This window comes from Acomys minous (genome assembly GCF_964271855.1).
Source record: "Acomys minous genome assembly, chromosome: 15".
Classification (NCBI taxonomy): domain Eukaryota; kingdom Metazoa; phylum Chordata; class Mammalia; order Rodentia; family Muridae; genus Acomys; species Acomys minous.
Window position 1 is genome coordinate 60,979,108 of NC_140497.1, and position 286,935 is coordinate 61,266,042.

At 44.9% G+C, this 286,935-nt stretch overlaps 7 protein-coding genes and 1 long non-coding RNA gene across 26 annotated transcripts; 5 read left to right on the top strand and 3 right to left on the bottom strand.

Annotated features, from left to right (window-relative positions):
• Positions 1-1,070: 1,070 nt before the first annotated feature.
• Positions 1,071-30,626, bottom strand: AASDH (aminoadipate-semialdehyde dehydrogenase). 13 transcript variants are annotated; one of them, XM_084760507.1, is made up of 17 exons: positions 30,222-30,425; positions 29,299-29,443; positions 25,763-25,866; positions 24,971-25,238; positions 24,096-24,216; positions 19,905-20,218; positions 16,847-17,039; positions 14,111-14,352; positions 13,556-13,662; positions 12,952-13,124; positions 11,995-12,187; positions 9,593-9,708; positions 7,588-8,380; positions 5,404-5,567; positions 3,850-3,972; positions 2,634-2,765; positions 1,071-1,558 (listed from the first exon to the last, which is right to left on the bottom strand). In XM_084760507.1, exons 4-17 carry the CDS (start codon positions 25,198-25,200, stop codon positions 1,157-1,159), a joined length of 3,303 nt encoding a protein of 1,100 aa, XP_084616633.1. In that variant the 5' UTR covers positions 25,201-25,238; positions 25,763-25,866; positions 29,299-29,443; positions 30,222-30,425; the 3' UTR covers positions 1,071-1,156. The 13 variants fall into 13 exon arrangements, 10 of the variants coding, with proteins under 10 accessions (XP_084616633.1, XP_084616632.1, XP_084616634.1 ...); XM_084760506.1 differs by having other exon boundaries at positions 25,763-25,894; XR_014775205.1 differs by lacking the exon at positions 29,299-29,443 and adding an exon at positions 1,780-1,906 and having other exon boundaries at positions 1,419-1,558.
• A 6,572-nt stretch (positions 30,627-37,198) lies between these two features.
• PPAT (phosphoribosyl pyrophosphate amidotransferase) lies at positions 37,199-75,226 on the bottom strand. The gene is made up of 11 exons (XM_084760515.1): positions 74,956-75,226; positions 55,813-55,879; positions 54,753-54,959; positions 48,683-48,795; positions 48,438-48,583; positions 46,528-46,600; positions 44,895-45,046; positions 44,533-44,660; positions 42,477-42,698; positions 40,274-40,394; positions 37,199-39,296 (listed from the first exon to the last, which is right to left on the bottom strand). Exons 1-11 carry the CDS (start codon positions 75,081-75,083, stop codon positions 39,100-39,102), a joined length of 1,554 nt encoding a protein of 517 aa, XP_084616641.1. The 5' UTR covers positions 75,084-75,226; the 3' UTR covers positions 37,199-39,099.
• A 133-nt stretch (positions 75,227-75,359) lies between these two features.
• On the top strand, positions 75,360-89,721 carry PAICS (phosphoribosylaminoimidazole carboxylase and phosphoribosylaminoimidazolesuccinocarboxamide synthase). 2 transcript variants are annotated; one of them, XM_084760521.1, is made up of 9 exons: positions 75,360-75,501; positions 75,783-75,849; positions 81,431-81,628; positions 83,618-83,796; positions 85,188-85,481; positions 86,267-86,350; positions 87,108-87,288; positions 88,662-88,820; positions 89,037-89,721. In XM_084760521.1, the coding sequence occupies exons 2-9, from the start codon at positions 75,834-75,836 to the stop codon at positions 89,201-89,203; spliced, it is 1,278 nt and encodes a 425-aa protein (XP_084616647.1). In that variant the 5' UTR covers positions 75,360-75,501; positions 75,783-75,833; the 3' UTR covers positions 89,204-89,721. The 2 variants fall into 2 exon arrangements, with proteins under 2 accessions (XP_084616647.1, XP_084616646.1); XM_084760520.1 differs by lacking the exon at positions 75,360-75,501 and having other exon boundaries at positions 75,633-75,849.
• Positions 89,722-96,497: 6,776 nt separating this feature from the next.
• On the top strand, positions 96,498-122,754 carry SRP72 (signal recognition particle 72). Its single transcript, XM_084760514.1, has 19 exons — positions 96,498-96,657; positions 98,187-98,307; positions 100,200-100,323; positions 102,635-102,778; positions 102,857-102,968; positions 104,574-104,605; positions 105,562-105,686; positions 105,770-105,827; positions 107,174-107,305; positions 108,313-108,441; positions 109,468-109,540; positions 111,064-111,128; positions 112,927-113,022; positions 113,868-113,971; positions 114,092-114,169; positions 114,844-114,981; positions 118,624-118,661; positions 120,778-120,937; positions 121,558-122,754. The coding sequence occupies exons 1-19, from the start codon at positions 96,549-96,551 to the stop codon at positions 121,733-121,735; spliced, it is 2,016 nt and encodes a 671-aa protein (XP_084616640.1). The 5' UTR covers positions 96,498-96,548; the 3' UTR covers positions 121,736-122,754.
• Positions 122,755-124,735: 1,981 nt separating this feature from the next.
• On the top strand, positions 124,736-133,307 carry ARL9 (ARF like GTPase 9). Of its 2 annotated transcripts, none has more exons than XM_084760516.1 (4): positions 124,736-125,657; positions 129,277-129,439; positions 129,955-130,130; positions 132,782-133,229. In XM_084760516.1, exons 1-4 carry the CDS (start codon positions 124,824-124,826, stop codon positions 132,956-132,958), a joined length of 1,350 nt encoding a protein of 449 aa, XP_084616642.1. In that variant the 5' UTR covers positions 124,736-124,823; the 3' UTR covers positions 132,959-133,229. The 2 variants fall into 2 exon arrangements, with proteins under 2 accessions (XP_084616642.1, XP_084616643.1); XM_084760517.1 differs by lacking the exon at positions 124,736-125,657 and adding an exon at positions 126,124-126,309 and having other exon boundaries at positions 129,280-129,439; positions 132,782-133,307.
• Positions 133,308-137,664: 4,357 nt separating this feature from the next.
• Positions 137,665-180,471, top strand: SPMAP2L (sperm microtubule associated protein 2 like). 2 transcript variants are annotated; one of them, XM_084760518.1, is made up of 9 exons: positions 137,665-138,176; positions 148,022-148,055; positions 154,814-154,879; positions 158,071-158,199; positions 168,718-168,855; positions 170,831-170,936; positions 177,858-177,989; positions 179,421-179,596; positions 180,131-180,471. In XM_084760518.1, the coding sequence occupies exons 1-9, from the start codon at positions 137,741-137,743 to the stop codon at positions 180,243-180,245; spliced, it is 1,332 nt and encodes a 443-aa protein (XP_084616644.1). In that variant the 5' UTR covers positions 137,665-137,740; the 3' UTR covers positions 180,246-180,471. The 2 variants fall into 2 exon arrangements, with proteins under 2 accessions (XP_084616644.1, XP_084616645.1); XM_084760519.1 differs by lacking the exon at positions 137,665-138,176 and adding an exon at positions 144,053-144,349 and having other exon boundaries at positions 180,131-180,470.
• A 16,295-nt stretch (positions 180,472-196,766) lies between these two features.
• On the top strand, positions 196,767-198,889 carry LOC311584692. Its single transcript, XR_014774964.1, has 3 exons — positions 196,767-196,847; positions 197,489-197,645; positions 198,765-198,889. It is a non-coding gene; the product is annotated as an uncharacterized lncRNA (long non-coding RNA).
• An 11,208-nt stretch (positions 198,890-210,097) lies between these two features.
• Positions 210,098-234,468, bottom strand: HOPX (HOP homeobox). 4 transcript variants are annotated; one of them, XM_084760523.1, is made up of 3 exons: positions 234,108-234,468; positions 217,456-217,612; positions 210,098-210,908 (listed from the first exon to the last, which is right to left on the bottom strand). In XM_084760523.1, the coding sequence occupies exons 2-3, from the start codon at positions 217,597-217,599 to the stop codon at positions 210,831-210,833; spliced, it is 222 nt and encodes a 73-aa protein (XP_084616649.1). In that variant the 5' UTR covers positions 217,600-217,612; positions 234,108-234,468; the 3' UTR covers positions 210,098-210,830. The 4 variants fall into 4 exon arrangements, with proteins under 4 accessions (XP_084616649.1, XP_084616652.1, XP_084616651.1 ...); XM_084760526.1 differs by lacking the exon at positions 234,108-234,468 and adding an exon at positions 233,842-234,031; XM_084760525.1 differs by lacking the exon at positions 234,108-234,468 and adding an exon at positions 217,789-217,943.
• Positions 234,469-286,935: the final 52,467 nt, after the last annotated feature.

Below are 286,935 nucleotides of genomic sequence, written 5' to 3' on the forward strand. Positions count from 1 at the left end.
ACACTCCTTTCCTGCCTTCTATTCCAGAAGGGACAGCCCACCCATAATGGCACACTGGTGAAGACACACAGGTCTCAGTTGGTCTGCTCAACCAATTCATAAATAGCCTCACACCCACACCAAGAAGTGCTGATTGCCAGCTGCCTGCGTTCACTTGCCTATGACTGAAAATCACAGACTAACTGCAAACAGGGTTATTTAGCTCTCGGTTCTGAAATCCGAGGGGTTCAAGATCCAGTGGCAACACCTGGTTATAGTGTCCCTAACTGACAGAGACCTTTGCAGAGTCCCAACCAAGATGGTGCTGGGCGTCACATGGCAAGGCAGGGCACACTGGCTCTGCTCTCTCCTCTTACAAGTGCCAGTCCCTCAGCATCCCTGCCATAGCCTCATATAATCTTAATCATCTCTCAAAGGTGCCACCCCTAAGTACCATAGTGGGGTTATGTTTCCACCTCAATACCACCCAGTGGGGGTGTTTGATGAAGACATTCAGCCTAGTGCAGCATCCTTTTGACCATAAAAACAAATGTTCCTAAAACATACAATTAACCATCTGTCTTAGTTAGGGTTTCTATTGCTGTGATGAAATGCCACGACCAAAAGCAAGGTGCGAGGGAAAGGTTTGCTTGGCTTACACTTCCACAGCACAGTTCTTCAATGAAGAAATCAGGACATAAACTCAATAGGGCAGGAACCTGGAGGCAGGAGCTGATGCAAAGACCATGGAGAAATGCTGCTTGATCAGCATGCTTACAGAAGCCAGAAACAGCAGCTCAGGGATGGCACTACCCACAATGCGCTGGGTTCCCCATCGCTCACTAATTAAGAAAATGTTCTGACAGGAGTATTACAGCCCAATCTTATGGAGGCATTTTCTCAGTTGAGGCTCTCTCCTCTCAGATGACTTTAGCTTGTGTCAAGCTGACATAAAACTAGTCAGCGCACCAGCACACATAACTAGAAATACTACTAAACATACCAAGTGGTTTATCCTCTCGTCCTTGAAGCTCCTGCATCTTCCATAGGAAGTAAACATAGCTGCTCTCTCTTGAAGTACCACAGACAAATTCCTTAACCAAAATAGACTCTTTAATATAAAACCATACACATAGCTTTACAATGACATTTCCGACCGTCTCGCACATACATACTTTTAAGGACTATGATTATTCTTATCAGCACACAGTAAATCCAGACAGTAAATATAATTATTTCTGCACCCAATCACAAGCATTGACTCCCAGACCACAGGAGAAGAGAAGACCTCTCCAGGGAGCTCACACACACTTCGCAGCTCTCCACTCTGACACTCGAGGACCCACAGCTTCCCGTCAGTAGATGCAGCTGCCAGCAGCATTTCACTGCTACGGCCGTGGTGACAGAAAGCAAAGGGTGTTGCGTACACCCTGGCTGTTGTCTCAAACTTCCACCGGAGGTGACCTTCTGCACTACAGCAGTAGAGAGAACAGTCATGGGAACCAAAAAATACTTCTTGCTCTGATGCTGAGATACACGGGGATGAAAAGATTGGTCCTCCAGCAGAGAAGCACCAAACCTGCAAGGAAAGAGGAGCAACAGGCAGTCACCCGAGTGCGACCTTACCCGTGACAGGGCTCTTCACACTGTTAGAAGAGGGGAAATGGGAGACCTCTTGGTAACTCCAAAAACAAAAGTGATGCCCATATCTGCAAAGTAGCATTCTCATGCCAGGCTGCTCCAGTGCTACAACCAGGACAAGATATACTAGGCCATCATTATAATGAATCTTGAGCATACTTGAGAATTCCTCCTGTTATGTTTAGAGACACGGTGTTTAAAGAAAAAAAAAACTCCATTAGGTCTTCAGTATATGTTGTTAAAAACAATCTTGGGCAGAGGGTGGAACCTTGCTCCAATTCTAGCTCTAGGAAAAAAAAAAGAGAAAGGGGAAAAACATGTCCTACTCAAGTGTTCCAAACACACTGAGAAGGAATTAGACTGAAAAGAATTTTAGATTTAGAGCTTTAAACAAAAATTTGTGTATTGCCAGGTAGCATGTGCACCCAAGAGGCAGAGGCAGGCGGATCTCAGTTCTAGGCCAGCCTGGCATGTGCAATGAGTTTCAGGACAGCACGTGAGACCTTGTATCAAAAAAAAATTAAATTATATATATATAATAAATATATATATATTTAATTATATATGATATATGACACATCAAACTCAGACCCATATGCCTTAAACACACACACACACACATGGAGGAAGGGAGGGAGGGAGAGGAAGAAAGAGAGGAGAGAGGGGGGGGGAACGGAACAGGAGAGAAAGAGAGAGAGTGCGTACTTACGAAAGCTAGGACAGAGTGAAAGTCAGCCCACAACACAAAACAAAGCAGACACTAATACACACACAGAGAGAGAGAGAGAGAGAGAGAGAGAGAGAGAGAGAGAGAGAGAGAGAAAAGAAGAAGAAGAAGAAGAAGAAAGAGAAGGAGGAGGAGGAGAGGAGACAGATAGACAGAGAGACAGAGACATCAAACAAGGGCTCCAAATGTAGCTTAGGAACAGAACTGTTGCTGATCATAAGCAGGTCCCTTGGTTCAGTCTCCAGGGCTGGGGGCGGGGGTTCCACACAGAACTAGATCTTCCCACCTGCTCTCCTGAGTGAGTAAAGCAGAGCAAACCGCCATCCACACAGCCGATGCAAATGTACCTCGGGCAACACCTCGGGGAAGAGAACAGAGGCTTTCCACAGGAGTGCTTCCAAACTATGCTCCCCGTAGCCTGTCATGACCAAAGCAATTGATAGCACTGAAAATCATTCTACAAATCAAGTCTCTTTAACATTCTAATTACATTTATTTACGGTGTGCGTGCACATGTATGTTCGTATGTATGTGCCACAGGGCACATGTGGAGGCTGGAGGACAACCTGTGTGAAGCGATTCTCTCCTTTTGTCACGTGGGAGGAGTTTTAATTCAGGTTGTCAGGCAGCACGCGCCTCTACATGCAGAGCCAGTTTACAACAAAGTAACAATCTTCAGAGCCAGAGCCACAGTGATAGTGATAGATGACGCTGTCCATGAAGCCAGCACAGCAGAAACGTCAGTGCCTACTTACAAAAGCTAGGACAGAGCGAAAGTCCGCCCCCAACAGAAAACAAAGCAGAGACTAACACAAACATCTAGCGTTAGGATGGAAAAACAATGTAAAAGTCAGGAAAAATTAAGATCTTTACAATGAACAAGAAGCTTTTTGTTGTTTGCTTTGCTTTTGTTTTACTTATTTTTTTTTTAAAGAAAGGATCTCACTATGTAGCCCAGGCTACCCTGGAACAAACTACATAGGCCAGGCTAGCCTGGAACTCTCAGAGACCGACCTGCCTCTGCCCCCAAGTGCTGGAATTAAAGGCGTGCGCCACTGAGGGACAGATGAGAACTTAACATGAAAAGGTTAAAAACAGCCTGGAGAGAGGGCTCAGTGGCCACATCACATGTTGTTCTTACAGTGACCCAACTTTGATTCCCAACACCCACACTGCAACTAGCAGCCATTTGTAATGCAGTCCCAGGGCATCCCATGCCCTCCACTGACCTCTCCAGGCACCAGACATGTGTAGTGCACAGACAGACAATTGCTTACACACATAAAAATAAGCAAATCTCTCTTAAAGGTTAAAAACAGCCAAAGAAACAAATAACAATATAAAACATGAACTCATATTTCCTTGTCTTTCCAAATAATTTCAACCATTTTAAGTGAATTCTAGCTCATTAATATGTGGAGAATATTTAACTGAAAACTACTCGGACTTTCAAACGTCAAAATCAAGATGGGGAATACAGCAACACGTTACTTTATGCCTACAGGATTTACAGCCAGTAGAAGTCCCCCGAGTGTGGCACAGTACAGGTGGTGTGGCTCCAGGCTCAAACATGGAGAAGAAAAGAGAGTTCCTCCACAGTTTAGCTTCCAGACACATGTCTTTTCCTGCAAATAAGAGTTTAAATTAAGTGTGTGGTGCTAGTGGTTAACAAGCCCACATACAGAGCAGCTAAGGTTTGGGTAGCCTTAACACTGTGTTGTGCTCTGTCTTGGAGGTGCTGGCACTGCAGCCAGAGCCTTGCACGTGCTGGACCACGAAGCAGTTGTCACTGTCTAGATGTCCCTCTTCACTCACTCAGAATCCTCCTGCCTCTGCCTCCTCAGTGCTGGGATTTCAGGCATGCGCCATCATGGTAGGTAAGTTAGTACCAAGGCAGCAAAGAACATCACTGATACTCATGTGTAACGGATAGCACGTTAGTATTTTCCCGTCTGATTAATTGGTGTGCATGGGTGACAGGATACGTGTGCATAGACTCACTCTGAATACACAACTTGGTATGTTTCTTCCACTGATTCTATAAAATGACTTAAAATAATTTTAATATATTCAAAATAAAATTATCTCATTTTCTGATAAAAAATGTTAGAAACCAATTACTCAATCTTCTAAACAATTTGATGCACATATTTGTCTGTTTCTAATTATTTTGCCAGGATGAAATAGAAAAAAATTATTTTTTGTCAAAGGACATGAAACTTACACAGTCACACTGCTTATTACATTTACTTGCTGTGCGTGGTGTGTGCACGTGTGTCTGTGAATCTCTTTATTTTTTTAAGGCATGTAGCCAAGCTGACCTCAAGCTCACTAAGTAGCCAGGATAACCGCACACCGTTGAGTCTCTCAAGTGCTGGGTGACAGACACATAAGCCACATATAGTTTGAGGGATGGAGCGCAAGGCTTCGTGCATGCCAGCCAGGCACTGTGGCAGCTGAGCTGTATTGCAGCCTCTCCATCCATCTTCCTCTGTGCCCTCTTATCTGCGACCTATCTCGCCGGCGCTGACTGCCAAGCACTGTAGCACAGTGAGCTATGTATTTCCAAACCAATCTCAGTGTCTCGTTGTCACTGCTCTAAGGCTAAAGGACTGAACCATTTGTGTTCAGCAGCTTCTTGGTGATCTTGTGTGTTTATGTCCCCTTGTTTTGGTTTTCTATCTGGGTTTTTCTAATTAATTTATATTTACTCTTTATTTCTATTTATACCAATTAATAAGTTTTGATTCGCTGTTATTTCAAAAACAACCTCAGTCTATTTCTTGTAGTTTTTATGAAAATTTGATATTTTCATATAATGTGACCTTAAAATAGCCTACTGAGTTCTTACTTTGATTTTTTTTTTTTCTGTTATGATCATTCTGAATGCTTTATAGTGCGGACATTATTTGAAAGGAAGCTAAAGATGACAGCATGTAACTAACCACGCCTTTCCAGACCCGCTGCTATGCTTGGGCTCTAGCTGCCACCTGCCCTCGGAGCACTGCACAGCACTTGTGTGTCTGCGGGGTGATGCTGAGGCGGTGACTTCTTACATAAATGTCTAGAGCATAGGCGTGCTGGTCATGGGATCCGACGTAAATGAGTCCTGTGGTTGGATCCAAGGCTGGCGAGCTTTTGACAGCATCTTCAGTAGTAAATGTCCAATATTTTTCTCCACTGTTACTTTTTAGAACATAAACTAATCCATTATAACAGCCTATAGAGAAACAAATGTAAAAGATGAGACTAAGATCCATTGAAATAAAATATTTAGTTTTAAAAAATGGCGATTCCTAGTCACACCCTTCATTTATGTTCATGTTCACCTACCCGATTTAGATTTCAGCAAACAATCAGAAACTGAACAGCAGTCACTCGTGTAAAGCGTTACTCAGTGCTGCTGTGGTGGAGTCTTTAAGCCAGCACTCGGCCTCACCTCCCAGGTGCCGGAGTTAGAGGTGAACAGCACTGCACCCAGCAGCCCTCACTCTGTAGTAGTACTATGGACCAGCAAGACAGCAAAGGCACCTGGCCCAAGCCCGACCACCTGCCCTTGATCCCAAGACAAACACAGGACAAGGAGAAAACCGACTCCTTGAGGTTGTCCTCTGACTGCACGAGGGCGTGTGCACACCCACACTGACAGAACTGGACCCAAATCAGTCCTAGCTATTGCTGGATAAATTACCCAGCGTCACGGGCTCAGATTATTCTCCTACCCCAACAGTTATTGTAACAGCTTCGTCATTTCAGAAAGGCTAGCATCAATAACAACCAATGTCCACTGGGCGTTTCCTATGTATCCAAGGCTTATTCTTTTGAGACAGGGTCTTTAGCCCAGGCTAGCCTCAGGTATCCTGTTAGGGGAGCATGATCTTCTGAGCCTTCTGCCTCCTCAGTGCTGGGACTACAGGTGTGCATTACACACCACCTGCTTTATGCATGCTGGAGACTGAACCCAGAGCCATCAGACCCGCATCCTCAGCCTACTTTTTCAAATATTTTACCATAATTATATCCATACTTATAGTTGACAACATGGAAGCAGAGTCACTAATGGGGCCAAATTTCCAAATCACCATGTGACACAGCCACACGGCAAGAACCTGTATTCTTAGCAACTACACCAAACTTTGCTTCCCAAGTGGTGGCCATGGATGAGAAGGCAGTGCAGGGATCCCAGACCTTGATGTAGTTGAGTAGAAATGATTAAAACAAACAACGAAAACCCTGCAAGTAAAATCACTACGGACACCTGGGCACCCACAAATCCCAGTGGATGGCTTCACTGCCCACACTCTACAGGGCTCTATCCATGGCCAACTCACTGCTTTGACTTGAGAGTCATCACTCATTAAGAGCTTTGCTTGTGCAGTGTACAGTGGACTGTTAAGCTTGCTCCACCCTGTCCACAACTCTTTGATGGTTGTCATGGGTTTAAAACACACCCACAAATTCTTAAATATTCTTCAAGAGGTGGAGAATGATTCTCTCCCCCTAAGCATGGACTAAACTTGGTGGTTTATGTTCAATGGACAAATTAAAGTCTTCCAAAACTGAAGACTAGGTTCTAAAAGGTACTATGTGGCTCCTATGGCTTTCTCTTTGGGAACACTCACTCTGAGTGATGTCGCATGCTATGTCGTGCAAACATTTGGATTGCTACAGAGAAGCTTGTGTGGTAAAACCTGAATCTTCTCAGCAAAAATGAACTAAGAACGAGTCTAAGAACTGCGCTCCCTCAGCTGGGCGTGATGGCACATGCCTTTAATCCTAGCACTCAGATCCCTGTGAGTTTGGGGCCAGCCTGGTCTACAAAGCGAGGGTAGGACAGCCAAGATAACACAGAGAAACCCTGTTTCTGGGGACAAAAAAAAAAAAAAAAAAAAAAAAAAAAAAAGAACTGAGCTCCTGTGCTAGCAGTGCTGCCTGGGAACCATCTTCAAGAGATCTTCAGGTTCACAGAAGGCCTGCAGGGGAAGTGCTGTGAGTCAGAAGGTTTCAGTATGACGTGTGTTACAGCATCAAGCTTCCATTTTGTCTACAAGAAAAGTGAAGTTCTAAGTCCAACAACCCACCAAATCCACAGAGTTTAGCAATACAGAGCTGAGTTTATATCCAAGCCATGCTGCTAAGCAGTACGTTATTAACCACTGACGTGTGACACCAACCAACCAACCATACAAACACACGCACACACACAGAGAAACACACACTGTTCAGATTCAGAAACTTACCCACTACAATAAACTTTCCACACTTAGACACACAGGCTGAGGACTCAATTCGATCTCCCAAAAGCTGTTCCCACCTCATCTTCCCAGAGTAAAGGTCAACTGCCTGCACTCTGTGCGAGTGGGAGCCGACATACACGGTACTGGATGACTTCTCCACAGCTGCTAGCACAAGCAGAGGGGAAGCATCTACGCATTTGCCTGTGTCGGACCGCCACCTCTCACGCAACACCATCCTCTCAGCCCCTGCCCCAGGGCTCCCCTCCTGAGAAACTGGGGGCTTTTTCAACCTTTCATCAGGCGCTGGAGGTCTTATGCTTCTTAATATTTGAGTGGTCGTCTGTGGAATTAAATCCAGAGGACAGACTGAGGGGCAGTGTCCTGACTTAGTTAAAAGCCTCCCGGTGCCCAGAGACAAAACCTGGCTCCCTCTGCTCAGAGCCAGCACAGCATTTGTCTTGATGTCCCGTTTTGAAGGTAAGGCAGACTGCAGATGTGCAGGCTTCCCTCTGGCTTCCTCAGGATCGGTGTCACTGAGTTTCCTTTTTGTGGCGTAACTCCTGCTGACTTCCAGGTCCTCCTGCGCAAACACGGTTTGAATGAGGTGGCTGTAAACATCTAAGATGGAGCTGCTGAGAATAACTTCCAGAAGGCCAGGAAGGGGTGTCCCGGTCAGTTTTTCAATCTCATTGAGGAGCCACGTGGACTTGAGGGAATCCCCGCCACTGTCTAAGAAGGTGGAGTTGTCGGGAACCTTCAAAGTACCCTCGGGATCCTCAGGGAGACTCAGAACAGACTACAGACAAGAGAGAGGGGAGATAGGGTAAGAGCCCAAACCGGCAGAGTTTACCATGTAGCAAATGACACAGAGCTCACAGGACCCACAACATAGGCAGCAGCATAAAAAAAAAGGAAAACACTAACAATTAAACTAAAAGGAATTCTCTACACTAACGACCATCACTGCACTACCAACTCTGTCACAGATTCACTGTGTAACTGCTAACTACCATTCCTTTTAGAGCAGCTTTCCTACCCACAGAATAAACTCACAGAAATATCTGCTTTACCAACTAGCCGTTAGGATCCTCACTGATGATTGTCCCTACATGGAAATAACCGGTCCACTTCACACACATCAGACTGTTCACAAAGGGAGTGGGAAGAACTTAGCTAGCCTGTTTTAAAGACTAACCAAATCACCCACAGAACTTTTAGTTTTTTCAAGACAGAGTTTCTCTGTGTAGCCTTGGCTGTCCCGGACCCACTTTGTAGAAGAGGCTGGCCTCGAACTCACAGTGATCTGCCTGCCTCTGGCTCCCGAGTGCTGGGATTAAAGGCGTGCGCCACCATACCCAGTTGTGGGAGCTCAGTTCTTAGACTCATTTTTAGCTAGAACTTTAAAAAAATAAATAAATAAATAAGATAGGGGTTTTCTCTGTGTATCCTTGGTTATTTTGGAACTATCACTGTAGACTAGGCTGTCCTTGAATTCATGCTTGCCTCTGTCTCCTAAGTGCTAGGATTAACGCCATGTGCCACCCTCTCCCCTTCCCTCCAGTTAAAATCTGTATCTTATCTAAGAAAATTTGCTTACTTATTGAAATACTTTTAAAAAATGCCTTGGGTAGAAACACACAGCTACTGCACACTTCTCCTCAGGACTAGTGGCAGAACCAGAATTTAATGACCAACCTACTCAGTAGAGCATGGCTTTAGCACGGCAGGAGCAGCAGGCACTGCACTGCCTCTCCAGGGGAGAGCCCTGTCGGTAGGCAAGCAGACACTGGCACCTTTTACATTACCTCACCGTCAATGAATTTCTTTGTGAGACATTTAATTAAACACTCTAACCTTCATTATGTACAAACTAGATGAAGGAAAGTATGCTAACTGGCACCTGGGCAGGAATAACATTCTTAAAATAGTTTTACTGGCTTACTGGGCATACTAAAATTCTCTATAATGAATGAGTTATAGAAATAAGTTTGTATTTAAGAAGTTGTACCTTCCATAAATACTGTAATTTTTCCCAAAGTTCCTCTTTTCCATGGGGCTTATTCCTGGGCTGTGAGTTTATGTAGTCTAAATATCTCTTGTTTAACTCGGAAACATCAATTTTACCTTAATATGAAGAGAAATTTGAAAAAACATTAAAATAACATTCGAATTTTAACCATGCAGCTGGGGATGAAGCTGAGTAGTGGAACATGTGTTCAGCACATACAAGGTCCTAGGTTTGACCCCATAAAATAAGCAAATAAATTTATCTTGCCCCAGAGCTACTGTATGTTTATTGGTCATGCGCTTCACTGTAAAGCCCTGAAATCATATAGCACAGAGAAGCAATTCTGAAGGCCAATGTTACAAAGACTATAGTGAATAACACAAAGAGACGCCGCTTACTAAGTTAAAGAACTCAAGACGTGGTACTGAGTAGGAGGGACGAGGCACAGAAGGTGAGTGGGGTACAGGGAATGAAAGGCAGCTTGTGTATACTAACTAAATGCATCTAAATGTCATGGTAAGGTACTATCAATAGTGTACACACACCCATATACACATATAAAACATACTTTAAAATATTTCTCTCTCTCTCTCTCTCTCTCTCTCTCTCTCTCTCTCTCTCTCTCTCTGTGTGTGTGTGTGTGTGTGTGTGTACTACTTTCAGGATTTGATTATCTTCTATCACACCATCAAGTTATCAAACGATCAGGCACGTGCAGCAACCAGCTGAGCCATCTCTTTGGCCCCAGACTTTTTCTTTAAAGCAGCGTCTTAGGGGCTATAGAGATGGCTCAGCTCAGCGGATAAGAGCACTGTCTACTGGGCTGGAGAGATGGCTCAGAGGCTAAGAGCACTGTCTCTTCTTCCAAAGGTCCTAAGTCCAATTCCCAGAAATGACATGGTGGCTCACAACCATCTGTAGTGAGATCTGGTGCCCTCTTCTGGTGTGAAGGCACACATGCAGGCAGAATATTGTATAAATAATAAATAAATCTTTTAAAATTAAAAGAAAAAAAAAAAGAGCACTGTCTACTCTTCCAGGGTCCTGAGTTCAATCTCCAGCAACCACATGGTGGCTCACAACCATCTATACTAGAATCTGATCCCCTCTTCTGGCATGCAGGTGTATATGCAGATGGAGCACTCATACATAAATAAATAAAATCTTTAAAAAATAAAAATAAATAAAGCAGGGTCTTACTATGTAGCTCAAGTTGGTGTCAAGCTTAGTAATAATCCTCCTGTGTCAGTCTCCCTAGTGTTGGGACTGTAGGTATGTGGCACTGTGTCTGATTTTAAGAGAATATGTTTTTCAGCCTGGGCTACATAATGAAATCAAGGCAACCCTGAAATAGACTTCAAGATCCTGTTGCCAAAATGTATATAATTTGAAGCTAAGTAGTACTAGGCAGATTTTCAACTCTAGCACTGTGATGGTACAATTTAGGTGTCACTGTGAGTGGGCCATGGGGTTGGGCCACTGTTTATCACTGACTCTGGGTTATCTATAATGGTATTTCACAAAATATTCATTTATTTTAGCATATGAACCAGTGGACAAAGTAAAGGAGACTGTGTTCCCAAACTGGCTGGAGATCAGCCCGGCCCTCGGGGGCTCAACACAGCAGAAGCAGGAGGAGGGCATTGCACCCCACTGCACCCCATCTCATCCTCACTGTATGTGCTGGGAGCCGCCCTGCCACAGAGTTAAAGCTCTGGCTCTCCTGGTCCTCAGGCTGCAAAACTGAGAATTACAGCCCCAACTTTCTGAGGCCCCTCCAGCTCACAATTCCAGTATGAGACGTTCCGGCCTCTAGAGCCGTGTCAGTCAGTTCCTGGCAATATTTTTCTAACTCTACCTAAGCATTAGTTCTGTTTCTATGGTGACCCCTGAGAAATACAGCCACTGACTAGCTGTCATGGCTGACCTTCAGGACCAACCTGGCTGGACTCAGAGTCCCCTAGGAGACTGAGGAACGCCACTGGGTATATCTGTGAGGATCTTCAGAGGATGAATGAAGCAGGGAGACCCATCCCTGACTACAGGCTTGGGGTACAAAGAGGCAAGGAAACATCCAGACAGAGCCTGTCTTCATCCTTTTCTCTGCTTCCTGGCCCGCCATCACATGATCTCAGCTGCTCACTAAGCCTTCCCATGCACGGCAGGCAGACACACCATAAAGGGGCCTGGGGAGGAATCACCCACCTATAACTCATACATCAGAGTGATGTCATCCACTCACAGGCACTTCTGAAGAGAAATGAGCTGGTTCCACAAAGCTAACTCAGAGTGGGCCTACCATAACTAATGCTAGTGGCACTTATAATGAACTTCGGTGGCCATTAACCTAATCTGGAGCACTAGTGTTCTCCAGCACTGCACATGTCTGCTTTTCACTTTACCGTGGCATGTAAATGGGAGGCTATCAATCAGCACCACGTCATCAGGGAGGGCGTGCGTTGGAAGGTGTTTCCGCAGTTCTTTAAAGATGCAATCCTTTACTGAATCAGCTTTGGATACGACGAAGAGAACCAACTTTTCCTGATTATACCACGTGACTGCACAGGTCTCCACCTGGGGAAGTTCTTCAGCCACCTGTAGGGGAGAGTGTCTCATTTACTCACGGGGACATCTAGGAACAGGCTCCTGAAGGCTCAGACTTAGTCTATCTAAAATCAGTACAGCTGAATTAAATTCCAGAAAATACCTGGGATTTTAAAAAAGTTGTTTGCTATTGGTATCTACATTGAAAGTGGTAATTCTGTTAGTCATAGATACCAATAGCAAACAACTATTTTAAAATCCCAGGTATTAATTACCACTTTCAAAAATAATACGTTCTGCCAGGCATGGTGGCGCACACCTTTAATCTCAGCACTCGGGAGGCAGAGGCAGGTGGATCTCTGTGAGTTCAAGGCCAGCCTGGTCTACAAAGCAAGTCCAGGACAGCCAAGGCTACACAGAGGAACCCTGTCTCGAAAAACCAAAAAAAAAAAAAAAAAAGACCCCCAAACAAACAAACAAAAAAAACATTCTAAAGCAAATAAGCCAATGTATCTGCAAAGATCTCAAAGTCTACTTTGTTATTTACTTTATTTCTTTCTTGTATGTGTGTCTGTGTGAGTCATGTGAGTGAAGGTGCTGGAGGAGGTCAGAGGGTGCTGGGTCCCCTGCAAGTGGAGGGGTACAGAAGGGTGCTAGGAAACAACCCTGTCTTCTGCCAGAGCAGTAAGTATTGCTAACCACAGAGCCAGGCTTGGGAACTCACAGCTGTAACCGTAACACTAGGAAGCAGGAGGCAGGAGGACTTGGAATTTCAGACTAGCGTGGGCCACAGAAAGGTGCTTAGGTGGCCCTACCTGTTGTACGAACTCAATGTTAAGGCGTTTGCCATGGCGCTTGATCTGGCTGTCCTTTCTTCCCAAGAAAAATATCTCTCCATCTTTCACAGTCACGAAGTCTCCTGTGGCTCGCATGGTACCAAGGGGCACTGTCATGTCATCATCAAGAAAGCATACTCTATTTTCCCCACCTTTCAAAGATAAACTCCATTGTCATAAGACCCATGGACATTTTATTTAACAACATCAAAATCAAGGTACCTCTAAAATTCAGGAACTTTTAAATGCTACCTGATAAACTTGGGCACGATAACTTTAGGAAGTTAGTAAAGAGATAAAACTAAAAACATATATGATTTCTAAAAATATATATGATTTAAAACATATCCTTAGAATACTGGTAGATATAGTTTTGTCTACAAATGCTAACATTTTAAGTTACTTTCCTAAATTATTAGAAACTGCATGTGAAATAATTCAGGTAAACTTGAAATATCTCATGATTATGAAAAGATTAAAATTTAGCACTGAAAAGTACACCCTATATAAAAGAATCATAAAATGAATAAAATAAACACTTTGTTTTTCTTTTTGAAAAATCAACCAATAAATGTAAGCCAACCTAAAAATACTTGGCCAGTGCCTTCGTGAACTGGGGACCCATTTGTGTCTCTGACTTCAACCACTGTTCCAAGTAGTGGAGACCCCAGCTGTACAGTGGAATCATGCCTGCAAAAAAATACAGCCCAGAGCAGGTTTAAATCTCACATTTGGGCAGATGACTTCCCAGTATATTAAAAACACAATACAGTGCATAAAACAAAAACAGTTTACGGTGCCATTCAGACCGCACTAGGGAACAGTAAGCAGAAAGGGTGTCGTATGTTACTGATTCAGTCACAAAAGTCTAGCAGGAGCTCATCACGAGTTATAGGAAAGACTCTGGATTCTTCACTTGAAACTCTAGACAAAACAGTGTTTTTAAAATGATCCCTACAGCACTGACAACCCCATTAGTAGGCTTTGGAGTGCGGCTCCCTGACAGAGGATGCACTTCCCATGCAAGGATCATCACCTCGACAGCCGTCACAGTCAACTGCCACCCCGAGCCCGAACTCACAAACCCCAGCACGAATGCCTCCCCTCCCCTCTAGCAGGTGTAACTAAAAGCCCTTACTTCACAGTAGAATTAAGAATCTCCTCTGGGATCCTGTAAAAAGTCGCCCAACTGGATACCTCAGTGATACCATAAATGTTAAATATCTGCGTCCTGTTGCCTTTGCCTCGCCAGCTTCTGAGGATGGACAGTGAGGGGAAGGCTTCCCCACCGAGGGCTAGCACTCTCAGAGAAGTACGCGCTGACAGGACAGTGGACTTGATGAGCTCAGATCCAAATCTTCTCAGCAATGTTGGCGTTGCCTAGAAACACAGTCAAATCACCAGGTTTTCTCCTTCCTCAGGTAACTATGTATAATTAGTTCAAACTTTGCATTTGGAGCCCATGTGGACATTAAGGCTGTGGTGTTTTCTAACATTATTACTATTTCAGTGTACGTTTCTGTGTGTGTGCCTGCAGAAGCCAGAAGAGAGTGCTGCGTTCCTTAGAACAGGAGTTACAGGTGGCTGTCAACCTCTAGACGCAGGTGCTGGGAACCGAACTCTGGTCCTCTGGGGGAACAGGACATACTCTTAACCACTGGGACATCTCTCTAGCACCAAGGCTAGATTTATATTAGTTCTATTTATAAAACCCTAAATAAGTATTTCACAATTCATCCATGTTATTGTATACATAAACAGTTCCTTTCTTTTTTATTGCCAAGTAGTATTCCACTGTATAAGTTAGCACTGATTTTGCCATCTCCATATAAAATCTAGGATTGACTTGGAAATTTCTACAAACATTTACTGGGATTTTGGTAGAAATACTAAATAAAGCCTTTTAAGTGAAGAGAGCTCTGTGTGGTAGTGCATGCCTAAGATCCAGCGCTCTGGCGCAGGGTGGTGAAGCCTTGAGTGGTTTCACCAGAAAGATAAAGATGAGCCTTCTGCCACTTTTTATTATTGCTGCCTTTGTTATTCTGGTGTCTCACGAGTGCAACAAGGACCAGGGGAAGGCGAGGAGGAGTTATTTAGGACACTTGACATATTTATAGATGGAGGCAGCGAGAACTACCCTCCTACAGGGCAGGGACTCCTACATACGTGTGAAATGTCTGTTACATAGGTAGGCCTTTAATTTCCATAAATAATGTTACCAAGTTTTCTGTGGATGGGTCCCACTAGTCTTTGACTTATTATTGTTATGCTAGCATAAAGTAATATTTTCTTAATTTTACTTCAGGTATTTCCTTACTAGAAATACACCTATATGGAAATGCATATGAATATATACATATATTTATACATACAGGTACAGTTAATTTTGTATCAAGTGAATATCTCCCAATTTTACTGCTTATTAGTTAGTCCTAATGCCTTCCTTCCTCTCTCTGCCTTTCCTAGTTGTCTAGATACATGATCATACTAACTGCATAGGAAATGCCTCCTCCAACTGATTTTTCTTCTCTTCCATTGTTTTCCTCTTCTTCCTTCACCTTTCCCCTTGTCCTTATCACACTGGTGAGACACAGAGTAATAATAATAATAATAACAACAACAACAACAACAACAACAACAACAACAACAACATGGCAGAAGGTTCATCTTATCTTTCTGGTTAAGGCTTTGTCACAGATCTGCCAGAGCGCTGGAAATTAGGTATTCCCCACCACACAGGGCTCTCTGAGCTTTTTAAGACTTTATTTGTATATATGTGTGTGTGACTACATGTAGGTGCATGCATATATGTGCAAGTGCCCATAAAGGCCACAAAAGGGTGTCAGATTCCCTAGAGCCAGAGCCACCCGAAGTGGATGCTGAGACCTGAACTCTGGCGCCCTAGAAACATAACAAGTACTCTTAGCCCGTCTCCAGACAAGGAGCCACTGACAACTGCCAGCTGCTAAAAGGGTCAATTTTCTCCTAAGGGTGTAGCCCTGGTAGGTCAACTATGTGCTAGTGGAAGGCTACAAATCCAATATTTAGCTGCACAAATTGGCCTTGATGAGGGGGAAGAAAAGAAGACACAAATTGGGTAGTTAGGTAAGGAAGGAGGAGCAGATCTTGAAGAATTGGAGAAAGAGGGTGAATTCTCAAAGAATAAAAAGTGGTTTTTACAATTGTGGAAAAGGTGTTGGTGCATGTGCACATGGGCATTAGTGTACACATGCACGCAGTGTATATCCAGTGTCTTCTACCACTCTCTACCTTATTTTTTTGAGAAGAGTCTCTTACTGAACTAGGCTAGCCAGTTAGTGAGCTTACAGGAACCCCTGCTGCCTCGGCCCCCAACACCAAGATTCAGGCATATGTGGCATGCCTGGTTTTCATGCATTCATAAAAAGTGCTCTTACACACACTCTAGCTCCAATTTTTTTTGTTTTGTTTTTCTTTTTTAAAAGACAGGATTCTATGTAGCTCAGGTTGGCCTTGAACTCACTATGTAGCAGAGGCTGCTCTTAAGCTCTTCATTGGGAGCTTCCACCTCCCAAGTACTGTTTCTTAGCTCATCTGTAATGGGGTAATATACCAGCTTTTGGTAGGAAACACAATATGCTTAAATGTTATGATAGAAGAGACCCAACACCACATCCATAGTCAGGGTCAAGTTTTCCCAGTTACTGTACTCCAGGGGAATGTTGTTTCTCTTTCATTTTAAAACAAACACGTGCCATCACAAGGTGGTAGCCTTTGATGAGCTAACTACACAATCGTTAGTGCACTGGGAAGAACTATAAGAGTATAAAGGACCCTCTAAAACGTGTAACATTAGAAGAATGAAGAAGCCGGTTCTGCTGCTGCTGACATGTACCTGTAGCACAGTCACTCTGTGGCGGGAAAAGAGAACATCAGCTAATTTTGATGGGAGCACTTTGATAGAAGTTGGTACGATAAGTAGACAGGCCCCACTGGAGAGAGAAACAAATATTTCCACGACAGATGGGTCGAAGGTCAGAGGTGAAGCCAGAAACAAAACATCTTCTTGGGTGATGCCAAAAAGTACCCTAAAGGCAAACAGAGCAGAGGCGTCATGGGGAAGGCTTAAGCCTGGGTTTGCACAGACCCTGAAGAAGTGTGGAGTAGGGACTGGAGAGATGGCTCAGTGGTTGAGAGCATTTCCTGTTCTTGTAAAGAACCCAGGAGCACCCACGGGGTAGCTCACCACCATCTGAAACTCTTGTTCTGGGAGATTCATGCCCTCCTCAGGCACATGGTACACTGACATACATCCAAGGAAAACATTCATAGACATGAAATAAAAATAGGTAAATCTAAAAGAAGAGGAGGAGGAGAATGAAAAAGCAGCAAGGTCAGCATCAAGGAGAAAAGTTCTCTGGATTCTTCAGACTTCATTCTTCAGATTATCCAAAATGGTGCTGTCGCTACTGGAAACCCTTTATGAAAAGTTGGACCAAGAGTGGTGGCGCATGCCTATAATCCCAGCACCTGGGAGGCAGAGGCATGCAGATCTCTGTGAATTTCAGGCCAGCTTTATCTACATAATGAGTTCTAGGACAGCCAGAACTACATAGTGAGATCCCCCACCTCAAAAAATTAAAAACAAACAAATAAATAAAAGAAGGGTCCTTAAATAATACTTTTTTCTTCTTCTGCCAGACAAGTCTTATCATCTGTGACTACTTTCTGATATGTCAATTTAGAATAAACTGTAACCCCCAGAACTCTCTTCCTACTATGCTTTCATTTTGGTTTTGTTTTTATTTTTATTGTTTTGTTTTTTTGGAGGCGTTGTCTCACTATGTCGCTCTGGCTGGCCTGCTACTCACTCTGTAACCCAGACTGTCCTCAAACTCACAGCAGTCCTCCTACTTGGCTTTCTAATAGCTAGGACTTCAGATGTGCACCTCCAGTTACTTAGGTTTCCCTTGAAAAGGAAGGGAACAGAGAACAGGGCAGCTGCCACTTAGTACAGCACACACTCTGTCAGTTATCCGTGATCAGCTGACTTTTATCAACCCTGAACTGGCTGGATTTCTTCCTCAATACAAAATCAAATACGGCTGGAGATAGGGCTTAGCGGTCCAGAGCACACCGCCATTCCCAGCACCTGCTGGGAGATCAGGCTGTGTAGTCTAGCTAGCTCCAGCTGCAGAGGGAACCAAAGTCTCTGGCCTCTGCATGCACATGACAGACCCACAGATAAACACACACAACTACAAACAAATTAAAATACAATGTTTCTACAAAGCAGCAGCAGCAACAGCTGTGGCTTCAAGTTAGCATCCTGCTCACCTGACTGTGTTTCTGACGATGCTGTGCAGTCTTATGCTTATGGGGTTCCAGCCTGCTACCGATCCTCTCCTAGCTGCCTACCCCATGGCCTCCACATTTTCTCAGCCATGCTATGTGAGTTAGTTCCTTATAATAATCCACTCTCATGTCCTGGTTTCCTTTTCAGTTGAATCTTTCTTCTGTTTGATTTATTTTTCATTTTTACTTCTTAAGAGAGAGAAAGTGTGTGTGTGTGTGTGTGTGTGTGTGTGTGTGTGTGTGTGTGTGTGTGTGTGTGTGTGTACACCAGATGGTACACTACCATGTGTGAGGGGAGGAAGCCAGAGACCAGAAAACAGCATGGGATTCCTCAGAGCTGGACTTGCAGGCATTTGTGGGATGGCCAGCTTGTTACATGGTCCTGGGATCTGAACTCTAATCAGCATGAAATTGCAGCAAGTAACCTTTACTGCGTCACTTCTCTGCCCTTCCTGTTTATGTCTGAGACAAGGCCTCACTATATGTCCCAGGCTGGGCAGCAGTCGAATCCTCCTGCCACAGCCACCTGAGCGCTAGGACACATGTCAGACATAGTCAGTGACACACACCCTACTCTTCACATGTCAGACATAGTCAGTGACACACACCCTACTCTTCACATGTCAGACATAGTCAGTGACACACACCCTACTCTTCACATGTCAGACATATTCAGTGATACACACCCTACTCTTTCTTTTTCCTAGTTTTGGAATTTTCTTTTCTATGAGAACAAGGAGCAGCAGAAAAGTTTAAGTTAGCATATTAAAACATGGATTTGTTTAGTCTATGCTACCACTTTTAAGTTGAACAAATAAATCACTCCCTAAAGAAAACAGATTCTCAGCCAGGCTGGTGGTACATGCATGAAATCCCAGTACTCAGGAGGCAGAGGCAGGCGAATGGCTGTGAGTTCAAGGCTAGCCTGGTCTATAAAGCGAGTCCAGGACAGTCAAAGCTACCTTGAGGAACCCTATCTCAAAAAACAAAAAACAAAACTGTGTTGTAACCTGTTTAAACTCTGTAGCCCCTCGGCTGAGACCTACTTTAGGTCCTAGCATGACTGTAGCTTCTCTGTTAACATCAGATCTTAGCAGAGCAGAAACCATTTTGACTCTAAGTCTCCACTTTGATTCTCACCTGGTTACCTGGTTGTTACCTGGCTACGGTTTTTCCTATAAAAAGCCTGCCTTAGAAACAGGCCAATGTTCAGTGCTCTGGAACAGCACACACCACACAGCTCTGGTTCTACCACGTGTTTGCTCTGTGACTGACCTCTTAGCAACACGTGCACTCCTTGTCTGTAGAGAACTACAGATCACACACACATCACACAGGATGGATCCAACTGCTCAGTTAGCTAAGATTATCCATTTAGATCAAGATTTAAAGAGAAAACAGATGCTTAAAATTATTTTTGTTCTTTTTTCAAATGTAAAATTTGGTTTTTTTCTCTGTAGTCTCTCTCCACAGCACAAACTGGCCTCAAACTTGTCATCTTTTTGCCTCCGCCTCTCAAATGCTTAGATTTCCGCTGAGTCCCACCTCATCCAGCTTAAAACAAAAACTCTAAAAAGGGCTCAAAGGCCAGAACCTACCGGAAGTGCTGGACATTGGGCAGTATGCATGCGTGCGGCACTCTGACGATCTTCGGTGTCCCCGTGGTCCCTGAGGTGTGCAGGACATAAGCCAAGCAGCACTCCTGCCACAGGTCCAGGCGCTCCTTCTCTTCAGCGCCGCTCTCACAAGCCCTGCTGTGCTTTCTGCCGTCTACCTTGTATTTACCGGTTCTGTCCCTGAGCCCTGAGTTCACCTCACTGTTTCCCCAGTGCAGGCTGAAGAGCACCAGGTCCTTATGTTCCTCTGAAACAGTATCATAGTTCAAAACTGCTTCATAAGAAGATCTGAATTTCTGTTAGAGAAGAGATTTACAATTATTACATGTTAAAAAGGATTCTTTTATAGAGAATGCAAAATACCCACTTACTCATTCAGTGTGGCTTAACTGGGGAAGGGTGGACTAGCTACATATGCTGGACAGAGAGAAATGAGACATATCCAAGACTTAAGTGTCCTGATTTTCAAACTCACCGTCAAAGCAGACATATATAAAAGCACATAACTGCAATGCAATGTGGTAGAAGTAATAACGACAATGAAGAAAATGTTTGTGGAGAAGCTGAGCTGACCTCCACACAAAGGATCAGAAATCTCATAGGCAATATTTGCTATTCTGCAAATGAGACAATGGGTCGTTCAGACAATCACCAATAAGGAGCATATGACCTAAGAAAGCAGACACTGTGGAGAACAGTAAGCACTTCAAAAACGTGCAAAAATGAACGAGAAGGTGAGGTTTGCTGTTGACAGAAGAAGAAATGAAACTCCTCAATTACTTTGCATAATTAGCATAAAGGAATTTGGCCCTTAACCTATGTGACGGGATCCAATGGCCCCCAGTGGCAACTGGATGTGTCTAAAGCTTGTTAGTGAGAGCCACTTACTGAATCCTTTGCAATGGTTCTGGCCTGGGCAGGCACTAGGCGTGGACACCAAGAGTCTGGGAGCAGACTCGGCAGGAGCTGTGACCGTCCAGCTAACAGGCCAACAACTGTAGGGTTCTGACTTGGCTGCTTTGGTGTGATACCCAAGTAAGCTGCATGAAACAGGGTTATGTTTAGGTTGTTCGGTTTTTGAATTTTGGAAATATATTCCTACTATGTGGCGCTGGCCAGCCTGGAATTCACGATGTAGCCACCTTGGCCTCAAACTTGAGGCCATCATTAACTTCCTGAGTGCCAGGATTACAGAGCACACCAGCACACTTGACCTGCACATATTTAAAGCGGGGTTCCTCTGAATAGAGCTTCTTAGGCTGATTTTTAAGAACAGCTTACACTGGGTATGGTGGCTCACGCCTTTAATCCCAGTACTTGAAAGGCAGAGGCAGGTGGATCTCTAAATTAAAGGCCAGCCTGGTCAACAAAGTGAGTTCTAGGACCCTGTCTCAAAAAGCAAAAAATAAAATAAATAAATAAATACCAGCTTAATTGAAACAATCTGAGTTTTTTATAAATAAATAAATATAAATAATAACAAAAGGTCAAACCTTGGTAGCTTGTAATATTTTCTGTATGTGTGTTTGTTGTATGTCTTCCTATCTGAAGTAGGATGAGGTATATATAGCCCATAATACTAAAACTACAATAATAAAAGTTAGAGGCAAACTGTATCCATCTGTAATCTCAGAACACAGTAGGTGGAGGCAGCAGGATTTTCGAATAGAAGTTCAAGGTTAGCCAAGGGTGGTGGCATATGCCTTTAATCCCAGCACTCCAGAGGCAGAGGCAGGCAGGCCTCTGTGACTTTGAAGCTAGCCTGGTCTACATAGTGAGTTCCAGAACAGCCAGGGCTATGTAGAGAGAAATCCTCTCTCAACCAAAACAAAACAAAAACCCAAACAATAAAGGAAGTTCAAGGTCATCAGCTTAATAGAAATTTAAGGGCAGCATGAGACATATAAGGTTTTATTAAAAACAAAACAGTAACAAAAATAGGTGAGGACCTACATATTCTTAAGACCTAACTCAAACTCATTCCTTTCCACTAAAACTCTACTCTGTGTGCTGAGTCACAGGAAGCTCCCTCGGGGCCCTACACCTGCAGGAGGCTCAAGGGGACTGGCCCTTCTCTCCTTTACAGTGCAGAGTCAGAGGTTGCATCCACCACCATCCTCCCACACGCCCATCTCGGCCTTCTCAGCCTCTGCACTGCTGGCATCTGGGCCACGTTAATTGTGCATGGGGGCCTGTCTGTACACTGTAGGATTTTTCGCACCATCTACTATCCACTAGATGCCAATAACACCTCGTTTTTAATCAGGACAGTAAGAAACATCTTCAGACACTTCGCAGTGCCTCCTGGGAGGCAGAGCTGTTCCTAGATGAGATAAATGATATAGACGCTTGGTGCTTCTTCATCAAGTGAAGAGAACACGCTCACCATCACGGAAATGGTAGCCAAGGAAGGCAAGGCTCTACCATGGGGCTTTCAGTACCAACCCCTTACTGTATGCCTTCATAAAGCATCTTGATATTGGCAATTAATTCTCACACCTAACTGCCTGATAAAATTTCAACATGACTTAAGAAAAATAAGCATGTCAAGTGTGGTGGCGCATGCCTCTAATCCCATCACTTGGGTAGCAGAGGCAAGCAGGTCTCTGTGAGTTCCAGAGCAGCCACTTAGTGAGACTCTGTCTCAAAATACAGAAAGAAAGAAAGAAAGAAAGAAAGAAAGAAAGAAAGAAAGAAAGAAAGAAGAAAGAAAGAGAAAGTGTGACATTTTATTTGACTTTAGTGTATTTGTAGTAACAAAGGAAATTTCAGGAGTACAGGGAAAACTTCAGTTAAGACACTGACATTTGGGCTGGAGAGGTGGCTCAGAGGTTAAGAGCACTGACTACTCTTCCAGAGGTCCTGAGTTCAATACCCAGCAACCACATGGTGGCTCACAACCATCTATAATGTGATCTGGTGCCCTTTTCTGATTGGCAGGTATACACGCAGGCATAGCACTGTATACATAACAAAATAAAATTTAAAAAGACACTGACATTTACTTCAAAAGTACTTACTAACCATATTAATCTCCCAGCTTTCTTTCTAGAGACCCCACTCTAACACCCGTGATCCTCTAGCAGGCCTTTCGTCCAGCTGCACACATGTGTGCATGCACACGAAAACATACAATGCATTTACGCTATTCTCAAATATAAACTGGTTCACATAGTGGATGGGTAAAAGAAAGCTACACTAAATACATGTTGTATAATATTTTTCTTCATTGGATAGACAGCATTTTATAAACAAAAAGTAATGTAATAATAAGACATGGACTGCCTCTTACTGAACATGTAATACAGCTCCTGTGTCTAAAGCAGTGTTTCTCAGCTACACCATTTGCGGGCAGACACTTGTGGTTTCATGTGTATTGTGTGCCTGCTTGTTTGTATGCACACCATGGGAATCCAATCCTAGCAGGGTCTAGCAGAAAGCACTGAATACCCTGGGACTGGAGTGACTGGCTTTTGTAAGCCACCCATTGTGGGTGCTGGGAACTAAGCCCAGGTCCTCTGCAAGAGCAGCAAGTGCTCTTAACCTCTGAATCTCTCTCCAGCCCCATTCTTAAAAATTTTTAAGTAATATAGTTTTCCACTAATGTGTGGTCTAAGAGCTCATCTCTTTTTCCAAATGTAAGCTCAGTTGTAGTTCTTTAACATAGTGGACCACTGTAATTGACACAAGTACATAAAAGTAGGCTCTCCAAGTACCATAACAGCTTCCACCACAGGAAATAACGTGGGAACAGGAAGGAAAAATACACAGCCGTCGTAAGGCTAGGAGATACTTCCGTATCCTAAAATGTTAGTTCCCAGTGAAGTACGCAGGGTGGTGGGAGCCAGGGGACACTTGGGAAGATGTGGGCTTTTTCGGATGCCACAGCTAAAGGGTGCTACTGGTATCTAATGTGGGGAAGGCACTAACGCTATTGACCATCTCATCTTGTATGGGAAACTTCCCATGACACACACTCGACCAAAATGATGACATCACTGAGGATGAGAAACACTGCCAGAGCCAGTGAATTCAGAAGTCAACACAAGACTGAACTAACTCACTAACACACTCATTCTTTCTCTTTCTCTCTCTCTCTTTCTTTCTCCTCTCTCTCCCTCCCTCCCTCCCTCCCCCCTCACACCCCTCTGAAACACTTACACCAAGACTTACATTAACCTGCTTTTTTTCAACGAGAACATACTTAAGGCCACATTTCTTCATAAAGTGGGTCGACAATGACGGTGGTGAGTCTGGATCGACAGGTGCATAAGCTGCCGGGACCTGAAGGACCCTGAAGGACAAGTGCAAGGTTACACAGGGAATAAACTTCTGCTGGGAGCTCTTTGATGTCTCTAAGGACTTTATTGTTCATCGGCATATCACAAAGCTTAGGTGGAGCCTTGGTTGTAAAAAGCTATTTCATCTTGTGCCCAGTGACTATCTGGGGTATTGCAAAACTCTGTTGTAGCTTCTTATCACTTGGGATGGGGACGAAGCTCAATGGTATGGAGTCCGTTTACCATGCCAAGGCCTGACTTCAATACTCAGTACTGAGAAACAGAGAGAGCTCGTCAACACTTAAGAGAGTTAACAAGGACTGCAGTGATGGATCAGAGACTTTCTTTGACAACAATGACAGTTTAAAATGCTTTAACTGTTTTCTTTTGACAGACAAATAAGGACTGTATACTGTGAGATATTTAAATATTCTTAGTCTCTCCCTAATAAACTCAAATTAACTAATGTAAATGAATAAAAATACAAGAAGAAATGTGTACTTTAACCTCTTTAGAAAATGATGAACTAACTGAGTGGTGTTGGCGGCACACGCCTTTAATCCCAGCACTCAAAAAGGCAGAGGCAGGTGGATTGCTGGGAATTTGAGGCCAGGATAGCCAAGGCTACACAGAGACTCTGTCTCGAAAAATTTAAAAAAAAAAAAAAAAAAAGAAAAGAAAAGAAAAGAAAAGAAAATGATAAACTAATGCAAAAGAATCCAATAATAAGTAACTTGGAGTTGTATCTGTTTATACTAGAAATATTACCCTAAAATCCAAGAGGGTAAGTTTATTCCAGGTTGACAGTAGAGACCAATTTCCCGAATTCCTCCGAAGTTACAGTGTGCTAGTAGGAAACTGGATAATTCTGAAGCCTCGCTCAGCAGAGCCTTGTAGGTGTAGCACACTGGAGGCTGGCTGCTGCCTTCATCAAAACACACAGCTGTTCTGTCCATATGGACAGAAGCAGCCTGATGCACCAACTCCTGAAGAGTCATCTTACTGAGGTCTGTCTAGACACCCGGGCCTGAGAAATCTATGCACAGAGAGAGAGAGAAATGTTAGAAGTTAGGGGAGTTTTCGGGAGGTGAGGAGGAAATATGTCTACCAACAAAAATGAGCATCAGCTTTGTATGTAGGTCAGTGACAGATCAATAGCCAGTGTGCAAGGTCCCGAGCGCTGTCTCCAGCACTACCAAACAACAAACTGAAAGGAAGCTACGTCTATGTAAAGGTTCTGCAAGGCTGATTGACTGATGAAAACATAGGAGGTGTAGGGGTGGGAAGAGGCCGACGACTCAGAGACAAACTACCTTGGGTTATCTTGACAGCATGTCTATTACCCACCCGTGTCCACCCGAGTCCTCACGGCTTCAACCTGAAGCCTTTGTGAAGCTAAGTACATTAGCTCCCACCAAGCCCGGGGCTAAGAATACCATCTGAGCATGCCTATAATGGAATTTCCCTTGATTTGCTGTAATCCACCAACCTAATTCCCACCCACGTATTTGGATGCCTTGATGGATCACTTTCCTCTGTCTTTCAGCTATGCAGGCTCACAGAGCTGCTTCCGCGCTGGGACAGGATATCTGGGGTGACCGAAATCTGTGCTCCTGGAACCTGATCATGCGTATTTGCCTCAGAATAAATTCTCTCTTATTGCCCTTAAAGTAAGTGCAGTATCTAGTGTTACTAAAACAAACAAAAAAGCTGTGTCACAGATACACAATGCTCTAACTTTACAAAATACCTATGGCAGCTTTGCTGAAAGCAACGACATAAGAAATGAATGTGACGACAGCTGACCTAATGGTGACTCAGAACATAAACACGCGGGAAGGATGGGACATACACATAATAGAATTAAATAAGCAGAAAAGCTTATTATTTTTCCAATTGACCACAATATAAAAGGGACATAACATTTAAAAATAACCAAAGGAGGAGCTGGAGAGATGGCTTGCTGATTAAGCACACTAGCTGCAAAGGACCTGGGTTCAATTCCCAGAATCACAGCAGCTCCGGAACACTGCTAACGCCAGTCCTGGGGCCTCCAACTGTTCTGACCTCTGTGGGCACCAGGAGCAAACATGGTGCACATGTGTGCATGCAGGCAAAGTGCTCAGACAGAAAAGAAAAATAAAGAAATTTTTTTCAGATATTCTTTATGTGTATCTTTTGCCTGCATGCATGCACATCACATGTATGCCTGTTGATGGCCTGGAACTGGGCTGTGAATGAGGGTGACACACCACGTAGGTACTGGGAATTGAACTCGGGTCCTTTGTAAGAGCAACAATTTCTCTTAACCACTGAGCCATTTCTCTAACCCACAATAAATCTTTAAAAAAAAAAAAAAATATATATATATATATATATATATATAAATAACCAGTACAACTAAATTTAAAGCACATGACTTAATTTTTTACTTTTCTCCAGTTTTTGTCACAAATATGAAGTAGTCAAATTCCTATATTGCGACTTCAAGTCCTGTGGGGATTAAAGTTCTAGGAAGACAAAAATCAACTTTTTTTTTTGTTTTGCAGTGCTGGAGAGTAAACCCAGGGCCCCGAACTTGCTAGACAAGCTCACTGTCACTGAGATACATCCACTGGCCCCAAATTAATTTTTAACAGAAAAACAAACAGAAGGAGAGAGCATCCTCACTCAATTCCTACCCAGTTGTAGCCCATTGCCTATTGTTGTGGTTAATTTGCCAGTATGGCCTAATATTTACTTTTAGGCCTGTGATTATTATTATGGCAGTATTCTCTAACCCGCTAGCAATCAATCAAGACACAGACACCTGTTATATTTTAAAATATCCTTAGTTAACCTGGGGCAGGGCAGATATTAATCCCCTGATCTACTTCCCATAGTAGATCCCATGCCATCTGCTTCTAATAATTTCTACCAAGCCACCTCCCACCCATAATCCCAAATCCTTGCTAATTATCATCATCTGGGCCACGTCTCCATCCACGCTGGCCACGTGCTTCTCCTCCACCTACCCCATGGCACGGCCTTCCTCCTTCTCCTCTCCTCCGGTCTCTTCTTCTCCTAAGATTCTCTCAAATCTCCCTAAGCCCTGGAACCTTAGTCACGCCTCTCCCATTTGCCCTGCCCAGGTGTGATGGCCTCTTATTGGCCAAACGGGTTAGGCTCTTAGGCGAGGTACAGGTGGGGCACAGAGACAGCAAGCAGTAAGTAGCACCAAACACATCAGACCGACCTCCAACAGTCTATAAAAGTGTTTCCCATTTCTCGTACTTGAAGATTTTTTTTAAAGGTTTTTTGAGACAGGGTTTCTCTGTGTAATAGTCCTAGCTGTCCAGGACTCGCTTTTGTAGACCAGGCTGGCCTCGAACTCACAGCTGATCCTCCTGCCTCTGCTTCCCGAGTGCTGGGATTAAAGGTGTGTGCCACCATGCTTGGCTTAAAGATCTTTTAAAATGGCAAGAAATAAACTTTTCACACTCTGATGTGTGTGTGTGTGTTTTAAGTTGCCAATAGATTCCTTTCAATTTAGGTCCTAAATGGTATTAGAAGTTAAGACGGCATTAGGATGTACCAATAAGATGTTTCTGGTTGCCAGGCCATGCCTTTAAGGCCAGCACGTAAGAGGCAGAAGCTGGCTTAGTCTACACTGGGAGTTCCAGAGCAGCTAAGAGCTACATAGTAAGACCCTCTCTCAAAAAAAAAAAAAAAGGTTTTTTGGGCTTTTTAAAATATAGATTAAGGGCTGGAGAGATGGCTCAGAGGTGAAGAGCACTGTCTGTTCTTCCAGAGGTCCTGAGTTTGGTTCCCAGCAACCACATGGTGGCTCACAGCCATGTATGAGGAAATCTGGCGCCCTCTTCTGGTGTGTAAATGTATTAATAAAAATCTTTAAAAATAAAGCCAGGCAGTGGTGGCGCACACCTTTAATCCCAGCACTCAGGAGGCAGAGGCAGGCGGATTGCTGTGAGTTTGAGGCCAACCTGGTCTAAAGAGAGTGAGTTCAGGACAGTCAAGGATATACAGAGAAACCCTGTCTCGAAAAAAACCAAACCAAAACAAAAATAATAAAAAAATAAAAATAAAATATAGATTAAAAAATTTTCAAATAGTTCTTCATTTAAAAAAAAAAAGCCAGCCATGGTGAGGCATTCATTTAATCCCAGCAAATTAATCCTATGTGGAGACAGCTAAGTCTCTGAGTAAACCCAGCCTGGTCTATATACAGTCCCTGAACAGCAAGGACTACATAGAGAGAGATTCTATATCCAAACAAACAACAAACCAAAATACCATTAGGGATCAATGCTAACAAAAATATTGCCTCTCCTAGTTTCCTTGAAGGCAAAGGAGATTTTCTACTGAATCCTGTTAACATGTATCAGAGAAAAATAAGATTTATTATTTTTATATTTCAATTATTCCGGTTCTTTACCTGTTCATACTTAGGTGATTACTAACTGATCCAAGATAGAATTATAATTTTCAACTGTGTCAATTAATTACCATCAAGTTGGTTAAAGAAAAGGGCTTCTTAAACCCATGAAATAAAAAATGTTCGAGGGGCTGGAGAGATGGCTCAGAGGTTAAGAGCATGGTCGGCTCTTCCAAAGGTTCTGAGTTCAATTCCCAGCAACAACATACATGGTGGCTCACAACCATCCATACTGAGACTTGGTGCCCTGTTCTGGCCTGCAGGTATACATGCAGGTAAAACACTGTATCCATAATAATAAAAAAAATGTTCGAAAGGATAAAAATTTTAAAATGTGACTCCTAAGTATCAAATTTTAAAATACAATATAATTTTAATACTTACGGTATTTCTTTTTAATAAATGTTTCCATAAATATAACACAAAAGATGATTTTCCACAAACACACAAATATACAAATTAAACGGACTACAGTATGTACTACTTATATGTGGAATATAGTATATAGGGAATGAGTTTATTTTGGAATATTGCATTATTGCAATAGAGTATGTTCTGCTACTTTTGCCTGTATAAGAACATGGAATAGCCAAATAAATTTAAGTACCCAATTTTCCACATTAGTGTATTATACTTATTTTTACAAAAATCTAGGCTAGACCTGGTGACGTGTCTCAGGAGTTAAACAGCACTTGTTCTTTCAGAGGACACAGGTTTGAGCCCAGCATGCAAGCATTGGCTCAAAGCAGTCCATAGCTGCAGGGGATCAGACGTGGTGCACTTTGATACTCGGAGGCAAAACAATCCTATTAAAATAAAATAAAACCGTCTGTTTGGAAGTTACCTTTTCTCCAAAAACTAAGCACATGTATAACTTAATTTCTCACAAGAAAATAACATAATCTAATAACATGCATCAAAGCAGTAGAACGGGACTATAAGCTTAGTTCTTAAGAGAAAGTATCCTTTTTCTAACTACAGAACCACCATATAAAAATCTATACAGTAAGTAAGGTGTTTTTCCCTACTTTGAATTTACAAGTTCCCGGTGGCAAAATTCAGTCTCGTCCAGGTTTTCATTTTAGTCGTCGAATTTTATGTGTGTCTCTCTTTCTCTAAACGACATTATCTCTTCCATGCTCAGACAGACCTGGTCCAGCTAGATGCCTCAATGGCTAAAGCAACTTGCCATCACGCCAAAAATAAATAAATAAATAAAAAAAAACCCGAGTTCGATCTGGGACCCACATGTTGGAAAGGACCAACTCTTGAAAGATACCCTTTGGCTGCCTAAAGCATGCTCCCCAACTCCCCCCCCACTACTACTACCACACTTTAATTTAAGTAATAAAAAAGAAAGAAAAACAAGTCGACTGTGATTTTTTTTTTAAAAGGAGGCCTTTAAGAACAACAAAAGGATAATCTAACAAGCAGATTTCGTGTTAGAGCATCCAGCTAAAGCCGCTCGCTAATTTACAACTGTAAATGATCTATTTAGTCGCCAACAGTCCTGCTTTTAAGGGCTCTCCTTATATTGGGCATTATAAATACTGGTAAACTATCCATCCGAGTCTTGATACACACCATGCAGCCACCTTTAGTTACAATACACCACGGGCTTCCAAAAACCTTGCACTGGCTCTCGGGACCACGCTAGGAGGTGGCGAAGCCGGTGCCCGTAGCATTTCACTGGAGGACACCGGATGGACATAGGTGACCCGGATGAGCTTGGCAGACTCATCCGCTCCAAGACAGGCCGGGCAGTGCCCGGAAGTCCGGCGGACCGGAGCAGCCCCACCCCCTCTGGACCCTCCCGCGGCTCCCGCGAGCTCCCTTCCCCCCCCCCCCACCAACACCTTTTCACGACAGCGCGTGGAAATGCACTTTCCAGCAGCACAACAGACTCCCAGCAGCCGTAAAGCTGCCCCGCCGCCGGGCCTCGCGCATCAATCTTCCGGCGCCCAAGACGTCACGCCAGCGTCGGAGGCGGGGCTACCGCCGACGGGACTCCGCCCACACATGCCACGTGGTTTCCCCCTCCCCCCCGCCCCCCCAGGGTCAGGGACCAAACTTGGAGAGGTGGATTTAGACCTGTCACATGCCCTGTCACACGCAGTGTCTGTGAGTCCGCCTGCATGAGTTTATGTGCACCGTGTGCGTCACAGGCGGTTGTGAGGCACCACGTGGGTGCCGGGAACCGAAAAGGAAGGGCAAGGAGCTCTCTAGACAGCACAGTTGAAATTTGAACCGGTGTCTCCATGTTCCCTAAAGTGGGGGTAAAAATATCCCGAGTTTGAAGTGAAGAAATCACCGCCAAGCTCGGGAGTGACTGGCTTTATCCCCTCCTCATTTTTCTGGGAACCTAATTCAAGACTGGTGTGGGACCGTCACTGCTGCGGTGAAGCCACCCCCCCCTCCCCCGTCAGAATGAAACTCACTCTTACAGCATCTGCAATCTGATTATACAGCACTTCCCTATGAGGAAACCCAAGCCCGTCTGAGGTGAACAGCAGCCCCTATATGCTTGAATATGTTTTCCAAGAGTGATGATTATTACAATAAATGTGAAGGGCCAAGTTACTGTGAGTTACTGTGCCCCAGCAGAGAGGAAGAAAGGAGTGATTTTGTTTCTGTGTTCCTGATGGGACAAGAGTGGGAGCAGCTATGCTCCCATCTACAGGCCTGTGGGGGCGTGTGTCTTTAATCCCTTTAATCCCAGCATTCAGGAGGCAGAGGCAGGAGAATCACTCTGAGTTCGAGGCCAGCCTGGTCTACAAAGCGAGTCCAGGACAGTTAAGGCTACACAAAGAAACCCTGTCTTAAAAAACAAAACAAAAAGCAGAGAAGTGTGTCCTTAATTACTGGGGACCAGAAGCTGTTGTACTAAACTGTGCAAAAAATACCCATTTAGCAACCACGGGTTTTTTTCCTAACACTTTTTTAGTGTTTTACTTGTTTTAGTTAGCTTTCTAGTGTTGCGATAAAACATGACCAAAAGCAACTTGGGGAAAGCAAGTTTTGTCACACTCCACTAAGAGAAATAGTAGAACACTCAAGGTGAAAATCTGGAAGCCGAACCTTAAGTACAGACTGGAGGGATGGTTACTGGCCTGCTCAAGCTGGGTGTTGTCTCTGCATGTGTGTCTTTGTACCACATGCATGGCTGGCCTAAGGCCAGAAGAGGACCTTACTGTCAGACTTGTAGGTAGAACTGGCCTTACTCACAGCTGTCACTTTGTGGATACTGAGAACAAACTTGGGTCCTCCAGAAGAGCAGCCAGTGGTTTTAACCCCTGAACCCTCTTTCCAGTGCTCGGGCTGTTCTGCTTTTGTTTTGGTACAACCCAGGCCCAGCTAGCTGTCCAGGGGCACCGTGGCCCACACTGAGCTGGGCCCTCTCACATCAATCAGTAATAAAAAAAAAAAAAAAAAAAAAAAGCCCTAGGTGATGGAAGCAACATGACGAGTTGACAGAGAACTAGCTAGCACACTCATCTTGGTTTCACTGTAGAGATCACACCATCTTTTATCTGCCCAGTGAACCTCGCCTCTTAGCCTCTCTTGATCACTTGGATGTTCCAGTGTTCCACCCTCTGGCCGACCACATCAGAACTTCCCTCGGGGCCGATTTTAAAGGGGAATGCCAACTCCTTACCCCCAGAAGCTTTCAAGTTTTTCTAGCCAGGGACTTACAGTTTACACATTAGAAAGGAGTATCTTCATCTTAATTCAGGTTTTGAACAGCTTTGTACTAAAGCCTCTGCAGGATTGCATGGCTTTAAGGGACTCACAACTTCCCACCTCAACCCTTAACCCCTCATCTTTCAGATGTCTGATTTCTGCTTGGTTTTTGTTGTTGTGTGTGTTTGCTTGTTTGTTTGTTTTTTAACTCCGAAACATGGTTTCACAGCCTGCCTTAGCCTCCCATGTGCTGGGGCTTACAGGCTTGCTTGCATTAGGCCCAGCCATTTTCCCTATTTGTGCAAGTGTTTCTTTCCATCCAGGTTAGCTTGGGTTAGTTTTCTCCTCTGATTAAAGACTTTTAAAGACAGGAAATAAATCACTCACAGCAAGAAGTTTTATTAAAAGCCAAAGTGTATACACACTCCCCTCACACACAGACACTCTCCACAAGAGAGAGGATTCTGAAAACCAAAACCAAGTCCCCCTCACCCATTCTCCCTGGACATTTAAATGTTTATAGTGGGTTCCCATGTCCTTAAATAATTAAGATGGAGACGGTGTGTGCACAGCTTCATGCAAGCAGAGACGTGTCCAGGACTGACCTTGGGCATGGCAGCCAGAGTGAAAAAAGCCCACCAAAGGAATAAGCCATCTTGGTGCTTATCCATGGACTCTTATCTGCCAGCTTGTTGGGGTGTCTAGCTACCTTTAATTAGCGTTTCCCTCGCTCCTTCCCAATTGCTTCTTTTCTTCTTACTGGTTTTAGGCTATCTTATGTTAGAGGCTCCTTTTCCTATATTTTAATATATACCACCTTGGTTTAATATGTTCAAGCATTTAGTTAATAGTCTGCTAGGACAGTGTAGTATAACATCTCTCCAGAAAGTTCATAATTTACTGTCTCTTAGGCTTCAAGCTAGCTAATCACAGCTGAAGTCTCCTGGGCCAAAGTGAATCGCCAGACTTGGCATTCTGGATGATGTACCAAAAGAGTTCTTAAAAACCAAGAAGGGTTGCAGAAGGTCAGAGGCATCTCAGTTCAACACCTGTTCCACAGTTTCAGCTGATACAGCATGGCTGACCTTGACCTCCAGATCCCATCGCCTCAGCCTCTTTCGTGCTGACAACACAGATGTGCTCACACACAGTGTGAGCTCTTACCAAGGTAAACAGTGTTCCAGGCTGAGGTTCACAAAGCTGAACAGCAGTAGGCTCGGGATCGAACAGAAGGCTGTTTACGGTGGACTTGCTGGCAGCCTGTGGATTTTCTTCCGAATCGAGCCATAAGCACCAGGCTTATTATATAAGTTATCTTGGCAAAGGGGGATGCCATCCAAGCTCTAATGTACCTGGCTCATCTCAAGGATGGCAGGCGCATTCCTGCGGCAAAGCTGCACATCCAATTCCAAGTGTTTTGTCTCCTTACGCTGGGAAAGCTGGCAGGAAGAGACCAGTGCTACCTGGGAGAATCTTGCGGGTTGTGTGGTCAGATCTAGCTGAGCTCAAACTCCGGGACAGTTGTCTCTCTAGCCTGATCCCTCATAGCAGGTCGCTACCCCCTACCCCCATGGTTTTGGGGTTTCTGTTGCTGTGAAGAGATGCCACGACCACAGCAACTCTTACAAAGAAAACCTTTAACTGGGGCTGGCTTACAGGTTCAAAGATTGAGTCCATTATCATCACGGCAGGAAGCACGGTAGCACACAGGCCTGACACGGTGCTGGAGAAGGAGCTGACAGCTCTACATCTTGATCCACAGGCAACAGAATAGAGAATTGGTTTGAGCTTCTGAGACTTCAAAGGCCGCCTCCACAGTGACACACTTCCTTCAACAAGGCCACACCTCCTAGTAGAGCCATTTCCTATGGGCCACACATTCAAACATGAGTCTAACTGGCCCTTTTCTATTCAAACCACCACACACTGCGCTCCATAACAACACCATTTAATATGTCTCTAGCTGTGAGATGGCCTTAGGTTTCCACACCTATTTTGGCTGTATTTTCTGCTGAGATAGCCTTCTCTTTCCAAGACCTGATGGGCAGTTTCAACATCACTTTAGTGATGCCTCTAAGTCCCTGAAAATTACAAATCTTCCTTTAACCCCTATATTTCTTTAATTTGTTCCCCCCCATCCCCATGCCCACAATTTCTGAGAATTTACCCAGCATTGTTTTTGTGAGAGCCATCTGTCATGGGCTGAGTACCCCTGCACTTTATTGCCAGGTATGTCAAGAATCCAAAGCCCCAGCCGGACGTCGTGGTGCATAACTTTAATCCTAGCACTAGGGAGTCAGAGACAGGTGGATGGCTAGCCTGGTCTAGGACAGCCAGGACTGTTACACAGAGAAACTCTGTCTCAAACAACAACAAAAACAAAAACAAAATAATGCAAAGCCCTGACCACTCTTTATCCAGGTCATTTTGTTTTCCCCAGAGTTGTTTGGGGTAATGCATTCCATATTAGAAGGGGTATCTTCCTAAAGCAAAAAGCACACTTGCTACTACTTACCATTAAAAATAGTGAGGGAATCAATCTCCTGTAAAACAACCTAATGCATGCATACATCTCTGGGCCTACCTCCCTCACCCCAGGGGATATTGTTACAGTGTAAATTCTTCCACTAACACTGTTCCCTTCCACTCAGGAACCTCTAGTCTACAAACAGGACCATCGGCTATTATTATATAGCTTATAATCGGCCCCTCTCCTATAGTGATATGTAATTCTTACACAGCCATAATGGCTTCATTATTTACAAGTCTAATTCCGGACAGTAAGTGCTGTCCTGACTGCAGCCTAAGCATCAAAGGCCCCGTGCACACCCACATTCTCTTCTGCCTCTTCAGTCCTTCTCCCCTCTCCTCTCTCTCTTTTCCCTCAGAAAAGAACAGCACTGGTTTCCTTCAAATTTTTATTTCAAAGAACAATTTGGAAAATGGTTTTTCCTGCACGGAGAACAGACCATGACAGCCAAGCTTTTGGTTTCAAGTGATTGAATTAAATATATCACAAGCAAGAGCTAAACAAACAACAGGCAGATAGACTGAGACAATCTGATCAGCTGGACAGGGGGCCTCACTGACGGACAGCGAGGGTCGGGCGCATCAGCTCCTCCCAGAGGCATTTTTAGACTATGGGATAAGGCCCGGGCTTTAGCCTGGGGAGTGAGTCACCCTCAGCTGGACTCAGGGACAGTGTTTCTACTCACCTTCTGTTCTCGAGGACACAGGATTTTCATTCTTGGGCTGTTTTGTTCTTCTTTCCCTCTTTTCCCAGGGCTGGAGCCCCAGTTTGGCCATGGACAAGTGGTCTTGGAAGACCCTTTAAGACTAAAGTGGCAAGATGATTCAACAAGCAGAGCATTTGCCACAGAGCCTAAGGGCTTGAGTGTTGTCCCACACATGACAGAGAAATGGCTCCCAGATTATCTTCTGGTCTTCACATGCAAGTGCATGCACTCACACATGTTACAAAAAAAGACAAAAACAAAAACAAAACATACCACAGACACACACACACACACACACACACACACGCGCGCACAGAAGGGGGGGATCTGGAAGAACAGGTCAGCAGTTAACAGCACTTGCTGCTCTTTCAAAGGATCCATGAGCTGTTCCCAGCCCTTATGCCAAGCAGTTCAAAAATCACCTGTAACGCCGGGTCTAGAGCATCTGATGCCTCTGAAGCACCTATACTATACGTGCGCACATACACACTCAAAATAAAGAAAAACAAGACAAAACAAACAACAACAAAAACCCCAGATGTAGTGGAGTGCACATTTTTAATCCATTCCAGAGCTCAGGAGGCAGAGGCAGGTCTCTGAGTTTCAGTGGAGCTGGAGCCTTTCGTGAGACGCTGTCTCAAAAAGTCAGTCAGACAGACAGACAGACAGGAAGATAAATAGATGGACGAACATGCTTTGGTTTGAACTGGGAAGGCCAAAATCACCTTCTCAGTGGGGTAAAACGGAACATGGCAGTTTACTAATAGGATGTGTAGCACAGTTGCTGACCACATCTCAAAGCACATGTGTCACCTGTGTGGTTTACTGTCCAGCTGCTCAAAAGGCAGGGAGAAGGGGGTTTCAAAAAGAACAAAGAGATTCTTTCTTCAACAAACTGAGTCACAGTGTTGGATCCAACTGAGAAACAAGCAATAGGATGTAAATTTCTGGGCGTGTGGAGTCATTTTAAAACTTCTTCATGAGGCTGCAGAGGCTGGCCAGTCAGCAGTCGCTAGGCCAGGTCCGCGGGGGGAGGGAGGGGGTTAGGTGACAACTAAATGCCTCCTTCTGAGTTTGAGCTCCACAAGGCAGCAGCTGGAAACTCGGGAGAATTGTACGCTGGGGTCTTTAGACTTCTAATACCGCTGTCCCTACTCATTCTTGTCTGTCTATCTGTCTGTCTTTGTCTCCCTAGTTTTTCCTTTTCTGGACAACCAGACAGTTGAAATTACTGAGTGTGGCATCTTCAGTCGTATTTTACACGATAGCGTGCATCTAAATCTTGGGTTGCTTCACAGCCTGTTTTAACCTGGGCAGGACCACATTGTCTGGCTGTACCGATGTATCCACTGGTTACTTTGCTTGGGTTTTTGAAGCCCCTTGAAGATTGAGCGGCGCTTCCAGTGTTTCCAAAAAAAGTGTTCTGCATTGTGATGACTTGGCATTCTATTTTCCAATGTATTGCCCTCCTACTTGGCATAAGTTTGCCCAGCTCGTAAGAGATGGACTATTTATTAGAATGTCTGAATCGGAGAAATAAGATCCGACTAGCTAGTGCCAGGTATGGAACGTGGTGCTGTCCTACCACGTTGCCTACCGCAATGTACTGACTACTATTGTTTTTTAAAAGCACACATGTAAACACAGGTTTATTACATATATTTGTCACCAAAAAAAAAAAAATCACAAAAAAGGTACAAAAAGTAGGCTTACATTAGTTTGTGACATTAACTGTGTTCAAACACATTTTTCATCTTCTTTTCAGCAGATAGTACTCTAGTTATATACATTCAAAAGCACATAAAAGAAGGCTTGAAAACTGGTAAAAAAAAATGTTAATCTAACTCATAGTCAGAAACTTGTGAAATAAAAGGTAACGATGAGGAAATAATTAGGAAAGTTGTACAATTATAAAACAATCATAGTAATTATTTCCCTTTATAAAAGTGTCCCAATAAAACAAAATAAAAACTATGGAAAACACAAAAGTCAAATTAGAGATTTTGGTTTTAGTACCTTCCCTGAGTTTCTTTTAAAAATTGACCTACAGGCCTCACCCCCTCCATGCTGCCAAGGGTAATGCATGTAACTTAAAAGGCTACACCCACTGAAACAGCCCCAGGGCTGTGGAAGCCAATCTGCCTGTGTCTCCCACAGGATCACCTCAGCGACTATAGCACCTGACCTTAAAGTAGTAACATTTCATCTTGACCTGCCGTTATGTAACACATGATTCTATAAACCAAATGTAGACTAGTGATTTCAGTTATTAATAAATATGTTTCTAAACGGGTTTGGAAACTATACAGTAAAATTTGGCAACAATATAGAAATAATTATTTTGCATGTGAAAAATTTTACACAACCAGCTGTTAGTAAATCATCTAAATCCACTAAATTTGCATCATACAAAATTTTTAAAATAAAAACTCACCAACCAAACAAAGTAGAAAATACATGATTGTGAGCTGCCGCCTGGGTACAGCAGGTGTCTCCTTCGTCTTTAACAGAATCGGCCCTATTAAGTTTCTTTGTGCTCAATTTAAATCATATGCATGTAAGTATATATGTATACATGACTGAAAATGATCAAGCACTCAATTCAAACAGCCAAGTTTAATAAAAACTCAGGCTAAAAGGCCTGGTTGGAATTGAAATTTTGTTTTCTACTTCCAATGGACTAAGTTATTTGATGGGCTAAATATTATTCAGCGCATTTTCTAGTCAAGTGTAGAGGGGGAAAAAAAACGGCTCCAGATCCATTTCTGTCATTCCGCTGCATCCCACAGAGATGGAAACGGTCTGCAAACCTGTACATTGCCCTCCATCACAATGAAATGGCAAGCTAACTGAGCAAAAGCTAATGACCATGCACTGTAAGGACGCCGGGGTGAAGCGGTAGTGCTAAACATCTCACGGATGACACGGGCTCACATTCCTAGTAAGTACTATGTGTACAAATGCCTTAGTAGACAAAGGGGGATCCCAGGCATAGAAGGATACTTTGTATCCTGAGGCAGGAAAGCCCAGCTTGGCCTTGAACTCAATATTCTCCTGCCTCAGCATCCCAAGCACTTTGTATTTTTCTTTAAAAGTTGTACACTGGTCCCCAGAACCACAACTGTGTGTGGGGGAGAGAGGGCATCTAAGATCAAGGCCATAACTACAGGCTTAACTGTACAAACTACATACCTATGGGGCACAACGAATTCAGATTTCTCACGAAACTTTACAAGGCCCCCTGTCCTGTGTGCACAACACCCCTTAATCTAACCTCTTGCAAACCATCCAAGCACGGGCCAGGGAAATACCGCTAGCCTCCTGCCTTCTCCTAGGTGAAAAAAGTCAATCCTTGCATAAAAAGAATCCCTACATGTCGTATTACAGGTATCATCATGGTTCAATTCTCACAATTTAGTAACCTTAGAAAAATCTCCAAGCTTCTAGAGGTGTACGTACATAAGCATGTGGGATCCACTTTGCCAACTGAGGGACAGCACGCAAACCACCTCCTGACCACCCTTTAGTCTCAAAGCCACACAGCTCTACCACTCCAGCTCCACAGGGTACTGCCCAGTGAGGCAGGCTGTGCAGTGTCCCGTCTTCTGGTAACACTCCAGGCCGTTGCCGTTCGCTTGAATTGTAATGTCGCGTTTCTTCACTTTCTGCTTCTTGAATTTTAACTCTTGTTGCACAGACGAAACCAGTCCTTCCACGGACAGATACACAACGCTGTTTGCTCCTGCGGGAGGGAGAGAGAAGTGACAGGAGCGTTTCCTCCACCAAGGGAAACACACTTCACCGAGGCACAGCTACAGGCAGCACCATTCCCATCAGCACGACAACTTCTCCTTTAGCCTTCCTGAAAGAGGAAGCTGGGTGTGATGGCAGATAGCCTGTGACCCCAGGTGCTGGGGAAACCGAGGCAAGGTTCAGGCCAACCAGGGCAATTCAAACTTTTAAAAGAAAAAGAAGAAGAAAGAACTGGGGGTGCGGCCTAGTGGTCAAACGCTTGTTTAGTTGTTCGGAATGTGCAATTCTCTCGATTCAATCCTGTGCGTGTGCAGGATACTCTTTACAACTGTTGTTTGTGGGCTTTTTGGCTTGTTTTTGGTGTTTCGAGACAGGGTTTCTCGGTGTAGCCCAGGCTGGCCTCGAACTCACAGAAATCAGCCTGAGTGCTGGGATTATAGGCGTGTGCCACCACGGCTTTTTTTGAGCAAGGTCTTACGTGGTAGCCCTGGCTATCCTTGAACTCAGACAGATCTGGCTGCCCCAACTCCACGGTTGGATTTAAAGGCATGTGTCACCACACAAAATAGGAACTGCAATCTTTGTGTTTAAATTCTTTCTAGAAGATAACTTTTGGTGCTACTTCAAGTGATTTCCCCCAGTGTGTACATGTATGTGTAGAAGCCCAAGGCAAGGCTAAGGGTCTCAGAGCCACCGATTTTGCGATTCTGTTAGTCTAGGTAGCCAGCTTACTCCGGGTGTGCGGCCTCCTCATGCTAAACTCTGAAGTCGCAGAGGTACCCATACCCACCCAGCGTTTACGACCTAAACTGTGGTCCACAAAAACTGCATGGCAAGAACTGTAACTGCTGAGCCATCTCTCCTGCATTCAAATTTATCTTCCAACTACTTACTGTTTTACACCAAAGTACAATTAAAATTTAAAACAAACAAACAATTAAAATGTACAGAAATTGTAATACCTACCAAGGTACTCTGCAAGACTTTCAAATTCTGGTTTATTGGCTATGAGCTCTTCTTTTGTGGGAATGTTTATTCCCATGAAGCAAGGATGTTTTATTGGTGGTGAAGCAACTCGAATGTGTACCTTGAAAAGAAATGGTATTATATACCCACAGCAAAATTAATTATATATTTTCCATTAATAAAATTGTCTTATTGGACATTCAGTAACAACATGTAAATCACAGACTTGATTTCATCCAATAGGTGAATATTTTCTTTAAAAAAAAAAAAAGATTTAATCATATTATTTGCCCGCATGAGCACAGTTGGTGCTCAGAGGTCAGAAGAGGGCATCAGATCCCTTGGAACTGGAGTTAGGGTTGCCTATGAACCACCACATGGGTGCTGGAAACCAAACCTGGGGCCTTTGCAAGAGCAACCAATGCTCTTAACCACTGAGCCATCTCTCTAGTCTATGAATTTTTGTCTTTTCTTTCTTTGGTTTTCAAGACAGGGTTTCTCTGTGTAGCCCTGGCCGTCCGAGACTAGGCTGGCCTCGAACTTACAGTGACCCTCCTCCCTCTACCCCCTCCCCCAGCTCTGGGATTAAAAGCATGGACTACCACACCCTACTTGTGAGTTTTTTTCTCAATGAGGAATTTTCTTTCTCGGTATCTTCTACTTCCTATTGATGAGTGCACATTCCTATTGCTACTTTTGTTTTGTTTTGTTTTAATACTTAAACGGTACTTTGCTGATCTTTTATTTTACCATATGGAAATCTTCCGAATTATAACTTGGCTCCTTATGTCTACTACTGGTTTTGCCCTTTCTGTTAGGTCCATTTACCTGGTCACAACCAAGATCCACCCTTTCTTTTTAATCTTTCATAGTATAAGAACAACCTGCCCGTTTTATGCAGTCTCCATACAGGTGTAAGTGGCCACACCGCATTTCACCAGCTTGGCAGGCATGTCACTGTACATATTCAATCGTTTTCAAGTTATGTGGTTATCAGTTCTTTCTTACTACACCAGCAGATGCTGAGCATATTACATCCTCTTATTTCTACTCGATAATCGTCATAGAATCCAACAGTGAGATTACCAGAACCAAAACTGGTCATCAAAAAGCTGCCAAGACCCTAGTCACTCTCGCAATATTCTAACATCGCCATCCTCATTGCTTTCTGTCGTCTCCCGCTCACTCAGCTATTCACTGTAAGAGGCATCCTGCTTCTGTAACTGAAAGGACTGAAATATTTAAAAGTTAGAAGAACTTTGAGATTAAAAAAATAATAATGACTGCACTCCTTGGAGATAGTGCAGGCTTTGTTTCAGATTATTAAAGAAAGTAAACACGGCAATAAAGGGAGGCACACCTCTTCTGGATTTTTCAAAGAATGTAAAAGTTACTTTTATGCTATTTTTGGTCTACTAAATGTGCACTGACATGATATGCAAAACAGTTCTAGGTCAACTTCAAGTCATCTGAGAGGAAGAAGCCTCAACTAAGAAAATGCCTCCACAGTTCCAGCTGGAGACTGGCTTGTATCGAAGGCATTTTCTTAGTGATTGAAGGGGGGGGGGCAGCCCTTTGTGGGCGGTGCCATTCCTGAGCTGGTGGTCCTGCGTTCTACAAGGAAGCAGGCAGAGCAAGTGAAGAATAGTAAGCAAGCTGTGAGCAGCACCTCACGTGCTCTGCATTAGCTCTGGCCTCCAGGTCCCTGCCATTTGAGTTCCTGTCCTGCCTTCCTTCAGTGATGAACATGGAAATGGAAACCTTACCCTCGCCCTTCAACTTCCTTTTTAGTCATGGTGTTTCATGGCAGCAATAAAAACCCTGACTAAGGCATATAATGTCTAAAGGAAAAATATATAACATTGACTCAAAAGTATTATATTGTGAAATGTTTGTTTGATTGGGTTTTTTTGGGAATAGGTTTATCAGTAGGCCACAGCCGTCCTTGAACACTGGACCCTCGTGCCACCAGCTCCCAAGTGCTGGGAGTGACCTTCTATATTTAGCTTTTCAATCTATTAAAGATTAAACTTCGTGTAAGCGTAGTTAGCAAACGTCCTCTGTACTGCTGCCCAGCTATCATAAAGCAATCTGATATGCAAAGCCAAATTACACTGAGCTATTCACTTGCATACAGGACTTTCCATGATGACATCACATGGTTAATTTTTGGTACTACAGCGTATGTTTTAACATTACTTACCTCTTTTGCACCGGATTCTTTGAGGAGTTTTATGATGGGCGAGATAGTATTGCCTCTCACAATCGAATCATCTATGAGAACAATTCTTTTGCCTATAAAGTTGTCAGACAACACGCCAAACTTTTTTGCAACACCAAGTTGTCTTAACCTCATGTTCGGCTGAATGAAGGTTCTTCCTACATATCGGTTTTTACATAGCACCTCCACATACGGCAGCCCACGCTGACGGAGGGAAATAAACGCACAATTAGAAGCAATATTAGGCTAAGATGATGCCTTTTAGGGACAGGAGGTGTTTATCCATTCCTCACGGTAACCTTCCCCACAGCACGCGCACAGTGCGTCACTTAGAAGTCAGGTGAGGGTCTGCTATGGGACCCCCAATTCTGCAGTATTCACGATGCCATCTTGTTTTTGAAGAAGTGTCTCACTGTGTTGCCTAGGCTGGCCTCCAACTCGGCGCTGTTTCTGCCTCAGCTTCTCTAGTGCTGGGATCACAGGCATATGCTACCACAAGCAACTTCTATTTTTTTAAAATGAGCAAGGGCCACAGACTGTCGAGGAAGACGTTAGGCCAGAAGCTTTCTCTGAAGAGGAGTCAGAATAAAAGAAAGCAGACTGTATTCCAAGAAAAGGAAGAGAGCCCGTGGAAACTCACAAAGGCATTAATACAACAGTTTAAAACGGTGAGAAAAGGGCGGGCACACCACCAAACAGAAGCTAGCCAACCCAAAGAAAATCTGCATTGGGTGTGTGTGTGTGTGTGTGTGTGTGTGTGTGTGTGTGTGTGTGTGTGTGTGTGTGTTGAAAACAGAAAGACCAAGAGAGAGGAAGAAAAGACAATGAGGGATGGTGGAAACAAAGGGTAATGGAGTGCATGTGACATAAAAGCTCAAAGAAGAACTCTTACGGGGCAAGCAAGCCTGCAAAGGGAAAGAGGAAGCACGGTGGGGAAGGGAAGGCTAAGGGCAGGGTGAGATCACAAGCACATGAAAAGGTCACACTTGAAACCCTTTATTCTGCATGCTATTAGAAATTAGAAGTAAGGGCCAACATTCTCATCCTTGCGTGATTAAAAAACTGTGGTGGGCGGGGCCACATCAGCCCTCCTCCAGTTATGCTAACAGCTTTTCGGTATGAGAAAAAAAAAAAAAGGTGATATTTGGAGATAAAGTGCTACCAGCTGAAGCTGAGGCAGAAGACAGAAGGAGATGGGACCAGGACAGGAGAAGGGCAGGGAGGTAGAGAGGCACATGGAGGGAGGTCACAACAGCAGGGAAGCTGGGTTAAGTGGAGAAGGCCAGCTGAGAGACTGCCCCAGCACAAAGTGCAACAGCCCTACACTGTACAGATGCCTCCGTGTCTTTACTGTTAAACCCCAAGCAGGATCCCTCAAAAGCCCCTAAAAGAGCTGGCACCCAACATGGGGTCCAAAATCCAGACTAGGCCCAAGATGCAGACAAAGGGCAGGCATCACCCCAGGTCAGAGAGCACCCAGACACAAGACCTGAATGAGAGAATCCAGGCCCAGGCCTGTGGAGCAGGCATGACTGAGGGCAGCCTACCTTTTGTTTTTTTGTTTTTTTGTAGGGGGCAAGTGGGAAAGCAACAAGCATTTATTTATCCTGCCACCCTGGTGCCACTGGCACCGAAATTAACAATTGATAATACAGGGATACACCCTCATAGCCAGTTGATACAATATGTATGTGTGGGTTACCTCAACAAAAGCCTACTTATTGTGTACTTGCGTGTGCTTGCACAGGCATACGCACACCACAAAGCTTGTGTGGAAGCAGGGACAACTCACTTGAGTCAGTTCTCTCCTTTTACCTCGTGGGTCCCAGGAATCAAACTCATGTGATCGACCTTGGTAGCATGAACCTCTTTACCTACTGAACCATGTCTCTGCCCACCTTTTGTTGAAAGAAATGTGCAATAATTCTTGCACAGGAATCAACATTAGACCCCCAAATCTTTCTCTCTTATGTTGTTGGTGAATTTCCCCTTTATAGGCCAGAAGACCAACTTAGTGATAATAATTAAAAGTAAATACCTTTGCCGCATACCCAAGAGCAGCAGGCGTAGCGGACTCTGGGACTGTGCTAACCAAGTCTGCCTCCACGGGTGCTTCAATCGCCAGCTGCTGACCACACCGGTATCTTACTGTATAAACCATTTGGTCTGGAATGTTTGGAAAAGAGATTAAGTTGTCTAAACTGAGCATAATATTGCTATTCTAAAAAGCTGGTGCTAGGATTTTATAGATTGGACAAAAGGATAAAAATAATATATGCAGAAGCAATGAAGCAGAAAAACACAAGGCAGAAGTTTCAATTGTGTGGTATTTATAAAATTTCACCTTCCACTAAGATAAATGAGATGATATGAACAGACAAAGAGAAGAGCTGTACTTACCTTCAAATATACTATCTGGTCTTGCAAAATACACATATTCAAAGATACAAAAAGCCACTGGGTCTCCTTCAGCCCTCGGAATGATATCAAGAGTTCTGAGTCCATGTCTGGATATTTCTACAATTTCCCCAGGCTTGACTTCATGGCAATATCTTAGGAAAGAACACAAACAGAAGACATTTGTGAAACCTATCATTGTATACAATGAATGCAGGCTAATTTTTAAAAGGCAAAAGAAAAAAGCTCTTAGAGATCCACCTGCCTCTGCCTCCCTGGGATTTATGGCGTGAGCCATGGTGTTTGTTTGTTTTTCAAGACAGGGCTTCTCTGTGTAGCCTTGGACTTACGGAGCATTGCTAAGGACACTTTGCTTCTAAGACTTGATGTCTTGACCTGAGTTTGATTGCTGAACCCACATGGTGGAAGGAAAGAACTGACTGACTCTCAAGTTGTGTACACACACACACACACACACACACACACACACACACACACACACACACCCTCTGCCTGGGATCCAAACTCAGGTCCTCGTGCTTGGGCACCAGGCTCTTTACCAGCCAAACTGTCTGTCAGGCTTAAAGTAAGCCTGGCTGGAGAGATGGCTCAGTGGGTAGAGAGACGCTCGCTGCCAAGCCTCAAGACCTGAGTGGAAAAAGAGAACTCTCCTGGCCTTTGCATGTGCCCCTCCTTGCAGAAGTAAATACATGTAATTACAAAATAAACAAACTAGATCATGTGAGCATTGTGTCTCAGGAGGCAGAGGAAGGAGAACCTGCCACAGGTTCAGGGCAGCCTGGTTAGAGTGAGACCAGGCATTAAAAACAAACACATACACAGGAGGGAAAAAAAAAAATCAAGAGAGACTAGTGGTGTTTTGAAAGACAGACGGTATTTTTAAAATCAAAAAGTAGTGCTGGGACACTAAAGTCAGTACAGTTGCTATTCACACTATAAATAACAAAACATGTTCACGAATGCTTTCTCATAGCAAAGAAAAAAGTCGTGGGTAAATGAAAACTACCCGCTGGGTGGTGGCCGCACATGCCTTTAATCCCGGCACTTGGGAGGCAAAGGCAGATAGATCTCTATGAGGCCAGCCTGGTTCACAGATCAACTTCCAGGACAGCCAAAGCTATACAGAGAAACCATGTCTCGAAAAACCCAAACCCAAAAAACAAACAAAAAAGTAAATAAAGGAAGGAAGAAAGATCATCTCCCTCTAAAAGTTATCCCCTCATTTTTTTACCTTTTATATTTTGGATACAGGTTTGTTCAAGCTGGTATTACCCTAACTCCTGAATTCAAGTTCAAATAAATTTCTGCCATTAACTTCCCCACTAGCCAGTTCTGGACTATTAGGTGTGTGACACCATGTCTGAATATCTGTTCTTTCCTCTCCCTCATCCCCTGCATTTTGGAGGTTTTTTGGTGGGGGGTGTATGTGAGAGACTGTGTGTGTGTGTGTGTGTGTGTGTGTGTGTGTGTGTGTGTGTGTGTGTATCTCCTAAGCTCATAACCTCACTGCCTCAGAGTTCTGAATACTAGGACTACAGGCATGTGTCATCATACCTGGCAGAAAAATGTTCAAGAACATGGAAAAAATTAAAATGATGAACAGGTTACAACTTACCTTGCACCAATAGATAGAAAGCTGCAAGACTCTGAAGACACCACCCATCCTTCCGTTTCTGAAGATTTTTTCTCTATAAATCACAAGACAACCAGTTTAGTGAATGCGTTCAGGGAATTCTTGTTTTATGTCTGCTTTTTTGTATGGAGTCCAGGGGACAGAAGCCAGGAGCCTTGCACAACCTAGGCAAGCATTGTATTAATCAGCTGCAACCCCTGCCCCCGCAAGGAACTTTTTTTTTTTTAAGATTTACTTATTTATTATTATGTATACAGTGCTCTGCTTGCATGTACTCCTGCAAGCCAGAAGAGGGCGCCATATCACATTACAGATGGTTATGAGCCACCAGGTGGTTGCTGGGAATTGAACTCAGGACCTTTGGAAGAGCAGGCGGCACTCTTAACCACTGAGCCATCTCTCCAATCCCGGAACTTTTTTTTTTTTTTTTTTAAATGAGGCTTTTAGTTGAGTGAGGCGGCTCACTGGATAAAGGTGCTTTCTGCCATGTCAAGCAACCTGTGTTTGCTCCCTGGAAGCTCCGTGGCAGGAGCATGGACTCTCAGACCTGAGGTCCTCTGAGCTCCGTATGTCATTCGTGCATGTTCAAACACAGGACATAATTTTTTTTAAATGAGGCTTTTTCAATAGAATAGTTAAACACCTAACAGATAAAAGCAGCTATAATGACCACATTAAAAGGAGGTGGTGCCCCATGACCTAATTAAAAAACAAAAAAATAATCCAGGCTTCCTCCTTCTAACATCATGATATTATGGTTTGAACAAGCCAGGTAAGTCATAAAGAAAAAAATCACTGCAGAAATAAAAAGGTTAGGCAAAAGACATGAACTGGTGATTCAAAAAAAAGACCATAGTATTAAATACATTGAACGGACAGACACAGCCAAAGAAATGTACCTTAAAAACTAAGACCATAGATAGCCAGATGGTTCAGTGAGCAAAGCGCTTGCTATGCAAACATAAGGGGCTGAGTTTGGATCCCAGCAACCAGCTAAAAGCCGGACATGGCGTTCATGACCTGTGCTAACCCCAGCTCTGGAGGAGACCCACACAGCTCACTGAGCAGCCACTCCAGCCGAGACTGTGAGCTACAGTCTCAAAAAGCAAAGAAGGAAGCAGCAGAAGAGGATGACTGAAGTTGACCTCTGACCTCTTCTTAACGCGCGCACGAGGCAAGCACACCTGCATGCACACACACCTGTACATCTCCACCCCATACACACACTTTAAAGAACACCAACAGCCGGGGCTGAAGGGCTTGCTATGAAATCACAAGGACCAGAGTTCAGATCCAAGCACCCACGTTAATAAGCCTCGCATCCTGCACATACCTGTAACCCCAACTGAGGCCAGGCTTCCGGCAATCTCCAAGGTCAGGAAAGAGCCTGCTTCACAGAATAGGTAGAGCGACAGGGGACAAGAGCAGACACCCTCTTCTGGCCTCTTTAAACAGCACAGGAGCAGACAGCCACATACAATGCATGTACACACTCACACACACACACAAAAAGAAAAATGGGCTGGAGAGATGGCTCAGCGGTTAAGAGCACTCACTGTCTACTCCTCCAGAGGTCCTGAGTTCAATTCCCAGCAACCATATGGTGACTCACAACCAATCTATATGGCTCACAACCATCTACAATGTAATCTGATGCCCTCTTCTGGCCTGTGGTTGTATATGCAGGCAGAGCACTGTATACATAATAATAAATACATATAAAATAAATAAATAAATGCAGTTTCTTTCTTCCCTATCTCTGCCTATCCATAAGCTTCCTATAAGCACAGATTTGGGGCTCATAAAAGAAAAGGAAAAGGTTTTAATGCCAATAGAAAGGCAATGATTTTGAAAAGCATTATGAAAATCAAACGTCCTCTGAAGCTCATTACCTTTGTCATTTATATCAGAAACTGGAATAAGACGACCGATGCACAGAGGACGGTTGCCATACGGATCCCGCACTGCATAAATGACATCCCTGTGCATTATAAGCAGGGAGTACGCTGTGGGCGCTTCCTTCATGAGGTTCTTAATTCTGGAATTACAAGTAACCGAGTGAATCACTCCGAATGTAAAGAACACAAGCAAAGCTCTCATAGCCGGAGCTCCAAGTATGGGTCAGTTACACAATTACCTTGCTACCCAGTCTGGGGTATCATCTTGTTCCTGGGGAGGGGTATAGGCCAGTAACTGGGTAATCATTTCACTATCAGAGGACGTGGAAAGCCCAATCCCGTGCCGCAGAAGCTGCAGGGGAGGAAAAGTTTCACCATTAGACCGTTCCGTGCTCCACCCCTCCATCCTACAGCGCACAGTAATAGAAACCAGGCGTTCTACAGATGCCAAGTTCCGACCCGCGCACCCTGCTAACTGTGTGTGTACACTCACGGCAGGGGACTAACTGCTAGGAGCAATGGGAAGCCTCCAAAGCTAAGCAGAAAAAAAAAGGGCTTTAGCAGACATAAAGCAAAACCGCAGTCTGGGAGTGAGAAGACTTGCGAAGGGCTTGAGATGTGGCCTTTTCTACCCTCCCCGATCCTGATGAACAGGGCACGTTCCTTCCAGGAGTAGCGGACTGCACAAAGACCCTCAACCCGAGCTTGTGTGTGGCATAAATGAATTATCCGTGCTTGTGACCAATGAGAAGAGCAGAATCACCATCTTGAATGACTAAACGTAGGCGGTCTCTAATAAACACTGGTTGAGTCTACTTTATGATCCTGACGTTCTGAACGGGGCTAACCAAGACAGAAGCTGCCCCGCAGACACGGACAGGATAACCTGAGTGGACACCAAAATGCATTTCGACAGCCGACTAACTGTAATGTCCAGTCTGAGTCCTGGGGGAGGGGCTGTGTCTGAAAACAAGGAGCTACCTATTGCTTGGGACCGAATTCTTGGTGGTTAACTTCTAAGTGAGCCTTCGCAATTCACTTCACAGTCAGACTTTTGTGACTTTCCTGAATTTTTGAAGATACTCATTTTCTCAGCGTGGGGACAGAAATGTGCATTATTGTCACTGCAGTGGCACTGCCCACAAAGAGGGCAGCGCAGAGCAGCAGGAGGCCCCAGAGGCACAACAGGAGCCAGGAAGACAGCGAGTAGTCATGAAGCTTGGTTCTAGATACTTGACTGTGGGAACCAGGCCCGACTGGGCTGCCTGCCTGTCTTGCTGTTTCATGTCCTGTTTCCAGCAGCTTCCGTGTCTGTGTTTAGCTTGGTTAGCTAGTCATGTTTACTGCTCTGAGAACGCGCCCCTCCCTTCCTGTGTGAGGACTTTTCCTCCTGTGTGCAATCACCTCTTGAGGGATTTCACCTGGGGGGAGGATTCCTGTTTTGCTGCCTATTAGAAGGCTCTTTGGAACTCTGGGAAGAAGGAGAGTAATAAACCGCTGCCGCGGATGCTGCTCTCTTAGCACGAAGGATCCGCTGTGTTAGTGTGTGTGTGTGTGTGTGTGTTTGTGTGTGTGTGCATGAGTTAAATGCTCAGTACCGCGGTGGCGCAGGAGTCACACTTGACACTACCGCTCAACTTCTGTAGCTAGTTATCATATGTCATCATAGTTATCAGCTCTAAAAATGCTAAACAAAGCATGTACATGTGTGTGCATGTATGTGAACATGTATGCATACTATTACTAAGCAGCCTGAAGGTATTAAATGATGCCTAGAATCGAATGAACTGCAGAAAGCAGGTAACAATAAGCGAATGGCAGAAATGCGTCCCGTGGCGCGACCAGGAAGTGGGGGCGCGCTGAGTAAAGGCACCTCTCTGCATAGGCAATTGTTCAGTCTGTGCAGGCAGAGAGCTATGGTCCACCAACAGTCTCATTCGTTATAAATATGTGTTCCTTCTTTGTTTGCCTCAGGCAGTCAAGAATTATATCTGATGGGCTTCCTGACGGACAGTGTCTGAGCAGGAAGTGGACGGCGGATCTTCCAGGCAGAGGACACAATGGGAGAAGATGAGAGGTGGAAAATTCACCAGGGACACGGGACAGTAGCGTCGGGACTGAGCAGAAAGGTAAAGGACCAGCCACGTGGCCGGCTGTGGGCTAGAACAGTGAGGAGGCTGCCAGCTAAAGGCCGAAGCTTTTAAACATTAACAAGCCCCCTTGTCCTTACTTATATTGCTGGAGAGCCTGAGATAGTCCCGCTATACCAGGAATAGTAAGAGGCCATGTCATTGGCAACAAAAGGACGAAATTATCACGCACAGAGAGAAACTGGACCCCGTTAACAAAGGAAGCTCCAAGCAGCACAGGAGGACAGGCTGCCCGAGGACGCATCTTTGCCCCCGTTCGCGGACTCTAGTCTCTGTGACTGTTTCCACTTTATAATGTTCTGATATTTTTCACCTTCAAGTTTATACTCCATTTTCCTCACATGCCTTCTTTTTTTTTTAAAACAACAGCTTTTTATTTTATTTTATTTTATTTTTTTGTTTTGTTTTGTTTTTTGAGCCAGGGTTTCTCTGTGTAGCCCTGGCTGTCCTGGACTCACTTTGTAGACCAGGCTGGCCTGGAACTCACAGAGATCCACCTGCCTCTGCTGGGATTAAAGGCATGCGCCACCACGCCCAGCCTTCACATGCCTTCTTATGCTTTAAGAATATACAGAGTATTTCCTAATCTCAAACCCCCAAATGCTCCAAACTTCGTGACTTTTTGAGTTCCAGCACGGCTCCAGGGGTCTGGACCAGGAGTCCCAGCCCTGCTGAAGCTGCTTAGCTGACTGCTAACACCACGGACAGCACGTTCACAACAGATTCTTGCAATTATTTCCAATTATCTATTTCTTTAGATAAAGTAAACTGCCAGGAACTAGACATTCAGCCTCATGACTGACAGCTGACAGACCCTTCCTGAGATTTCCCAGTGCAGCAGTTACCCAGGAGCTGGATTTGCCTGCAGACAGCAGAAACGGAAGCCAGAAACCGGCTACAGAGCTGCTACTGCTATCTTAGCAGCCCCCAGATATGGCAGGGCTGGGAGGTACACTGCTATGTCACTTGATATGCTGGTGCCTGGTGCTTCCTAGGGAAAGGTGAGAGCCACAACTTAGCTTTCATCATTTTCAGGGAAATCCAGATAGCTGCCAAATAAATGGGCCAGGACAACTGCAGAGGAGACTCAGACCAACAGTGGACACCCGTAAGACTTAGTGTGTGTGTGTGTGTGTGTGTGTGTGTGTGTACACACACTCCACTTGCCAAGAACCCTCAAAGGTTACTATGGTATGATAGCATCAGCTAACCTTTATACAACCCAGCCTGTAGCGCGCAGTCCGCAGACATCCAGGCAACCTCCCGGCCTCATGCCTGCTGTCTCCAGCCCCGCAGGGACAGTGACTCTCTGAACCTTGTCAGCTGGTCCACACACACAAGCAAGGCTCCTCTTGCCCACTGGGCATCTGTCTGGGAGACTTCCTGTGCGCCGCCCTGCACTGAGGCATAGCCACCGATTTGATTAGGCAGTTCGTTTATTAGCTTTGCTGCCTACTCAAGATCTTTAGTTATGGGTCCAGCAGGCTGGATTGGTTGTGTGAGGAACAGATGGTCCCTTGGGGCTCCTTATCTCAGGGACACCCAAGAACAGCTAGAAGAAGGCTAAAGTGCTCAAAGTGGGTGGTCAGGACCGTAGGCTACAGAAGACTGCAGAGAGTGAGGAAGAACCGTTGGGAAAGGCTGGAGAGCCGGCTCAGCAGTTACAAGCACCTGCTGCTCTTGGAGGGCTCAGGTTCAACTCCCAACACCAACGCGTCAGCTCAAACCCGCCTGCAACTTCTGTAGCCACTCTCCAGAGGCACCATCACGTACACGGGTACAAAACACACACCGAGGCCCCCACACTCAAACACACAAAATAAAAAGGGCTGTGGGGAGTACTGAGAAGGTGAGAGACCCACAGAGAGCTGTGGGCTGCCACAGCTGTGGAGAAGCTACAAGACCTGACTACTGGGAGGCTTCCAAAATGCTGCCACTGGCTCTGGCTCCCCGACACCGAGCTCAGGGCTGTAACACTAGACACGGGGTCACTGGCATGAAAAGCCCTGACCCATAACACTAACAGCGGAGGGCTGTAACACCATAGGCTCAGAACTGTGGACACTAAGGAAGCTGCGCTTTGCATCTTTGTGATTTCTATGTGAATAAAGCAGAGAAACCCTCAGCTTAAAAAATAAAAAAAAATTGCACAGAATTACTTTTATTTAGCCAGTGTGCTTAATTTGTATCGTGAGATGTGAGCTTCATGTTGACTTGGTATCATCCCTAAGGCATCTCATAATGTACACACAAATTCTACAAAATCTGAAAGGCCTCTCACTTAAGCATTTCAGGCAAAAAGTACTGAATCTGTGCTCCGCATTCTTCTTGCATTTTCATAATATTGTTCAGATAAGGAAAATGCCTGTAACCCCAGCACTTGGGAGTTGGTGGCTGGGGGGACGCCATGGGTTGGAGGTTAGTGAGAGCTAAAGCTCTGTTCTGGGTTACAGGAAGACTTGGTCACAAAAAAAGGGAGGAGGAGGAAGAGGAGGAGGAAGAGGAGGGGGGAGGAGGAGGAGGAGGAAGAGGAGGAGGAAGAGGAGGGGGGAGGAGGAGGAGGAAGAGGAGGAGGAAGAGGAGGAGGGAGGAGTAGGAGGAGTAGGAGGAGTAGGAGGAGGAGGAAGAGGAGGGGGGAGGAGTAGGAGGAGGAGGAGGAGGAGGAAGAGGAGGGGGGAGGAGGAGGAGGAAGAGGAGGAGGAGGAGGATAAGAAGAAGAAGAAGAAGAAGAAGAAGAAGAAGAAGAAGAAAGAAAGAAAGAAAAACACCATTGCCCTTGATACCCATGGGGAACAGTTCCAGACTTTAGCAAAACCAAACTTTGCAGATGTTTATGTCCCTGATAAAATCTAGTATGGGACTAAGGGAAAGGTCTTGGGCTCAACCCTGAGAACTTCAAACCAGAAAACAAGTCACTTAAAAATCCTCTTTATAGCCCCGTCCCCTCCTCCCAAGACAGGGTCTGTGCAGCCCTTGCTGACTTGGAACTTGCTCTGGAGACCAGGCTGGCCTCGAACTCAGAGATGCTTCTGCCACTGCCTGGGGTGCAGGAATTAAAGGTGTGCGGCGCCACCACCCAGCCAGCCTCTGTTTCATGTAGTAACAGACACAATGTAAACTCCTGACAGGTGCCTAGGGCATAAGAAGGAAGAAGGCTGTTCATGTTCAGAACACACACTGCTCTCTGCTTCCTACTCCAAATAGTGTTTTATCTACCCTTGATAGATATGGAGAGCCAAAAAGTCCAAGTTAATATTGATTTTTGCCTAATCTTTCCTGGCACACAATGCTAAAATTATCTGGACCACTAAAATTAATTATATTCTGTACAGTAACATAGTAAGGATAGGACTGGTGGCCAGACACTCCTTGGCAGCTTTAGGATAGAGGGTAGCTACCATGGAAACCAATCACTCGATCAGAGGGCTACATTCAGCCTTAGTAGATGCTGAAGGTTGAGATGACCACCAAAGACCAGTAATTTAGCAGACATGTCTCCATAAAACCTAAAAGGACTAGCTTCACGGAAACACTGGTGTCTAGAAGGCACCGAAGCTCCCCCCATGGCTCCCCCACAAACCCTGCTATACCCGTCTCTTCACGTGCTCCATGTCTTTCATGATGTCTCTTAAAATAAATCAAAAGGCATAAATTAAGCATTTTCCTGAATTCTCTGTGCCACTGTGCTGCTAAAATCAAGCAGTGGATTGCAGGCCCTACCAAGGTGCTTGGGGCCTAGACCTGCAGTGGGCATCAGAGCTGAGAATCTTACGGAATGAGCTCTCAACACAGAGGCGGGGACATAGGGGACCCGAGGGAGGACGGACTACAGGACACCAACTGGTCGGTCTAAGAAAACCCCATGTCTGGTCACAGCCTGAGCTGGGCTTGGCTTTTCCTCTCTCACCAACTGTAAGCATAGGAAGGGAGTTATAATTCGGCACCCTGCTGGCAGCGACCACAAGTCAACCCTCCAGATCGCGGCACGGACCGGCACTGCCTCCAGTCACCCGGGAGTCCGAGAATCTGGACTCAGAGCAAGCACGCCAGGAGCTCGGACGCAACGGCTTCCTGCACCGAGGAGACAAGCGGCAATAAATAGAAGATGCTGTTTGCTGCGATCTCCAACATCCCTTCACCGTGACAACACAGAACGTACCTTTTTCCTCAACCGAGCTGCATTTACCAGCTCGCCATTATGCGCCACAGCTATTTTCCCATGAAGGGTTTCGACGACGAATGGCTGGCAGTTTTCCAGTTCACACTTTCCTGTAGTGGCGTACCTCGTATGTCCGATTCCGAGATTCGAGACATACAATTTCTTCAAATTGTCTTCCGTGAAAACATGATTTACGAGACCCATTCCCTTGAGAAGTCAAAGTAAAAGTGGATCTTAGGAAAAAACAGAAACTGCTATTGCTACTAACAGGACTCGGCTTGGGCAACCCAAATTAGATATTTCACGTACTGTCTCTCCCTGCTCCAGAATTTGCATGGCTTTACTTTTTGGGGGGTGTCGGCTGAGAGAGGACATGGCTATCCTGGAACCTGCTCTACCACTGTTCAGCTGCATTCACTTTTGTTGTTGTTGTTGTTTGTTTGTTGTTTTCTTTGTATCTCTGGGTAGCCTTAGCTGTCCTGGAACTGTCTTCTGGCCTCGAACTCACAGCAATCCTCCTGCCTCTGCCTCCCGCGTGCTGGGATTAAAGGCATGCGCCACCACGCCCGGCTTGAATTCACTTTTTAAAACAGGCTCAGGATATTCACATTAAACTCATTTTGCAGCTAGCAATTTGGTGGCATTTACAATTGCCACAACATTGAAATGACACACAGACAGCAATAAGATTTTACTTCAGGGCAATGAAATCTATCAAATATAAACTGAAATTAGCATTAAAAAAAAAATCAAGGGATCGTAAAAGTATTTAAATAGATAACCTCCTGGCTTGAAGGAGCCAGTCTAGCAAAAGAAAAGGAACAGATCCTAACTTGACAAATGGGAGGACACAAAGTTGCAAGTAAATGGATTCCAGAGCTTGCTTCTAGTTACAAATTTATTTATACCTTCACACACATTTATTTAAAAACAAGGTCCTATTCTGTAGACTAGCCTCCTGGCACTTAAGATGCCCACCACCATCCCTGGTCTCTACCCCACATATTAATGGGCAGCTGGCAACAGTTCAAACATCAATGCTGTTAATGTTCAGACTTACCTTATGCACCTTGAACGTAGGCACCGCACTGCCATCACTGGTCACAATACCAGCACTCTCCTGACCCCTGTGGACAAACGAATGCAGCATCTGTTAAAGCTGCCCAGTTGATAAGCTTCCTGTAGAACTTTATTGTACATACCTTTCCCAAGTAGAACCCATAAGCTGAGTCCAACAACATACTGAATGCCATGGACTCTGGCCGCACATCTGAGACTGTAACTACGTGACAGTGTCATCTGAGCCTAACTGCTATGCCAGGTGCTTCACCTCTCTGCATTTATGTGGACGACTCAATCTGGCTTTCACAACCATCCTATGAGGTAGGTACTACAATTATGAGTCATAAAGAAATGGAAAGAAAACAGGTACCATACCAAACGTGCAGCGGTGAGGGTGTACTACGGGCTCGGGACAGATAACCCAACTCCAGGACTTAGATATATGATGTCTATATAATCTGGCCTCTGAATAGTTTCTACCAGTGAAGTACGTAGACAGCAATGTACTAGAAGGCAAAAAGGCTTTAGCTGCGTACACTAAAAGAAAGTTTCTGAGACTAGGTCTCAGCACTGTACCACACACTAGCTTTATGGGATCCCCATGCTGCAGCCTCCGGCGTGCCAGGATTATAGGTGCCGATCACCACACCCGTCTAAAGGCTTTCTCTTGCTTTGTACACTTTCCCAGCTTTCCCCAACCAATCAACCAACCCCACCCCCTTCTCATTTGGTATCATGGCCTCTCTATGTTGTTCTGGCTGTCCTGGAGCTTGCTATGTATAGATGGCCTCACATTCAGAGAGATCTGCCCACCTCTGCCTCCTTAATACGGGATTAAAGGCGTGCACCATCTCCCCCAGGATGAAGCAATGGTCTTCAGGTTATTATTAGCTATAAATCTCAGCCAAAATGTAATGCTTTAAAAAAATTTTTTTTCCTGTGTATGAATGTTTTGACTGCATGTACATACATGTGCCACATGGGTGCCTGGTACCCCAGTAGATGCCATAAGAGGGTGTTAGATCCCCTGGAACTGGAGTTACACACATTTGTGAACTGCTACATGGATGCTGGGACAGTACTTGGGTCCTTCCCTTGCAAGAACAAGCTATCTTAACCACTGAGCTATCAATTCAGCCCAAAATATAATGTTTTTTTTTTAATGCACTGCTATCAATATTGACTATAAACCTTTTTGAAAAATCCCCGAACTCGTTGCCAACCATTTCCAAGTAATTTTTAAAAATCGATATTTTTAGTGAGGCCAAAAATTATGTAAGAAATACACCAAAAAATAGTTTTCTAAAACTACTTTGTTTGTTTGTTTTTCAAGACAGGGTTTCCCTGTGTAGCCTTGGCTGTCCTGAACTTGATTGGTAGATCAGGCTGCCTTGAATTCACAGCAATCCACCTGCCTCTGCCTCCCCGAGTGGTAGGCTTAAAGGTGTGCGCCACCACCACTCGGCTCTAAAACTACTTTTTTTTTAAAAAAAATGTATTTTTGTTATATACATTGATGTTTGGACTGCATGTATGTCTATGAGGGTGTCAGATCCCCTGGAACAGGAGTTACAGACAGTTTGTGAGCTGTCACGTGAGTGCTGGGAATTGAACCTGGGTCCTCTGGAAGAGCAGTCAGTGCTTTTAACTGCTGAGCCATCTCTCCAGCGCCCCACAAATAGTTTCCATTCCTTTTGTCCCAGGGGTAATTTTTCCCTAAAGTCCACATGAGTATGACGGTAACTATTTTGATCTAGGCTTCTTTAACCACCAAGCCTGCTTATCTGGCAGATCCTTAAGTTACTCCCCTTAGGCAGCTTGGACCAGTTAAACTACATCCTTTCAAGCTCTTAGGAGCTTATTGACAACCAGTCCTTTGGTTTCCTAGGAAACAAAATGTTAGCTAGAAATAGAGAATCATTTCCAGGTCACTTTCAACACGGAGAGTGGAGCTGGAAAGCACTGGACTGAGGAGGAAGTGAAAGATTTACTCAGCGTCTGGGCAAGAAGAAATATACGAAAATCACTTTCCGGAACACTGAGAAATAAAGGGATATTTATTTACATTGCTAAAAGGCTGTGATCACTAGGAGAATACAGAGATTAGAAACAGTACTGGGCAAAGTATAAAGATCTCAGGTGTGAATCCAGAACAGTTAAGCGTGCCCACAACTCAGGAGGCAGCTGTACAACTAACTAACAAGTTCTTCCACGATTTGGATGCAATCCTGCAGTATGAAGCTACCACACAATTACCAGAGGAGAAGGACAGCAACAGGAAGTACCCTGAGCTCAAGTACTGCCCACAGAGGCCACTGAAATGTCGAAAAATGCCACCCGGTGTTTTTCACATACCTCCAACCAAGACAACTATCTCTTCTAATATTCTCACATCTTAAGTATATAAATAAAACCACTAAAAGTCTGTCATGGAGATCCCAATAATTAGGGTTCCTCCAGGAAATTGAATGCCTCAGAGAGTAGAAAGGCCAATGACTTACAAGTTAAGCCATCAAATCTGGTAGCCTTTTTCTCTGGTTTACTAGACAACACGTTCTGGGCATCATAAGTTTGTCATTAGCTAAAAACCAGATTCCACTCGGTTTTTGGTTGGATGGTTGGTTTTTCCAGACAGGGTTCCCCTGTGTAATAACCCTCAATCTAAATAAATGTTATTTAATAAACTACTTGCTGAACTGATGAAGTGGGTTTAATGGATATTTATTCTCCTCCAAAATGCAAAAATAAATAAATTACATAATTACAAAGGACAAAAGAAATAAAGTAGGATTCTCAGAACAAATCCTAAAATAGATGAAGTTTTTCAAAATGCCAATATGCAATCTCCGATCACAGAAGTCAAGTTTCACACCAACTGCATAAAATAGTAACTTTAAAAGTGGCACTGAAGAAATTTTAAAAGAAGTCCTTTAAAATAAATGTAGTTCAAATGACAGAGATACAGTGTACACAAATAGGTAACATAAAATAAACTGGACCAAGAGTCAGACTCCAAGTCTTAACTCAGTCATTGTGGATGCAACCCAGAAGCAGCCAAGAACACAGACTTTTGCCTAAATGGGAAGACAGGGCGAGATGGCCCACAACACCTCTACAATGTACTTTTTTAAAGATTTTATTTGTGGCTTAAATGATGCAACCCTAACTGTGTGTATCTAAAGAAGTCAGGAGCAAATACCAGTTAGGACTGAAACTTTCATGGAAGTAGAAAAAAATAGGATAGTATGTTATGCAGCTGTTCCCATTACAAAGAAAATGTAAGGTGTGTACTGATAAAGTTGCCCACGGGCATTGTGATGATGTCACTGCTCAGCGGGAGAGATGGAAACTAGGTCAGAAGACTTAGAAATTTACCCACTAGTGACCTGAGGCCAAATGATGCTCAAAGGTGAGGAATCTTTTTTTGAGACAGGGGCTATCCTGGACTCACTTCATAGACCAGGCTAGCCTCAAACTCACAGTGATCCTGCCTCTGCCTCTAGTGCTGGAATTAAAGGCATGCCCGCCACCACACCCGGCCTCAAAGGTGAGGAATCTAAAAGCAAACAGTCACAGAGCATTAGTGCCTTTAAGGTGAGACTCTGAACGGGAGTAAGAAAGTAAAACACCACATATTTCCTTCTGCTCCTACAGCAGATGCTGGAGCAGTCCCTAAAGATGACTCAGGAAACAATAAACCAGAAAGCAGCTTTTCAGATGTAAAACAAAGTCCTGGCACAGGTAAACTCATACTGCTTTCAAGTCGAAGACAAAAATAAGATGTTGCAATAGGGTATCGCTAGGAATAAACTAAATCATGCCTCCCCCAGCTCCCAGAAAACTCATATATCAGAGCCCTAACTCCCAGAGTGATGGTATTTGTGGGAATTGGCTTCAGAGAACAACTGTGTCCAGATGAGGTCTGAGAGGGCTGGCCTTCCGGACGGGCTTTAGGCAAACACAAGCTGCTACTCAAAATGTAACTTTATGTGAAATGCTGTTGAGTAACACCCATACTGACAAAATTCGTGAATGGAGGGGAAAAGCAACAAAAATAAGGCAGCATTCCATTGGCTGTTGTTCTTAAAGAGCAGATGCAACTGCGTCACCTGAGAACGCATTTAAGCTGTAAACTCTTGGTCTCCCGCACCAGAGAGGTTGAGATGAGGGGACTGTTTTCCAAAGTCCTCTGGGTGACGCCTGTCCGTCTGCCCTGTGGTGAAGGGCAGGAAAACAAGGAGAGTGCCAGCCGCCTAGCTGATGGCCCACCTCTTCACTCAGGCCACAGGACTGCACGAGAAAGCTTTGTTCAGCCTCAGAAAGTAGAAAGGCCAATGACTTACGAGCTAAGCCATCGAATCTGGTAGCCCTTTTCTCTGGTTTACGAGGCAACGCGTTCTGGGCATCATAGGGAGTCATGGGGGGGGGGCGGTAGGATGGACTGTCATTAGCTAAAAACCAGATTCCACTCTTTTTTTTTTGCTTGTTTGTTTTGTTTTATTTTTCGAGACAGGGTTTCCCTGTGTAACTGCGCCAAAATAAATGTTTTGGTTTTCCTCCTGGGTTTGAAACATAGGCAATCGAGGAGCAAGAGAATCAGGAAATCGCCAAAGTGAAAAAAGACTGACAAAAGAGAAATATAAGGCTACCAACCATCTGCCTGTCTCTTCTCTAGTCGCGGCCACCATATATATGGTTGGAGTACCTTGGTATCGAGTGTCATTCCAAGCACGCCCATCTAACGGGTTGTCATAGGTCGATTCCAACCTGGAGGGATGGAATCGGGCACACTAGGTAGGTTTCTGCATGAGCAAAATGAATCCCATTCGAAGGCTACTCAGATCTCAGACCCCTAAATCCATAGGGAAAGGCCACGACGTTCATCTGAGACAACCCTAAAACTCGGGGCTGTACTAAAATGCCTTGTGGAAATTAAGCTTTAATTAAAATCAGCACGGAGACGGCCAGCAGAGGGCCTAAATCTGTTGTCACTCTCCGGGAACACGTTTCATCATCACAAGTATCTAATTTTAGAACAAGCTGACCAGCCCTCAAAGAAACCCTGTATCCATCAGCAGACATTTCACTGCCTGGAGGATCCTCTGCCATCCCTAGCAACCCCTAGAGATTTCGCTGTTCTGGAAATGTCACATAAATGGTACACTAGGTGGCCTTTAGGGCCTGGCTGCTTTTACTTAGAATCATGTCTTCAAATTTCATTCATGCCTCAGCGGGATTTTGATTTGCGGTTGAATAATATTGTTTTATGGACATACTATTTTTTCATTCATTGGTCGATGGATTATTTGAGTTGTTTCTGTTTTGGATTTTATGAGTAGTGTTGCCATGGTAAAAGCGTTTGCCTCCAGCGTGGAAAAACACCAAATGTAAAATAACTATTTTCACTGCAGCTGGTGGCATTAGGACATCCACACTGCGGCACAGCCATGTCCACTCTGTCTCCAGAATTTTTAATCGTCTCAGATTGAAATATCTGTATCCACTAAAGGGGGATTCCATATTCTTCTTACCTCTGTTCTATGCTGTGTTTTCACCAATGTCATTATTCATGTATGCAGCATTGAGAAATGATTTATCTCTTATTTCATTTAGCATAATGTCTTCAGGTTCGGGTATGCTGTAGAATTAAATCTGTGTCACATTCTGCATAGCTATTTGCCTGTCAATGGTCATTTGGGTTCTTTCTGCCTTTAAGCTATTTTGAGCAAAGCCTACGAACAAGAGTACACAAAAGTCTGGGTTCCTGCTTCCAAATCCTTTGGGGCGGGGTACAGAGTGAAGCTACTAGGTCTTATGGCTACGTGTTTAATTTTTATAAAGGAACTTGCATACTGTTGTCCACAGAAAGTACCTGACTTTATGTTGAGCCTGTTTTCAATTCTCTGGGGTATAAACGTTTTCCAGTGATGAATCATATTCTCTTTCCACTACGGTCTTTAAAAGTCTTCCCAGTTACAGTGACTTAAACAGGTGTCCAAATTTCCACAAGGCCCGGGAATTATTTGGCACTATAACGAAGCAGCTTTTCAGATGAGGCCTCGTTAGTAAGCATCGCTGGGTAACCCCTCTTCTGCACACCAGTATTTGTGAAACTCACATACTGCTTGACCAAGATAGCCCCTCCCCCCCTCCCCCCCTCCCCCAGCAACTGCTCCCATCAAGGTATCCCAGAATAATCATGTTTTCTTTCTCGTTTGGGCCTTTACATATAAGAAAAATTTAAAGTTTTCCCATGGATGGGAAAATATTTACTTTTCTTCTAAAGCCCGTGCTAACGATTTACCATACTAGCATTTGTGGCTTGGGTACAGTAACCAGGCACGGCGGGCCATTACTTACTACATTTTGCAGTAAGATCAGCCCTTGGGATGTTTTTAAGGGATATCTGCTTTGCAAAGGACAACAAGGAAACCTGCAATATCCTAACACAGGCATTCCCAAGGCAGATACCGCAACATCTTGCCTTTATTTTACCTTATAGTGTATACAAGAGGTGGGTTTTTTTTAAATTTCAAGCTTTGATAATTGTATTCTCACACTGAAAAATGAACACCCACATACATATATACTAGAGAATTTGTTCCTCAAATATTTATCTTTCCAGGGGTATTAAGAGAATAAACAAAACAAAACAAAACCCAAAATGCCATGAACCTAAGCTGAAAAAACATTAATTAAAAACCAGCTGAAATATGCTTGAGAAATAAATGTAGTCTATAAGCTACGCTCTTGTTACCACAAGGTGACATCATCAACACTTGAAAAACAAGTACGTTTTCCAGAGTACAGGTGCTAATTAATTAGTTGTGTTTATGGAGAGTCTCACACAGCTCAGGCTGGCCTCTATCTCCCACGCAGATGACTTTGGATTTCTGATCCATCTCACTGCCACCCAAATGGTACTCACCCTTGTGGCTGTCCACATTTTTGTACACTTGGAGGTGACTTTTATTTGAGCAATGCCCCAGGTGCAGTGCTGCCATGCTATCTAGAGCTTCTAAAGGTTAGGTGCTTTGTTAAACCTTATCAAGAAAAGACATCAGATAACCTTTATTCAGGCATGGCGTACAGATGCTGTCGGCAGTGAATGCCATGTGAATGAATCTACTACATTTGACAGAAATACACAAGAGTTATATATTGATCTATGGCAAAAGATAAAAATAAAAAATAAAATAAAAAAATACCGTAACCAGAGGCTTGCAGGAATCTAACTCTGTATATTCTCTAGGGTAATGGTTCAGGACTCATGTCATTTTTTACACAGTATAATTACTACGCATGAGAACTGCAGGGTGCGGCGGTACACGTGTTTATTCCCAACACTCAGGAGGCAGAGGCAGGTGGGTGGTCTGGGTTTGAGGCCAAGCTAGTTAACAAAGCAAGTTCCAGGCCAGCTAAGGCTATATATAGGGGGACCCTGTCTCAAAGGACAGACAGGGAATAAACTATAAATCTTAGTGGCCCTACAGGACTCCAGAGTGCAGCCCATCATTTGAGGTCGTTTGATGGTGCCACAATCGAAATTCATGTTGGTCTCCCTGTGTAGATATGACCGTAACAAGCTGTGTCTGAGGCAGCTCTTCTCATGCCCTTTCTTATACATACCATTGACAGGCAAATAGCTATGCAGAATGTGACACAGATTTAATTCTACAGCATACCCGAACCTGAAGACATTATGCTAAATGAAATAAGAGATAAATCATTTCTCAATGCTGCATACATGAATAATGACATTGGTGAAAACACAGCATAGAACAGAGGTAAGAAGAATATGGAATCCCCCTTTAGTGGATACAGATATTTCAATCTGAGACGATTAAAAATTCTGGAGACAGAGTGGACATGGCTGTGCCGCAGTGTGGATGTCCTAATGCCACCAGCTGCAGATATGCGGTTGAATAATATTGTTTTATGGACATACTATTTTTTCATTCATTGGTCGATGGATTATTTGAGTTGTTTCTGTTTTGGATTTTATGAGTAGTGTTGCCATGGTAAAAGCGTTTGCCTCCAGCGTGGAAAAACACCAAATGTAAAATAACTATTTTCACTGCCTCACTGGCTTATTATTATAGATAACTTTCTAGTTTACAAAGAAGTATTATAGATGTGGTGGTGCACGCCTTTAATTCCAGCTCTTGGGAAGCAAAGGTGGGTGAATCTCTGCGAGTTTTGGGTCTAGCCTAGTCTACATAGCAAACTGAAGGACACCCAGGGTTACATAGACAGACTTTGTCTCAAAAAATTATTAAAATCAATTTTATGAGCACCTATATTGTTCAAGATACACAGTGTACTGTAAAAGTAATTTTCTTCTTCTGGCTCAATTGTTGTCTGGGAGGCTTACTGCCTCCTTCTGCTAACCTGGGCCTAGGTCTGGAAGCTTCTAGCCTCCATACAATCTAATGTAGGCCTAGAATATTTTCAGCCTTTGAGACTTACTGCTTAATAAGTTGACCCTTACTTATTCTTTCTGAACTCTGGCTCGCTGGTTCAACTCAGTTGCTCTGGCTCAAAAACTCTTCTTCCAGTTGACTTATTTAATCTGGCTTCTCTCTCGGTCCAAAACTGCTCTGCTTGGCCTCAAACTAGCCCAGCAATCTGCTCTGATCTTCTGGCTTCTCATTTTCTGGCTCATTCCATCTTCACCTGAGTCCTCTCTGCAACCCATCTCTCTATTACTGTCCTGCTAACACTGCCTCCTCTCTCTGTAAAACTGCCTCGTAAGTAGCTTCCCTTCCCTCTCTCTTCTCCTGAGAGTTGGAGGCAGTCTATTCTGTCAAATCTTCTCCGATTTGGCACCTTCTGCCACTCAATTAGACATCACTTTCAAACATGGCTGCTGCCACCACACCTGGACCTAAGCTTTTCTTTATCTGACGCTTGCTCTATACCAGGCTGACCTTGAACTCAGATCTGTTTGCCTCTGTCTCCTGGATTAAAGGCGTGTTTGTTTTCCAGCTGGATCACACAGAACTAGAAGATCTTCGAATGCGATCTCTTGCCAGCCAGAGCAGCCATGTTCTGAATTAACATTCCTCTACAGTGCACTATTTTTAAAATAGCGTCCCAAGTATAGGACAGTGTAGCTAAGATTAACGGGTACTATCAGAGACTGCTACACTTCTGTTCAGAATGCCAACACAGGAGTAGTAAGTGAGCTTCATCTAGGGTGTGAACAACCGACTTACAAACATTTCATATGTGCACTAGCACACCAGATAGCCCCTTAACATGTATCAGGCTTAGGACTAGCAGTTCCTGAAAATATTTATGGTTGAAAAATCTGTCTAGTCAAACCCTTCTGGGTAAATACAGACTACTGTTTCAACATGAAAACTGCAGAAGCCACTAACGTGGTCTCCTTTCTTCCTATGAACTGCATTATGGAGCAGTCTTAGTTAGGATGAAGCTCGCATAAGAATGTTCTTAGACACTCAACAAGACTTGCTCTGAAAACACCATGCCAGCCCCAAGTTCAGCACACACGGCCTGTGGTTGAAAGTAGCAAACGTTCGTAGCCTCAAGGTTATATCCTAAAGGACAGAATGTTCGCACAACCTTCAATTGCAAGAACAAATTTAAGCTGCCACTCTGTTTTCTTTTTGTTTGTTTTTTCCTTTTTTTTTTTTTTGTTGTTTGTTTTTATTTTCCAGACAGGGTTTCTCTGTGTAGCCCTGACTAGCCTGGAACTCACTCTGTAGTAGATCAGGCTGGCCTCAAACTCACAGAGATATGCCTGCCTCTGCCTCCCGAGTGCTCGGCCTATAAAGGCGTGTGCCACTACCACCTGGCTTGCTACTCTGTTTTCTACCAGAAGAAATTACCATGAATTTACTAAATACCCCTAGAAGATGTGGGCCCCCAGCACTCCAAAGTCTCACCAGGTCAGAGGCGAAGTGGCTAGATCTTAAGTGTTCTTTTGATATATATATATATATATATATATATATATATATATATATATATATATATATATATATATATGCCTTCTTAAGTCGTTGGGAGCTATATCTCTAGTGGATGTTACCTCTTTTTTATTATACCTAAAATGATATGAAATATAATAGGAAAGGAAGAAAAAATGTCTATTTCTAACCGAAAGAAATAGCTTTCTATATTTACAAAAATCCAGTAAAATCCTGATTGCAACCAGCTATATCAGGGGGCTGTCTGCCTTATTTTTAGATTGAAATGGAGGTATGAAAAAAATGGACTCTCCTCTAACTGAGATTATTCTAATTCTCAATGACAACAAGAGTTACTAACTTATCTGAGTAGCTGAAAGAGTCCTGTAATCACATTCCCTTAGAAGGTGCTGAAAGCTGTAACAGCAATGATTCGGGAGCTGGAAAACACTGGTCTGAAAGCGATGGCAGAGCCCTGATTCATAGATGGTCTGATGAAAACATTAAGCAAAGGCTTGAAGAGGCCGCAAGAAACAAGAGAGTACTTGAGGAAACTGCCAGAAGAATGGTCCAGTTTGGGATAGACAGGGACTGGAAACTATGTCGCACCAAATATAAAAAAATCTAAATTTGATACAGAGTTTTACAAAAGAAAAATGACAGCCCTCCGAGGAAACTGAGATTTTATGAAGAAACTGACTACATCCTTTAATAAGCAGGGCTCCTGGAACTGCCGAACGCAAACATGGTGAGCTCGGCAATGATTTGAAAAAAGAACTCTAAGGACTTTCCTCCATGTAGTTAAGTAATGTAGAAAAATCTAAATAAAATCCATACACCACTACTATTTATTCAACTGACTATAATTATTAGTAGAAAAGCACAGTTTTAATTTCAATTTCTTTCTCAGCCCTGACCAAAATACTTTACTTTTTCTAATCATTTAAATATGCTTAGTTTGATATACTTGAAAACTAACATATACCACAAGGTGTCACAGACTGACTTTATGTTTGCTTTAGAACAATCTGAAGGTTGTTCTGAAAGCCAAGGAACTGGGATGATCCGAGCCTGAGAAATACCAAGGGCTTTTTTTCCCCCTGAGAAAACTTTTGTTGCTTTTTCCTGATAACAGAGATATTTAGCCCCATCCCTGACAAGTTAGACTAAATACATTGCTTATGAACTATTCAAGAGTCAAAAATGCTGGGAAATTAGTTCACAGCTCATTAAAAGAAAGAGGAACTCTCAAAGTAACTGGACACATTCTCAGTCAGGTAACTGTGCAATAACCGCACCCCTTTAAATTGCACTTAACTATGAAAGGGAAAGGGCCCCACAAATTAATAAGCTATAAAGCTTGGTTTTCTCCAAAGGTAGGTAATAATGGGTACACTCTCTTAATAAGTATGAAGATAAGTCAAACTCTGAAGCCTTTTTAGAGTCATGCAAATTAAAACCCTGAAAGGAACCAGCGATTCAGATGTTAACAACTTATTTCCCTGTAACGGCAGTACTGAGGGAAGACTGCAGGAGGATGGAGGTCAACCTGGGGCACATAATAGAGTTCCAGGCCAGCCTGGGATAGAGTGAGATCCTGTCTCAAAAAGCAAAATGCGAGCCAACCGGACACTAGGAAAGGCAGTTTGATGCAATATAGAAAATCCAAATACGCAGATATCCAAGTTCTTTATATAAAAGGGCACAATATTTGCATATAAGCCACATATACCCCCTTGAATATTTTAAATGAAATAGTCACACTGTATTGTTTAAAGGGCAATGACAAGAAAAAGACTTTTTTATTGTTTAGTACAGATAGTTTAAAAAAAAAAAAAGTACTTCCCGTATTTATGGGTTGAAACCATGGATACAGAATACCGTAGACAGATGGCTGCCTATATACAGGAATCTGCACAGGGCTGAAGACCAGGAAAGTGGAGTTCTAGTCGCTCTCTGCTCCTTCCTAGATAGCGCACTCACATGACCGTCACCCAGATCAGTATATAGCATATTGCTAGGCCAGTACTCAGGAGGCTAAGGCAGTCGGATCACAAGTTCAAGGCCAGCCTGGGCTACACAGCAAAAGCATGTAAAACAACAACAATAAAACAAAGAACACTAGACCCCCTACAAACCTGCTAGCTTTTAACTCCATCCCATAAAGACCATCGCTAATCAATCTATCATAGATTAGTTTAAGATTTGTTTTTTTTTTCTTCCTTAGTGTGAACTAACTGTCAAGTTTTTCTCATTGCAGCAGTGTTTCTGAGACCCATCCCTAATTGTGCATGCATTAAGAATTTTTCTTAGTGTTGCTCTGGGACGGTCTACTGCATGAGTATGCCTTCCATCACTCTCCCGCTCCACTGCACTGTAATATTCCAGTCTCTTTCCAGACGGAGGCCAGTATGAGTAACTGCACATCTGTCAACGAATGCACCTCTACTGAGTGCATGCCCAAGTGTGGGATAGTCACAGCACATACTTATATCCAGGGACTAGTCTAAACAGTTTACATATAAGAGTTTGTCTCCTACAGTTATGAGGTAGGTATGATCATGCGGCCAATTTAAAAATGTGGAAACTGGGGTCTGGAGAAGCCTGCACTTCTGAACTGGTGAGTTATACACTTCTGTGAAGGCAGAAGCCACATCTGCCCTGTGTTTCCCTATTCATCAAGATGCCTTATTTTATTTTTTATTATTTATTTATTTATTTACTTATTTATTTATTTATTATATATACAGTGCTGTGCCTTCTTGTACACCTGTAGGCCAGAAGAGGGGATCAGATTATGTAACAGGTGGTTGTGAACTACCATGTGGTTGCTGGGAATTGAACTCAGGACCTTTGGAAGAGAAGGCAGCGCTCTTAACCACTAAGCCATCTCTCCAGCCCAAGGTGCCTTATATATACACAGCAGGAGCTCAACACAGTACAGCCCTGTGCTGCTTGGCAACATTTTGTAGGACGTGGGTGGTATATACTAGAGTGACCCTGTACAATTACAAAGGAGCTGAAAACGATCACTCAGTGAGATTCACCACAAAGCACCATGGGACAAAACCTCCTTACACATTCGGTCATGTTGGTGAAAAGCAAGCCAAAGCCACAGGGCCAGTCATTTGAAAGCACAGCACAATCACGGGCCGAGCATAGAACACCCAGTCATGATAATGGTGGTAGCGTCACTGGTGTCTGTGTTGGCTAGACTGTCCTTTTCCTCATTCTTTTAGTGCACTGCTATTTATAAAAAAGCTCCCGTGACGTTAAACAGCTGCACTGCGTTACCCTGGCAGCAGCCTCCTACACCTAATGTTTACCAAGTCTCCCAATTGAGTCCAGATACCTTGCTGAGCTGTACTGAACGGAGCTTGTACACTAAGAGCTATGATGTGCGTGGCAACATAATGGCCTAATGCTCCATTTCTTGGAAGACACAGCCCTGTGCTTAAGCGACATATAACAGTATCAGAGAGTAGACAAAACTCAAGCGAGGTGAAAAATCTTAAATTACCACGTTTTGTTTATTTATAAAATGTAGAGCTGAAGAGTTGTCCCACCTTTAACCTCCAGTGAACACGTCACGGAAATGAGACTGCTGCTGGCTGAAGAGCATAAAAGCATCATTCGGAACCAACACTTGGGAGTCGCCCGAGAGATGACATGACAGATCTGGAAGTTGTAAGGACCGCCCAAGACTGAGCTGGTGCTTCGCCTTCATGGTTCACACCACCAGCCTTGATTTGGCACCCCAGAAAAGCTCTCTAGTAACCTCCTCCTGTGTTCCTCAACACACTTCACGAAGAGGGCTGCAAGTACCGCCCAGGGAGGCTGTCTGAAGGTGCCTCTCCCTCCAGAACGCTTTTCCAGTCATATTATTTACTCTGTGCAGAAACAGTGTCTATGTCTCTCAGGACAACTTCTCCTGAGATCATTACAGACCAGTTTCCTCAAAGCTTAACAGAACTGGAAGATTCTACAGAATGTTTCTTCCAACCAGACCCTCACCTCCATCAGGTAAATTTCACAGATGTTTAGAAGTATAAAGTGTCTGTTAGCTGTTGGAATAATTCCTGTTCTGGGGACATAGTGACTCACTGACAGAGGGAGGACATCCTCATATCCCAAGTTAACAAAACTCAGCTATTTTCCATTACTACAACCAAATACAACTGCTAGGTATTTTCTATTTGGGGGTGGTGGTGGGGGTGGTGGTTTTCCTTTGGTTTTCTGAGACAGGGTTTCTCTATGTAGCCCTGGCTGTCCTGAATTCCCTCTGCAGACCAATCTGATTGTCTGCCTCTACCTCCCAAGTGCTGGGATTAAATGCCTGAACAACCCCTGCTGGGCCTAGGTACTTTGTTTCTTTTCTTTTCTTTTCTTTTTCTTTTTTTGGAGGGTGAGGAGACAGGGTGTCAAGACAGGGTTTCTTTGTGTAGCCCTGGCTGTTCTGGAACTCTGTAGACCCAGCTGGCCTCGAATTCAGAGATCCACCTGCCTCTGCCTCTCAAGTGCTGGGAGGTCCCATAAGTTCAGCTTTTGGTGAGGACCTCAATGTGGGTGACTTCATGGTAAAGGTCAAGTATAAGAGGGACCAGGGAAGAGAAGAAAAGCATAGTTGGACAGACTGCCGAAAAAACTCAAGGGCCAGGCTTACTCTTTTATGACAATTTACTCTCAGAGAACTTACTCAGTCAGACCACAGTTAATCCACAATGCCTAACCAATCTCTTTCCTGTAAAGTCTGTCTCTTAAAAGATACAGACTGGTACAGTATTGCCACTGAGGACCACATCCCACACACACCTTTGGAGAACAAACCATACCCCCACTACACAAAGAACCTTTGTTTTGTTTTGTTTTTCGAGACAGGGTTTCTCTGTGGCCTTGGCTGTCCTGGACTCCCACTGTAGACCAGGCTGTTCTCGAACTCACAGGGATCCACCTGCCTCTGCCTACCGATTAAAGGTGTGCACCACTATTCCCGGCTACACAAAGAACCTTTAAGCAGCTGGTTCATAGGATGTGTCTAGTAATTCCTTTTATGAAACTGTATACAAGTCCAGACCATTCTCCTCTTCGTAAGATGTGACAATGATTTAGAGACTAAAGTGACCCACAGAGACATATGCTTTGTTCAGAACTCTGCAAACTACTAGACCTGATATTTTCAAACCTGTAAAAGAAACATGGCTGCTTCCTTCTACAAACTAACTTTACCTCCATTGTTTGGGATTAAAGGCACGCCTAGACCTAAACTTTTCTTTACCTGATAGTTGCTCTATACCAGGCTGGCCTTGAACTCAGATCTGCTTGCATTCCAGCTGGATCACGCAGACCTAGAAGATCTTTGGGTGCGATCTCCTGCCAGAGCAGCCATGTTCTGAATTAACATTCCCCTACACAAATCCACACAGTATCTGGTGGCTATATGAATCTAATGTGAGCACATCTTCATGAGAGAAGTAAAAATGGAGGCTTCTACAATAAACTAATCCCCCTCCCCCTTTCTGGTATTTCGGGACAGGACTCCTCTGTGTAGCCCTCGCTGTCCTGGTACTTGTTCTGTAGACCAGACTGGCCTGGAACTCAGAGACCTTCCTGCCTCTGCCTCCCAAGTGTTGGGACTAACAGTTTGCCACCCGGCTCTGAACTACGTCTTTTATGGCGAAGCTGTCTATTACTCTACTACATGTTTGCTTGGCATCCCCTCTCTAGGTTTCAGGTTTTAATGCTCCCATGTTCAGTGCCATCGGCACTCATCTGTTCCTGGGCTGGGTGTGTAACTCAGTAGCACAGTCTGTGCTCAGCTAGTGTGCAACCCCTGTACACTCCTGAGCACAGTATCCCTCAAAAAATGTGTTCTTAATTTCCTTTGGCCCTGACCTACTGTGTCAGGGTAGCAAGCAATTATATCTTCTAAACATAAGGGTGTTCCACTGATTTTTCTTTTCCCCAATTAAAGTCAGTTTCACCAAATGGTAAGGATGTTGCTCTAAGTTAAACTTTTGCCTTGCCTAGGACTTGTACCGAGAGCTAGGTAATGCCAAGCTTATTCACGAAAAATCCTAAATCTGTTTTCTAGCATGCTTGTCCCCCCCAGAAACTAGCTCATCGCTGCCACTCAAAAGAAAAAAAAAAGAAACAGCACAGTCCTATTTTCAACACTAGTCCCCTAACAAAGGTTTGCTTGGTTTAGTTAAATAGCCATCCTGCTAAAGCCATTCCTCCCTCCCTCTTTGGTAGACAACTCTTGCTGTGTTTGACAGTACTGAAATTATACACCCCACTATATAGTACAGGCCATTGATAGACCTAATACATCTTATCTTTATTGGTCTTATACTATCTAACTACATCGTTATCTCATATAAAAGCAACTATAGGAGCCGGGCGGTGGTGGCGCACGCCTTTAATCCCAGGACTCGGGAGGCAGAGGTAGGTGGATCAATGTGAGTTCGAGGCCAGCCTGGTCTACAAAGCGAGTCCAGGACAGCCAGGGCTACACAGAGAAACCCTGTCTCGAAAAACCAAAAAATAAAAATAAAAAATAAAAGCAACTATAGGAAACATAGTAACACAGGAGCATGGAACTAGAAATTGAGATGTATATTTATTTATTTGTTTATTCAGACAGGATCTCACTGTAGCTCTGGTTGGCCCGGGACTTGCTATGTGGTCTCAAACTCAAGAGATCAGTTTGTCTCTGCCTCTCTAGTGCTGCAGATTCCAGGCATGGGCCACCACAGCTGGCAAGCTGTAGTTAATTTTAAAAGAAAAATACACCATATAGTCCCCTACACGAAGTTCCCACCCCCAAGGTCCAAACAATTTTTTTTTAAAGCTTCTTTTTCTTCCAGTGCACATTTAAAGAAAAAGACAAACGAGGAATAAGGAGAACTTTCTGAGTAACTGACCAAAATGTAAACAGTTAAGAAAAAGATGGAGTCGGCCGGGCGTGGTGGCGCATGCCTTTAATCCCAGCACTTGGGAGGCAAAGGCAGGTGGATCGCTGTGAGTTCGAGGCCAGCCTGGTCTACAAAGCGAGTCCAGGACAGCCAAGGTTAACACAGAGAGACCCTGTCTCAAAAAACCAAAAAAAGAAAAAGAAAAAGAAAAAGATGGAGTCACTTTCATCTGTTCTCTAAATTTCTCTAGATCCATTCCCACTGCTCTTAAAGGAATAATCAAAATAACATCTGAAAGTACTATAGACCACTGCTTATCAGAATCACATTTAAATTTCTTGTTTGGGTTATATACATAATCTTTTGAATATCCCCCTTTCCTTTGTATTAAGGATTGAACCTTGGGCTACCACCAAGCTAGGCAAGTGTCCTGCACATTCCCAGCTCTTAACAATTTTTAAAGCTTAATATAATTACATCATTTTCCCTTCCCTTCCTCCTACAAATCCCCCCACATACCCTTCCTTTCTCATTATTTGTTGTTACATAGGTGTGTATTTCTAAGTACGTAATTCCAACCTGCTCAACTTGTAAATGTTTAAAATGAGAACTCTATTACAGGTCAAGCCATAATTACACAAGATAGACTTACTCCAGTTAAAATTTGTGTGTGTGTTGATTCACCCCAGATGCTTTTCTGTTTGGTTGGTTGGTTGGTTGGTTTTGGTTTTTCTGGAACTCTCTTTGTAGACCAGACTGGCCTCGGAACTCAGAGATCAGCCAGCCTCTGCAGGGACTAAAGGCATACACCACCACACCCAGCTCTGACCCCAGATGCTTTTTTAATAAACAAGGTGTATACAGAATATGAAACTCAAATTCAAAGATCGAGAACTCTGTAAAAAGGCTACCTCTAAGTTAGGTTTGGTGAGGGAAAGGTAACCATTAGGTATTTATGTTGTTGTTGTTGTTGTTGTTGTTGTTGTTGTTTTAAGAGAAACAGGGTTTCTCTGTGTAGCCTTGCCTGTCTTGGACTTGCTTTGTAGACCAGGCTGGCCTGGAACTCACAGCGATCCATCTGCCTCTGCCTTCGAAGTGCTGGGATTAAAGGAGTGCACCACCATGCCCGGATAGGGATGCCTTTTTTACATGTGGCACCCACATTGCTGATAAGCTCTGTTCTAGAAGCTGTTGCTACTGTATTATCTTACGAAACTTTGTGATAGTTTCGGGAGACCTGCAAAACCCTAGCTTGTACTGTACTGTTTCCTTCAGCAGATTTAGACTAACTGCCAGTTAAGTCAAGCGGTAAGAAACAGAAGGATTATGGAAGCAGGGGATTTTTTTACCTCAAAAAAAAAAAAAAAATCAAAAACCTACAGTCTCTCAGTTTTCCCAAGTAAATGTGTATCTTGACATCAAACACTACTCCTGTCAGCCGGCACTTGGAAGGCAGAAGCAAGCAGAACTCTGTGAGTTCAAGGCCAGCCTGGTGAGTCCAGGTCAGCAAAGACTATATAGAGAAACCCTGTCTCGAAAAACCAAACCAAACAACAACAACAAAAAACCCCACTACTTCTCCCCTTTAAAAAAGGGTGTTAGATACTGACTCTTACTGTTTTCATTTATTACTAAAAGTTCACTCTCTGACTTAAGTTAATGTATCTGATCTCTACTACTGCTATGGCTCACTCTGAATACGAACTAGTCCTGTTTCCCTGGGTCTGACCACTAGATTCCCCATGATCCCATAGCTATAACTACTTTCAAACTCAAGAGCCCCAAACCTGTAACTGCTATGCAGGCTGACAAGCTGCTCAATAGCTCTGCCCTTCCTTGCAAACAAAGCTCCCGCAAGCCGAAAGCCAGGCGCAAAACCACTTCAAGTGTCGCAGGACCTTCAAGAGCCGCCGCCACCCTACAGAAGCTTACCTCAAAAAAACAGCTCTAGGTTCAAGGAGAACGGAACAATTCCTTCCCAGCCTGGCTAGTGTAAGTCAACTCCTGCCTAACAAACCCGCGGGAGAGGTGCACATTCTTGCAGTTAACCAGTAAGGAACATTAGGGAGGAATGCTAGGTTAATATCTAGGCGGGCAAGGTGTACCCCACCCCCAATTGGTCTATGCCCTGCGCAGGTTCTGGTCCTGATTCGTGATATCCACCCTCCAGGTCCAGAGCAAGCCTTCTTAGTCTTGCGGTCTCCATAGCCCGTGAGAGCTTGGACGCGGCTCATCACGCGGAGCTGTGCAGATACTTGCCTCTCCACCCCCACTCCTCATCCTGTTGCTTACCGGTGCTGCAGCCCCACGAGTCCCAGAGTGATCACATGCGGCACATCTAGCTGCGTGGGCCACTCTCCAGAAGCGATGCACCCGAACACGCCACACTCCTCACGGATCCCCAACTCCTCCAGTTCCATGGCGCCGCCGAAAAGCACGTGTTGGGACCTGCGGCCGCGGCGTGGTCCAAGCACCAACCAGCTGTCCGCTCCGCTATAGTACGCCTCAGAAGCTGAGCGACACACTGCCTCCTCCTTCGCCGCGGGTTAGATCCTCGCTACTGCGCGTGCCTCCAGAGGGGGCGTGACCAGCTCGGCCTCCAGCCCCCGCCAATCAGCTAGGGCAAGGGGCGGGGGCGGAGCTACGATGTCAAGGGGGTGGGGTTAGTCCGCGGGAGAGGTCGGGAAAGCTAGTCGCCCTGCACGTGGAAGTCTTCCTCACTTTCCCGCTCTCAAGTCGTAGGCGAAGAGAGTAGCGCAGCTAATCGTGTTTATCCCTCGGGAGATTTGAGTCGTGCGGGCTCCTGTTCGCACGCCTTCCCCCGGCCGTCAGGACTTGGTACGCTCCGGGAAGGGGCAGCAGCCTGCGCGCCAATTTTTCACTGCCGGGGGCGGGGCCTCCCGGAAGAGGGTGACGCGTCACCGCGCCTGCGCGGCAGGAAGCCTTGATGGGGAGGGGGGAAGGAGGGGAGGAGGAGGAGGAAGGGGAGGGGGACGGAGGGGGGAGGGACTCGAATCCAGTGCCCAGAGCAGCCAGATCCGCTGTCGCCTGGGGCGTGTCTGTAACTAGTACCTCCCTTCCCCGCCCCCTGACCCTCGGTGATCTCGCTTGTTTTCTAGAAGGCCGCCTCTCTTTCCCGCGCGGTGTGCACTTCCAACCAGCCTAGGATAATGGCGACAGCTGAGGGTGAGTAACCAGCTTTCGTAGGGTCACCCAACCCTAGAGAGCTAGCATGCTTGGCGCGGACACGCTCAGCCCCGGGGTCGGATTGCAATCCTCCTGGCGTGGTGCCCGGCCCGCTTCTCCGCGACTGCTTCTGAAGCCCGGAGCCCGCACACGTGGTCCAAGCGCAGGGAGACGTGCGTTGGGACACGAAGCACCCGGGGCCTCCCCAGATACCCAGAAATGGCCCGAGACAGGAGTAAAGCAGGAGAGTGGAAAGATACTCCGGAGGAGAAAAGGCCAGGAACTACAGAAGTTCCTGGAAACTTTGTGATAAGTAGATATACACAATCAAGAAAGGCGAGCAGAATTTTTATTGTCTATTCTGATAAGACTAGTATGTCAATCATTTCTTTTGCTGAAAAGTTAGGAATTTAATTCTGTAAAAGTAGGTCCAGACTTTTAGTTTTGGTCGAGTGCTGATTTGGGATTACGGTTGTGTGCTAGTAACGATCGGTAATAGCAATAACTAGTAGTCTTTGATGCCGTGACAACTTTGGAGAGCGCCAAAATTGAAGGCAAACGGTTTCCTTGTCATGATTTATTTGATAGATTTGCAGTTAAGATAAACTTTTGTCCCTGCATGGTAAGAGCCTCGGGAAAAATAGTTTGTGCCTTTTATATTAATAAAACACTGGCCCTGGACCACAACACAAGTCTCTAGATTAATAATGAAGTAAATTGTGTCGACACCCTAGCACACTTTTCCTGCCTATGGAAAGCAAAAGAAAACACCCCTGACATTTTGGTTATATAGCTCCATAAAACTGGTGCTTGGTGCCAGAATTTTTCTGAGATCAGGGTACCTATACTTTTTGGGTTTTCTTTCTTTTCTTTTTCTACTTTTTGGTTTTTTGAGACAGAGTGTCTGTAGCCTTTGTTATCCTGGACTCACTTTGTACCAAGCACTGGGATTAAATCAGACATGCACCACCTTGCCTGGCTCTGTACTTCTAAACTGGTAAACTCTAGAATTTTCCCTCTTTGCTCCATCTGTTTTTTTTTTTTCCCTCCATTTATATGTGAGTGTTTGGTACATTTGGGTCTGGAATGTACCCATCCTAGACCAGGATGTCTGATTACCTGGAACTGGAGTTAGAGGACTTAAGATGGGGCTTTTATGCTTCCTGAGAAGCCGTTTTTCAGGCTTAAAATTCAGTCCATGAAACAATCTCAAACCTCGTCAGTCTGTTAATTTCTAGGGTTGAGCTTGGTATGTGTGTGCTGTTGAAACATGGTCTCTCTGGGTAGCCTAGGCTAGCCTGGAACTCCCAGTACTTGCTGACATTAAAGGCATGCTCGGCTTGCTTATTAATCTCTAACATTGTCATACTTTACGTATATGCTTCCCTTATATTTTCTTTTCAGTTCGTTTTTGAGATTATAATTACATTTCTTCCTTTCCGCCCTCCCGTAGACACTTTGCCCACTCACCTTGAAATTCATGGCCTCTTTCTATTTACTGTTAATGCGTGCATATATGTATGCATGTGTGTATATATCTGTACATTCCTAAGAACAACCTACATGGCCTTATAACGTTATTTGTACCTCTGTCTTCAGGGCTGACCATTTGGCACATGGCAACCAACTGGTGTTGGGGAAGACCACCTTTCCTGACTCCAGATTTCCTCAGTTGCCTATACCTCTTTTTCTCCATCCACTTTGGCATGTCCGTTGGTGCCTTCCTTGCTCAGCTCACATTTGAACAGTAAACTCCCTGTTTCTCTGGCTTTTGCAATCTTTCCAGCCCCTCTTCCACAGCGTTCTCTGAGCCTTAGATACAGGAGTGTTTCATAGATGTATGAATTGGGACTGGGCTCCAAGCCTCCTATATTTTTTGTACTCATTTAAAGTCACAGAGGCTAGGTGATGAATAATCAATGTAAAATTTAGAATGGTAGGTGGAAACGTTTAGTTTGCCTGCTTAATTTCGTCTTAGCCTCGTCTGTTTGAGATTTGGACCAAACTCACTGTGTAGCAGAAGCTGGACTTGAACATTTGCTTCTCCCCCAGCTGGGATCACAGGTGCATGGCTTTATTTTAGTCTGTTTAAATTTTTATATTTTTTTAAAGGGCTGTTAATTGTGGGGGAGGGGGAGCTTCTGGGTGTTGCCTGCCTATACTTGTGTGTACCACATGTGACATGTGCCCCTGGTGCTGACAAGGGTCAGAAGACGGAGACCAGATCTAGACTTTAGAGTGGTTGTGAGCCACTATGTAGATGTTGGAAACTGAACCTGGATCCTCTGCAAAACAGTAAATGTTCTTAATTGCTGAGCCATCTCTCTTTTACTGTGTATCTGTGTGCATATGTGCACGTATGCACAGATGCTCATGGAGACCAGGCCCTGCCTTGGAGCTGGAATACAGTTGAATGTGAGCTGCCATACAGTGTGGCTCTGGGAACTGACTTTGGGTCTTATAGGCAAGAGCAGTTTCATCTTTCCAAGTCAAGTCTTTTGGGGTTTTTTTTGTTTGTTTGTTTGTTTTGTTTTGTTTTTTGTTTTTCTTCCTTTTTGGTTTTTCAAGACAGGATTTCTCTGTGTAGCCTTGGCTGTCCTGGACTCACTTTGTAGACCAGCCTGGCCTTGAACTCACAGCGATCCACCTGCATCTGCCTCCCAAGTGCTGGGATTAAAGGCATGTGCCACCACCACCCGGCTTAAATACAAGACTTGACTAAAACTCTAATGTCTTTCAAATCAAATCTATCTTGAGTCTGTCCGCTGTTCTTTCTTTAGTACTTAGCTGCCCTGTGGTTGTCTGGTCAACTCTACATGGCGGATGAGGCAAGGTGAGGGAGGAGTGAACTAAATAGAAGGCACCAGTGTGTCAGGCCTAGCATGGAGGTTTTCAGAGGGACTGGGAATTGGACTTGAAATACAAATAACTTAAAAGTTCTAGAAGGGAAACAGAGGAATAAGTTTAGAGCTCAAACTGGAGCTCTCACCTTTGGGGTTTTTTTAAACCTTGTTAATTCTTCTGGACATTAGGTTAGACCGATGGTGATTCCCCCTGTAAATCAGAGGCAACTATTAGCCAAATTACTCATCACTAGGGCCAACCCAGAATCAAAGTTAGCATAGTTGGGGGGAAAAGAAAAATTACACCTATTTAGTGCTAACTAGGGTTGTGATCTCAGATACCCAAAGGCCAGTAGCTTTGAATGGTGTATTAAGTTTTTACAAAATGCCCTGTTTTTTGTTTTTGTTTTTGTTTTACCATTTTAAACCATAAGAAAGCTTGATAAACACGTCAGTGCTACCAGAAGTTAGGTTTTCTCATAATAAGAAAATTATCTCTCTGGGTAGTTTGGGCCAAAGAGTCAGTTTATTGTGTAAGTAGGGGGTTGTAAAAATAACATTCCAGAAACAGATTGTTCCAGTGCAGAGGTTGGCGTACATGGTTGTGGCCAATTACACCCCCACCCCACCCCACTCCCGTAGTCCATCACAAGTAAAATGTGGTCCACCGGGACTGCCTCCTGCATCTGTTCTAAGTACACTGGACCAGTGATAGGCCATTGATTTTCTTCTTGGACACTTGGTTTCCTGTGCCAGCTGCTGGTGTGACCTGAGCAACTCTTCAGGTTTGTTCTGTGTTTTGGTTTGGTTTTTTCCATATAGGGTCTCCTGATGTGACTGCCTGTTCTAGAACTATGTGGAACAGGCTGACCTCCCAGCTAACTGTTATTTGCTGTTCGTTCTACCTGCTTGGCTGCTGTTTCACCACTACCAATCTGCATGTCACTAAGCACTAAGTGCTTAGCCGTGCTGGCCTGCTCTACGCTTGTGCAACTTGGTCTTGCCTCTTTAAATTGCCCCTTGTTAAATTTTGGTCATTTTTTCAGTTCTCCATCCAGCTTTTACTTTGTTCTAGACTCCTCTGGCGAAAGGTGGCCCAACTGTGAATACAGGATCCCATAGTCTCTACTTTGTATTCTTTTTATTAGGACTTGTTATTTATTGCCAGCTTCCTTCAAGGCGTAGGTCCCTTGAGGGCAGAAACTACATGTCACTTGCTGTGCCTGGCGCACACGCTGGAGAAGTCCTTGGATCTGTGTGTTCTGGGAACACGAGCAGCTCCCTGCGCCTTTAAACTTCGCTTACTTTTGATTTTCGTGTAAATCATTCTAGTGTAGAAGTGCAGTGTTCCCTAGGTCTTGTGACTAACATAAAAATTGGGTGCTTTTGTCTGGTCTGGTGATCCACATCTTTAATCACAGTGGAAGGCAGATTAATCTTTGAGTTTCACGTTAGCCTGGTCTAGAAAGGGCATTCCAGGCTAGCCGGGCCTATGGAGTTAAGACCCTGTCTCGGGGGGGGGGGGGGGGGGGGGAGGAAAAAAAAATGCTTTTGTACTGTGCTCACTTCTTCCATTACGTCCTCAGTAAAGAGGGCACTGATGGCCAAGGATTGAGCAAGCAGGCTAATGGAAATGTACACAGAGGTGAGCCTCCTGTTGCCCCCATGCCTAGTGGGGGTGTGACCACCTTCAGACTTTAACATCATAAAAATTTCTTGGGTTGGGGTTTGGTTTTGTTTGTTTTTCCTTTTGTATTAGACTTTCAACCTAGACCTTGAAAGTATTAGGCTATGACCTGACAACACCCCCACAGCCCAACCTTCACTGAGCTATGATCCCCGTCACTGCCTCTATTGTTCTGAATTTTCCCATTAGTATACTAGGGGGGGGGGGGGAGCATTTTTCTCCTGTAAGTTAGTTTAAGTAATGTATTATAGTTGTGTTACAAAATAATACTGGTACAGTTACATTAATTTTAGTTGTTTCCACTCAAAGACAAGCTGATAGTAGAGAAAGCATGGTGTTGCTATCAGAAGATTTGGAACATTTATAGCTCTGCATATGCAGAGCTCAACTTTTGTGAGCCTTGGGGTTTTGGGGGGGGTTTTTTTCCACTTTTTGATTCCTTGTGAGTTTCACATTTTGCACCCAGTCCTGTTCATCTTCCTGTCCCCTCATATCTGCTCTTCACCCTCAATCTCCCCCAAAATAAAAGCACAAACAACAACAAAAAACAAAGCAAAAAAAAATCTCATGGAAGCTGTAGTATGTCACTGTATCCACAGTATGTCCCTCTGTTCACACATCTTCATTTGCGTTGAAATGTGTCTGGCCTGAGATCTCTGGCTTCTGTGATACCATCAGTACTGTGTCCTACCCTGTATAGAGGATCCTTTAGCCCTGGGTCAGCCAGTAACCACCACCGCCCTTCCCACCGCCCCGCCACCTCATGGCCCTCCCCAGTGCTGCAGCTGACTAGGGGCAAGGTCAGTTTACTTGCTATCATGACTCTCCCAGCTGCCTGCGGGGGTGGAGGGCACCCCACCCAGGCCACCTCCAAACACAAAATTACGTGATGATATATGTGAAAAATACCTTAGGGTATAAAGTTCTCTACAAATGGTTTTTATTAACTTTTACTGATATTAATCACTGTTTATGCAGTGATTCAACATTTTAGCTGATTCTTCAATATTTGGGACAGTTCTTGGAATCTGATATAATTCTATCTCCACAGTACTGAACATCGGGAAAAAACTCTATGAGGGTAAAACAAAAGAAGTCTATGAGTTGTTAGATAATCCAGGAAGAGTGCTCCTGCAGTCCAAGGACCAGATTACTGCAGGAAATGCCGCTAGAAAGAATCACCTGGAAGGCAAAGCTGCCATCTCCAATAAGACCACCAGCTGCGTTTTTCAGTTGTTGCAGGAGGCCGGTGAGTGCTTCCCTTTGTGTCTTTCATATTGCTTGTTTTCACGGGGAGAAATTATTTGGAGCAAGAACATATTATACTTCTGGTGTGTTTCATCACATCAAAAGCAGGTAGCCGGCTCTTAAGTCTGGGAGGTGGCTGTGTTAAGGGTCTCTAGAACAGTTCACCATTTGGGAAGTGGTGGTGGTCTAGTTCATAAAACCCCTGAGCTGGGGATAGCCCAGGGATTACAGTACTTGCTTAGCATGCACAGAGCCTGAGTTGAATTCAGTCTCCATTATTACCCACTGTCTTAGTTACTTTGCTGTTAGTGCGACCAAGGCAAACAGGCAAGGCGCCAGAGCAGTAGCTGAGAGCTTACACTGCAAGCAGGAGGCAGAGAGCTAACTGGGAACAACTTGGGCTTTTGAAACATCAAAGCCTGTGCCGAGGACAGACTCTCTCCAACAAGGCCACATCTCTCAAGGAGTTTCACCAACTAGGAACCAAGTGCTCAAACCACCACCTCCCACAGAGAAAAGAGTTTTAGAGAAAGTAACCAACAGCTTGCTACAATCTTTATCAGTCCCGGGAGTCATCAGTGTAACTTCCAAAGAGGCCTTCCTGGTGTTGGCAGCCCTAAATAATAACCTGAAGGAAGGGGAGCTAGGGTTTTTTTTTATAATATTTTATTTTACATATTTTACAATAAATTTTACTTTTATAATAGACATTACTTTTTTTGTTTGTTTGTTTGTTTGTTTTTCGAAACAGGGTCTCTCTGTGTAGCCTTGGCTGTCCTGGACTCACTTTGTAGACCAGGCTGGCCTCGAACTCACAGTGATTCGCCTGCCTCTGCCTCCCAAGTGCTGGGATTAAAGGCATGCGCCACCACGCCCGGCTGATAGACATTACTTTTATTTGGGTCATGAGGTTTTGTTGTTTTCCAGCCTGTTTTATGTATATGTGCTAAAGTGTATGCAGCTGCACCACAATGTGTGTATGAACCCTCTGGTGTCAGAGCATCCAGTCCCTTGCAATTACTTACAGGTGGTTGTAAACCACACCCAGCTCCTCTGCTCTTAGTAAATAGTCTTAACTATATCCACCTGTCCAGCCCTAAGTATGATATAGTCAAACTACTATCAAAAAGGTTGTTCGTTTCCAAGGTCACCACATAAAATTGTTTCCGTTCCAAACAGCTCTCAGGCTTAGCTTTTCAGTAACAGTCAAAGAGAATGGAAGAATGCATATTTCCTGTGCTATTGGCTGGAGTAACTGCAGTATTCCTGATACTACCTGATGGATGCCTTTTCTTTTAATGCTTAAATAATCTTTGGAAAAGGCATCTTCTAAATCTTGGGCTGTTCTGATTGATAAGTAAATCAGTCTATAAGGATTAATATAATAATGAACTGTAGAAATGAGAATTCTGTACTCAGGTTAGCTTTGGGTGTAATTTAATGCCTCTTGGATGGTTTACGTGCCTTCTACAAAGGTATACCGTCAGTAGTGGGGAGATTTGCCATGTGATGTTAAAATGAAACTGTCTGATATTTAGATAAAATAACAGAAAAACATCCTGTTTACCTTTTACGAGTTTTGTTTCTTAATTACGTATGCCTGTATACGGGTGTGTACATTTGAGCACATGCCATAGCAGGCCAGAAACACTGGATCCCCTGGAGTTGCTGTGTGCTGGCAGATGAACTCTGGTCCTAGGACAGCAGTAAGCGCTCTTGGCCTCTGAGCCATCTCTAATCACACAATGACATTCAGTTTTGACAGGTGTTTTGAGTTGGCTAAGCAGGCAAAGCCCTTGCGGGGCAGGTCTTACCTTCTGGGTTCAACCCCAGAAACTCCGGAAAGAGGGACGAGCCAGCTCTGGACGGCACTAGGTCTGCATCGGAGCGGGTGGAGAGGGAGAAGGGCGAGGATTCGTTCTTTAGGTGCTGCCTCTACCTTTAGAGAAAAATTGATTGCTTTCCCCCCTCTTTTATCATCAATGTGTAGGTATCAAAACTGCTTTTACCAGGCAATATGGGGACACTGCTTTCATTGCGCCCCAATGTGAGATGATTCCAATTGAATGGGTCTGCCGAAGAATCGCAACTGGATCTTTTCTCAAAAGAAACCCTGGGGTACAGGAGGGGTATAAGTTTTACCCACCAAAAGTTGAGATGTTCTTCAAGGTAATTGCTTTAAAAGGCATCTGATATTGCATGTGTCATACAGAAATTTATGTCAATAATATATACTTACATTAGCAATGGTAAGTCGGGTTTGGGGAATCTGTGAAAATATGTTTTTTGACAAGGTTGATTAATAAAAATAAATTGAAATGAATGGAAATCAAGAAGAAAGTTAACATTTTAGAAATATTTAGCTGCACGTTGGCCTGGTGGTGCGCATTTGTCTTCCTGCCCAGTGACTGAGGAGTGAAGAGATGGAGAGGCGGCTCAGCAGTCAGGAGTCCTGGCCGCTCCTCTAAAGGACCACGGGGGTCCCACACTCACGTGGTGGCTCATAACTGTCCAGCTCCAAGAATCTCACAGTGTCTTCTGGCCTGCAGGTGCACACATGCAGGCAAACACCCACACTTCCTTATAAATAACATTTACAGGAGAGAAGGGGCACGGAAGGGTTACTATTTCAAGGCCACCCTGCACGTTTTTATATAATCGGGGAGAGGGGAGGATTTTTGTTTTTGTTATGAGACAGGTTTCTCTGTGTAGCCCAGGCTGCCCTCATACTCAAGCTCTGCTTACCAAGTGCTAGGATTTTACAGATTTAATTATGATGAATAACAGTTACACAGTTAACTGCCTAAAAATGCAGTATTGGCATTGTTTTCAAACTAGATGTACATAGTGCGCACCCATGCAGGTGAAGCATTCACACACAAAGCCTGCTTTACAGGAGAAGACAAATTGGAATGAAGTATTTCATTAACTAGAGTGAGTTGCTTGTCTAAATAACTTAAAAGACTTATTAAAAATAAACAGACTAGGGCCTGGATAGAGGGCTCCCCAGTTAAGAGCGCTTGCTCGGGGTTCACTTCTCAGCTCCCACATGACTACTCACAGCTGCCTGTAATGCCAGGCCCACGGTATACACTTCCCTCTTCTGCCTCCATGGAACCAGGTGCACACATAGTGCACAAATGGCCTGCGTACAGGCAAAACACATAGGCCTAAAAAGAAAAGTGATGATTTTTTTTTCCTGTTTTAGTTTTTTGAGACAAGGTTTCTCTGTGTATCCTTGCCTGTCCTAGACTCACTTTGTAGACCAGGCTGGCCTCGAACTCACAGTGATCCTCCTGCCTCTGCCTCCCAAATGCTGGGATTAAGGGCATGGGCCACCACACCTAGCTAATGATTTTTTTAAGTGGTCTGATTAGGGCTAGAGTGGCTGCTCAGCGTTGCTGCTTTTCCAAAGACCTAGAATTCGGTCTCATCTTCACATATGCAGTGCACATGGTCACAAGGACACAAATTACGGTAATTTTTAAGTCGACTTGGTAATTACTTGAATCATAGGGTGTTCTGGGAGAAAATTAACTATATTGCTATTTCATTCTCAGGATGATGCCAATAATGACCCTCAGTGGTCTGAGGAGCAACTCATTGCCGCAAAGTTTTGCTTTGCTGGGCTTGTTATAGGCCAGACTGAAGTTGACATCATGAGTCATGCCACACAAGCTATTTTTGAAATCCTGGAGCGATCCTGGCTGCCCCAGAACTGTACGCTGGTTGATATGAAGATTGAATTTGGTGTAGATGTAACCACCAAAGAGATTGTTCTTGCCGACGTTATCGATAATGATTCCTGGAGACTCTGGCCAGCGGGAGATCGGAGCCAGCAGAAAGACAAACAGGTATGCCGTGCTTTGAGCTTGTTACCCTGTGAGGCCGAGCTGTGGCAGAGGTGAGGGGGGCGAGGATAGTAGTCTGGGTCACTGGTAAATGTTTACTTTTAAAAATCCTGTCTCAGCCAGGCGTGGTGGTGCACTTGGGAGGCAGAGGCAGGCTGATCACTGAGTTCACGGCCAGCCTGGTCTACAAAGTGAGTCTAGGACAGCCAAGGCTACACAGAGAGACCCTGTCTTGGGGGGTGGGGGGGCAGGGGGGGAGAATCCTGTCTCTACTGGAGATAGAGCACAGTAGCAGGGCACTTGCTTAGCATGCACAAGGCCCTGGATTCGGCCTTCAGTACCAAAACAGCTAAAGTAAGCAACAACATCTCATTTGGTGGTAAGCAATGCTTTTAGTCTGTAAAGCACATTTTTGTATTTAGCATCTTCAGGTTCTGAAACTGTAAAGGAACAAGTGCCCTTGTTTAATAAGTATCTTTACAACATCAAGACTAAGAGACAGATAGGGCCATGTCAGGCTTTATTTCTCCTAACAAAGGCAAAGGCAAGGTCCTGTCTATACACATTTCAGTTCTTAAGTCAGTTGTAATTGCTACTGAAGAAAGCATTTGACCTTAAAGGAAAGCTAACTGAAAGCTACTGACTGAACTTTTTCATTGAAAAAAACATCTGTATATCTAGGTGCATTTTCACATACAAACTTGTCATAATCTCTACTTGAAGAAAGGAAGCAGGTGTTTTAAGGTAGCAGGAGAAAGTTATCTTCTAAACTTTGTTTTATTTCCTAGTCTTACCGTGACCTCAAAGAAGTAACTCCAGAAGGACTCCAGATGGTAAAGAAAAACTTTGAGTGGGTTGCGGACCGAGTGCAGGTAATTCTTTAGCAAACCTGTAATAATGTTTATATATATATATATGTATGTATATATATATATATATATGTATATATATATATATATATAATAAACCGTTGTTCCAAAATAAAATGTGAGAGACGTTTTGCATCTTTTTTCGGTGACTTTGAAGGGAAGGAACACCTTGAGGACGTTCCCAGCCAGGCTTCCGTACAGATAGGCCAGACCTCTCCACAGCTCTGATAACCCTAGCGTTCCCAGAGTCTGGCGTGGAGACCTGGACTCCTGTTTCTGTGTCGCTTTAATTCTTACGGCGTTGCTGCTATGAAGCCACCGAGAGCTGGATGGGATTCGTCGTGAATCATAAGCGCTTCTTAGAAGACTGTTTTCAACTAATGTATATTTAGAGTTCAAAGCAGCCAACTTACATTGATAACCTCATTTGGTTGATTATACGATGAAGGCTCAACAGAATGTGCTGGAACCTGCCTTGGAAGACTCCTTACTGTTCCCTGACTGTTAAGAGGCTTGTTACCTTCATAACATAATTTGTCTGATGATAAGTCTTAGCTGTAGGCAGCTAAGGTGATATACACCTACGGTCCTATCACCCAGAAGGCAGTAGGATTGCAAGCCTGAGCTATATAACCAGTCCCTATCTCAATTTAAAGTATGTGCTCAGCAACCCCAAACACACAACAATAGAGGAAACAGACTCTGTTACATTGAGTATTTACCCATTTTGTCTTTTTCATATTTCTCTTTTCTTTTCCAGTTGCTTCTGAAGTCGGACAGCCAGTGCAGGGTTGTAGTACTGATGGGTTCAACTTCTGACCTTGGTCACTGTGAGAAAATTAAGAAGGCTTGTGGAAATTTTGGGATTCCATGTGAACTTCGAGTGACATCTGCCCATAAAGGACCAGATGAAACTCTGAGGATTAAGGCAGAATATGAAGGTAAACTGAACATTACCAGACAGTTTTGGGCATTTCTGATTTGGGTAAGACATTTTGGAATACATATTTTAATAATAATGATTAAGAACAGTTCCAAGGAAAATCATGTGCATCCTTTATTACACTTATCTCCAGGGATGCTTTCGAAGCCTATGAAAGAACAGGGAAAAGGACTTAAAATACAAATGTGGAGGGGCTGAAGAGCTGCCTCAGCTGGGTCCCCAGCGCCACCTCAGGGTCTCACAGCTGCCTGAAACTCCAGTTCCATTATTGTCTAACAACCTGTGGCCTCTGGCCACCTGCGTGCGTGTGATGCACATAAACTCTTGCAGGCACGCATACTTACAATTTTATATTATATATATCTTTTTAAATGGTCTACACAACCATGTGTGGTTCCAGCCATACGGGAATCTGTCACCCTCTTCTGGCCTCTGAAAGTACAAGCGTGGTGGTGGCGCACGCCTTTTATCCCAGCACTCAGGAGGCAGAGGCCAGCCTGGTCTACAAAGCAAGTCTAGGACAGCCAAGGCTACACAGGGAAGCTCTGTCTCATGGAGAAAAACAAAAACAAAACAGGAGTAGGTGCCATACCTGTAATCCTAACAGTTGGGAGGATAAAACAAGATTTCTGTAAATTTGAGGTGAGTCAGAGTCAGAGTCAGACCCCATGTTGAATACATCAAAATTCTTAGAGATTGAAATGTGTGTATGCTCTTTTGGTATTGGTTTTTGATATTAGAAATGAGTGAGCCTGTAGTCTCAAGTACGCTAAACACTTGAGCTGTGGGTGCTGTGCTGTACTACATGTACCCAGGGGCTGTGTTATTCAGGAAGTATCCACAAAATCTCTAATCATATGAGTCTCCTGGTGGGCACCCTGTTAAGAAGGACTCAACATGAAAGACAGCTGTTCCACTGTTGAGGTTCTTCATTTTGCTCAGCCTAAGCAGCAACAGCAGAAGGAGGCCATGGGCCAGCCATTCCCTTTATACAGTAGATCTCAGAAATGGCCAAACCCAGTCAACCTCGGTCATTGCTTCCTATGCAGTTAGGAGACACGGTGTTGAGCCTCGCATTGTGAATTTGTCTGTAGACCATTATCTCTTGAAGATACTATTTCCATAGCAGACTACCAAAAATTCAAAGTTCTCTTTATATTTATTCTTACTGTGTAAGTGTGGACAGATGCATCTACCGGTTGTAACTGTCAATCCTACCACATGGGTTGCAGAGGTCAACCAAGCAAGTCCTCAGGCTTGGCAGCAATGTCCCCCTTAATCCACCCAACAGTCTCAACCTGCCCTGCATTGTTTGTTCCTCACTGCTGTTATTGTCGACAAAAGGACCTAACTATCTCACAATCTCCCTAGGGGACGGCATACCTACTGTATTTGTCGCAGTGGCGGGCAGGAGCAACGGTCTGGGCCCAGTGCTGTCTGGTAATACCGCATACCCAGTTATCAGCTGTCCTCCCATCACGCCAGACTGGGGTGCTCAGGATGTGTGGTCATCCCTTCGGCTGCCCAGTGGTAAGACCTTGCAAGCTTTTCCTACTGCGTGTATACTCAAAATTTCAAGATGCAATCTCAGTGTCTTTACGCAGTTTCATCTATTATTTTATTACATATTTTAGCCACAGCCTAACATTTTAAATCAGGTTTTTTTAAAAAATGATTTTATATTTATATGCTTAGTATGCATCTCTAAAATAAACCGCTAACTCATTTTTCTATCTTTCCTGATAGGTCTTGGCTGCTCAACTATCCTTTCTCCAGAAGGATCCGCCCAGTTTGCTGCTCAGATATTTGGGTTGAACAACCATTTGGTGTGGGCCAAACTTCGAGCGAGCATCCTGAACACATGGATATCCTTAAAGCAAGCTGACAAGAAAATCAGAGAATCCCATTTGTAAAAAAGCAATTTTGGGGGGAAAAAAAAAAGCAATTTGGTTTTCAGGAGAAAAGTTACATATTCCTAGTTTGGATTAAAAAAAATCAAGCAAAAATGATTTCACATTAGGGAACAAACAGATGGTCCTCTAGATTAACGGGTTGACGTTGTCAGTGGATGTTACTAATGTCTTCTAGCTCTGAATAATGATGTGTCCCTGTAACTTCAGCTCTCCAGAGGCTGAGGCAACAGGATCACGAAGTTCAAGTTCAGCCTGAACTATGTATTGAAAAAAAAATCTTTGTAGTTACTAAAATGGGTATAACCCTGCTAGATGACCTCTCACACTGTGATCATTGTTGGGTAGGTGTGTAATGTGGGGCTGGGGGAATGTCTCTGGTTTAAGAACCAGCTGGGAGCATCTGCGGAGGGCCTGGCTGGTTCCCTATGCACCTGCTGTCAAATACTTCGCACCATGCACACACGTGAGCACACACAAATAATTAAAAATAAAAAAGTACATTAGTACATGAATGTCTAGCTAAGGACTGTATTTGTGCTTTGTTGGGGTTTGTTTTTACAATGGTGAAGAAACCCTGGGGCCTTGCAAATGCTAGGCAAGTAATTACCTCTGAGTTTCACCTTTAACTCTGGTTTGGGTTGGTTTTGTTTTGTTTAAAGAAATTCAGATGGGGTAGAAGAAACACATAAAATGGAAGAGATGGAAAGAGCTTTTTCCTATATTTTATGTATTAGGACAATTCTACATGGGGAAAAAAAAGCAGTCATCTTGCCATTCCAGGAAAAGACTGAGTAAATCCTGCTTAGCCCTTTAGCTGCCATTGGTAGGTGCTGCTATAGGTCCTAAACTTTTATTTTCTGGTAAAACATTTTAGCCACACTTGTAATTATCATCCTGCCGCTGCTTTCAGATTCCAGTTTGTAATCACAGGCGTGGGGACAGGCTGGTGTGTTGCTCTCCTGGGGTGTATCTGGACAATGAATGTAATCACAGGCGTGGGGGCAGGCTGGTGGGTTGCTCTGCTGGCGTGGGGGCAGGCTGGTGGGTTGCTCTGCTGGCGTGGGGGCAGGCTGGTGGGTTGCTCTGCTGGCGTGGGGGCAAGCTGGTGGGTTGCTCTGCTGGCGTGGGGGCAGGCTGGTGGGTTGCTCTGCTGGGGTGTTTCTGGACAATGGGCCAGATTCACTTCTGTAGGTGCAGATATTACTAGAAAATCCAAGTTTGTGTTTCATGAGGCTTAGCTGTAGATTCTATCACATGCGTGTGTTAGGGAAGCAGGCCTCACATTCACCTCTGCTGGCTCCTGCACCTTGGGGACCTTCAGTAGTCTTGAACATGTTTACTACATGTAGCTTGAGGTTTTTGTGCTGCCTTTCCATGCCAACTGCCATGCCAACATGTTTGCTACAAATACACAAGGCGGGGGGGGGGGGCAGAATTGTAGGTTACAGAGTTTGTATGAGTGAACACGGTGTTATTTCGCTGTAATTTTTTCTTGCTAAACAGCAGGGAAATCTTAAACCCATAATTCAGTATTTGGAAATAGAGGGGTACACTGTCCTACATGTCACTAAACTTTAATCTGAGCAACCATGACTTTGCGTGTAAATTTACACATCAATTTTTATGAGAAGAGAGTTTAAGTTTGTTCTGAAGGGATTTGTGGCCTTCAAGTGTGACGAGGCTGGCACACATGGAGTAGTGATGAGCCCACACCAGTCTCACCTGCTCAGGTGTTCTGTAGTTTATTTACCTGGGCCCCGTTGGCGTAGCTAGAACCGCCCCTTCAGCCAAACATCACGACAGCGCAGACTTAGCTGATTAAGTCCAACCACCTATTTCTGCCTGTCTGTCCTGTGGGTGCCATCATAAAAATCAGTCCTTAAGTCTGTATGTAACTTGGGGCTGCTGTGTTAGCTACCTCCTAAGTCAGAAACTTGTCTTCATCTTTGATCTTCTGACCTTTCACTGCCTTAATCACCAGGTCTTGTTCATTTTAACTTCAGTTGACTGGCCTATCTTCTGTACACATGGGAGTTGAGGGTTAACGTGTGCCTGGTGCCTAGTGGGCTGCCACTCTCCACTAAGCCTTTGGTTGCCCTAAGACTAATGCACATCCCCCCCCCCCCCCACCTCAGTGTAGACTGATAGTGTTTGGCTCTTTTTATAGAAAAAAAAATTCATAGACTTGAGCCTGATGTGTGTTGTGCATGTTTTTAAAATCACCACTTGGTTTTACAGGTTCCTTAGCTACTTTGGTCCACGGTCAGTAGGTTAAAGATCACTGGTGTGAGTAAGGCTCACTATCAGAACTGTCATCTCAGCTACTCAAGGCTCACAAGTTCAAGGCTAGCCTGGATCATGTGAAACCTGTTTTAAGGTTATAGCTCCAGCATGCGTAAGTGCTAGCAGGAAAAATCGCTGTTTTCCCCAAGGAAAAATGATTTCCACAAAAAATAAAGATGTTAGTTACATGGGCTTCTTCTGTTTCCATGAGCCTGCATAACCATGGTGGCTATAACAGTTTCTGCTGGATTATAAACTTGAGTGAAACACTTGTGTTTCTTTCATGCTGTATTAGTTTATTTTGGCTTAAATGGGTAAGGCATGCTGGCAGGGGTGTCTAGTCATTTGCTCCATGGTCAGGTGACTGACTGATGGTGCCCCACTCACTTTCTGCTTTTCACTCGTCCATGGCCCTAGCCCATGGGATGGTGCCACCCACATTCAAGAAGAATCATCTTTGCTCAGCTATGCTTTTCTGCAAACACCCTCATCAATATATCCAAGTGTGTTTCCATGGTGATTTTAAGACCTGTCAACTTGACAGTGAAGATTAGCCATCACTCAGTTTCACTCTGCTATGCCTGGATATCTACTAGAAATTAGATAACTACAAGTTTTCATTTTGTTTATTAGGGTTTTTGTTGTTTTTTAATGTAGGTGTGCTGTCTGCACTTACACCTATGTGCCAGAAGAGGGCATCAGAGCTCTTTATAGATGCTCATGAGCCACCTTGTGGTTGCTGGGAATTGACCTTAGGAAGAGCAGCCAGTGCATCTAGACAGGCTCACTGTTACTTGCATAGCCATAGCTATGTGTTGCTATGTCTGCTCCACTACCCCTTTATGGAGACCCTAACTATGGCATATCAAAATTTTTAATCATTGCTTAATAGGATTATCCATTAACAGTGGTCATCATCAATTTTACTATTCTTTTTCTTGGTTTTTAAATATGTAGGCATGTGTGGGTATATGTGTGTGTCAGTTCCCTCAGAGACACGGTATCTGATTTCCCTAAAGCTGGAGTTACTCCCTGATAATGAGTAAAAGGAACCAAACTCAGATCCTCTGGAAGAACAGTATATATTCTTAACCACCGAATAATTTCTCTAGCTCCCATTAGTTCCTTGATACGTGGTATAATCAGTGCTATGTATGTGTGAAAGGATTTGTTTTGTAAAAACATACACAGGCTTTTGTCATTTCCGTTAACCTGTTTTTGGTTTTTGAGACAGGGTTTTTCTTTGTGGTCCTGACTGTCCTGGACCTCGGGACCCCCTTGCCTCTGCCTCCGAGTGCTGGGTGTAAGTGAAGGTCTGTGCCACAACTGCCTGGCAGGAGAATATTTTTCAAGTGTGCAAGTAGTATAGTTTTGTTTTGTTTTTTTAATTGAGAAACTGCCATGTAGCCCACATTTGCCCCACACTTGATCTATAGCCAAGGCTAGCCTTGAACTTTAGACATGCATACATGTGTAGGTACGAGCATACGTCCTTGAGCAAGGAGCTGGTGATCCTTCTGTTGTGCTGAGGATCAGAGCCAGGCTTCTGTGGATGCTGAGTAAGCATTCTACCACCTGAGCTACACGCCCAGCCCTGGTTTTTTTTTAAAGTTTTTGTTGTTTTTTTGTAAATCTACTTGGAATTCCTGTTGCTTCAATAAATACTTAAAATGAGATATATAAGCCATGTTCTGGCAAATGACTATATTATATTACAAATAACCTGTAGAGAAAATAAATTTCTAATTAACTCACCGTGAAACCACCCTGCCTAGGAGGACTTGAGCTAGGGAGCATACGCTGCCATTACTTGGCACAGGAATCCCTAGGACAGGTTCACCTGTAGTTCCAGCTTAGGGAATGCCAAGAGTTCAGCATGATAGGGGGCTAAATAGCACTTGTCTCATGGGATTGTTGGTGTGTGGAGGCTTCTGGGAAATCACAATTGGCCTAGTTTATTCCTATACAAACAAGCTTTTGCGTGACTGCATAATGACTAATGTATCAACTTGACTAGGCTAAGAGATACCCGGGACTTGGTAATCATTTCTGCTTCTGGAAGAGAACAGCACTGGATATAGACTGTAAAATCCATTGAAGGGCACACCAGAACAAAAGGAAGGGTGAGACTGATTTCTATTTGAACTGGGAAATCTGTCTCTTGCCCTTAAATATCTGTCTCTGGCTCGGCCATTGTGTTTGACCTGAAAGTATTATCACTACTTTCTTGTAGCTGGCAGGTGACAAACTGTGGGACTTCTCGGCCTCTAGCTGTCAGGCGAGTCAATCCTTGTGTACACCCACCACTGCTTCTCTTCCCCTAAAGCCATCCCACAATGGCAGCCTAGGATACGCCAGGTCCTGGAGAGGCAGCGATAATCAATGCTGAGTGTCTGCCCTTAGTCCTGAGTCATGCAATGTCACATCATTTATAAATGGCCCGTTGGGGGGTTGATTTGGATTTGGGCTTGTGTGTGCAGTTTTTGTTTTGTTTTATTGTTGATTTTGGGTTTTCTGGGGCCCACCATCACCCCCTCCAAAAAGGTTGAAGCTAGGCCCTGTGCTCCCCCGGCAAATGGCTACTACTGAATTAGAGCTTCAGGCCTCTAAATGATCTTAATATGGATTAATGACAGTATTTTTTGACAGACCTTGTGATCTTTAAAGAAAAATATTAGAATGAAAAGGGGGGTGAATGTTGATAGGTTATCTCTGCCGATAACATAAGCCAATTCAAGCCGAATTAGAGTAGAAATGCAGGTTTTTTGGGGGCAGCTCTTGGCGGGTTCACCAACTTTACAATAAGGGGTGAAGTCACCGTGCAGAGGAACCGGAATGCCTGGATTGTGTAATGAGGCGCCTCCAGGAGAGGAGCCTTACTCCTGGTCTGGAGAGTTCAGGATGGAGGGCGGGGGTGGGGGGCAGGGGTGGGAGTGGGGGGCAGGGGTGGGAGTGGGGGGGGTGGGGGTGGGGGGCAGGGGTGGGTGGGGGGGCAGGGGTGGGAGTGGGGGGGCGGGGGGGCAGGGGTGGGTGTGGGGGGCAGGGGTGGGAGTGGGGGGGCGGGGCTGGGGGGCAGGGTGGGAATGGGGGGGCGGGGTGGGGGGCAGGGTGGGAGTGGGGGGGTGGGTGTGGGGGGCAGGGGTGGGGGGCACCTCAGCTGCTTGTCCAGGCTCTGAACCCAGCAGATGTCGCCATTCATTCTCAGTCACCACGCCCAGTTTTTCAGAGCTCTTGCCACCTAGTGTGTTTTTGTTTGTTGCCCATCTCATCTAACTGGGAAGTAAACACAAGCGCACTGCACATCTCATTGTATCTCAGCAACTGCAAATCCCTAGCACATGCACATCCACGGTATGGAAATACTTGAATGAATAAAAGTGCAAATTCCCAAAGATGAGGGCACAGAACTCACGTAACCTAGTGGAGTACTGCATATTCAGCAGCTGGGAGTACGCTATGTTAGGGTTTTGAGTGGCCTAGAAAGGCTCCTTTAGCGGTTTGTTGTTGTTGTTGTTGTTTTGTTTTTTTTTTTATGTATACAGTGCTCTGCCTGCATGTGCACCTGCAGGCCAGAAGAGGGCATCAGATCACATCATAGATGGTTGTGAGCCACCATGTAGTTGCTGGGAATTGAACTCAGGACCTCTGGAAGAGCAGGTGGCGCTCTTAACCTCTGAGCCATCTCTCCAGCCCTCCTTTAGCACTGTTAAGAGATGGTGGCACCTTCAGGACAGCTTCTCAACCTTCCTAATGCTGTGACCTGTAATACAGTTCCTCATGTTGTGGTGAGCACCCCCAACCATAAAGTTATTTTGTTCCTGCTTTGTAACTAATTTTGCTAATGTTACTAATCGTAATGAAAATATCTAATACTCAAATTCCCCCAAGGGGTTGTGACCTGGAAGGTTGAGAACTACTGCTTTAGGGGGTGAAGGCTTGGGGGGGGGGTGCTCTTAAAGGTGACTGGCGGCTTCTCCAGCTTCTTGCTTCCTAGTAACCATTAAATGTGAACCTTTGGGCAACGACTACATGATTCTCATCACGATGCTCTTCCTCAACAAAGCAACCTACTATGGGATGAAATTTGTGAAAAATCATGAGCCAAAATAAATCTTTCCTCATAAGTTCAGTATGATGACCACACAACGTTGGCGGGCGCCAAATGACAGTTTCACAAGAAATATGAATAAATATTTGGTTTAAAGGCTGAGTAACAACCTCAGTAAGAGAACCTGGGGTTGACTCTAGGGGGAAGTGAAGGAAGGTTTGGTCCAGGTCTCCCAGGCAACCATAAAAAGCCGTAGTAGTACGCAAAGTAAATAAGGTCTCTGGTCTCAGAACTGCAGGGCATTAAATGAGAGAGGACTTAGAGGATCCGTGCTCAGAAGCAGAGCCTCTTGCATTGGGGGTATAGTTGAATGGTAAGAGCACTTGCTTAGCATGCATGGGACTGCGCCACAGGAAGCTGAGCCGTGGAAAGAGAATGCAGTCTGACCAGGCTACACGACCGTTCAAATTTGCTTTTAAAAGTATTCCAACAAGCCCGAGGAGTAGTTTACTGTGCGACATCTTCATAGAATCCAGTGCAGGCTTCCAGACCACTGCTCCTGAACTGGATCCCAAAGGAAGTTGAAACAGGGCCTTTTCACTAGTCTTCGTCAGTACCAGATGTTCCTTCGCTTCCCCCAGAGTCAGCCCCAGGTTCTCCCATTGTTCAAGCGACTCCCTGCGCTTGCTTAAATGAGTTACCACCCTATAGACGCCCCGCCACAGCCCAACCATAGGGGTCGCACCAGAATGCTGGCAGCGGCTTGGGCTGACAGCTTTGGTAAGCCCCTTCCGAACCTGACTCCTTCCTGAAGAGTAGGGGCGGGAGCTAGGCAGACAGATTTCTTGCCGCGAGACTGGACGACTCTGACGCTACTTCTGGGACCTACACTCTCGGCGACTCCCAGTCTCCTAGCAACCACTCACTTCCTCCTCCGCCGGGCCAACTTCGAGATCCTCTTCCGGGGCAGAGGTCGCCCTCCTCCTCCTCCTCCTTCCGCCCCCTCCCTCCAAGATGGCGAGCGGCGGCAGCGGCGGGGTGTCGGTTCCTGCGCTGTGGAGTGAGGTGAACCGTTACGGCCAGAACAGCGACTTCACGCGTGCCCTCAAGACGGTCAACAAGAGTAAGTGTCGGGACGGCCCGGGCTGTCCGGAGGACGCCGCCTGTGTCCAGCGCGCGACTCCCCGGCACAGCGCGGAGGGGACCGCGGCGTCCGCCCGCTCGGCCCCACGGCCACCGGCGGCCCCAGCTCGGTTGCTTTAGGGCCACGTGTACTTCCCTCAGTACCCGCGGGTTCCCGACGCCAGCGGGAGGGGGAATTTAAAGAGACCGCGGCGTACGGAACCGCTTCCAAATTGTTCTTGAATTTCTTCTCTGCTGCTGGATTTTGCAAAGATGTCAGATTGACGTTTCGTCTTCGTTATCTTACGTGATCAAGACAGTGCCGTGGAAGAAAGTTGTTGACCGGCTGGGGGAGGGACAGGGACAGGGGAGGGGACCTTCCTGGACATCCTTGCTGTTGCAAACAAGGTGGAAGGCAGATTCGAAAGGGGAGGGTGTGATGTCAAGCCTACCATTTATTCATTTCCACGTAGTGCTTAGCGTGTGTGTGTGTGTGTGTGTGTGTGTGTGTGTGTGTGTGCGCGCGCGCGCGCGCTCCAACATTTAAAATAACATAGGGGGGAAAAGGTTGACCTGTGTCTTTAGCGTTTATAAGTGATAATTTCTCATTTTAATTTGCCTTCAGAATGAGATTCCATACGTTGTTATTCTACAGTAGCTGTACCGCTGTTACGTTAGTTTGGGAGTGTAACTACCAAACCGTTTACCTGTACAAAGCTAGTTATGTAAAGGGTATGGCAGGAACATACACTTTGCATCTTCGGGTTTCTGAGTAACTGTAAAAGTAGTGTTGACGGCCACAGGGCATTGAGAAAAACAGCGATTGCCAAACTTACTTGAATTAGCATTAGCCCTTAACCGGGCCTTCAGCCAATATATAGTATAAAAGTGCAACACCCTACAGCAATTCTTAAATCCTCCAAGACTGCCCCTTCAGCAGCATATATTACTTTCTAGACACTCCTTTGACTCCCAACCTGAGAACCCTTTGCCTGTGGTTGACCAGGAGCAAAGGCAGCTATGATAACTATGGCGCTGGTCAGTTTGACACTGACCTGCTGTTAGCATTGACCCTTGGCCACCTGAGTTGTTGGTACTTCTCTTTGATCTCTTTATGGGAAAGGGAAATTATGATTACTTCTTTGGAACATTTCCACAAGATATGTCATGTCTGCATTGGACTTTTTGTTTGGTTGGCTTATCCTGTTTGGTTTTTTGTTTTGTTTGTTTGGTTTGGTTTGTTTTTTTTAAGACAGGGTTTCTCTGTGTAGCCCTGGTTGTCCTGTACTTGCTTTGTAGACCAGGCTGGCCTCGAACTTACAGAGATTGGCCTGTGTCTGCCTCCCTGAGTGCTGGGATTAAAGGTGCACATCACCACCCCACTGCATTGTACTTTTTGTTTGTTTTTGCAGTGCTGGAAATTGGACTTAGGGCCTCATGAATATTAGGCGAGCTGTATTCCAATGTCTGTTTTGTACAGATGTGGAAGAGGATTGGATTTAAAGTGGTTTTCCTAAAATTGTCATCTAGTATTGCAGATCAACAAGGACGATGTAACTGCCCTGCACTGTAAAGTTGTTTGCCTTATCCAGAATGGAAGTTTCAAAGAAGCCTTGAACGTCATCAATACTCACACCAAAGCGTTAGCCAAGTAAGTGGTCAGCTAGGTGTACAGGCTACTAGAAATACTTCCGGTGAGCTCTGGCCCCTGCCCCCGGCGTTCTTCTACTCTGCGCTTATTTCTGACCTAATTTTCTTTCTTTTGTTTTGTTTGTTATTGGTCTTTGTGAAACTGGAAGACACAGTAGTAACCTCTGTTCTGCTCTGCTCTGCTGTTGGAAGCAGTCACAGTCTTTTCATTTGAGCCTTTTGTTGGTTTGCTTGCTCACTTGCTTGTTTTCTGTTTTCCTGGGTTTTCATTGTCTCCTGTGTTTGTATGTTTGTTTTTTTCTGGATCTAATCTTTGCTAGCGTGGAACTCACAATGATGTAACCAAAGCTGGTCTCAAACTTAGAATCCTACTTCAGCCTCCTGATTGTGGGATTACAGGTATGTGTGACAGTTTCCAGAGCTGTCTTTCTTTTGGACTGCTAATAAGAGGTAAACCATAAAGGAGTGTAGAGCCTAAGTGTGAAAAGAGCTATGTAAAAGCCGGGCATGGTGCACGCCTTTAAATCTCAGCACCCGGAAGGCAGAGGCACATGGATCACTGTGAGTTCGAGACCAGCCAGGTCTACACATAGAAACCCTGTCTTGTAAAAACCAAAAAAAAGAAAGAAAGAAAGGAAGGAAGGAAGGAAAAGAAAAGAAAAGCAATTTTGGCTTGTAATCCAGCCCTCGGGAAGCTGAGGCCAAATTCTAGTTTGCAGCCACTTGGGTGGGGGTCTGGGTGGCCATAGTTCATGGAGGGAGAATATAGGGAGAAAGCCATCTGCCCGCTACACATGTGTATATAAACATCCAAATTGATACAAGTCTTAAGAGGAGCTTAGCCTGACCTCTGGCCTTAGGTCCATTAATTGTTTAGGCCTAGACATTTGAGTTGTTTGTTTTCAAATATTGATGGCTTTTTATTTTATTTATTTTTTTTTTTGTTTATCATTTCACAGAACATGAACTTGTTGAATTGTTACATTTTCATATTTGATTTGATAAGCTTTTTTTCTGGGTGGGGGATTATGGTTGAAACTTTTGGTTTTTGTTTTTTCGAGACAGGTTTACACTCTGTGTGTGTAGCCTTGGCTGTCCTGGACTCACTTTGTAGACCAGGCTGGCCTTGAACTCACAGCTATCCTCCTGCCTCTGCCTCCCGAGCACTGGGATTAAAGGCATGCACCATCATGCCCGGCTGGTTGAAACTTCAAAGTGAATTTTAGATATTATTTCTGTAGGTGAATTTTAAATCTGGGGGTTTAAATGCTGCTTGGTTGAATCTTTACCAGTTACGTTGTTATAAATAGCATGTTTTATTTCTAATATATTTTCCTTTGATAGTCATTTGCTTTATTGGAGACAGCATCGCCCCTCTCCCAGACTAGCCTCAACCTTCTCAGGTAGCCGAGGAAGAGCTTAGATTTCTGATATTTACCTGTACTGAGTGCTGAGATAACGCGGGCATGTACTCCCACATCCAGTTGTGGGGTGCTAGGCATAGAACCCAGGGCTTTGTGTATGCGAAGCAAGCACAGTATCAACTGAATTATACCCCAAGTTTCAAGATGTAGCTCATTTAAGTGATTGTATTCTCCTTGTGTCATAAGGCGGTCTTGTGTTTAGCTCTTCCACAATTGCCTTCTCTAATATTTGTATCAAAATACCAGTAGTCTTGTTAATATTCATGAAAAAAAGGGTAGGTGAGGAAATGGATAGAGTCCTCTGTGGCGCTTTAAGGCCTGTGTGGTTCGGGAGGCAGTTCCCACAGCCTTGTTCTAACAGTTCAGTAGATGAACATAAAGCAAGTACTTAGGGCAGTCTGACATATGCAGTGTTCTGCCTTATGAGACAGTAATCAGATGCTGGTCTTGTTTTTGTTCTTCCCTTCAGTAACTCTCTGTCCTTTGAGAAGGCGTATTGCGAGTACAGGCTGAACAGAATTGAGAACGCCTTGAAGACAATAGAAAGTGCCAGCCAGCAGACAGACAAACTGAAGGAGCTCTATGGACAAGTGGTAATTACTGCTTTCAGTGCCTGTTGACAGTCTTCTCAAGTTAGCACGGGCAGGGGTGGAGACATCCAGCCCATCCTGATGCGCCACCAGCTGAGCCACCAAACCGGTTCTTGAGGTTTGGACAGATCTAAGAGTATTTATTCACCTGAGGTAATTGTCGCCTTGTAGGCTTGCTGCCTCCACCTGCTAACCTAGGCCTAGTCCTGGAAGCTTCTAGCCTCCGTACAATCTAATCTAGGCCTAGAATGTTTTCAGCCTCTGAGACTACTGCTGATGAAGTTCACCCTTTCTAGTTCTTTCTGAAACTCTGGATAGCTGGTTCAACTCAGCTATTCTGGCTCAAACGCCTCTCCAAGATGACTGATTCAAATTGGCTGCTCTTGGCCTCTGACTGAATTGCTCTGCTTGACCTCAAACTAAGTCTGGCCATCTATTCTAGCCTCCTGGCTGCTCCTCATTGCCCGGTTCGCTCTGTCTTCACCAGTGTCCAGCTTGTTCTCTCTTCAGCCTGTCTCTGTAAAGCTCTCCTGGTAAAACTGCCTCCTCCCTCCCTCTACCTCTGCTCTGCTCTCTCTAGTACATTCCTTTCCCTCAAGAGAGCTGGGCATGTGCTACTCTGTCAAGTCTTTCTCTGGTTCCTTACTTTCTCTGCCTCTCAATTAGACATCACTTTCAAACATGGGTGCTTCCTTCTACAAACTAACTTTACCTTTATTGTTTGGGACTAAGGGCATGTCTGCCTTCCAGCCGAATCACACAGACCTAGCAGGTCTTTGGATGTGATCAGAGCAGCCATGTTGCTACAGACATGTGCCCTGCTCTTCCTCTTTACTGGGATTGTTGTACAGACAGTATTTTATAAGCAGTGACTTCTTTAGGGTCATTGTATGAAACTGGGACTACTGGTTAGAAAGGTAAAGGCCAGTGAGCTATGTACATAGTTGAGACAGATTTCTAATATGTAACTAATATTCTAAGCTTAAAATAAGGTGATTATGAAACATGGGATTTTGGAGGGCTTTTTCTGTACTATAATATGTAGTTTATTTGTAAAACTGTGCCCTATGAAAATACACTTTTTTGAAATTTTTTAAAATTAGATTTATTCATTTCATACATGTATTGAGTATTTTGCATGCATGTATAGTTTCTGTACCACATGCTTGCTTTGGGCCTGTGGAGGTCAGAAGACAGCAACAGATGGCCTGGAACTGAAGTTGTGGGCCACCCACCATGTAGGGGCCAGGACTTGAACCCAAGTCTTGCAGGAACAACAAGTGGTCTTAACCACAGAGCTCTCTCTCTCAGCCCTTGAAGGGGTTGAGACAAAATTAAACCTGATCTGAAAGTGCTATTAAAGACGAGAGGACAGAGAGATAATTGCAGAATTAAAGGGTGAATTCTAGGAGTTGATGAAGGAAACAAGTTCTGATATACATAGGGAACTAACTGATCCAGGGTAGCAGCTCTTACCACCCTTTCTGTTTGTGTATTTTGTTTTGAGATTTGTTTTGAGGTTTTCCTTACTATCTAGCTCTGGCTGGCCTGGAACTTCTGTGTAGACTAGATTGGCCTTGAACTCACAAAGGTATGCCTGGTTTTGCCCACTGAGTGCTGGGATTAAAGGCGTGTGCCACCACGCCCAGCCCTTGCTGCCCTTTAATAAGAGCTTGGCTGAAGTAAGAAGAGTTACGTTGTATGTACTTGGTGTTACTATCATTGTGTGCGACACCTGATTTCTAAGAAATAAAAAGTGAAAGTCATATATGGTGAAATTCTAGGAAAAAAATTTTTGAGACAGGGTTTCTCTGTGTAGCCTTGGCTGTGCTGGACTCGCTTTGTAGACCAGGCTGGCCTTGAACTCACAGTGATCCGCCAGCCTCTGCCTCCCAAATGCTGGGGTTATAGGTGTGAGCCACTGCACCCAACATTTCTAGGAAATGTTAAGTCTTTGGTTAGCAGTTAATTTTTCTTCTATTTCCTGACACTTAGTAATCATTTTGTGTAGCTCCTCCCTCCCCATTGTAATTCAGGCAACAGCATAGATTGCTATAGAAAGATTTCCTTTCACAAATTTTAGGCATTTAACTATGAGAAAAAACTTGCTTTTCTAAATGTAATCACACCTACAAATATGTACTATAAAAAAGATCCATTGCAAGTACCTTTCTTTTAAGTATTAGTACAGAAAACTAGTTTAAAATATATAAACACTTGGCTTACCCATATTATATTCTTGGTTCCAGAAAGTGTTAGTGAGGTCTAAAAACAAGGCTGTGTTAGTCACCTCTGACTCTGCTCTGGCCTTCAGCTGTACCGCCTGGAACGCTACGACGAGTGCTTGGCCGTGTACAGGGATCTTGTCCGGAACTCCCAAGATGACTATGATGAGGAGAGGAAGACAAACCTGTCAGCAGTCATTGCAGCTCAGAGCAACTGGGGAAAAGCCGCTCCAGTGAGTGTCCTCCTGACCCACACAGCTCAGCGAGACTGTCCACGGTTACTGCTTGACGGGCGTTTTTCTCTGTGACAGGAGCACTTGGGTCTCCAAGAAGGCACGCATGAACTCTGTTACAATGCTGCGTGTGCACTGATAGGGCAAGGCCAGCTGAACCAGGCAATGAAAATCCTGCAGAAAGCTGAAGGTTGGGAGTTTTTAAAACTTTGTGTAAATACAATGTGGAATATATAACTTTTGACAATCTCCAAAAATTGCATTTGATATTTGTGAAATTCTTTGGTGAAAGTTACTGGGATAGTGAGAGTTTTCAGGAGTTTATCTAGCCTGACTCCCGTTGGCCACATCTCTATTTCTATTTAAGAATCAAAGTAGTTTCTAACGTTTAATTTTAAAGAGTAGCTCTTTGAGCGGGTTATTATGAGTACTAAATGTAAATTACTTTACTGTGACAAAATAGTATATAAGAAAATCATTCCTGGACCAGTGAAATGGCTCAGCAAGCAAGGCCACTGGCCACTAAGTCTGACAGGTTGTCCTCTGACCTCCACATGACATGCATATTGTACAAACACAGAATAAGGCAGATAATATAAATTTAAAATTTTTTTAAAGGCAATCATTCTACAAATTTCTGCTCAAGTAATACCTATTCTCCCTATGTGCCTACATATATTTGAAGCCTTTAATGTAAAAGCAGGGTCCTAGGTGTATAGTCAGCATGCTCTCGAGGCTGTGTGTTCAGTCTCTAGCACCGAATAGAAAACAGGAAAGAAAAAGGAGAGGAACCAGAGGAGAGAGAAGGCCTGGGTGATGCGTGGCACATTTTAAAATTTAGCTTGCACCCAAACCCCAGTTCCGGCAGTCTGACACCCTCTTCTGGTCTCCACACGCACCGGGCATGCACATGCTGCACTGTCTTATTTAAGAATTCCATTTCTAGCCAGGCATGGTGGTGCACGCCTTTAATCCCAGCACTTGGGAGGCAGAGGCAGGTGGATCGCTGTGAGTTTGAGGCCAGCCTGGTCTACATAGCGAGTCCAGGATAGCCAAAGCTACACAGAGAAACCCTGTCTCGAAAAAAGAATTCCATTTCTAAGCCGGGCGTGGTGGCGCACACCTTCAATCCCAGCACTCGGGAGGCAGAGGCAGGCGGATCTCTGTGAGTTCGAGGCCAGCTTGGTCTGCAAAGACAGTCCAGAATAGCCAGGGCTACACAGAGAGATCCTGTCTCAAAAAACAAACAAACAAAAAAGAATTCCATTTCTAGAATTTTAAAGAAATATTTAGGTTAGATAAACATACGTTTGCCTAAAGATCAATTGAAGGAATACTTAGGAGAATAAGAAGTCATAAACTACATGAGTTTCTATGTTGTTAAAATATTGGTTGTAGAAGCTGGGCAAAATTCTCTGGTCAGTAGTGCATGGTTTAGAATAATGAGTCCATTCCTAGTCAGTCCTTACATGAAAAGCGGTGTCGGGGCTGGAGAGATCACTCAGTGGTTCAGAACATGGGCTGCTAGAGCAGCCGCCTGGGGGCTCACAACTATATGTAAGTCCAGCAAGAGGGAAGCAGGCACACCTTCCAGCCTCCATAGGCACCAGGCACATACATGCAGGCAAAACACATCCAAAACAACAGCTTTAAAACAAAAATCCAAAGCCCAAGGATGTGTCTCAGCTGGTAGACTGCTTGAGATCTGCTCAGAAAGTAGGTTTTGCTCTTGGGAACTATGAAAAGAATGGGAAATGTCCAGTGATACTAATTGTAAAACCATTTTTCCCTTTAGATCTCTGCCGCCGTTCATTTTCAGAAGATTCTGTAAGTATTCAGTAAAATCAAATTTAGTGCTTGAGACTAATAATTAGTTGGAGATATTTCATTCAACTTTGTGAGATAGATAGTACCATGCATTTGGTTCATATGTTATCAGGTAGTAATTTTCTTTAGGAACTTGTCTTCAGCAAATCTTTCTGAGTGTTCTTTGTGACTTGCCTCAAGATAAGCATCTTTTTGTACTTGTGGTTCTTCTTTCACTGTGCTACTTAGTTTAACATTTCTCTATCAAACACAAATGAAATCATGTGTTTGGGAATAAGCATCTGGTCCCCACCCAGCCATTGTACCTTCACCAGGTTAATGTAGGTTAGAAAAAGAGCATGCTGCGGGTGGGGACTTGCTCAGTAAAGTGCTTGCTGTGTAAGCTGATGATCCGAGCCTGACTTGCAGGCTTCGTGGGCGTGATGAATTCACGATGGCATGCGCTTGCAACCCCAGCCCTCCAGAGGCTCAGGAACCTGCTGCTGCCCTGATCAGCAAGTTTCAAGCAAGTGGTAGATTGTCTCAAATAAGAAAGTTGATGGGAGCCGGGTGTGGTGGTGCACACCTTGAATCCCAGCACTCAACACTTGGGAGGCAGAGGCAGGTGGATCACTGTGAGTTCGAGGCCAGCCTGCTCTCCAAGTCGAGTGCAGGACAGTCAAGGCTACACAGAGAGACTCTGTCTCAAAAAACCAAAAAAAAAAAAAAAAAAAAAAAAAGAATTTGGAGAGGTATTAAAAACATGTGTTACTGTTGTATAGTACAGTTAGTGGTTAATACATCTTAAGCCTACATCTGTAACCATATCCTTTCAAGATGTCCTTTCCATGTTTTCTTAAGTTGCAATTCTGAATTTCAAAGCTGCTTCTCAGGGAAGATTCCTGAAGTTGTGCGACTATATTTCAAATGTCTGGATCACTTGGTAAAACTATGTAGATTTGTCTTTTTCTGCTTAGGATGGGACTGAGGAAGACCCACAGGCGGAACTGGCCATCATCCATGGTCAAATGGCCTACATCCTGCAGCTTCAGGGGCGGACGGAGGAGGCACTGCAGCTTTACAATCAGATAATAAAACTCAAGTGAGTTGTTAACCTTCCGCAGCACAAGGCTTCTGTTTGTTGTTATTCAGAGTGTGCTTGTTATTAACGACTCTTGTTCACAGGCCAACAGATGTGGCACTGCTGGCTGTAATCGCAAATAACATCATTACCGTCAACAAGGTATGGGCACTCTGCTTTCTACATGTGTTTTATACTGAGAACATAGTATCGCCCCATCTTTATTCTAGGATGCATTCTTCTTCCCATGACAAAAAAAATTCCAGGTGTAACAGAATCATAGTGGAGAGTATTTTTAATTTATAATATTGGTGTTTCTACCATGTTTATTCAAGTGAAAAAGAAGGACAACTTCTCGTGGTTGTAGGCCTTGTATATTCATAAAGTTTTACTTTTCTAATTTATGCTAACAATGAAGACATGTATAAGTATAATATAAGTAGTTTGTGCCTCTATGTACATGGATGCTTTTCTTTTTTTTTCTGAGTCTAAAAATCTATATGATTTTTTTCTTGTCTTTTTTTTTTTTAATGGGGGACAAGGTATGGGCAGGTGAGCCATCGTTATAACTGAGCCATCTCCCCTGTCCTCATGTAGGGTTCTGAAGTACTACTTTAGTTCATTTTCACAGTACTCTTTTTGGGTGGTACTCCTTATCTTCTGTGTGTAGGAGACGGAAAGAACGCATATGTGTGAGGTCATTGCCAGAAAGAGCTAGAACATGGATTCAGATACTGCCCAGCCTTTCTTTGTCATGCTTTCTTAAGAAATTCATGATACTTGATCATTTGTTTCTACTATCCCCTACCCCGATGCTGGGGTTGCCCTGAAAAAAGTCTTCCTGTTGCTGCCTAGTTGAGAAGGAGAATCTTACAAAAGGAACGGAGCAACTGTGCTACATGGATGTTGTCTGCTGAAAGTGGAGACCATAGTGGAGTGTCTGTTTCAGAAACTTAGGGATTACGTAGCTACAATGCAAGCGGGATTGCTACCTTCCTCGCTTTCCATCTGTATTCTAAAGGGCACTGCAGGTGCATAGCTTTGTAGTCTTAAGTGACTAGGGCTTGTGTTGCCTGACGTATTACCTAAAAACCACAAAACAAGCAAGAATGGTAGTTCACTCCTTAACCTCAGCACTGTAGACGCCAAGGCAGGGAACTGCTGGGAATACCAGGCCAGCCCGGGTTATAGAGTGAGACCCTATCTGAAAAACAAAAACTAAAAACTGGCAGTCATCAATGGGAAGATAAAACAAAAATCTTGTTCTTCCGTCGAAGGCATCATCAGCATCTTCATAGCTGTAAGTAGCCTGGGGAAAGTGTGTGTCCTAGTAGACTTGAGTTGCCAGAACCCAAGACAAGTGTGTTAGTGCAGGCACCTCAACCAGTCCGTGTGTCCAGGCTTTCTTGTATTTGTGTGAAATACACGAGTGGAAAGGGAAGGCTTTGGAGAGTCACAGAAGCCTAAGCAGGAGTCACTGCTAATGGTGGGAAACTTTTCTTTGTTAGGACCAAAACGTCTTTGACTCCAAGAAGAAAGTGAAATTAACCAATGCAGAAGGAGTAGAGTTTAAGCTTTCAAAGAGACAGCTGCAAGCCATAGAGTTTAACAAAGCCTTGCTTGCTATGTATACAAACCAGGTAAGTAAAGTCTCTGCTCTCTGGCTGGCCTTGGACTACTTCAGCATATGAAGCACAGTGGGAATTTGTGTGATCTCTTTATGTTTACTTGTCTTTTGTCTTAGTTCCTTCTTTAGTATTAATACTTTTTGATAACCGTGTTAAACGACTAATTAATTTACCCCCTTCTCTAAGCGTATGGAGTTAGTAACTTTAAGAGAAAGCGTTAACGCCGGCTCTCTCATCTTTCTGTCCTGTTTAACTGTGTTGGTGATTGATCTCAGCCTTTGATTACCTTCATTGTTAATCTTCCTGAATTAGAATCATTAAAGACACAAATTGCATCTCAAATCCAACTTTTTGTTTTATTTTAAGTATCACAAATTATAACGTTAAGAGGCTCAATTATTTTTTAAAAAGCATTTGTTATTTATACACTTATAAATACACTTATTATGTTATGTGTTCTGTCTGCATGTATGTCTGGGCACCACATGTGTGCCTGATGTTGAATCTCCTACTACCTCAGTGGGTCACACTCCACATCAGCACTCTTCACTGCAGGGTCGTCTCTCCTGCCCAAGGCATTCAGTGCTTTACCTGTGTCCTAGTGAAGTTCTGAATCCATACTACAGAGCACAAGATTGTAGTCCACAAGTGAGAAGCAGTGATGTGTGTTCATATGTAGAGCTGGGTCAGGGTTTCCTGATGTTTCAGCAAGAAGTCTATTTCCATGGCTTTTCATTTGTTGTGTTGCTGTAAGGAAGAAACTGTGAACTTCATTACCTGGAGCTGAGGTATTCAGATGACCAGTTAGAGTGTGCCTTTTGCATCCACAGTTCTTTTAAGTTCTGTAATTACAAATCTTGTCATAATAAAGTAAGAGATGGGCGCTATCAACAGATTTGCTTAGCCCTACATATTTTTCACCTACTATTCTACAAGCTGATTACCATCCCTTTATTTTGAATTATTTAATGTTTAATTTTTATTAATACACTTACTAATAAAGGCGGGGCATCTTTTAGGCAGAACAATGCCGAAAAATATCTGCCAGCTTGCAGTCCCAGAGTCCTGAGCGCCTCCTGCCCGTGTTAATCCAAGCTGCCCAGCTCTGTCGTGAAAAGCAACACGCAAAGGCAATAGAGCTACTTCAGGTAAAGACGTTAAACATGAATGCTTGATAGGTGCCAAGTAGTAGAAGCTGTTTCATTACACTGTAAAGTACAAACTACAACAACCTACAAACTAGTAGGTAATGCACCACTAACTTCCAGTGTCACTTTAGGTGACTTGTAAGTTGGAACTTCTTTATATGTTGTATTACGTAAGTTTGTGTAAACTCTGAAGAATGCTTTTTCATTTGGAGATCCATTCCACATGAGTTAGGGTTGAGCTTTAGGCTTGCAATACTAAGCCATCTATTACTAACTCAGTGGGTCATACTCTACATCAGCAGTTCAGACATACTTAGTTTTCAGCATCCCAAACCATGAGTATAGACAGTTGGGGACATGAACAGGATAAGACGAGGACCGTTCTGAGGGCATATTGCCTAGAAGAGACACCCAATAAGGATCTCTTTAAAACAAGCAAGTCTGTAGCATCTTCATTATTTCTGTTAGTGCCTTTCTGGGAATTTGACATAGTTGGGTTTTTTTGGTTGTTGCTCTGTTTTGTTTTATTTTTTGAGACAGTTTCTCTGTGTGGTAGTCCTGGACTCACTTTGTAGACCAGGCTGGTCTGTAACTCAGAGATTCGCCTGCCTCTGCCTCCCGAGTGCTGGGATTAAAGCCTGGCACGGGCGCCATCGCACCTGGCAGTGTCGCTGTACTCCTTGTATGACACTGTACCACTCATAAAGCATGGCTGTTGGATACAGTTTCCAAAGTAAGATTTTTACCTAAGCAAGGTGTGGTGGCGCACACCTTTAATCCCAGCACTCAGGAGGCAGAGGCAAGTGGATCTCTAAGTTTGGGACCAGCCTGGTCTATAGTTTCAGGATGGCCAGGGCTACACAGAGAAACCCTGTCTCGGGGGAAAAGAGATTTTGACTGAAACCAAAAGTTTAATACTTTAAGCTGAACTTTAAATTTTACATACCTGAGATAAGTAATTGTAAAGTCTTACAGTTGTATAAACTAAATTTGTGTGTTTTTAACCCACAACTAAAAATATTTTAGGAATTTTCTGATCAACATCCAGAAAATGCAGCTGAAATCAAGCTTACTATGGCACAACTGAAAATTTCTCAAGGTATTAACATCTGACTTTAAGTTCTTTGTTCAATGGTAAAGTTCAACTGTTGTTTCAAACAGACTAGACTGAGCAGAGAGGAAGCTGGCCCTTCACTTTGTTTGTTCCTGTGGAGTTAAACTGAGTTTCTCAAGCCATAAAGGTCCGTACAGCAGAAGGTGCCTTTGCAGAGCAGACGTCCCATGTAGAAATGTCTGTCTCTGGGGTTGCACAAGTAAGAAAGGAGGTGTTTCTCAGTATTTCTTAGCTTGTCCTCTTTTTTATATATGTACTTTGTACAGAAATTTATGAGATCGGATATATTTGATACTCAACAGAAAACTATGATTATTTTTTAATTAAACTTGCTTATCTAGAATTAAGTTGTCTGGTGTGGTAGCTGCTGTCTTCATATATCTTTTTAAATTTTAAACTGACTAGAATTAACGGAAAGTTACAGCTGAGCTTAGAGTGCATGGCTGTAGCCCTGCTCTCTGAAGGCTGACACAGGAGGACTGTGAATTCAAAGCTAATGCAGCTATTTAGTGAGACCCGTCTCAGAAACAAAGTTTTAAGTTTCAGTTTCTTTGCTGTAGTCACTACACAGCCTGTGTAGGACAGCACGGATGAATGGACCTAAACACCGCAGATATACATATTGGACAGCTCAAGTTCTCAGTGGCAATAGCAAATGGTCCAGAAAACTTTATAGGCACAGTGCTTAGATGAAATTTTCATGAGTTGGGGAAGAAGAGTTGGCATTTAGGGAAAACTGTAAAAAAAGGAAAAGAAAGACTTCTTAGTGAAATGGGGCTAAGAATTAAAGGTGAAAGCTTTAGGTTATTGAAGGTTGCAGTGAGCATAAAATCAGAATTCTAAATACCACCAGTTTTTCATTACACTCCAGCCTTTAGTAATAAATTTCAAAGCCTTTGGGGAAGGACCCCACCGCCTTCAGGTTGCCATCTGAAAAAGAAGAAATGTCACTCAACAGCCTGGAGTTGCAAGTTCAACTCTGCCAATAGTGACTCTGTGAGCTTTAGGAAAGCATGGTTTCAAGCTCAAAGACAGTGCAGAGCCCAAGAGCTCCTGTTGGGCCGTATGAGGAGCTGAGTTTGAATGCTTGGGACTTACCTAAACTGCTGGGCATGGCTCTGCACATCTGAAACTGCACCGTAGAGACAGGCAGATGGTAGGAGGTTGCCGTCTGTGCAGGCCAGCCAAGACAGCAAGCTTCTGACTCACTGGGAGACCTGTCTCCACAGTAAGAGTCAGGGGACTGAGAGGAGGGCGCCGGCAGCCTCTTTATGGTCATATGCAGTCACACACACCACACATGCACCAGGCGTAGTCATGCCACCAACATGCCAGTTTCTTACATGAGAAATAAGCAGTGGGTAACCCTCCAACAGCCCCAGAGCTCATGTAGTTAGAGACACTGCAAAATATAATTTGTGATCTCTTCCCCAAGGAAATTGATAGGAAGTAAATTTTCTTGTATGCTTTATTTGCTGGGATGCTGATTTTGTTTTTAATCTCCTTAGGTAATATTTCCAAAGCTTGTCTAATATTGAGAAGCATAGAGGAATTAAAGCATAAACCAGGCATGGTAAGTTTCTCAGTGATTCTTACAGGACAGTGAAGATAATACTTTGTTTGCATGTCTGTACTTTATATTCTCTTTCATTTCTGCTCAGTCCCTGAAGCATTGATAAGGTCGAGCTAGCATTTAGGATAAATAAGTTACTTATCTGGGATACATTTCATTTTGTGCTTGGTAGTCAGATGTGTTGTCTCACTTAGGCCCCATATTACCCATAAAAGGCAGCCTCAATCTCAAATCTGTGTATGGACTTTTTTCTTTTATTAGATTGCTTAGCATGTTTGGGTTTGTTTGTTTGTTTTGTTTTTTGTTTTTTTTAAACAACTTGAAAGTAATGGTCAATAAATTTAGATTATTGTTGTTTATTCAAACATAATAGGTTTAAGCCAGGCATGATGGTACAGGCTTTTAATCCCAGTACTGAGGAGGCAGAGGCAGGAGGATCTCTTGGAGTTTAAGGCCAGCCAGGACTACAGAGAGAAGGCCTATCTCAAAGAGGCAGGTTTATGTAGCTCCCAACTCTGCAGGTTTATATAGGTGGAAAGTGTCTTTTTCTTTTTTTCATAGTGCTCACTGATTCGGTGGTGATAGAGCATGCCTTGGGCTGTTGAACAAGGACTGTTTGTTTCTGTCCAGCTGTTCACAGCTGGATAAGCACATTCTGTCTTCATGGTGCTTTCTCTCCATTCTTATTTTAAGGCTTCTGCTGGGTTTGTTGTTGTTGTTTATTTGTCTTTTTTTTTTTTAAGCTAGAATTGTAACCATTACGTGACTGAAAAAATTGGCCTTTCGCTGTCTAAGGAACTTACCTATTTTCTCTGAACTTCATTGCCGTAGAAGCTGTCCAAGTACTCCCTTACTATCTTCTTAATAACTGCAGAATCTCTCACTGGTACTGCTGTACCCTAGTCAGTTTTCTGTTGCTGTGATAAAATACTGATCAAACCCACTGTGGGAGGCAAGATTTCACTTATTTCAGTAAATCAACGAGTGGCTGTGGGAAGCGTGGGGGCCAGAGCTGAAGCAGAAGCCACAGAGCGCTGCTGTCTGCCTGCCCCAGGCACACGTTCAGCTACATTTTTTTACACTGCCTAGGACCACTTACCCAGTGATGGCACCGCTCACAGTGGCCTGGGCTTGTTGGTCAACAGCTAAGAAAATGCCTCACACACATGACCACAGACCAGTCTGCTGGAGGCACTTCCTCAGTTGAGGGTCCCTCTTCCCGGGTGTGTCACGATGGCATCAAGATTCGCTGTCACAGTTGTTTCTCTGATCTGTGTGGCCAGACTGTCGGTTTTATCAAAGTTTCTGTAAAAATGCAACCAGTTCCTGTCCTTTTACTGCTCCTTAAGTACACAAGCACATATACACACACACACAGTGCTGCCCATGAACTCACTGGGTAAGCTCTTTGCAGCTTAGACCATGTGCATCTCATCCGATTTTAGCCATGCTAGGAGCTTCCTGATTACACTGTGGAACCTCCAGCAAGAAAGTTTGTATAAATGTATCAAAAATGCTTGTTTTTCCTATTCTGATCTTACCAAACTGACACTGCTTTAGAAGAACATCTGTTTTATAAAGAAATGCCTTATTTGAAGAAAAAAAAACAAAACCTTTTTTCTAAGTGTTTCAAGGACTATGTTCTTTGAAAGGCTAAAGGTCCTGGGGAATTAATACTGGCAGAGGCCCCATTCATCTTTATTCATTCTTTATCACTTTTACTTTTTCAAAACTCTGTTCTAAGAGTGAAAGGAGAGTTTTGTTCCTTGACTTTGTTCTTGTGACCTTTGCTGCACAGGTGTCTGCACTGGTGACCATGTACAGCCATGAGGAAGATATTGATAGTGCCATTGAGGTCTTCACACAGGCTATCCAGTGGTACCAGAGCCACCAGGTAAAAGAATGGAGCAAAGTATTATAAGGGCATATTTTTCCATAAATAATAAAGTTCTACTGAATTAAAGATTACAGAGAAGTGAAATATCCTGAGTCACTATATTTAAATGGAAGGCTACTTACTGGACCGTCAAATGAATTTTTGTAAAGTATACCAGGTCCAAACAAAATTGTTATACGTGAGGATCAGCTGCAAGATGAAAGAGCTAATTTGTATTTTTTAGAAGCTTACTCTTGCTCATGTGAATGTGCATGTGTGCACACACTCAGGTCATGATACGGTACGTTATTGGTAAGGAAGAGCCTCTGGGCGGCAGCTATTAGAGCAGCAGTGTAGAGAATGAGTATTTATCCTGGTTCAGCTAACAGGAGCATCATTTTTTCCAGTATCAAGCTCTGCATGGTCATATCAACTTACTACCGTACGTGCATACATGTTATGTTCACACGGTTATTAACTGTTAGCAGTTAGAGGCATCAGTATTCTGGAAAGTACTGTGTTGAATTAATGTTTGAGAATGTGCCATGTCTTCTAAGATCTGATTTTAGGACACTATTGTTTTATTTGGTGGGTCCTAGAGATAGACCACATCCTGGGCTTCCTGAAAGGGCACTGCTAGACCTACATTCCCAGCTTGTGTGTATTTTGTGACCACAATAGAAGTGGATTGTGTTCTGGTTTCATAAATTATGATTACTTGTCCTTTCACATACTTTGTAAAACTTAAGATGAGGAATTTAGTGAGCAGGTCCATTTTAAAGGGTAACAAATAGAATTTTACCAACTAGCTAAAGATTTAGCTTAAAACTTTGTTATTTTATTTTGTTTTGTTGAACCTGTAGCCCAAATCTCCTGCTCATTTGTCCTTGATAAGAGAAGCTGCAAACTTCAAGCTCAAATATGGACGGAAGAAGGAGGCCATTAGTGACCTAGAACAGCTGTGGAAGTGAGCTCTGGAAAGTGGTGCAGAGATGCAGGCCCTGTGCCTGGGTGGGGGCGGGGCAGGTTCTTTATGTTAGTGTTGGCTTCATTAACCACTTAATAACTTTTTTATTTCTTCTTTTAGACAAAATTCAAAAGATATTCACACCCTAGCCCAGCTTATTTCTGCTTACTCCCTTGTGGATCCGGAGAAAGCAAAGGCGTATCCTCCACGGCACAGCCCTCTGAGCACCAGGGCTCTGCTAGTGCTTGTGCTTCATGCAGAAGTTTCAGCTCACAGATTGCTTCTACCTAGTGAAAGCACAGTTTAGGATTACCTATCAGTATGATTGAAAAATGCTAATGAGGTGGGGAGGAGGCCACACGCCCATCACAAACAGTGCTGATAAGTGGAGACAGGGCACGGGAGTGTGATCCTGCAATCCTAGCCCTTTGGAGGTAGGAGCAGGAGAGTTGAGTCATCCTTGGCTATACAGAGTGAGTTCAAGACTACCCTAGGCTGGAAGAACAAGAAAACGAAGTATCCACTTGGTCAGTTTTGGGTTCTAAGTGCTCCTCTAATCAGGCCATGTTCCAGAACTGAGTTGATATTGGGTGCTAAGAAGCTTCCTGTCGAAGCCTTGGTCCCAGCAGCCTCTGCCCTTGGCAGTTGGGGAAATGTCTTGAGTTAAGGAATAAATAGATGGTTAGCTTCCTCTCAGAATGTCTACTGTGTATTTGATATGGCTTGTGATTCTGTAGGAGATTTAAGAGTATTTTGTGCTTTTGGTAAAAGCCATCAGAAAAAGACAGTATGTTTTTGTTGGCAAAGCTGTGCTAACAGACATAAGTACGTGTAAGTATGTGTTGTGTTCCTAAATACCTGCCTCACTCCAGTCTCAGCAAGCACCTGCCCTCATCAGACAGTATGTCTCTAAAAGTGGATGTTGAGGCTCTCGAAAATTCTCCTGGTGCTACGTACATTCGGAAGAAGGGTGGGAAAGCTACTGGAGATAACCAACCAAAGGAACAAGGGTAATGCTTTTCTAATTCAGAATATTTGTGCAACATTTTCTACAGATGATCTAAAATTATGTAAAAGAACCTGATGGGGTTGGGTTGGAGCTTAGTAGGTCGAGGGCCTGCCTGCCATGTAGGAGGCTGTGGGTTCAGTCCTGAGCATCACAGAAACTGGAATGGTGACACAGGCCTGGAATGCCAGGGGGCCAAGAGTTCCAAGTCATCCTTAGCCTCAGCCAGTTCCTCTATCCTGAGCTACCTGAGACCCTGTCTAAAGACAAAAACAATTTCATAAAGAGTAAAAACTTCTATCTTATGTGCATATGTTCGGGTGCACTTTCATGTGTATGCAGAGGCTAGAGGGCGACATCAGTCAGTTTCCACATGTCTTGAGATTGGGTCTCTGCTGGAGCACACCCATTCAGCCAGCTGGGTTAGCAGGCTAGCCCTGGGGATCCTCTTGGCTCTGCCTCCCCAGCATGCAGGGTACAGAGGGGTTGCCACTGAGCTAAGCCTTTATGTGGCTGCTGAGGCTCTGGACTCAGGTCCTTGAGTTTGTTCAGTAGACATCTTACCAACTGAGCCATCTCCCCAGCCCTAAGTACCTCTTGATAAGGTACTTATGTGAAGGAAATTGTCTTGTTCTTCTCTGTTGCTGTTTCCACCTTTTACTCCTTATTTCCACCTGTCCTGTCTCATTAGCTAACCTCCGATAGGCAATACATCCTTTCCAACCTTTTCTCCCTGTTTACGTATACATAAAAAATTTTTTTTCCTTAGATTTTTTTTTGGGGGGGGGGCCGGGTTGGGGATGGGGATTGACTTATTTTGAGGCATCATCTTGTTCTATAGCCTGTAGTGGCCTCAAGTTTGCAGCCTTTTAATTTTAATTTAAACAAAATATGGTATTAAGGGCGAGAGAGAAGGCTGCATGGTTAATTGAACCGTGTGTTCTTCCAGGGGGCCTGAGTTTAGTTCCCAGCAGATGTTACCACCACCCCTGCCTGTACATTAACTATTATTTATATTTGTTTTTTCGAGACAGCCTTAGCTGTCCTGGACTCACTTTGTACACCAGGTTAGCCTCAAACTCAGAGAACTCTGCCTGTCTCTGCTTCCCCGAGTGCTGGAGCTGTTGCAGGTGTGCACCACCAAGCCTGGCTTATACACTGACTTCTTGAGACAGGGTCTCATGTTGCCCTAAATAGCCAGCAACTCACCATGTAGACCAGGCTGGCTTTGAACCCAGAGATCGTCATTCCTCTGCTTTCTGTTTGCTAGGATTAAAGGCATGTACCACCACGCCAGCTACCCTGCCCTTTTTTTTTTTAACATTATTTATTCAGTGGAGGAGGGGCACACTTGTGCCCTATACTTCTGTGGAGGTCAGGAAACAGCCTGTTGTATCTTTATACTATGTGCACTCTAAGGCTCAAGCTCAGGTCATCAGGCTCTGTGACAGGCGCCTTAACCCAGTGAGCCTTCTTACTCACCCTGACTTTTGTTTTTGTTTTTGTTTTTCGAGACAGGGTTTCTCTGTGTAGCCTTGGCTGTCCTAGACTCGCTTTTGTAGACTAGGCTGGCCTCCAACTCACAGTGATCCACCTGCCTCTGCCTCCCCAGTGCTGGGATTAAAGGCGTGCGCCACCACACCCGACTACTCACCCTGACTTTTGAGCTTCAAATTTTCAGTACAGAAATTTCATTAGACATTATTAATGTTCTTTGTACTATTAAATAGTGATGGTCTAGTCTATTTTGAATCTGTGTTTATACTGGACATTGACACACACACACACACACACACACACACACACACACACACACACACACAACTGTCTAAACAGTAATTGGAGTGGAGGTGTCCTGTAGAGTTTGTGGGAGCACACCAGGTAGAAAGGTCTAAGAATAGTGGTGAGAGAGTGGTCAGTCTGGAGCAGAGAGAGAGACATGGTGCACTGTGTTCTTCATTCCTGTAGAACAAACTTCGCCATCTTCAGCCTCAGTTCACTGATGCACAGTTAGCAGCTGGGCCCAATGTGACATATAGAAAGGGGTGTTTTGTCTTCTCATTGTAGCCTTCAGAGTGCCCAGTGGTTACTTTGAAATAATTTCCTGATTTTTCTTTAGTCCCCTTCCAGGCCCAGCTTTTTCTTTTTTGCTAGTATACTTAGTAAACTGCTTAATCTATTTCAAAAAGTAATAAACTTGTAAGGTTCAATTTTAAAATCGAAGCTAGAGATGGACTTCAGTCTTAGAGCACTTGCCTGGTTTGAGGGGATCCTTGAGTTGGATCCCTAGCACCATCAAAATAAAGATACAGCATAGTTGGGCATGGTGTCAGCAGTCAAGAAACACTTGAGAGGATGAAGTGGAAGCATCCCAAATTCAAGGCCAGCCAAGTGAGCCAAGTATGGCGGTACCTGCCTGTACTAACTGTGCTTGGGACACAGAGGCTCAAGGGTCAAGTAAAGGCCAGCCTTGGCTACATGAGATGTTTTTAAGGGAAAACAAAAACAGGCTAGGTATGCGTATAATCCCAACACTTGGGAAGCAGAGGCATGGCATCTCTGAGTCAAGGCTAGCCTGATCTATGTATTGAGTTCTAGGCTAGCTGGGGCTACATAGTGAGGACCTGTCTTTAAAAAGAAAAAGCACAGATTAAGTAGGAATGTCCCACCCATCCTTCCCCTTCCCAGGGCCACGGCCAATGCAATTTGATCTCCACCTTCCTCTAAAGACTGCCTACACGTGTTCTCTGCCAAAGGGTTTTTTTGATTCTCTACAATCTCACCAGTTACTAAGGCATGGCCAGTTTCTGTTTGTATAAATGACTTAAGTAGTAGACCTCTATGCTTTTAAAATGTTTTACATTAAGCCAAATACATACTATTTCAAGATTCTTTTTTTTCAACTGGGCCTTGAGGTACATTCAGGAGGTTCCAGCACTAGAAAGAAGCCTTGAAGCAGAATGTGGAGTTTTGAGACAAGTTTATATCACCTAGCAAGATGCTATATCAAAAAAAAGAGGCCAGTAAGGTAGCTCAGCAGTTAAAGGCCCATGCCTTGCAAACCAAATAGTCTGAGTTTTATTTCAGAAGGCACATAAAGGTGAAAGGAGAGAACCAACATGTACTATGGTGTTGGAACCCACAAGCCCGTTATGCACGAGTGCTCACGCGCTTGCGCGCGCGCGCGCACACACACACACTAATAAATGAGTTTTTATTTTTTTATTTTTATTTTTCCTTTTTCTCAGTGGTGGCAGCCAGCGGCTGGTTTTCAGGACAGTGTTTCTCAGAGTAGTCCTGGCCATCCTGGAACTCTGCTGTGATAATCAGGCTTTAAAGAGATCCTCCTGCCTCTGCTTCCCGAGGGCTGGGATTAAAGGCGAGCACTGCTACATACACTGCCACCCCACCCCACCCCCACCCCCTCCACCCCCCAGTCCACACAGCATGATTGATTTTTCTTAAAGGAAAAGTTTCCAGTGTGATTGACTAGACTTGGATTAGTATTCTAGCTAGCTACGTCTTATGAGCTGTACCAAGCCTTAATGTAAACATTAATGTAAACACGCCCAGCTTGCTCTTCTGCACATATGTAATGAACTGCATTTTATCACAATGATGATAATGGTTCTTGATTTGTTTTTAGACAGGGAGATTTGAAAAAGAAGAAGAAGAAAAAGAAAGGTAAGACTTTGAGGAAAAAATACGTGTTAGATTTCTGTGTTGAGATAGCTCAAGCTGTCGTCAAACTGTCCAGGCAATCCTCCTGCATCAGCCTCCCAAGTGCTAGAGCCACAAGTGTCCACTACCATGCCTAGTTTTAGATTCCTTTTTCAACAATAAAAGTTAGAATTTATCCTTAAGTCATACTCCCTGGACCTAGAAATGCTATCTTCTTCTGTTATTTTCAAACATTAACTTTTGCCTTGACTGGCACTAACATTTTCAATGCATTAAAGTGTTGCCTTAAGAGTTTGATTGCCAGCTGGGCGTGGTGGCGCACACCTTTAATCCCAGCTCTCAGGAGGCAGAGGCAGGCGTATCGCTGTGAGTTCGAGGCCAGACTGGTCTACAAAGCAAGTCTAGGACAGCCAAGGCTACAGAGAAACCCTGTCTTGAAAAAAAAAAAAGTTTGATTGTCTAAATTCATATTGCTGCCATAGCAGTATTAACACGTGACTGTGGACGGTAAGGCAAAGGTTTCATCTGTGAGTGGAATATGATAGTATTATATACCTTAAGGAATCAAGTGTTATTGCATGTCAGACTTTTCACCTCACACATAGTAAGCTCTTTCACATTAGAATTCACAAATACTATAAAATTCTACCAAACTGGCTTAAGACAATTTACTGTTCATAAAACTGACAGTCAAAATGCAGGTTAGCATTAAATTGACTGGTAGTAATTTTGTATCTTTGATCCTCTGTCCACAAAACTAAGTCATCCAGAAGCCAAGCTGCTTTTGGTAACAGTAAGGGCCACATTCTAGTTTGTGTATATCCAGGAGAACAGGCAGTGTCTCACTGGACTGAGCAAGCCTTACTCACTGGAATCTGATTGGGCTAATGAGTCAGTGATTAGCCCAACATGGAGGGATGTTGTGCGTTGATTGGCTCAGACTGTTCTTTAATCCCTAGCAAGAGGATATGGAATTGTTATACCTGACTTCATCCAGTTAGAGGTTCTAGAAGCTGCCACTTTCAGCTCCTGGGCTTAGGGGAAATCTGAAAAATAAATCAGCCTAATTCCTGATTTTTGCCCACTGCCAGTTTTACGACTTTGATTTTCAAAACCTAGTTAAATGAATAACCAATAGTCCAATTGTTTTCAAAGTTCTAAATATGTAGTTATTGCTATTTTACTGGAGTTTACAGAAGTTGTCTAAAGTCGTGTCTGCCTCAGTCCATTGTCTTCATGAATCTCATTTGTTCAGTTTTGTCCCAGTATTCTGCTATGTAGCATGGCTTTATCCAAGCTGGCTTCCAACTTGTGATCTTCCAACATCGGTGTCCCATTTTTTTTTCTTTAAAATATATTGTTTTGTTAGATAAAAATTGTACATTTTGTAGTTATACCTGGAAATGTTTTCCCTTATTGTTTGACTTTTACATAATGTCTTAAAGTCAAACGCTCTTGCTAAGATATACACAAATAAAACTTTCTCAAAGGCAGACGTGGTAGCTCAAGGCTTTAATTCTAGCACTAGGGAGGCAGAGACAGACAGATCTTTGTGAATTCAAGGCCAACCAGTTCTCCACAGTGATTTCCAGACCAACCAACCCTATATCATGAGACACCATCTCAAGACAATTTTTTTCAACAGCTGAACGAGGTCATGCCTGCAGTCCCAGCACTTCAGAGGTAGAGGCAGCAGAATTGGCTCTACAAGGCCATCCCAGGCTCCATAGAAAGATCAAGAACAGGGACAAAGCTGCCTTCAGTCTCAGCACTGGGGAGGCAGAGGCAGGTGGAGCTCTGTGGGTTCAAGGCCAGCTTGGTATGCAGAACCAGTTCCAAGACATCCAGGGCTACACAGAGAAAAGTTTTCTCAAAAAAGCAAAAAGAGCAACAGTATTAAAAGAAGCAAGTTATAAAAGTAAGCTAAACAAGACAAATCTAACAAGACTAACCTTGTATGAACTTAAGTGTTTAAATACTTAAAAACAAAAAACAGAAAAGGCTTTCTCAGACAAATGTCAGTTGTGTTATTTATTTCAAAGCTCCAAGGCATGAACACATTGTTTTAACAATTTTGAAATTCTTCTAGATGTATTTCTCATTTATCAATTGTTTCTAGGAAAACTGCCTAAGAATTATGACCCGAAAGTTACCCCAGATCCAGAAAGATGGCTGCCAATGCGAGAGCGGTCTTACTACCGAGGAAGAAAGAAGGGCAAAAAGAAGGAGCCGATTGGCAAAGGCACACAGGGGGCGACCGCAGGGGCTTCCTCTGAGCTGTAAGTTGTGGCTCCAGCAGAGAGTCCTCAGAATGCACTTCATCCCGGAGGCTGTCTCAGGTGTTAGTGAGCCTTTGTTAGTATGCTGCATGAGAAGGACAGTCCTACAGCCTTCAGGATGTGCACTTTGTCAAAGGAAGAAAATACACTGATTTTATTGTGAGCTACTGTAGGAGCTGTGAGAGTGAGCCAGTAATAGAGCTCTTAGCTAGAACGTGTTAAGGCCTTGGGTTTAACCTCAGTCCTACAAATCATGAAGCAGCCTAACAATTATATTTAGTTTTGAAACTGAAGATACTATCTCATTTAACTCTGAGATAGCAAATGTCTAGAAAGAAGAATTTAAAATGTGAATTATTTCTACATAGGATTATAAATCACTTAAAGCTGATTTTCTAAATTTACTAAATTTGGCATGTAGCATATATTAGACATTCTTTAGTTATAAAATGGTTTTAAAATAGTCAAGAGAAGAGTGGACAGAGGTATGGTGCAGCCCATCCTTAACTTGTGGGAAATTATTAGATGTGGAAATTGAGATCCATGCACATCCATGCGCACACCTCCTCCTGGATTAAATCTCTAAATGACTAAACACTTCTCTGGTTTGATGATTTCAGAGATGCCAGTAAGACAGTGAGCAGCCCACCCACCTCCCCACGGCCTAGCAGTGCGGCCACGATCGCTCCCTCTACAAGCAACATCGTGCCCCCTAGACACCAGAAGCCCGCAGGGGCCCCAGCAACAAAAAAGAAACAGCAACAGAAGAAGAAGAAAGGAGGCAAAAGTGGCTGGTGATGAAAATGTACTTGTTGCAGGCTGTTCCTAATGCAGTGTCAGTGACATAGGGACATAATAAAGGTAACACAGCAAGAAGCACAGAGCTCCTTCCTCCATCTGATAGTCCTGAAATAATTTCTTAAACTTCAAGTGGAAAAACAACCTCCTCAAACTGCCTAAGCAGGTGTGGCCTGCTTGTACCAAATAGCTTTACAGAAGACTGAAGATGACCGTGTAAGACATGTTATCTAAGTTTCCCAGGATTTAAGTAGAAAGTGTTTGTTTCAACTAGTGTGAAGATGAGAGAGCCTATCAAGTCTCACCTTAAATTATGTCTTACGAGGCTAAGGTGGAATCTTCTGAGCATTCCAAGGATTTATTTAGAATTATCATGTGATGAAAAGGGATCTTAGTGAGTGGCCAGAAAGACTCTGTCTAAAATAATTTAACTATAATTCTCTGTCTTGTGTACTGGAATTGGGACTCTGGTGTGTGGATATGTATGTGTACACATCTGGCTCCCTTGTGCCCTTGTCATTTCATTTTCAGATTATGTTAACATGCTGATTTAGTTCCACTGAAGACCTCAAAACATATATCAGTGTTCCAAGTGGTTGACTCTTAGACCCCGCGTTCTGAGGGCAAGCGGGCTTGGGCTTCTTAATCACAACGCTGGTGGCCACGGTCCAGAACACAAACCTTGACTTGTTTATGTAAGAGGAAACAGTATCAGGTGATAATGAAATTCATGAGAGCATCTGGGCCGGCTAGTCCTCAGTTGGCTCCCCTTTCTGGCTATGGGACATGACCCTTCATCACCTTCTTCAGAGTGACTTGGTTCACCGTCACATTGTGGTACAAATGTTGCTCTTGTCTTTGAATGCTAGCAGGCCACTCTCACACTCAGCAGTTGTGATGCACATGGGTGCCTCCCATGCTTAGGATTCATCTATGCCACCCGAGATCCTGTGCCTTCCCTTGCTGTGATCAGATTACCCCATCCTCGTTAATAAAAGTGCTGCTGTGTTTGAGTGTTATCCTTTGAAACTTGTTCAATGAGTTATTACAAGGCTCCTGCTTTGTGGAATTAGAAATGGGGCTGCCCTTCTGTTCTACATAGTCAGTATCTGCGTCTAAGAGCGGTTTACACAGCTCTCCAGAGCTCAGTCCTGGACTGAGGGAACACCCTATTACAAGAGTAATTGTCACTTAGCATTCGGTCACTTCCCCGTGGTTGAGGAGAGTTCTTTAAGGTGACCAACAGAATCTTGGTGAGATACACTGAACTTTGAGAATCTTGATCCAAGACACCATGGTGTACATACATGGTGCTCTTAGTTGTGTTACTAAGAGTTCTTGGTATTGTCACTGCTAAGCCAAATAAGTCATTCAAGTGTAAATTTGATCTGTATTAATGTTCTAGTCACTATTCTGGAGAAGTCTTTAACTAGTTCAGTGTGTGTGTGTGTGTACGTTTATAAAAACCAATGTGGAAAACATCCATTCACTGTGTCACATTTTTAAATTTTAAAATAAAATAAACTCTAGCAGTGAATGTGAATACAGATATTTCAGGTGTTGGCATTTTATGAATGACTTCCTTATTAATATATCTAAGACTTTTAAGCTGACTATCTAACCTTGTCTTCTGTCCTTCACAGAAAAACTACAAATCTAGTGGGATTGGAAGAACTCAGTTTAAAAGCTGGAAATTCAGAGGCTAGAGAGATGGCTCAGCAGTTACAAGCTTGAGCTGCACTTCCAGAGGCCCTGTGTTCAGTTCCTGCTACCTACATGGCAGCTCACAGCTGTCTGTGCCTCAAGTTCAAGAGAATCTGACACCCTCTTTGGCCCCCTCTGGCACTACACACAAGACACACATGCATAACATGCAGGCAGAACACCTACAAATATAAAACAATACATCTTAAAAAAAAAAAATCCATCCTATTGGTATGTGCATCAATGAACAGAAACAAACTTTATAGAGTATTGAGCCTGGCATTTTGAAGACAACTGAAGAGCACCAACCTTAAAAACTGTCCCGTCACTCAAGCCCCCTGAGACTTACCATTGTTCTTTACCAGCTTATTTGAAACATCTGATTTTTTTTTTTTAAATCAATGTCATGTAGAAACTAAATTTTTCCATAGGGTCGCATTAAAACTCCAGTGTTGCTTCAGTCTGGGCTTAAGCTCAAGAGGTCTCTCTCAGCCTCCCCAGTACAGCCTCGACCTGGTGTTACACAGCATCCTTTTTCCTGAGCAGAAGCAAGCAAGCACTCTATCACTGGCTTACACCCCTATTACTAAAAACTAACCTTGTTAAATTGTGAAAAAAATCCCAGTCCACCTAGAAAATAGCCAACTGTGAGTTCCAGAGCTAGTTAAGCATGCCAACTCACTTGGAGTGCTTCATTTACTACATCCTGGTGGTGGGGGGTGACTAGACTGCCTCAATTTGGTTCTAATTAGCTGCAATCTCTGTCCTTCGCTGACGTGGGCGTCCCAGTGGAATTCACATGGGGTGGAGTCAGGAAGTATGTTCTGGGGTACTGGTTGTGCCCTGGGGAAAGGTAGGGAGTCTTCTAGGGACTCTGGTGCCCTAGGCTTCTTAAATAAGGAGGCACACCCTGGTGGAGCAAATTGTGGGTTGAAGCCGCGGGATAGCGGAAACTCTCAGGCGTTTCTCAGACACTACCAAATGGTCCTTTGGGCCCTCTGGGTGCCTGAGGGCCTCCTGCCACGTTAGTCCTCGCCTGTTTGTTCCACTTCTCTCATGAGGGTCATCGGGTTCCGCTAGATTGGGCTCCAGCCATCATCCCCTTAGCATCCTAGCCCTTCCGCTCTTCCACCGGCCACTCCTCCTGGCCTCAAATTCAGCGAATCAGTTAGGCAGACAAGCTCACGCGAAATGCCTGAGGGCCAGCTGGGCTCACTGGCGCGAGCTGCCACCGCGGTGACCGCGGGTGTGGCCTACGCCGCCCTGTGAACCTACGTCTCCACCTTGGGCACCACACCACGACCACACCTGCCAGGATCCAGGGCCGAGACTCCAGCGCGCGGGCGCGCGGGAGGGAAAGAAGAGGGGAACGGCGGCGGTAGGCATGGAGAAGGGAAAGACGAAGAAAGAGAGGGAAAAGTTCTCTTCTTCCAGCAGCAGGGAATCGGTAAAGGGAGAGAAAGAAAAAAAGAAGGATGCGGAAGTAAAAATTAGCAAGGAGAAGGTGAAAGAGAAAGGGAAGGAAGATGAGAAAAGGAAATCTGTAGAGGTGAAAAACAAGGGGAAAGAGATAGGGAAGGAAGAAGAAAAAAGGAGGAGTGTGGATGTGAAAACCAAAGAGAACGGGAAGGAGAAAGGGAAGGAAGAAGAGAAAAGGAGGAGTGTGGATGTGAAAACAAAAGAAAACGGGAAGGAAGACGAGAAAAGGAAAAGCGTGGACGTAAAAACCAAAGAGAACGGGAAGGAGAAAGGGAAGGAAGAAGAAAAGAGGAAGAGTGTGGACGTGAAAACCAAAGAGAACGGGAAGGAGAAAGGGAAGGAAGAAGAGAAAAGGAAAAGCGTGGACGTAAGAACCAAAGAGAACGGGAAGGAGAAAGGGAAGGAAGAAGAAAAGAGGAAGAGTGTGGACGTAAAAACCAAAGAGAACGGGAAGGAGAACCGGAAGGAAGAAGAGAAAAGGAAAAGCGTGGACGTAAAAACCAAAGAGAACGGGAAGGAGAAAGGGAAGGAAGAAGAAAAGAGGAAGAGTGTGGACGTAAAAACCAAAGAGAACGAGAAGGAGAAAGGGAAGGAAGAGAAAAAGAGAAGTGACCTGAAAAACATGGAGAACGGGAAAGGGAAGGAAGTCACGAAGGAGCAAGAGACAGAGAAGGAACAGGTCACCGAACAGGTCAAGGAGAGCAGCGACACCTCCGTTAAAACCCTGTACCCACCACCGGTAAGAGACCTGGAACCGGGGGGGGTGGGGGTGGGGGGCCCTCGCCTTCCAAGGCCACAGTCCGGCGGCAGAGAGCCGGGTCTCGTCCGAGGGCTTCTGTCTATGGATGGGGGAGATGAGCCAAGGTTGGAACGAACCCCTCCCGCCCCCAACTTCAGCCCTGCTCACATCCACGGGTCCTACCCCTTGTTGTCTAGGGTCGAGAGTCCAGGGATCTTAGTCGGCCCTGGTTGAAGGCAGGGACGGGCTCCTGTCTCAGTCCAGCGCTTCACGCCAGCATGCGGTCCACGTAAGACAATGCCGAAGCCATTACCGACCCCTTCCTCCTCGACCTTGCGGTGAATACATTCTTTGTTGGAAGAGATAGGGTTCCTGTAATACATGACGTGCTCGTGGGCTCCTTAGGTCTTTTCCGCTTTCGGCGCCGCTGAGGTAGAAGGGAGGGTCACAGACTTAACCAGTCTCACAACCCCAGGCATTGTTTAGGTCAGAAACAACTCCACGGCTTGGCATTCCCAGTCCCTTGGCTCAGAGCAGCTTCCTGGTTCTGAACAGTTTGAATTATTAACGGAGACTGGATCCCTGGTAAAAGACAGACTCCACAGACGCACAGATGGTGGTGGAAGAAATAACTATCAACAACCAACAAGATGTTCAGAATTAGATTTGAGTATTTACCTAGCAGGGTGGCTTCTCCATTTCACTCCTGGTACGCTGGGCCCCTGCAATTTTCCCTAGTGTGAGAAATCGCATTGTTTCTGGTAGCTCCCACTCTCCCAGAGGAGAAGAAATTAGATTTGCATCTAAACTCTTGGTTTACAGTGATTTGAGCTTTCTCTAGATATAAACGCAAAGGATCTTGTGCCTTGGCTTTTAGAGTTGGCCTTCAGCGATGAACTCTATTACTGAGCTACACTAACTCAGCCCAAAGCCTGTATGATAAACTGTATGTATGTATGTATGTATGTATGTATGTATGTGTGTACACACACACACACACACACACACACACACACACACACACACATATATATTTTAGGTATCACTAAGAGGAACAAAAAATGCTCTTAATCAAAAGGTGACCAGTCAGTATAAAATACATCCTAATTTCAGCGTGGGTCGGGGGCTTCTTAGAATTGATGAACTATGATAGGGTGGCCTGGGTAGGGTCACAGTGGAAATTGTAGGTGGACACACTCCACAGCCTGCAGCTGTCCCTTGGTATCTGTACTGAAGTGTGCAGCTTTTAAAAGCTTTCCTGCTTACCCTAGTGTATTTCCAGAATGGCATCCCAATACTTAGAATGGGAAAGGAGGTGAGGGCAGGGCCATGAAGCACTCGGCGGACTACCAATTTCTTAGGGCTGGTAAGTTGGTAAAGTGCCTTTGTTCAAGCCGCAAAACCTGTATTCGGATCTCCAGCATCAATGTAAAACCTAAGCATCCACCTCTAGCCCATGTACACATGCACAGATAGACTCGAGTGAGTGTGCCAAATTACACTATGTAGACAAAGAAAAAATATCCCCAAGAGGAAAAAACCAAATATATCTCTCTTTAAACTTCTGAGGCTTAAAAAATAATTCGGAGGCTTTCATACATCATGTCTTCTACATAAGTCTCTATCAAGCCATACCATTAAAAATATATTTATTTATTATTTATACATATTCTGCTCACCTGGGTGGCCAGAAAAAGGCACCAGATCTCATTGTAGATGGTTGTGAGCCACAATGTGGGAATTGAACTCAGGACCTTTGGAAGAACAGACAGTGCTCTTAACCTCTGAGCCATCTCTCCAGCTCCTATCAGGACATACCTTAAAACATCTTTCTCTCACACAGATTTTTTTTTTAATTTTATTTTATTTAGTTGCAGATGAGAGTGTTTCTGTTCCAGCACTAGAAAGGTTAAAGCCACTCTGGGCTATAAAAACTGCAGGAAACAAAACCAAACAAAAATCAACAGACAAAAGAGATGGTTAGAGATTCTAAAGCTCTATTGCTTTTGAGCCAGATGGGGGGGAACTCACCTTTAATACTTTCTAGTGCTAAACAGGATAAGCCGAATTAGTCATGATATATTTTAGAAGCAGTACCACTAAAGATAATTGCTGTGTTTTTTGTTGGTTTGTGTTTTAATATTGTTTGTACTATAGAAATCACCCTAAACTATTTCTGTATTATGCTGACTTTCTTCTCTGATCATTTGTTTTTTTGTTCATTTGTTTTTCTTCTTTTGTTTTGTTTTGTTTTTGTTTTTGTTTTTCGCGACCGGGTTTCTCTGAGTGACCTTGACTATCCTGCACTTGCTTTGTAGACCAGGCTTGCCTCGAACTCTCGGCAATCCACCTGCCTCTGCCTCCCAACTGCGGTTTGTTTGTTTTTCAAGACAGGGTCTAGATGTATAGCCCTGGTTGTCCTGGAACTTATTATGTAGAGCAGGCTGGCCTTGAACTCTCAGAGTTCTGCCGGCCTCTGCCTCTCCGAGTGCTGCGATCGAAGGCATGAGCTTCTTTCTGATCCTTTCTGATCATGTGTGATGGAACTCTCTAAAGCTGGAATGGTAGGAGAAAGCTGCTTTTGAAGTTTGCTTACAAATCCCTAACTTTATAACACATACTCTTCTGCTATTGGGACAGGTTTGACAACTTCTGTAGTCTTAGCTTTTCTGCTAAATTATGGTACTTGTGTTAAAATACAAGTAAATTAAAAACGTAAGAGAGAGCTGGGCAGTGGTGCCACGTGTCTTTAATCCCATCACTTGAGAGGCAGAGGCAGGCAGATCTCTGTGTGTTTGAGGCCAGCCAGGTCTACAAAGTGAGTTTCAAGACAGCCAGAGATTTCTCAGAAACAACAAAAAAGCAAAAACAAACAAACAAACAAAAACATAAGGGAGGAGTCTTGTCCTAATAGTTTGTAGCCAAGTTATCCATCTGCTGATATAAGACAGAAGATGAGACTTAACTGCTTCCATGTTGGGTGGAACAGTCCATGCTTGTACCTTAGACAAACCACTTGAGTGCAGATGCCAATAGATGAGAATTCAAGGAGGGATTTGAGGTGCTGGAATGACTCAGCAGACAGACACACTTGCTTTAGAGACTGACAACCTTAGTCTGATCCCCCAGGACCAACGTGGTAGAAGGAGAAAACCAACTCCTGAGAGTTGCCCTCTGACCTACATATGCATGCTGAGGTGGCCCTGTGCAAATGTGTACACACACACACACACACACACACACACACACACACACACACACGTGAAAAAGGAAGAAAAATGTCTGGACATTGGTCCTGGTAATCATAGATCTGTGACACTGCAGAGTACATAAACTCTAAGATGCGTGTGCATGTGTGCATGTGTGTGCATTGTGTGTGTGTGTGTGTGTGTGTGCACGTGTATACATATATTTGTTGTTTGATAGCTTAACTAGGAATTAGACAGTGGAAAAGTGACACAAGACTAGTATCACAGAAGCAGTAGTAGTCTGGGTTTAGACTGGCTATCAATTCCACGGTTACAACTAGGTCCTAACACAACCAGGCACGCCCCGTCAGGGAGCCAGCTAAACACAGCTCTGAAAGATTGGGTTTACTGATTTGTCTTTCATTTCATAGGAGACAAGCAAGCAGATCCTAGTACTAGGCCTGGATGGCGCAGGAAAGACCAGTGTCCTCCACTCTCTGGCTTCCAACAGAGTCCAGCACAGCTTGGCGCCCACCCAAGGTTTCAACACAGTTTACATTAACACTGAGGACAGGCAGTTGGAGTTCCTGGAGAGTAAGTTCTGTTTCTCATTAGCATCTTAAGTCGACGCTATGGTCTTGCGAGAAGTGACCCTCAGTGGGATTCTTGTAGACTTTAGGATGATATATAGTTTAATAATTAGGATGCTCCGGGTGGTGTGTGTATGGGGGTCCATTTTCGACTGTTTTGATTTTCTACCTTTTTGTAGTGATGGCAACCAAAGGAGGCTTAGAGGAAGGCTTTTAGAACGCGCACCCGCTCTTCCCCTCACTGCAGCGGACCTCTTCTAGCTAGCTGGCTGTCCCAGATCCTGTGTGGCAATACTGTCACTGATAACCGGGTTCCCAAAGCCAGGTCATGCCTCCCGTCTTCCCCTCTACACCTCACCCCTCCGCAGCACTTCACGTGTCCCCATGGCCCTAAATACCACCTAGAGACACCCAGATTTATCTAAACCAGCCCAAGCATGGACCGGATGTCTTCTGCCACCTTCCCCTTGGTGGACGCGCCTGTGAGTTTTTGACTTCTTCCTCTCCCGTTCTCTGCAGTTGGTGGCAGTGAGCAGTTCCGCTCCTACTGGGATCTGTACCTGCCCAGGGGATGGCTGCTCATCTTCGTGGTGGATTCAGCCGACCACAAACGATTACCAGAAGCCAAGAAATGCCTTCATCGGTTAATTGAACCAAATCCAGGGCTCCCTCTGGTTGTGTTTGCAAACAAACAGGTAAGAACACGTGCAAACCCGGCTTGTTGACTGGGGTGGGAGAGCATCTTGTCTAGCTTTCGGGATTGCAGCCCCCAAACTACGTTAATGGAGCCTGTGCTCAATAGTTTTATTATTAACACAGAAAGATCTGGCTTTAATAGGTAGATATTGAACAATATATCGTGTATTCAATTTACTAGAGCTCCTAGATTGTACACTCTTTCAATGGAAACCATAACACTAAAACTCTTCTCTCGATTGCTAGGTTTGCCAGCCAAGAGGAGCAAAAAAAAAAAAAAAAAAAAGACCCCTCTGTTTTTTATATGTATCACTAACATCTTCCCAGTGCATCAGTGATTATCATTTTCCTTGCTTATGATTTCTATTTTTATATTCACACACACACACACACACACACACACACACACACACACACACACCCCACCTCTTTCTGAGACACGGTCTCTCTACATAGTTCTGTCTTGGAATTCACTATGGAGTCCAGGCTGGCCTTGAACACAAAGAGATATACCTACCTCTGCCTCCTAAGTGCTGGGGTTAAAGGCCTGTGCCACAATGCCTGGCAGAGATTCCCATTTAAAAAGCATGTATTTTATTTCATTTGTGTAGGGAAGGTGGTGGTGGGATATGTGCCTGTAAGTGCAGATGCCTGCAGGGGCCAGAAGGGGGCATCATCACATGGATCTAAAGTTAGAGGTAGCTCTGAGCCCTGTGATGTGGGTGCCTCTGGAAATGTAGGGTCTTAATTACTGAACTGCCTCTCCAGCCTGAGATTTTACTTTGTTTTGTTTTGTTTTGTTCTTCCAGACAGGGTTTCTCTGTGTAGCCCTGGCTGTCCTGAAACTCACTCTGTAGACTAGGCTAGCCTCAAACTCAAAGATCTGTCAGCCTCTGCCTTCTGAGTGCTGGGATTAAGGTGTGCGCCACCACTGCCCAGCTGAGGTTTTCCTTTTCTTTCCTTTTTTTCCCCCCTGTGAAACAAGGTTTCTCTGTGTAACCTTGGCTGTCCTGGACTCACTTTGTAGACCAGGCTAGCCTCATAGAGGTCCTCCTGCCTCTGCCTCCTGAGTGCTGAATATGCCATTGGGCCCAGTTAAATGGAAAACTTTGCTTGGATTTAATGATGAAATATTTAGTCTATTCTTTTAGATTAATCACTAAGTCAATATATTGTTACGTTGGGGTTTTCAAAAAGTTATCTTAGCTGGGCATGGAGGCTCATGTCTGTACTCTCGGCAGTGGGAGGCAGAAGCAAAAGAATGGCAAGTTCTAGGCCAGTCTGAGCTAGATAGGGAGGCCCTTATCCGAAGAATGTTATCCTTTAAAAAAAAAAAATGTATTTAATGTCTATCAGTGCTCTCTCTGCACTTACACCTGCCTGCCAGAAGAGGGCATGTTACAGATGGTTGTGAGCCATCATATGGTTGCTGGGAATTGAACTCAGGATGGCTGGAAGAGCAGACAGTGCTCTTAACTGCCAAGCCATCTCTTCAGCCTGAAAAAAAAAAAGCTATCTTATTTATTCTCTGGTTATGGCCTCTGTTTCTACTCATACTGTCTCCCCCTACTTCTCCCTTTCCAATGTCATCATGGATGTTTTAACTGGAGACACCATCTCCATCCCGCTGGGTCCATTACTGTGTTGCCAGAGTCACTACAGGCGCTATGCCTAAGTGAATTCAGGCTGTTACTAGGTTACAGACTGTGATTACCAACACCTAGTTACCATCCATAGCCCATCAGGGGAAGCCTCACAGAGGTCCCGGGCTACAGAGATAACATTATACACACGAGCTCTCTTACTCTCTCACCTACCTCTTTTTTCTCTTCCTCTGTCTCTTTGTTTCTGAGGTACCTCTCCCTCCTTTCCTCCCCTCCCCATGCTCATTTAATAAAATAATTAATAAATATTACACATGAGCCTTGATGGACTCCACAAGTTTGATATAAAAATTTTGGTCCAAATAAGTAGTAACAAAAAACTCACAGTGACAAGTGCTAAAATGAGCAAAACATGATGTGGACAAGAAGTAATTGATGACGGCATACACCTATAATCCCAGCACTTGGAAGACTGAGGCAGAAGGACCAAAAGCTCAAGGCCAGCTTAAGTTCATATATGACTCTTTTTAAGAAAAAGCCAGCAAACTCCTCCCACTAAGCTAGGGTTACAACAGAGAAACCCTGTCTCGAAAAAACAAACAAACAGAAACAAAACAACAACACACACAAAAAAAAGAAAGAAAAAAATTAAAGTCCTTTTTTTTTCCTTTCAGAAAACACTTTTTTGATAAATCAGAAATACTGTCATAATTCTAATAAAAATGCTTATACTCATACCATTCCTGGGGTTATAATAAAGTCTCAGTGTTTTCTATATTAAGATGGTGGAGCCAGCCAGGCACAGTGGCGCTTACCTGTAAGCTCAGCACTCGGGGAGGCAGAGGTAGATGAACATGAGTTCAAGACCAGCCTGGTCTATAAAGCAAGTCCAGGACAGCCAGGGTTGCACAGAGAAACCCTGTCTCTCCAAACAAACAAACAAACAAATGATGGTGGAGTCATTTAGAATAAGGAACAAGTATTTGTATCAAAAAAGAGTGCAGGCTAACCAACGCTTTCTATTCTTTTTCCGTGGTTGGGAGAAGGATCTTGAAGCAGCCTATCACATTACAGACATCCACGACGCTTTGGCCCTGTCTGAAGTGGGGAGTGACAGGAAGCTGTTCTTGTTTGGAACTCAGGTGACTGAGAATGGCTCAGAGATACCCCCCACCATGCAAGATGCCAAAGACCTGATTGCACATCTGGCCTCAAATATGTAGAAGTGACTAGGACGCGGCCCAGTACTCAACTCACCATCAAACCATCACCAAAGAGGGCTGAATGGCAGGCTTAAGCCCAATAAAAAATAAGCCATTTCCTATTCTCTCAATGCAAAGCGTGTATACGGAGAACTCGAATTCAATGCGACCACTGTTGTTTTATTTAAACACTTTTAACTTTAAATTTTAACTATTTTATTTGAGAGAAATTTGGATTTTTGTTTGTTTTGGGTGCTGAGAGGTGAACCCTGGGCCCCACACGTATTAAGCATGCCATCCACCATAGTGCTGTACCCACACATCTGGATTAGGGTTGTTACTCAAAAGTAAAAATTGTATTACCAAGCCCTCAGCCCACGTGTGGTTTTTCCTTATATTTTGTGTGTATGTTCATGTGTGTACCTGTGAGGTCAGAAGATGATTTGAGGAGGCCTTCCTCAGGAACCATAAATCTCGGATGCTGTTTTGTTTTTGGTGGTTTCCATGAATAAGACCCACATACTCAGGGCCTGGAGAGATGGCTCAGCGGTTAAGAGCACTGACTGCTCTTTCAAAGGTCCTGAGTTCAATTCCCAGCAACTACACGGTGGCTCACAACCATCTATAATGTGATCTGATGCATACTGTATACATAATAAATAAATCTTAACGACAACAACAAAAAGACCCACATGCCCACACTTGCACAGCAAATGCAACTGTGGTCCTGCTTGCCCTGCCCCCCTCTCCAGACCTCCTTGTGTGGTTCATCAATAGCCAATCTGGTGGGGGCAGTTTCTTTGTTGAGGTTCTCTCTTCCCAAATGACTCTAGCTTGTTTCAAGTTGACATAAAACTAGCCAGCACAGGACATACGCACAGAAACCATGTTCTTCCTCTGTAAAGTGAGAGTGAGTGTGTTCCTCATGCTCAGTGCTGCAGCATCATGTTTAAGCACCCAAGCACCACTCAGGTGTGTCAACATCAGACCTCTCCTCTAAGGCATGCTGAAGATGGATTGTACATTGATTCAGGATTACTGGAAATCTGCTCCAGGCTTTCCAAGAATGGAGCGATGGACAGTCCTTAATCACCATGGTCCTCTTTGTGTGAAAGGATCATCGGAGATGCAGGCTCCTTCCAGCCCAGACTCGGAGGTCTATCTGCTCATTCTTGGCTGCCTGTATCATCATGGGTGAGAGCAGTTTTTGTTTTGTTGTGTTTTTACACATCCTGATCTTAGATTTTGCATTTGGGTGACAAATGATGCTGGAGATTTTCCTCCATGAGACAGCTATTGAGAGCCACCATGGCTCTGGTTGCTTGATGCTGGGGGCGAATAAAGTAAGATCTCTGTACCAGTACATGTGACAGACAAATGTCTCAAGGGCTTTAGGGGACATGAAGCTCAGGCAAACTATTGTGTTGTCAGAGGGGCTGCCAGACCGGCAGCTTTTCTGACAGGTCTCACGTGGTGACTTTCATTACCTTGGAGACCTTGGTGTCTATTGCCAGCCTTCCAAGCTCAGAACACATGGATTCAGTCAAAACGCCAGGAGATGCGTACCATTTTTTTTTGCTTATTCTCTTTGTAAACATTTAGTGAACACCATTTTAGTGCCCAAACTTTCAGGCTGAAACATCAGAAATTTAGCTCAGGTTTGTCTGTACCAGAAACGGGGTGGGGGTAGGGGTGGAGAGCTTGGTAACAAGCTTAGGAAGCTTGCCATGTTGAGAAATGAGTATGGGAGGGCTAGTACAGGGGTCAGAGGTCACAGCTGCCTCTCTATCATCTGGCCCTGCTAAGCCCTGCTTGGGTCCCTTCTCAGATTCCTGTTTCCTCATCAGGGTAGCAAGACTGCTGTCAACACCAAGCTTATACCACTGTATAGCTCATAGTTGCTAGGCAACATGCACTGTATTTTCAGTAGCAAATCTCACTGAGGGGAACTGATTGGTTCTTCTTAGGTCTTAACCTTACCCCTGGGGCCAGGGACAGTGTTATCTAGTTCAAGCTGTGTGGAATGAATTCTCCCATAGATAGGTGTCATGCCTTCAGAAAAAGAGAGAAAGGGTGGTAGGTGGGAACCCAGCTGAAATAGTGACAGAAGTTGTGGGAGCCTTTCATGAATCATTGTATGATTCTGCATGCTAATACTAAAAGGAGTTTGGAGCTGTTGGGATGGCTCAGGACAACCTGAGCGCCATCCCTGGGACTCACATGCAGAAGGAAAGAACCATTTCCCCCACGTTTGCACTGTGACGGGTGTACATGCAACCCAATACATAAAAATGTAATAAAATCTTTAAGGGTTTTATGCTTTGCATGTTTTTGCCTGCATGTATGAAAGTGTACTGTGTGCACCTCATTTCTACAGAGGCCAGAAGAGGGTGCCAGATTCCCTGGAAATGGAGTATATATAGTCTATTGTGAGCCACCATGTGGGTTCTCTGCAAGAGCAGCAAGTAGTAATCTTTAAAAGTGTGTGTGTGTGTGTGTGTGTGTGTGTGTGTGTGTGTACCTCATGTATCATGTATGCAGGAACTTGCAATAATCCAAGAAGTGTTGGATTCCCTGGAAATGGAGTTAAAAACTGTTGTGAGCCAGCCAGCATGTGGGTACTGGGAACCAAACCCAGGTCTTCTGTAAGAGCAGTAAATGCTCTTAAGTACTGAGCCATCTTTCCAGACCCATAAGTGGTCTTAACTACTGGGCCATCTACTCCAGGCCCCAAAAATGCAATTATTTTTTTAAAATATGAGTTTGATGCAATAGATTATATGCATACTTTACAGTGAGTCTCCTACTTCCATTCCACATAACTTCCTGTTTTCTAGAGGACAGTAAATTTAAGAAGTACCCAATAGTGTGTAAATGGTGTCTTTAACTGTGTATTTAGATAGATGGTTTATTAACATTTTTAGTTCCTTCTCTTGAAAATAAACACAAGACGGAGACTCCAGCAATTCTGCCCTTCTTTCCCATACTATTTTGGCTGTCACAATGAGCACTTTCCAGGCTTTCTGACACACATTAACATAGACGGGGGAGGCTGAAAAGGTGGCTTGTCATTTAAGAGGGATACTGCTCTTGCAGAGGGCCCCAGTTTTCTTTCCAGCTCCGTTGGCAGCTCCTAACTGCCTATAATTCTAGCTCAAGGGGAAGAGTATGCCCTCTTTTGAATCCCATGGGCACCAATACTAACAAGTGCACATACAACCCCCCCCCCACAGAAACACATTCTTTAAAATAGAAGTATTTTTAAAGACACAGATAATGGCACTATGACTCACACCCATGACCTATTGCTTTGAGAGGCTGAGGCAAGAGGACGGCCACTAGTGAGAGTTTGAGGCTAACCTGGACTGCATAATTCCAGGTCAGCTTAAACTGCGGAGTAAGCTTCGCTTAAAAAAAAATGTGTGTATGGGGGGTGGGGGGGGAGAGGGCGATGGCTCAGATGTTAGGAGCACTACCTGCTCTTCCAAAGGCCCTGAGTTTAGTTCCCAGCAACCACATGGTGGCTCACAACCATCTTTAATGAGATCTGGTGCCCTCTTCTGGCCTGCAGGTGTACATGCAGGCAGAACACTGAATACCTAATAAATAACCCTTTCTTTTTTAATGTGGGGGGAGGGGGGAGACGAGGTAGGAAGGAGGGAGACACCCAAGTAAGGCTACAAAAATTTTGGTATATTTCAGAGTTATTCCTATGAATAAATCAATGAACACAACTGTGCTATTCACAAGATTAACTACATGACTAATAGGGCTAACTTATCTGTGGTGATACAGGATAGGGGTCTTGGTCTAGTTTTCTCTAACCAGGCAGGAAAGTCTGCGGCAGAGCTATCTCAAGCACCGCACCCCGAATCAGCGGTTGAAAAATGGTGCTTACCGAAGACGAGGTAACACACACAGCAGATACCCAAGGAAAAGACCCTGTGCAGCAGGGAACTCGAGACTGAGGTTTTAAAGCCTCAGGAAAACTTTCTTTCCCTAATTTAGGGCTGGTCAGTTTGAAGAAAGGAAGGGTGGTTGATTGGCCCAGAACTGTTATGTGACAAATCCTAAGCAGGCCTTGAACATGTTGGTCCAGTCCATCCGCAGGGTGCCTGCTGGCTGGGGGAATAAAGCCTACCAAGCCTTTGAGTTGTCTCAGCTCAGGAAGGCGAGGAAGAAGCTGTCCATCTTGGAAATTTACCACTTTTATTACCTAATCTCGGCCTCTCTCCCTATCTTAGTCTCACTTTGATAGTGAGCCCTGTAACGGAGCACAAAATGTCCTTGAACATACATATTTATAGAACCCTGTTGGAGTGTTTCGTTGTGACAGCGTGCAGAATTTAATGTAGAGAGGTTGAAGATCTGTACTATCCTGATGAGTATTAAGTTTGGATCAAATGTCATCCTAATGTCGTCCTCCCTTTCACAACCTTTGTAAGGAGTCGGTGTCGGGGAACCTCGGAAACCCAAACAGTCAAGAAGCAGACAGGTACCGCAGACTGTTGAGTCTTCTCCCTTCACACCAGGAGTGGGAGCAGCATCCTGCTTCCCTCGGCGCTGTCTCCCGTGCAGCGCCTAACAGAGGCACTCCCTAGGAGAGCATCGCGTCTCCTTAGCAACCGGTGACCAAGCAGCTGAGATGATGGGCGGGGTGGGGCGTGGCTAGGCGGTGGGGGCGGAGCTGAGTCTGCCCCCTGCCAGGCGCGGGCAGCCCTGAATCTCCGGTTCACGCCCGGGACTGCGCTTGGGCAGCGAGCGGAGAGTTTGCCCCTCGGGTAGCTGGAGTTTCTAACGGGAATGGAGGAAGGAGACTTCTCAGGTTCACCCGCACTGTCTGAGGTGACTGATGGGCAGAACACCACGACAGAAACACACGCAAACTCTGAAGTCCACCCGAAGCCCCTTGTGCTCAGGCTCTTGGAGGCGGAGAATGACCTTGAGGGTGAAGAATGCGAAGGGGTTGAGGAGGAAGAAGAGGACGATAAGTATAAAGCGTCCAAGACTCACAAATCTCATGAGGCCTCCACATTCTCCAAGCCCCGCACGGCTAGTGATTCCCTTCAGTCCCGCAGCGGCAGTGATTCCCTTCAGTTCCGCAAGGCCAGTGAGTCTCTTCAGTTACCGCAGGTCCGCGACGGTGGAAAAGGCGACTTGCTTTCCATCACAGAGACTAGGACCTCCCCATCTTTAACGGCCAGATATCTACCGCGTCTCCAGCTGGCTTCCCGGAGCGGTAGGTTTTGCCCCCACGCCGCTGAAATTCACCCATCTAGAACTCAGGAGTCCGCGTTGAAGGCTCACATGTTTAGACGAACTTGGGTCGTCTGCCTGCTGCTTTGCAGCCATACCTCTTTGCTCTTCAAGGACTCTATGGGATTGAACCTAGGCAAGCACTCTAGTCCCGAAGCCTTTCTTAGTGCTTCGAGATTCGTTACACCATTGAATCCTGTTAGGCCACACCTCGACTATCTCTTATTATTTTCACTTGAGATTTTTGGTGGTTGTTGTCATATAATTTTTCTTACTCCCCAACTAAAAACAGATCCTCGAAGAGGATGTTTTTGCCCGTGCTTGGTGCATGGCCCAGGGGAAATCAAACATTCAGGGAACGAGACTGAAAGAGTGCCACTTGCTTTTCCCACTTAAGCTCACGTCCAACTCTTCGCTAGAGACAGCTTGCGCTGGACCCGCAATCCCATGCTCTCACTAGGGGTTGCTTCTCGCCTGGCCTCTGGTCTATGGTTTATCACTGCAGTCACCCCCTTACTATATCTCCCACCGCTTCCCTGGCTCTGAATGGCCACCATACTTCTGATAGATCTCCATTTCTGGTAAAGCCCAGTACTCTACACACCCCTAGCTGTTGACTCTTGTCATGCAAAATTGCATTGTATTGACTGGTTTTATTTCTATTTCATCACAACACGTCTTAATTGGCACTGGGAGACTCCCTTTTATTTACTGGTTGAGTTGGTTTTCCTAGACTCTGATGCGTCTAAGTGCATTCTTTATTCCCCTCCAACCTGCACACTTTTCTCCTTCATCCAATAAAGACATTGCCTCATACTTTTTCAAGAAATAGAAAACAATCTATCACGAACTTACTTTTTTTGCCACCTGTTTATTGGCTTCCCAAGACGAGTGCGTAGAGCCTTCCTTTTCTCAACTTTCAGGAAGAACTGCGCTTGTTCTTATGAAAGCCGTATTCTCCACGTGTCCCTCAGATTCCACTTGTCCGCTGAAGAACTCTGTTCTTATATTTGTCTCCAGTCCTTTACAGCACCCATTTCTCCTTGTCTAATGAATCAGTCCCACGAGCAAACACAGACTCTTGTCTTGAAATACCCTGCCACCCTATGCCTTCTTTAGTACTGCTCCCATCCCGCCCCCCTCCTTTTCCTTCTCTTATTCCTTTCTTGGCTACCTGTGAGGGTCTCTTTTCTTTCTTCATGGAAACTGCTCTAGTGTATTCCATCCCTGTCCTGTGCATGAGGGTCTCAGTATCTCTAGGTGTGAACCACTGGACTTTTTGATGTCCTCATTGGAAGGATTTTAGCTTTTACCTTACCTTAGACATCTCCTCACCTTAGCGCCTTTCAATTGCTGTGCCATTTCAAGATTAAAAAAAAAAAAAGATTTGTTTATTTACTATTTGTGTAGTATTCTGCCCGAATGTGTGCCTGCACACCAGAAGAGAATACTAGATCTCATTATGGATGGTTATGAGCCATCCATATGAGCATCCCATGTGGTTGCTGGGAAGTGAACTCAGGACTTTTGAAAGAACAGACAGTGCTCTTTTTTTTTTTTTTAAACAGGAGCTCATGGAGTCTTAAGGTTTATTTATTTGTTTGTTTGTTTGTTTACTATGTATACAGTGTTTCACCTGACTGTCAGAAGAGGGCACCAGATCTCAGGATAGATGGTTGTTAGCCACCATGTGGTTGTTGGGAATTGAACTCAGGACCTCTGGAAGAGCATACAGTGCTCTTAACCTCTGAGCCACCTCTCCAGCCCCAGACAGTGCTCTTAGAGCCTTTTTTTTTTTTTTTTTTTTTTTTTTTTTTTTTTTTTTTTGGTTTTCAAGACACGGTTTCTCTGTGTAGCCTTGGCTGGCCTGGACCCGCTTTGTAGACCAGGCTGGCCTCGAACTCACAGCGATCCACCTGCCTCTGCCTCCCGAGTGCTGGGATTAAAGGTGTGCGCCACCATGCCCGGCTCGAGCCACTTTTTTCTTTCTTTCTTTTAAACATATACATTTATTTTATTACATATGAATAAAGCAAACTACACACAGTTGAAAGAACCATGAGACAACCATGAGTTATATAGATGTTACATTCATAGGGATTTGGCTATTTGTATTTGTAATATTTGAAGTAAACATCTTTCCTGTCTTGTTGGGTCTAAATTTCTGAATGAAATTCAACATCTATCATATCTCATCTCTATTAACTTAAATCCTTTATCTTGATCTAAAAATATCTTATCCTCTAAACAACTAAATTTGATTGTAAAACTATCTGGTCTTCAACGCCCCTCAAAGACTTGAGAAGGAATAAAACTTAAATGACTGAGTGAACTGGTAGTGCAGGTTGGCAGCTTCCAAACTGAAAAAAAAAAATGACTGAGACAGTTTACTGCCTGAACAGTCACCCAACCCTCTCTTTAGCGCTGGAGCATCATATTCAGCCTTCTAGCCCAATATCTCCTGCCAGATTTATTCACAAGGCAGGAACTGTTGAGGACTTGCTTACCCTGCCTTGGCAGAATTCGGCTGTCGACTCTGCCTGCATCCAAGCTTGCTCATTTTTAGGCAAAATTCTGTCTGTGACAGAAACCAGGACATTTTGCCAAGTGGTTAGTTTGCCACATTTGAAGCTGTCTCCATACGGAGGTCCTTTGATGCTCATCATCTTCTTTGATGTCATCTGGGTGTTGTCAGGACTGGTCTTTCTTATGGCTTATCATTGCTCTGAGAGTCAACCCAGGCCCCACCCCCATCCCCCTCCCCCTCCCCTGTCCCCCCATCCCCCATCCCCTCCAGCTCCCAGGCCCCATCCCCTATCCCTTCATCCTCCCATCCCTCATCCCCCCACCCCATATCCCTCCATGCCCCACCCCCACCCCATTCCCCCTCCTTCCATCCCCCATGCCCCCATCCCACATCCCTCTACCTCCCATCCCCATCCCACCATCTCCCCATCACTCCATCCTCCCATCCCCATCACTCCGTCCTCCCATCCCTCATCCCCCCACTCCACATCCCTCCATCCCCCACTCCCATCCCCCATCCTTTCATCCTCCATCCCCCATCCCCACATCCCACATCCCACATCCCACATCCCCCATCCCTCCATCCCCACATCCCACATCCTACATCCCTCCTCTTCACTCCTCATCCTGCCACTTGCTTCCTTGCCTGCTTCCCCAGCTGCCCCATAGTGTCCCCTGCTAGAATGCTTGTTTGCCCAGGATCATCTTACAGTCAGTTTCTGGCATTCGGACCATCATTTTATTTTATTTTATTTTATTTTATTTTATTTATTTATTTATTTGGCTTTTTGAGACAGAGTTTCTCTGTGTCAGACCATCATTTTAAAAACTGTTTTTGTATGTCCTATGTTTTGTGAAAGTTGGAAAGCTCACCTGTGGGAAGGTTTCCTCTGCCTGTACCTGAAGCAGCTGTGTAGAAATAGCTTGATGAATTTCTATAGAGATTTTGGATCACTCTAGAAAATATTATCCTTAAGCTGTTTTCTCAGTTTGTCTGCTAGATTTTTCTTGTCAATTCCAAATAGAATTTGTGAATTCTTATTAATATATGGACTGTGTATATGACAAGTATATTTAGGCAATATTTACATAAAATAGGATAGACGTGAGGCTGTGTTTAGTCAGCATTTTACCATGTCGCTGCTCACTCAGTAAGGACTCTTCCATCCAAGAAACACTGTCTAAGCATCCATTTAGAAGACTCTCTGTTGCCTTTGATGTACAGTGTAGAATAAGGCATCCATCAAGATTCAGTTAAAAGCATTAAAACATAGAATGGGTCGCCATCCGGTCGCCTAACAAACATAGCTATGATTAAGATGTATTAAATACATATTCATATATAGGCTCTGCTTTGTGGGTGCATGAGTATAATATAGATCCCATTTTGTAGTTACTGACCATGTGGCTAGGGAGCTGGGAATAGCTATAGCAATAACATAGCCTTAGCATAAAAGGAAAGGGGGCTAGAGTAACCGGCGGAGCAGTTACTTTACTTTCCAAGTTAGAAGACAACGATATCCTGTTTTTACGTAGAAAATAAGGTAGGTGGGTCGCTGTGAGTTCGAGGCCAGCCTGGTCTACAAAGTGAGTCCAGGACAGCCAAGGCTACACAGAGAAACTCTGTCTCAAAAAGAAGAAGAAGAAGAAGAAGAAGAAGAAGAAGAAGAAGAAGAAGAAGAAGGAGGAGGAAACTAAAATAAATAAATAAATAAATAAAAAGAAAGAACGAAAGGGGAAAAAAAAAAGAATACACACAATACGAAGTGTTCATTAAAGCCACATAGCTAACACAATGGGACAAGAGCTGCTTAGAGAGGACCTGGAACAGTGGGTTCTCAACCTGTGGGTCCCCTTTCACAGGGGTCACATATCAGATATCTAACATCTCAGGTATTTATAATTCCTAACAGCAGGAAAGTCACAATTATGAAGTAGCAATGAAATGATTTTATGATCGAGGTCACCACCACATAAAGAACTGTATTAAAGGGTTACAGCGTTAGGAAGTTTGAGAACCACTGATCTAGAAAATTCAGTGTGGGCTTAGGGAGGTAACTGAAAAGAAATAAGTTCTCAGAAGAGTAGAGTAGGGAGTGACTTGGAGGGAAGCTCTTCCCTCTCTTCTCTCAGTGCCAGGGATCAAATCCGTGGCTGAGCTGTAGCCTCTCTAGCAACATTCACTACGCCACTCACGATGGCCTCCGACTGCGTTTCTGCCTCCAAAGTCCTGGGACTAGAGGTGTGCACTATCACACCTTGCTGAGAATTGACAAATTTAAAACATTCTGAGGGCCAGCCATGTGGCTCAACAGATAAAAAGCACTCACCCCCTGACCTGACAAACTAAATTTAGTCCACAGGACCCACAGGTAGAAGGAAAGAACCACCTCCAGCAAGCTGCTGCAGGTTCACTATTGGCACACACACACACACACACACACACACACACACACACACACACAACATGTAAATAAATGCAACTTTAAAACTTGTTAAAACAAAAATATTTTGAAATTTGTAAGACTGTCACAAGTGCAAAGGCTTGAGTCATAAAAAGAAGTATATGTCTCAACCCCACCCTTTTACAGGTAATCACTAGTTTGTGTATCGTTTTTTTTCTTTTTGTTGTTGTTTGTTTGTTTGTTTTTGAGACAGGGTTTCTCTGTGGGGCCTTGGCTGCCCTGAACTCACTCTATAGACCAGGCTGGCCTTGAACTCACAGAGATCCACCTGCCTCTGCCCCCCAAGTGCTGGGATTAAAGGCGTGTGCCACCACACCCAGCAGTTTGTGTATCTTTATATAAACACAAGAAAATACTGTGTAAGCATAAGTGTGACTCCCCGTTTCTTACTGCAGGCTAGCACAGTACACAATTTTGCATTCTTTCTGCCACTGAACAATATAGTGTTTCTTTCTTTCTTTTTCTTTTTTCTTTTTTTTTAATGTGTATCCACCAGGCCCAGTGGCACACGCCTTTAAAGCCCAGCACTCAGGAGGCAGAGGCAGGTGGATCTTTCTGAGTTCGAGGCCAGCCTGGACTACAAAGAGAGTCCAGACCAACCAAGGAGACACAGAGAAACCCTGTCTCGAAAAACCAAACCAAAAAAAAAAAAAAAAAAAAAAAAGGAAACTTTGAAGAAAGAACAAAGAAATTGTTCACCTTTCCACGTCAACACTACTTTAATCTGGGTCTTGCGTGACGCCTTTAAGATCTCATAAGACAAATTTTAGGATGTCAGTATGTCAGTATTTGACGCAGCACCCAAGCCAGGGCACCGCCCAAACAAGCCTCCCCTTGCTCCCCGCCGCCACCCCCTCCCCCCACCCCCATCCCGGGGCGGGCTCGGACCTACATCCGTCCGTGAAGCCGCTGCGGAGGGTGTGTCCCCCACCACCACCACCGGATGAGCGCTGCCACCGCGCGATGCCGCCAGAGACCGCAAGAACCCAGGCCCATGGACAAGCAGCAGCTCCAGAGGGTTCCCAGACTGTACCAGCGCATCTCAGACAAGAGGAAAGCCAGCGCACTCCGGCTCACAAAGCCTCTACTGTGTGCACGGGAGGAAAACGTAGAGGACCAGGACGTCGTCGTTCGCCAAAGCCTGCACAGCGCTCTCCGCAAACCGGTACAACCCTTGAACATGCCCCCTGATGCTTGAACTCCAACGGTCTGTTGGATCCGGGTGGGCGTGCATCCTCGAAGAGTTAGGGTGAAGAGTGGCGTGAATATGACCAAAGCAAGTTGTATGAATGCACCTGATTCTCAAAGAACTAATAAAATATTATATTATGAAAAAAATCTGTCTATGAAGGAATAAAACCAAGAAACAAAAGAGTGGTGAAGCCCTTGCAACCCTCCAAAAGTCACCCCAATTTTAATGCAGTAGTACCCCTCCTGTCGTCAGGGAAGACATTCTAAGACACTCTCCAAATGCTTGAGACCTCCCGCTGTCCTCACTCAATGTACTGTATGTTTTAAAACCGTATGATACCTATGATAAAGCTTAACTTATAAATTAGGTCTTGTATGAGATGGAAACAAGAGTCTTACCTAGCAATTGTAACATGTTGTCGTGAAAGATGTCTAAAACCTACCAAGGATTACCGACTTCTAGAAGTTTCTAGTTGAATTTTCAGGCTTCAGTTGACTGGAAACCACTGAAACTGAAAACAGGAATAAAGGGGATTTCTGTATTAGGAAAAGATAGTGCTCTTGAAGTGGCAGAATGTTCCAGATGACACTGTGCTGGGCTTTACTAGATATATTCTCTTGGTTTGTTTTATTTTTCTTCCTCCACTTGTGTTTGCCTCCCTTCCTTGAATCACCTGTTAACGTTTAAGACAGACACATCTCTTAGTGGTGTGTTCCCGTGTGTATTCACATAAGCAACCTCAAGTGAGTGGAAAGCATAAAGCAACGGGACTAGAAATAAGGCCGTGCTCACAATTCTATTTGCAATGCAGTCTTAACTTTTTTTTTTAACCTGTAGAATTTAAACAGCGTCTTAATTTACACATTTTGGGAATGAATGATGGCTTCCATTTGCTGGCTATTTGCTGTCTGGCCACTGTACAGTTCTTTATGCACACAGTCTTTTTTAACCTTCACTTGCCTTGTGGACCAATTTCACACACCGAGGTACCAAGTTACAGAGGGATGGGAGTATGCACGCCCCAAGGTCAGAGCTTAGAGTCAGGATTTGGTTCTAGGCAGCCTAACTCCAGAGCCATTGCTCTTAGCCATCGAACGGTATTGTAAGAGGTTCAAATCTATCCCCTTTAAAAATCCCGAGAGCTGTGTCCCACCTCCAGGGACTGATTTAATTGATCTGGGATGTGGACTGAGACCAGATAATTTTAAAGGATCCCCTGGCGAGTCTGACCTTCAGGCCACTTTGGAAATGACACAGGACTGTTTTACTTGGGACATTACCTACCACTGGCCACTGCAGAGCTAGTCCACTCTGCCAGTGACTGAGGCGGCCTCAGACTTGTCCTTTAGGAAAAGTGAAGCTCATTGGGACATAGCATGAAGAGTCACAGTTTTGTTACCCATCCCTATTAGCTGGGTTTACAGATGGTCTGTTAGGATTGGTTCAGCATGATACTGACACTGACCTGAGTGTCTGAAGCTGAGAACCAGTTAGCAGCCTAGGAAAAGCCCATAGGATAAAAGTTGCGGCTTTCATGGTCCACAGCATAGCAACAGCATCGGAAACCGCCTCCCACTTTCCTTAGGTCAGAATGAGCTTAGCCTTGGAAAGAACAACCGGAAATGCCCGACTCTCATCTTTCCAATTTTACCGCTGTCTCCTCCACCAGACGGCTGCCTCCCCTCTTCCGTTCTGTCCTCATCCACCATGCCTGCACACAGGAGCCAAGGCTGCAGTTGCGGATTTTTTTTTTTAACAGTGATCTAGTAAAGCCATTGGCCCACTAAAGTTGTAACTAGTAATTTCAATCACCACTCATATACACAATGTGCTTTACATGCATGCACACACACAAGTGAGTTATCTACTTATCTATCTATTTATCTATTTATCTATCCATCTATCCATCTATCAGCTCTTTATCGTCTACCCCTTATCTATATATATACAATCTATCATCTATCTATCATCTACCATATATATATAATATATATATATCAATTATCTATCTATCATCTACCATATATATATAATATATATATATCAATTATCTATCTATCATCTATCTTTGATCTTTACACAGATCTATTATCCTCCCATCTGAAAGAGGGAACTGAATCTTGCAGAACTTAATCTGATCGCCCAAGATCATGTAGTTGAAAAATGGACAAAGCTGGGGTTTGACCTGTAGCTCCCTGTTGCCAGTGTATGCTCGCTCTCTTTACAAAAAAACCACCCCAGAGTGCAGAATGTGCTTTCTCAGAGTCTTCAGATATGATGAAAAACTCCCACGAAGAGGCTGTCTGGGACAGCCTGACATGACGATGCCTATTTGGACAGGTCTCCAGGTGCTATGGGGACCGTAAAATTGACTGCTTTCCCCCCCAAAACCATGAACTTCTATGCATGCAATTTTGTTGGTTTAATCCTTTCTCCTGGCTTAGCTATCTCAGATTTACCAGTTTTTTACTGGTAAAGACACTACGCTGAATATTTTTTTTGCGTACACCTTTGTCCACATTTGAAATGGTTTCCTTGGGGCACATTCCTAGAAACAGAACTGAGTTACGTTGTATGAACATGGCTGACTCACAATCCCAACTTACTCTTTCTAGTGTACTAACACAAACACTTGCCAGCTGTGCACCGCTGTGCATGGGATGTGCATCCCATTCACCCTCCAGTACTTTATCCTTTGTAAAGAAATGTTGTTAATTTGATAGCTTTTTTTAAAATACCATTTTTTCATTTGCATTATTTTGAATACCAGTAAGCTTGATTTTTATAAAAAAATGTTTATTGGTCTTTCATAGATTTTCATACTTAAATTTAGCTCATTACCTTTAGTTTATTTCATTCTTGGGACATATTTTAGTATATTTATGGTTGGCACTTTTGTAGTCTTTGAATATTAACATTTTTAAGCATTTATCCTATTTGCTGTTTAATATCTGTTGAATGTCTTGTTTCTTCTATAGACTTTAATTTTTTACCCACAGAGCTAAAAAAAAATTGAAGTTAGCATATAAAGTATAAGTTGGATTATTGCATTTTCATACACTATTTTTTGATGTTCCTCTTCCATTGCCCCTTCTCTCCAAATCTATTTTCAGGCCACATATAGTTTATCACCTTCTTTATATCTTAAGACATCCTTTTCCCCTCTCAGGGCTCCCTTCCTAGTTTATGGCATATCCCACAACCACACACATATATAAAAAAATTTTAAATTTAATGTATACATACGAGAGAAGATGTGGGTTCTGTCTTCCGGAATGTATGTAGTTTTACTTAATACAATTCTAGTTTCATTTTCCTGAAAATACCATGATTTTATTTTTTATATAGCTAAATAATATTCTATTGGACACACCAAAGTTCTACATCTTAAATATTTTAATCTATTTAGTCAACTTTAATCCTAGAAAATTGAAATCCAGTGATTAGATTTTTTTTTTCCAGCCCAGTTAAAAAAAAAAAAAAACACCTTGAACCCCTTGACTTGTGTGTGGCTTATTTTAGTACACGGCATTATATAGTCAACTTCGATATTAGCCCCCAATAGTTACTTATGTGATCTCTTGATTTGTGACGTTGTATCTTTTAAACCTGGCAAATCTAATTTTTGCTTTCATTTTCTTTTAGCGCACCCTGCTTCCCGCGACTTTGTAAGGAAATGGTAAGACTGAGAGGGTAATACCATTCTCACACCAGAACTGGTGACCAGCGAAGCTCGAGGCTGGACTCCTGCAGCGTTTGAGAGAGAAAGCCTGTCCTTGGCTTGTGAGGAGACTCCATGCCTTCCCTTTGCGAAAGGCCCTTCCAGTGGGAAGAAGAAAGAAGGAGGGCTGGGGGTGTAGCTTAATGGTAGAGCGTTTCCTTAAAACCAAACCACCACCAAAGTAAAGAAGTAAGCGCATGCGCAGGTAAGAAAAGGGCTGGAGAGATGGCTGCTCCTCCGTAGGACCCAGGTTCGACTCCAGCACCCACGTGAAGCTCACAACCGTCTGTAACACTAGTTCCAAGGGATCCAATACCCCTCTTCTGGCTTCTCAGTCTCTACATGCGGTGAATAGACGTACAAGTGGGCAAAACACTCACACACATAAAACTAAACAATAAAGCAGTAATCAGAGAAGAGAAGAAAGACGCAGCAATAAGTGACGGGGATGTCATGGTTGGCACGTTTCGTACTAGACCTGCACTTTCCAGGGCCATAGGCGTCTGCGCTGACCATCTCAGGTCTTAGGGTGCATGAATCTCCTGGTGCCTAGATCTTGATCCTCCTTGCTTCTAAGTGAGGACAGTAGCTAATGAGATAGAGGCCTCTGCGCAAGAGGAAAGGCGTGTGTGTAAGCACCAAAATAAATGCCCCATGAAAAGAGATGCTAACTCCTGGTTTGGCTAAGATGTAGCTTAGAAGAGGAAACAATTGAGTATTAAGGAGAAATTACCAAGGATCTACAGTTGCAGTTCATGCAGAAGAGAAGTAACTAACACCACCTTGCAGTTTTATCTTTTTTTTTTTTTTTTTAAAACTTGGTTAAAGCCATTCATATTTATTTTTACTCACAACCCATTTACAGCTGTGCTTATTATTTAGACTTATTTTAGATTTTCCATCTGCTATGCTTCTGTATTTTTTCTACCTTTTAAAAACAGTAAACACTCCTACTTTATTTGTGTATGATGCTTTGCAGTTTAGAACTTATTTTCTCACAAGAGACCTGAAAATGGGCCTGAAAAGTGGCTCTATCAACTACAATTTGCTAAGAGCAAATGAAACCTTGAACGCATGTGCACTGTCCATGGTTGTATGATTGCTGAGTGTCAGGGCCAGTATCGGGGGTAGTTCTTAATGAGAATTTCCAGGTTTTTATTCAAAAGTCTGCACCAAATCAAGTCACACACGGCAATCCCATCATTTGGGAGACGAAGGCAGGGGGCGGGGCTCTGAGTTTGGGGCCACCTCTGGGTATATAGCAAATTCCAGGCAACTTTAACTGTAGAGTGAGACTCTGTCTCAAGAACAAAGTAAAATGCACATTGACCCAAATAAACACTGCCTGTTGAGCATGAACAAATAAATGTCTCTGTATCTAAACAGGCAGTGAGAATAGTTTATGTCTGCTTTGCTTAGTTTGCTTGTTTGTTTGTTTGTTTAAAAGGCTTATTTATCAGGCCAGGCAGTGGTGGTACACATCTTTAATCTCAGCACTGGGGAGGCAGAGGCAAGTGGATTGCTGTGGGTTCAAGGCCCGCCTGGTCTACAAATGGAGTCCAGAACAGCCAAGGCTACACAGAGAAACTGTGTCTCAAAAAACCAAAAAAAAAAAGGGGGGGAGGGGAGACTTATTTATCACTACTTTATGTGTGTGTTCGTCTGCATGTGTGCTTGTGACTCGTGTGCATACCGATGAAGGCCGGAAGAGAGAGCGAGTGTTAACTCCCCCAGAGCTGGAATTACAGGCACTTGTGAGCCTCCATCTGGCTGCTGGGAAGTGACCTTGAGCTCGTGACAGCTCAGCCATCCAGCCAACTCCTTGTATGTACTTATTTGTTTTATGGTTCAAAAAAAAATGTGAGGAATGGTTGCAGTTTGTTGTTATTGCTATTCGTTCCTGGTACTTGGTTTTGTTTAGCTGATAACTGAAGCCTCATTATTGTAAGAAAATTGTAGCAACCCCATTAGCTGCCCCTGCAGCCCCCTGAATGTGAATTTATTTACTCAGATATATTGTACTTAGTTAGATATGAAAGAAAATGTTTCCTGGCTGTAAACCAGATGGTGAGATGTACACGAGCATGCTCACTGGGGGACCCCACTGGTGGCCCCATGTGCAGAGACCCCCAAGGATTTGGGAGCATCACGCTAGGAAAAGTTAGGTTTCAGAGGGTAAGAATATAGATAGGACAGTTGCAGTAAAAAATGGGAGGTGGCAACCAGGCCTGGTAACACACACCTTTAATCCCAGCACTCAGGAGGCAGAGGCAGGAGGATCGCTATGAGTTCAAGGCCAGCCTGGTCTACAAAAGTGAGTCCAGGATAGCCCTGACTGTTACACAGAGAAACTCTGTTTCAAAAAACCAACCAACCAACCAAACAAACAAACAAAAGAAATGGGATGTGGCTTTGTGGCACAATGGACTTCTAGTGAGAAAAAGGGGGTGAGGGCAATGAAGGGAGTCTACAATGTGGGACGGAGGGCCTGAGTGTTGGGGGTGGAGGGGGACATTGTTTTTCCTGCCCTGTAGCCTGTATTTGACTTAGCAGCTTGAGTGACAAGGCAAATTTAAACTACCTCAAGTGTATCATCATTGACTTTATTGGTAGTCCCATGATTTATCTTGCAGCACACTTTACTAAGTTTATATTTTAAGCAATTTTAATCACAGTCCAGTCAGCATTTACTAACTACAAGGTACCATGCGACGCGTTGCAGGTGAGGAAAGAAAGATGAGCATGCGTGGAGTAACCACCTCACCATGAGAGTATATGCCAGGCATGGAGAGTTTGGGGGGTGAATGCAATTAGTTCATCTCTTCTAGTTATTTTTACACTGGCTTCCTACTGTTTTCAGACAGGACCTTTGAACTTACTGGTTTCCTCTGAAATGGAATCATCAGTCTGCCAAGTTATGTGATTACTCGATGTTCAGATGTACCCTGATCACCAGGGACTCTGAGCATCCTACAGAAGATGTGGCCTTCTCCCATCACAAACTCAAAGTCTCTCTATTTACTTTGAAAATAATTTATCACATTTATTTGTTTGTGTGGCGGGGGTGCGGGGTGGGGGGCGGCGGGGAGGGGCCTGTAGGCCTGTCATGGTGCCTGTATGGAGATCAAAGGGCAATTTGTCAAAATTGGTTCTCTCTTTCCATCATGTGGGTCCCAGGGATTGAACTCAGGCCGTCAGGCTTGCCCACAAACAACTTTACTCTGAACAATTTCACTGGCCATTTTTTTAAAAAAAAGATTTTTTTTTTTAATGGGCTAGAGAAATGGCTCAGTGGTTAAGAGCACTGTCTGCTCTTCCTGAGGTTCTGAGTTCAATTCCCAGCAACCACTTGATGGCTCACAACCATCTATAATGAGATCTGGTGCCCTCTTCTGACCTGCGGGCACACAAGGGAGCAGAATGCTGTATAAATAATACATACATTTTAAAAAAATTTTTTATATATTATTTTGTATACTGTACTCTGTCTGCATGCACACCTGCAAGCCAGAAGAGGGCATTGGATCTCATTATAGATGGCTGTGAGCCACCATGTGGTTGCTGGGAATTGAACCCAGGACCTCTCTGGAGGAGCAGTCAGTGCTCTTAACCTCTGAGCCATCTCTCCAGCCCCGGCTATGTTTTTTTTGTTTTTGTTTGTATTCCCTTTCATAGTGCTAACATAGTATATGCATATATTACTTCACTTACTGCCTTTCTGCCCTGACTTGAGTCTGTCTTATGCACCAGTGAGCACACAGCCCGAGGACACTATAGAAAGTGTGGAATAACCATTTACTGGGTAACATCCTGGCATGGTGGTGCATGAGCCTGTAATACCAGTACTTAAAAGGCAAAGGCAGGAGGATTGCCTTGAGTTGGAAGCCAGTCTTGGCTATATAGCAAGACCTTATCTCAAAAAAAAAAAAAAAGCCAAACAATTTATTTTTCAAGACAGCATCCTGGACTTGCATTGTAGACAAGGCTGGCCTCGGACTCACAGGGGTCCCCCTGCCACCACCTCCTGAGTGCTGGGATTAAAGCTTGCGCCACTACTGCTTGGCAAGCCAAACAACTTTTAAAAATTATTGAATGAATGAACTAAGTTTATTGGCAATAAAAGATACCAGAACAGACCGGCAAGATGGCTCAGTGGGCAAAGGCACTAGCTACTACACCCAACCACCTGGCTTCAAACCCTGCGAGCCACATGGCGGAAGGAAAGACATGACTCCTCAAAGCTTTCCTCTGACGTCCATACATGTATGTGGTCCGTGTCCTTCCTCATGCTTGCGTTCACACATACACACTAAATAAGTAAGTAGACACATGTAAAAATTTTAAAGAGACAAGAAACTCAGATATTGGCTTAGAAAAATCTGTTTAATTCAAAATGGCTAGAAGGACAAAGCTCTCAACATACAGATGGGGTGGAAGTCTGCACTTCTCTGATATATGCTGCACACTGCGCTGATTCACTGTACCTGCCACATAGAGATGCACACACATTATTTCCCAATAAAAATTAGTACAAGGAAAGTGAGCTTCATTTAAAAATAATGAGACCTGGAGTCTCCAAGGTGCTGGAATATTAACCTCTTAGGTGGGAAGATTGTGTTTCCACCCTGTGTCCCCAGAGTCTGGGGTACTGTTGTGCTGTTTTAGGGTCAGGTTGTGTTTGTAGAATCCTTGTTTGCACAACTCCTATAGCAGAGCTGAGATAAAGGCGAAGAAGCAAGAAGCTAAATAAACAAGGATGGCTTGGGATGGACAACCCAGCGAAAGGCCTTTTTAGCTTGCTGTTCAGCTCGATGGCTCAGTTTTGTGAGTGTTCAACTTTGGGAGTTGTTACTAATTACCTTTTGCTTCTTTCCAATTTCTGGAAGGTTCTCCATGGTACATTCCCCTTGGTTAGGGTGTCTCTGAAAAGATACAAACATAAAGGTTTGCATACGTTGTGCCCAGGTTAGGATCCCACTTCATACCTGGGTCAAGACTGAATCTAACACAAAGAGCTACGAGCCCATGAAAGGGGTCAGGCAGGATTGGGGAGAAGGCATTTCCCATCACCTGCTCAGCACCTCCCTTGCTTGGATCCTTAAATAAACTTCTCAGGAGGTGAGACTGATGACTATGTGGTAAACTGGGAGAAAGGACTGGTCCTCTGGGTCCTCTGTCTCTGAGACCTGACTTTCTGCAGCAAGAGACGTTTGTGTCTGCTTTTGGTCACTCAGCAGGCTTAGCTCTGTAGGGGCAGCAAAGATGTCAAGGATCCAAATTACTTTCTTCAATCTCATTTTTTTATAGTATAGATCTGTATAGATTGCAATAATATACTTTATACAAGAAGTTTTATAGTATTTCTTACTAGTATGTTTATAACAGTCTTTTGTAGTTCTGTTTTGTTAGCCTGATCTTGGGCATGTCACCGTAGTTGCAGTGAGTTCGTGGGGGCAATAGCCAAATCATGTCCAGCAAAGAGCACATGAGTTCCGACGTGTGGCTACTCTGTGGGGAGCAGATGGCCAGAGGCCATATGTGCGGACAGGGGACATGGAAACCAGTGCATTTGGTGGCTAGGATTAACATAATAGAAAGGGACCGGAAGTTAGTTTGTTTCTTCATCATGTGCCTGTATGCACATGTGAGTACAGGAACACTCGGAGGCTCAGGCTCTTTGTAGCCAAATTCCCTGAAACTGGAGTTACAGGCAGTTGTGAACTACCGAACCTAGGTGCTGGTAACTGCACTCGGGTACTCAGCAAGAGCGGAGCACACTCTTAACCACTCCACTGAGTCACCTCTCCAGACCCTTTCTCTGCAGTCTAAGTCACCCTAAAGATGCACTGTCCCTAACTAGAGAAAATGTCTTTGACTAGAAATCATCTGTTACAAAAATACTTTAATTTTTTTTAAATTTATTATACAATATTCTACCTGCATGTGTGCCTGCATGTTAGGAGGAGGCACCAGATCTCACTATAGATGATTATCCATCACCATGTGGTTGCTGGGAATTGAACTCAGGACCTTTGAAAGAATGCCTATGCTCTTAATCTCTGAGCCATCTCTCCAGCCCACAAAAATACTTCTTAAGAATACCCATATAACTGTTCCTGAGGGGGATTACCTCCCCCTGTATATGCTCATAGGGTATCAAGTCTCTTCTTGGTAACCTGCTGTCCTTCCTCTGAGTGCCACCAGGTTTCCCCCTCCAGGGGACATGGTCAAAGGTGAGGCACCAGAGTACGTGAGAAAGTAATATCCCACTCTCCACTCTACTGTGGAGAATGTTCTGACCATTGGCTAGATCTGGGTAGGGGTTTAAGGTTTACCGCCTGTATTGTCCTTGGCTGGTGCCTTAGTTTGAGCGGGCCCCCTGTGCCCAAATCTGCCTATCATAATGTTCTACTTGTAGGCTTCTAGGACCCTCTGGATCCTTCTACTTTGTCATTCTCCCATGATTCTCTCATCTAGAGTCCAGTTATAGGGGAGGGGAATAAGGGGAAAATGGGAGGGAGGGAAGAATGGGAGGATATAAGGGATGGGATAACCATTGAGATGTAACAAGAATAAATTAATAAAGGAGAAAAAAAATAAAGTGGCATTATTGGAAAGAAAAAAAAGAATATCCATATATATATATACACACATATATGTATGTATGCATACACACACACACATATACTCTGAATTAACTAGCTGGTATCTGTTAGTTTTTTTTCTAGAAAGAGAGTTGAAGAGCTTTCTAGACCCAGAGATCACTTGGGAACTCCAGATAGGTAAGTCAATATTATATGGTCCTGTTTGCAATGATTGTGCTTGCTACATCAAGGACATAAGTACTATTCTTGGTTGGCCGTTGCACACGCATCTCAGGTGCAGCCACCATCTCTTCCCACTTGGGTTCACTTTGCCAATATTGTTACCTCAGGGGATTCAACACATGGAAAACTAACCCTTGGTCAGTGGTGCCCAATTTTGCCTGCACATTAGGATCATGCAGGCATCTTTGATACCGATCAAAGACTGAATCCCACATCCAGAAATCTGATTTAATTTGTTTGGGGGGGGGGGTGCATCTTTGGGAGTACTTAGAAGCTCCCCAGATGTTTCTGATAAAAGTTTGAGAAACACTGCCCCAGTGGTGAGCCCACACTCCTTTGAAGCTCTTCTGCAGCCTCTTGGCATACTGCCCTTCAGCCTGTGGCCAGGACCTTTCTGCTCTCTGGGTCTTTCGTACTTGACTGTAGGACTTCCCTTTTCCTCCTTGGGCTATCAGTAAAGCCTGGTACTTTTTGGAGACGTTATAGATTTGTGGAAAAATCGAGTGTGGTTGCTCCTCTCCTCCTGCCTTCTCTGCAGTTCATTGATTGCATTAATATGGTGTCGTTACAATCGAGCAGCCTACATCCATCCATTCCTAGGGCTTACTTTTCCATGTCCTGTGGCTCTATGGAATTTGACAGGTGCATTGTGGGTACAGAATAGTTCACTGCCCTAAAATAATCCACTCTGTCCTTCATTCATTTCCTCCCTTCTCCCTCCCCCCCTCCTCTCTCTCTCTCAGAACTGGCAGCCACTGATTTGCTTTCTGCTTCTGTGGTTTTGCCTTCTCTGGCACGTCGTACTGTTGGAATCAGGCAGTCTGACTCTGGAGGAGCTCCCGTCCCTTGGTAATAGGCATTCTAGGTTTCTCTCTGTATGTTCATATTTTGATATCACATTTCCTTTTAATATTCCATTGAACCCAGTAATATTCCATTGTATGGAACCTCAGCTCACCCATGCACCTACATGAAGGGTTGTTGCTAAAATGTGGCAAATTTGAAGAAAGCCATTATAAAATTTATGTACAGGCTTTGGTGTTTTTCAACCTCAGTTAGGTGAGTGTCTGGGATTCGAGCGCAGTTGCTGAATCAGATGGGAAGTGTGTACTTATCCTGGTGTGGACATTGGGCTCCGTTCTGGTGTGTCTGGATCATGTTCTGCCCTCAGTTCTGATGGATGAGAGTCCCTGTTGTCTCTCATATGCCATGTCAGCTTCTAATAGGTGTGTAGCAGTACTCACTGTGTTCACGTATAGTTCCCTTATGATGGGATGTCAAATGTGGTTTACAGCCTGTGCATATTTCATTTGGTGAGGTATCTTGACAACTTTTAATTGGAATACTTGTCTTATTAATATTTTTAATTTATTTATTTATTTATTATATGTATGAGTGCCCTATCTGCATGGATAGCTGCACTCCAGAAGGGGGGGGGGGGAATCAGATACATTATAGATGGTTGTGAGCCACCACATGGTTGCTGAGAATTGAACCCAGAACCTCCAGAAGAGCAGACACTGCTCTTAACCTCTGATCCAGCTCTCCAGCCCATCTTCTTACTTAATCTCAAGTGTTTGTGGTATTTTCTGGAAACTAGTCATTTAAGAGGACTGTCTTCCAGTCTGAGTTTGTTTTTGGTTTTTGTTTTGTTTTCTTTTCTTAGTGTTATCTTTCACAGAGCAAATGCTTTCATTTCAACTAAATTCAGCTTCCCCCCCCCCCCCCATTTTCTGAATTCTAGTATCTATAGACTAATTGCCAAACCCAACATCACTAGGATTTTCTCTTACTGTTTTGAGTCAGGACTTCTAGTATCTTCGGCAGGCTTCAAGTTTCCCGCTTAGCTTGAGATGATCTTGAAACCCTGATCCTCCTGCCTTCATCTCCCAGCGAACCCTTCTGTTCTGACACAAAGCTGCCCTTTCCGTTCCCCGTCACTACCCTAGCAGGCTGGGAGCGTCAATTCTGGCTTCTGCACCTTTCGCCTCCCCCTGTGGAACCTTCTCAGGCGAACCCTGTGCTGATTTCTCCTTTCTCCCTCAGCCTGGAAGAGCAGCCATACCATTTTCACAGGGCTACAGGAACTAAGTATGGTGGATGTCTCAAAACCACATGTCACACGGTGCCTGGCACACACAGGAAGTGTTCCACAGATGGTTGCGGTTGACATTTTGTGTTACCCTTTTATTTTATGACCACTTGACACAGGTTTTCACTCAAGAAGGGAGCACTGTGTAGATGGTGGCATGCCTGCTTTGTGCCAACCCGACTACAAATCACACTGTGAACTCTATGATGGCAAAACTGAATTCTTGTCACTAATAGGTTCATCCCGTGCCCCCACCTCTCTCTCTCTCTCTCTCTCTCTCTCTCTCTCTCTCTCTCTCTCTCTCTCTGTGTGTGTGTGTGTGTGTGTGTGTGTGTTTAGAAGTCAGAAGACAGCCTTTGAGAGTCACTTCTCTTCTTTACTGTGGGATCCTGGGTTCGAACTCAGGCTGCCAGGTTTGTGCAGCAAGTGCCTTTTAACCAGCTAACCCATCTGGCTGGCCAAAGGTCACCATTTGTTCTTAAACATGGTAGACAAGGTCATCTTATTCTATTTTTATTTCAATGTCCATAGCTTATTCATTTCTGGTGCCTGGAAATTACAAAATTCTGTAAGAGACAAGATACCTGGCAGGGGAGGCACAGTGATCACGAAGGTGGTTTTCCCAGGGCAAGGCCTACCCATTGCACTCGGGGTGTGCTGACCCCTGCGATTTCCCCAAATGAGGGAAACTCGACTGCATAATTCATGGTAGTGGGGGACTTTGTGTGCGCTCTCCCCTGTTTAAAAAAAAAAAAAAAGAAGATGGTGCGATGGCTCAGCAAGTGAGGGCACTTGCTGCCAAGCCTAACAACCCGAGTTTGATCCTGGATCCTATAAGGTAGGAAAAGATAACCAACTCTGGCTGGCGACTGCCCTCGCTTTCACATGCCCGCCATGGCAAGAGTGTTAGCACATGTAAATAAAGTGTAAAAAAAACAATTATAAAAGAGAGTTCTTGAAGACCAATCCATAGAGTCATTAAAAGCCATCTTTGAGTTGCTTGTCAGCAGGATTTGATTTAAAACCATGTTCTGCTTTTCTGCTTTGTTGACAGGAAGCTGTTTTGGGGAAATCAAGATCCCATCCGTCCTATTTCTCAGGCTGCTTTGAAGGTTCAGATGACTAAGCGACTTGAGGACCTTTCTCAGCCCAAACTGGTCTCCCGACACTATGTCCCTAACAGGTTGGTGCCTGCAGGACAGCAGGTTGCTCTGCCAGAGCCCGACAAGGAAAACAGACTTAGAGCCCAGCTCTCTCAACAGATCTAAGCTGTTGAGTTGGGAATCCAAGCTTACTGTGCCTTTGGGTGGTTTGGGGCCTCATACTGTGAAAAATAGCAAACATGAGTCTTTTCTGTCAAATACTATGAAACTTGTAGTTAGCACAAGGAATTCGGATCTTTTTGTCTCGCCCACCTTGTAAGACTTGCAAATGTTTTGACCCTTCCCATGTACTGAAAACCTTAGTTTACTCTAAGGGACTCCTTCCCCTTTGCCCCATTTCCTAGGCAACAATTCTTTTCAGCCTAGCCAACAAGATAAGACTGTGAGGCTGGACTCAGCCAATAGGGAAAAGACACAACCACCGCCTTAGAATAAAAGTCAAGTGCACTTCTTATCTTGGTGTTTGCTCTTTAAGAAAACACGCTTTTGATCAAGAGTAAGGTTGCCTCTGCAGACACTTCAGCTGGGATGGTGGTCTCGTTCTTTACAACCCCAAAATTCTTTCTTTCTTTCTTTCTTTTTTTTTCCGAGACAGGGTTTCTCTGTATCCCTGGCTGTCCTGGATTCACTTTGTAGATGAGGCTGGCCTTGAACTCACAGTGATCTGCCTGCCTCTGCCTCCTGAGTGCTAGGATTAAAGGCGTGTACCACCACGCCCGGCTTCCAAACTTATTTCTAACAATACCACTGGCAAGTTTTTCTGGAGCAAGATCACTTCTAACAATAGCCTTGACGATTTCCTAATGTGAACTTTTTTTTTTCCAGTTAAGGGTATTTTAAAGTGTGTGTGTGTGTGTCTGTGTGTGTGTGTGTGTGTGTGTGTGTGTGTGTGTGTGTCTGTGTGTGTCTGTGTGTGTCTGTGTTTCGTGCTCACATAGAGTGGGGATAGGGTGCCTGTGTGTGTACACAGAGGCCTGTTTTATCATTGTCCACTTTATTACTTTGAAACTGGGTCTTTCACTAAACCTTGGGCTAAGCTTGTGGCCAGCAAGGCCCAGGGACCCTCCTGTCCCTGCCTCACACAGCGCTGAGGTAACAGGTAGTGTGGATGAACGTGTGGATGAGACCTCCCACCTTCCTATGTGGGAGCAGGATCCTAACTCTGGTCCTTCTGCTTGCACAACAAATGCATCTTACCTTATGCTTAAAGGGTTTTCTTTTGGGGGGCTGGAGAGATGGCAGGGCACTAGCACTGGTAGGAGACCTGGGTTCAGTTCCCAGCAGCCACATAGTAGCTCACAACAGTCCTAAACTCTAGTCCCAGGCCATCTACAACTCCTGACCTCTGCGGGCACCAGGCATATGCATGGTACACATACATGTACTCAGGAAAAACACGTATACACATAAACGAAGACACAACAACAAAAAAAACAACATCCTCCCCCCACCCCAGCACCCCACCCCCACCCCGCCTGTCCCCACGCCAGTGCTGGTGACTAAACCCCAAGGCCTTCACATTTTAAGCAAGGGTTCTATTACTGAGGCACACATCTAGCACGAGTATCTCTTTATAGCTAAAAAAAAAAAAAAAAAAATCTTCGCAAGATATCTTCCAGGAATTCTTACAGTAATTTTTAAAAATTACTTTTATCTATTTGAGATTAATATAACTGCCTCACTTCCCTTTCTCTTTCCTCTCCTCAGAGCCTCCCATAGATAGCCCCTCCTAGCTCCGTTTCAAATTCTTGGCCTCTCAAGGACAATGACAATAGACAAGTTAAAGCGGGTGAGGCGGGGCAGGGCCACCTGAGGCCTCAACCCTGCACAAAGAACCACAAACAACTAAGAAATCCTGAGCCAGAGAAATGTCTTTCCCAGGCAAACACACAAACTGTTTTTATGGGAGACATTTTAGATATTGAAGGGATCTGGGAATCTACTCCGATTCCCTCAAGAGGACTGGCCAGGCCTTTCCTCTCTCAGGGCTCAGGGGGTAGGGGGGGCCTTGGATCTTTTCTGTCCATGTTTCTGTCTGGTCTGCCATGGCTAGCCCTCCCAAAAGCCTTTGAGGTTTCCTCCTGGGCATCCTCCCATGAACTTATCTTCTCCTCCAAAGGATTTTGTCCTTTAGATTTAAGGCCTCCAAAATACTATCTCTATTTACTTATCTCAGGCTCGTGGGATTTCCCCCCCTAACCCCCCCCCCCCAGCTCCACAGGACTCCTCCCTTATCTAACATTGGTTGAATTAGACTTTTGTTTCAGAATGACGCTTATGTAGGCTGTACTCACTGATGCATTTGTTTGCTTTTTAAGGCTATTAAACAGTTTTTGAAAATCCTTACAGGAAATCATCTCCTTTGTCAGCTACACGTCATTAGTTTCATCACCTCTCCCACAATGTGCGTGATCCTGGTGTGTTTACTGGCATTTTTCTCCACCATGTTTGCTTAGCATTTTATCACTAAGTATAATTCAGCAAACGCATTGTGAAAAGTGTTGTAGGGACAAAACAAGGTAAGACACAATGACTGTTTGGCAGGTTGACCACGTTCTAGAGAAACATTCCAGGTAAAGTAACTGGAATCCATTGCTCTTCTGCAGGTCCAAAAGGAAGAGAATATGGGTTTCAGGGGAGGAAAAGTATCCTAAAATTTCTTCCAGAAAAAAAAAAAAAAGAGTTGGTATGGCGATGTAATATCCAGATCACCCAGATCGCAAGAACCCCAAAAAAGACCACCATGACTCGATGCCGATGCAACATACACAGGGTCCTGTTCTATGGCTCAAGCTCAGACCACAGTTCTTCCTGGTGCAACTGGATAAGGAGGGTGGGGCCAGGCTTCAAGGGCAATGGGTTTATAAAGGGGAAAAACCATAAGCGGGGGTTGTGGGTCACAGGAATGTCCACCTTCGGGTGGGTTGGGTGGAGGCTGAATCTCGATGGGAAGTTTTTTTTTTTATCTCAGAGGAACATTGGACGCTGATTGTATCTCATTGCTCAGGTGGAGTCTCTGGAGACTGAGGACAGGTGCGGTTTACAGCAGTATGTGGTCACTCCAGGAATTCAGGGAGAAGTAGGGGTCACCTAGAGGACAAGTTCTCACAGAAAATACAGACCATGACACTTAGTTACAGAACATACAGAACATGGCATTAGTTTGGTCCTTATATTCTTCCCTCTGACAGGTTCATTGAAGACCCAATCATGGGTCTTCCTGAAACTTATTCCTCTGAGTCAGCCTGTTGTAGGGCCAGGTACTGTGACCTCATGACTATTAGCTGGATGGTGCCCAGTCTTTGCTTGATATAAAGGGGGCACAAAGCATGACTGGTTTAAACAGAACTAAGAGTCTATTTTATTGTAGGTATTGGTCCCTCGTGCCACTGAGTTGCCCTTGACTTAGAATTTCAGCCTATAAAGGGGGAAATTGGGCGAGGCCATTCTCTTCTGTAACTTCTTGCTGACACTAGGGGCGCTGTTATCAGGGCCTAGAAAGGCTGAAAAACTAGTCAACGGCTAATGGGGCACTTAGCAAACGCATCTGTTTAGCTGATCCAGTTGAAGAGACAGGGAGTAGTCATATCTGCGGGACTGGTTTACATCAGCTTACAGCAGGTACAGATCTCAGCATCTCTGTATGGAGTTTGTTAGCTAGGTGAAAATCTGCTGAGACAAATAGACTAGGGACAGAAGTTAAAATTGTGTATATAAGACAGCTAGAGTGAATTTATGCCTTTGGAACCCAGTAAAAGCATGAACTTTTTTTTTCAGTCCAGAGTTCTTGATATACAGATTGGACAGACTAATTTTTAGCATGATAAGGAGCACTCTTAAGTCTATATTCAGAATACAACCAAAGAGAAATTAAAATCTTGAGCTTGGGACTGATTAATAAGCAGCCAATACTCTACCAGCTTATTATAACTCTATTGATCTCATTTTAAATCTGCAACTTGCATTTATGTACCTTAAAACTTCTCTTAAGATCCTTTAAGTTTTATAACTTGCACTTACCAACATTTAAACACTTTTTTAGACCCTCATATTTCATTCAATTTATAACTTGCATTTATCAACCCTTAAACACTTCTCAGACCCTCAAATACTTGCATTTATCAATTTGAAACACTTTCTTAGCTCTCTAATCTTTATAAGACAACCTTAAAACACCTTCTTGGAACACTTTTTTAGACCTTCAAACATTCTTATCTTCATCTATCAACCTTTAACCACTTTCTCAAACCCTCAAATACTTTAGATTCATATAACATAAACTTTCATGTCCTCAGACCTTATATAAACCACACCTTTTTTCTATCTAGTTATCCACCAAGAGACACAGGCAGTTGAGTTACACTAAAAACTGTTTACTATTTAACATGAAGCCTGTGAGCAACGCAAGGCCTGTTTGTCTTTTTAAATAAGAGAAGAGACCTAGTACCTAGTAGTTTTGACTAGCTAATGAATTGACTAACGTACCAACAGTGGATCTAATTGTCTTCTAGCTGCCAATCTACCATTAGCTTAGCCATCAAGGTAATCAGAGACCTGAGAAGGATAAATTGTAACCTAGACGATTTTATGTACCAATCAAAATGGCAGAGATGACTAGCCATATCCTGGTACCTAGGCAGTTGTCTCAGTTGTCTCCTGTGGTAACATGGCACCATGGGCAGAGACAGTCTGGCCATCAGGCACAGAGGCACAGAAGACGAGAGGCTGTTTCTGTGGAAGGAGAACACAGAAGAGATTGACCTCACCTCGTATTCAGCAACGTGAGACAATGACTCTCTGGGTGTCCAGTTTGTCCACAGTTAGGCTGATACATATCAGAGGGCAAGACATTGGGAGCAGCAGTTTTTGCTCAGTGGCTGGAAACCACAATCCAGAGTCGAGTCATCTGCCGTGCCAAATCTTCTCAAAGACCTTGGGGGGTGACTGCTAGGATGTAGGATTCTCTGTCATAATTATATTGTACATATATTTAATGCCACGTTCAGCAGATCTCTGACAAGCTTGAGGGCCAGCATACCTGTGCTCAATCCTTCTCTGGCTTTAGGCTTCTGCTCTGAACTATATCTTACACACATAAAACACAATGTTATAACCTATAATCTGCAGGTAAGTGCTAGAGGACCACATCTGTCTAATTTTAGTGTATGTGAATTGCTTGTTTATAGCTATATATTGGCTTATTACTTTAGAAAACACCTGTGATTAACTGAACTAGTATCTAACAGAACCATATGCTTTAGTTATCCTAAATAGTTTGTGATAGTAGCTTTTTTAAAAAAAGGAATGGAACTGCACATAGCATTTTAAAGAATTACATAGGCATAATACCTTAACAGAGTTGATACATAGTATGCTGCAATAAAAATATAACCTTAATTTTGTATCAGTATACAAAGATTTGGACAACAAAAAACCATCTACTCTACCTAGGGAATGAGGCATCATTCTCTTGGAATTGTTTCATTAACTATCTGGCAACTGATTCACTGACACAGCTGATCATAATCTGCATCAGTTATTAGTACAACTTTAAATATATTTCTGAACTAATATGAAAGCAAGACTTTTTTATTAAAGCAAACATTTTAATCATAGATACAGTTCATTGATGGACTGGCAGTCTTGATGATTCTGCCACATTTCATCATTAAGACAGAACAGTAAAAGCTTTCTTAAAGGACAGAGGTTGCTCTTGGTGTTAAGCAAGGTAACTGAATGCTGTTGGCAGCCTTAATAGAGAGGCTTGAATCTCCCACAACCAAAATGGCTGCCAGCCACGTGCTGCCCTTAACCAAGATGTCAGAGAAGCTATGGCAAGATGGCTTTCAGCCATGTGACTCTCCTTAGCTAAGATGGCAGAGAGGCTATGGCAAGAGGGCTCCCACCTATGAGACTGCCCTTAGCCAAAATGGCAGAGAGGCTATGGCCCCACACTTTTTACCACTGAATTAAAATGGTAGCTGGCCATGTGGCATTTGAGGCTGTGGCAAGGAACTTAAAAATATAGCCATATTCAGAAAATAAAGCCAAACATATTCTGAAGGCAGCGATTTCTACTGTTTTGAGAATGAAGGTAGAACATAACAACCATAAATTTAGAAGACAAAACCCAAATTTTAACAGTGTAAGCAATTGAATAGCTCTAAAGTTAATATTTCTAAACTTTAAGGTATCTTTTAGAATCACCCATTTCCAAAGTCTGCAGTATAGCAGTCTGTTAATCTGAATCAACCTTTATAACAAGCAGAGAGCTCATTAGGACCAAGAGGCTCTAAAATTGTTGCCGTATACCATGTGGCTATCTCAAGTGGTGGAGCCACATGGCAGGCTACAGATCAATGATCCACATGGTTGCTATTTAAAAATATCTGTGTTACAAATACATATACACACATATATGTTCTAAACAAGCATTTAAATTTAAATTTTAAACATCATACCCCATATGCAAATTATAAATCTTTAGATAAGAGTTCACTGTATAATCTTAAGCTGTATAGCCTGGAGGTACTGCTTAAATACCTTATTAAAGAAGCATTGTTTTAAATCCTATATTTACAAAAACTTTAAACTTAAAAGTACCTTTAGGGGCCTGTTGGCTTATGCTACTTGCTGCTTAGAATCGCTCCAACTCTAACTTAAAAGTTTAAGTTAACCTTTTTGTTACAGATATTAGAGATTTTTTTTGTTAACCATCTTCAATAACCAGTAATTTATAAGCGAGGTGTACAGAACACAATAAGTTTATACATTTGAGTAAAACAAGTTAAATCAAACATACAGTGGCCACATACATTAATACATTTTAAGATAGACAGACAAAACTTTCTCTAGATGTAATTTCAGAGGAAAGGTACTTGTTAAACCCAATCGATACAGGCAAGAGCTGGGTCCTGGATCAGGGACCAGCGTACCAGACTTGGGGGCGGGGGACAGGCTTTTGACCGAACTGCAAGCTGGAAAAACCTTTCACCTAGGCCCAAAAGCCCTGCAGTTCCTGTGTCCTCCTGGGGCTTATTCAGCGCAAGTGGTGGACATTTTAGAAGCCAAGGAGGGGAAAGGCAGACCTTAGCAATCCTGTTTCACCCCTCTCCAAACGCTGCGCACTTAGGTGTCTTATATCAGCAAGGATCCAATAGGCCCCAGGTTTGTGATTGGGGTTCTTGGAGGGCCCCCTCCACGCTTGGGAAGACCCCTCCACCCAGGGTTCAGCAGCAACCGAGTGTACAAGCAGGAAGCGGGAGGCACTAGGCTCAGGCCGCCATGCTTGAGACCTGGCCCATTTCTAGAACTGAGGTGGTTACAAGCAAACAGAAACACAAAATGACTACACAAACAGAAATGTACCAGTACGGCGAGAGAAAAGAACCAACATTCGGAACAGCAACTGTCCTGAGAGCCAGCCGGCACCATCCCGTTCTGCCAGAAACCAAACTCAAAGCAGCCTATCCAGTAACCAGGCTCTGCCTGAATCCGGAAACCAGACCTAGTCTGGAAATCCTACAAAAGATTCTTAGTCGCAAGAGTAGCACAAAGATAAAAAAGGAAGCAAAGAGCAAACCAACAAAATCAGACTTCCTGGCGTGCACAGGTAATGAGACATTGGCATCTTGCCATCCTGCAGGAGCAACCTGCTTTGTCTCCCAAACTTGAGGCTGTCTGTCCCGTCCTTCTGTCCTTTAAAGTCTCAATGAACCCTACATACACACAGTCTCAGTCAACACTATACATATACGCAAAACAGTTGGACACACAAACAGGTTCAGCTCACTGATTTGAGAGGCAACAAAAGTATCGGCTCAGCCACCCAGGAGACCATTCAGCTGGTAATAAACAGATGTGAGGCTCTAAGTCTTCTGATGGGGGTAAGAAACCGCCTCCTGATGGGGACCGAAGCCCCCAACCCCATGGGATCTGGAACGTCTTCCAGACTCCTGTAGCCATAACCATATCGCACATCAGCTAAGTCACTCTTGGCTGCCACAGATACAGAAGTCTCGGGACACCTGAAAACACAGAGCTGCGACAGACAGTATACACACACACACACACACACACACACACTTACCAACTGGTGTACTCATCAGCGACATTTTAGTGAAATCAGGTTCTTCTGTCCCTGTTAGCTCAGGAATCCTTGATCCTGTTGTAACAGACAAAAACGTTCTTTTCTTGCTCGTAAGAGTCCCCACCGTCATAACCTCAGATGGAGCACTCCTTCAACCCTTTGCACTGTCCTAACCTCAGATGGAGCACTCCTTCAACCCTTTGCACTGTCCTAACCTCAGATGGAGCACTCCTTCAACCCTTTGCACTGTCCTAACCTCAGATGGAGCACTCCTTCAACCCTTTGCACCGACGTTTGAAAAGGCTGCCAAACATCGTTGGTATTTTCCCACCTACTGCTTAGCTCCTGCTTACGCTCCAGAAAACCATGAAGGCCGCAAGTTTAATTGAGGACAGGGTGAGAAGAAAGCAACTGGAGAAAAACTTCCCGAGAGCACACAGTTGTCCCAACGACCGTGAAGACACGTGATTCCCAATGCTCGCTTCACCTTGGCAAATTCTTCCGTGGTGATAGACATCCATCTGAAGTCAAGGCTCACATTTAGGTACACAGAAAGAGATTTCAGCCTTGCTCCACACCGTGCGGGTAGCACCTCTGCATGGCTGAGACAGGGACACGGGCCAAGATACTCTCCCAGCAAGCTAGCCAGCGAAGCGAGCCTGCCTGCCTCCTTCCCTCCGTCCCTCCCTCCCTCCCTTCGTCCTTCCCTCCATCCATCCCTCCCTCCTTCCTCCTTTCCTTCATCCTCCCGCTTCCCTTTCTCTCCTTTTCTTTTCTGAGATGGGGTGTTTCCATGGTTATATTGCCTAGACTGCTCTCAAATGGAATCCTGCTGCCTCAGGCTCCTGAGCTCAGGATTACAGGCATGCATCACCACTGCTAGAAGTATTTGGTTTTTAAAACAGCTAATCTTAACTGGGTATCATGGCACACACCTTTAATCCCAGCACTTGGGAGGCAGAGGTAGGCGGATCTCTGAGTTCGAGGCCAGTCTGGTCTACAAAGTGAGTCCAGGACAGCCAAGATAACATAGAGAAACTCTGCCTCAAAAAAACAAAACAAAACAACAACAACAACAAAAAAAACAAAAAAACAAAAACAAAAAACAACCAAAGACAAAAAAATCCAGAGACATGAGAAAGAATAAACTTGATTCCCTGAGTATGCCGGAAGTGCAGGTTAGTAGATTTCCAAATGAGAAGATGACAGAGACAGTTTGCTACCTGAACAGTCACCCAAAACTCTCTATTACATTGGAGCATTTTCTTCAGCCTTCTGGCCCAATATAACTGGCAGACATATTTGCGAGACAGGAACTATTGAGGACTTGCTTACCCTGTCTTGGCAGAGTTTGGCCGTCGACTTTGCCAGCATCCAAGCGTGCCCTTTTTTAGGCAGAATTCTGTCTGTGGTAGAAATGAGGACATTTTGCCCAGTGGCTGGTTTGCCACATTTGAAGCCATCTCCATAAGGAGATTCTTTGATGCTCATCATCCTCTTTGAGTTAGGCTGGATGTTGCCAGGGGTTAACCTGTTTCATTGTCAATGAATCTTTAAAATAATAAAAACATTTTTATAAGATTTATTTATCATTTATACAGTACTCTGCCTGCACACCAGAAGAGGGCCCAGATTGCATTATAGATGGTTGTGAGCCACCATGTGGTTGCTGAGAATTGAACTCAGGACCTTTGGAAGAATAGACAGTGCTCTTAACCTCTGAGCCATCCCTCTAGCCCCATAAAAACATTTTTAAATGCTATATTCCACGTGTCTCTGAGGTTTTTGAAGACCTATTCCTTCTCAAGCCTCTGATGGGGTTGAAGACCAGGTCACTTAGTTTTACAATGAAGCTTAGTTGTTTAGGGGTTAGGATATTTTTAGGTCTAGATAGATGTTTTAAGCTGATAATAACAAGATGTAATGGAGACTGATTTACATTCAGAATTTTAGATGCACCAAGATAGGAAAGATGTTTTCTTCAAGGCTGTCAAATACAAATAGCCAAAACGCCAAGAATGTAACATTTATATAATTCCTGATTGTATCATGGTTATTCTTGCTATAGGTAGTTTATTGTAGATATGTGTAATAATATAAATATATATGTAAAAAATAAAAATGCTTAAAAAGAAACAAAGACAAAAACAGCTAATCTGCTTTCAATGGTATGCCTTCTCATCTGTTTGGAAGATACACATTGTTTATTAAAGAAAACTACCTGCTTTAGAGCAAGACAATTGAAACTAACTGATAACTTGACTGCCCTAGTAATCATCTATAACCGGTTCTAAAACAACTTACGTCCCCCGCCCTGTGGAGAATAGCCTAGCAGTGCATGTGTGAGCTTCCTGCCTGCTCTCCTAGGCCTGGGAACCAATGCTGGAGAATGAGGTAATAATTCGAATTCACGTGTTACTGATTTCTTTTTCTCTTCTGCAACTTGTAGGGCTCAGTATTACTACAGCTGCGGAAGAGAGTCTGTGATTTGGGAGGTCCCTCCTACTGCACTGTTTACTCGGCCTTCTAAACGGATCCAGAAGCTGGCAAGACCCAAGAGATACAAAACGGAGTGTCCGCTCTCTTGGTAGTGTTTTAGACTCTTCAGAAATCCTGATCTAGTTTGCTTAAGTGTCACAATACTGTAGCTCTAGCTCTAGTCTGAGAGAAAAGGTGGTTCCTTTCCAAAAACACTGGAAAAAACTGTTGACTGTCTGCAGCAGGTGTGATGGTCAGAGGATCATCGTTAACTGTTACGTTTGACCGGGTATGCTGGAGCTAAAATTTGCAGTAAACCTTCTCACTACCAGATAAACAAAAGGAATCTCTCACCCTGGTGTGGTGGCTCCTGCTTGTGATCTGCAGCACCCAGAAAAATCCTTTACAAAAACTAAAAGCTACCAACACTATCTCCTACAAATACATACGTTCATGTATACATGTATCCACAGCAGAATACTAGCAAGCCAAACCCAAATATACGTGCAACACTTCATATCCTTGTCGAAACCCGATTGACTATAAATGCAAACTTAGATCTGCCTAGGCCTACTCCATGTACTAAGTGTGCACCATTACATACTAACACACGGTCACGGTTATCACGGTCCTGAACTCATGAACGGCCTTTGAACTTTGTTCCTCATATTTATGATCATCCTAGATTGGTCTGGGTCCTCTGTGTGAACATATGAATTTTGCTCTGTGGGTTGACGAAAATACTGCTGACCCTTTTACCTATGAAATTAATGTTGACGGTGGAACACTGTGTGAATATTCCAGAAATCAGTTGGTTGTATGCTTTGACAGGGTAAGTTTTATGTATGTTAATTATATCTTAATAATAACAATAAAACCTATAGCTCTCCATCCTGAGAAAGTCCTCACTTCGTCCTCTAGTAAGGGGAGCAGGGGCTGTCCCTGACATGGACTCTGCTGCCAGCTCTTTTATAGCTTCCTCTGGTGAGACTGCCTTGCCAGGCCACAGGGGAAGAGGACACAAACAGTCCTCATGTGACTTGATGGGACGAGATGGATGTGAAGGGGGGGGCTCCCCTTTTCTGAGGAATAGGGGATGGAAGAAAGGCAGGGAGGGTAGGACTTGGAGGAGAGGAGGGATGGGGGTCCATGACCCAGATGTAAAGTGAATTAATTAATTAAAATGTTAAAACTCATCACTTATTTGAGAAGGCCCAAGTTTGTAGATTTGTTGATGGGTGGGTAGATTTTTCATCAGAGAAAGAAATCCATGGTACACAGCTCCCGATAACTGGCCAAGAGGCTGAGAATTAAGACAAGGATTATCTCACACTGCACTACAGAGGAGAATGGCTCACACAGAGCATCCTCGGTGGTGACTGAGGGAAACTATGTGTGTCAGGGACTTAATATGAGGTGTTGGTAGGGAGTGAGATATTTTTCAGACTGTAGGTCAAAACCCATCCAAAAATGGGACAGAAAATTCTAGCTTCTTTGTTTTTTAATTTTTTTAATTTTTTTTTATTTCATGTACCTTGGTGTTTTGCCTACATGCGTGTCTGTATGAGGGCATCAGATCCCCTACTGGAGTTACAGACAGTCGTGAGCTGCCAAGTGGGTGCTGGGAATTGAACCCAGGTTCTCTGGAAGAGCAGCCAGTGCTCCTAATCACTTTAGCCCCCTCTAGCTACTCTCTCTCTCTCTCTCTCTCTCTCTCTCTCTCTCTCTCTCTCTCTCTCTCTCTCTCTGTCTCTGTCTCTCTCTTTCCTTAGTTTCTTTCTTTTTCTTTCTTAAGTCAAACTTTAAAAAAATTAAATCAGAATATATGGCATAGAAGCAGTATCTTGGAATTTTGATTCGTATTTACAAGCATATTTACATACTCTGTGGCACATAAAATGTGTCTCATACTGTGGACTAATGCATGAGAAGCAGCAATGTGGTCAAAGAAACACATGTGTGGGAAAACAGTGACGCTGCTAACAGAGCATGCGCATAGCTGCAGGTTGCGCGCAGCTACAAGCTGTTAGTGTTCTTCCAGCTGAAAGTCATACTTTGTTTCCATTTGCGTATCGCCCCCTCAGCGAGGACATATCACCGGAGACCGTTCGCTTCTCTGATCCTTCTCCCCGGATCCTGCGACTCTCCATAGCCAAAGGCACAGACCCCAACTACGTTCCTCCAAAGAGTGTAAGTGGCGACTGACTGTAGCATGCAGCACGCTCTGTGCCAGTTACTTCTTGTTGTGTGGCCAAATACATTATGAGGCAAACTGAAGGAGGAAGGTTTTACTTAAGCTCCCAGTCCACTATGGAGGGGAAGGCGTGGCCACTGGTGGCTCTACAGTGGCAGGAGTGTGTAGGTGGGACATCCTCACGCCCTCGCATCCTGTCACAACAGAAAGCAGCCAGCTCGTGGGTGCAGGAATCTGAACCCAGGTCTAAATGAAATTACTTTTTTTAATGTTCTAAGAATAAACACGCAATTTTTACTTAATGTCACAATTTAAGCTTAATTCCTCAGTTATACATGTAACAGACCGAATTCTCTTAAATAGTCACACTTAAGTATACATACATATTTTGTTTTTCTTCTTCTTCCTTTTTTTTTTTTTTTTTTTTTTTTTTTTTGCTTTTGAGAAAAGGTTTCTCTGTAGACCAGGTTGCCCTAGAACTCAGAGATCCACCTGCCTCTGTCCCCATGAGTGCTGGGATTACAGATGTGGGCCACCGTGCCTGGCTCTGCATATACTTTTTATATTAATAGTTTTTAAATGTACCACAAATCAAAATATCATTTGATTCCTTTATTGCTTCTTCCCTTCTTCATGAGTTGTGTGCACATGTGTGTATAGTGCTTTTAGAATAACTTTTGAGAGTAAACTGTACATCTAGATGTACTCGGCCCCAAATTCTTTCTTGTTAATTTCCAAGACGTCTTTTTTTTTTTTTACATTTAGAATTTTATTTTTTTCTCCTTTATTAATTTATTCTTGTTACATCTCAATGGTTATCCCATCCCTTGTATCCTCCCATTCTTCCCTCCCTCCCATTTTCCCCTTATTCCCCTCCCCTATGACTGTTCCTGAGGGGGATTACCTCCCCCTGTATATGCTCATAGGGTATCAAGTCTCTTCTTGGTAACCTGCTGTCCTTCCTCTGAGTGCCACCAGGTCTCCCCCTCCAGGGGACATGGTCAAAGGTGAGGCACCAGAGTATGTGAGAAAGTAATATCCCACTCTCCACTCTACTGTGGAGAGTGTTCTGTCCCTTGTCTAGATCTGGGTAGGGGTTTAAGGTTTACCGCCTGTATTGTCCTTGGCTGGTGCCTTAGTTTGAGCGGGACCCCTGTGCCCAAATCTGCCTATCATAATGTTCTACTTGTAGGCTTCTAGGACCCTCTGGATCCTTCTACTTTGCTATTCTCCCATGCTTCTCTCATCTAGAGTCCCACTAGAATGTCCTCCCCTCTGTCTCAGTTTCCTGGTAAGTGAACAACGTCTTATAAAAACAACAGAGACATTGCTATCAAGACCAGAAAATCTAAGACTAACAGTGCGTCATCTGCCCTCCGATCCAGGTACAAATTACATTGTTGTTGAACATATGCTCAGCGCAAATGGCTAATGATTAATTCTGTGGCTGATTCTTTGACAGTTGTTAATTCTTTACAATTAGCTGTAAATGTACCTCAAGCTTAAGAGCAGCTCGCCTCATAATGGATAGATGAGCTAGAGCAAGCCTTCAGCTGGCTGCCATCCCGAGTCCCTTCTTACAGGGACATTGTGACAGTCTACAAAACCTGGATGTGGTTGGCCTCGTGGCTCACTTAGTAGCCATCCACTCTTCTCTGTCCACTTAGCTACATCCGTGGCTTCTGTGTAGACAACTGCCCCATAGCCATACCAACCCACCTGGATTTAAACACTGATGGCTTTTAAGGGAGTAAGTGCCGTGTGCCTGGGTTCTGCAGGCCTCACATGGCGTTGTCCTACTTGCTGTCCTAACTTATAAGGTCTTGGTTCTTTTTACTCACTTGCCGCTCTGTGACGATTTTCTGAGAATAAAAACTCAAAAAAGTAAAATCACTGTATAAAGGAAAGGTTGCGAGATTTTGGAATGGTTTATATAAAATTCTAGAAAGTTCCCCAAACATCGATTTTAATGCACATATTCACTTGGATTATTTGGCTCTTTTGTACTGCACTTTACTAACATTAGATATTATTTTGCAAAATTAGTATAGCAAAACAATATTTCAGTTACATTATTTTCATTTCTTTGATACTAAAAATTTAAATAGTTCTGCACATTTATTTGCCATGTATTGTTTTCTTTGATAGAATTATCTATTAATGACTCTATTTCCTACTGGCCTGTACATTTTTATGGAATATAATGCTTATTTACATATGATGGGTATTCATCTGTTTTAGATTCTGCAACTATTTTTCTGGGGTTATAATTTGAAATTCTTGAATTTTAATTTCTAGATTCTAATTGTAGAAGTTAACAAGCCAAGAAACGCATATGTCTACCTAATAGACAGCCTACAGTTAGACTATAAAACATGGTGGCTTATGCCTATAATCTCAGCACTTGGGAGGCTGAGACAAGAGGGTTGGTTACCAAAGCCTGAGCTAGCCTGAGCTAAGAGTAGACACCTGCCTCAGAGGAACCCAAACCAAACCAAACCAAAGATACAAAAGTTCCATAGGATTCTCTCTTATTTCCTCTCAAGTCCAAGCTTCCCCCTTGCCGTAGATGTACTTATAAGTTAGATTCTTAGTGCCAAGGCTAGTTTTGCCTGCTCATGGCCTTGATTTAAATGGAATCGCACATCATCTGTTCTGTAGAATCTGGCTTAGTTTGCTCAATATAAAAGCTTCACCTGTACTACTGAGTATACCAGTGAATTTGCAACTACATCATGATTTGATTATGCATCTTAGATGGACAAGTGAGATATTTCTATGTGGACTACCATAGATACATTTGTTACAGATATTCATGTATAGGTGTTGTTTGTGATTTGGTTGTTTTTTTTTTTTTTTTTTTTTTTTGAGGCGAGGTTTTTTACTCTGTAGCCCAGAGTGGCCCAGGACATACTATATAGCACAGACTAGCCTCAAACTAATGACAATCCTCCTGCCTCAGCTTTCTGAATGCTGGGATTATAGATGTGAGTCACCATGTCCAGCTTTAATTTTATTATTTTTCTTGTTCTTTATTTTTAAAGATAGGGTTTCTCTGTGTAGCCTTGGCTGTCCTAGAACTTACTCTGTAGACCAGGCTAGTCTCAAACTCAGAGATCCACCTGCTTCTGCCTCCCCAGTGCTAGGATTAAAGGCATGTACCATCACTGATCAGCTATTAATGGCATTTTTATTAGAAAAAAGTTTTAAATTGTATTAAGTGTACCTTGCCAATTGTTTCTCTTATGGTGAATATGTTTTAGTTTCCTGAGAAATATTGTTTGATCCTAGCATGTATTTTTTTTCTAGAAACTTTCTAATTTTTACATTTGTAATGGATAATCAAATATATATGATTTATTTTGAAGTAAATTTTTCCCTTGGCATGTGTTAGGTAAAGATTGAGGTTTCTCTTTGTTCCACACAGATATTCATACAATTTGATTATTCTTTTTCTCAGTTCAATTATCTTGGGTCCATTTGTGGACTCTGAAATGTTATGATTACCAACTTGTCTCCTTTTACATGATCACTAGACTGTATGGGTTATTATGGTTTTAGAATAAATGCTTGTTGTAAACTAGAATGTGATGATGTAAGGCCTCTAATTTTGCTCACATTTTTACTTGTTTTGGTTGTTGTAGGCCTTCTACACACTGAGCTGAGAATCCATCGCGTTTTTCTTTGTTGTGTTGTACTTTATATAGTGACTAATGAATGATTGTCTTACTCCCCCTTTGACTGAAAGGCTTAATTAAAGGCAACAGTTGACATATTCCTTCAGTTTGCCTACAGCCCTGAAGCAGACAAAGCTTCACTCATAAGAAATGCTTTAAATGCTTAATTAGTTCTTCATGGTGTTGAGACACGCACAGTCCTCAGTTTGAATCCCAACTTTGCCATTTCCTAACTATATAAACTTATACTACTGAGCCCTCGATACCTTGGTGCTTCCATCAGTGAAGCAGGAATGGAAATAACAACCCAGGCGAGGAATAAAGTGTTGAATGCAACAGGAAATGCTGTCACTGATGACTCAGCATTCTCATCTGAAACAGCCCAAGAGCAAATTTGGAAAACACTTTACTATTTTTCTGCCTGCAATTAGCATCCTATTTTGTTCCCATCCATTGCTACATCGCCCTACAAACTCTTATTTATTTATAGATTTATTTACAGATTTATTTCATTTCATGTGCGTGGGAATTTTGCCTGCATGTCTGTGTGTGCACCACTTGCATGCCTGGTGCCAGAAGAGGATAGAAAAGGACAACAGATCTCCTAGAACTGGAGTTACAAGTGGGAGTTACACGTGGGTGCTGGGAGTGTGGTTGTGAAACACATGTGGGTGCTGGGAGTGTGGTTGTGAAACACTCGTGGGTGCCGGGAGCGAACCCTGGTCCTTTATAAGAACAGCAAGTGCTTTTAGGCATGGAACAAGCTCCCCAGCCCCACCACCTTCAAATGCAAACACAAGCAGTATCAGTAGAATAGCGCAGGATTTGAGCAAATGTTCAATTAAGATACTGATAAGTGACTCCCAGGTCTGTTGGAGGCAGTGTCAGGGTCCTTTAGTTCCTGGTCCCGGTGATCACTCATTTAAGAGTTCAGGCAAGACACACAGACCATAGTGTGGGAGGCAGGCCAGGCTTATAATATAAACTATATGTTGGGAGCTGGACAAAGCTCAATGGTTAAGTTGTTCCTGCAGCAGACCCAGGTTCGATTCCTACTGTCTACATAAGAACAAATCCAGAGGATCTGACACCCTCCTCTGGCCTCCTGGGGCATCAGGAACACACAGGGTACATGGATATACATGCAGACAAAATAGTCATACACATAAAATAATTCTAAAGAAAATCCTTTAAAAAAAATAAAATAAGAAAATGTACTCTTCACTTACCAGGAAACTGAGACAGAGGGGAGGACATTCTATTGGGACTCTAGATGAGAGAAGCATGGGAGAATGGCAAAGTAGAAGGATCCAGAGGGTCCTAGAAGCCTACAAGTAGAACATTATGATAGGCAGATTTGGGCCCAGGGGTCCTGCTCAAACTAAGGCACCAGCCAAGGACAATACAGACGGTAAACCTTAAACCCCTACCCAGATCTAGACAATGGACAGAACATTCTCCACAGTAGAGTGGAGAGTGGGATATGACTTTCTCACATACTCTGGTGCCTCACCTTTGACCATGTCCCCTGGAGGGGGAGACCTGGTGGCACTCAGAGGAAGGACAGCAGGTTACCAAGAAGAGACTTGATACCCTATGAGCATATACAGGGGGAGGTAATCCCCCTCAGGCACAGTCATAGGGGAGGGGAATAAGGGGAAAATGGAAGGGAGGGAAGAATGGGAGGATACAAGGGATGGGATAACCATTGAGATGTAATAAGAATAAATTAATAAAGGAGGAAAAAATAAAAATAAAAAATAAAATAAAATAAAATAAAAAAATAAAAAAGAAAAAGAAAATGTACTGCACTTTCAAAGGACGAGCATAGACAAGGGTCAAAGAGACCATTGTCTCATCTATATCTTACGTGGGCTGCCTAACATTTTCTACAGTCTTTCGGACCAGCAGCTTTTTCTGAGAGACACTGTCCTGCCGAAGTGACAGGCAAGCCTGTGTCACGGCAGCAGCAATCACAGTCTGTCTTTGCTCGTCATCAGCGAGACCCTTGCGAGGTATTAATCCTGTGAGGGTTATAGCTCCCAGAGTCTAATAGCCTTCTGGGCAGTGCTGGGCATTATGCCTCCTCAGGGAAGAAATAGGACTCAGATCAATTCCTCCCACCCCAATGTTTTGTTTTCTTCCGTCTTGTCTTACAGCCTGTGGACTATGAGGGTGGGGTTCTGCCTCTAAAGTCTCCCAAACCTGCTAAAATCTTAACTAGCTGCCTAGCAGATATGTGGGCTTCTGTTTTTTTTCTTGGTTTTCACTACTTTTTTTTTTTTTTTACTTGTTCCGATAAGAAGAAGGATGCTTCAGTAAATGCTCTTCACTGTGGCGTCTGTGACACTGAGAGCTCCTTCCCCTAAAGGGTTAAGAGCACAGTCTTCTCTTTGGGGTGCACTCATACAGTATAGCTACACTTTATCTTGCCCAACTTCATATTTTATTTTAAATTTTTTATTTCTCCTCTCTCTCTCTCTCTCTCTCTCTCTCTCTCTCTTTCTCTCTCTCTTTCTGAGACAGAGTTTCTCTATGTAACAGCCTTGGCTGTTTTGTAGACCAGGCTGGCCTTGAACTCACAGAGATCCATCTGCCTCTGCCTCCCAAGTCCTGGGATTAAAGGTGTGTGCCACCACCACCCAGCCTATTTTTTTTTTAATATTTTACTAATTTATTTATATTACATCTCAATGATTATCCCATCCCTTGTATCCTCCCATTCCTCCCTCCCTCCCCCAGCCTATTTTTTACTTTTTATCACATCTATTTACGTGTGTGTGTGTGTGTGTGTGTGTGTGTGTGTGTGTGTGTGTGTGTAAGTGCCTGTGTACTTGCCACAGAACGCTTTTGGAGGCGGGGAGGAAGGAGAGTCCTGTGGAGCCAGTTTTCTCCTTCTACCTTTATGTGGCTCCTGGAGACTGAACACAGGTCATCAGGCTAACATGGCAATGACTTTACCTGCTAAGCTGGTGCTCTTTAGTCATTGCCACTTATTTCCGCATTAACGCGTGACATCATTGGCTGTTTCTCCCACTTCTGCCATATAAAAACTGAAATCATGAGAAGCTGGCTTGGAACATGAACATTCCAGTTTCAGTGAGATGGAAGCTGACCCTGTTGGGGGGATGCCATCTTTTTTCCGTTGAGTTGTTGAGAAGCCTCGTCGAGAGCGCAGACCGTATTTCATGATGCTGAACTGGACAGGCACTTACACACTGTCTTCCTTTTCTCTCCTAGATTGAAACCAAGATTTCCTTCTCTACCCTGAGCGCTATTGCAACTCCAAGGATTGTAGACCTTGCCCACCCAAAGATCAAGATAGAGGGCCTGTGCTACGAAAGAGAAAAGAGCGAATTGCCCATCCGACCCGTAAGCTACCCCTGCCTCGCTCACCCATCTGCTTTCTTTCTGATTCCTCCAAAGATGCTGTTTTTGCCTCAACAAGGCATAGCTAAAAAAAATCATCAGAAAAGACAGTGTTGAAAGTGGTCTGTGGCGGGCAGGGCGCCCTGCCGACATGGTAAGGAGAAGGGTGAGGTGACAAGATCAGAGGCTCTGAAGTTAGTGAGCTGCTGTGAGCCTTTGCTCTTTCTGGTGAAATCTTCACAGCGAGGACTGGGTGGCTGCTATGCTGCATCCTTATTTATTTATCTTTTTTTTTTTTTTTTTTTTTTGAGACAGGGTTTCTCTGTGCAGCCTTGGCTGTCCTGGGCTTGCTTTGTAGACCAGGCTGGCCCTGATCCACTTGCCTCTGCCTACCTAAGCGCTGAGATTATAGCATCCTTCTTATTTTTACCAACAATGAAACAATATAGAAGGCGTGCCTTTCAAAGTAACACAAGAAAAGAATAGTCAGACAGCCTGTATTTGTTTGGCACCTACTGGGTGACAGAGCCTGAACTAGCTACCGGCAAACAGTCTCCCCTGAGCAGTTCATATTGAGATGGAAAAAACAGATAATAGACTAATGAGTTTTGCTGTCGATACATATTATGAGGAAGATTAAATGAGCCAGGTACAGTGAGTACACAAATGTGTCATCTCAGTGCTCAGGAGCCTGTCTGAGGCAGAGTTGAGCTGTATAGCATAAGCTAGGCGCCAGGGCTTGTAAGACTGTCTCAAACAGACAAAGAAGATGATTGAATAAGTACCGTAGGAAAGAAAGATCCGTTAGAAAGGGTGGTCTGTTTCTGTAGGTCACGAACCCCACCCCACCCTCACCCCAAGAGTCTGATGTCTGAACCTAGAGACAAATGAGGAAAATGTGTCTCAACCAAGACTTGAGGAGAGTTGCCTCTAGCAGAACTAGCAAGTGAAGAGGTCTTGGGGCAGAGAGGGCCAAAACAGAGGCGGCCAAAGGTCACAGTATTGCTGATTGGGGTGGGGTGGGGTGGGGAGAGGAGGTCAGAAGATTGGAGTGGCGATCGGGCTTTACTGGGCTTCTGCAGATACAGGCGGGAACCTACAAAACGAGAGCGCCTCTGAATGGGTTCGCGCCTGAGGGCGAGGTGTCCCAATTAGCGTTAGAAAGTATGTGCCTAGGAGGGTGTTGTTTAGATGAAACGGGAATGATGGTGGCAAGTCACTCAGAGCCATTTAGTCTTCAGTAGCTATCAGAGGGAGGCATGGAGATCAGCAGGGAGGAACCTCAATTTACTGCCGGGGAGAAATGCGAAGGAGAAGGGGACACGCACACGTACGCACGCACGCACGCACGCACGCACGCACGCACGCACGCACGCACGCACGCACGTACGGGGAATTCTGGAGTGGAGCTGTGTGTCTCTGTTTCCGCTGCAGGTGAACCCTGCGGCACTGCTTGCCATACCCAGCGAGCGAACGGTAATTCTAGCGAAGTCCAAGCCCGTGCATGAAGAGTATCTCCCTATCCGAGATGCCCGATGGCCTGTGTCGTACGCTGCTGCGCATTCTCGGGTGTCTGCCAGAATCCAGGAGCTAGCTGTTCCAAACACAAGGTATGGCGATTTAAGGTTCAAGTGGAACGGGAAGGGCTAGGGGCATGGAGAAGGGGGGGGGGCAGTTAATCTAAAGTTTTGTTTTTGTTTTTTGTTTTTTAAAAAAAGGCAATAACTTTTTTTGTGTTGGGAAAAGAGCAAAGCCTTTGGAATCTGGCAGCACGCTGCAGCTGTGCGCCTTCGTTTCCTCACCTGTGTAATGGAGGCCTTGAAATCCCAATGGGGGGGGGCGTGGGGGGGGCCTGGAGGGATGGCTCAGAGGTTAAGAGCACTGGCTGCTCTCTTCCAAAGGTCCTGAGTTCAATTCCCAGAAAACACATGGTGGCTCACAACCATCTATAATGAGATCTGGTGCCTTCTTCTGGTGTACATGCAGGCAAAATATTGTGTTATATGATAAATAAATAAATCTTTAAAAAAAAAAATAAATCCCAATGGGACAGCAGTACCCTGGGATTGGTAACGTGGGGGCGGAGTCATGCCTGGCGCACAGCAGTTTCCTATTTCAGGTTGTCTTTTTGTCTCCTATTCCAGGGGTTCAGTGAATATTGTGTTTTATGACCCGGACGCCTTTAAAGTCAAACCTTCTGCTTTGAAAGCATATTGTTCTGCCAGGATCAAGGAGCTGGCAGAACCCATTGTGCGTTAACGACAGCAAGCGACCCCAGGCAGACATCTGGAACATGTGGCAGATGACTTCATTCCCTGCGCTGACATTTACTTCTTACCAAACACCTCCCAAATATGAGACTTCCAGGGCACACCACCGTGAGGCTCAGAGAGGCGCTGTCTGCGGTCTTGTCTTTAGCAAGTTAGGGCACTCCCTCCACCCTGCAATAAAGGAGAGAGCAATGCTTGCCTCATTATCCCTCCTGCTCACACAAGCATCTTGGCAGCCCCCTTGCTGTGTTGATGCTGGTGCTGGTGCTGATGCTGGTGCTGATGCTGGTGCTGGTGCTGATGCTGATGCTGATGCTGATGCTGATGCTGATGCTGGTGCTGATGCTGGTGCTGGTGCTGATGCTGATGCTGATGCTGGTGCTGATGCTGGTGCTGATGCTGCTGATCCTTTCTCACATTTGTACACTTTGCTCCCTACCACCTACTGAAATCTGTCTCCAGCCCTTCTCTACCAAGTCCTGGGAATTGAGGGCATTCTTGGTGTCTCCCTTCAGCACCTCTGGACGAGATGAAATGGTTTTCGTAGCCTCTGTCAGGAAGCAGTAGAACTTTAGCTCCTTCAGCAGCGTCTCCTGCCTCGCTCCACGCTCACAGCCACTCACCACGAACGAGAGAAAACAGATGCCCACAAGGTGAAGCACGTGCCACTTCACAAGGCAGGCGAGGGATGATCACCTGAGCCCAAGAGCTCAGGAGCAGTGGGCAGCAACAATGACGGTCAATCTCCAAAGGATAAATAAGTTTTAAAAAGACAAGTCTAGGTGGCTTGGTACATGTCTGTAATCTCAGAATCTGGGAGGCAGAGGCAAAAGGCACTGGCACGTAAAAAGACCTTGCCTTGGTGCAGGGGTCAAAATAATGTTATTAAGAGCAAACATGAAATTCTTTATCAAATTGTATCTGCTTAGATTTTTTTAAATTTAGTTCTCTCAATGCATCACTTATTTCAAAATTTTAATTTTTATGGGGCATGCCTAGATTTGCAAGGAGATGAATTTACTTGAAATTTTATTTTACTATGAAAGAACTATATATAAGAGATGCTGAAAGGCAGTGTTATATAGTAGGTTTTTTTTTTTCTACTGTGAATTTGGAATTAGGGTTCGTATCTCTCCTGGGCCACTTTCTGGGCATTGGAACTTAAACCAGTTTCTTCACTCCCCCGTTTCAGTTTCCTTATATGTAAGTTAGGCTCTTCCCACAATGTTGAGACTATTAAATGGAAAAACAGATAATAAAGCGTGAATTTAAATTGAATTTTGTTTTTAAATTTTACTGTTTGCTGGGAGGGAGGGGTGGCAAAATTTATACCAAGGGGGAAATGTAGCCTTATTTTCCATCAAGTGAATGTTTGTTGACTGCTTTTTGAGGCGGGAGGTATAGCACAGGGAGCCAATCAGATGCCAGCTTTGTTCTCAGGGCCTGTGGGAAATAGCCGTAGTAGTAATGTTATGAGGTCATGTGACGTAACAGAATAAAGAGCTTTGGTCCCTTAGGAGAGTGAGGGAGGCTTTCTTTAATGGAGAGACAGCTGGGCTGGAACCTGAGTGTTGAGTAGAACTAAGTGCATAGGGGGTAGGGAGGCCTTTCGGGTCATCATCCTGCAATGGCTCTTCTTCCCTTTGGAGAGCATTTCCACATTCCTTTCAAGAAGTTACCTTCTGCTCAAGCTTTACATAGGAGGATGAGCACACAGTGTAGCTTTGGGGGGCAACGCTTGCCTCCCATGTTCAAGGCCCTGGGGATACCACCTCAGTATCTACAATGCAAACAAATAAATGAGGGGGCGGGGCTGGAGCGATTGGTTAAGAGCACTTGCTATCCTTTGCAGAGGACCCAGGTCCACTGCCGGTCTCTCACACAGGCAGCTCCTGATGGCCTGTAATTCCAGTTCTGGGCTCTCTGAGGCCCTATTCCGGCCTCCTCCAGGAATGCATGCACACGGTGTGGTTACATATATACTGGCAATGAATTCACACATTTCAAATAAAAGTAAATCTTCAGGAGGCTGGAGAGATGGCTCAGAGATTAAGAGCAGGAGCTGCTTTTCCAAAGGTCCTGAGTTCAATTCTCAGCAACCACATGGTGGCTCACAACCATCTATAATGAGATATTTGGTGCCCTCTTCTGGCCTGCAGGCACAACACTGTATACATAATAAATAACTTCTTCTTCTTCTTCTTCTTCTTCTTCTTCTTCTTCTTCTTCTTCTTCTTCTTCTTCTTCTTCTTCTTCTTCTGTAAGGCGCGGCCACACCCGATAATGGCGGTGACCGTTACCACTTGGTGGCAACTGTTACAGTTGCTACAGCTCCCGCACATGCGCAGACATAAGCCCTCTCACCCGATAATGGCGGTGACCGTTACCACTTGGTGGCAACTGTTACAGTTGCTACAGCTCCTGCACATGCGCAGACATAAGCCCTCTCAATGCACCCCTCCCGATAGGGGTATGCAAATGAAGTACTCCAACACAGCCTCTCATCTGCGGGCATGCTAATGCAGGCATGCTAATGGGACATGCTAATGCGGGCATGCTAATGAGGCATCCGAATGTAACCAATGAGACATTGACATGCCACATCCAGACAGTATTTAAGCGGCGTGCTCGCAGGCATTCGGGGTCTTTCGCTTCAGCTTCAAAGGATGCTCCCAATAAAGCGTGATTGAGAAGGATCCTGGTGTCTGCGTCGTTCCTGCCGGCGGGAGGATGCGACATTATTCTTCTTCTTCTTCTTCTTCTTCTTCTTCTTCTTCTTCTTCTTCTTCTTCTTCTTCTTTTTAATCTTTAAAAGAAAAACAACTACAAAGTTTTATGGGGCTGAATGTGGCGGGAAACGCATTTAATTCCAATACTTGGGAGACAGAGGCAGGAAGATCCCTTTGAGTTTGTGGCCAACCTGGTTTAAATATTAAGTTCCAGTTTACCAAGGTTATACAAGAGACTTTCAAAAAAAAAGTGACTGTTCTTCAAGGTGGCCTAGTGAAAGGGTGAACATGTGGCCAAGTTCCCCAGGCCTGGTGGCCATTGTCTGAAACTTTAGGTCTTGAGGAGAGAGACACAAGGATGCGAGGCGGCATTCCGATGCACTCCCACCTGCCACGCTGCAGCATCTCCTAGTCTCCTGGCTCTCGACTATTCCTCTGATTCAGGAACTCCCCACAGTTTTTTAGTAGATCCTTCATGGCACATGGGAGAGCACATCATAAGCTAAAAGGATGTTGGTGTGGCCCTGAAAGAAAGGTCTGTAAGAGGCCAAAAGAAGCTGAGAAAGGGAGCCAAGCACAAGGGGCACTGGATGTCAAGTTGGACATTTTAAGTCTCCACCCTAAAGACAATGGAAAGGTACTGAATTAAGTTAATTAGAAAATGGGACAGAACCTGTAATCCCAGCACTTGGGAGGCAGAGGCAGGCGAATAGTTGTGAGTTCAAGGCCAGCCTGGTCTACAAAGGGAGTCCAGGACAGCCAAGGCTACATAAAAACTGTCATGAAAAATGGGGGGTGGGGGGTGGGGAGAAAAAAGAAAAAGAAAGAAAGAAAAGAAAATGGGACGGAACATCTTGTTACTGAAGTAACCCCCCCATTGTCCTTGGCTGATCTGTTCCAGTGCTCTGTGGACGTTTGAAACTGAGGAGAGTACCAAACCATTTACATGTAACTTTCTATACATGAGTAGATATGAGAACATTTAATTTACTATCATTATTATTTTGGCACTTTTTTTTTTTTGAGACAGGGTCTCCCTATGGAGCTCTGACTGTCCTGGAACTCGATCTGTAGATAAATGGCCCCAAATCCTCAAATCCACAGAGCTCTACCTGCCTCTGCTTTTTGGGTGCTGGGACTGAAGGTGTCACTAGGCAAAAAAAAAACAAACAAACAAACCCAGTTTAATTAAAGTAGACATGATAAGAAACTAACAACCACTAACATTACTGCAGAGCATTATAATGCAAACTTGTCAGTGTGATTTCCCCCTCCTCAAAATATCCTCATGTGTACATGTGTACTCACCCTTCTTGTGACAATGTGAGATGGGCCAAGGCCTCCCTCCATGACAAGATGAAACTGTGCGAATGACAGGCAAGTGGCATAGCTCAAGGCTACCACTGACTTTCTGATTGTCAGAAAGGCATCGACTACTTTAGATCATCCTGTATGCAAATTTTTTTCTTATTTAGTTAGAAACATTTACAGCTGGGCGGTGGTGGTGCACACCCTTGATCCCAGCACTCGGGAGGCAGAGGCAGGCTGTGAGTTCGAGGCCAGCCTGGTCTACAAAGGGAGTCCAGGACAGGCAAGGCTACTCAGAGAAACCCTGTCTTGAAAAAACAAAAACAAAAAGAAAGAAAGAAAGAAAGAAAGAAAGAAAGAAAGAAAGAAAGAAAGAATTTACCTTTTGCTTAAAGGAAGCACATCACATATTCTCCTTTAGCACATTTAAATTACCTACGCCACTCTTTTTGTACTTTGGGGACATGATTAAGTAAAATAAGAAGTACTGGAAGGAAGACAAATACTCCGATACCACAAGGACAACTGGTGGCCAAGATGGCATTAAGTGACTTACAGATGTGTAGCATATATGACATGGATACACTGGAAACGAAAGTCAATCACGCCCCGGGTTGGAGAAGCAAGGGGCGGGGGATGCTATGAGAGGTCATTTCGATGTTCAGAATTACAGACAATAAGAAGCCCACCAATTGTATCCCTCAGGAACTCTCTATTTATTGGTTTCAAAATATGGCTGAATGCAGGTAAATGAAACGTTATGAAATGAAATCACAGAGTATGGAGCTAGAATAAGCTAATGAAAAGAAAAGCCTGCAGATCGGCTGTGGCTCATGAAATGGGGAAACTGGCATGGGTGTTGCAGCTGTTGGCTGTTTACCATAGGCTTGTGGACTTCGTTTTACTTTAGTAGAAAAAGCAAAGAGCAGGTGACACTCCTTCATTTGGCCCTCTGTCAGCTTTCACAGGCTCGCTCACCAGTTGGCCAGTACGAACCTGCATGATTTAAGGAGTGTTGCGCACAGCTGGTCTAACTCTCCCACCTGAGCTGACTCTCCTTTCCTGCTTCAGAAGCCTGTGAGTTCCAAAGGGCCCGTCTGAGGCGGTCCTGGCCCCCGGCCAGCTCTGGCAACAGCTGTAAGGAAAGGTCCTGGAGACGCTCGTTCTTTCAGACCCTGTGAGAGTTTTCCTTTCCCGTGTGGGTGGTGTTTCCGGGTGAAAGGAAATTTCCGCTCACAGTAGCATGCTTCTGCCTGCTTGTCTGGTTCCTACCTATGGCCAAGGTGTGTCCTGCTGGGACTTCCAGGATGATGAGCATCCTGAGTGGGATTGCAAGATAGGGTGGGATGAGGAAGAGTGGCTGCAGGGGATGGAGATCAGGAAGCATCGGCCATCAGGGTTAGTGGGCCACACCCATATGCTGGGAGCACAGTGGCCGTCAGTCCACCACTTCGTGGAATGAACTGCGACGTCTAAACTTGCAGGCCCTTCTTGGGTCCTGAAGAGTTTGAAAAGTGCCACTTTTCCTGGCTTCAGTAGACTTAAAACATGGCGGATGCCAGGCTTCTCCGGGATCATTACCGCACGATTGGCTATTTGTAGATTAAGATGTAAACAGCTGTATGGTGAAACTTCAAGTGTTAGAGGGAAGCAGAACAGATGTGTGGCTACAACTGTACATTATGGGCGCTGTGTCTTTAACCTCCCTGGGTCCTCATTTTATCATGAATAAAACGGCAGCAGGAATAGTACCGCTGTTAAATTCTAGCTCCCGGAGACTATGACGTAGCCTTGGAATGAAGCAAGGCTGAGCCAAGAGTTTGCTGGGGCACAGTGCACCAAAGCCAATGAAAGAGCACAGAGATTTTTCCCCTCTTGGAGTAGTTTCGACCAAGGGTGAGCTCAAATTTGAGTTCTCCACTTCTTCCGCTGTGTCTTTTGTCTGGCCTGTTGTCTGTTTCCTGTGGTCTGTCTGCTGATGTGTGCTTGGTGTCAGTGTTGTCTGTCCCAAACAAAGGGCTTTGCTCTGTATTTAACAGCACTGAAAACATAATGTGGGAAAAGAATACAGGATACTGTCTTAGTCAGGGCTCTATTGCTGTGAAGAGGCACCGTGGCCACAGCAGCTCTTATGAAGGAAAACGTTTCATCAGGGCTGGCTTACAGGTTCAAAAGTGTCGTCTGTTATCGTCACGGCAGGAAGCATGGCGGAGTGCAGCCAGACACGGTGCTGGAGAGGGAGCTGAGAGTTCTACATCTGACTCTAGCAGGCAACAGGGAGAGTGACAATGTGCCTTGCTTGAGCTTCTGAAACCTCAAAGCCCACCCCTGGTGGCATACTTCCTCCACCAAGGCCACATCTACTTCAACAAGGTCACAACTCCAATAATGCCCTGCCCTATGGGTCTATGGGGGCCATTTTCATTCAAACCAGAACAGATACTTTTTGCTGTTTTGTTTTGTTATTTGGGACACTGGGTCTCTCTCTATGTAGCTCTATCTGGCCTGGAATTCACCAGGCCAGACAAGGCTGGCCTTGAATTTAGAGATCTTTTTTTCTGCCTCCTGAGTACTGGGACTAAAGATATACACTGCCATGCTCAGAAAGGGATACTGTTTTGCAGAACTCTTAGCAGAGTTTTACAGGGAAAAAATTGATTTACTGACCCCAACTGACTAATAATAACACAAGCTATTAAAGAGGCTGAGTCCCAGTAGGAAAACAGATTGAGTAGTCTTAAATGTTCTCAAGGTAAATTATCAATGTCACAAGGCTAGGCAAAAGTACATGTTTCTGAAGGCAAGACATTTCCAGAAAAAGTTAATCTCAAAATACAACAGCTTGGCTTTTGTAGCATCTGGGGTGGGGGGTGGGGGGAAAAACAGTATGTTATAGTTGATACTTGAGGGGTCTAACCTAAGGTAGACCCTTCAGGAGGCATGCCTGATTAAGACTAGACAGAAGGGTGACAAATGCTGCAAAGCAGTAACTGCCAAGGAGCCCGGGAGAGCCGACAAGGCTACCAAGATATTTTAGGACAGTAACAAAGGTTATTGACATTTTCATCTTTGTGGGCAGGCTTCCCGGAGTCATATCCCTGAGGGCAGAAGTGGAAACCACACTCACAGAGACAGTAAGCTGTGTGGGTGGAGGTGTTTTGAGCTCTCCCCCTCTCCGTTGACTTTCAGCTTTACTGCAAAGATAAAGCGAGACAAGAAATGAGGTGCTCTGCGCCCAATGTTTGTGCGAGGTAAACCCCCATTGGTTGCTTCCATTTGTATTGCTATGGTCCTCCTGAACTTCCATCTCTCTTACCAGTTTGCTGATATCTTAAACACCACCTCCAGAATTACTTTCCCATGACCTAAGGATTTATCTCTTTTAAGAGTGTAAACGCATTCAGGAAAAGACGCCTTTTTATATGTTAAAAGCATTTACACCTCATCAGGGTGATGGAAAGTCTAAAAGCTTAGAATACAAGCCTTCCTAAGCCATTAGGAAAAACAGCACCATAAATCCTCAAGCCGTCCTGGAGGAGCCTGGGCCATGCCCACTTCCAGGCAAGACAGACGAAGGACAGCGGCACCAGATGCACAGCCTCTGACTCTTAGTTCCTTAAGATTTATTTTTATTGGGGCTGGAGAGTTGGCTAAGCAGTTAAGACCACTTGTTGATCCTTCAGAGGGCCTTGTTCACTTACCCTCAGTTCCCATGCCAGCTCACAACCTGTTACAGTAATTTGTATCTGTTCGGCCTACAAAGCAAATCACTGACACAGGGAGACTGAAACATACTTTAAAGCTGCCAGCACTTTGCTGGGCAGAGTCTGAACTGATTCTAATCTACTTGTAAACTAAACAAACTACTCTAAACCTTATAAGATAAATATATTCCAAGCACTTGCCACTATGACCCCTGGGCTGGTCCTCATCAAGTCCCCACCGTCCTCCTCCAACCGTCAAACCCTCCTCCCTTCCCCAACCCTCAAACTTTCTCCTCCCCTCCAAGAAGTCCCGCCTTCCACTTCCTGTCCTTCTGCCCAGCTGATTGGCTAAACAGTGCTTTATTGACGGTTGATATATTCACTCAGCATTCCTCCACAATTCCCCCTTTTAGTCTAATAAAAACAAACCCTTTACCTATACACTTTTATCATTACACTAATATACAATATATATTATATACATATACATATATATATATATATATACACACACACACACACAAGAACCACAAGACAATTGTTTTATTTATATTATACTCATAATGTTTTGTTGTTTTCAACCCCATCAGAGGCTTGAGAAGGAATAAAATTAATTAGCTGAGTAAATAGGAGCGCAGGTTAGCAGCTTCCAACATGAAGAAGAAAAAAAAAAAAGACAGAGACACTTTGCTACCTGAATAGTCACTTGAAATTCTTTAACATGTTGGAGCATCATCTTCAGCCTTCTGGCCCACTTTATCTGACAGACATGTTTGTGAAGCAGGGACTATTGAGGACTTGCTTACCCTGTCTTGGCAGAGTTAGGTCGTCAACTCCACCTGCATCCAAGTTTGCACATTTCAGGCAGAATTCCGTCTGTGGCAGACAATAAGGACATTTTTTGGCCAAGGGCCTGTTTGCCACATCTGAAGCCATCTCCATATATAGGTTCCTCGATGCTCATTACCTTCTTTGAGGCAGGCTGGGTGTTGCCAGGAGTCAACCTGTCTCATTTTCAAAGAATCCTCAAACCAAATAAAATTCCTTTAAATGTCATATTCTGTAGGTCTCTGAGGTTTTTGAAGACTTAATCTAAATATTTTACCTTATCTATTAAACAAGATGTATAGACTTGTGATAAAATTGAATAATACAATGAATTAAAAATAAACCTATTTTACATCAGTATCTAATATTCTATACCAATGAATTAAAACTAGCTTGTGAGTAATAATTAAGGCCTTAAGTTGAAGAGTAAATTCAATAATCTACCTTTTGTCCTATCATTCCTATATATTTTTATATTTTCAGAGAAAAATCCCTGAGTTCAGCCTCGTTCTTTCTCTGAACAAAGCCAATGATAACACAATCAATTCTCAATGAAGATAAGCCTCCATAGCCCAAAAGGTTACTCAACCCCCTTTTAAGGGAAATAGGATGGCATTCTCTTTTTAAAGCTTCTTCAGGCTGATTTGGGACAAATAATACCTATACAGGGGCCCAAATAAAACTAGGAAAATGGTTAAACAAGCTACAGATAGCATTTGTGGTCCAGCCTCTAACTGTTGAAAAATTCAGGCTTAATAAAAGTCCTGTGTGGGGGCAGTCTGATATATTGGCCCAATTGGAATGAGGAGCTTTCTCCAAAGCTGTCTTGGGAGATGTTCTGTTCTGAAGGCAACAGCAACTGAAGCAGTTGTGAATGAAACATGAGGAATGCAGGATGTCAGCATATCAGCATGCTAAAGGATGAATCCTGTCGGGTCTGATCCAGCATCAGTGTCTGGTACTTTACTTCTGAAAATATATAATTTCTCACAAGCATTATACAATTCCAAAACTATAAATACCTGAGGTGTGCAGGATGCACAAGCGTTATACAATCGAGGCTAGTACTGTAGTTTGAATTCATGTACGTATAAACTGACTTAAGTCAGTAGTCTCCTTTTCATCCAGGTCTGTTTTATTTTGACCTCTTTCAAAAAGAAAGTATAATAGTACCATCACCAAAGAACATACAATCATTATTTAACTGAAAACAAAACAAGATTGTATAATTCTAAATGTCTTTTTCTAGGCTCTGTGGCACCCAATGAATAGGTTAAGCTGCTTACCTGTCTCCCAAGGAAATGCATCTTGTTTTAGAGACAAGGCGGTTGCCTTGAGCAAAAGAAATGGCATTAAGCCTTAAATAACCTTATGTATACCCTAGGCATTAAGCCTTAAATAAACTTATGTATACCCTAGGCATTAGTACCTGGGTTTACACACTTAAATAAATTCCTATTTTTGAGGAGTTTATGCACACCCTAGGCACCTTGTACCTGGGTTTTCACACTTATATAAACTCTCAGACAAAATACCCATACACATAAAATAAAAATAAACACATCTAAAAAATGTTTAAGGACTCCCCTTTTCTGAGGGAATAGGGAGGGGGAGGGGGAGGGGGAGGGGGAGGGAGGAAGATGGGGCTGGAAGGAAAGGAGGGAAGGAGGAAAGGAGGGATGTAAAATGCATTAATAAATTAATTTTTAAAAAAGTTTAAAATTTGTTCTTATTACTTTTACTGATGTGATGTACTCTGTATGTGTATAGACCTGCCGTGGATTGAATAAGAACAGGTTCATCAGGGAGTGGCACTACTTGAGAAGGATTAGGAGGTGTGGCCTTGTTGGAGTAGGTGTGTCCCTGGGGGGTGAGCTTTGAGATTTCAAAAGCCCATGCCAGACCCAGTCTCTCTCTCTCTACCTGCAGGTCAGGATGTAGCTCTTTCTCCAGCACCATGTTCCCTGCCCTGATGAGAAAGGACGAAGCGTCTGAAACTGTAAGCAAGCCCCCAGTTAAATGCTCTCCTTTCTAAGAGTTGCTGTGGCCACGGTGTCTCCTCGCTGCAGTAGAACACTGACTAAGATATGACTCGTGCACGCAGTTATCTGGAGACTAGAAGTGGGGATCAGAATCCCTGGAGCTGGGTGTATAGGGGGTGCAAGGTGCCTGATATGAACGTTGGGGACAGAACTTCTGTCCTCTGCAAGAACAGCAAATGCTCTTAGCCATGGAGCCATTTCTCTACCCCTGAGCCTGTGACTCTTACTTAGTGTGGTGGGTCAGGTTTTCTGAGTCACTCAGATGTGTCCAAGCCCTTGGTATGTGGGTGTCTCCTGTCACAGAAGGGAACTAGACATGAAGGAATGTTCTGTTATTTCTGGAGAATAAATAAGGGTTATTCTTCAATGCATACTATCAAAAAATTCACTTAGTTTGGGAGGTAACATCCTGCCTCAGTTTCCCCCACACTTCCTGTGATGAGTCAGCCTTTCTGAAGTTTCAGCCCCACATCAGCGAACTCTAGATTAGGCATGGATCTCAACCCTGGCTGCACCTTGAAGGCAGCGGGAGACCTTTCAAATAACGCTGAAGCTGGACTCACTCTTGCAACCTTCCAGCTTGTGATGCTTAGCCAGTCAGAACATCAAGGTGGACCTAGGGGACACTTATTTTCACGAGTGACCCCAGCCCATGGCCAACTGAGAAGCTGTGCCTTGAGTCAGCTCTGTCCAAACTCTGGAAAGAAACTGTTAACACAGATTCGGCGCTCTCTGCTCCCAGAGGTGCTGGCCACACAGACCTAGGCTGAGGCTTGAGAGTAAGGACATCAAAGGCGATCCCTCAGGATGATGCACAGATGATGACTTAGTGCACCAGGCTGTCACTGCACCATGGATGTGGGTGGAGGTGTCACCAGCAGCCCTATGTGGCTCACAGCTCTTAAGGCTGCAAGTTCTTGGGTCCAGGCGCTGCTGTAGCTGGTCTTCTGGGTGTCTGTGTGTTCGTGTGATCCACCATTTGAGCTCACCTGAGTCTTTACTTTTATTTTTTCTCCATGGACATCAGTCAGTTTCAATTAGGGTCCATATTAATGACCTCATTTTAACTTAGTAATAACTTTCTGATGTACAGTGAGGTTGTTTCTGTATCTCGGCTCTATGATATCAAAACCACAGGCAACAAAACCAGAGAACAAACCAAAAAAACTACATTAAACATAAACCGTTTGCACAAAAAGGAGACAATCAACAAGGTTAAAAAAAGAAATCTGCTAATGGGAGACACTGTTCTTAAGTAGTGGTTCTAGACTTCCCCCACCCACCCTGTGGGTACCAAAACCCACAGATGCTGAAGTTCCTTAAATAAAGTGTGTGGTGTTTGCATGTGTTCTGTGCAACTCTCAAAAACTTTAAATTATTACTAGATCATGCACAGCGTGAACACTGTATGAATGGCTTTCCTCTATGTCACTTAGGGAATCATGAAACCCGCACATCTTCAGGAAAGACACTTTTATTTTTCCTCGAAAATATTTTCCGTTTGTGGTTGGTTGAATGGCTACGGGATCTGGGATAATGGGAACTGACTGTATTTGCAAGCCATGTAAGGCGACAACCTCTAAACTATGCAAGGAACTGCTATAACTCACTTGTAAAACCAACAGGGCCAGTCTCATAGCCTTGGTATCTAGGAAGTGGCTGCCGCAGGAGTCTAATGAGGGAAATTGTTCACAGTCCTAGCGGATGTGATCAATGTTCGCAGCTCAGACAGGATGGCTGGGCTTTGGCAGCATCTCCAGCTTTCCACTCTTGGCTGGCTGTATATGGGGAGTGGCTGGCCAGGGCCTCGGCATTGCCAACCATCTAGACAAAGACAAACCTCCCAGACAAGGAAGTGGGAACCTGAGAATCAGGCTGATTCTTGCAAGGCTCAGAGGAAGCCCCCTTCAGTTGATTGCTGTTGCCCAACTCAGTGGGCCTCTCCTCAGGGGTCGGGGGGGGGGGGGGAAGGAAACTTCAAGCTTACACTCCAAAGGAGATTTTTAAAAAATCATTATTATAAGATAACACAAATTGTAGCGTAAAGGAACAAAACATCATTGCAGTTTTTTAAAAAATATTTTTATTTATTTATTATTATGAATACAGTGCTCTGTCTGCATGTACGCCTGCAGGCCAGAAGAAGACATTAGATCACATTATAGATGGGTGTGAGCCACCATGTGGTTGCTGGGAATTGAACTCAGGACCTCTGGAAGGGCAGTCAGTGCTCAACTTCTGAGCCATCTCTCCAGCCCTATCCTCACAGTTTTAAGGTGTGTGCAGTTCAGTGGGTCTGTTCGGGGGCTTCCATCTGCTGTGTAAACATATTCTAAGCAAATATGACTTGCTCATTTAAAGTAGTGTGGCGTAAAACCATCGTCTGGTAGTCCAAGCTCCTACTTTTTCCTGCTGGTGCCCAAGAGGCCCTTTAGCTTGCAAACTGTGACACTCTTTATGCTCCAGGTTGGGAGTCTGAGATCTGAAAATGCCTGAAATTGTCTTAGTTCGGTGTTCACCACTTTGTCATTTTATTACTTTTACTCATTTGGAAAAATCATATAGACCCTAGAAAAATAACATCCAAGTGATGATGTTGACAAAACTTTTGAAGAAAAATGGAACTGTGAATGAAAAAGAATTCCAGAGTTAAAAAAAAACAAAACAATCCTGATGTAATAAAATGTTCTGTGCAAGGCGAAACTAATACCATGCCCGTGACTCAGGACATAGCCCTGTGAGAAAGGTTTAAATGTGCTTAACACACACACACACACACACACACACACACACACACACACACACACACACACACGAGAACTGAAGCACAAGAAATGGCCAAAATCTTGTTCATTTAATAGAATATACCTCTTTGAGAAGGTGGACCAAGCTGTGTTTTAGTGTTTGTTGCGTCTGTTGAAGAGCTAGGTCAGTTCCGTTCTGTCAGGATTCGTCGTTACAAACGGTGGGAGAGCGCATGTGCAGACTGTGCTCGAACCTGGAAATAGGGCTCAGACGAGACGATGATTGAAAGCCACTAGAAGGTGAAGTAGCAAGCACGGCTGTGGAAATGCAGACCCTTGGCTGCTCATAAAGACTGGAGCATGACTGAAAGTGGGACGATGAAAGACTGGGGTGTGGCTCAGGGGTAGAGCCTGGCTCCCCAGTATCACTAAATAGATGAAAATGATAAGTTATGTTTGTATTCACTGGACTTTCATAATCTCTGGAGTGGTGTGATTAATAAAACCATATTGGATGTTTCTGGGGCTGGAGGGGTGAGGGGAGAAGGGATGACTAGGGGAGCATAGAAGACTCTCAGGAGGATGACCATACTCCACGGTTCTGATAGACACTTGCCACTGCACAGCCGACCAAGCTCACAAAATGACCAGCAACAAGAGTTAACCCAGCATGAACTATGAACTTTAGTTAAGAATAGCCCTTGGCCGGGTGGTGGTGGCACACGTCTTTAATCCCAGCACTCGGGAGGCAGAGGCAGGTGGATCGCTGTGAGTTTGAAGCCAGCCTGGTCTACAAAGTGAGTCCAGGAAAGCCAAGGCTACACGGAGAAACCCTGTCTCAGAAAACCATAAAAAGAAAAAAAAAACAAAGAGTAACCCACCCAATTTGGATCATCAGGTTTTATTAACTGTACCCCACTAATGTAAGATGATGTAAGTTTTTGCCCAGCTATTTTTTCCCTGTAAACTTCAAACTTCTCCAAAAGACAAATCCAGATTTTTTTTTCCTTTTCTTTTTAAGCAAATGGGTGGCAGAGAACACTGGCATGAGTTACGTTCCTAGGGAAACCCTGAATCATCCAATCGGGCTGAAACAAGCTTACTTGCAAGGCATGAAGATTAAGAACCAGATGAGAAATAAGAAAGAGACCTTGTATCCGCTGCCAAAATAAACTTTCTCCTTTAGGTGACTCCCATGAGTAACCCCTCCTAGTACTCAAGATGAGTCAATTTTACCTTTTAGGAAAAGTTCCAAATCTCCCTCAGCTCATTGGTTAAGTAAGCACTGCATCTTAGCAAGTCTCACCATAGGGCCCATCCCACCAACAAACACAGATGGAGGTGCCTAAGAAGCTGCTGTAAGCCATGGCAACTGTAAGGTGACTCATGCTTGCCCAACGCAATGGCAAGATTAGCAGTGAGCCGCGTGCATCTCTTTGATCTGGAGCAACACGTTGCTTTGCTGGCATACATACACGCACAGCTTTTGCTTAGGCAGAGACATGACTAAGTCTCTACGTTCTTCTCTGTGGCAGTAGTTTGGCCAATGCAGGAGACGTCAGACTGGCTCTCCACAGTCAGATGCCAAGCCTCCTCCAGCCCCAGGACCACCTGCAGCATCACCTCGTGCCATAGCCAACTCCTGGACAGTGAAATCTGGGCTCAAATTCAGACCTATGAAAAACAGGACTTTATAATTCCCTTTGCTTTCTGACTTTGAGCTTTTCTCCCACCCAGCTAGTGGGAAAAGGGCTTCATATTTTTCTGGGGTTCCAGAAGTCTCCTCAATACAAAGAGAATGTGTGAAGAGAGTTGGGGACAGGCCTATGACATCAGGAAGACCTCTGGGTCCTGGTCCACGCTGGTGGCTGCTGAGATGTGCAATCCTTTTCCTAGGTTCTTGTTTTGTTGCCTTCTAGCTTTCTAGAACTTTCTGCCCTGCCCGCTTTGTGGGATGGGTGCCAGGCTGCTGCCAGTCCTACCGGCCAACACACATCTACTTCTCTCTAGGCTTTTCTTTCCTTCTCGCTGACTGTGTTGCCAAGCCAGACACCACCATTTTTGTTCTTAAAACTCGCAACCTCCCAGATCCTGTTTATATTCTAAATAGTGATGTCTCTCTCCAGTCTGGAGACGATACACGTTATCTTGTTTTAGTCCCCTTCACAACACCCCAACTCTAGAGTACTCTAAATATCTCAACTTCTGGAATCAAAAGCAAAACCCACCTCCCAGCTGGATCCATTTTCTCTTGCCACATTCTTTCCCTGAGGCAGTGAGGCGGGAGCCTCATGGGAATAGAGGGAATGGAAAAAGAGATCCTCCAGGGAAAAAAGGGGGAGAAACTTATCTTTCAAAGTATCGCTTGGCCATATATCTTATATCTGGCCCCTCTGTGCCTATAGAGTCTGTAACTACAAATTCAACCAAAGCAGATAAAATCATGCAGTGAAACCTGTAAGATGTTTGCATATCCAACATCTACTCCTGCACTGGACATCTACAGACGCCTTTGTGTGATTATTCCCTAAGCAACTATTATAGCATTTGCATTGTATTAAGTATTGTAAGTAATCTAAAGGGGGTTTTAAGAATATGGGAGGATGTGCATAGGTTATGTGCAAATATCTCGAGCATCCTTTGGCTTGGACATCCACATGGGTCTTTGAAACCAAGCCCCCATGGACATTGAGAGGCAATTGCATCTATCTGGAGATCTTTTCTCCCCTGCTATATTTTAAGCTAATAGTAGTGTTATGTTGATTTTTTTTTTTCAGCAGGGCTGAGTCTGAGGTATATCCTCTGACAGACTTGGTATGTCCCTCCCTGAAGCCTTGGTCAGTTCTGAGGAAAGTTTGGGATTATCCTGTGGGTCCCTACAGCCACACACCTGCTGCTAGGTCATAAGATTTTCCATCCCCATCTCTGCCAGCAACTGCATTCTGGTCACCTTTGGAGACACTGGGAATGTTGGAACAAAAGTTCACCAGACTGGATGGAATTTTTAAACTGTGTTTTTCATGAAACAAGAGAGATTCTAGTCCAAGTCATTAAAAAGAATTACAGATATTTTTTAAAAAGTCTCAGTGCTGCAGGAGGGAATTCCAGAATTCACATGGCATGCAGTGCTGAGCACAGGCACCAAACACTCAACTAAGTCTAAGTGCTGATGGCCTTGTGTGAACTGGGGGTTGCTAAACAAGTGAAAACCTCTTAAAGAATGAGACTTGAAGTAGGTAAGTGTTGATGGCGGGGGGGGGGGGGGCAGGGAATGGGGGAGGAAAAGACCATCGACTCCCAGCAGGGCAGGAATGGGCTATGATTCCCAGGAACTCATCCTGAAGTTCAACTTTGCCCAGCTCAGCTTCTGCAGAAAGGCAACGCTCTGGAAGCCACTGCATTCTTTTTTGAGAGTTGTCCCATGAGAGCATTAGTCATTCTGTACTCAGCAGGGCATGGAGCCCAAGGCTGCACATTTATCCTGGCATGCAGGCCCCTGGGGGTTCTGCTCACTCCTTGGGACAGAATCTCATGGTCTCGGCCGTGGCCCGTGACTGGGAGGAAAGACCGTCTGCTTTTTGCAGCGCCTCTCCACTATTCCCCACCCAGGGCTGCTGATGTTCTCCAGGCCTGCAGCACTAAGCCTGTGAAAGCCATTAATGCTTCCCCCTCTAAACCTTCTAGCACCTTCTGAAGGAAGCATGATACATAATCTTAACTTCACCTGGACAAACTTTTGCTGCCTGCTGAAAATGGGAAACTGGGGTGCATCTCCTACTTTTAAGGGGCTCTGCACTGTGGTGAGAACTGCTAGGAGACTCTGCAGGGACATCCCAACATAAGCGAGCTGATGCTTTTCTGTCCTTATACCTTCCAGCAAAACCGGCTAAGGCGCCAACTCAAGCGCTCTACACTTCTGTGTGGTCTTTAGCCTTTGTTCCTTCTTGACGGTGCGTGCAGACCCCGGGAGCAATTGTTCGATCCGAGGTGGAAAATGAGCCTGGTGTGCTCAGCTTCAGTGCAAAGGCTGCTGGGTGAGTGTATCCAGTGAAAGCCTCCATCAGCCCTACATGCTAGTGCCTAGCTCTGAGTCGGCCATCTTGAAGCCATTCCGTCAACATTTACTATAATGAAAAGAAGCTGCATTCAATCTATGTGTGGCCTTTGGGTCTGACTTACAATAACTTCAAATAAGTCTCAGGCTCCAAAGAGACAGACTGGTGTTATTAAACGATGTAGCAGCCCCCGGTGTTCTGTGGTTGGATTCCTTCTGTTTTCTCTTTTTTCGAAGGGCACATAAGAGTGCAGAGAGCTAAAGAATAGAAGTTAGAGGGAAATGCCCTTAATGTCAGATGCTCATGTGCCTTTTATGGGAAAACTACTTAGTACCAGAACTAGACAACACAGAGGGTTCCTCATGAGAGAAGACGAAGGGATGACAGTGTGCACCTGAGCAGGAACGGCTAAGAGATGCTCCGTTCCCTCAGCCAGCTGCTCAGGTCTCCGCAGTGATGCAGCGCTCCCTCAGGGTTGTGTTAGTCCATCCCTGCCGTGGCCTTTTCTCTAGCGGTGCGAGGCAGGTGCCCTTGATTAGAGTCTGCTAAACCGAGCAGCTGCAGGAGCTCATAAGTCACTCACTGCTGGTGTTTCTGAACTCTCTTTGGAGACGATCTATGATTTCTTCAACCAATGACAGAGTCTCAAGCTATGCCTAGAGTTTTCGTTCACCAATGCCCATGCTCCAATTGTTGACATATGGCAAAAGACATAATGATGACACGTTTAATTTAAATACTTCTTTTGGTTGTTGTTGTTGTGAAATGTATCGATCTCCAGACAGAAACATGTGTCTTACAGCCACCAAACAGAGCCTGGTCTGCCTAAGTCAACACAGTAGGGAAATCCCCTCTTCTTTGAATTTTGCACGAGAAACAAGGGCTTGAGAGGGCAGGGTCTCAGAAAGGGGACGGGGAATAACAGGCCAGTATGTTTGGGTATCAAAATTTCTATGCCATCAGATATACAAGCTACCAAAGAAAAAATAGTTTTACTAACATTAAAGACTTTAGTGCTTCTAAGGGCAGTATCAAAAATGCGGTTCTGGCTAGAGTGATGGCTCAGCAGTTAAGAGTGTTTACTGGCTGCTTTTCCAGAGGACCTCAATTCCCAGCAGCCACTTGGTGGCTCACAAGCACCCATCACTCCAGTTCCAGAGGAATGAATGTCTTCTCCTGGCCTCCACAAGCCCAAGGCATGCGCGTGGTACACCGACACACAGGTAGGTAAAATACTCATGCACATAAAATAAAATAATACTTTTTGAAAAGGTGGTCCTGCCCAGAATGGGAAACATATTTGCACATGATACATGTGATGAAGATGTACTATGCAAAATATATAAGGAAACGGATAAATAACCCAACTTTAAAAATGAGCAAATAGCCACGCAGTGGTGGCACACACCTTTAATCCCAGCACTTGGGAGACAGAGGGAGGTGGAGCTCTGAGTTCGAGGCCAGCCTGGTCTACAGAGTGAGTTCCAGGATAGCCAAGGCTACACAGAGAAACCTTGTCTTGAACAAAAAGAGCAAATAAAACTCCTGGCTACGGGAAGTACATTTGGGATACCAGAGTTTGTGTAGATGAATTCAAGACCAACCTGGGCTACTCTAATAAAATCCTTTCTCGAAAATTAAAGGAAAGGGGGGAAAGGGCGTTTAAATCACTATTTTTTCTCCAAAGAAAGTATGTAAACGGCCAACAAGCAATGGCCAATCTATGAGTGTCACATTACACCTACCAGGATGGCCTTGATTTATTTTTTCAAGCTGAAAATGTTGACATTCTCCAGGTACAGAGTGATGCAGCTGAATACAGCTGGCCTGCTCCTCAGAAAGTTGCACAAGGCTACTCTGCTTACGTATCAAAGAGTGGCAAATGTACATTCAGAAAATAAAGCGCTTGGATGCAGAAGTTCGCCAGTGTCATTCACAGCAGTGGAAGAGGGCAAGCAACCCGGGAGGCTTTCAGCTGGTGAGCAGATAAGACACTACAGAGGCACATGACGGAGTATTGTTTAATCATACAAGGAAATGGGTTTTAATTTTGGTTGGTTTGTCTTATTGGTTTATTTAGGATTTTGTCCTTGGGTTTTTTTTTAATTGCTTTTGTTTTTGACACAGGGTTTTACTGTGCAAAACCAGCTGTCTTCAAACTTATACTCCTTTTGTGTCAGCCTCCCAAAGTGCTGGGATTATAGATGTATCCATCCCATCCTGACTATCCCCGGGATAAAGACCTGATCTATGCTACAACAGAAAGGAACCTTGAAAACACAAGCCGGAAAGGGAAAAGGCCTCATACCACAGTGTTCCATGTATTTAAGGTGTCCAGGGAGGGTTTGGCACAGTGGCTCTCATTTCTGCCTAGCTCTCAAGAGGTTGAAGCAGACAAGCCCTGGCAGCTCCTGAGGCCAACTCCACAGCCTCTGGATAGCCACGTGGTCCCCTGAGCTGTGACAGCCTGAGGTCTTCTGTCAGTGATTTTCAGACCCTTACCATGGTAATGTGAGCTATGGCCATGGATTCCAAACCCTGCCACTGCAAAGCCATGGACCTCTTCAGCAGCAGTTCAGGCTAGGACCTCACCATGGCCCCAGCCAGTGAGCTTAAAAAAAAAAAAAAAAAAAAAAAAAAAAAGCCCTGATGCTGACCAGACCTACCATCAGTGAAGCCTGAATCTGCAGTAGAGTCAGACCAAAAATGTCTTTGAAAACATCCTGTGATTCTGTCCTGCAGCAAGGTGGAGAGCCATGGGCCTGCAGCATCACAGCATCCGTTATGGAAGAGATTTCTCGGTTTGGTCTGTGACTATTTTAGACAGGGTCTCATTATGTAGCCAGAGCTGGTCTGAACCTTCCTACAGAGCCCAGGCTGGGCCGTTACAGGCGTGCGCTACTGTGTCTGGTGATGAGATTGTTCTTGCTTCCTGTCCTCTCTCAGCATTGCATCGACAGATAGATTGGTCCTTTCATCCTCCTCATTCATCTTTCACATTTCCTGGGGACTTGGGATGCTCATTGTTTTAGGTCTTCTCTTTGCTGTTTTGATTCAGTTACTGTAATTCAACTCTGGGCCAACACGCGTTTGTTCCAGGCTAGAGTAAAAGTTGGAGTCCGTCCAAGGGGCTGGAACCCTCTGCTCTGCAAGCCCTAGATTTTATAGTGTGTGAATTCTAGGCAGAAACCCAACATCTAAAGAGCCAGGAACACGCAAGTCCATGCAAACGCAGGCCTGTGCGCCCACGATAATGAACTGACTCAGACACCCTGGTTTGTTTTAGCAAGATCTAGCCCTGGCCTCTGCAGTCTTGGCCCCCAATGCGCAATGTCCTCCCTTGCTAGCCTCTCACCAAGCCTCTTGGCTGCTGTGTCCATAGTTTGGCAAATGTGTCTGGGATGATGTTCCAAACCATGGGGGCCCTATCAAATCCACTCATCAAAGAAGGAACTCTTTTTTGTTGTTGTTTGTTTGTTTTTTGAGACAGAGTTTCTCTGTGTAGCCTTGGCTGTCCTGGACTTGCTGTATAGACCAGGGTGGCCTCGAACTCACAGCGATCCGCCTGCCTCTGTCTCCTGAGTGCTGGGATTAAAGGCGTGTGCCACCATGTCCCAGTGGTGAAGGAACTTATTCATCCTTCCCCAGTTGCTGGAGCCAGCTGGCGGAAAGACATGGGAAAGGCAAGGGACAGCCTGGGGAACAGATTGGGGGCGGCTTCCACTTTGAGGCGGTTTTCACTCTTCCAGGAAGCTGTGCTTAACAAAACACTCGATTCTCAATGGCTTAAACATAAAATAGCATATTGTTCATGCCTTTCATCGCAGAGAGATTTGGACTGGTGAGGGGACAGATGCTTTGTTCATGTGATCACCCTGGGTGCCAGGCTCCTTCTGCAATCTTCTAGATCCACGGCTTTCTCCACTTAGCTGGCAGACTGAAGACAGCCAGGAGATGGCATGGGTGGTCTCTATCTGCAGGAGTAGGAAGCAGGGTTTGGTGAGCCCTCTGTCACTGGGATGAATAAACAAGGATGCATAAGCGGCCAGCATGGTAAATACTGTAATACTTGAAGAAGAGTTTACCTGATAATACACAGGAATGATGTCTACCCCACATAGATGGACAATCCTGAAGAGATGGATGCCTTTGGGCTGGAGAGATGGCTCAGAGGTTAAGAGCACTGACTGTTCTTGCAGAGGTCCCGAGTTCAATTCCCAGAAACCACAAGGTGTCTCACAACCATCTATAATGTGATCTGATGCCCTCTTCTGGCCTGCAGGTGTACATGCAAGCAGAGCATTATATACATAATAGTAAATAAATAAATCTTTAGGGGGAAAAAAAAGAGAGATGGATGCTTAAGCTGGGGTGACAAGGAATTTTTGTATCTCTTTTTTGTTTGCCACTCTCAGCCAAATAGTCAGCCATTTGTAGCCAAAAGCAGCTTAACAGACATGCAGTATTTTGTTTTCATTATCTCTTTTGGGTAAGAATGAGTTAAGTTTAAAAAAATAAATAAAGGATAGAAAATTGACACTTGTTTTCCTTTCCTTTCCTAGCTTTACTGCTTGAACATAGAGGGATTTCTATTCCAAGATAGATTGGTGGACTAAAGCATGTTGTCTGAACTCCTCTCTTTTTGTCTATGACGGCTGTTTTTCACTGTCTCAATGAGGAGTTATCTGAATTAGGTTGGCCTGTGGGCATGTCTGTGAGGGAATGTCTTAGTTACATTAATTAAGGTGAAACGATACCCTTCACTTTGGGTGGCACCATCCCCTAGGCAGGGGATTGGGGCTTGTGTAAGAACTGAGCTGAGCATAGAAGCCATGGATTCACTCTGTCTCTGCTCTTAACTGTACACATGACCAGCTGCTTCAAATTGCTGCCTTGACTTTACTGAAATGAACTGTAACTTGGAATTGTGACCGAATAAACCTTTCTTCCTAAAGTTGCTTTTGTGAGAGTCAAGTACAAATGCCTATTTGCCCTGAATATTACATGGTTGATCCAGAAGAATTTCATGTCTGTTCATTTCTCATATATCTAGTTGTTTTGACTAACAGCTGCCATTTAAGGGGTAAGTATTATCAAGTGAAAATATATGACAGCTACAACTGAAAACAATTTAATAAAATGACTCTACAATGATATAGAGACTATTAAGGGAAACCAACAAGGGCTGATATAACCTCAGGATTGACAACAGTCATCATTTCTAGGCTTAGAATGGGCCCAGAAGGGAAATGTTGCTGGAAGATAAAGAGATGGAGCAATGACAATGGTCTCTCTTGGGCAGAACAACTCAGTGACTGTCAAATCACAATTGTGGGTATACAGAACCTGGTGGCATCCCTGGTATTTCCTGGGCTTCTTCTGTGACCTCCTACTAGTGCCCCTCATCGGCCTAACCTAATGTCAGAGGCAAGGGATGCTGACTGAGGTCATCTGTAAGTGTCACCTTCCTTGTCCACAGAGTAGGGTAGGGAAAATGGCTAGTAGATCTGGAAAGGCAAAAAGGCACTATCCAATTGGGCACCTGGTCTTTCCTGGTCAATGACTTTAGAATAGGTTAAGCTCCATTTTGTCCGTTCTTTGGTAGCTATATGCTTTTTATTGCTTAGGACACAGGCTGGAGTCAATAATGAGAGCTCTCCAAACACTAAAACATGTCCAAGATACACATTTATTTCTTGTCTAGGTACTTTACTGCATGAGAGTCTGAGTCCGGAGAGTTGGCTTGATGATATATTGAGTTTCTTAAAACCTATTTGTGCTGCTGAAGAAGTATTTCCAGTCCACCCTGCTCCCCCCTCTTGAAATGAGAGTGTTGTACACATCTGCCCTCTTAGGGGTAGATACGACTGACTGTGCATCTCACTGTGGCCAATGAGACGAGACCAGTGTGTATGTCACAGAGGCGGCAAGTTGCCAACGCAGGCCTGTCATTTTCTCCCTTCCAGGGAACTTTGTGTAATACTTCCACTTGAAGGAAAGCTCTACCAAAAATTATTAAAGAGGGTGAAGGATTTGTGGGAGCATGGAATATAGCACTGCGTTTAAGCCACTAAAGAACCTAGGTTGATGAGCTGGGCGTCATGGCAGATTCCTTTAATCCCAGCAGTTGGGGATGCAGAGTCCAATTGAGGCCAGCCTGGTTTACAACATGAGTCCAGGACAGCTAAGGCTACACAGAGAAACTCTGTAGAGGAAGAAGAGGAAGAAGAAGAAGAAGAAGAAGAAGAAGAAGAAGAAGAAGAAGAAGAAGAAGAAGAAGAAGGAGAAAAAACAAGGTTGAGTGTTAGTGCAGCTAACCCTGATGTTTCCTGATTAATACAGAACCTGAGCCTGAGCTCTTCCCGCCTGGTTATCCTTGAACCCTATGTTGCTGTCATCCATGTGCTCTAAGATGACTCATTTTGACTTAGAATGGCCGTATTCTAGCTTAGAATGTAGGAAGGGAACAAGAGTGAATTCTTGACCAAGTGTGGGAGCAGTAGCCCTACGACCTCAGCCCCTGAGGGGCTAAGGCTCCTTTATTACAGGCCAACCTGGGCTACTTGGGAGGAACGTGGTTGAGATCCCAAAGTGGCACGCATTACTTCCTTGACATGTTGGTTGGTTATTTATCGCCTCATACAATAGAGCATTATTCTGAAGCTTAGCATGGTAAAACAACAAACTTTAATTAGATCAAACAGTTGCAAGAGCGGCCTTGGTGAGCAGTAGCCATTAAAAGGCTGCCATGATCTGACAGCAGCAGGAGGGTGCCTCACCGAGCTCACGCACACAGCTGTTGGCAAGCCTCCTCATGGCTGCTGGCTGCTGTATCTGGAGTCCTCTGCTCCTTGCCAGCTGGCCCCCTTCTGAGAGCTCTTCAATGGCACAGCCATATTTTCCTAGAGCAAGGAATCAAAGAAGAGAGAGGACAGGATGGAAACCTCTGTCTTCTAGAACCTAGCCAGGAGCGACTCCTTCCATAATCTTTGCTGTGTTTTCTGAGCCACACACACACTGCTGTGGGATGTTGTCTCTGAAACTTATGAGCAGCTGGGCTGCTGGCTGGGGTGGCGTTTGGAGGTGGGGTCTTTAAGAGGGGGTTGGGTTAGCAAGGGAGATTAGTGTCCTCTTTGGGGGAGCGGGATGGGACTAGGGGATCTAAGGGTGGGTTTTATAAGCAGGGTAGGTCCTGTATTAGCCTTCTATCATCACACCTGGTCCTTTTTTACTTTTGACTTCCTCCACGTTTTGAAGGAACATTACAGATGTGAAGAGGCCCTTCCAGATGTGGCTGCTGAAGCTTGGACTTCTCACCTTCCAGAACCATAAGCCTAAGTGAGCTACCTGCACTTAGAGGTTACTCAAGCCCAACTCTTCACCATAGAAATGGCAGGCAGACTGCAGCATGGAGGAAGATGGGGCCTGTTTGGCTTCTCTGTTTTTGTGATCAAATACTGACCCAAACCAACATGGGGAATAAAGGGTTTATTCCATCTTATAGGGTAGAGTCCACCGTCAAGGCCGGAGCTCAAGGCAGGAACTGGCGCTGGGAACCGAAGCAGAGACACGCTGTGGAGGAAAGCTGCTTACAGGCTTGCTCGCTTGGTCTTCTTTCTTATAAATACAGGACCACCTGCCCAGGAGTGGCCTTGCCCGCGGTGGGCGGGGCCCTGCCGGGTGGGGCCCTCCCACATCAATCATCAGACATGCCAGTAGCACAGGCTGATAGTGCGGAGATTTCCTCTTCCCAGATGACTATAGTTTGTGTCAAGTTGATAACAAGAACAAAAGCAAACAAACAAACGAAAACAAAACAAAACAAAAACCCCTAACCATTAGGCCCGGTATGATTTGAGAAGCAACTCAGCCAAAGTGTGACTATTAGGAGGCAGATGCCATGAGAAGCGTCCCGGGGTTGCTAAACCCTCTAATGAGAGTATGAACACACAGTCTGCAGCTGGGAGACCAACTCCTAGGCAAAGCTCAAGATGGAAAAGGGCCAAGGGGATGCCAGCTCTCTCTGCCTCAGCTCTCTCTGCCTCAGCTCTCTCTGCCTCGGCTCTCTCTGCCGGGCACAAATACTTCTCACACATGATATATTCTGATTTCTGGATCACCATACCTGTACCCCCAAGGACTCTTCTTCCTAGAAACAATGTCAGATTCCCATACAGAAAGCTTTAAAAGGGGGGTGGGGATGGAGCAGAAAGGGAGCTTCCATCTGGAAGAAGAAGAAAGAGAGTCTTTCTGCCTTGCTCTGAGCTGTATGGATGATTCACACAACGATGAGTCAAGCTCGTCGCCGTTTGACGCACTTAGATGTGTTAGTTAGGGCGAGATTCAAATCTATGCTCTGTATGTCTTTCTAAGCTTAGGCAAAAGGCTCCTACAGGGAGCTCAGGTGACGCAGCCTAGAACAGCAACCTCTTCAGGCAGCGCCTCTGCGTTTGGTGCAACCCAGATGATGAGAGGAAGGAAGCGGGGTCTTGGGAACTGGCTTCGTTGTCTGAACACTTATTTATAGAGAGCAACACACCTCGGCTCCAGGCATCGTCACACCCGTCCGGACTACATAAGCAGTGGTTGCTCTCCTAAAATCCTGGTCTGACATGTGCCCAGGCCATTCCTCTTAGCACTTCCGTCACAGGAAGAAAACACAAAGTTTCCCAGTATTTTTTTTTTTTAAATCACTCTCATGATTGCTCATCATTTGGGCATTGAGTTTAGGTAGGAGTACATGTGGAGCAGTTGGTGTGAGGGTTGTTTTGTTTTATTTTTTAAAGATTTGTTTATACCCTATGAGCATATACAGGGGGAGGAGGTCCCCCTCAGTCACAGTCATAGGGGTGGGGAGTAGGGGGAAAGCAGGAGGGAGGGAGGAATGGGAGGATACAAGGGATGGGATAATAATTGAGATGTAATATGAATAAATTAATAAAATATATTTTAAAAAATTGAAGACACAGGGAAAAAGGATTTGTTTATTCCCCTTTGTTTATGTGTGTGTGTGTGTGTGCCTGCATGAGTTGTGTAGGCCACATGCATGCAGGTGCCCTTGGAGGCCAGAGGGCATTGGATCTCCTGAAACTGGAATTACAGGAAGGTGCGAGACACTTGATATGGGTGTTGGGAATCAAACCTTGGTCCGCTGGAGGAGGATGTACGTGTGTGTGTGTGTGTGTGTGTGTGTGTGTGTGTGTGTGTGTGTGTGTAGTCCTGAATATATAAATATAACCTGCTTAATCCATATAACGTTACTTGTTTGTGTGTGATTTCTGCGTTGACCACTTGACATTGAATAGCGAATTGTGGGCAGCTCTTCCTTGGGGAAGACTATTTCTCCAGCTCGTAGCCTTCCTTAGCTGCCTGTAGTTCTCTGTCAAGGGTTGAGACCCCATGGGCTTTCCTCTTGCCATGTTAGCATATCTATTGCTGCTTCCTTGTTCAGGACTTCTTTAGGCAACCATGTTGTTAAGACTTCTTTGGTCTTGGCTTCCCTAATATCTCTCCAAGACACAATCTTACAGCAGGTTTCCTGTTCCTGGCTTTTACAATCTTTCTGCACCCACTTCCTTGACCTCATGTGTTCCCTGTGCCTTTAGGTGCAAGAGTCAGGTTAAGCTGGGTCAGCTGGGACTCTAACAAGAAGTCTTGAGGTAAGAGGAGTTCTCGAAGTCTAATGGATGCTGACACCAACGGGAGCAGAGAGAAGCTGTGTGAAGTCCCTGAACCCAACACTCCAGGTTCGCTCTGGCTCCCTTCCAGAGCAGCTGAGAAGTTGATGTAGTGAGCATTCCCTCACTTCCAACTCTTGTCCTTCTTAAAATGCCCGAGTAGACTCCCCTCTAAAGTTCCCAGGACCAACACTATATCACCCTGGCTACCTCCTCCTCTCTGGCATCACCTCTTCACCCCTTTCTCCTCCCCACAGTTCCCCAAGTACATCAAGATGTTTTCCTAAATATGAGCCATTTTCCCACCTTGGGAGGAGTCTCTTCATTCTCTGAGGACAGAGAACTGTATAACTTTTAATATGGCTCCATGTGTGTTATTACCCCTAATATAATACATTACAACACTAAGGATATATAGCTCTAACCTTAAATATATATGTATATATATATATATATATATATATATATATATATATATATATATATATATATATATATAAACTAATGTTATTAATAAGAGGTTATCTCTGGCATGTGGGATCCTAGGGAATTTTTATAGCTTTTATTGTTTTTCTTCATTTTCATTTTTTGCTATCTTTGTTTCTGAAGTCAGTGTTACTTCTGGTCCAAGGCAAAGGCCAGTGCCTGCTGTATGTGTGTGTATCTTTTAATCAAGAAATGTGAAATTGTTCCTTCCAGCCCTGCCCCCAGGCTTCTGTACTCTGACTTTTCATTATCCAAAATAAGCCATTCCCAGTCTTCTCCAGTACTTGTAGAGATAATAGTTGTTTATTTACAAAACTTTAAAATTACTGCTGACCTTGTTTTACAGTTAAAAAAAAAAAAAAGGAAACCCAAGTTGATTAGAACTTGTACCAAATTCACATCTGAAGGGATCTTGTTGCCTCTCAAGCGTGTGCTATTCAAGGACTATTCAAGGATGCTCGGGTCCCAGAAGTGGTTGGTGATTCTTCTACCTAGCGAGACATACTTTGATTGACCTTTCTGGTCCTGATTGTTCTTGCTTGCAGCATGGCTTGCAGCATGTACTTGAAAGATCTCTGACATTCTGCTGGTGAGATGGCTTGGAAGGTAAAGGTGTTTGCCTCCAACCCAATGACCCCAGTTCATTCTCTGGAACCTACACGGTGGAAGGAGAGAACCAGCTTCCAGAAAGCTGTCTTCTGACGGTCACAAGAGCCCCGTACCTAAGTGCCAGCTGGCTTCTGACCCGGCCTGTGACATCTCTTGACACCTCTTTTACTACCCGTGGGCAGATCTGTGCCACGTTGGCTTTTTCTACAGTCATCTAGCAGCACGTCTCCGTTCTATGTACATAGACAGTGTCAGTGAGAAGCCTTCAAAAAGGGAAATTGCTCTCTATCTGCGCTGCGTCGTATGCCCACGTTCCTGCTTTGTGCCCACCTTTGCCCTCCTTGCTTTCCAGAAGGATGACAGAATTTAGCCTGGGTGCTGACGGCTGTTCAGAGCATGAGTTAGGTTACAGGGCAGTGTGCCAGATGCCTGGCCATTCTGCTCGGACCCTGCTTCATAGTGCATTTGTTTACAGAAGAACTGTTTTAAGGTACAGGGAGAGGAAGCTGGCCAAGGATGTTTAATAGGATCTTGTAAACATTTGTATTAGTGATAATTCTTAGTGTTCTATTCATGGGCTCTATTTTGAATAAAAAGAAATGGAAAGACTGAGCCAGCATGGTGGGTAAGAGTTCGGAAGGGTGTTCAGCATCACTCTTGGATGGCTTAGCATGAATTTCCAATGGCCTTTCCAAGCTCCATCCTTTCCTACTTTCTTTGGTCATGTGACTTACTCCAGCCAATGGGATATAGGTGGAAGCTGCTAGGTAGGGGGCTATCAGAAACTTTGGGGGTGGCAAATGGAGAGTCTTCATTGTCTGACCCCAGCTCCAGTGTCCCCTGCCCTTCATGAAGGGCATATGCAGTGTCTCAGAACCCATCACCTCAAAGCCAGCCAGGTACTTAAGACATCACAGTGGAAGTGCGGGGACAGGGGCAGGAGGATCTTAGTTCAAGGCCACCCTTGGCTATATAGTGAGACTCAGTCTCAAAAAATCATTCATTCAGTCAATCAGTCATAGCAAGGTGTGAAGACAGAATGACCTAAAATCCCCAATGATATTAAGGAGTAACTCAGAATTACCTACTATGAGCTGATACCATTGGTTTGGTTGCCTTAGTTTTTTTTTTTTTTTTTGAGACAGGGTTTCTTTCTTTGTGTAGCTTTGGCTGTCCTGGAACTCACTCTGAAGACCAGGCTGGCCTCGAACTCAGAGATCCACCTGCCTCTGCCTCCAAGTGCTAGGATTAAAGGTGCGTGCCACCACCCCACCGGGCTCAGCTGTTGCTTCTTAAAAACCCAAGCAAGCAAACATCCCCATGTGTTTAATCCATTGTAACCAAGTTACTCTTCTGTGTGATGGGATGCACAGTTAACAGAGATGCTCTCAAGGCATTCACGTGCTGAGACAGTAAATAGACGCTAAGGGCTGAAGTCCCTTGAAACAGTGTTGCTCATCTGGGGGACCTTGTGGGAAAGGCAGACTTTGAGTCTGTAGGTCATCCCTATGGCCTGAGATTGTGCATGCCTCACAAGCTTGTGGCTAATTCTGAGGGGCTATATCCTAAGCCACACTTGGGAAAGCAAAGATGTGGAAAGACATCCTACAGACATCATTTCTTCACAGACTTCTTATTCAGGAAAAAAAAAAGACTCCATGAATTTTCAACAATTGGTTTGTTTTTTATTAGAATATCATTTTTGAGACAAAAAGCAGTTCGTTTCATTCAGCAAAATAAAATTTAACAAATTCATTTAAATAAAGTAAATTCCAGAGTCTGTCATTTTCATTTTCTTAGCTACTTGCTTTTCTGTGCCCTTTGGAGTATGGAGCTGCTAGCCTAGGGTTCTTTCCAAGGTCATACAACCATAAGAGAAGGAACTCTTACAGGTAAAATTTGAATGACTCAAATTCGCCCGTGTTCTCATTTAGCCACCAGTGTATTAAATAAAACAGAAGAAAAAGCACACAGGGAAGTGGACTCGGGAGGTGGTTTCCCCTGCCTGTTCTGTTATCTTTTCAGTAGAAGCTTGGCATGCATTGTGCCCTGCTACCAGAAGATGATGGTCAAAAGCAAACAAAAGAAGTTTTCCCACATCATCATCTTTCATTAAAATCCCAAGAGAACTGCAAGCCACGCCCCTTCCCCAGTCAAGCTTTACACAGAACTGCATTTAGCATCCTGTTATTTTTGTTTTTTTAGTTATATACATTAAACACACACACACACACACACACACACACACACACACACACACACACTGTGTTAAATAGCAGGGCGCAAACAATGGGGCATTCAACACTGCAGTGAAACATCCAAGCAGCCTGGTTACGCTGAGGCAAGGAGGGACAGGTGGAGTTCACGGAGCACGCGGCAGGTGCCCAGCTGCCTAGTCCGTGACAGATCTGCATTCCGAGGGCAAGCCTTCTGCCTGCCGCCACTGAGCCAGGCGCTGCTTAAACCATTTCTGAAAGAGAGAAATGTGAAGCATTTTCTGTCACATACTGAAAAAGTCAAAATGTCTATATCACTCCTCAGGGTACCCTGTGGGGCCCAACTGGGAAGCAAAGGATGTGAGGATGGTTCTGTCACCATGACACCAAACTTCCTTGCCTCAGGAACTCTGCACACGCCAAAGTCTTCATCTGTCTCTCCCTCCCTCTTCCCCGCCCCCACCGTCATATCTCATCCTAATCACCCTAAGCAGGACCACTCTATTCTTTTCTGTGCTGGTATTTTGCTAACATCATAGGACTTCCACCATCTATGGTTACTTTAATTGCTTGCATACACACTCTTCTAGAACGTAAGATCCATGAACGCACAGGCTGTCTTCATCTTCTCGTAGTTGTATCTTAACCTCTTAACACAAAGTCTCAAGATGTAACCGATTAGTCAAGGTTTATGGGGTAAATAAAAGGAACTGAAATAGCTCCTTGATGCCCCTGAAGATTTCTAGTCTCTGGGTTTGATAGTTCATGATGGGTCGTGATGTCAGCATGGGCTTTGTTCATCAGTACCATCCTGGTAAATTTTTGTTCAGTAAACGGCTGGTAGCTAAGCACTAGGCAACTTTGGACCAGTGCTCCTTAAGAATCCATGTTAAGCAGAGAGAGAGAGAAGTGCAGTGGGTTGACCCATGACTCAGAATTGTCCGGCTCAGGGTCACCTGAATATGTACCCCTTACCGATGTCAACATCAATTTTGGGGAGGTCTCAATCAGATGCTTCTAGAATGGTACTAAGGGAGGCCTAAGACATTTCTGTAAGCTGTAAAGTGGTGTGGCACACACTCAACCAATCAATCGGCTACCTAACAATGTTGCTTTGGATTGAGAGCCCCGAGGGTGATGGGATTAGGAGAACTGTGCCAGGGAATAAGACTAGAGCTGAACCAGGAGGTCAGCTGGAAACTGGGATTTAAAGAAACCAACTTGGAAGAGGCCCTGTTGAGGAAACAGAAGTAGCCGGCTCCTCTCCTCCAGGAAGAGCTGATGAGACCTTGAGCCTGGCATCCCAGGGGTCACAGAGTACATCAATAACGGTCAGATTACATAGTTCTGGTCTAGTTGGTCAAGTTGCTAGGGGAGGTGACAGTGCAGGCACAGCTAATAGTCACCTCTACTGTCATCAACTAGCTGCAAGAAGCTCCCTAAGAATAGTGCCAGTCACTCAGCTCATCTGTAAGGTAAGCTTTGGCAGCCTTTAGCATCCTTTGTGAGCTTCCTAAGGTTTACCTAGTCTAGGGGTAAGGACGTGGAAGGGCAGGAAGGATGTAGAGGCAACGGTACTGTAATACAGCAGCACTGGGGGTGCCCTGACAGAGGTGGTCTGGTGGGAAACGGCTGTTCAGCATTCCTTTCAGCCCCACGATAAGTAGGCTGGGCCTTACTGGAGAAGAGCTGGTCTCTCCTGAGAGCTAAGGAGCCAGAGGAGAGTTGAGTGTAAGCCCAAGAAAAGAATGTGAACCACAGCCCAGCATGGTGGCGCAAGCCTTTAATCCCAGCACTCGGGAGGCAGAGGCAGGCGGATCTCTGTGAGTTCAAAACCAGCCTGGTCTACAAAGCGAATCCAGGACAGCCAGGGCTACAGAAAGAAACACTGTCTCAAAAGGAGAGGGAGGAGGAGGAAGAGGAGAAGGAGGAGGGGGAGGAGGAGGAGGGGAGAGGGAGGAGAGGGAGAAGGAGGAAGAGGAGGAGGAGAAGAAGAAGAAGGAAAAGAACCACCACCGCAGGACAGAAGAGTCTCTAAAAAGTGAGTGCTGGGCCAGACTGTCACTCAGGAAATTGCTTGAGGCTCCGGGACTAAGAAAGGCTGCCAGCAACACTTAGTGGGTCGAGCATGGACTGTGTCAGGATTCACTCTAGCCACCTGCAGAGTTTACCTACTGAGGCTCAGCCTGACCCCAGCACCAGGAGCAGTTGTCTCTCCTCCCTTATCAGGGGCGGCAGCCCAGAAAAGCAACAGGAAGCCAAGGGGTCCGAGCATCAGAGGAAAGCATTCTCTTCGGGACTTGCAACCTAGAGCCCTCATTTCACTCTTGGGAATCACCATTCTTTTTTCCCGTTTCTTACCCTGTTATTGCTTTTGAAACAGGCCCATGTAGCACAAGCTAGCCTTGACCTCATTATGCATCTTGGAGACCTTGAACCTTTGGGCTTCCTGCTTCTATATCCCAAACACTGGGGCTACAGGGGTTCATGGTGCCTGGTTTATCTGAACCTGGAACCCATGGCTTGTGCATGCTAGGCAAGCACCCTACTGAATGGGCCCCATCCCCATGGGCATCACTAACGTCAAGAAGAGGGTGCTCACATGACGGGATTGTGAAGAGTGGGCACATTTTCTTCTTTTAATCTGTGTTTGTGTGTGTTCAGTCAAGCCTGGGTCTGGTTAGAGAGCAGCATGCGTCAGCTTCATTAATGAGCTAACCGTGGGGGTTTTTCAAAGCTGCAAGTGCTGATTAAATAGCATTTCCAGAGACTAGAGCTTGAATAAGCAGCAGCATTTTAAAGACTAATTAAAACAGGAGAGAGAGAGAAAAAAAAAACCTCACTTTCTATCAGGACTCATTTAAGACAAAGTGGTTCAGCTGGCCTCATTCAAAAGCGCCACCCGCATCTTCGAGCACAGAACGCTGTCTGCCCTCAACATCATTACCCCAAATAGCTTTGACCTGGACCATATTTGGGAATTTGCAAGGTACACTCCAAACGCTTAACAAATGGAGGCCTGGTACTGAGGGATGGGTAGAGGTGCAAGAAAAGCTCGTTGCTTTCTGAAGGTATATTTCTTGTCAGTAGAGAGTATACATGGTAATTCAGTCCAGCAGCTGCTGCTAACGAAGCGCACTCTTGCTAGCTTCTTTCCCGTCTAGCCCTGGGTCTTGTAGCACTGACTCCTGTAAATCCTAATTTTCCACCTGGCTTTGTGTGTGTGTGTCTCTCTCCCCTTTGTTGCAGCCATCCCCTGGGAAAGATATCTACCCCCTGCTGCCCTCATTACCCCTCCTCACTAATGGACATTTCTTTACTCTGAGTGAACAGATGATAATTGGACCTTAGGGTTGGGAGGGGTTGGGGCCAAACATTGTTCTTGTCCTCCTTTCTAACAACTAGCATTTCATTCTCTTCAGAGGGAGGCCTCTAGAGGTCTTATCCCACCGATAAACATGCAGCAACTGAAAACACTGGATTCTGGGAACAAGTCCAGAACAGCAAAAAGAGATTTAAAAAAAAAAAAAAAACACTGGGAACTTCTTCAAGAAACACTGCCAACTACACTGTACGTAAGTGTGTGTGTGTGTGCCCCAGAGGGTGTGTATGAAGAGTATTGTATTATCATCGCAGCCTCTCAGGGTGAAAACCAAGGAGTGTTCCTAGCCCCCTTCACATGGACTTTCAGACCATAAAAGACGCAGGGAATGGGATTCTGTGGGGTTTTCTTTAACTTAAATTTCACTTAACTTAAATACACACAGTACTAGTAATGAGGAAAAACTCCTTTGAGGACCCCAATTTAAGTGCAATTTAAGAAGGTCTCTGACTCAGAGGCTCTCTCACTGCCCACTGAGTTCCTGCAGGTACCTTCCCATAGCAGAGAATTTGGTTCGATAGTGAGGCTGCTACACGGAGGTCTGCAGTTGCACTTGTGACTCACAAACATGATGACTGGCTTTTCACACCATTTTCTGAGATGTGCCTCCCTCAAACCTTATTAGGATGTTGGTATTTTACCCATTTTGTGTAGAGTGAGGGGGAGAAAAGAAAAACAGGTCTATAAAAGTCCCTGGCCAGACTGCTTCTGCCTCTAGTCTTTGTCACCTTTGCCAAGTGTCAACAGTATGAATAGGCAACTCTCTCTCAAGTGTGCATCATGTGTATTTCTTTTTTTACTTATACAATACTTGTTTTAGGGAGGAATGTGATGCTGGGTGTTGTGATGCCTCAACAGCTAGCAGGCTGAGGCAGGAGGATTGTGAGTTCATGGCCAGCTTGGACTGACAAAGGAAATACTGTCTATATCACACTCTAAAAGGGGGCGAGGGACATGTCAGGGTAGATTCTGGCCTACGTGATGAATATCATTTTGGCTGGGAAAGGACCACACTAGTAAAGAAGAGAGGCTGGGCTGTGCTGACAGCGGATATCACACATGGCTGAGAACCAGCAACCAGAGTTCTATTAAGCAGCCTTAAAGATCCAATGAATGCAATTGTCTTATGTTTGCAATCTCATCACTGGACTCAGTATCTGCCAAAGGCATGTTTCCTTTAGTAGAAGACATCTTTCAAACTGTAAACATCAAAGAAGATTATGAATCACTTTCATATGTGCCAGTGCACATGAAGGTGGTGTGTGGAGCGGGAAGAGGACGGGGGATGGGCCCCAGGCCAACAAGAAATGACAGGGCAAGCAGAAGCCTGGGTCCTGAAACTCGCTATGCTCTGGGTTCTAGGTACTTCTCTGCAGGCCTAGACAGGAAGATAAGAGGGTAAGCTGAGCTGCAGCAGGCCTCTGGAGGAAAAAGGTGTTGGCCCACGGCAGGAAGAGGAAGCCAGGCCCTCCCATGAGGCTGACTCACCCACACCCACTCTTGTCAGGCCCGCCGCACCATTTCTTCATTTGAGGATGGCAGAAGAGGCAAGACTGAAGAGCTACCCTGGGCAGACACCCCTGCCGCACAGATTTCTGCATTGGATGATCTCTAAAAGGCAAATGCCCTTTCTCCCAGCCCCCACTAGATTTCACTGACATTCTCTAATAGCAGGTAAGATTAGCAACCGATAAAAGGACCATTGCTTAATGCACGAGTAAACTGATCTTTCTGTCCTCCCTTCCCCTACCGCCCCCTACAGTTGTTTCTAACCTCTGTGCAGGAACAGCTAGAGGCTAGCATTGAGACCAGGATAGAGGCCCAGAGTTTACAACACGAAACCATACTGCTCTGGCTGGAGTTTGGGCCACTTAAACTTTCTATGCATCAGTTCCTTTGCTGTGCTTTCTCTCTTAAGACAGGGACAGAGTAAGTGGCGGTACACTCAGCCAGTGCCCGAAACAATACATGGCAAGTATCTATCACTCCAAAGGTCAGCATGGGGCTGGTGGCATAGCCCAGTGGTACAGCGTTGCTTAGCGTGGTCAAGACTCTCCCAGCTTTGATCTCCAGCACCACACATTCACACATGATGGTGAGTAACAGAGAAACAAGACTCTTCTATCTCACAGACTTGGAGGCTGAAAGAGGGTTAGATCCCTGGTTGGTACTGTGTCCTCGATATATATTTAGCCCAGTTCTTAAAACATGAGACATCTTTATGATCCTTAAATGTAGCGTGGGTTTTAAAATGCTAATACTCCCAACAGCTTGCCTTTTCATGTGTCGCAAGAAATAGGAGTTGGGTTACAATAGATCATCTTCTGTTGGGTTCTGATTCTGGTTAGATAGCCTTTCTGTTTGATCTGGGCCGGAGAGGATTATCTCGGAGTAAATTCTCCAAGTTACCCCGGTTTAGTAAGGATCATCTGGGACTTAGGGCTCAGGACCCCAGAGAGCAGTCATTACAAGCTTTTAAGCTTCAGCTGAGCAGGGTAAAGAGAGGACAAAGCCCCTTCCCCCTCCAGTCTATTAACTGGGAGGGATAAGAACATCCCAGGTTCAGAGTAGAGAGGTGCAAGGTGCTTTGAAAGAGGCAGGATCGGCTCCCAAATAGTTTATCATGAAGAACAAATCTCATCTTTCCGTGACCAAAGGGACCAAAGGGAAGTCAGAGTTTAGACCGGATTGGAGGGAAAGTTAGCCAACACTGCGCCAGGCGGTACTTCGATCTAAGCAATTTTCAGGATAATGGGATTTTACAAATAGACAATTATCATCGTGCTAGGGAGTCGTATGCTGCGGCCCTAGCGTCAGAGTGCTACCTTCTTGGAAAACTCCAGAGAAAGACTCTAAGCCTCAGAATCAGAGGATTAGTAAAAAAAACAACAACAAAAAACAAAACAAAACAAAAAAAAAACCAACAACAACAAAACCCGAACCAGAGGATAGCAAAGTGCCCGTTAGGTGCATCACCACGAAGTGGCGGGAAGAGTAGCTTAATGACCCTGGTAGGTCCAGTCCCCGGTCTCCGAACGTCCTCCCCACTCCGACCCCACCCCACCCCCGGCCGAATAGAAAGCTGATCGCTCCAAAGTCCCCGCAAACTGTGACACCCTGGATGTGAGTAAGCCTTCCTGAAGCTCTCCAACGCAGAGGGATGAGTTACTGAGCTGGGAAACCGAAAGGAGTGCGGACGAGATGCTCCCACCACCGAAGGAGAAAGCATGAACCCGGCTCCGGGAGGCAGAGGAAAGCCAGAAGGAGGGTGGCAGTGGGATGGAGTTGGGGTGGAGGCGGACTGGGCGCCCAGGGAATTGAGGAGTGATGCAGGGACTGGGGTCCATATGATGGAGGCCAGCAGGAGGCACGGGGACTCCACACCAGTCCCCGAGAATGCTCTAGGATTGGGGACTCACCTGCGTCTCCTCCTCCGTGAGGCCCGCCTCGGCTGCGATGAGGCACAGCGTGGTGGGGTCCGGGTGCTTGTTGACCTTGTTGAAGTTGTACTCCAGGATCTCCACCTGGTCCTCCGTGGGGCCACTCGCAGTCTCCGCCGACATGGTTCGGGTGCGTCTGCGAAGGAAGCAAAAGTCCCCCGTAAGCGAGTCCGCCTGTCCCCTCCCGCCCGCGCTGCGGGCTGCAGAGCTCGCGGGCGCCCTCCCTGGAACCGTCCCCAACCTGGCCTAGGACGGAAAAGAGGAAGAAGACACCTCGCGGCTGCCACTACGAAAGGACAGTAAAGGAAGCACCTAAAAAGCTGCCTCCGGTGATCTGGTGCTGCCCGGGGAACTGAGGACACACGAGGGGCTGGGCTCCTGGGCCGTGGGCACGCCTCCCGGGCCGCCGCCACACCCCTCCTCGGCTGCGGGCTAGCACGTGCGGGCCTCACTAGGGAGCACTGGACACTGCACACTTTCAGGGAAGAGATGCCCACGGCACAAATTGGGGAGTGGAGGCCACACTTCTTAAAAAAAAAAAAAAAAAAAGAGTTAACACTTTTTTCCTGATCACAAAATAACACGTACCGTAGAAAGTCTGAAGCACATTAAAATCACAGAGGTGAATTCAGATTGCCCACATAGTCACAAATAACACCTATAAAATTTTAGATGACACGTTAAGGCTCTTTCCAATGTACAGAGAGGGAAATGGAAGGACAGAGATAATCGGGTAAAACAGAGTGGAGGAGGCTGAGCCACGTGCATGCCGGGGGTGGGGGTGGGGTGGGGAGGTGGGGGGTTGGAGCTGTCGCTGAACCCCAGATTTGCTATCTATTGCCTGCCCTCCATCCCAAGAGGCCACCTTACTGTGTTCTCCTGTTTGGGAGTGATATCTTCCCAAACCTGCCCAATTAAGCAGGATCGAAATCAACTGTCATAGGAAACTAGGTCCACCTCCGGCTGCAAGGTCTCTTGCAGGTCTTCACTTTAAAGACAAAAGTTGCTCTGACCTTCCTGCGGTGTTCCCCGTCACACCTAAGCAGCTTCAGACTTGGGGCTAAGAAAACTAGCAGCCCCCTACGCCCCCCAGTTAAGACTGCGGAGGTAGAGAAAGTTGATCTTCGAGATTCTCTTGGCTGTAGATTCCTCACAGGCTTGCTGACGTAAGAGCCAAGCAGAAGTACGGGGAATCACCCTGGTTTGTTGCCTTAAGAAACAATTGCAAAAATCCCGAGCAGATTCCTGAGCAGGTTTGATGTGGGTTGGGCCTGGGGGTGAGCTACCTGGATAAGGCGCTCACTGCTCACAACCTTTTCACCTGTGACTTACACTTCCTACTTGCTAAGTACGTATCTTTACCTCTCCTCCAGTTGCCTTGAAGAGATTTACAACGCGACCAGAAGCTTTGCAACTACGTGAGACTGGGGCTCTAATCATTTGCCGAGTCACCGTCAAATCACTTTCAGGGAACTAGATGTTTCTTAAGTTAAAAACTGTACCAAGGATCCCTGTCTCTGTACCAAGGCAACAGGGGCCCACGAGGGCAGAAATACCTTTTCTGTTAGTACCCGTCCTCCCTTTTTATGACACACACTCTCTGGAGAAGTCATCACACTGGGTCAAAGGACCCAGGGCTTTGCCAGAACTTTATGGTGCAAATACTGAGCACTGGCTCCAGGCCGGGGCTCTGCTAGCCCCCTTTTGGCAAGCCAGGTTAGTGGGAGAGACTTAGGAGGGTTAACAGTGTGGATGCAGGAAGGGGCTTGTTGACATTTTTAAGGGGTGTGTTTCCAGTCAGATGTTAATCCCAGCCTAAGCTGCCCCACTGTCCAAACTGTCAACTTAAAGAATACAGCAGCGGTGATGGCTGCCTCTGGTTTTATTTCTTGCCCTGGAGAGGTTTCCGCCCAGCTCAATTGATAAAGCCATGCTGGTTCTTCCACCAGAACCTCGGGGCCTTGAAAAATATCACACTGCAGAACCTGACTCAGACATGCTTTCCTGTCTTTTTGTAACTACTGATATATAACTGATTGGCTGGTGATGCTGCTTTGTGGAATCAAGCGCGTTTTGTTTTATTAGATGTCTGTGGCTTTCTGTTACCAAACTGTGTGGGGTTATACAGGAGAGGTCCTGGTTGACTTTAAAGGACTCCTAGGCTGAGTCGGCAAAGACCATCAGCCTTGGTTAGCTGCTAAGGAGATTGTGGGAGGGCCCTTCGACAGCACCTAGCTCCCCAAGGGACACTAAGCAAGTGCACTTGGCTTCTAGCTACAGGGATGAAACCATTAGATTTGTTTGTTGCCGCTGTGCAGAGCTCAGGCTCTATTATTTCAACCCTCCCTGGTTGGCAAACATTTGCTGTTAGCCTTGTTTCTTTCTCTCTCTCTTACTGTATAAATCAAACTGCCCTGGTAATGTTGACCTTGTAAAGGTTCTCACCTGTTTCCAGTCAGGAAATAAGGAAACTGTTGAGAAGTTTCTCTGAAGATAGTCTAAACAATTTCAGATACAAAAAAAACCTAAGAACTATTTTGAAGCCATTTAAACTTGAATCTTGACCCCAACTTTTACTGCTGCGGTTGTTCACATCTTATGAAACACTTTGAAGAGTAGTCTGTCCTGTCACTGTATTTTTCTTTTGTGGTTGGGGAAGCCACATTGCACAAGCCTTTTTGAGAGGTTAAATGAAAACAGCTGGCTTTTTTCCCCCTATATCAGTGGTTCAAACGGCTTTATAGCCCATGGTCCTTTGCTTTGAGTCTATCTACCTGTATTAACTAGCTCACTCAAAGTGCTACAAATTCGTAAGCATTGGCTACCTTATTAAACACCCTCTTCCTCTCCTAGAACCATGACTTCTCTGTAATGCTACTAATACCCAATCAAGAGAGAAAGAAATTCCCCCCATCAACCTACTCCAGTGGTAGATTCTTTTTCTTTTTCTTTCTTTCTTTTTTTTCCTTCCTAAAGCAGGGTCTCAGGCTTGCTACATAGTCGCTAATGATTTTGATTTTCTGAGCCTCCTGCCTCCACCTTGCACTATGTCTAGGCCTACTCCGCACCTGCACCTCTGGAATGAGACATGGAGAGGAGTGTTTCAACTATTGTCATATCTTGCAATTTAATTACTGAAATTAACTGTAAGCGGTTAGAAATTCCTGTGATGTAGCTACCTGTTCTTGGCTATGTGTCATCTCAACATTTAAGTAGATGGTAAGCTGAGATGAATTTAGGGAAGTAAGTTAGAAAGATCAGTTTTAATTTTTAAGAATAATTTTATTTCTTCGGCAGTGCCAGGAGTTGCAGACACACTCTCATGCCCACCTTCTGAAGCCCCATGAAGGGAGTTCTTTAGAGCGATTATGAGGTCTGGACCTCCTGGCTTACATGATGTGCAACTGTTTCTCTTTACAGGGTAAAAGCAACATCTTCTCCCAAAGTTCTCCAGGAAAACTCCCCTTTGAGTTGCAACAATGTCCCACCTCTCTGCCGCCTCACCACCACGTGCACTGTCAACCTTAATTTTTGCCAGAAGCTGTGAGCTCTTGTCTATCTAAACCTCTTTGACCTATTTTCATCCCCAGCTTGTGTGACCTCGTAGGTTTAAAGGCCCATCTGATTACTACTTACTGTGTAAAAGTATTTCCTGTTTCAGCCCGGAATGGGATTTGAAGTATTTTCTTTTTTTAGGGTTTAGACTTTGTCTCCAAGCTAGCTGAGTTGCTTTCACTGGTGACCAGAAGAATGATGAAAAATGGCTGGAAAGCTAGTTACGAGGGAACTCTTCCCTGTAGCATATATGACTAAAAGTAAGACTTCCAGAGCTCTTGGAAGTCAGGACTTGACTTTGCACTTACAAAATGAGTTAGTAAATTACCACATGCAATGAGCAAATATCAGGCCCTAGATGGACACTAAGGGACAGGTGGGAAGGGGAAGGACAGAAAGTGGGGAGAGACTATTAGACTGGACTGCAGGATGGTCATCATGTGCTGAGCCCTGGTTTTTCTGTCATTTTAGTTTTACTCAAAACCCCCTTTCTGAAACCATAGTGGGATTGGTTTTGTTTTGCAGTCAAGAAACTGTAACTTGTCTAATTGGCTTGTCTGCAGGGTCAGGGGAGTGGGGGGCGGGGGGCTGAAAACTTTGCCTTTTATTTAGCTAGATGGAGAAACGTCAGTTTATCATTTTGTGAGCATCAAGGTTAATGTATGCCCCCATATTACGCTGTATGGATGTCACAAATTCCAGGCTAGCACTGAATCATGCATCTGCCTCTTTGGCTGTAACATAGTCCTCCGCCACCTTTAGTGAAGAATTGGTGTCCTAAGGACTGAAGATGCTTGCCAACATGGCTTGGGCCATTGCTGACTTTCTGTGGTGGCCCCAGCCTCACTCCCTTGGCCTCTGGGTGACACTCATGCAGACTTCTCTTTTTAAAACCCTTGTGTTTCCTTGACATTAATCAACAGAGGCAACCGAATGCACCCCTTTAGAGCTTCATACTGGCACCATTTGACAGATGGAGAAGTTGAAGTTCAGGTCACTTGGGGATCTTGTCCAAGTATACCCTGTAAGATTGGAGATCTTCACTCTTGACCAGTGCAACAGCTACAACACAGGCAGAACCGCTAACTCACACTGACAGGCACGCATGCACACTATTCTAGAACATGCTTTCTATGACTCAAGACTGAGAGACTGAAATGCCTCCTTCGTCTGAATCCATGCTATTCTAGATGGTTGCTGGTGACCACACCAAGAGCCTCGTCCCTGCAAGGTATACCACACAGAGGTGACAGCGTGCTGGGGATCTGATATTTTGGACTTGCCACAGAGTTGGCCGTCTGTCATTGGGTAACCCAGGTCTTAAAAATATAAGTGCTGCCTTTTTCTTTCTTAGTTCTGCATTTTCCGAGCTTTCATAAAGGCCCTGTGCTCTTCCTGATTCAGCTTGCTGCTTCCCAATATTTCTTAATTTATGTTTCCTTTCTTCTTGCCTTAGAAATCCTGCTGCTCTAAGAAATATAGCAGAATTGAGAACAAAATAGGAAGATGACTCTGTTGGGAAAGTGTCTGCTGCCAAGTGTGAGGACTTGAGTTCAAATCCCCAGAATCCATATAAAAAGCCAGATGTTGTGGTACATACTTGTAATCCTGGCAATGGCAAGATGGGGGGGGGGACGGTGTGGAAACAGGCAGAACCCTATAGGCTTGCTCTCCCGCTAGTCTACTCTACTTGCTGAAGTTCTAGGCCTGTGAGTACACCATCTCAAAGACAAGACAGGAATTACCCAAAGAATATAACTTGAGATTGTCCTCTGACCCCCACATGTGTGTATGAGGGCACACATACTTGTACTCACACATGAACATGCACATACACATCTGTGCAGATGTACACACACACACACACACACACACACACACACACACACACACACTGGAGTTAATATAGTAAAAAAAATTAAATACTTTGAAATCTCAAGTTCTAAGCACTGGAAAGCTCGCCTTGCTCACCCCTATAAAGAGGAGATACAGCGTTACACACCTCACCCGACTCAGTGTTGGGCTAACCTCCCGTGCTGTGTTCGAAGGCATTGCGCACAACTCTGAAGTGCTTCTTGCGTGGTATGCCACCACTCTCTAACTGGATGGAAACTAAGGGTTCAGCAAGCTATCCATCTCCTGCTCGGACACCTGGAGAGAGCTGTTTCTACGGTTCACTTTCTCTGGGTTACAGTCTGTCTTCTTCAGTCTTTCTGGAATGGTAAAGTCCAGTGGTGGAAATGAGAGCCCTTCCTTCAAAAATCAAAAGTTGTGGGTGCAGCTTCATTGTGAGGAGATGTTGATGGAAGATCTGGACACTGTCAAGTCAGATGCTGTGGGTGCAGCTTCATTGTGAGGAGATGTTGATGGAAGATCTGGACACTGTCAAGTGGGGTGAGGACCCCTCACCTTCTGTTGGTTACACGTTGGTTTGTCTTTTGGTGTTGATACTTTTACTTTTAAAAAAAAACTTCAGCTCATTTCTCCCCACTGTTCCCTTGCTTTCTTTTTCTTCCCTTTTATTAATGAGGCTGTATGCATAGGATGGAAGAAGGGTGGGGGTGGGGGGCCAGATAAAAATAGGGGGGCCTATTGACCTAAGTTCTATCCCCAGGCTCCATTTCTTACCCCAAAGGCTGATGCATTGACATGCATCTGTAATTCCAATAGTTCTATGGCAAGATGTTAAATGGGGACGGAGCATCACTTGGATACTTCAAATCGCAAGTCTCTTAAGTGACAGAGTGGAGCCTTGAACCCAGAAAGCCTGGCTTCTCCATCCACACTAACCTCTGTTTGTTTTTGTTTTTGTTTTCCGAGACAGGGTTTCTCCGAGTAGCCTTGGCTGTCCTGGACTCACTTTGTAGACCAGGCTAGCCTGGAACTCACAGCGGTCAGCCTGCCTCTGCCTCCCAAGTGCTGGGATTAAAGGCGTGCGTCACCACGCCCAGCCACAATCCACAGTAATCTTAACTACCACACCACATGCGCACAGTGCCGAGCAGCCGAGTGAACAGATGACCCTTGTTGGGTGGTTGTGTAGAAGGCAAAGCAGGACTGAGTGAGGCTGCAGGACCTGAAGGGAGGCAACGCCCCATCTGCCTGTGGCATGTTTCTTAACTTTGGCAACCAGACACAGCTTTGACCCAGCCCAGTGATGGGCAGGGAAAATCGGCTCACACCACCAGCTAGGTTGGCTCTTCTACCTCACGTGCTCCTCTCTCATTGGTGCAGACATGGCTGAAAGATGCCACTGGTGAAGAACATGGCGTACAAATGGGAACAAGTTGCTGCAGTCAACAGAACAGAGTGCACCACACCGCTTGCCTTTGATGAGAGCGGCTCGGCTTTGTTGCTGCCACTTCATCCCTAGGTCGTACATTCTTATCGAATCGATAGAGGAAGTTTCTGACGTTTATGTTGCAATGGTTTAGATTTTTCTTCATCCTCTCCAGGAAACAGGAAGATGTTATGAAAAGCTGCCGGAGCGGTGGGTGTCTGGGAATGACTTCCAGCCGTGAGCCCGTCGTTAGCTGACCCTTAACATACAGTTCTTCTCACAGACACCGAGTTCTTTCCATCGAGAGCCTGCTGCCTGCCTAGCTGTTTCCATCTTGTATGTGAAGCACCGAAGGATAGTGAAAAATCACAATAAAGCTTTAGGCTCCTCTGAGAGTGCTGTGAAACATGTGGTGAGTTCAGCCAATCTTTTTGGAACTAAATAGGCGACAGAGAGAGAGAGAGAGAGAGAGAGAGAGAGAGGGAGATCTGCACATGTAAGCAGTCTGCCTTTTACAACGATGTTCATGAACTCAGAAAAGCTTTCTCGGGAAGGAATATGAGCTGAGGGTAGACTCCCAGGCTGACTCACAACAGGGGGCAGAGCTTTAAAAAAAAAAAAGCACTGTATGGTTGCAACTATCAAAGAAAATTAGCCTGTTGATCTGCTCCCCTGTGACGCCATTCACTTATTTGGAAAAGCAAATGCTTTTCTAAAAAGTCCATTTTAATTAAAAGCTGGCTTGGGAAATGAGGTTTTGGTAGAGATATTGATGGGACTTGCAAGACACTTTTGAAGATTTGGGGGTTTATAGCACAATTGTGATGAGACCAGTAGCTAGACTTGGCCCCCGGAACGTTGCCCGGTGTTTTGTGGATTCTGATTGGAATTTGTTTTCGCTTCAAGAAGTATCCCTTCCTTCCTCCTGACAGAAAAATAACCATTAAGGCTGTGCTGCGTCATGAATGGGATAAAGAGGGACAGAGGAGGAAGAGCGTGGATACAGGCTGCCTGAGACGTGGCTAATTATGCTATTAGTAGTAGGTGCTAATGAAAAGGCCAGGACTCTTTGTATTTTCCTCTCCTTCTCATCCTATCCAAGACATCCAAGAGACGGGCACAAGTTACAGCTCTGTGTCACTTTCTTTTAGCAAGCCCCCAAGTGGCACTATCAGATAAGGGCAAGCTAGCCTCAGTGAGGGTTCATGGCAACTCGAGAAAAGCAGACACCAGGGCTTTTGATTCTGTAGCACTCATTACAGAGAGAGGCATCTGGATCGGAGAGATTGTAGAAGACACATTTCAATCCTTCTCACCGAGTGAAAAGAGTAACTAGTAAGGAATGGTGGGCAGGACACTGGCAGGGAGCCAGAGATCAGTTCCATGTCAAACTCCACTGCCCACCTCCCCACACCCCAGGTCCTCATAGGACCTTGGGCTACGTCCTTTAACTTATTTGAAACTTGGATCTCTTCACAGTACAGTGGGTCCGAAAACTCTGCTCCTTGTCTGTCCGCTCCAGCTGTGGCCAGTGATGATGATTCTTGTGAGACAGTTCGGAAGAGTGGAAGATGGCACACATTTCCACAGGACTATAATTATGTCTTCATCCACAAAAGGAAGGTTTGGGGCCAGGGGCTTCTGAGATGCTCTCTCTTCTGGGTTCCTGGTGATCTGCGTGGTATAGATTGCCAACGACCACAGTCTTTCTTAATGTTAGTTTACTATTGGAGCCACTGATGGGAGCAAGAGACCCAGTCTGAGGCCTACAGAGGCCTTGACTGGATGACTACACTGCACCAAACTCCTTTTCCAAAGAACTGCTGCATGGCCCATGAAACACTCTAACACCAGGTATCTTTTTTTAATATTCAGCCTGTGAAATTAAGGCAGCCATATAATTTGTCACCTAAGCTAGAACACTTATGTGTAAAAGGGATATTCTTAATAAGCACACCTCTACAATAGGGCACAGTGAACACATCCCAAGCCAACTAGGGCATCTGGTCCCCTTAGTAGCTATTGGATGTGTCCTTTAGGTATGGGGCCAGAGCGCCTATGGAGCTGTGTTTTTTTTTTTTGGATTAGCAAGATACAGGAAGCGTAAGACTGAAGATCTGCAGTTAAAGGTAAGTTGATGTTCCATGGCTGCTTCACATTTCCTGAGCGTTTGCTTCTTTTGGAGTTGACAGATATTTGTGCGGGAGGAAGAGGAAAGCTGGCTCGGGGTCTCTGCTTGCTGTGGGACTGAAAGCACTGTGTGCTAACACTTAGTAAATACAAATATCCATTACATCAAAGAGAGTTAGTCCTGCCTCCAAATATAAACAAAGGGCCCCAAAACATTTCATCCTGGAGGATCATACAGGCATCCTCAGGGAATTTCAGACCAGAGAATAAAAGAAGGGTGCTATCTGTAAAATATGCAAAATGATCAAATCTCATCTTTACAAATATTTGATATTTAACTCAACAGTTAGAGATTTTCATGAAACAAAATTCTCATATTTCCTAAAGAGAACCATTAAAGAAAAAAAAAATTGGTATGACCAAGTTTGGAAACAAATAAACAAATCAACTTTCTGTAGTTTGTAATGAAAAAAAAAATTGTCCCAAATACAACGAAATGTAAGCTAATGAATTTCTTTATATGTTTTCAAGTATGTTACTGAATTTGGTTGCTCATTTAATTCTCAAATTAAATTTGTTTATAAAATTATTAATTATCTTCATTAGATCAACAGCTTGCAATGTATTTGTCACATGAAAGTATAAAGACGACCAAACCGTAAAAGTGGTTGACAGAAATCATTTAGTAATTAAGAGATATAATAAAGGTAAGTTACACATGGACTATGGAGAATGAAATCGATAAGCCTGCCTTGTGTGCTGAAGCCATTTGGTCACTTTCAATTATTAAAAATTAGAGTGTCTTTCAGAAAACATTCTGTCTCATTGCTTGACGCTGGAAGTTGTTCTGCAATTTGTAATTCTGGGGGCATGTTGCCGTGATTTATTGGCTTATTCTGAGAATCTATGCTGGTTCCACGGTATTCTCACTCAAGCCAAAATTACATGGTAAGAATTAGTAGCTCGGGGCCCATGGTCTTGCAGATGGGAGGATAAGGGCTCAGCCCGCACTCCCTTAGGTCATTGCACTCTGCCTAAAGAGAGCAAGGATGCTTCTCCAGATAGTTTGTCCATTTTGAAAAGTCCAGGGAGGACTCTTTGGCAAATGGAGTTACGCCCTTGCCCAAGCACACTTTAATTATTACTTTATACGATCCAACTACTATCCTTATCTTATGACCATGGTTAGGCAACAAAAAAAGCAGCACACCACTAGCACCTTGTACAATGCTGAATTATGCCGAAGTCCACCTACCCAAGCTGCCTGTTGCCAGGATACTCAATTATATGGGTCTTACTTTGCCCCGCCCCCACCCCCCCACCCCCCGCACAATCGAGTTGTTTTTATGAACAGGTGTTCAGCCAGTTATATATAGTCTATATATAGAGGATATAAAACTAATTTGGTCTAGTCATTGACATCACAAAGGAACCTAAGAGGGCAGATACACTAGAAAGTTCTGCTTGGGTCAGAAGAGCATTTCTCTAGCCTTCGGACATGTAGCAGAAAGATGCTGGCTGGTGCTCCAAGAGGTCTTTAAGCTCTGTGATTTAATCTCCATTTGACTTTGGACAGCTCACACTTGGTGTGACCCTCCATAACTGGTTCTGCCATTGCTGTCACCCTACCTCAGCTATCCCATGACATTTTTGCAGGATTCAACGAGATATCTATGAACTACAAACTGTGAACACTATATAAAGGGGTTTGTGTGCATTGAGTCAATGAGGTTTTATTTTGGTTTGTGTGTATAGATGTTTTGCCTGAATGTCTCTCTGTACACCATGTGTGGACCTGGGGCCCAAAGAGGCCCCCCCAAAAGATTCAGATCTTCTGGAACTGGAGTTACAGACACTTGTGAGCCACCATGTGGGTCCTGGTGGGAATTGAACCTGTGTCCTTTGGAAGAGCAGCCAGTGACCTTAACCGCTAAGCCACCTCTCCAGCCAGTAGTTAATGAATGTTAATATAAGGCCAAATAGAATGAACAAATGAATAAACACATAACAACTGGAAGACTACTGGTGGTCAGTCTATTTCCTAGAACTTACCTATGTATCTGTTTTGCATATCCGGGGATACTTCATGGCATGCAATGTTCACTGCACAGTGGCCCACAACCATCCCTGACCTTGGACTTTTTCCTTGAAGGCCAAAGTGAGTAGCTAGCTGCTGGACCCCGTGCCTCCCAGCAGAAATGAAGTTTAGTCTTCTCTTAGCCAGCAGGTCCTCTTGCAGCTTCTTAACAGCTCTGGCCCTGAGGCTGTCCAATCATCAGTAAGCTCTTTTGAATCTGAACTCTGAACACAATTGAGTGAGCAAGTGACAGGGAGCCTCTTGGCCCCTCCACTCCTGCTTTGTAAGTTCCAGCATCCTCAAGCTACCCTCCTCCCTTCGCAAAGGATGAAGAGTGAGAGAAATGCTTAATGGACTGATAGGCGCTCCCAGCATCCCTTATTTTTTTTATATAACAGACTTCATTCCCAGCAGCTGGTACGCTAGGAAGTTGGACAGTGTGGAGGGGCCGTTTATGTAAATCTCCTTAGGGAGAAGCCACACAGGCAGGAAATGGAAACACATCAACAAAGTCTACACTATGTAAGCAGATCTGTGATGAGCTTAAGAATTCCAGGAAATTTCCATCCAGGTCCATCTAGATCTGTCTAGATCCAGTGGCCAGAGTAACTATCATCAGTTTCCTGCTTAGCGTTCTTAGATTAGAACCGACTTGGAGTTTTTTGTTTGTTTCCACCATATGAGGACAGGCCAGCTCACGTGTAAACAAACTGGCAGGGTTTTCATGTTTGGTCACATTTTACAAAAACTGCTGAAGTATCAGAAACATGGAAAACAGGTAAACCTAACATCTTTATTTTGGAAATCACTTCAATTGCAATAAGCTAGCAATTACCTGAAACAAACAAGAGTAACTCAACCTTGCGAGGAATAGCTCCTTAAGCCCCCTACACTTAGTCTGAATTTCTTTTTGTAAGGGTGATGTGAATAGCGGTTCTCTTTCTCTCAGTATAAGTATGGGGCTTCCTTCAGGGAACCTGAGTGCAGCAGATATAAGCTCAATGCTAAAAATCCCAGGGAAATTAACTTGCTCTCTTGAACTTGCATGGGTTTTATTCAAAGATGATCACATAATGTATTGCTCCAGCCAGGTGTTTTCAACAGGAAAGAGGCAGTTACTTATAATCCCCTTATAGGCCTTCAAGATGGCTCAGCAAGCAAGGGCATTTGCTGCCAAGCCTGACCATATGAGTTGGGTCCTCAGTATTCCTTACAGCAGGAGAGAACCAGCTCCAAGGTGTCTTCTTACCACACCACACACACACACACACACACACACACACACACACACACACACACACACACGCTGTGGAATGTGCACCCCCACCCCACAATAATATACATAAAAAAGAATACATTTTTAAAACCCAATTAAGGCTTTTAATCTTTGGGTCTGCCTTAAAATTGCATCTCAGCTAAGAAAACAGGTCCGCCATGCCTCTCTCTGAGCTCTGTGCCCAACTCTGCGGTCTGTGCTGGGGTCTGTGGGAGACTATTCAAGTCTTGCTGAGGATCAATGCAAGAACTTACTGGGCAACTGAAAGGCATGGGCAAACTTGCTCCTGCTTGGTCATATCTCACTCACTCCAAATTTCACACATGCCTGGGATTAACAACATTAGAACAGCAAACCTACAGCCCGGCACACTGGTGCCCTCCTGTACCCCTAGCACTCTGGGAGGCAGAGGCAGGCGGATCGCTGTGAGTTCAAGGCCAGCCTGGTCTACAAAGTGAGTCCAACACAGCCAAGGCTACCCAGAGAAACCCTACCTCAACAACAACAACAATAACAACAACAACAAAAACGAATGACAAACCTACACTGGGACTAACTGAAGTCCAAGGGCTGTGATCCAGGAGATTTTGCTATCTGAACTAGGAGGAATCTTTCATCTGCACAATGGGGCTTATCTGTCAAATCTGCTCCCCACTAGCGTGCCCTCGGCAAGCAGGCAAGAAGGTGGTCCTTCCACACTGGTTTTTAACCGATGGGCTGGTGCTCTGTGCATCCCACCAGGCCACATTTCTCCCCTCTGCTGCCCCATTCACTCAGCACTTTGGAAGACCCAGGAACTCATCGGTGTTTGAAAAAACTTAATCCAGGTTTACAGCACAGCCATTAAAAACAAGAGTCCAAGCGACCTTTGAAATAAGCTTTTCTACACAGAGCTTAGAAATATGGTGAAGAAGATGTGTTCAAAGAAACTCTTCAGAGGAAGAAACTCTGTCACTTCTACACAGGGGTTTTGCCAGCCATGTGAACCCATTGCTTGTCTAAAAGCTTTTTTTTTTTTCTTTCATGAACTCTAAATGGCAGGAAGCACTTTGGCTTCTACCTTGATGCTCACAGCCTAGTCTATTCTGAGAGGTTATTTTTCTGGGCTTCAGAGTAGAGTTTATCTTCACCTCTGTCCCTGGTCCTCCTTGAACAGAACTATCTAATTCAGAAAAGGCAATTTAGCAACACAGTCTTAGACAGTACCTCTAAGGTGAGACTGAAAACCTATAATCTTTGTATTCTTTTTTTTTAATGTATTTTTAAAGATTTTTTAAAAATTTATTATTATGTATACAATGTTCTGCCTGCATGTACACCTGCATGCCAGAAGAGGGCATCAGATCACATTATAGATGGTTGTGAGCTACCATGTGGTTGCTGGGAATTGAACTCAGGACCTCTCCACCTCTCCAGCCCAATCTTGATATTCTTTCTCTCAGTTGTTTGGAATTAATTCTGACGAGTAGGGATTATATATTTTTTACCTGAAAGTGATTTTCCTAATTGCTTGCTTTGAAATTAAAGTGATAATTATATTTATATAGCATTTCAAAGCTGGTGTTATGGCACAAGCCTATAATCTCAGGACTCAAGAGGTAGGGGCAGAGGATCATGAGTTCAAGGGCAGCCCCTGCTACTTATCAAAAGTGAGGCCAGCGGGGCTACTACACTAGACCCCAACTCAAACAAACAACAAAGCAACAACAGCAGCAAAAAAGAAAGAGAGAAAGAGAAAAACATTTCAAAGAACTCCCAGATAAGGTTATCTTGTTAGAAGCTATTTAATAACCCAGGGTTCATTAAGCAATTACGTCTATTAACATCAAACTTTGACTGGTTTGCCAAAGGTGGGTAAACAAATCTCTGAGGAGAGTGAGATGTCGGAACTAGCACAGATGGACACGATCTGAAACACAGGCAGTGAGTCAGGGCAGGCTGAGTGGGGCCCTGTGGCTCCATCACCACTCCCACACTAACACCTGCATCCACACAGGTGTGAGGAGGAAGGGAAAGACAGTAGGAATTGTACAAGTCAGGAAGACAAGTGTCACCCGCTCACGCTTTTGCCTGGGGCTGCCCTAACTCTATACTGATAGATAGAGCCTGCCTAGTGTCTCCTGGGGGGACCGCTAGAGGGGTGATGCAGGAGGATTGCTGTAAATTTGAAGCCAGCCTGGGTTTCAAAACTACCAAAAGGAAGGGAATATATCCATCAGCCCCAGATCCCATCTGTCTCTTGGTAACACCTCCCTACGCCCCCCAACACCCCCCAACACCCCCAATACCCCACCCCCACCCCCTGCAGGCCAAGCCTCTTCTCCCAGGCCACCTCTGACCTGCGTTATCCCACTAAAGATAAGTTCACATACAATCTATGCTTTTTGTTGTTGTTTTGTTTTGTTTTTTTGTTTTTCGAGACAGGATCTCTTTGTGTAGCCTTTGCTGCAGATCAGGCTGGCCTCGAACTCACAGCAATCTACCTGCCTCTGCCTCCCGAGTGCTAGGATTAAAGGCGTGTGCCACCACTCCCGGTCTAACCTATGTGGTCTTTAGCCACCCCTCTCATTACATACTTGTATCTTTCCTTGCTCCCAGGCCCCAAATCTTTGCTCATAGAACCCCCTTAATCACCACCAGCTTGACTGGAACAAGACCTTTACAAACATGGGACTCAGCTTCAGTTTGGTCATTAGCAGGTGGTGGGGGGGGGGGCGGTGCCTGCTGTGTTAAGCCCATCACTCCTGCCCTGCAGATCTGTTAGCTCCTTGATTAGTGGCTTTAAGCACCATAAAAACAAAAACAAAAACAAACAAAACAAAACAAGGCACAACTTTGATTTAGCACTCATGGTGCTTCAAGGTGTGTGATGGGAACTGAGTCCTCTTATTGGCTGTCTCGCGTGTGCACATGTGTGCACACACACGGACAGACAGTAATAAAGAAAAAGAGGTATCGACTTGTGAGTAAGGGTGGGAGGGATATGGGTGAGCTCAAGGGAGGGTAGCTAGGAGGGGTTAACTGGAGGGAAGAAAGGGGAAATGTGATAAAATTCTATCTCAAGTAAAAACATATTAAAAAATAAGAGAAATAAGACCTTAAAAATAAAGATGTATGTTGGCGTTAATCATAAGCCTAGTACCCAAGTGGATCTCTGTGAGTTTCCAGGTCAGCCTGGTCTACTCGAACAGTTCCAGGCCAACCAAAGCTACCTAATGGAACATGGTCCCCAAAAATGCTGCAGTGGGGATGATGGATGGGTTCATGGTGGATATTTGGGAAAGGTCCTGGAATCAAATCACACTCTAAAGCAGGGTCTTGCTCTGAAATTCTGCTAGCCTCAAACTCAGGGCAATTCTCCTGCCTCAGCCTACCAAGTGCTGAGACTATAGGCATATGCTTTCACCATAGGACTCCTGACCTAAACATAGGAACTACGTAATTGTCAGTTTCCCTCCTTAGTGCCCTACATGCATTTTCTCGGCAGGATGTTTAGTCCTCCAGGAGCTGTTTTCCCTCTTCCCTCCCATCTCCCCAGCCCATGTTTCCTCCAGTACCTGCCCCGGATTAGAAACGCTGTGCTGTGGGGAGCCGCATGGAACAGCTGGCATTTCTCCCCCTTTATCTAAAATATGTGATATGCTCTTGCTTCTATTTAATGATTCTTTCTCCTTGAATACTTGGACACCGCTTGAGCTCAAAAATCACAAAACTCTACTTTGTGAAAACACCAGAGTGCGGGCAGCGTTTCTTTTTTAATTCTAAACAGGATCGATGTTTCCATTATTGTAAATGCACAGAGAACAAGACATGGTAATATGTAGTCCTACAAGTTCGAAGTCCAGACACTACTTAATCCAGATATTCATTCCCCCTTACACCAAACACAAAATATATATCTAAAACACTATTACGTTTGACTGGTAGATACAAAGCTGAGATGGAGAACGGCAGCTATTGGTATTTAAATGATGAAATAATAAATAACAGTCACGCGGGTGATGCAAATGGAAACAAACAGACAAAACCAGTAAAACAATAACAAACCTCTATCTGCTTCTTCTCCGCTCCAAACTCATCACAATCTGGCACACACTTTGGAAAAGACCTGGTGCCCAGCCCTACTCTGACCCCACGCAAGGCGGGGCGCGAGGGGGGTAAGCATTTTCTCTTTTGTTTCCCCTTTCACCTCCACTGTTTTCCAGCAGAAAAGCAAAGATCAAAAAAAATTTTTTTTTCATTCTAGCATTTTGAGCTCATCTCTAGACAAGTTCATTCTTCGCACTCAAGGGCGACCTTAGAAAGCTACTTACGTGGAAGACTGGGCGCGCTCTGGGGCTGGGAAACAGCGGGAAGCTGGTGCCTGCCGGCTTATATAGCCTGCTGGCTGATGCGGGTGCTGATTGCACGTTTATTTACGCCTGGGAGTGCACGCTCAAGCAAGGACCTGAAAAACCTGCAGCGTGGGCAGGCGGGAACCACTGAAAGTCGTCGGACCTTACGTCTGTCCTGGTTATTCAGGTTTGCTGCTCAGGCGGTGACTTTTCAGAGTCTTGGGGAGCTTTTCATTCAGCCCTGTCCTCTTAGCCACCAAGATCGCGTGGAAGGTGCGGCTGAGGGAAGTGGAAGAGCAGCAGCAGGCCCCTGGCTCTTTCCTCAGCTTCCTTATTTGGACCAGGCTTGGGTTAGATGTTGCCGCCTCTCAAAGCTTTGGTCTGCCAGGCTGAATTCACAGCTCTGCGGGCGGTGAGCCAAACCCAAGCACCTGGACCGATGCCCAATTAAATGAAAAGCTGTTTTCTTTCAGACACAGAATGTACAAACAAGGAACAACGAAAGCAGGGGGCCAGGCCGGTATGAGACAATTTTAGGTTCCTTTCGAACACTTTTCATTTATTTATTTTTTTTCTGCATTTGCTGTTTGTTAATGAAATTCCGATCGGAGGGTTGAAAGATTCCCCCGCTGAAGCTCATCTTAAAAGACAGTGTGTGAGTGAGGTGGGTGTGAGTGTTCAAAGGCTCCTATAACCGGTGATGGAAATGCCTGAGCGTGGATGTGGGTGTGAGGACTCCACTGCTCCAAATTTACTTTTGTTTTATTGGCTAGATAGGCCGTCGGCAGTGGCAGGGCTTAACATGTGAGGTTGTGATTTGGAGGGGAGGAAGAAAGAGGCTCGGGGCTACTGAGATCATCTACGGGAGTATCTGTGTATGTAGCGCAAAGCACAGCCCTGTGTGCCTCACCTGCCTGGAGAAAGGAAAACCCACTTGATTCACCTGGGAACTGCAGTCACCTGAAAGAACAGCAGAGATTGCTAGACCAAGAGAGATGATGGCTATAGTACATGTGTAGGAGCCGGCAGAGACCCAGACAGCCTGGTTCCCAGAGGAATTCTGCTTCCTGTCTCTTGGTTACTTCGCTTCTAGCTCTTCCATGACCACATCTGGATTGTTGCCTCCCAGATTTCTTCAGCAAAAGGTCGCCGGTCTTGTTGATCTCCTGGCAGCCAGTGCTATAGTAATGGTCACGGTATCGCAATCTAGGCAGGGGAGTGGAGCTCTTGCCCAGCGTGCCTAAGGCTCCACGTTTGATGCCCAGCAGGGCAAGGGAGAAACAAAACAAGGCTTCCTGCTGGATGATGTCAGAAGGGCTGTGTGCCAGGCACACAGAAACCCCACAGAGTTTCCTCACCTGTCAAATCCTCAGGACAACACTGTGAATTAAGTTCTTTCATTGTTTACCCTGTAGACGAGGAAACTGGTAGCCAGAAATATTAAGGACTTTTTTTTTTTTCAGGGCCACAGCACGTGGCAGGGATGAAATCTGAATCCAGATCTGATGTCAGAGTCTAGGTTTCGATGTAGGAATGATTCAGGTGGAATCTTTTCACTTATTTTCATTCGACTGCTCATGTGCCTTCCATGATCACGGTGCCCTTGTCTGCTCTGCCAATTCTCGCAGCCTTAGCACCTAAGCGTTGTACCTGGCACATAGTAGGTAGGTCCTCAACAAATATGTGTTATTTGCTCCATTTCTAAATTCTTTTGGGAACCATGCAACTGGACAGATAAGGGGTTGGCAGGCATGCTTGTTTAGTTCCTGTGGAATATATTGGCACCAAGCTATTTCTCTTGATGTCACTGCACATCATGGAGGTGAGCCTAGACATGGGTGACAGCAAGAAGCGGTTTTTATGTCATTTAAGAATTCTAAGGGCATGTGGTTTCCGTGCTCAGTGATGCAGTGATACTCCCAGGAACCCTAGATTTCTTCTCTTTCACCTTGTGGTTCCCCAGTGCAATGGTGTCGTCTCCTGTCACAGTGGTAAGGTGGGTTACAGTAGCTCTGTGCATGGTGTCTGCCAGAGCCCATAGGCAGAGTTCCACTTGTGACACCTGTGTAGCTAGCTGGTATTTGATATTTTATAAATTCTTCTTTTTTCACCCTTTATCCCCAACCCCCACCCCTACCCCATCCACCAAGTTCACCCTCTATCACTAGACAGAAGAGAAAGAAGGAAAGAGGAGAAAGAGATTCCCTGGATCTCATTTCTTTCTTTTTTCTTTCTTTGAGCATGACTACTAACAAACTGCAATCCACTTCCCCAAATGACCAACAGCTCCTCACCCCCATCCTCTTGGAGCCCTCACATTTATGTACCCTCTGAAAATTTCCCAGAATTCCGAACATCGCACAACCACAGAAATTATCTGCAGCTGGCAAAACCACACTCCTGCTGGAGCACGAGGCAAATCATAGTCCGCTATTGCAGACAGTCCCGAGCAACCCCATATCTCACACCGTGGGATTAAAATGAAAACACCTTCTTATAATATTTCTGTGCTTTTTTGTTTGTTTGTTTGTTTGTTTTTGGGTTTGGATTTTTGAGACAGGGTTTCTCTGTGTTAGCCTTGGCTGTCCTGGACTCGCTTTGTAGACCAGGCTGGACTCGAACTCACAGCGATCCGCCTGCCTCTGCCTCTGGAGTGCTGGGATTAAAGGCGTGCACCAATATTTCTGTGGTTTTTTGTTTTGTTTTGGCAACAACCTGGTATTATATCTGACTTCCACTTAGTCATTCAGTGTTGTCAGGTTGTGCCCTTCTGTGTTTTTAAAGAAACCCAAATTCCAAAATTCTCACTACACGCCTGGGTCAAACGGCTACCACAGCAACTAACTCCATCATGTGGAGAGAGGCAAGCAGGCAAGCTGTGACTCATGTCCTATGTCCAAAAGAAGCATCCTGCTATCTAGGCATGCTGTTCTGAAAGCTTATCACAAGCAGGACTCACAATCAGGGCTAGCAGGGATTATGGATACCAACGATTCTGTCAACCTCAGAGATGGTTTAAGGGACAATCCAATCTCTGTTCCTGCTTGGGCACCAGATCAGGCCAAGGAGAACAGTGTTCTTTCTATCTGGGATTTATTTAATTTTTTTTCTAATGAGGAAAACTTTCGTTGCCTCCCAGCAACCTAAGACTATTTCAGCAGCTCCCAGACAAGAGAAGCTTCTGGCTGCAGAGGTCCATCACATGCATATTTGGGTCTGGGTTTTGTATGAACATTGCTCCCCAGAGACCCGCACACAATTGGCCAGTGTTCTTGTCGGCCAGATGGGTGACTGGTGCTGCTGCTGGTGTGTTAAAATGGCTCTAGTACTCAACTGATTATAAGAAGATGGGGAAGCAGGCTCTGGTGCTCTGAGGGGCATCTTCCTATTCCCCCTCATCTCTTGTTTCAGGGGAATTTCAGAGACACCACTTCGCCTCTGTCTGTGGCCTTCAGCCACCACACCTGACACAGGTTCTCCTGGTTAGCAAATAGGCTGCTGGTGAACACAGGCAAGTAGGCTGTTGTTTTCCTTAGCTTTGCAGCTGTAGATCTTCTTGCCGTGGACACTGGGAACCCCTTTCTTCCTGGTCAAGGAGGAAAGGAAGGGGAGAAGAGTGGACTGAGAGTCAGGGTTCCAAAGAAGAGGAAGGACGCCTGGGAAGCAGTCGGTATTAGACGCATGTTTGCCGAGTTACTGGGAAGGTGGTTTCTGGGAAGGAAGAAGTAAGGACTTTTAAATGACACAGATTTGAGTTGAGTTCCACCACTTCTGTTTACCAACTGTGTGATGCAGGCAAACTTATAAAACTCCTCTCTGTCTATTTCCTTTTATGCAAAATAAGGATGATGCTATGTATTTCATGGATTTATTATAAATACTAATACTATATATGGAAAGTACTTAGCATGATTCAAGAATGTAATATAAGAGGTGTGTCAATAACAGATATTTACGACCTGTCCATAGTTGTTTCCATGGAATTGATGCAATGTAGTTAACTGTCAATTGCCCAGGGGCCATACCAAACATGACGGCAGAGCCACCTGGGAAACAAGAAAACCGCTCCCCTCGTTTTGCCAGAAGCTTGCAGACGCTGATTGTCAAGAATCCGGTTGATAAACGGAGAGCCTATAGAACCAAGCAGAGGGAGTGGGGTTACTTAGTTCTTGGGGGAACAGTTCATACAGCTCAGTGAGGGATGCAACCCTCTAGAAGCCCAGTATTGGCCTATGACCTACATTAGGAAGCATCTCTGTCCAGGAATGGAAGCGCACACCCTCTGGGTTGTACCTCCAAGCTGTAAACTTGAGCATGGAACGGCTGGTGACTCTGCTGCTGTGTGTCCATCTGATGTGAAGGCCCGTCTGCGTCTAACCTGGCTGGGATTGGGACAGTGTTAGGAGCAGAAGGCGAACTGGCAGTTGACATGGTACTGGGACAAAGAGAATAGAGACTGGCCAAGGAGGAGATATTCTCATCGGCTTCTGGAAGAAAAGTTTCCCACTTAGTTCCCTGGCGCAAGGAAAGGGAGTTCTAGCAGAGCCCCATGTTGACTATTGGTGGCTTGTGGCAGACCAAGGACAGTAAGTATCCTTTCTATGAGCAGCGTGTGCTCCATCCCAGGCCTGGGTTCCATCATCTTATCCCTACTCGTGACCTCCTTGTTGTCCAAAGTGTCCTAAGTCAGCTGATGCCTGGGGTGTTAGACATGACAGCCCCCATATGGTCACACAGTATGGTAGGAGAGGCTGTGCCACCCAGGGTGGCCTATGGTATGTTCATTTTCCCAGGTAAGTGTCGCGCCTCGCTTGACCGGCAAGAAAGACTAAGCGGCTTTATTCTGGCCTTTCTTCTTCTCTTCGGTGAAATCCCCCCAAGCCACTCCCCTCACACTCATTTATATCACTCAAACAGCCAATCACACCAAGACACGTCTCATACTCTGATAGGCTCGTGAGCAGCGGACCTTTTTCAAATAAGGGGTTGTTTAAATCGAGGCAGCTCCGGCTGCATGCCAGGCGCCATGTGGAGGCAGGGGTCCACAAAGGGCTCTGTGGCTCTCCACAGGTAAGAACCGGAGTTCCCCCGATTCCTGCCCGCCAGTGTTCAGTGCATGAGGAGGTCTTTATCGTATTATTAATGTGGCTGGTTGGAGGTGGCAATGAATGCGGAGAGCATCACCCCATTGATGAAGAAGGCACAAGGAGGCCTTGCTCTGCATAGCCAAAGCCCAGCTCCTCTCCTCGGTGCCAAGGTTGCCAGCTGCCGGCAGAAGCTGCTCAAGAAGCAGCCTGGTGACATTCTCCAGAGGGGCGGGGGTGGTGCCTCGCCTGGAGACCTCTTTCTCCATGAATGATGGGAGGATACAGCAGGTTGGGGCCACCCAGCCTGACTGTGATCTCCAGATGCCAGGGAGAGTATCCTCCACCCACTTCTGAAATGTCAGGGATGGGACTTTCTCAGAAAGCAATGGGGCTGGGAGCCGAGGAGAAGACACACTGGGCACCTAACCTGAGCGCTCTGGTTCCGCTGCCTGGCCCAGCCGGAGAAGCCACTTGTGTGTCTTACAGTGTCCAGGCTAGAGAGACAGGGCCCAGGGTGCCCCTGGCACCAAGCTGTACCCACCTAAGACATTTGATGTCTGTGAATGGTTTTATTTGGTGACGGAGAGGAAAAGAAAGAGAACTGAGCTAACAAAAACACCAAGTTTTGGAGCTCGAGCTAAAAGAAAACTAAAATGCTTGAATGCAGTAGAGAAAGGTGGGAAATTGTTTGAGTTCAAATTGTAGATGAACTGAACAAGGAAGGGTCCTGATTCAACGTCCTGGAGGCTTTTGTGTCACCCTTTTTCTCTACCCCAGAGGCACTAAGGTAGAGACTCTGCTGTGACTGCCAGAGACCTTCACCTGCCCTTTGCACTTTGGGATCTTTGCCTTACATTCCTATCCTCTGAAGGTGGTGAGCTTGTCAGGGATGAGTAAGTATGGGAGAGGATCTGGCTCTCCCACAGGGGAAGCGCTGAGCTGGAACAGGACTGAGAAGATGGCTCCCCAGCTTAGGACAGAGGAGAGACGACCAGTGGGCAGGTGCAGCCTTGTTGCGTATCTATAATCTCCTTGCAGGCTCCTGGGAGGAACTGCTCCCAACCCCCTGGTGCTCCCAACAATCTGGCCTTCCTGTTGGGCTCCCCGTACCCCCTAGGCTCCAGCAATAGAGGGTACTGCCTGGATGAGAGAAGACCCGGGGGAGCCTCTTAAGCAGGACTCTATCCCAACTGCATCCTCCAATCGTGAGTTTTGTTAGTACCTGGTTTCCCACTGGGTCCAAAGATGCATCCTGAAAGAGGGAGGAAACCTTGTGGTAAGGAAGATGGAGAGAAAGGAAGGTAAATTATTCTTGGATTCTGATTTCTGGTTTGGACAGGGTATGTTTGGTCAGACTACACGATGGTCAGATTTTGTTCACTAACTCAGTGCAATTCTGCTCCATCTATTACAGCAGAAGGTTGCCTCCTCTGCACTCATCTCTGAGTCTCTGGCACCAGCATCGCTATGGGTAAGGACTTATAGTCTCCTTTAGGATGGCTTTCCAGTGTGACGTGTTACATAAGTGGTGATGCATTTTAATACACCGAACTCCCACATCTCTTAAGAGTCAGCTTCTAGACTAGCCTTTCTGGTGAGCTCTGAGGAACCAGCAAGAGGGTTTGCTACCCTGAGGTGATCTTGGAAAGCTGACATGCCTAGCTTTGCCCTTGGAGTCAGAGATAATGGACTCCCCACTCTCCAGCATGCTCCAGTGGATGACCCTTCTATCCCTGAGCCGAGAGCGATTTAGGGAGGTGCTGGGGTCACGGGAAAGGGTTCAGAAATACCGGGCTTCAGTTAAGCCTAGAGTGATCACATCCTGGCTTTCCTACACCTCCCCTACAGCTTCTCCTGATTCCAGCACTGTAAGTCCTGTGTCAAGAGAGCCCTCACCCAGCAATGCAACTCTTTGAGCCTTAGTTTAATCATCTGTGAAATGAATATATTGATAACCTTAGTGTTTGGGGACTATGTTCGCTAGAATAATGGGACTTATAGGATGAACATACATATACAGAGAATTTATTAGAATGACTTACAGGCCACCACTCAGCTAATGCAGCAATGTCTGGCATGAATAAAAAGTCTAAGACTCTAGTAGTTGCTCACTCCACTAAGCTCAGCTGGTCCTCGGTGCATGCTGGAATCCTGAAGAAGCAGGCTGTAATGCCAGTGAGGGAATGGACTTGCCAGCAAGGTGAGGGCAAGAAGGCAAGGAACAAACGCCTCCTTCTTCCATGTTCTTCTACAGGCTTCCAGCAGAAGGTGTGGCCCAGATGGGAGGTTTGTGTTCCCTGTTGGAAATCTGGATTAAAGCCATGTCTTTTCCCAGTTCAAAAGATCTGGATCAAAGGACTGTCTTCCTGACTCAAAGATCCAGATTAGAAGCAGATCTTCCTGCTTCAAATAAAGCAAAAACCCTCACAGCTGTGGCCGCCATTTTAAATTCTAGATGTAGTCAAGAATAGTTGGCCCATCGCAAGTCCACCCCTTGTCAATGTGACACACAGTCACATCTCTTGATGTCATGACTCATTTCCAAATGAAAACAGTAACCAGGTCATAATAACGCCTAAACATGATATAACTGTACAACTGCAAACACATATTTTACCAGGTTATAACTACACCTAACATGAGGTAATTATCCCTCATACAACCACAAATATAAACTTAGAATAGGTGACAATGTCTCTTAAGGGACATTCTTTTAGTATCTCAAATATCAACCATTGATATTATCTTAGTTGATTTTAGATCATGTGATTAAAAGTTGAGAAAAGGAAACAGAAATATAGGTACAAATGTATTCTTAACAAAATACAACAGAAGCACCCGTGTCAGTTATAATCCTTGTTTCTGTAACTGGTCACATGACCTTAGTTGGTATTCATAGCTACTTTTCCTCTACCACCCACTCTGTATTTTCCCTGCCCTTGACAAGAACTTTAGCAGGTCTTGGCTTTTTCCCTAGAGAAGTGATCCACACTTGTATTCCTGACAGGGCTGTGTCCTTTGTCATTGTGGTGGTTTGAATAGCAATAGACCCCGTAGACTCATGTGTTTGAATGCTTGGCTCTTAAGGAGTGGCACCTAAGAAGTCCATTAGGAGGTGTAGCCTCATCGGAGAAAGTGTGTCACTGTAGAGGTGGGCTTCGAGGTCCATAGGCTCAAGTTAGACCTACTGTGGCAGTCTCCTGCTGCCTGCTGATCAAGATGTAGAGCTCTCAGCTCCATCTCCAGGACCATGTCTGCCTGCACGCCACGATGGAGGATAATAGCCTAAACCCCTGAACCTGTAAGCCAGCCCCAGTCACATGTTTTCCTTTATAAGAGCATCAGTGGTCAGGGTGTCTCCTCACAGCAATAGAGAACCTAAGACAGCCATCTTGCCTGGATTAGGCTGTTTCCCGTTGACTTTAATCACAGAACTTCACAGCACCAAGAGACACCTAGATCGCCTGCACTCGAGACATGAGCTTTCTTATTCCCGCTGTGGAGAAGCAATCCGAGTTCCCGTGGTAATCTGGACCAATCTGGGGATCAGAAGGCCAGAGTGGCCAGGGGGAAGTCTGAGCTTCCAGTTGAAGAGGATTGTTGCTGCGGCTCCTGGCAGGAGCACTCCCCTCTCTGGAATCAAACCTTCTAGGCCAGCAGAACTTAAGGTCACAGAAACAGGAAGCAAAAATTTCCCTAGTGGGTCAACTAGGGCTTCTAGGGAATGGCACTATTCCCTTTTCCATGTCTTGCCGATTGGATTCATGGCTCCTGGCCATGGAGGAAATCATGCCACATACTGGAAGCTGATTCAAAGCAATATCACCCTTCTGGAGAGCCCTCCCCCAGCCTTGCAGGCTGCTGCCACCTAATTTGTGATGTAATTGTGCCTATAAAAAGCCACTCCACCTTTCCATCAGGCCAGCTGCTTCAGAATGGTGGGGAGGACACTAAGGCCAGCGGATCCCGTGATCCCGGGCCCACCGTCACACTTCTCTGCCTGTGAAGTGAGTTCCTTGGTCACAAGCAATACTGTGTGGACTCCCATAATGGTGAGGTAAGGCATCCTGGAAGGCCACAGATGGTGGCTTTAGCAGAAACATTACGTGCAGAAAAGGCAAATCCATAGCCAGAATAAGTATCTGCTCCAGTAAGGACCAAGTATTTCCCTTTCCACAAAAAAGTGGTCCAATGTAGTCAACCTGCCAGCAGGTCACTGGCTGGTCACCCTGGGTGACCTGGTGCCATGTCTAACTCAGTGTTGGTGTCTGCTGTCAGCAGTAGCTGTGGCCAGGTCAGCTTTGGTGAGTGGAAGTCCATGGTGTTAAGCCCATGTATAACCACATCTCTGCCACCATGGCTACTTGGTTCACAGGACCATTGGGAAGTGACAGGAGTGGCTGGGGAAAGATGCTAACTGCTCATATAATGGGGCATCCTGTCTGTTTACTTGATTACTGAACTCCTCCTTGGCTCAAGTCACCTTTTGATGAGCAGTTACATGAGACACAAATATCTTTCATCCTTTGCCCGTTTGGGGAGATTCTACGCACATACTTCTTTCCCAGACGTCTTTCTTACTAATTTCCAGTCATGCTCTTTCTAAGTCCCTGCCCAACCAGCCAATCCACTGGCTACAGCTTATGAGTCAGTGAACACTTGCACGTCTGGCTTTTTCTCCTTCAAAGCAAAACATATGACCCTGTGTTCTCCCCCAAAGTCCTGACCACTGTGGATCTTTCCCTTCACCAGTGTCTTTGAAGGTTGTTCCAGAAAAGGGTTTGTAATGCTGCAGCTGTCCACTTCTGGCCTGCATAACATAAAGAACCATCAGCAAACCCGGCCGGACTCTTCTTTTCCTTAGTCATCATAGGGAGCACCCCAGGAGACTGTTAGTGCATACTTGGCAGCAGACAACATTGTGACAGGAGAGGAAAGCAGGCTTTTGGGTAACTTCATGCAATGTGCTTGTGTCTTCAGGCCTGATCGGTACATAGCACCTTCCATCTGATAATAGGTTGTTGCTGTGCATCTCCTACTTTATGACCCAGTGCCCAGCTCATGATGAGCAACTCAAGTTGAATGGTAAGCTAGTGGTCCATTGTCAAATGTTCAATTTCCACTAAGGCCCAATAGCAGACCAAGACCTGTCTCTCAAAGGGAGAAGAGTTGTCTGCAGATTATGGTAGAGCCTTGCTCCAGTATCCTAAAGGCCACTTCTTTGACTCACCTGTAGGGGCCTGACAAAGGCTCCAAACAGCATCCCTATCAGCCACTGGCAGCTCAAGTACCATGGAGTCTGCTGGATCATATGGTCCAAATGGTGGAGCAGCTTACGCAGCATCCTGGACCTGTTGAAGAGCCTTCTCCTGTCCCAGGCCCCATACAGAGCTAGCAGCTTTGCCAGTCACTTGGTATAAAGGCCAGAGCAACGCACCCAAGTGAGGAATGTCCTCTCTCCAGAATCCAAATAAGCCCACTAAACATTGTTCTTCTCTCTTGGGAGGGGCCAGGTGCAATAACTTATCCTTTATCTTCGAAGGAATATCTCTGTATGCCCCACACCACTGGACCCCTACCAATTTCACTGAGATAGAAGGCCCTTGAGTTTTGACTGGATTTATTTCCCTTCTTGTGATGCATATATGTGTTACCGATGAGTTCAGAGTGGTTGCTACCACCTGCTCACTTGGTCCAATCAGCACAGTGACATCAATATAGTGCACCAATGTAATATTTTGTGGAAGAGACAGACAAGAACTCTTTAAGTTATGACCCAGGGCAAGAGAGTTAACATATCCCCCCCCCCCAAGCCAAACTGTAAAGGCATACTGCTGGCCTTGCCAACTCAAAGCAAGTTGCTTCTGGTGGTCCTTATGAGCGAGCATGTACTAGAAAAGACATGTGCTAGATCAACAGTTGCATCCCATGTAGCAGGAGATGTATTCATCTGCTCAAATAAGGGCAGCACATCTGGCACAGCAGCTGCAGTTGGAGTCACTACCTTGATTGCATTTTGGACAGTCAGCTGTCATTCTCCATGATCCATCTGTCTTTTGCACTGGCCAGATAGGAGAGTTAAAGGGAGTTGTGGTAGGAACCACCACCTCCACTTCTTTGAAGTCTTTGATGGTGGCCTAAATCCTGCAGTTCCTCCAGGGATGTAATGCTGGGTTTTGTTCACTGTTTTCTTTGGCAGAGGCAACTCTAAAGGCTTCCGTTTAGCCTTTCCAACCATAATAGCCCTCACTCCACAGGTCGGGGAACCAGTGGGAGAATTCTGCCAACTCCTAAGTATATCCATCCCAATTATACCATCTGGACCTCAGGATGAGTTCAGGGACCCATTAGACCTACTATATGTCAGACTCCAGCCCAGACTCCACTAACCACCTGACCCCCATAAGACCCTGGAGGACTCCAGTGCTTTTTGGAATCTTCCAGAATCAGTGTTAATTCAGAACTGGTCTCCAGTAGACCCTGGAAAGTTTGATTGTTTCTTTTGCCCAGTGCACTGTTACCCTTGTGAAAGGCCATAGGTCTTTCAGGGAGGGGCTAGGGAAAGGCTAATAGTAAGACTTTTAGGTATTTTTTATCAAGGTCATTCCTCGGGGGAATGTTGCCGTGCCTTCATTCAAAGGGTTCTGGGTCTGCACACTGGGTCGAGTCTGGAATTTGACTCATGGGCTGAGAGTCCCCTTTGCCATGATCCAACATTGCCTTTCTTTCATTTGTTTGAGGCTTTTTGTTTTGTTTTGTTTTTCCAAACAAAACCACAGTAGGTTTCTTATCTATTTCATGCCTGGAAAGGCCATGATTGATTAGCCAATACCTAAGGTCCATGAGTCACACCACCATAGAATTCACTTGGCCTGTGTTAGGTCCTGTTGCAGAGCGTGGCTGGCATGGCTTGTGCTCTACCCAGGGATGGCGCTTCCCCTCCCCCACAGACGCACTGAATAAACCAGACATTTTGGTTCCATGGATCCCCTTTTCCCCAGCTCCCTACCCTCTCTTCTTCCCTCCCCCCTTCCCCAGTGTGTGCTCCCCCTTCCCCATCCCCAGTGTGTGCTCCCCTTCCCCCATCCCCAGTGTGTGCTCCCCCTCCCCTTCCCCTATCCCCAGTATGTGCTCCCTGTTTCGCTTCCCCATCCCCAGTGTGTGTTCCCCCTTCCCTTCCCATGCTGCTTCTAATAAACCTGCATTTATATATTACAGCTGCATCACCAATTATCTCATTCTGTTTATTTAATCAATCAGCCTGTGCTGACCATTACAGGTTGCTTTGTCTATGCTGTGCATTATTATAATTTCAATCACCTTGCTTTGGCCATTCAATACTGCTACTAGCCCCTGCAACCTCAAGGCCGGATTAAACTCATTGCATTTCATTCCTCCAGCTGAGCAGTGGCATCTCCAATCCTAAAGTCTGACACAAGAAAAAGAATGAGAACAAAGCTCTTCACATGTGCTGGTGACCCTCTTACCATTTTGCATCTTATAAGATTAGTGAAGAGCATGTCTTCTGGGCCTTTCCACTGCTAGGATTCTGCTTCCTTCTGCCTACTTGTGATGTCATTGCTTACCTGCCATGAGGGCATGGCCCTGCCCAGGGCCATATAAAAGGACAAACTGGTCCACATGCCCTCCCCTCTCTACCCTCTCTCTACTCCCTTTTACTCTCTCTACTCTCTCTCTTCTTCCCGTCTCTGTCTCTGTCTCTCTCTGGGGTACCCCTCCCCCCTTTCCTTCTCTCCCCATGATCATTTAATAAACCTCATATAACATAATGTCTGGAACCTTGTATCTATCATTAACTTATTTATATATATAAAGCCCATTGTGCAGGATTAGGTGTGTGCGCACTCTAGCATTGCAATTTCCCTGTGCCTTAAAATCTTTTCATCAATACTAAGCCAAGCGATAGCAGGCTGTGGTCCAGCTAATCCAACAATGGTTGACTATGAATGGAAAGTCCAAGAATACAGATGTTGCTCTGTCCACAAGACTAGGTGTCTCAGCTGGTCTTCGGCAAACACTGGAATCCTGAAGAAGTAGACTCTAAGGCCAGTGGACAAATGGACTTGCTAGCAAGGTGAGGACAAGCAGGCAGAGAACAAACGCTTTCTTCTTCCTTGTGCTTGTGTAGGCTTCCAGTAGAAAATATGGCCAAGAATAGCCATCACAAGGACTAAGGTTGTTATGTCACCAGATCGTTAAGGAAGGAAATGGAGGATCACAAACAAAACAAAAGTCTTTCTTCCTGTCTCTATTGGGAGGACTCAGGTCTCCTATCCCAAGTGCATTTTGACTTTTCCAAGCGGAGGTGTGTGGAAAGCCATGGAGGATTCTGGAAGCACTTCAGACAGCCTCAAAGGCCCCAGCTAATGCAGAAGAGTGGATTAAGGCCCTGTGATTATCTGATTAAGTGTTAATGGCAGAAGCAGCTGCCTGCTAGCAGAAGTCACTTCTAACAACGACAACTAAGGAGCCACAAATAAGAGATTATGAAGCCTTTTCTTTTCGGCTTCTTTGTTGCCCCTCAGCTGTTGTCCGCAGAGATTCTTAGCAAATAGCCCCATTCTAAATGACTGTTTCCCAGTAACTACTGTTTAGTGGCTGAACAAGAAAAAGAAGTCAGTGTTTTCTAAGAGCTCCCTCACAGGGCATTTGCCGCACAAGGGTGGATTTCACAGGCATCTTAATTCCTGGCTGGAAACGCTGGGAGCTAGCTGTCCTGGAGACCAGAAACGCCGGGCAAGAACTCGGTAAACAAAAGAGGAGCAAGAGGATTATTTATTCAAATGTCCTGATAGAAGAGGGCCTAATCAAAGATGCCATGGAAAACAAGCTGCAGGCTGCAAGGGAGTGTGTCAAAGGGATCCGGGCCTTTTCTAACTGAAAGGAAATGACCCAGGGTGTGGGGGTGAGGGGACACTGGTCTTCAGTTATTGAGCAGCGTCAAGTCCGAGCTGTACGCCAAGGGCTGGGGAATTATTCAAATTGCCAGCACCTTTACCATCATGGCCCTCCCACCCCATCACGAATCATTAGAGTTAGTGCCAGACCCCATTCAAACTGGGAGCCTTTGAAAGTTGGGAAACTGAACATCCAAGATGCTGGCGCCTCCGCCGATAATGAGCTTGTTCATGTCTGTGAGGCTTGATGACATAGTTTTGCATAATTAGAACACCTTTGGAAAGAGCCAAAGGAACGGGACTCTCTAATCTATGCAAATTCACTGATTTACATAGGCATTAATGTGGTTGGGGGCTTTCACTCCTAAGGTGCCCCATTGATGGTTGCATTTGAAATGAACCCTGTGGCTGAAGGCCAATGGGACAGCCTTTGCCGTCACAAAATCGCTCACCAGACTCTGGGGAAATCTACAAAAATAGATGTTTCTAGGTTACCAAATCACCTATTTTTTTTTTCTTGTGCTTCTTTTTCACCCTTTCCCAGGGAAAATCAAATTCTCAAACAGTTGATTTAAACATCAAGAAATTTAATTATCAGAGCAACACTAAGGAATGCCTTGGTACTGGCTCCTGCCAAAGAAGCTACCCCAACCCCAGAGACTTCAGTGAACAGTGGTCATTTTGTTGCCTCGGTTGGTCTCTGTGGGTCAACAATTTAGAGAGGGCTCAGTAGGGAGACTTGGGCTCTGGGGTCTCCAAAGTGACTGCAGTGAGACACTGGCTACAGACGGACTGCCGAGGAGGGCAGCCTTGCTCTGCATCTTCCTCTGTGCCTGCCTCCCAGGGCTTTTCCATGAGGGTTCCCTTAGACTTCCTTTGAGCTTCTTCACACTACGGTTGTTATTAAGAATGAGATGCCGCTCAACCCATATAATATGGAGAGATTTATTTGGGGAACAGAAGAGAGGAGTTAGGGCCTAAGTGGGCCATGAGGGTAGAGAGAGGCAGAGACAGAGAGACAGTGGGGAGGCGGGCGGCAGAGACTGGAAGGGGGCACCCCTTAGAGAGCACACAGGAGAGAGAGGTAAGAGAAAGAGATGAGGTGGCAGGTTTGTCCTTTTACAGCTGGTGCCTCTGGTGCACATTTGGGGGTGGGCGGCAGATGATGATGTCAGAAGTTGCTAAGCAACCTAGCAGCAGATCAGATCTGCTAGCGGGTTAGCAGTCTGGCTTGTGAACTAAACAGTGGTGACCTCAGGCAGTTAAATGTTCCAGTGCTTAAACGCTCCTGGGTCCATCCAGGCAGCAGGTGCATCAACACCTAGGGCCAGGCCTTAGAAACCATCTGGCATCACTTCTGCCACATTCTGTTGCTTACCAGCCATGCCCAAGTTACCTACCAACAAAAAGATGGTTCTAGAAGGGCAGTTCCAAAAAAAGAATGCAAACTGTTGTAGCCCTCTCTGGAAAAATGCAATATTGCCATAGGTGTGAATAGACAGAACTTTCTCAGGAAATATTTGTATTTGGAGAAATTGTGTCAACGTAGTAAATAAGGCATGTGTGGAAAAACCTGTGTCCACCGCTTTCAACTCCTTCTTGTCTGAGTTAGCTCTGACTCTTTGGTGCAGCGTGGCTAGGCACAGGGTGCTGTGTCAGCCTCCTAAGGCTGCTGTACTGAAGTGTTTGTTATACACCATCTGCTTAGGCAGCAGTAGAGCATCCTGCTGCATAGGTCTACTGGTTGGAGGTGTGAGATTCAGGTGTCTGTGTCAGCAGGATTGGCTGTTTCTGAGACCTGTGAGACTGACTCTGTTCTGTGCCTCTACTCTGGCTGCTGCTGGTTTGCTTGTGGGTATCAGAGTTCTGGGGTTGTAATGGAATCATTTAACCTTGGCCGTCATCTTCATATGTCACGGTCCCTGGTTGGTGTGTGCATGCATTTGCATGTATTTGCATGCATGTGCTTGTGTCTGTGTCTGTGTGTGTTGGGGACGGGCTACATGGCCAATGTTCAGCCATCTTGTCAGAACCTAGGTTCCTATTTCAGGGGGTCCCCCAAGCTACTCCTTTTCCGGTGGGACTACTGATAAGATCAGATTAAAGGCCAGCTGCCTGCGAACAGCAGTTCCGGGAGCTTTTTCCTGACCTTAACCAGATCCTTCATGACTTTCCTGGAATTTCTCTCCTGCAATTATAGCAGCTGTAAAGATAGATACCTACCTGCTGGAGCATTCCAGAGTTAGGTATCCACAGCAACCCTTGTTTATGCAAATACCCATGCCTCTGTGCCTATATAAACTCTGTAAAAATTCTCAATAAACAGGGTTTGATCAGAATGCAGACTTGCCCCCTTCTTCGTGTCTAGTGTTCTGCCTCCATACAGGAAAATTTTCCTCCCGAGGGTTAGTCGAACCCCGGCAGGCCGGGGCATGTATGAGTGCACACACACACACACACACACACACACACACACACACACACACACACACACACGCCTGCACATGTATAGTTTCCATTTTTGTAAGGAGAGCAGCTATAATGGTTTAGGAGCCTAGCCTACTGCACTATGACCATATCTTAACCAATTACACACACAATGATCCTATTTCCAAATAAGGTAACATCCTGGATTCTAAGTGTTAGGAATTCAACCTATGGATGGGCAGGGGTGCCATAAGGCCCAAACTGTGCCTCTTATGATTTGAGAATGTGAATGGAGGAGCCAGGATCAATCTCGTGTGAACATTTGGAATTTCTGTCTGCTTTTTCCTTCCATGTGGTCTGACCCCCTCCAACCTCCTTGAAGTGTAAGTAAATGTTTTTGTTGGCCATGTAATGGTTAATCCTCATTGTCAACCTGACAGACAACACTCTGGGTATGTTACCAGAGGTTGAAAAAGAAGAAAGAAGAGCCACCCAGAGCACACACAGAGCTATCCTGTCTGTGGGCTAAATTAAAAGGAGAAAAGAGATGAGCGCCAGCATTCATGTCTGCTTCTGACTGTGGCTGCAAAGTGTCCTTGCTCTCTTGCTGCTGTGCCTTCCCTGACATGACGTATGTACCTGTGAATTGTGGGATAAAACAAACTCTTTATTCCTTAGGTTGATTTTGTCACAGTGGTGGGGAAAACAATTAATACGGGCTCTTAATTACATCAGATTAGGAATGAGTATTCTTTTTAATAAATGTAGCTAGGCACTGGAGAAATGGCTCAGAGGTTAAGAGCACTGGCTGTTCTTCCAGAGGAATTCAGTTCCCAGGAACCACATGACAGCTTGCAACCATCTATACTAAGATCTGGTGCCCTATTCTGGTGTGCAGTTATACATGCAGATACAATAGCATATACATTACACAGAGAGAGAGAGAGAGAGAGAGAGAGAGAGAGAAAGAGAGAGAGAGAGAGAGAGAGAGAGAGAGAGAGCGCGCTATCAGGCCTGGAGTCATAGCACAGTGGCATTCATCCTTGGTTTAATTCCCAGCACCACAAGAATAAATACTACCAAATTGATTATTAGGCATTAGCCTCACTTCCTCTTACATTTAACAGTCACAATCTCTCTTGTTATGTAGCTTGAAGTTGCACACTCTTGTTCAAGGTTATGTTCCCCATCACTCACAGCTCAACAAAAATCTCACTTGTGAAAGAGGCCAAAGGGCCAGTTTACTGACTTGATGTCTGCTGGGAGTAGATCTGGTTGCTGCCCAAATAAGTGCCCCAAAATAATGTTTGTAACCTTGCCTCCCTGTTTGACCAATAAAAAGCTGATATCTGGGCAGGGCCGGAAGAAGGTGGGCATGGCAACGTTTCACAAGATAGGGGAGTGAAGGATCTTGGGAAGGAGGGAAAGAGAGAGGAAGAGAAGAAAAGAGACCACCGCCAGATCTTGGGGGCCACTGACTAGAATACATAGCATCAGACCAGCCCTCAACAGATTCCCTCTCTCTCTCTCTCTCTCTCTCTCTCTCTCTCTCTCTCTCTCTCTCTCCATTTTATTTATTTTTCTTTTGAAGCAAAGATAGAGTTAACTAAGAAAAGGTTCTAATACAGAGTTAAGTCTGAGCATTAAGAGAGAAAGATGCTTAAGAAAATTATAGTTGGTCAGGTGTGATGGCGTACACCTTTAACCCCAGCACTTAGGAGGCAGGAGCAGGCAGCTCTGTGAGTTCAAGGACAGCCTGGTCTACATAGTGAGTTCCAAGAAGCCAGGGATACATAGAAAGACCCTTTCTTGGGGAGAGAGAGAGAGAGAGAGAGAGAGAGAGAGAGAGAGAGAGAGACTCAGACCCAACTGCTGTGGGCACAAGCTTCTCAAAAGAGTGAAAGAATTGCCCAGATGTTGTAGAATTCATTTTCTTTTAATATTCAGAGTGAAAAGGAGAAAAGTCAGCAAGCACATCCAGCTACCTTCTTAGGGAAGCCACAAATCTTTGGTTTTCCTGTCCCAGCACTTGTGCTTGACAATTTCAAATTACCATCCAACCAGCAAACAGTCAGTTCCTGTTACATCTCATGAGATATGAGAATTCTTGCCATTTTTAGCAAAGACAAATAAAGCAAAAAAAAGCATCAAGGTGACTCTGCGTGAGGTGGAGAGCAGGGGCAGATCTAAGTGACAGGCACTTAGTGGACCGAAGTTGTCCTAGGACAGGCTGTCATGGCCACTTCCTCCTTCCTCGAGAAGCCACATGTTTATGCTCTTCTTTGCTTATGTCCTGAAGGAGCAGAAACGCATGGTCCCACGGATGTGGGACGTGGTCCCATGGACACCCTGGGAGAAGGGCACCAGTGCTGCTGGCACCCTAGAGAGTCCTAGAGCCTTCAGGGGGGACCCCTGCAGTTCAGGCTCTGAGTCAGCAGATGGGCACTCTAGTCTATGTGGGGGTGCTGAGATCTGGGCATGAGGTCACAGGCACAACAAAGAGAGGCAGAATTCATTCCTTCTAGTACATTAAAAACAAGCTGCCTGGCAGTCTCTGTCTTTGTCTTAATAGGTGTTAACAGTGACCTTTCCAGACTGTTCTCGGTCTTGCAAGGTGCTTAAGGAAAAAAAAATTCCCAGACTATGTATGTGGCTGCCTCTCCCCAAAAAGCTGGAAGGCCCCACAACCCTCTTTAGTACTTACAAAGTAGTTTGTTTTTGTCTGAGAAGCTCTCATTTCCACATTCTTCAGCTGCTTGAGTGCAGGGAAATCACTGGCGTGCAAATTATGTTAGGGAAAGTGTCTACCAAGACCAGCATTTTACACTTAGGCAGGCCCTTGAAGCAAAAAGCATTTTACACTTAGGCAGCCCCTTGAAACAAAAAGCATGCTCCAAAACATATTCCCCTCCTCTGAGGCCATGCTCGCACCTCTCCCTGCTTTCGTCTGTCAGTCGAAGCTCATTGGCTTTCCACTCGGCAGAAGCGGGCCACAGAGGTGTTTTTCCCTTTGATTGTAGGGTGCTCCTGTGGAGTGGCACAGGAGACCAACTTCTTTCTGAAGAAGAAAGCCTGTTGGTTTTATATCAAAATGCCATCTTATCCTCCCACTTAAATTATAAATATAGGGATTTAAGAATTTAGGTCACTTATAGAAACTAATTAAAGCTTGGGGATCATTTCAGAAGAGGGGGGGTCACAAAAAGTATAAGAGGAACAGGGTGTCTGCTGTGAGATTATATCTTCTAGAAATGCCAGAACCCACGAAACCTGCGTTTCATGGATGCCTAAATATGACCTGAACAAGGGCATCAGTAGACATGTTAACATGGAAATGGGAGAAGGGGGGCTTATAGGGCCTCAACCCTAGACAATGGAGCTGGCCTGCCTCCATCTTAGGCTTAAAGGCCATCTTACAGTAAAGACAAACTAGGTTCGTTCCTGCTTATGATTACATTTCTGTCTCTGTCTCTGTCTCTGTCTGTCTGTCTGTCTGTCTGTCTGTCTCTCTCTCTCTCTTTCTCTCTGTTTTTTGAGACAGAGTTTCTCTATGCAACAGCCCTGGCCACGCCTGGCTATTGAACCTCTGTTTCTCCTTAACTACAAGTTGTTCTGTACTGCCTGTTTCAAAAAGTTGTTTATAACCATCTTGCAATCCTACACTTGTTTCAAAGGGTTATTACTACTGTTATGACCACTTTGTTATGACTACCTTGCAATCATGTCTTTGACTCAGGAGGTAATTATGACTAGCTTGTTACGCTTATGTCCTGCTTCAGTAATCCTGGCAATCCCCCCCCCCCCCATTTGAAAACTCCCTATAAAAACCTTGTCTTCCTCATATACAAGGCTGACCTCTTGAATCTCACCTTAGGGGGAAACAGTTTGTATATATGAATAAAAAAGCTTGTTTTAATTAATTGCTTGCTTTCATTAATTTGGCCACAATTTGGGCTAGTGTTGTTGCTCCTCACATCTTTGGCATTAATTAAAGAACTACAGGAAACTAAGAAATGCTAAAATCAGGAGAAATAGTTTTCCCTCTGTATGTATACATGTATGTATGTGCAACATACATGTCAACAATTAGAATATTTTAAAAGGCCATAAATTTGTAAAGAGGACAAAGTGGGACACATGGGAGGGTTTGGATGGAGGAAAGGGAAAATGATATAATCTCACAAAGTAAAAATTATTTTAAAAATACTTTTTTGAAGAATTTAGATTAGACTTCATAATCAACATAAGGAAACCCTATTTCTCATTTTATCTTGGACAGTAGGCGTCAGAGTCAAATTTGCAGCTCAGATTTGCTGTCACTCAGTTTAACTTTTCAAATATAAAGCTGTCTTACCTGGTTCCAGATTTCTTAACAGAATTCTGTAGGCAAACAACAAACACATTTCTCTCAGCCTGGAGGCTAGAAAATCCAATTCAAGGTTCTGGGGGATGTAAAGGGAGAGTTCATGAATGTTTCCTCTGTTATCCTCCCGATGTCAAAGGAGGGTTGAGAGTTCTCCAGAGTCTCCATAAGGATGCTCCTCTTTATGACTGCATCACCATCTGAAGGCCCCATCTCCAGCACCAGCACACTGGAGGTTAGGATTTTAGCAGAGGAATTTTACATAGAAACAAAATATCCAGGGCATCACAAATACTTGTACACATGCAACATTGTGACTTATCTATATCCTGTGTGTGTGTGTGTGTGTGTGTGTGTGTGTGTGTGTGTGTGTGTGTGTTTGTGTGTGTAATGTTTTACTGGGGACCAAACCCAGGGCTTTATTCCTTCCAGGCAAACACTCCATCCACTGAGCTGGATACCCAGCCCTAGTTTCTCATATCTTAATTCTTTTATTTTTAAAGAACTTATTACTTAAGCTGCCTCAAAAAAATTTTTTAAACAACTTAAGCATAATTTTTATAATAAGATATGACTATAAGCCTAATGTATCTTGGGCAACCTAAGAATGTCCTTAATAGTCTCCGGTTTGTTTTTCCCCAAGGCTGTCCAGAGAACACTGATAAGTAGTGCTGTTATTTAGTAAGAACACGCTGTATCTCCGTGCTCAAAGTTAAGATAACAAAACAATTCTTTATTGATTGTTGAAAGCCACTCATCTGGGCCTCCGGAACCCTCCCTGTATACCCACCTCACCCCACTCCTGGAACTACTCTTTCCTGTACTCCTCCCAGGATCCAACAACCAAAAACGATGAAGGAGGCCAGCCCCAGGCTGGAGGCTTGAGGTCATAGCCATTCTCAAAAATGGAGCTTTTGCCACGCTGGTTAAGAATTTTAAGCTGAACCATGGTGGTACACGCCTTTAAGCCCAGCAGCAGATCTCCAAGTTTGGGGCTAACCTGGTCTACAGAGGACACTCTTCCCTGCTTCCCTACGGGCACCCACACTAGCTTTGCTTGTTGATGTAGGTGCAGGGTAGTGGTCGACAGTGCTGACTGTGATGATGGGTACATCCTCAGCTCAGCCTTATGTGCACCCTGTGACCTTAGCAAGCTCTGTATCTACAGTACGCCTCATTTCTTCTTGGGGTAAGAATGGAATTCTTATGGGATGGTCAAACGAATGAATGACTGAATGAATATAGTAGACTTCCATATCCTTAGAGTCTACATCTTCAAACTTAACTAATAACAAATAAAATGTTTTTATTTTATAGCACACTTTTGAAGATATGTGTATTTTATCTGTATCTGTATCTGTCTCTGCCTCTTGTCTCTGTCTGTCTCTGTCTTTCTCTGTGTCTGTTCTCTCTCTCTCCTCTCTCTCTCTCTCTCTCTCTCTCTCTCTCTCTCTCCCTTCTTTCTCTCTCTCTCTCTGTGCCCTTGAATATATGTGAGGGACAGAGAACAACTTACAGGAGTTGGTTCTCTTTTCACCCTGTGGGTCCTGAAATCCAACTCAGGTTTTCAGGCGGCAACACATTTACCCACAGAATCATCTCCCCTGACCTCAAAATATTTTTAGTTCTATCTCCCCTGAACATGCATATTTTCCTTGTCATTATCCCCTAAATAAATACAGCAACCATTTACAGAGCGTTCACATTATGTTAGGTTGTATAACTAATGCAGAGGTGGTTTAAAGTGCGCAGAATGGTAGCCCATGGTATATTCAAGTACTGTGCTACTTTACATTGGAGATGTGAGAGCACTCAGATTTTGGTACCTGTGAAGGTCTTAGCGCCCCCCACCTCCACCCCTGCCCACTGCAGATAGTGGGGACAGCGGTGTATGGAAATCACTTAGAGAGCTGTGTATAGTGAACACAACTTGTTAGTCCTCATTTTTGAGCATCCGATGTGTGTCAGGAGCAGTGCCAAATGCCCCCACCAAGTAGGTTGCACTTAAATTGGAAAAACAAAAAGCGTCCTTGGCTGCAGTGCTAGTAGTGGGCAGAGCAGATTTCATTTGATTTAGACAAAGACTGTGCTTTTCCCTCTACGCGAGGCTTCTCCAATAGAGGCAGCGCTTTGCATCAGGGAAGCAGGTGAGGCTGCCCAGTGGTTTGCAGGTACCTCTGGTGGATGCTGAGGGGATCCGTGGCTACAGAGATCTTCCAGTGGATTGGGGCAAATGGAGGTCCCCTCCAGCAGACACCTACTTCCCAGGCTTACTAACATCCTGGCAGCCATCCTTAGTGACTCCTGGCTCCCATGACGTCTCTCACATCCCTGTCATTCCATCGGCACCTTGTGCTAATGCTTCACTTTGGATTCTTATTACCTCATGTCTAGATCATGCCAACAGCTGTAAACTAGTCTCCTGCCTGCCACACCTCTTGGAACCACAGCTTTATTGCTTGCTTGCCTGCTTGCTTCCTTTTTTTTTTTCTTTTGTTTTGTTTGTTTGTTCGTTTTTCAAGACAGGGTTTCTCTGTGTAGCCTTGGCTGTCCTAGACTCACTTTGTAGACCAGGCTGGCCTCGAACTCACAGCGATCCACCTGCCTCTGCCCCACCCCACCCCCGAGTGTTGGGATTAAAGGCGTGCACCACCACGCCCAGCTCAGAGCTTTATTTCTAAAGAAACTGCCTGCATTTGGTGAGTTCACTGCTCAGAGCCTCCAAGAGACTCCTAGTGTCAGCTGAACACACCGTAGTGTCTCACACACACACGTTCAGGTTCTGTCTTCACCTGAGGTCATTTCAAGCTGTTCTCTCAGGGTTCCCCTGTGAACATCCCGTGACTGACTTAGCTTCTTGTGGCTGTTCCTTAACCACCCAGCTTCTTTTCCTCACCCACTCTACTCCTCGTGCCTGTCACATTGTCCCTCAGTCTTCTAAATCTTGCCCCTCTATTGTCCCCCATCCCCACTGACACCTTCCCTGCCAACTCCGAGGATGTCCTTATCTGAGCGAAGCAAGCGTGTCACCTTCCCCGTTGCCTTGTATCGTCAATGAGCTTCTTGTTCAAGCATGCACTAGACTTTCCTGTTACTCCCTGAAGGCCTCATGGCCAGGGAATTAAGAGACAGATGGCTCAAGGACTCTGACAAGGGGAGGTGTGGGGACAGCCTGGCTTTGGGGCTCAAAAATCAGACGGGCTGTATTTTAACCACCATATCTGTGAACTGATGAGATCCATGGCCTTTCTATGACCCTGAAAATGGGAACAATGACCAAGCCCACCCTACAGGGCAGTTTACGAGGACTAAGAATTAGTATGCAGAGACCAGCACGCACATAAAGTTCACTTAATATAATTATTGCTTTCATTATCAAGCAAGGCGGGAGGATTTGTCATGGGCTAGATACCACAGGCAAAATGGGACCCTGCTCACTGTAGAGATGAGAAATCTGAAGTTCAGAGGAGTTGAGTCAAATGGCTGGTAATTAGCTCATCCTTGGTGCCTGTGAGTTCTTCATCCTACACCAGGACAATCCTGACATATCCTTCAGGGTCTCATAAGGCACTCAAAACACCTTTGTTGATGAATGACTGAGAACCTTCTGAGAACACCAGACCCCCAGCACTCAGGAGGCAGAGGCAGGCAGGTCTCTGAGTTCGAGGCCAGCCTGGTCTACAAAACTAGTCCAGGACAGCCAAGGCTGTTAAACAGAGAAACCTTGTCTCAGAAACAAAACAAAACAAAACACACCAGACCAGCGAGCCCTTTATGCTCCTGTTGTGTCGAGAGCGCTATTTGCCCATCATGGATTTCCTTCAGCACCCTTTCAGACCTCCAGTGTTTAACTAGGAAGCCAGCCACTGGCAGCAAAGGTCATAACTGAGCTGGGGGGGGGGGGGGGGCGGGGAAGCCTAGAATCCCAGGACTCAGGAGGTAGGAGCAGGAAGATTGTGGCCATCTGGAGTACACACTGACACTGTGTCAAGCTGAACAGAGGTCAGCCAACTTTCCCAGAAATGTCAAAGACAGAGCACATTTCAAGTTTGGCATATGGCCGCGTTATACTTACTCCGCTGTGCCACGGCAGTGTCTAGGCAGCTGAGGACAATGTGTGTGAACGAGGGTGGCTGTGTTCCCAGAACAGGAAGCTGGTCAGATTGCCTGTGGGCTGCAGGTTGCTGCCACTTGTCCTAATATGAAAGGAGCCATTGGCTGACTTGAATAAAGGGTGCAGTGATGGTTAACTTTGTGAAATAATGGGCCAAGATATTTGGCCAAACATTATTCTAGGAATTTCCATGCCGATGTTTTTCAATGAGACTGAACACCAGACCAGCGAGCTTGGTTTCGCTGATTTTGAACAAAGGAAGGCCTCCTTACCTCATCTGATCTGATGAAAGCTTGCTTGGCCAAAAAAGACTGTCTTTGTAGATAGGGAGAGAACTTTCCAGTGGACTATCTTTAGATTAGTCTGCCTGTGCAGTCTTCAGGTTTGGACCCAACAACTTTTGTAACCACGGGAGCCAGTATCTGTGTACACACACACACACACACACACACACACACACACACACACACACACACACACTAGTTTTGTTGCTGTGGAGAAATCTGAATCATATGATGTCATGTTCCATCTTCCTTGGTAGCAAGATGTGCCAGGGAGATAAAGGTCTGGCCAATGGAATGTAAGACATGCTGCTCTGGGGAAGCTTCCAGAAAGTGGTGACCTTTGCCCTTTGACCTGTCATCTCTCCTTTACTCTTCCTGCCGATGTCATGGCTGAAAAGCCACTGTGGACTACAATATAACAAATATCCAAAGCGGCCTGGGGTTCCGGGACTGTGGTGCCCTCCCTTGAGCCCCAGAACCTTTAAGTCCTCATGTTAGGACAGGAGGGGCTCATGAGGCCCCGGCTGGACTTGAAGTTCACATGTAGCCAAGGACAACCTTGAATTTCACATTCTCCTGTTTCCATATCACAGGTGTGTACTGCTTAGCTTCCTGTCACGGCTTTTGTATGAGATAAAAATACAGCCCGATCTGGTTTAAGCCATATTTAGTGTCCCTGCCCAGCTGACATGAGCCCTGATGGACACAATGTCATCGCTCTGGAGCTGGGATATAGTTAGCCTTCTCTCTGATGACCTTGAGCAGCTTCGGTGCCAGTAGTTCCCAAAACTTCTTTTGATAAGGAAGTACCACGTGGAGAAATCTCTTTTCATACAAAGCAGAGTGAAATGAAATGAGGCTTAAGGGTAAGAGCGAAATAGATTCCTCCTAAGTGGATATGAGGGACAGCCAAGCAGAGCCAGATTTGAGGACTGTGGGCTGACTGCAGTGATCTCACCCTGGGGATGCAGGACAGGATGCTGGGCTGCACCCCACACAGCCTCCAGGGGATTATGTATTCTGCATCTGGAGCGGATGTTTCCAGCTGTGTAGATCTGAAGCCCAGCCTCGGATTAGAAACACATCTGGAGCTGGCTGTGGGTGTCTTTTGTCATGGCTCAGCAATTTGTATCCAGTCCTGACCTTGACCGGCTTTTTGCGCCTCCACAGTTTACAGGTGAGGAAGTAAGACCAGAAGCCTGGTAAAATGGCTAAGCAGGTGCCTTTGTTACCTTTCTCCTGTTGTGATAAAGCACCATGACCAAGGCAAGTTATAAAAGAAAGCGCTTACGTGGTTTCAGGATGTCAGAGTAAAGGAACACTGTTAATCCCACTGGTTAAGAAGAAAACCATGGAGCCAGGTGCAGTGGTACACGTTTGTAATCCCAGCACTCGAGGAGGCAGAGGCAGGTGGATCACTGTGACTGCGAGGCCAGCCTGGTCTACAAAGTTAGTCCAGGATAGCTAGGGATATACAGAGAAACCCTGTCTCGAAGAAAACAAACAAACAAACAAAAAAAAAAAATAGTAAGCGCACAATTACAGTTTTTGAGCCAAATTTGAAGCCAGCTTTATTAAACACTGGCTAAGATCAGGGATGTGGCTAGGTGCATGCTGGGATTCCCAGAGTGTGGCACCATATTGCATTAGTCAGGGCCTCATAAAGGCAAAGCCCTCCAGGCTTCCCACCTTTGTCCAATTAAGGACCAGCATACATTCTGATGTACTTCCGGCCTACGTGTAATCAAGCACACATCCTGTGCAGCTGGTGCAACCAAGCCTGTTTACAGAAGTGAAACCACTCGGGTTGTTAACTTACATGAACAGCCTCCAGCATCCCAGGAAGTTTATCTGTCCTTGGGCAAGTGGGGCTTACGTGCTAGAGGCTTACAGAAATTTTTGTCTTACAGATCTTGCCTTGAGGCCATAAACACGAGTCTCGATTTTTGTCTCATTGACCAATAAGGTCTGCTGAGTGTCGTCTTATGGCAAAATCTCTCACTAGTTAAATCTTTACATATGACCCCCAGAAGTACTGTGACCATCTTGTTTGTTGAGAGTGTCGTGGTTAATACAAGGCAGAGGCAGGGGGATCTCTATGAGTTTGAGAGCAGCCTGGACTGCTCAGTGTGTTTCAGGTCAGCCAGAGCTAGGACATGGTTAGACTCATCTCTGCTGTAGGAAATCCCTGATTACAACTCCTTCTCCCCCTCCCCCATTTCCTTCCAGACAAAGCCCCCAGTCGCAAACTCTCCCTGTTACACACTCTGTAATGTGACATGCTATGGGTCTGAGCAACTTGGGTGAAAGCAAACCTGCCTCACTTTCACTGACATGATTCTGCCCCATTTTCTAGTCGGAGATGGAGCGCTGTCCCTAGTTCCTGGAAGGCGGTGCAGCTGGGAAGGATGAGTTCGAAACCTGGCTTCCTCTCTGTGACCTTGGGCAAATTACCTAGCTTCTCGGTGCAAAAGCTTCTTCACCCACTGAGTAGGAAAAATACTCATCATGCAGGATGAAATAAAGTAATACCATGACACGCGAAGGACAGTGTCTTCACCTTCCGCAGTAATCGATAAACCTGCGGCGGTTACTCATCCTCCCGCTCAGAAGCACATCCTTCTGCAAGTTCCCAAGGCAACTTATCATCATGCTTTCTACCCACATTTTCCTTGGCTGAATATTCCTGAGAATAGCTGATACATGAGACACGTGTACCCAGTCTGGCCTCTTGCTAACGAGCAGACTACAAGGTCATCGGGAAAGGAATCTGATTAACAGTATGTAATATCTTGTTAGACATACTTTTGTTGTTTTTGTTGTTGTTGTTTTGTGTCTTTGAGACAGGGTCTAACTGTAACTCTGGCTGACCTAGAACTAACCATATAGACCAGGCTGGCCTCAAACTCACAGAAACCCACCTGCCTCTTGCCTCCCAGTGCTGGCATTAACAGCGTGTGCCACCGTACCCCACTGGACATAATCACTTATTCATGGGGGATTCAAGAACTCCCGAGGGTGACAGAACCATAGAAAACGCCACACTGTATATATATTATGTGTTTCCATATATATATATATATATATATATATATATATATATATATATATATTGTGTATATATATATACATATATTGTGTATATATATACATATATTGTGTATATATATATATATATACATATATTGCGTATATATATATATACACAATAAAATAGTTGGATGCCAGAGCAGCAACATAAGCTTAATGTGGGTCTGAGTTACTACTGTACCACCCAGTCGTCCTGAGAGCTGAGTGGCTGGGTACTGAGTGAGTGAGCTCTCTCGGGTGGAGATGGATGGGTCACACTGCACGAGGGAATAATCCACATCAAGGCTGCAGGGAGCTGACAGTACCAGGGTCCCTCTCAGCCTGCAGCTTAAAGTTCATGAATTATTTATTTTTAAGAGTTTTCCATTTAATATTTTTGGACTGTGGTCCACTGTGGGTACGGAACGGCAAGCACCGCAAAGCTGTGGATAAGGGCTTCCGTACCGGAACCAAACTCTGAACGTTCTGCAAATCCTACACCTCGGGAGTTTCCCCTCCACTTACAGGAGTCGGTGGCAAGGACCCCGCTAGGCCATGTCAGTCACAGGGGCAGACACCCCACAGATCAGAGGACATTTCCGATGTTGTTGGAAGTTTCTGCCTGAGTTTCTCGCCACCTTTAGTTTCTTCACGGAGCCAAGAGTATCTTCTGACCCTCCTCACTGGGAGGCGCTTTGCTCGCACCCCAGAACCACACCCTTGGCTTCCTAAAACTACAGAGATGGTCCTCTTTCCTCATCTGTGTGTGCTTGTCAGTCTAGACAGGCTTTTCAGCCATGTACCTGCCCATCACAGTTTAGACAGCTTTGGAAAGGCTTTGACCAAAGTTAATTTTCACAAAAACATTTGTATGCTGTGTGTATGTGTGTGTTCTTATCCCAACCAGACTGCTTGGGGCTTTTTTTTTTCCTTTTTTTCTTTTTCTATGAGGGTCAAGGGTAGGTAGGGGACAAGACATTAAATCTTTCATTTATTTTGGGGCCCAAGATAATAAGGATCTTATGTGCTGTTACTTAAGCAGTGGAAGAAACCAAAGACCCTGCAGGGATCATCTGAGGTCTCCTTGATGCTTGAGGACCCAGATGTTGTCAACTGATACTTGTCTGAGTAGAGAGGTCTGGCTCTGACTGCTAACTGCTGATCCGAACTAGAATTGACAGAGGAGAGAGCAGGTTCTAGAAATTAGCGGGCTTTATCTCTTAGCATCTGTATGAGACCGGAAAAAAAAAAGCCTGCTTTTTTGATTCCCCTCAGATTAAAAGTGCACCATTGGTGGTCACTGGCAATGACTAGGCCGGAACTGGAGCACCAGGGCAATTCGCCACAGCTGGAGAAGCCACGCTGTCTATGTGAAGAGATGGCCCACTGCAAAAGCTACCTGGTCAGAACCGAAGGCCTGAGGAGCCTGCTCTCTGGGCCTCGAAGGTAGTGCTGGAGCTGGCATTTCTGTTGCTTCAGAGTCTGTTGGAGCTGCTTAAACTCACAGGAAATTTCCTTCTACTTTTTTTTTTTTTAACAATTTATTTTTATTCCATGTGAATTGGTGCACGGGTGCTTTGCCTATTTGTTTGTCTGTCAGTGTGAGTGAGGGTGTCAGATACCCGGAAACTGGAGTTACAGACAGTTGTGAGCTGCCATGTGGGTGCTGGGAATTGAACCTGGCTTCTCTGGAAGAACAGCCGGTGCCCCTAACTGCCGAGCCATCTCTCTAGCCCCTCCTTCTATTTCTTAAGCGTTGCCTCAGTGCCAACTTTTGTTGGCCAACTTAAGTGCCAACTCAGTGTCAAGTTTTGGGAGTCCTGGAAAGGGGTCAGGGATCCAAACACAAGTGGCAAGTGATAACCGCTGTCCTTACCTTTTCCCCAACCTGCCTTCCAGGAAGACTATACAAAAACTAAACCAAATTCCTTGCTTTCTACTTTCAGGCTCACCCTGTTCTTCCCAAGGAGACAGAGGCTCACAAAGTAACAGTTGTTCACAAGGTCTCTATTGAACCCTGCTTGCTTGTCCTTGGCCCGGGGATCAGCTAATGAGTTCCCACAAAGCCCAGGCCAGCAGGGGAGGCAGATTTCACAGGAGAAAAACCAGTCTGCTTCCAGCTTTCCTGTGGATTCCGGAACGTGACGGGAAACGGCAGCGTTTCTGGATGGATGCTGTAGAACACAGCGGCAACTGTTCACTGTTGCTCTGGGTCAGGGATGACATTCGTGTTCCTGCCTGTGGATGTGGCTCTCAGAATGGGGTTTAAACGAGGGCAGCCGAGCATCTTCCCCTGTTGTCACCTGACTCTGTTCTCCCAAAGACCTTTGCGTTGGCGCAATTCCTACTTTGGAAGAAGACGAGTGAGCCATCTTGAGACTCTGCAGTAGCCCCGTTGGGGACGGGCTATATGGCCAATGTTCAGACATCTTGTTAGAACCTAGGTTCCTATTTCTCCAGAAGTCTGCCATTCACCAGAAACTAGCTGACCTTGTCGTAGGTCAGCAGTTAGATACCTGTTGTGGTTTATTGTGGGGGCTGGTCATTCCAGACACCGAGCTACTCCTTTTCCGGTGGGACTACTGATAAGATCAGATTAAGGGCCAGCTGCCTGCGAGCAGCAGTTCCGGGAGCTTTTTCCTGACTAACCAGATCCTTCACGACTTTCCTAGAATTTCTCTGCTGCAATTATAGCAGCTGTAAAGATAGATACCTACCTGCTGGAGCATTCCAGAGTTAGGTATCCATAGCAACCCTTGCTTACGCAAATACCCATGCCTCTGTGCCTATATAAACTCTGTAAAAATTCTCAATAAACGGGATTTGATCAGAATGCAGACTTGACCCTTTCTTCGTGTCTAGTGTTCTGTCTCCATACAGGAAAATTCTCCTTCTGAGCGGGCCGGGGCAGACTCCCACTTGTCCACACCACATTCAAAATGGGTTTGGGATCTGCACCTATCAGATTAGATCAGAGAACTGGAAATGGCAGAGGCATGCATTGCTAGATTATGCAGAACAGCCTGATATAATACAGACTCCTGCATCCTGTGAGGACGGTGCTAATGTGGATCACAGTTGCTGCTCACAGGATGAACTTTCCCATCAGGGACCCCTCAGCTCTGCCCTCACAGCCTTCCAACTGATTAGATCAGACTTACCCAGAATCTATGATACTCCCTTAGCCAAAATGTATATGATTGGGGATAGGTTTTCATGTGTATTGTGTGCACAGACATGTATTCATGTTTGCATTCACGTGAGCATGCATGTGTGTGCAGGTGTCCGTGCATTATGTGTGCTTTCATATGGAGGCTCAAAGTTGATGTGGGGGTAGGTGCCTTGATCGAGGAGACTGGAGATGGACCTGCTGGCTCTTCTAGCCAGCCATCTTATCCTGGGACTCGCCTGTCCCTGCTTCCCAAGTGCTGGGATTCAAGGCAGCCAGCTCACCTGCCTGGCTGTTTCTGTGGATGCTTGGAATCTGAACTCCTATCCTCAAGTTTGGACCAAAAGTGATTTATCCACTAATTTACCTTCCTGCCCCTAATGAGGGACTTGAGTCACATACATACAGTATCTTTACTACAGCCCCCAGACTGGTGTTTGAATAGCTGCAAACTGTCATTTAGTCAAGTTAATACATGCAACCAGATGTCATCCAGCCTGACTCTGTCTTCCATAGCTGCTCCCCTCCCTTGGCTGGAGCCTCTGTATTTGGCTCTGAGTTTTAGCTAGAGCCTCTTCACTTGGTGTGAGTTGTCATTGTCCCCCACCTCCCCCCCTCCCCCCCATCACACATGCCCCCTTCTGCTGCTGCTGTCCTCTCTGCCCTACTGACTTCCTCAAGCTGTTTTCTACAGAGCAGAAGGAGCCATTGTCAGGTAGGGTGCAAGCAATCATGCCATTGCTCAAACCCTTTGTGATGGGCAGAGCAATGCTTCACTAGAGATGTCTAAGTGCCAGTCCATGAAACTGGCTGAGTTATAGTCCCTGATTTATGGGTGTGGTTGGAGGTCCTGGTCTATCCTGGTGCTCCATTCCCATCACACTAGTCCTTAGAAGCAGGAGAATGGTCTGAGGAGATGGCACACAAGCCTGGTGACCCAACTTCAATACCCAGAACCTACGTAAAGGTGGACAGAGCGAACCAACTTCACAAAGTTGTCCTCTGACCTCCAGGGTATGGCATCGGTCCCCACCTCCTCCCCCATCATGGATGCCCATACACAGTAGTAATTTGTTTTGTTTTGTTTTTTCAAGACAGGGTTTCTCTGTGTAGCCTTAGCTATCCTGGTCTCCCTTTGTAGACCAGGCTGGCCTCGAACTCACAGCGTTCTGCCTGCCTCTGCCTCCTGAGTGCTGTGAGAAAGGGAGAGAGGAATGTGGATTGGAGGGATGACTGCGATGTGGGAAAGCCTTGGCTCTCTATGCTGCCTTTGAATATGAAGGAGAACACGGTCAGAAGGCAGCAACAAGGGGAGGGCAACCCCAGTCCTTTAAACACTGCCCCCACATGTCACCACCAAGACAGGTAGCATGCTAAAGTAGATTTTTCTACACTCTATCAGGAGGTAGTATAGTAGATGCTTTTGGTATTGATTGAGAATCTGCTAGTAAGGGATGCAGCCACGTCAATGACTTCATGCTGTCCCATGAAGCCATGAGTGATGCAAGCTGGTGTTCTGTGCGTCACAGCCTCGTGATTTGCTGCATCACACCAATGGCTTCCCCTTAGACACAGAGTCAAACCCCAACTCACTTCAATTCCTCCTTCCCTCACCTCTGATCCATGTAATGGCATCCATATCAGAAGGAAGTGATGCTGGTGTGCCTCGGCCTCAAGGTGCCCAAACAATCAGGAGTCGAGGTAAATAGCACTTTGATGTAGCATCAAAAGTAATGCAAGTGGGGTCGGGCGTGATGGCACATGCCTTTAATCCCAGCACTCGGGAGGCAGAGGCAGGCGGATCGCTGTGAGTTCGAGGCCAGCCTGGTCTACAAAGTGAGTCCAGGACAGTCAAGGCTACACAGAGAGACCTTGTCTCGAAAAACAAAACAAAACACAAAAAAGTAATGCAAGTATCTGTGACACACAAACATTAAATATTGGAAGAAGGACAGGACTTGCTCGACCTGTCTCTCTTCTTTGCCACCTCTTAGCTCTGATCCTTGATGCTCTCAAACTTCAGCCCCACCGCAATGGTTCTTTTCCTCCTGCTTTGCCCTAAGATGCCCACAAGGCTTTCTCTCTTGTTACCTTCATCACTTTTTTGCCTTTGCTTTTTTTTTTTTTTAAACACTGAATCTTACTGCCACGGCCCATGCTGGCATCAAACTCTCCATCCACCTGCCTCTGCCTCTCAAAAGCTGGGATGATACGTGTGCACCACTGTACCAGCCTTGGCTACTTACTAAATCTTTCCTGGCCATTTATTTGAAATCACAGTGCCCCTCACCAGCACTCCTTGACTTTCTGTTTGCCCAAAAGGTTTAACATACCTAATATATTGTTTTATTTATTCACTGCTCTTTGCTTCCAGATATATGTCCCCTAGCAAACATGTGACATGCAGCAAAGGCTCAGTAAGTATGTGTGGTAGGAAGGAGGGAGGGGGGGAGGGAAGGAGGGAAGGACAGGGGAGCATAGGAAAGTATTCAAGGAGAGACTTTCCCACTGGATTGCTGAAGGCAGAACTCCCTGAAGAACAGCAGTACATTTTAGTGAGTCTGCTTGCAGAAACATTAGTTTATAAGCAAGCTTAGTTTTTCTTCTCCCTGAGGGGAGCCACTGCGTTCTCTTAGATTAATGGGCAGATGTGGGCTGGCTCTGTGCTCGCTTTTCTAGGAATTAGTTAAAACGCTGTTTCCGCGGAAACTCCAGGAATCCCGTGCGGCTTATCTGAGATCCCGCGAGGCCCCGTCTTTGCAATGTTGGACTTAGCAATCCCTAGAAATTTTGTTCTCTTCAAGTTGTCCCCAACCATTAAAAGTTCAAGTTCGATTCTGCCTGCCTCCTTCTGTGTGTGTGTGTGTGTGTGTGTGTGTGTGTGTGTGTGTGTGTGTCCCTTTCTCCCTCCCTCTGAATGAAGAAATTCTAATAAAGACACTATAAAAAGTCAGCGATATTTTGTATTGTAGAGGCTCTTGTTCCTCCTGCTTAAGAAGAGCTGGCGAGAGAGACTGTGTGTTCCTGCGAGAGGTTATTGAGGATGCAAGAACTTCTGAGCAGATTCACTAAACAACTGCCAGAACGTGCAGTGGTCCCTCCCCCTGGTGTTAAAAAGTGGGTCCTGTCTTGAAAAACTTAAAAAAAAAAAAGCGGGTCTCCAAGTTTTTAGTTCCATCCAAGGGAAAGCGGTCCAACAGTGGGCATCTTGGATCAGATCTCGGAACAAAAACAAACAAACAAACAGAAGGGATACTGACAGAAAGATGACAGAATATGAATGGCCCGGAGTGTGGTGAGCGGCAGTGATGTAATTTCTGCATCTTGACTAACGTGGTCGTGAGCGACGCCAACATTAAGGGATTCTCAGACATTCCCATTTTAACTGCAGGGTTTTTTTGTTTGTTTGTTTGTTTTTTGTTTTTTTTGTTTTGTTTTGTTTTTTTTGCGGAGGCTTAAGCTTGCTGAGCTGGAAAAATGACTCAGCAATTAAGAACACCGACCGTTCTGCAGAGGACCCTGGTTCATTCACAGCAACCACATGGCCGTTCCAACACATGTATAACTCCAGTTCCAGGGAATCTAAAGCCCTCTTCTGTCACCCGAGGCCACCGGGCATAAACATGGTGCACACATGTGCAGGCAAAAATTCGTACACAAAAAAATGAAAGAAAATAAATCTTTCATTTAAAAAAATGTTAAAGCTAAAAAAAAAAAATAGACTTTAGTTCCTAAGTGGAAAGGAAAGTAGAAACAGCAGCTATCATGGGAATCAGAAAAAATTGGAGTCAGACTTGGAAAACCTTGGCTTCCCTTCCGTGTTTGCTGTTTCTAGCTATGCAGCTCTGGCCAGGACACTCACTCTCTGAGTCCCAGTTCCCTTAGGAGTCCATGGTGCTATACGGGGGGGGGGGGGGGGAGTGGGGGGTCAGAGGGTTGAGGGGAGTGGGGGGTTGGCAGACAGGGACGCTGCTGCTGATGCCGTGGGTAATGAGCCAGGAAGGTGGTATAGATGGGAGGGAAGCCAATCCTGCCTGCGCACTGGACCCTGGGTAAGCAGCTCACAGCATATGACTGATAACTTTAAAATAAAAATATATGTGTTTGCACACATATATGTGTAAAGGTCAGAGTTGATGTTGGGTGTCTTTATCTTCCTCCATCGAGTTTCACGTTAATTTTTGAGATAAAGTCTCTTATTGAACCTGGTTCTCTCCAAATCATCGAGTGTCATACTTCCTCCAGCAAGCCCACACCTCCTAAACCTACCCAAGCATCACCGTCAACTGGGGACCTAGCATTCAAATATCTAAGTTTAGGGGGACAGCCTCATCCAACCACCACGATCTTCAATAGTTGCAAGGAAAAAATAATTCACCTGTGGACATGTCTTATTTAACAATTCCTACATTAGGTGACATTGGCTAATTGCAATTTGTTCCATTAGCAGAAAATTACATAGAATCCTGGTGATATATGTCAGTGGCAGAGCAGTGACTAGAGTGAGCAAGGTCTCAAATTTCATCTCTGGCACCACTGCAAAAAAGAAAATGACTCTGAAGTATGAACTATGTAGCAAATTACCATTAATTTTTAACAGTGTCCCTGAGATTTGCAGGGTTAATAACGGGACAAAAGATATGAGTACGTGTCACTAGCTGTTCCCCTTCAGTGGGGACATCCACCACTGAGCTAAGTCCCTAACACTTGCCACTTTTTGCTTTGGGATGGGATCTTGCTTTGTCGCTTTGTGTTCACCTGGATCCAGGATGGCTCCTAAAAGGCCTCAGTAACAGGTCCGGTTTGCATTCTCGCTCTATAGTCTAAAGCCAGGAGGTGAGGTGGACAAGCAAGCAAGCCTTTCCAGAAGTGGACGTGGCAGTCAGTGGGTTGTCAAGGGCAACCACCGATTGTTCTAGCTGTTTCCTCAGCTCATCCTGCTCCAGGTAGCAAGTGACGTCATGCTTGGCAACTAGGCAGAGCAAGCAGTGTTTTAAGGGAATCACTGCGTCAGTGTCTAGGAACTGCTCTTGTCTGCCGTGTTCCACTGCAGAAGCGGTTTCCGGGCAGACGTGGGTAGACTCATCTGTGTGAACCCATGACTCTAAGGATCGAAGTGCCCTTTCACACCCGAGTTTCTGTCTTGTGTCTGAGGAGGGTCCTGCCCTCTGCATGAAAGACGGGAGAACCTCCTTCTCCTTCACTTGAGACCGGTACAAGAAGGAGGTGACACGCCCCTTCATGGGACACCAATATTCCATTTTTGTTAAACACGTTGCAAATACAGCGAGAGACACAGGTGTGGCACAAACAAAACCCCTGCTCCTGAAAGGCTACAGTATCAGGACTGAAAATTTAAATTGGACTATTCTGTCTCAAAAAAAATAATTGTACCTCTAATTATTTGTGAAAAGAAGCATCTTTCTATATACTTATTCTATTATTATATTTGCACTTTTATTTCTGCCTTTCAGTGGGTTTCCCATTTGCAGTCTTTTTCTTCTGAATTTGTGTGGACTTCTTAAATGTTAAATTTGTAACTTCTTATTTCCTATCTGATGAATATTTTCTGCAATCTTTTGCTTTTTTTTTTTTTCATTATTGGCTTGTGGGTCACAGCCATGTTAGCAAACATGATTTCATAGTGAATAAGAATGAGATGTTTTAACCAAGATCTTGTTTGACGCATCCCAGCTCCATTTCCTTTTCTTGAGGACTTTGCAGAGAGCTGGAGAGGCGGGCTCACCATCACCATGATGTCATCTTCCTCATGAGGAAGCGCCTTTACCTTCAGCTGGAAGTCCACACAGGCCATAGCTTTCAGGCTCTTTGTCCCAGCCCTGAGGTCAGGCTCACACTCCACACAGATGCTTCCAGCCACCCTGTGGGCTTCTGACAGCAGCTCAAGTCTGCGGGCAACTCTGGGGCTGATTCAAGCTGTTGCTGTCCTTGTCGACCACACATCACCTCCCCTCAGCTCTCCTGTACAAGCCTGAGCCTTGGGGCCTCTGGAGGCCTAAGTAGGTTCCTCCCATTCTTCGATCATTTTCCAAGGAAGTGATAAGGTTCTGTCTAGGTGACTGACCTAGGGAGACGGATACTTTTCTTGGTCGGGTGGAGTCAGTGGGAGTGAGAAGTGAGGAAAGCCTCAAGAACAGCGGCTGCCATGGGCAGAGAGAACTGAATGCTTCTGCCCCAAGGGCCCCTGTCTCCTCCTTGGGGAGCTCTGAGGCTGGAGGCCCCTTACAGCTATCCTGAGTGGGGGGACAATGGGGTGAGGCTTTGTTTTTTCACAGTGACAAACCTTTCTACTGGCCGCCTCCAGGAAAGGGAGAGAGTCTTGGTGGAACCCCACCCATGAGAAAGACTTGGCTGAAACTCATCAGCAGAGAGACAACTCCCAGAAGAATAGCCAAGGGCTGAACAGAGTCCAGAGCACCCAGCAATGTGGCCTCCTCGCCTCTGGGCTGCCTTTTTGCTCCTCAGGCCACAGGTTCTTTATCTAGCCTAGGAGATTGGCCTGGTTTTTGGTCTCTCTCGTAATTCATTGTATGTGTCCTGGGCCTGGGATTATTAGGCTAATAAGCCTTCTTTGTCATCTGCATTCTGCAGTGTCATCCCGTTCCAGAAACAATGAAACAAAATGCCTTGCTGCCTAAATGTGGGACAGAGCGGGCAACAGGGAACAAAACAAAGCTTCCACACACTGCCCTCTGTGGAAGCCACAGACAGTGGAGAATGCCCATGTGATGCCAACTAACCAATGGGCACAGAATCTTCCTGCATGGTGAGGACACAGGCAGGAGAGAGTGAGTCTCAAAAGGACACCAAACCACACGTTGCTGGGGAAAACATTGAGAGCTACCAGAAAATGAGGTCAAGTCTTTATATCCAGCAAAAGAGAGTATGGATTTCATGGATGGAATTTGGTCTCCTTTCTTGCCATGTGGGGATACATTATTTATCCCTCTTTTTCACTTCTGTACTACCCATAAGGAACAGGCCATTGGCAGGCATAGAATGTGACAGTTGTATGATTTTAAAGCTTATTTGATTTATAAATTACCGAGTCTTGGGTCTTTTGTTATAAGAACTCAAACAAACCAAGGTAAGTCCTGGCTCCAAATAAGGTCAGGGTGTAAATTTCTGAAGAACATGAATTTGGAGGATATTGTGATTTAAATGACAATGGCTCACCGGGCGTGGTGGCGCACGCCTGTAATCCCAGTATTTGGGAGGCAGAGCCTGGCAGATCACTGTGAGTTCTAGGCCAGCCTGGTCTACAAAGTGAGTCCAGAACAGCCAAGGCTAACACAGAGACCCTGTCTCAAAAAAAAAAAAAAAAAAAGACAATGGCTTCCACGGGCTCATATATTTGAATACTTGGTCTCCAGTTGCTGGAACTGTTTGAGAAGGATTAGGAGGTGTGGTCTTGTATGAGGAGGTGTCTCACTGAGGTTCAAAAGACTCACGATATTCCCAGTTGCTCTCAATCTGCCTCATGGGTGTAGATCAAGATGTGAGCTCTCAGCTGTTCCTTTGCTTGTCATCATAGACTCTAATCCTCTGAAACCGTAAGCCTGATTAAACACTTTTTCTTTTTATAAGTTGCCTTGGTCATGGTGTTTTATCACAGAAAAAAAAAAAGTAACCAAAACAAGGGCAACACTATTCAACTATGTACCTTTGTTTATCTTTCTGATCAGTGGATCCAAGCCCAATTTTCATTTGTTTTTGCTTATTGGTTTGTTTGATTGACATCACCCTGAGAGGTGAACAAGCAAGGAAGCTGAAGGCATAAGCAAAGAAGTGTTGATGTTTGGCTGGTGTCTTCATTACTTTGTTCAATGATGTGACAAAATAGCTAGCCAAAAGCAAATTAAGGGGAAAGGGGTTGGGGCTGGAGAGATGGCTCAGAGGTTAAGAGCTCTGCTTCCTCTTCCAGAGGTCCTGAGTTCAATTCCCAGCAACCACATGGTGGCTCACAACCACCTATAATGAGATCTGGGGCCCTCTTCTCATAATAAATAAATAAATCTTTGAAGAAGAAGAAGAAGAAGAAGAAGAAGAAGAAGAAGAAGAAGAAGAAGAAGAAGAAGAAGAAGAAGAAAGGGTTATTTTGGATCGTAACTGGAGGGCTTAGTCCCCGTGGAGGGGAAGGCAAGGCCAGGGACAGTAAGGGCCATGGTGGCAGGAATGAACAGCTGGGGTCCTCACCTCTTCGCATCTTAGTGGAATAGGACGTAGAGAGAGCAGACAGGAAGTGGGGTCAGGCTATAAAACCTCCAAGTCTGGACCTAGTGAGCCACTTCCTCTAGTGAGGCCCCACAGCCTTCCAAAGCAACACCAGCAGCTGGGACCAGGAGTTCATACACTTGAGCCTGTGGGCACATTTCACATTGAAATGACACTAGCAGGGAAGAAAGTAAAGACAGAAGATGAAGAGTGGTAGGATGGAGCCCAGGCTTGCACGCATGCCAGGCACGCACTCCACCAACACGCTACATGCCCAGCCCTCAACAGAGATATCTCTAGAAAAGCACTGACAGTAAGTCTGGGTGGCAGATCTTGAAGAAAGATCTGCAGGTTGAGCATGCTTAATTTGAAAATCTGAAATCCCAAATGTTCCAAAGCCTGAAATCTTTTTACTGGTCAACACGATAACATGACACGATGTCGGCTTCTAGAACTTTCAATTTATTCTAGTTATACAGACTCAGCCTTGCACTGTTTATTTGTCTATTCGGTTTCTCCTCATTCATTTACTCATTCAACAAACTTTCCCTGAATGCATAGTAATAGACAACTACTGGAACCAAAGATAAAAGTCTAAGCCCGTCATGGTGACTTATGTCTGAAAGTCCAACACACAACAGGCTGAGGCAGGAGACTGCCACAAGATGACATAATGAATTGTAGGGCTGCACATTCACCAGCGTGGACCCTTTCCACGGGGCAGTGGGAGCCAGGGCTGCCTAGTCAGCATTGAAATATGTCACCTTTCTCAGATGTGAGGTCAGGTGCTGAGGTTGAAAAAGTCAGCCCTAGGATTGCCAAGTCATTGTATCGCCTGGTAGAAGAAAACAGATGCTTGAGACACGGTAGTGCCCCGATTGGTGCTCAGAGAGCCAGTCTGTAAGACTTGGTGAGGTTTGAGAAGTCAAGGAAGCCAGGAAGGAGGAACAAGGAAGGCTGCCACATCCCATCTGGGCAGATGATGCTCTCATGACTGTGGTCGTCACTACCCAGGCCAGCCTGGGACACACAGCAAGACACTGTCTCAAAACAACAGCCTGTATATGAAACCAGTATATGGGGGTGGGGAATATGGGAAAAACAGTTTTAGAAAGGCAGGAGAGAAGGGGTAGAGGAAGTGAGTTTACTCTTGGTGATTGGGAAGTTGATATGTATATATATACACACACACACACAGAGAGAGAGAGAGAGAGAGAGAGAGAGAGAGAGAGAGAGAGAGAGAGAGATTTCACATTATCAGTGGTGACAAAGGGACCACTAAGCCTGAAACTGCTCAGGGGAACAAGGGATGTGCCGTGAATGCAAGCCTTCAAGGGGTGTGTGGTGAAAGTTACCCCAGTCAAGAAGTTAGAGAAGCAATCAAAAAGATAACAGTAAAATCAAAATACATTTTAAAGGTTGTGGCAGCCACCGCGTATCAGCGGTATCCCCCCCACACACACACTGCAGGTTGAGCATGCTTAATTTGAAAATCTGAAATCCCCAATGTTCCAAAGTCTGAAACCATTTTAGTGGTCAACAGGATAACAGGACATGATGTTTCCTGTACAAATTGCTAAAAACAAATATTATATAAAATTACCTTCAGAATGTCTATACAGCATATGTGAAGCTAAGGAACAGCACCCGTAGACTTGAATTCTAACCCCTAAACATCTCTTTGGCTTCGCAAATATTCCAAAATATGCAGAATAATAAATCTAAAAACACATCTGACCCTAGGCATTCCAGACAAGAGACACTCAACATGTACGCAGAAGTGCCCGGCTCCTACTTGTTCCGTGAATGAGTAAACAGAGCCAGGGATAAGTATCACAGAGATAAGCAGGCATTTCCAGAAGGTACACATTGGCACGCCGTGAGGAGGCCAGGGGTGTATAGAAAGAACTGAGTGTTCCAGGCCAACCCACGCCGGGACAGGAAGAACCAGAGCAGCCTCTGCTGTCACGAGGAGTCACCAGCCTCCTGGCACAGGCCCGGGCTTTCTCCATCGCCAAGCAGAGGAGGTGTCTTGCAGAGTGGCTCTCAGCTGTAGCCCTCCCCACCTTCACCCCATTCTCATGTCGTCATTAGGGGGGTCTTGGCTATAGTGGTCATCTACTGCTGAGTAAGAAAGTGCTTCTAGTGGGTGAGTTAAAACAATGCACATTTGTAGACTGTGGACATGGCTCAGCTGGAATCTCTCTTTCCAACTCTTGCAAAGCTAATATCAAGTGGTGCCCTCATTTGCTTTCTGTCAAAAGCAACCTGGGAAAGGAAGAGTTTATTTCCACTTAGAATTGTAATCAGTTATGCCGGAAAGTTAGAGAACAGAACCAGTGTAGGAGCCTGGAGGTATACATTGAAACAGAGGCATGAACAAACACTGCTTACCGACTTGGCACCATGAGAGACCAGGAAACACCATTGGTGAAGGCGCAACCTAGTTGGCAGTGGAGGCCACGGGATAGGAGATGCTAGGGATGAGGGATGGTTGTCAGAGATGGTGCCAGAGAGCTGGGCTGAGCCTAAGAGATGCACTGTGTGCGCTGCGGATGGCACAGCCATCGAAGAGGGCATCCCAGGCTCTTTAGAGGAGGGTCAGGAGTCAACACCAAGCATTGAACTTTTAAGATTTAATTTATTTTATGTGTATGAATGCTCTGTCTTCGTGCACACCAGAAGAGGGCATCAGATTCCATTACAGATGGCTGTGAGCCGCCCTGTGGTTGCTGGACATTGAACTCAGGACCTCTGGAAGAACAGCCAGTGCTGTCAACCTCTGAGCCATCTCTTCAGCCCCTTAAGTATGTTTCTTTTTAATTATGATATGGTTACATCATTCTCCCTTCTCTTTCCTCCCTTTAGTCCACCCCATGTACTTCCCACCTTGCTTGTACTCAAATTCATGTTCTTTTCTTTTTCTTACACATACACTCACACACACATACATACATACACACACACACATACTCATAAATATATAAATATAACCCCTCACTATATATAATGTTACTTGTCTGTATATGATTTCAGAGCTAACCGCCCAGTATTGGGTAACCAACTGGGAGCTCTTCCTCCTGCTCTCAACACTCCTCACCGGTCCCTGTAGTTCTTTGCCTAGGGTTAGGTCTCACGCAAATCCCCACTACCTCACGAGCATGTCCATTGTCATCATTGTTTAAGCATCTATGTTGATGAGCCTTTGTGGGCGTAGCTCCTTTAATATTTCTGAGAGACAGTCTCACAGCAAAGGTCCGGTTTCTCAGGCTCTTGCAATCCTCTTCCACGATGACCCCTGAGCCTTTCTTGCAGGAGTTGTGTCTTAGATGTCCTATCTCTGCGTTCTGATTGGTTGTGGGTTTCTGTGATGGTCTCTGTTTGCTGCAAAGATAGTTTTCTCTGATGAAGGTGAGAACTATACTTATCTGTGGGTACAAGAACAAATATTTAGGATGTACTTAGGGATTAAACTGACAGTTGTAGCCCCTCCTCCAAGATCCATGATTTCTCCAGTCCTGGATGGCAGGCAAGGTTTCTAGTACCAGGCGTGATTTCTCTCTTGTGGAGCAGGCCTTACGTCCAATCAGAGAGCTGGATTTCCTGTCATTTACTACACAGTTAGGGCTGTTATCACACCATGATGGTAGTTGCTGTGGTTCCTAGGTGTCATAGCTCAGCAGAGCTATTGGTTGCTTCTCTCCCTTGGAAGCTTGCATTGTGTCCTCTGGCCCCACGAAAGCTAGTCCTTAGAGAGGGGACATTAAGCCAAGTTCATCTCAGGCCCTCTGGGTCCCTGTGTCTGAAGCATGAGGTGTCCTCAGCAAAGAGCACTGCACTTTCAAAGTGTTGAACATGTTAAAGACTGTGAGATCTTTAACATTATATTTTTATATGTACTATTAATATAGAGTCTTGGAAAGAAACAGAGAGGAAATGTTATGGTTTAATAATGATGTGTTTGTGTGTCGAGTTGACAAGGAGTCAGTTGTGATAGCTAGGGTTTGTTTTTGTTTTTGTTCTGTTTTTGCTTTTTTGTCAAGTTGATGTGGGGGACGGTCATTTTAAGACCCCCGAGCTCATAGTAAGAGCTATTCCTTTCTGGCTATAAACTAGCTTTTCCAGTAAGACTACTGGTAAAAATCAGATAAAGGCCAGCTGCCCGAGAGCAGCAGTTCTGGGAACTTTTTCCTGACTAACCAGATCTTTTACAACTTCCCTCTCTCTCTGGAATTTCTCCCCTTTCTGTGATTATATCAGGTGTAAAAGTAGACACCTGCTGGAGCATCTCACAGTTAGGTATCCATAGCAACCCTGGCTTACTCAAATACCCATGGCCACCGAGCCTATAAAAACCCTGTGAAATTTTTCAATAAACGAGGTTTGATCAGAATCCAGACTTGCCTCCTGTTTCTTGTGTCTCCTGCCCTTTCTCATTCCTGCATCTCTTCCCAGGTTCCGTTTAAAAACCCTGCAGGCCGGGGCAAGGTGACACAAGACAGGGTCTTTGGGAAGAGGAAACTTCAATAGAGTAAAGTCCCCCATCAGATCAGTCTGAATGTAAGTCTGTGGGGGAATTTTCCTGATTAATAATAGACATGGGAGGGCCCAGCCCACTGGGGCAATGCCACCCCTGGGCAGGTGGTCCTGGGCTGTATATGAAAGCAGGTTGATCAATCAAATAAAGAGCATTTCTTCCTGGTCTCTGCTCCGGTTCCTACCCCGACTTCCTCAGTGATAAGGAACTACCTGGAACAGTAAAATAAAATAACCCTCCCGCCCTAGTTGCTTTTGGTTGTTGAGGTGGCTGGAATAAGAAAGATCCCCCATAGACTCGTATGTTTAAGTGCTTGGTTCCCTAGTTGGTAGAACTGCTTTTGGGGGGATTAGGAGGTGTGGCCTTGTTGGAAGAGGTGTGGCCTTGTTGGAGGAGGTGTGGCCTTGTTGGAGGAGGTGTGGCCTTGTTGGAAGAGGTGTGGCCTTGTTGGAAGAGGTGTGGCCTTGTTGGAGGAGGTGTGGCCTTGTTGGAAGAGGTGTGGCCTTGTTGGAGGAGGTGCATCATGGAGTAGGCTTTGAGGTCCCAAAACCTTATTCCAGGCCCAGTTTCTTTCTTTCTTTCTCCCTCGGCACCCCTGCCTGCCTGCCACCATGCTTCTCAACTGGATGATTATGAATTAACCCTCGGAAACTGCAAGGTTTAAATGAGATGTTTTCCTCCCATAAATTTCCTTGGTGAAGGCTTCTCATCACAGCAATAGAACAGTGAGTAAAACAGTTGTGTTGTGGTCTTTAGCACAGCAATAGAAACGAAACTCCAAAAGATGGGATTGCTTCCTACTAAGTGGAAGGACTCAGTTCCTCACTGGGGGCTGTGGTGAGCCACTGGCCTCAAGCTATCTTTAGTTCCTTGACAGGTGGGTCCCTTCTAATATGGCAGTAATGAGTGAGAGAGAGAGAGAGAGAGAGAGAGAGAGAGAGAGAGAGAGAGAGAGAGAGAGAGAGAGAGACGGAGAGAGCGCTAACAGGACTGAGATCATCGCCTCTTGTCACTTGTTGAAGGGGTATCCTATCTATATGACAAGTGCAGCTCACGTTCAGCGAGGAAGGTTCATATAGATGCATGTCTCCACATCACAGCACCGCATTTCAGGCCTCAGAGCCCTTCATCTGATGCTCACTCTCCCCTACAAATAGTACCGGAAACCTCACTCAGGACATTTTTTTTTTCCTTCTCTCTTGGTTCCTTCTTACCTTCTATTATGTGGCCTGATTTTGTCTTTTGGCCTCACTCTGTACTGTGCTACTGTTTAGCTCATTGCCTGAGTTTAAGACACAAAGGAGTAATCCTGGAATTACCCTAAGCAATTGAGAAATATTTACATTTTAGCTATTATTACCGTGGTGGTGGTGGTGGCGGGGCACTTACAAGCCACAACGTGCACATGAAAGTCAGAGGACAACTTAATGGAGGCTCCAGGGATTGAACTCAGGTCACTAAGCTTATCGGCAAGTACTTTTACCCACTAAGCCACTTGGCTGGCCCCTAATCAAGAGTTTTATTGCTTTTCTTCCCACCTCTATCTCATTAGAAAAACACTGGAGCAGCAGAGCCAGAATCCTCTCTGATGAGTCAAAGAGTAGGAGAGGGCGAGCGGACAGAGAAATCCTCTGTGTCGGGGCTGAAGGTGGAGTATGGGGGATCAGAAGCAGAGTTGACATGAACCCAATGGTCCTTGTCTTTATCGTGTTCCAGGAGATTCGTGATGGAGGTGCTACACACCATCAGGCACATGTCTGCCGAGCAGAGTGCAGCTGCCCCGCCCCCACCCCCCACCCCCCGCAGAGCTGGGGACCAGGGGACTTTCCTTTCCCATCCATCGCATCTGGGTCTTTCTTCTGAAACAGTACCTTAGGGTTGAGCACTTGAGGACCAGTAAGGAAGAGAGATGCTCCCAGCTCTCTACGCCCAAACACCACCTCAAGCTCCTCCCTTTGCCTCCCAACCTAGAGCCGTCTAAGTCCCATCGTAAGTGCTTCCTCCCCTCAGCCTCCTGTCCATCCCTACGTCCAGCACTCTCCTGTATAAACCTTGCCCTGTTCCACTTCAACTGTGCCTTTTGTTTGCCCTCCCCTCACTTCTGCTCTTTTTCCACCTCCGTCCTTTTCACAAGCCATTAACAGAATACCATCCAAATTGTCAATCTTTTGGGGGTCAAATCTGGGCTTTGGTAACCCTTACAAGCCAGGCTTTGATACCTGTCTTCAATATGCCAGTTAAAGGGATGTGTTTGGTATGGCCATCTAGAAAGAGAAACAGGGATTCAGTGACCTCCCCAAGTCCATCTTTGAGGTCCTGACTTGAGGTTTAGGTTTAGCTGAGGGCACGAGGTCAGCCTGACTAAGCGCTCCTCATCAGGGTGTGGCCCCACTTATCATTGATCCTGGAAGGTGGTTTAAGTCATCAGAGCTGTGAGAACTCTTCTTAGAAGCTAAATCTTTTCCCGAGAAACAAGCTCCCAATCTAGCAGCAGCCCCACCCCCACCCGCTACCACCACTGCCAAGGAGACGCATAAGAAATAAGTTCCGGGGACTGGAGAGATGGCTCAGAGATTAAGAGCACTGACTGCTCTTCCAGAGGTCCTGAGTTCAATTCCCATCAACCACATGGTGGCTCACAGCCATCTATAATGTGATATGGTGCCCTCTTCTGGCCTGCAGGTGTATATGCAGGCACAACACTGTATACATAATAATAAATAAATAAATCTTTTGAAGAAAGGAATGAAGGAAGAAAGGAAGGAAGGAAGAAGTTCCAATTCCTTGGGGTCCATTTACTCAGTTGAGACAGATGAAAAGGAGAGGCACACATGCCCCTCGTCAGAGTATGTCCGTCCCTTCCAGGTTGGTCATTCAACCATGAGCCTAAGCACAGCACGTTCCTGCCCACAGGTCCTCATTTGCTTTCCCTGGGAATTTCTCACTTGGCCCTCAAGACCCCCAAGGGTGCTCTCTATACATTCCTGTTCTCTCAGTGTCACCCACCTCCAACTGGTGCCTCCCTGACCACCGAGCACCTCTGCTCCTCTCTCCCCCTTCACACCTACTTCTGTCAGCCGTCCTTCCTCTGCCTCCCAAGCCTTCCAGACCCTCCTCCTTGCCTCTCCCACCCGCACCTGCTAAGTTCAAAGTCCACAAGGTAAAGCATCCCCCACCCCGACACACACCCACTCCTCCACATGAGGGCGATGAATATGACCTCTCCCGTGCCTCATCACATCACTCACCCAGGCTCTCAGTGCAGCATTTTGGATGGATATCCATGGACCACGCTTTGCTTAGAAAATATGATCTCTGAGAGTTTGCTTAAAAATATGAGCTTTGAGAGGGAAGATGTTTACTTGCTCAACTCTGGCTTTCCAGTGTCCGCCAAAGAGCCTTGAACTTGTATCCACTCAACAGTCAATAAAGAGTCGCTGATTTGAAATGAACTTTGCAGAGTTCTTGTTGCTCGTGCTGTAATTTATCATTTTATATTTTTTTTCTGTTGGCTTTTTGGGCTTTTCCTTTATTTTATCAATTCAGTATATGATACTAGCTATTTTACTGGGTTTTTTTTCTTTTTCTTTTTTAATTTTCAACTGACATTTAAAAAGTCAAAATTGTGTACTTCAATGGGCTACTATGAGACGTTCAATACATGTTTATGTCGTACAACCGTTAAACTAAGTTAAAGATGCCTACTCCTGAGCGACTTTATCATTTCCTTGTGAGAAATGATCCCAAATCCTTCCTTCTTGCTTGGTGAGCTGCACAGACCATGTGTGGTCAATCTCCACGTTATGCAGTAACGCCCAGAGCTTCCCTGACGGTCCTTGCCTGCCTCTCCCATCCCTTTCCCAGCACGTCACACCTTTTTCTGGAATAGGAAGACGTGCTGTGAGACATTCCTTTGTAGAGAGGAGGCAAGAGGGAAGCCTGGGAGAGGCTTTCGGCCTGGGCGGCCGTGGTCAGGTACGTTCCACAGCCTGAGTTTCATTGGGCTCTTGAGCACGCAGTCTCCGGCTGCTCCCTAGTGAGCAATGCTTTCAACCGGCCTGACCTCACGCTTCTCAACTTTGTCACCCATCGCCATGAGAGAGAGAGTGTGTGGCACAGGGCATCTCAGACAGGAAATACAGTTACGTAATCCAAGTGGAAAATATACCTAGCACCTACTAGGAGCGAGGCAGTTGGCTGGAAGCTGGGGATAGAGAGATGACAGATATGGCCTGACACCTCCAAAAGAATTCCAGAAAGAGCAACTGGTAGACCGCTAACCGGGACCCAGCTTAAGCCTCTGAGGCTCACTAGCCATTTAATCCTCACTATAGTTTCTACCATGGCCCTTATTGTACAGATGAAAAACAAAGAGTTCATTGCATTTTCCCCCTGGGTTAGCAAGTAGTGGAACTAGGGCTTAAACCTAGGGTTTGTGACTTGAGTCCGTTCTGAGGTACAGACTCTGCCTTCCCAGCAGGCTTCTCTTTCTGATCAATGTAGAGTCTTATTCCTTTTCTTGTTCCCATAGGGAGACTCTAGGTGAAGGTGCACATGTGACATAAGCAATCTCACCCTCCTCTGTTGCTGGAGATTGCATACATGAATGGAGTAATCGCCCCAGCACTCCTCCACCCGCGACACTCACAGAGCCCGCGGGCAGAGGCCGTGTCGGATTGCACTGTGCATGGAGTGATCTCCCCTGCACTCTCCCACCATCTCTCTACCTGCAGCCCTCACTGGCCGGAAGAGCCTGTAGGCAGAGGCTGGCTCAGTCTGCTGATGTGTCTTACAGGCATCCTCCAAACCTCCCCTGCCTGATACTCTGACTGTATACCTAGTGCTCTATCGTGAGCTACCACAAGCCTCTTCAGTTCTACTACAGAAGAGGCAAAGCGTACGCAGTTAAGCCTGTCTTGAGCCTATCGGGCCTCGTCTGTCTTAGAGAAGATCGCATCCTGCTTTCATTTTGTCCCACAGGTGCTTGCTGGGCATCAGTCACCTAACGTCACTGGAATTAGCCCCTCCTATTTCTTTCCAGAATTCAGATTTCCTCTACAGAATAAAGTCTCTTACTAATAGGAGTTCAATATATCATTGGAATCCTTGTGGATTGCTGACAAAATATGAAGTGGTGTAGACACTGGAGAAACGGTATGTGGCTCCTTAAGAAGTCAACAGCACTGAGTGCTGGTGGCACGTGACTTTAATCCCAACACTCAGGAGGCATAGTTGGATCTCTGTGAGTTCAAGGCCAGCCTGGTCTATATAGTGGGGTCCAGGATAGCCAGGACTACACAGCGAGACCCTGTCCCAGACAACAAAATTAAAAAGTTGAATAGGGAGCCAGACGTGGTGGTGCATGTTTGTAATTACAGAGCTTAGGAGGCTGGAACAGGAGGATCACAAATTTGATTCCAGACTGGACTATGTAGCAAGACCTTGTCTTTGAAAAAAAAATTATTATATTTATTTGTTTGTTTATTGTGTGATGTGAGTGTGTGAGCACATTTCAGGGACGTGTGTGGACATCAGAGGACAGCTGGCAGTGGTCAGTTCTCTCCTGCTCTGTGGGTCCCAGGGATTGAACTCAGGTCTTCAGGGTTTAGTGACAAGTAGTCCCACCCACTGAGCCATCTTGCTGCTGCCCTGATTACTAACACTTTACATTTCGTGGAACCAGAGTGTGAGTTTCAGGCTGAAGTGGCTGGTCCAAGGTTGCTCAGCAACATGAGGAGAGCAGAAGGATTCTGATTATCCTTTGTGGGATGTCCTAAAATCATTGCCCTCCAGAAACAGGTTACATGGTGATTCTTTTTATTTTATTTTATTTTATCTTATTTATTTATATTAATGTTCTATATGCTTGTATACCTGCACAGCAGAGGAGGGCATTAAAGGGTACAGGTGGTTGTGAGCCACCAGTGGTTGGTGGGATTTGAACTCAGGACCTCTGGAAGAGCAGACGGTGTTCTTAACCGCTGAGCCATGTCTCCAGCCCCTACACAGTGACTCTTGATCCTTGTTTGATGCTTTGCCATCTTCACTCCATCTTTCCCTCCTGACTTGAACACTTTCTCGTTTTGTCTCCTTCTTTTGATATGGGATCCTGTTTTTGCAGTCCAGATTGGCCCAGAAGTCCCTATCTGGCGGCCTCGCTTCCAAGCACCTCCCCCACCCCTCGCCCCGCCTACCTGAATTTTCTCATGGTCAAAGCAGGCAACATCTTCATGGCAAAGCTCCAGTGGCATGCAAACCGCAGTGGAGAAGGCTCCAGTGGGAAATGCACCCTCTCCAGTGCGGATGGGAATTTTTTTTTTCTGTCTCCAATTCTCTTGGCTCTTGGGGTTTCATTCAAGGTATAATTCCCAGCCCTGGATTGGCTCCTCACATGAGAGTGCTGCCCCTCCCCCCACCAAGCCAAGCCCTCCCCGCCCCCCCTCCCTCTGCAGGGAAACATGTGTCCCCCTTTACGTTTGCTGTTTGTTGCCATTGGATGTTTCTGGCTGCTCTCCACCCAAGGCTCTGCCTGTCTAGTTTGAACACTACTTCCATTATAGAAGAGGCATGCCCCAGCAAGCTACAGAGACATGTCCTGACGGACCTGAGGGAGGGCACACCCTGGGAAACAGGTGGTTTCTCCAGCTGCAGAAATAATACCTGCTCAGGAGAGACGCAAGTCAAACCTTTCCTTTACTGACTCTTCCCATACTGCTGGACAGAGCTCAGCTTGCTCAGAAAGTAGAGAAAGGTGCTGAGCGCCAGGGAAGCCCTCAGACAGCTCAGAAGACCTTCTGGAACTCAAGCAGAAGGTGCCCTTTGGAGGAAAAAAAAAAACTGTCCATCATATTACCATCATAGATCTACGGAAGCATGGGGGCAGCAGACAAGAGAGTAACACGTGGGGTGAATGTGTTCAAAACATATTTTGTGTACATATAAAAATGCCATAATGCTCATGTGTATTTGTTTGTTTGTTTTAGACAGGGTCTCTCTGTGTAGCCCTGGAATTCTCTTTGTAGACCAGGCTGGCCTCGAACTTACAAAGATCCGCCTGCCTCTGCCTCCCAAATGCTGAGATTAAAGGCAAGCACTACCAAGCTTGACCATTATTGTGTATAATTAATTAGTATATAATAATACATTTCAGAAATTAAATCAAGCCCTTAAAATTGCAATAAGGCAAGACAAATATAAAAAGAGAAACTACATTCGTGTCTGTTTTCTTTGAGACCCATTCTCCTGTGCAATGAGTATATGCTAATAAAATATTTTATCCACCTGATAAAATAATGATCCCCTCCCTGGCCACCCGCTCCAGGACAGAAGCTGGGCTGCCAGACACCCCTGAGAAGATTATACGTCATCGTGCCCTGTCCCTTGTCTGTTTGCCAAGCTGGATCTGGAAATCACATCCTTCTCCATCTGAGGCAGCAGCCCAGAGGAGAAACCCGAGAGACTTCATCTCACATCTGCAGCTAACATCAGCCACGGCGCCTTGAAGCTAAAAGCCAGGCCTCCTCTCCCGCCTCCTCCCACCAAACAGAGTGAGGCAGCTGGGAGACAGACACTCTTAGGAAACCTCCCGGTGCAATTTCCTTCATTTGCCAACGCTGTCAATTAACCTAATTAAGGCTCATTCAATCCACTCTCCGTTGCCCAACCCCCACCTCCAGCTGAAAACCCAGATCACTGACTCAGAAAACTAAAAACTTTTCCGAGAACCCCAGGACCTCTAGCCCTGTGTAGAGTTACCATCTTTTATACCAGATTAGGCCACTGGCAAGGAAAATGGGACTTCTGCAAGAAATGCTATGTGCCCCGGCAGGCAGGGCGGAGTTCTGGACCCTCTCCATCACTGAAGGACTAAACATCATCCTGGCTCTAGCTCCATTTCTTTCCGTTGTTCCATGATACTTATTGAGAACTTAGCATTTTCCATGCAAGCGTTTCTCTGATGCTTTCCTGGACAGGCAGGGTAGGGACAGCTTGGATACTGAAGTCAGACGGCCTCAGTTTTTAAGCCAAAAGCTTTCCCTGGCTTGGAGCTAATTGTTTTGCTTTTCCCAAACTTTGGCATCCGGTGACCTGTTGGCTGCTCTCTTAAGGATCTAACGTGATAATGACGAGAGTTTTGAGGACTGTATTGACACGCTGGGTGTTTGAGGACAGTACATCGGTTTTTGTTGTTTTTTTTTTTTTCCGGAGGGTCTGTGTGAGTTATTGACAAACGATGGCTGTTGACAGCTAATGGAGATGAGACTTCAAGTGCCATGTGCCTCACCAGACACCTTTTCTAGAAGCCCCAGTGGTGTGGTCCTACCATTGTGTCCTGTTATCTAACCTGGAGAATAAGATACACATGGACGGCACGTGGTGGCCACTGTCTTTCTCCTGCCTGGGCATCTGTTGAGTACTGACAAATTAGTAACAGGCTGTTTTCTAAGGAGAAGGTGAGTGAAGGAATTGTTGAGATCAGGCAGAGTGGTAGAAACGCTTGGGTTTCCAAGTCACTTCCGTGTCCCATTAGGTTAGCACTAGACTTTCAGGAACATGCCTAAACCTACATACCAAACCAACGGGTGTTAGAGCACAAAGGGGCGG

Coding starts and splice junctions, on each gene's coding strand:
- HOPX (XM_084760523.1), bottom strand. CDS start 217,599: ATGTCGGCGGAGACTGCGAGTGGCCCCACGGAGGACCAGGTGGAGATC. Junction 210,909..217,455: donor TCACGGAGGAGGAGACGCAG/GTGAGTCCCCAA, acceptor TCTCTCTTTCAG/AAATGGTTTAAGCAGCGCCT.
- AASDH (XM_084760508.1), bottom strand. CDS start 25,200: ATGACTCTTCAGGAGTTGGTGCATCAGGCTGCTTCTGTCCATATGGAC. Junction 9,709..11,994: donor CCTCCCATTTACATGCCACG/GTAAAGTGAAAA, acceptor CTTCATATTAAG/GTAAAATTGATGTTTCCGAG. Junction 3,973..5,403: donor CCTATGCTCTAGACATTTAT/GTAAGAAGTCAC, acceptor TCTTATTTGCAG/GAAAAGACATGTGTCTGGAA.
- SPMAP2L (XM_084760518.1), top strand. CDS start 137,741: ATGGAGGAAGGAGACTTCTCAGGTTCACCCGCACTGTCTGAGGTGACT. Junction 170,937..177,857: donor ACTACGTTCCTCCAAAGAGT/GTAAGTGGCGAC, acceptor TTTCTCTCCTAG/ATTGAAACCAAGATTTCCTT. Junction 179,597..180,130: donor CTAGCTGTTCCAAACACAAG/GTATGGCGATTT, acceptor CTCCTATTCCAG/GGGTTCAGTGAATATTGTGT.
- PAICS (XM_084760521.1), top strand. Junction 85,482..86,266: donor GCCAGCAGAAAGACAAACAG/GTATGCCGTGCT, acceptor TTTATTTCCTAG/TCTTACCGTGACCTCAAAGA. Junction 88,821..89,036: donor ATCCCTTCGGCTGCCCAGTG/GTAAGACCTTGC, acceptor CTTTCCTGATAG/GTCTTGGCTGCTCAACTATC.
- PPAT (XM_084760515.1), bottom strand. CDS start 75,083: ATGGAACTGGAGGAGTTGGGGATCCGTGAGGAGTGTGGCGTGTTCGGG. Junction 55,880..74,955: donor CTCGTGGGGCTGCAGCACCG/GTAAGCAACAGG, acceptor GTTTGTCCACAG/GGGTCAGGAGAGTGCTGGTA. Junction 48,796..54,752: donor CAGCTCGGTTGAGGAAAAAG/GTACGTTCTGTG, acceptor CCTCCCCTGCAG/CTTCTGCGGCACGGGATTGG.
- SRP72 (XM_084760514.1), top strand. CDS start 96,549: ATGGCGAGCGGCGGCAGCGGCGGGGTGTCGGTTCCTGCGCTGTGGAGT. Junction 114,170..114,843: donor GATCCGGAGAAAGCAAAGGC/GTATCCTCCACG, acceptor GCCTCACTCCAG/TCTCAGCAAGCACCTGCCCT. Junction 118,662..120,777: donor GAAGAAGAAGAAAAAGAAAG/GTAAGACTTTGA, acceptor AATTGTTTCTAG/GAAAACTGCCTAAGAATTAT.
- ARL9 (XM_084760516.1), top strand. CDS start 124,824: ATGGAGAAGGGAAAGACGAAGAAAGAGAGGGAAAAGTTCTCTTCTTCC. Junction 125,658..129,276: donor AAACCCTGTACCCACCACCG/GTAAGAGACCTG, acceptor TTCATTTCATAG/GAGACAAGCAAGCAGATCCT. Junction 130,131..132,781: donor TTGTGTTTGCAAACAAACAG/GTAAGAACACGT, acceptor GGTTGGGAGAAG/GATCTTGAAGCAGCCTATCA.